Consider the following 247,816-nt stretch of genomic DNA (forward strand, 5'->3'; position numbering starts at 1 on the left):
ACTCTGTACTAAATAAAGTCCTTCTAGGACAGTCTTTCTTCTCAGTGACCTTTGTCAAAAACACATAAAAATCCTAGCACTTCTATTGATTTTTAGAGGCGTTTATCATGTGGCAAAAGTTAAGACTTCCACTCACGCCTCACACACCTCACTGCTTCGTATGCTAATAAACGTGCCCAGCAGTTTCAGAACAGTTACAAGACAGAGATGTTTGTCTGCAGCATAGAGTGCATCTGATTTTTTTTTTAAAAAGGGAAACACATTGTTATATCCTCCACGTTTCACATCATCATATTAATTTTGCATCTGCACCAGAAATTTATGAAGAGAGAGCTTTGATGAACCATGAAAGAGTGACAAGTTCAATTTACTTCTGTAAGCTTTTCATTCCTTGAATATAGCTGAAATTCTTGTGATAAGGCTTTTGCCTGCTAAAGTGATACATGTCATCACTAAAATGACACGTCACTTTTAGCACTTGATAAACAGTAGGATAAAAAATAAGGCAAATACTGAGGAAATAATGATGTTTAATCCTAGGAGACCATGCCTTTTATTTGAATTTACACTTAAATGCAAGTCTTAGGTATTAGGCTGTGAGGGAATGTTAGTTATTGAAACTGCAGACATATATGGTATATATTTGAAGTGCAGCTATTTCTTTGCTCAATCAACACTATGCTGCCAACTTAAGTGACATTTAGATTCAATACTGAGACCCTGGAAGCCCTTGCTCAGATGCTTCTAATACTGGAGAAAGCCCAAATCCATTGAGGTTCCCTAAATATGGAGAATGCTCCCTTAGTTGTTTTGGTCCTGGTATTGATCAATCCTGACTTGATCATTAAGTCCACCTGGGATCTAGAAATTATGTATAGTATAGTCTGTATATAGTCTGTATAGGGTCTCAATCTCATAAATGTTTTCTGGGGAAAATAAAAGATAACAGTCTACTACAATGCTGATGCAGGCATTAGCCTCTTCTTAAATTGTGCTAGCCCTGGTAGCACGTGTACAGTACTGACATGATCACTGCACTTGCTGAGGTTGTAATAGCTCAAGGTTCATTCCCCATCTACCCAGGGGGACTCTCTCCCACCTCCTACGAAGCTGCAGTAAATACTGGATAACAACAAGCCCTTGTAAGAATATTCATTGGGAAATCAAAATTAGATTTCAGTTCCTTCCAGCTCTCCTTTCTCTCAGGGCTTTTCTCTTCTACCCAGTTAATCAAACATTCTTCGTTAAAAAGGCACAGTATGGCAAGGGAAGAGAGGGGTAGAAGAAGTGCTCTGTCGTTTTCAATAAAGAATGCAAGATTCATAGTGTCAAAGGAGAAAATGAAAGAGGGACAACGTCATGGTGCTTATCTGGGAGCAGAAGAGTAGATTCTCTTGTCTTGCCTCTGTTCTGAGACTCCCAACTCTGTCCCCAGTCAAAGCATGGAGAGCCTTGGCACCTACTACATTATATTGTTCACTTAAAGGTAGCAGATAGAGACAATTGATAGTAATTCTTACCATCTTCCCCCTCCCATCCATCTCCCTTTGTAAATATCAGCTAAATTTCATTAGCAGTTCTATGGTGTAGATAGATTCACCTCATTGTCTTGTGTTTGATTTTGGTATAGAAGTCTGTGTTGCATTTTCTGCTTAGCAATTGCATTAGTTCCATAGAGAGTTTGCAAAATGAAACAGTATTTATAGTAAAAGAGATCTGTACTCTTTGCAGATGTGCCCTTTATTTGGCATTTAGATTTGCTACAGAATGCTACAATGCTAGATTTGCTATATCCCTATATTTGCTAGCAGTTAGTAACATCTATGACTTTCTAGTAATGTTTCCATGGATTTGAGTCAATTTTAACACCTTGTTTAAGAAGACAGATTTATGAATAAGTTCAGGCATTTAGACTACGAAATACAAATTGCATTTTTCTGTGCTTATAGTCCTATCACAATTAATAATAATTTTAAACATATACTACAGATTTATTTTCTCCTTTGTGAGTTCAGTACTATAAAGTACAGAGATTAATTGTCACACAGAAGCCAAGACTAAATCCTGTGAATTTGCTCTCATGAAGAGTGATGCAAACTGGGTTCTGTTACTGAGCATATAATACATATTTTGTGGTAGCAAAACTTGGAATTTTAAATAAAAATCTGCATAGAGAGATCTAACAATTTTGGACACCTTTAGACTCAGGACACTCTAGAAATCTGTCAAAACCACTGGAGTACACTTTCCCAGGGTTTTTTGGTGGGAGCAATGTCCTTTCAACATCTCAGTCAAGACAGCTGAATTTTAAGACTGCCAACTCAGTCCTAATGCGAAGTGAGTTAGAGATCACAACCAAGTCAGGAAAATTGCCAGTGGCTGATCTCAGGGAATAAATCCTAGGGAAAATAGATATTAAATTGCACAGGATTTTCAGTCAGCTTTCATTTTTACAGCTGAGCAGCTCTGGTCATTTAAATGTGGTATCAGTCCAGAATGATTTATTTCTGATTCTTCTTCTCATTTCCTTTGATGTGTTGATTAAGTGATTGAGATCAGCACTTTCAAACTTTGTAGCCAAGAGGTTTTCAGAGATATATGTGTTCTCTTATAAACTACATCTGGGGAAAGGACTTCCACTGATCATTTTTTAGATACAATAACTCATTGACAGCAGATAACATTTACAGTGATGGTGGAGGAGGAGGATTTCCTCTCTAGTGGTTGGTTCAGAAGCAAAGGTTCTGAGTTAAATACTTTGAATTATGAATTGAATACAAAAATAGCCTCTTATTTTCCTAAGTTTGAAGGTGGCCTTGCTTTGAGCAGAGAGTTGGACTAGATGCCCTCCACAGATCCATTTGAACCTAAATTGTTCTGTGATTCTATGATTCACTTTAACGGAACTTCTTGTTTCTTGCAGATTTTGTGCTTTGTAATAGTGTTGACATCTACAGACAGCTTAGATGCGCCTGAGCCCGTATCAAAGGACTGAAGGAGAAAAACTTGGTCCTGCTGACCCTGGACTGCTATATCAGCCAGCTCCAGGATGTTTCTGGAGTTTGACTCATGAGCTTTGCTTGTTTGTTTACCCATGTGCTTTATTGGAAAATAGAGAGTATTTTCTGATAGAAAACATAAACAAATCATAGAAGGCAAGAAGAAATCTTCCAAGATATTTTTAAATTAAAAACTGCATTTTTTTTTGTTGCTTTACTCCAGGATTTTTGGCTTGTAAACAACAGCCTCTGAGTCATAATGGCTTACTCTGCAATGCATTTTGTTGTGGTTTACATCTAAGCAATAAAACACGAGCATAGTGCATTTCAAGGCAATTATAGCACCAGCTATAAATGTTAAGTTAGAAGCTAAAAGTGCTTGTAAGTGGTGGAGGAGTACAAGGATCACTGAAATCTGGAGAATTATATTTCTGTTTAGGGAAATTTGTAAATAAAATTAGGGCCTTGACTTATTAGTCTACTTATGAGAGATTACTGACGTTGTTACAGCTTCAAAGACATTTCTGTTAGCAGTCAGTGACAGCTGAAGACAGTATTTCAAATTTGTTGTTTTTTAGTCTTTGTTCTTTAGGATAAGAAGATTCTGTGTCACATCAGGATTTGCCTGGAGCCTTACCATGACCCTCAGCTGTCTGCTCTTTTTGTGGTATTCTATTTAATGCCCAGGTAATGTAGATGCCTCTTCTGTCATTGGGACCGGGTGATATGCTCCACTGCACTGACTTATAAGGGGTTGGCAGGAAGCACCCTGAATGAAAGATACTGAATACAGTACCATCTATCTCTCAGATGACTGCTTAGCTTGAAATTTAGTTTAGGTGATGGCAAACTAGACCATATTCTCTTCTTCGCTCTTTTGAGGATATATTACTCTGAACACCCCTTTCAGGTCCTCTATGTACTTTGTGTTTAAGTTTCACTTTCTTCTTCTTCCTTATCTTTTTTCCCTGGACTTGACCCCTCCCCTTTTCATTATTAGTGGAGTTTCTACAACTCGCATTTTCTGCACTGGTTTCCTCTATTGTTTGCATCCTGGGAATGCAAATGCAACTATGGCTTGTGGGCCTCCCTCCTGAAACTGGTAACAGCTCATCTGACAAGAATTACTTTATTTTTAGGGCTCTATGCTTATGTCGTGTTCTCCAGTGAAAGCTTTCTTCCCAGACTAAACAGCTTGCACATTTAAGACTTTCTGACTGTTACACCACTTTTAAGGTTGAATGTTACAAAGTCTTGCAGATTGTATCTCATAAGCAACACATATTTTATCCATCTTGTAGTTTTTTGCATTTTTAGGTTTTTTTTTTTTTATAGAGAGACCAGATTCTAAAGGAAATTTTAGACATAAAATAATTGGTTTAAGTGACACACCCCTGAATGGTACAAGAGATGGTCTGACCTCACTGTCAAAGTACAGGATTTTTTTTTTTCCAACTTTCCTGTGCAAAATCTAGTTGGCAGAAAAGAATGAAAAGTAACAATAATGATAATTATTTACAAATTTTACACCTTTCCCTCTGTGTATGTATTATATATACGTATATAAATAATTTATCTATATGTAGGCGTGTGTGTGTGTGTGTGTGTGTGTGTGTGTGTGTGTGTGTGTGTGTGTGTAAATATCCACTTATTTGTCTACTGCATGTAGATAAACTCACTCAAGTAAATGAATGCTAAATTTTGAGCAAAAAAGAACTGTTGTGGACTTGGGTAGAAATCATAGAAAATGCAGTGATTTTTTTCAGTTGTAAACAGAAGCAAAGCTAACTGATAGTTTTGTCATAGTGGTTCCTTAAGATTTGGAACTGAATGAGTAAGGGACAAAATGTAAGAGTCAAAAGAAAGGATTTGCTGACAGCTCTAGGTGACTTGAGAGCACTCTTTTGCCCTCTTCATGTTCTAAGGCCTGTTAGAACATAAATGCTATGTTCTGTCCACTTTTCAGTTTTAGTAATAATTTTTGATTCTTAAATTCTTCCCATAATTTTGATTGGCTATTTTGTACTTCCTTTCCTGTCCTGAATTTTCTGCTCCTAAACACTGAGACAGCTGGGTTTCAGTGGCAGAAAAGGTGATACTTGCAGCTTGTGTGTAATTTTGGCCTTGTATAATATCTGCCTAAATAAGCTGGTTAAACAGCACAGTAATAGAAGCTGAAGGTGATGTACTAGTAACCTAGGAGTTGTAGACTATATCACTAAGAGATAGATTATTTGCAGGAACTTGAGAGAGAACTGTACAGAAAATGACATTCTGTTTGAAAATGCCTGCTAATATTGTCAAAATAACAAGCAAGATAGAAAGATACAAGCTTCTGATTATCTGGTAAACTTGATTTAGATCAGTGATTGGAATGAGGCAATAATATCTAATCAGTGACTATGGGGCAATGACATTCGCTGTAAAAGCAAAGTAAAATACAACTGTTTAGTCTGAAAAAGAGGCCATGAACCCAGACTTGCTGAAAAGAACCAAGCAGAGGAATGGTGAGTCACTGCCCATGGCGCTAATTTTGGCGTCAACAGAGATTTGGAAACAAATATAATGAATTACATACTTAATAAAAAAATACCCCTTCACTACAAAAAGATTTGTCATCACTTGCCTACATGTCACATTATGCATCTGATCCACTGAAAAGCAGTACTTCAGAGAAAAATGACCCCATGAGTTATTTTTGGGATGCACACACAGAGGAATTGGATTGGAGAGCTGAAGGCTAAGCCAACATTGCTCTCCATCAACATGCTACAATCATTTCTGGACATCTTCAAAAAATGTCAAGAAGCTGAGGGAGTTCAAATAAATAGAAATAAGATTAAAAGGAGGAAGGATTGCCTAGTAAAGCAAAATGTTGAATAATTGAATGCATATAGCTTGGCTAAAGGGGAAAAGGAAGGATCTAAAGCTCTGTGAAGGCTATAAAATCCTTGGCAGTACTGAATGACATATGATATTTCAACTGGATATAAATATTAACTTCTGGAAAAAGTTAAGGAACAAGAAGGTGTCTCTCTCCAGGGCTCCTGACAATCATCTATTGAATTATGTGATACAGTAATATGAGAAGAGATCATTGTTGGTATTGGCTTTTAAATGTGTCTCCTTGAAGAACTAAAGCAATTCATTCTATATTGAGGGTGGGCAGATGACCTAAGAGGTCTCTTCTGTTATCATCTCCGTCATTCTACTGCATACATCATGCAATTTATTTCTCGATTTTCCAAAATGCTGCATGTATTAGAATTGCTCCACTGTTACTTAATGTGTTTATCATGTATCCTTAGTCTTTCTCCATAGGACTTGTTGGCTGTTATTTGCATTTTTATTTATGCGTTCACCTGTATATTTCTAGTTTTTCCTTGCAAATAGTCAGTTTTTACATATTCGTGTGTCAGTATGTTCAGCAATGTAACACTGCAGAATCTGAGGTGAATAAAGAAATCATAAAACTATTAACACATGATTCCCTTCCACTTAAACTGATAAAAAACTGATTCCTTTCCCTGGAATTTAGAAATTCTTGAATTCCAATTCAGGAATGAAATAGGCTCTGTCTATTTAAATTCATTACAATTATCGGCTCTGACAGGAAAAAATGTGCATGCTTTTTCCATTTGAACACTCCCTTCTATTTGCTTAGGGATCCATTTCAGTAGAGATCTGATGAAATTTAGTCAAGCTGTGGTATGTTTTGGATTTCCTCAGGAATACAGAAGTGCCCTGCTCCCTTTTCCTTCATGGTGCTGAGAACAGGTGGCCTCCCCCAGGGTCACCAAGTATATTTAGGGCTGAAACCCGAGCGCGCTGGAGCCAGATTGGCTGCCCTGGCCACATGCGTAATTAGGAGCTGATGCATCAGGCTCGCTCTCGCCCAGCATTGCTCAGGAGGGCAGACTGGAGAGGCTTTGCTCCTAAGGATATTTACTAGATGTTGCTGGTAAGATCATTTAATTATACTTGGCTTTTTTTCTTCAGAATAGGACCTGGAGCTATTTCCTAACTCTGTAGTTTTTTGAGAGTACGAGTTGCTCCTTGTCAATGGAGGTCAGATGTTCTGTCTGACTGGATAGCTGGCTAGCTGCTAGTAAAAGAAAAGGATCTGCAACTGTGTTTTGGAAGTGCAAATGAAGGTTAAAATAATGACAGCTTCTACAGAGAGGTTCCTTATGTGCAAGTCCCTGCTTCTGGGATTTGTGCATAAACACTGGCCTACTTTTTCACCTGACTTGCTGTTTGTTAATTGAGTAACTATTTATTTATTTTAAATTCTGGTTTAACAAAACCAGTTTCTGGTAATTTTTCTCAACACATTGGCACTAAAAAGCGACAGTATTTTATGTTCCTATATTTAACCTGCATTACTAGACTTCACTTGCCTCAGAAGGAATTGCAGTTTAGCCAGCTAAACAAAACCACCCAGTCATTTGGTAGTATTAACTTACATGGCAAATATCTTTGGACTCAGGAACAGCTGTTCCAAAACCTCATCCCCTACCAACATTAGAAACTGACTGTACTCTCTGGTAGAAAATTATGACTTTGCCTCATAGCAAAAATCACTGTATTAATTAATTTGTTTAAAGGTTTTGATAGTATTCTGTACTTTGTAGTTAGGTCCAACTGTATGGATTTTCATATTTTCTGGGTCTGAAGAAATACACATAAAAAAGCCACAAGAGCTAAAATAAAGCCCCAGAGCACCTGTACAGGCTAATGCTGCAAAGAGAAGAATTGCCTCATTAACCTAAGGTCACTTAAAAAAATTTTTTTTCCCTACATTATGTTTTTACATGTAAGTGGATATAGTAGAATATACAGATAAAGTTCCCATTCTAACAGGAGTTTTAAAATGTAATGAAGTAGTATAGAACAGTCCCAGAGAAAAGGAAAATTCTTCAAATAACTTTGTTATAATAAAAAGAAATCAAGTCATACTTCAACAAATCTCTTCCTCAGATTTTTTTTTCAATTTTCATTGAATTCCAGTATTGGTGTTGTAATTATCAGAGTAAAATATTTGTCCAAAACTAATTTGTATCAGTATGCTTGAAACTTAATCCAACAGTTTCCAACAATAATCAGAAACAAAGTAATGTTAGATTGCAAATTTTGTTCTCTCAGTTGTTCAAGTTCTGCTACTGATTAGCTAATAAAACAATGTAACAATATTGCTGGTTACTAACTGTGACCCAAGCTTACTGCGAACTTGACAAGTAGCTTTTTATTATACTTTCAGTCTTGGGCTAATATGATATATTCACACTTTTCTCTGTTACATGACCAGTGAGTGGGTGAGAGGCAGAATACTGCAAAAATGGAGGAGGAAGAATATGAGGAAGTTGTAGAGGTAAGAAGAAAATCTGAAAATAGAAATATTTGTTTGCTGCCTTGTGAATATATTAATTACTTTAAAGAGATGTTGCTCATGGACAGAGATGGTTTCTTGCTGTTTGGTCTCTGAAATTCAGGGTATGTTTAGATATTCATTATTTGGTCTGATCAGTTAAAAAAATATATATAGTTGCTATCAGAGGAGCAAAACCTCTCTGCTTCCTGTCAGTCTCTCTGTTTAAATAAGGATTGTGACCATTCCACAACCTATCGCAAGGTTTTGTGCTTACGCCTCTGCTTAATTATAGCTGCAGTGGGTCATCTCTTTTCCCTCCTGGCTTGCCCTCTGTCATCCAATCCATACTAGAGAGGAGGACTTTGGATGCCACTTTTTAGGCTAGCCTCTGCATCTGTGCCCACTGCAATGCAGAAAAGTTTTGTGCCACCAATGTACAGTCAAGCAATACTGTATTTCGCCTTACAAATTGCAGAGATGGAGCTGGATTTAAACCTGTAGATGTCAACAGAGTTTCATCAGGGATTAATTTGACCACAGGTCATTTAAACTCACAGTTCTATGCCTAATTATGTAGTCCCTGCAATTCGATTAAATGAATCCCCAAGAACTAGGGAAACTAGAGCTTATTATTATGAGCGAGGGCCACTGGAATGACTTTGTTATTAGAGGAGTATACCGGGTTAATAGACAGTATAGTCTTACCTGTTACATTACGATTATGTTGAAATGCAATAACACATTATGAAATATATATGTGATCATAATAAATTGCTCAGTGCTTGTTTGAGGAAAAAAGGAGGGAGTGCAAATGTTGATATTGTCCTATAACTCTTATCTCCATGCTAAATGCAATGGATTGTGGATTTCAGGCAGTATTACAGCACTGAGCCCTGAATACTGACTCTATGAATTTCAAATAACCAAGGAAGTAAAGTCAAATGGTTCGCTATTGAGTTAGTTAAATGTGTTTTGGGAAATAAATGTTACTGTTCATAAAGTCCACTTTAACAGGCGTTATGCAACTGAGTCATAAGGACACTAGTTCTTCATTAAGTTTCCTATTACTGTGTTACTTGTTATTGTCATTACACTTCCTGAACATTATTTGCTTTAACAGTGTAACAAAATGTATTACATTCAGACCAACTTCCATAATTATCTTTTCTTCTATTAGCTAATCATAATTTCTTTTTTAGTTGCTGTCAGTGTTTATTTATTGATGCTGGAATTATGTTGGGTTTTCTGTTTACACAGCTTTTTTTTTTTTAATTTTGAATTAATACTTTCCTGTAACCACATCACTAGGATTGACTGAGATGGTTCTGCTACAGTGGTTCCTCCTTAGATATTCATAGTGAATATTTAAAAGAGGAACAACAGCTTCCAGTGTAATTTTAAAGCAGCTTAGCCTTTTCCAGAGTTGTTTAAACTAGAATTCCACTTTTAAATGAATTGCATATTTTGAATAATTAAATATATAATTGAGTTGTCAGAAATTCATTTTCAGAAAGAATAGAAAATTATTACTGAATAATGAGTGACTCAGAAAATTCTGAGTATTTTGCTTAAGATGCTATTTTTTCCTTTCTCTGGAGGTATTAGGCTGCCATTTGCCATATTGTAGCCATTTGTGATGTGCAAGAAATACAGTGAATCACACAAACGTTTTCCTGCTAACCGGAGACTTTGTGACAGGCCGGTCAGGTGGACTGTAGGGCCAGAAAGCAGAAACTGCCCCAGAACATAGTCAAAATGAGATTGTTTGAAAAGTGTAGTCTAGCTATGTGAACCTAACTCTGAGGAACAGTTCTGGAAAAAAAGATTTGAGTGTTAATTATAATTCTATTAGGGCTTGATTTCAAGGGCTTTTGCTTTCTGCAGTTTTGGCATACGACCCTGAGCAGATTACTGCAGAGGAGATTTTCAAAGATGTTTTTTTACATTTTCTCCTTGCTGGAAGCCAATGGAAGTTGGGTACCTTTTGAAAATGTCCTGTTTTTTCCTTCCTCCTCGGCCTCAGGGCAGACAAGGCGGTGCCCCAGCACGGTGGGCAAGCTCTGGAGAGGCCCGCAGGGGAAAGGATGGCTTTCCACCCTTTTTCTTTCGTGGGGCCTGGACATAGAGGTGCTGGCCACCTCGGTGTGGAGAATTTAAGCCTGCCGGCAGCGACCTAACGTTTCTGAATTAATTTTCAAGGGCCTGCAGAGGCAGAAAACCTCGAAGTTGTGATACCGCGGGGAGGGTGGTGCCGCCGGCAGCCTCTTACCTCAGCGCGGGCGGGAAACGTCTCCGTGAGGGGTCGCCGCACAGCTGGGAGGGGTCCGCGAGAGACTTGAGACCCAGTGCAGACCTTCACGGGGCCGACGGGGTCCCCTAACTGCGGATTCCTGCAGCGAATGGCTCAACACCTCTCACGGCGTGTCCTCGTCGTGCCGGGCGGAGGCGGGGTCTGAAGCGAGCCTCGCCTCGCGGGCGCCTCGACGCGGCCGCCATTTGCTGCAGGGGTGGCGCGGCGCCGTGGCGGGCGGCAGCTCTCGCGAGATCGGCGGCGGCGGCGCCACCGCGCGGCCGCCATTTGCGGTGTGGTTGCTGCGCGGCGGGGCAGGGCAGGGCGGCCGCGGCTCTGCTTTGGGAGACGTGCTCTGGGCAAGGCGCTGAGATGGCGGGTGGAGGTGCTGGAGGAAGAGCTGCAGCATCAGGGAAAACGACGAGGAGATCGTCCGATTTCCTCATGAAAAAGGGGAGCCTGAGCCACACGAGGCAAGGAAGGGAGTGATGGAGAAGGGTTTCCAAGGATGGCCATGGAGGAGGCTTGTGACTTCTGGCAACAGGAGGGAGGTTCCTGCCCCACCTGCAGATCTGCAGCTTCAGAGTAGTTGCAGTGCCTGTGGCACTTCTTCAGGCAGCTGGAGAAAGCCTCATGGGCTCTTGTAATCAAGGATGGCAATATGGCCAGGCATAAACAACACAGGTGGTTTCTGGAATTTGTTGAAGATAATTTCATGCAGTGATAGATGAACTGACTAGAGGAGCTGCTCTGTTGGACCTGCTGCTCACAAAGAAGGAAGAACAGGTGGAAGGTGTAAAGGTCAGGGGTAGCCTTGGCTGCAGGAACCAGGAGGCTGTGGAGTTGAAGATCTGAGAGGAGTGAGCAAGACAAACATCAGAATGACAACTTGGGGCTTCAGAAGAGCAGATTTTGGCCTGTTCAGGGACCTGCTTGGCAAGATCCCCTGGAAAAATGCCCCAGAGGGCAAAGGGGCCCCGGAGAGCTGGGTGATCTTGAAGGACAGCTTCCTCAGAGCCTGAGAGCAGTGCAGCCCCGTGTGTGGGCAATGCACAAGCATGTGAGCAAGCCCGAGCAAGCACAGCAGGAGGCTGGCACAGGTGGAGCTCCTGATTGAGCTCAAACCCAGAAAAAGGAATATATGGAAAGGGACAGGACATACAAGGAGAGGATGAGAGGGCTGGCATTGCCCATCCTTAAGAGAGGAAGGCTAAAGGGAGATTTTATTGCTATCTACAACTACCTGATCAGAGGATATAGAGAAGATGGGAGTCAATTAGATATCGCGGTTCTGATTAGCTACTCCAATTAGATGGTAGGAAAACACTTTTTCCACCATGAGGGTGGTCAAATGTGGGAACAGTATAATGGACTAAAATGAAACATGAGTAAATGTTTTGATAATACCACAAAAAGATTAATGTTGTTTTGAGATACAGGAGTGCTATAGGTAAGGCACAGGAAGAATATACTCTACTTGGTACTCGTGAGTCCTCATCAGGTGTGCCAAGTGCAGTTTGGGGCACCAAAGATTAATGACTTGAAGAATTCAGAAGGAAGCGTAAGAAATGATAGAATTAGAAAATGAAACCTATGAGGAAGGATTGAAAGATTTGGGTTTATTTAGTTTGAAAAATAAATTTTTGAGTCAGGTCATAATGATAGTATTGAAATACACAAATGTCATCATGGAGATCCACCGTTGTGATCTATTATTTCCATTTTTTTTTAGAAGGTAAATTAATAAGCAGTTGGCTTAATTTTTAGTAAGAAAAATGTCACTTTGGCATTAAGAAAAAATTCCTATCTATAAAGATGGTTCAGTGCTCGAGCTGGTTCCTACAGACTAACAAACTGCAAATGGTTGGAAAGTTTTTAGAAGAAGTTGGACAATTTCATCTCAGGGTGCATAGACTAGATAAATTTCATCATGTGTCAGAGCAGAAATTTGGATTAGGTGATCTCATGAAATCATTTAAGTGCTTCATTTCTGTCATTTCTAACTAAGAGACAAAAGCGTAAGCCTGGATTTTCAGATATGAGGCAGAATTTGTATGTGGAAAAAAAATCTGTTAAACTTTGACCCTCACAATTACCTGTTTACCTATTTTCTCACTGAATATACAAAGATATGCAGTAATGTTGAATAATATATCCTGAAAAAAATCAGAAAGACTGAAGTGTTTTCACCAAAATGAAACAAATAAACAAACACCAAATCATTGTTTCTATTTACTTAATAAAAATATAATTGATAACAAATCACTATCACCTCCTGGGTATGACTGCCGTGATTTAAGGGGTTTAGGTCATTAGGTGGGAACAACTCTAAGGCAGGGCAGTTAAAGAACATATGAAAAAAAAATCAAATTATTAGCGCAAAAATGAACAGATCTTCAGGTCAGTGAAAAAGCAAATGAGACTACATTTGTACCTATGAACTACAGTCCTGTTTCTTCAGAAATAGGATGATCTGGCCTAACAATATTTTTTCCTTTTTTTTTTTATAGTACTACATTGAGGAGACAGTTATTGAGGATGGTGAACCACATGAGGTAAAGGTCCCTGTGAAGTTGCTGCTGGTGTATATGTGCATGCAATTAATGCATAATGCTAAATGATAAAACTTTTTCATTCTGAGGACTAATTTTTCTTGTTAAACACACAAATATTGGTGGACAGTTGCTTCTTAAAGACTTTATCTGCTATGCCAGGCCCTGTTGTGGGATGATCTAGAGGACTTGTAGCTTGTTCTGGATGTCTGTCCTGTCTGTTTCCTGGACTTTTTGTTGGGATTAGACCAAATTCCTAAATTTTTTATGTACTAAAATATAAATTGATGAATACCCTTTGAGCAAGTAATCTAGGACTACACTTTCAAAGAAAGATTGTCATGTATACATTTTTAAGATGAAGTCAACCACTGAGTTCATCAGGTATTTTGTTTTAAAAATCTATAGCCAGACTGCATTTAAAAGGAGCAATAGGATGACTGATTATTTCTGTATCTGACTTCTGTCAGTCTTCGAGAGTAACACTGTGGAATGAAGAATGTCTATCTAGCTAATGTGATTAGACTTTTTTCCAGCAACTGTAGATACAGTCTGATGTATTAGCACCATGCGAACCTGTGAGTTATCATATGAAAAGGATATTTTTTGCATGAAATACCATATATTCAGAATCAAGCCTCTCTTTTTTGTTCATTTTCTTTGAAGAAGCCAAATTTTAGGAATTTATTACAACTTTTCCTTAGAACATGTAACTTTACTATTCTTTTATAAAGCAAATGGTGGGTAGTACTTTTCACAGTGTTCATCTAGACAAGTTTCAAACTCTCCAGTGCTGTTCAGTGCCAAAATGAATTGAAACCTTGTGTATTTGAAGTGGAGTTAAGACATTAACTTGCGGTGGTGCAGAAGTGACTAATAACATACTGGGACAGCATTACTGAAATGCAAGTAATGGTCCCATAGTAAACAAAACTTTGAGAATTTAAGTGTCTTGTGCTCTTTCTCAAGTTAATGCTTGATGTATTTTCTGGTCTGTGTCATACTAATGCAAATAGCTATCAGAAATCTGAGCTTCATGCATTCCCTTTTAAAGGCCTTTGCTTTTTTAAGCTAACTGATATGAAATAAACCTTGATACTTTCTTACTCACGTAATTCTGGTGTTTTTTGGTTTTAATAATTATTTTAAAATTCTTCTAATTAGACTCTTAGTAGTATTGAAATTATTGCTTACAGCATGAATATATTGATAAATAGGCATTTAAAAGATTTAAATTAAGGGCTTCTTTCCAATGGATGCACTTCATCCATTGATTATATATGTATCTCAAATATGTCTCTGCCATGATTATGATCTGACTATCCATATGAGAAAATGTAGATTATTAGGAAAGGTGGATTCTAGGCATTTGTTCAGTCTGCTAGTGAATCATGTACTTATTAAAAGATCTCAAAGACTTAGTCTTGTCTGTCTTCCTGGATCCTGTTCTTTCCTTTTGCAAGAAGAGGATATTCTTTTTGAAGGACCGTATGCACCCTTAGCCCATTTGCACAGCTTTCAGTGACATCATTAGGAGCCCTGGCTGTGCAACATGTGTGTTTTCAACACAGTTTCAGCACTGACAACGTTTCTACGCTTTAGCTGCCAGTAGCCCCACTCAGAACCCCCCTGATGCCGGTTGAAGTTATGCATGCAGAACAGAGGCAGCAGGAGCTACTGTCTCCCAGGGCTTCTGGAGAGTAATTACATGAGCTTGATACAGAAGTCAGCCAATCAGTTAATTCCTCCTGCTTTTAGTTTGGGTGATGCATAGGCGGTACACTGGGCAATCCCAGTGGGAAAAGCGTCACCGTTTTTTCTTCATTGTAGGTAGTTACTGGATAAGAGGTGAGCATCCTTTTACTAGATAGAGGAGTTCAGAAATGCTTACAATAAACCGATGATTTAAAATTATAAAGCAAATAATTATTTTTCCTTATTCCTAGGTGATTGTAAAGCAAATAATTATTTTTCCTTATTCCTAGGTGATCACTGAGACCACAGAATACACGAGTCCCCACACCACCATATATACAGTTGAGCATGAAAGGCCTTCTGTTGAGCATGCAGCACCTCCAGTCAGAAAGAAGATAATACGGACAAAAGTGGACCCATCTAAGTTTTTGACACCATATCTGCAACACAGTAATAAAATGAAGGACCTATTCAGTGAGGTAAATTGTCCCATCTGTGTCTTTTATTCTTTAGTAACACTGATTTCAAAAATATTTAGTAAGTATCATTGCAAACCTTCCTACTATTCTTCTGTTTTCTTTTGTACTTCATTTAATAATGTGTGTTAGTGCTGTTTACCTCAAATAGCTTTGAATCAACCCATCTTTTGCCCATTTCCTGCTTAAGTGTGTTAGGTAATTATAAAGACACAAAAAGTGCCTTGAGGGAGATGGGAGAAGGTAATCAGAGGTGTCAGTTAACAGGACTCCTGCACTATCTGACTTAGATATGCAAGTGAAGGAAGATACAGAGTGTGAAGTCTATTGAACAGCAAATCTCAACATTTTTATAATAGCATGTTTTTCTACCTGTCTGTCTATCCAAGAAAAATTCCTGTACGCAGTATGGGAACAAGCACCAATCTAAATTTCTGCTCTGGGATACCAAAGACCAAAGTAGACCAATATTGTACTGTGTTGTGAAAAGTGGGAAAAGATTGCTCTGAAAAGATGCAAAGGGTGTCAGCTCCCTTCTCCTGAATTTTAATGTCTATTACCTACCAATATTCACTGTTAAAAGGCTTATGTGTGAGCTAGGACTGCTACCCTCACCCACGTATTCTCCTCATCTTTGGCTGCTGAAACACCTGGAAATACACCAATTTGAAACTCCCAAGGAGAATAAAATCAATTGGAGGTGAACTAAAACAGGCTAAAGGTAGACATAGATTTTCTCTATTGTGTCAGATGGAAGAAAGTCAATTGGTTTAAGTGAGCATAACTCTGTAAATTTCACTTGAGTAATGCCAATTTTTACTATTCAATAATCTGCCAAAAATTTCTATACCTATCAGGTAAATAAATCGATAATTGCTATATAGATCCCTGCCAGAGCTTTAGGATATGTCTCAGTTAAATTTGTTCTTATTTCCTCTCAGAACAAATACAAAGAAAAATTTAGAAAAGAAAAAGGAAAGCCATATGCTTCCACAACTGATACCCCAGAACATCGGCGAATCAAGAAAGTACAAGACCAGCTCAGTGAGGTAGGTGTGAGCTATCATAAGAAAAATTATTGAGTGGTAAAGAAGCAAGCTGAGTCATAATTGTGAATACTAAATAAGAATTGATTTTTTTAATAGTGTTATGATAAGGCAATCTGAATGTTTAGTAGAAACGTTAGCAAGTTTGCAAGAGTGAGGACTACAGACTGTGAAGAATTTTAGTTCTAGGATTTTGCATGGAATTGGGCCTCTCAGGAAGGTTCTTGACCAGCTGAATAATAGCTCAATTTCACTGTGGCGAAAGAGGTTTGAAAAATACTGATCAGAAGTTACAGAGAAAAACATGAGAGATGGTGACGGTCTGTATCATTGAATTTGAATATAGCACACACCGCATCCTGCAGTCATCATGCATGATGTGTCTGATGAATTTTTTGTTGAAGTTAAGTTAAACTCTGGATTAATAACCATAGAATTTTGCTTGTAAAATGTGTTTAAGCATATTTTTGTTTTCATAGAGCAACTGAAAGTCACTTTTATAAAGAGATATTGCAAAAATGATGCCTGCCCTCCCCAAGCATTGCAAAATGAACTCTATGCATCTTGTCATTTATTACGGGATTTTCCAAGATGTTTTTCCCCCTCTGTCCCCTCTGTGGGAATCTCACAGTGTGGTCTGCCTTCCCAAGCTAGCTCAGGTGCATTAGCCATGCCGCAACAATGCCATGCCTGCAGTTCTGGAAGCTAACTCTTCCTCTCTCCTCTTTCTTTTAAGCAACTGTACTTTCCCTTTCGACAGTATCACAGTTTGGGAAACCAAAATCCACATAGAAAGTTATCTTAGTTCTTTGTGCAGTAAATAGGGAGAGTTAAGTGCCTAAAAATGGGAAGCTGGAGGCGGGGAGGGGGGTCACCTAACCCTAACCAGTGTTCAGGAGATGAGTGTGTATTAAATTCTGCCCTTTTCCTGACTTAGGAGGTACTGAGGAATGTGATGCAGCAATCCATGAGCTAATGCTGACTGAGCCTGCTCTTGAGCAGGGAGTGGTGTAACTGCATTAGGATGATTTTGTGACCAACCTACTTGCTTGCCCCAGTGATGTGGCTATATTGCTTTTGGGACTACAGCTAGTGTTTACATGGTAATGGACTGAGTAATGCAGGTACACTGCTTAGCACAGGGATCTCTCTCTGTCTCTCTCTCTCACTCTTTCTTGATTCTGCAGGGTAGGAGTACTCTTAGAGACAACTCTGTGACTACAGAAGGGCACTACCTCTAACTAGGATTCACAGCTCTTGACACTATCTCAAAGCTGCATGTCTCAGTTCACAAAATCCATTTGTTTCCATAGGTTTCATTTCTAAGGAACATCTAGTCCATGGTAAAGGCTGATCATATGCCTAAGTGTTTTCTTGAATTCAGGTTTTGGGTGTTTACTATGTTAAGCATCAAGATAACAATATTCTACTTTAAAAAAATCTGTCAGTTTTTGATGTGAAAATAATTGTTTCTTGGTATGCATTGATCTAGGTTAAATACCGCATGGCTGGTGAAGTTGCTAGAACTATTTGCCATGTTGATGAAAAGGCCAAGGATATAGAACATGCAAAGAAGGTCTCACAGCAAGTGAGCAAGGTGAGTGAGGGGTGAATTTTTGTAAGGGTTCTGAACATTAATGGATCGTGAAGTTAACAATATGAGTAAAATTTTGAGCTCGGGGTGCTAAAACAATGTTTACAGAACAATTTAGAAGGACAGGAAGAGATAGCAGAGTTGACCAAAGCAGTAAAAATCTCATTATCTTTGATGTTTCCTGTTGATGATGTCTTTAAATGGCACTGGTTTGAGACTTGCGTTTCAAAAATATCTTTAAAGCAGGCTGTTTGTTAGCAAATGTAAGTATTTTTCTAAAAATAGAATAACCAACATGCTGATTTTTTTTGTCCAGGTGTTATATAAACAAAATTGGGAGGAGAATAAAGACAAGTACCTACTTCCCCCTGATGCTCCAGAACTTGTGAATGCAATAAAAAATACAGCGATGTTCAGTAAGGTAAGGAAAATCACAGGTTTAAGGAGCTGAAGTGCAAGAAGCATTTCAAGCCAGAGGTTATTTCATAATGAGTATTCTGGTATTTTTCTGTTTTTCAGAAACTCTATACAGAAGACTGGGAAGGAGACAAAGCATTATTCTATCCATACAATGACAGTCCAGAGCTCAGGAGGGTGGCACAGGCCCAAAAGACTCTGAGTGATGTGAGTGTCAAAGCCTAATTGTCCCTTGGATCACATGAGTATTACGGCGTAACTTGATAGACTGCTAGGTGTGCTTAGACTAGGTATAAAATCCTTGTAATGGAACAGGAAATAAAAGTGCATAAATGTGCACTGATAGCACTGACAGTACTGCTATTTTTATAGAAAAGTGTGTACTCTGTGTTAGAGAGCTGGCAGGGACTGACAATTTGAAGTTGAGTTATGAATGAATGAAATAATTTATTAAAGGTCTTCTGAGATAACCAATAAGAAGACCTCGAGTATCTCAGAAAACGTGAAGAAACTCCCATATTTAGTATAAGCCCAGTTCTCTGTTGTAGTTCTGTAAGCCTGTGTCTCTAAAGTAGTGGTAAGAAAACTCAGGAATTTGTGAGGCTGTGTGATTTGCTGATGAAAAAAAAAAGAAAAAGCACTCTTCAACCAACAATTTCAGGTCTCACTTTAACATTTCAGTGAATTTTGAAGATGTCCAGAGCTTCACTTGTTCATATCTATGGGGGCAGTAATGTTAATAGACTTAAAAACTTTCACAGAGAACTGGCTCTTTTTCACTGTCTTACTGAGAGACTTCTCAGGAGTCCTCCAGAATACATTGGTTGAAAGAGTTAACACTGCAGCAGCTATGAACGTAACTACTTTTGTTAATGGTAGCATTAGTAGGATTCCGAGTAAATATTCTGTCACTTATTAGCAGACAGTTAGTGTAAAAGCTGGCTTCTGTCATTTTTTCAGATCGTCTACAAAAAAGGGCATGATGAACGAAAATCTAAATACACTTCTCTGCCAGATCCACCTGATGTGGAACTAGCCAAGAAAGTGACAAGGCAACTCAGTGATGTAAGTAGAATGCGGTGTTCTTCCTTGTGTAGGAATTTCAGTTTTGGAGTTTGAGAGGCAAATTGTTACCTAAAGAAAGGGAGAGCAAAAGAAAAGACCAGACCTCATATGAAAATTCCTTTGAATTTTCAGTGTTAAAAGTCAATTTTTACCTTTTCTCACTATCTTTCTGAAACATAGGAGAGAAAAACCTGGCCAGTCTCATGTAAAATGCAAAACTTTTGTTTATATCAGTGAATTTAGATTTCACAAAATTTTTCTGCTTCTCTTTCCCTCTCATACAGATACATTATTTATCTTTTTTCCCTCTTTTTTTCCTCTCCTACTTTACACTTCCCATGTTTACAGGAGAGAATAGTAAACAGCACCCCTTTTTGCTCTTCTTTGAAATGTATATCATAAAAAGTAGGAATATATATAATGTGTTTGGAGTCTGTTACTTTCTCACAAGGAATAACCTGATTTTGCTGAAAAGTCAGACATCTCATCTGTGATGATTCCTAGTTTAGTGGCACAGAATACATCTAAATGTTCGTTGCAGTGTCAAATTGCTGTACGCTTACACATGCCAAGCATTATTAAATTCATAGATATCAATTAGTGGAAATGTTTGGCAAATTAGATAACCTTTTCCTGATCTGCATGCTGAATTAGCACATAATGTTCAGCAGTAAATTCCATAACTGTGTGGCATGATTAACAAATCCTCTGACACCAGTCCTCACCAGTGCATTTTAGTTGTAGTTAGAATAAAGCACAACTGAAGAATGCAGGAGGTGAAATGAAATATAGGATGACCCACTTTCACTGAAGTAACTGGAGCTAAGTGACAGTCTTTTAAGCCAGAAGTAGGATTTTAACGCCATTTAGAATCTAGCTGTGATGAAGAGGAGGAGATACATGATTTTGTTGCTGTGTATTGGAAATTATCTGCTGTTTAAGATTAGAGAATTACAATATACCCTTGTGGTTGTAAAACCATTAAGAGAATATAGTAATGAAATCAATTGGAAGGTGAAAGGAGGTAGTATTTCACTTGCAGAAAAATTCTCAAACCTAATTCTATAGCTGAAAAGCTAAATTGGCATCAAGAAGAGTTTTAGATGTAGAAAAAACAAGATGATGATCATTCTTTGACATGAATAAAATATAGTCAGTAAGATACATGTATCTCCAATATAATAACATCTAAGAATTTGTAAGGGTTTTTTGGGCATGAACATTCTTTATCCGTGAGGTAACAATTGAAATAGCACGGAAGAAGATAAATCTTTTGTGATAAGCAAAGAACTTGTCTGGAAATGCATTTGGAACATTGAGTCAAAACTCAGGAAGACATTTTGTTATTAAACAGAAATAAGCTGGTTGAAAGAGTTGGTACTTGATTTCCATGAACTTAAATATAGTCCGATAGATATCACATCTACCAGGCAATCCCTGTAGTAACAGCGTTGTCCATGTGTGCTTTGTAACAAGTTGCAGCAGTAGTAATCGTAAATTCCAGTTTAACTAGTGGAACATATTATGACTAGTGGAAAAACATAACTCAACCAAAGGAATATGTTAGTGATATTCCATAGAGAAAATTTTGTGTTAGTAACTACTGTCTTTTAGAACAGATGACTTATTTCATCCATTCATCCATTTAGCCAGAGAAGGTATAAAGAGGGATAACTGAATATTGAAGTAATTAGGTTAAATCATATTTAAGGTGTTTTTGACAATAGCTGGTAAAGTGGTTATAAGGCAGATATAAAATGTGACACAATGTTGAAAGGAAGACTTTTAAAAACACATCTGTCTTGTGAAAATTGAGCTGTATCTGAAGAAGTCAGTGTTTTATTTTTGTTGATATTTTGGGGTTAATTTTTATTATTTCATTTCGTTATAGATTAACTACCATGAAGACTATAAAAACAAGATCAAAGGCAAGTGGAGTCAAACTCCATGCTATGATGTTGCAATTGCAAAAATGAATTCAGAAAATATAAGTACGGTAAGTGAATTCTTCAGAAAATCTTGAAATGTGCAACTTTATCTTCTGTTTGTATTAACTTGGAAAAAACTGATTCATTTTGCCCGCTCCATTTGTGGTATTTCTCTTTCTCTGTTTAAGCCACTTCATGGGTGGCTGATTTATAATGTAAGTGCATGTGATACATTGTTATATGTTTTTCTCTTTTCCTAACAGAGAAAATATCAGGAAGACTTTGAAAACATAAAAGACCAAATCTACTTTATGCAAACTGAAACTCCAGAATATGAAGCTAATAAGCGACTTGGAAGTAATGTCAGTAAGGTATGTTAAGCATGCTCCCGTTAGTTTAGTTTGAGTATAGTTCTGTAGTCAGGCCAGTTTGTACTGAATCTGTTCTGTTGAATGTCAAAAGTATTTTCCTACCTGCAAAAGGTGTATTCTTCTATGCTTTCCATTGCAAAGCCTCTAATGACTCCTAGCCATCCTTATGACCTTCAGCAACAGTACCCATGAAGTAGAATTTACTTCTGTGAGCAGAATTTTCTTCATTGTTCACTCTGATCATGTTACATGCCTGATTTTTAGGTAGAATAAATCAGTACTATTAACCAAGACCATCTTAAAGTAGCTGACTCTGGCTCACTGTTTTCGTATTTGTTCATTTTTACTCAGTATGTCTCAGTGATGTCACATTAGCATATCTTTTGTTGAAGGTCCAGATTTTGTTTGACTTCTGCATTTTCTGTAACAGTATATGTATCAGCAAAGACAATGATAATCTTGTATCATTAATTTGAAGAATATGACTATTTTGAGATGTTGACCAATACTTGAAAGATCAGAATGTATTTGAAGAGGGACTTGGTGGGGAAACTTCATCATAACTATTAAACAATTATCTTGTAACCCTGCTTCCCACCTTGTCATCTCTGCACTCTGTTGGTCTGAGTGCCTTTCATGGTCCTTTGTCATGATGAATCACCAGTTAAAAAACACGGGAAGAGTATTTTCCTGAAATTTTAGAGATGATGTAGGTCAGTGGGTGTCTGGCTTTCAGTATTGTCTGTTAAATGGAGGAAAGTTGCTTTGGCCTGCTCCCTAGAAACATTTATTGGAAAGCAGCAGCTTAGCTGAGTGTTACCCTTTCCTGGTGCTAATGAGCATGGTGGGGATCGTGCGCTTTCTCTGACACCATAAAAATTCAGAACTCTGGATAAGTGATTTTTAAAACCTCACCTTTTTCTTTCTATTTTTTAAAGATAAAATACAGAGCAGACTATGAAAAGAACAAAGCTATTGCAGATTATAATGTACTTCCTGCTACAGAGAACCCTTTGCTGAGGCAATTAAAAGCTGCAGGAAATATGCTGAGTGATGTAAGTATTATCAAAGTTCACTTGGATTATTTTCAATCATGTACAATAAACCAAAACTCATAATTTCTTTACAAGGCTTCTCCATTGGATCTCTCAGCATTTTTGGTATTACAGACCTACTATTTGTCATGAGATACAACCACTCAGAACAGTAATTCTTTACTAGCTAGGAAGTCAATTCTCCACAGCAGAGTATGAAAATAGTTGTGGTGTATTACAGGAATAGCTAATTATTATATAGGGCATTTGGGTCCCTGTGAAAAATGGATCAGGAGATGACAGTTCTTCCCTTACTGCTTCAAGGAACTTCAAGTGATGCCAACAGTGATAAAAGATGTAGTAATTTCACATATTCATACATATTGCATTCTTTTTACTCACTTCAAGAATGTAATGGCTTTCTTGATTTATCTCTTCTTGCTGTTTTCATCTGTATGGAAAGAGATTTCATATTTCTCAGTGTCAGAAGTTCAAAAATTGTGAGTCAGACCTTCCTGTCTTCCCTTATAATCCCAAGAGTCACTAAAAAAAGTTAAAAAAAATAATTCATTGGGAAAAAATGTGCCATCTGTTTTTCAATGTTATGGGAAAGCTTTTCTTTGCAATCTATGCACAAGGCTCACGATGACAATAGAAGTACTGGCTAAGCAGTCTGCCCTCTTCTTCTAATCTTAAGAATACTAGGTAGAGCCTTTGTACCCGTGATCTGGCTTTCAAATCTCTAATAAAAAATACAGTCCTCAGAAATGCAAGTGCCACCACAGGCACTTTGATGTTTAACATTTGAGTTAACAAATATTTTATTCCTGGAAGAAGTATGAAAGATAATTTGGGAAATCATTTAATTGAATAGGTTTTCCTGCACTATTTTATAGTATATTACCATAATTTTCATGAAAGATCGGCACATATTGAGCTGCATGATTAGAATACTGTGATTTTTTGGAAAGAAATTGACTTTGAAATTAGTTTGATTATTTTCTTTGATTTTATAATGCAGTGAAATTTATGGCCTTGATCTGAACATATGGAAGTGTCAGGATATATACATCCATGCTTTGGAACTCAATTTTGTCATTCTTTCGATATCCTCGTGTTATAGATGTTGTATAGATGGCCTATTCATAGTTCTTCATGTCATTTCACCATGTTACTGTTGTCATTTTTAATGCATTGTGAATGAGTTTCAATTGAATCTTCTACACTGTCATTATTTTCTTTTGCAGAAATTATACAAAGAAGCCTATGAACAATCAAAAGGAACAAACATGAATTATTGTGACACTCCAAAGTTTCAGACTGACAGTGTTCTAAAGAATTTTAGTGATGTATGTATTTTTGCATTTGTTCGTGTATTTCAGTATTGGACACTCTTAATTACTTTTGCTTATCAATTTGTGATTATTTTCCTAGGTAAAATATAAAGATGCATATCAAAAGAATATTTTAGGACACTATTTAGGGAGCTATGAGGACCCATATCACACACACTGTATGAAAGTTGAAGCTATGAAGAGTGATGTAAGTATGGCACTATTTCTGTTTTCTTTCATTTCAAAGAAGGATCAGTTTTGCTTTCTTACGGAATGTTGTTTTTATCCCTAGAAAAATTACAAGGCAGATTATGAGGAGGACAAGTCAAAATGCTACTTCCCTCAGACCATAACTCAAGAATATGAAGCTATTAAGAAGTTAGATCAGTGTAAAGATGTAAGTAGTTGCTACCAGGTCGTCAGTTATGAGAATCATACAGAATGACCTCTTCTAAGGCCTGTGGAAATCTCGAGTGATTCCTGTTAACTTCTGTGATTTTGAATTTCACCTTTTTAGCATATATTTAAAAGCCAAATTCATATATATTTTAGAAGCCTTTTGTGACATCTAGTGATCAAGACAGATACAGCACAATCTTTTTTTTAACAAGTAAAAACGTAAAGTCAGAGGAGTAGTAAAATGCAGAATGAACTTCAAACATCTACCTGCTTAAGTCTATATATTTTTTACAGTAAATGCTTTAAAAATTTATTTGCTCTCTGATTTTGTTAAGTAATGTGAGAACAAATGTATAGAACAATGCTTATCTTCACCTGTGCTGTAAATCCTAGCAAAGTAATGCTCCATTGCTGTCTTAGTAAAAAGTTTTGCTTATGTATGTGTACTGTAAACATATTCATTATTTTCCTTTAGCACACCTACAAAAAACATCCTGATCAAATCAAATTTACTCAAGTGACAGACTCTCCAGTGCAGAAGCAAGCAGAGATCAATAGCAAACAGCTGAGTGATGTAAGTAAACTTACTAAACAATCAAGACACTTAGGTATCTTAAATTTCCATGTATCTGGTAGAAAGTATTGCAGTGTCTCTTCTGTGACTTCCTCTGTGACATGTATTCTAAGACAGATCCAGTGCAGGATTTAGAGGTTATAGTAGTTAAAAGTGGAGGTAAATTGGAGTCACACATTCTGATCTTGTTGCAAATTTCAAGCCTCCCTAAAAATTATTTGATCTGGAATTCTGGATTTAGTCCATATGTATTTATCAACTGTGTGTGGAATTTTTTTTTTTTTTTAATTTGTGTATATGGTGTAAAACTGACTAATATCTTCAGACTGTGGTGCTCAGAGGTACAAAGTCCAAATGCTGAGTGGTTATCAGTGGCATCCCTTAGGGATTAATACTGGGCTAATACTGCTTAATGTCTTCATTCATGACCTGGATGACAGGAGAGTGTGCACTCTAACAGCAAGTTTGCCGACATTACTAAAAGCAGAGGTGGGGATACACTGTAGAGCAGGCTGTTCTTCACAGGGACCTTGGCAGGCTGGGGAAATGAGCTGTCAGAAACCTCCCAAAATTCAGCCAAAGCAAATACCGAGTCCTGCCCCAGGCTGGAGTAACCCCCTGCCACAGGCCAGGCTGGGGCTGATCGGTTGGGGAGCAGCTCTGCTGCAAGGGACCTGGGAGTGCCGGTGGACAAGTGGAATGGGAGTCAGCAGTGAGCCCTTGCTCAGAAGGCAGCCACGTGCTGGGCTGTATCAGTAGGAGGGTGGGCAGCAGGTCAAGGGGAGCGATCCTTCCCCTCTCTCTGGCACTCGTGAGAGCACACCTGGAGTGCTCTGTCCAGTTTTGGGCTCCCCAGTGCAAGACACGTTGACATGCTGGAGTGAGTCCAGTGGAGGCTGCTGAGCTGACTGGGGGCTGGAGCACAGGACCTGCTGAGGTGGAGCCAGAAAAAGATGGAGCCTGAGTCTTCTTGATGGTGCACAGTGGAAAGACAAAAGGCAGTGGGGACATAATTCTGACTGGACTTCAGGAAAACTTTCTTTATACCTTGAGAGTGCTCAAACACTGGAATAGTGCAGAGTGGCTTTGGGATTGCCATACTTGGAGATATTAAAAACTCACTTGAATAAGGTCCTACATGACCTGCTCTTACTGGACTTGCTGTGTTTGGAGGTTGGACTAGAGCTCTCCAGAGGTTCTTGCCAACCTACATGATTCTATGTTTCTAGTTATTATTCTTCTTCAGTGTGTATTTAAAAAAAAAAAAAGAGACAGTATCTTTACCCCCGTCTCCAATAAAATTGCTCTTTAATGGCAAATGCATTAGAAGGCTGTGAAAGGGAAGGCAGTATATCAAAAATATCAAAAAATAGACAGCAATTCCTTTGGTTTCTTATAGATAGTGAAATGGAGAGGTCAGTCCAGTAATAATCTAAATATGATATGGCCAGTATAAAGAGACTAAATGTTTATAAACTAAATTCCATTTTAAGGTAAGTCATGTTGTCATTTTTCTTTTATTCTGTCTGCAGCGTCTGTAAAGAGAACAGAATTTGGCCCGTATGAGCCCATTTTACAACTGAAATGTATTAATAAATTAAATCATTTAACAGTTGATTTATTAATCTGGAATAGTTGTCCTTCATCTGGGGATATCATGTTTGTGGTTAAATAGTGTTTCATCACCACAGATGATTTGATGGATTGAAAGAAGTTCAGAATCTTTAGGCAGAAGAGTCAAATATTTTTTCTCATGCTGAAGAGTGAACCCCTTGTGACAGGCTGTAGGACCCCTTGTGACAGGCTGTATGTGAATATTCAGCTTTGGTTCTATTATGATTCTCCATCACACATCTCAAATTATAATTACTTAGGATAAGAAGCATTATCAAAATTGCCCAATGGCTCTATAAAAATATCACTATTTTTTACATGTAATGTCTAACTTACGTAATTTATGAGTCTGTGAACTGTTAAATTTTATTGTACTGTTTCCAACGAAAGTAAACCTGTATGTTTACTGATTGCAAACAATTGTAGTGTGAATCTTTGATTCTGTTTCTGCACGCGTGGGCAACAGAGTAATGGTTAAATAAAATTGCGTCAAAACACTGAGACTGTTAAACACATTGGAATGATTTAATTTTCTGCTTTTATGAGTCAGTTAGAGCCAGACACACAGAGGCCAAGTATAATGTAAGTTTATAACGAACAATTCTGCCAATCAATGCTTTTCAGTCCTGGAATACACCACCTGTGCTGTTCTAATCGTTGATCTCTACTGAGCAGTTATTTCCAAATGAGTTTTATTTGGAGCATGGGCTTGGGCTTGGGTGAGACATCAGCCTGCTTTTCACTTGCGACTTCATTGTGATTGGAATCCATTAATTTAATGGTGAAAGACTGAATCCAAAAATTTGCCTGTCTAGGAGAAAACCAGTTCCTTAACTGATGCCAACTGATACTGCTCCAAATGAAGCTGATACTAGTAGGCTGAGTGAACCCTAGGTTTTATTGTCTGGGGATTCCACCAATAAAATTAGATTATATCTTTATTCAGATAGGAAAATAGTCATAATATTATGAAGTATAGTGATATTTTTAACAAAAACTAAATTTTGTCCCATTGTTCACTTCTGTTCTGACCTCTCAACTAAGATTGACTTCTGCCTTTCCCAAATGACACTCTTACTGTGTTTTTCAGTTGAAATACAAAGCTAAACATGAAAGTGAGAAGTTCAAATGTTCTGTACCACCAGATGCTCCATTTTTCCTCCAGTCCCGTGTTAATGCATATAACATTAGTGATGTAAGTATTAATTTTATACTGTACTGCAGATAGCAAGATTTGTTCAAAGCAAAACACTTTGTGTAGGAATGTGGAATACAAGTAATCAATTATGTTGACAGTAAGAATAAATGTTAGGATTACCGCAAAAATTCTAAGCATCTAAAATAGTTCTCACACAGAGAAAATTCAAAACTATGTGTAACTGACATATAATGCAATAATTGTTAATGTAGTAAACATTAGTGTTTTAAGTAAAAACGCAGAGAGAATGGAGTTGTTAAAATGATTCTTCTGGGAGTATTAAGGGGCTGTGAAATGGGGTTAACTTACATTTATACTTAAAATATCCATTGCAAAGATACTTCACATTGCTAGGAAAGTTATAGTAGTCTTTGTGCATTATTCTTTATGTCATACTCAAAATAAGCATAATGTTAGTTTGTAATATAAAATACTGGCAGTAGTTTTAAATGCTGGCTTGTATTTAATATCTAGTTGCATCTGAATGAGTTAGATTCTTATGACTTAAACATTTTTGTTTATTTTCTCCAGAATTGTTACAAGTATGAATGGGAAAAGTCTAAAGATAAGGAGTTTGAAATCAAAGTTGATGCAATTCCACTTCTTGCAGCTAAAGCTCACAATAAAATTGCAAGTGATGTAAGTATGGGTTTTGATTATAATAGCTTTACAGGTTACATTTTAAATGGAACTTGGTTTCACTTTTTTGTTCTGGCTGTGCAGGTGGAATATAAGAAAGCATATGAACAGAGTAAAGGGAAAATGGTTGGAGCCCTGAGTGTTCATGATGATCCCAAGATACTACATTCCATGAAGGTGGCCAAACAGCAGAGTGATGTAAGATCCTTACACTGATTTCTTTTATTCCTGCTATTTATTCATTTCTGGTTTGTAGGCTAGATCTTTTACAGAAATGAAGGAAAAGTCTTTCTATTATAAGGAAAATCTACGTTAAAAAAATCATAGGCTCATAGTATAATTCAGGTTGGAAGGGGCCTCGTTATGTCATCTAGTCCAACGTCCTGCTCAAAGCAGGGTCAGCTATGAGGTCAGACCAGGTTACTCAGAGCTTTAATGTATGAATAGATCCATCTGTCATCCACTCTTACCATTCTTCCTGTTATTTACATTGTGTAATGCCTTTGTTCTGAAGTCAAAGTTGCGATGTGCCCTGGGAACCTTACACAGCTGGTTATTTCTGTTCTGTTCTTGCTAACACCTGCAGGGTTCCTTTAATGGTCAATTCAAATTTACTGTGTATTAATTACTATTCATGAGGTATAATACACTAGTAAAATAATATGTGCTATTTCCTCTCTAGTGGATAGCACACAAAAACTATGAAAATCTACCAGCTCTGTCACCTACTGAAGTTAGTCCTTAAGCTTGTGTGTCATGAATTAACACATCTATGAGTCTAACACAGAATCAAGTGTTGGGCTTGTGTGTCAGCTTATACCCTACCAGGTACTAATGTAGGACATGCTACATTTGCAGATAATACATAAAAATAGTTTTAAAATTTGGTTTAATGAAAATAAATAACCCATAGTTTATATCTGAGAAACATAATTATACCCTGCATTTAATAATGATGTTTGTTTGCAATCTTAGTATCTCTAGTTTGTCTGAACTTCTGAACATTTAGATAGAATAGCAAGCACATATTGTCATATCAGAAAACAGCATTCTCTGAGAGGAGTACAAAACTGTCCTTGAAGTAATCTAGTAGCAAAAAGTATTTCTCGAATTCTTTTTCAGCGCGAGTACAAGTTGGCTTATGAAACATCAAAGACCAACTATACAGCACCCCTGGACATGGTCCCAGTTGTTCAAGCAAAAAAATCTCAAGAAATTGCCAGCAATGTGGACTACAAGAACATCCCTCATAATTACTTTTATCCTCCTGACAGCATTAATGTGGAGCTTGCAAAGAAAGCCTATGCTCTTCAGAGTGACGTAAGGAATTTGTATTTTTGTGTTTGTGGTAACACTGACCAAGTTGTCATTGTAACTAAAGTAGAACCATTTCTGGCTGCAAATAATGTGTGCCAACAGAATCACTTTCAATCTGCTCTGAAAAATGATGAGCTGTTTGTTTTGCAAAGCAAGAAGTAGAAATTGGTAGGAATCTTTAAAGAGGAATTTATAGCTGCTAACTTTATTTTCTGGTATTCAGTATATTTCCAGTGAACTGAGTTTGAATAGATTAGGGAGTTACAATAGTGACTGCTTTTCAGCAGCACAATGATAAACCTATTCTAAATTGATCCCCAAATTTAGACTTCTTTCCTAAAATGTTATTTGGTATAGTTCAGGGCAGCACATTTTCTTTGGTCTCTAAATGCTCCCTGACGAGGCTGTAGGCATTAAATCTTTGCTTCTCTGGGATGACATTCCTTAATACAGTCTGAGTATTTTAGAGGGCTGCATACCATACCCATTAATATGAATTACTTACTGAGTCTGGTGAAGTTCCATATGTAGGAACCCTCTTTTCGGGGGCGAAAACAAGTAATAAATCCCATGAGCAAAACAACCCTTTTAAAAACAAGTGTTGTAAATCTTAGCAATAAAGAATAGAGTACAACACGAGAACAAAGGATTGAGTGAATGAATAATTTACGCATATATCTTTCCTACCCATGGTTAGGTAGTTTACATATGGCTGTTGACCTCAGTTACCCAAATAGCTGACATCCTCCCCAAAACTTGTCAATATTTTACAGGGGCTGCAATATTTATAGATAAACTCATTTAGCAGATAGAGTTTAAGGATCTAACCATTGCTTCTCAACAAATGATCATAGCTTTGTTCTTCAGGAGTTTGTGAAGGGAAACATACCAGGAGTATCATCTCTTCTTTGGGTGTATTTCTTTAAAATGTCAGTATGGAATTCACTCCATATATATGTATAATAAACTGAGTTATCCTCTTTGTTAATTAATAACAACAATTCCAAAGTGATGACGGTGTTTGCTAGCCCTAGGATAACTTTGGGGGAAAGTTTTAGGTAATTGAACTTACCATTTTTAATACAGAATACTTTGACAAGAACTCTGTTTCTTTTTGCAACTCTAGTTTTTTGGGGTTTCTTTTGAAGTCACAAATGATTTGGTTCAGAAGAAGCAAATGTGTTTTATTTATTTTTCTCATTAAGAACTTCAGTCAGTTTTAATACCACTAATGGATAGTTTCAGAATATTCATTGCAAAAATTTTAAATCTTGAGAAAGTAATGAGGTCTCAGTGGGTTTCATAGTATTTTTGTTAGTTTTGTAGAACTTTGAAGATTTACAAAGCTAATTACCATGTTTCAAGAAACTGAGCAATTCAGGAGATACTTTTTTCTAGAATGTTTTTCTAGTAACATTGCATCTTTCCAGAAACAGCAGGTAGAATTGGAAACCTTTTTAACTCACGAAGGTCTTAGTCCAAGGAAATACAGGTGACATCCAACTACACTGACTATATCTTAGGTACTGGTCAGCTAAATGTTTTGGATCAGGTATTTAAATGGCTAACTGTCATACTGGTTTAGCTAGCGGAGAAGCTTCACAAACAATAGTGGAAAAATTGTAAGGGTATCTCTACATGTTACAGTGCAGTGCATGCAGAAATATTACAGTGAAATCTGTGTCAGATAGCTTTGTACAGTGTAAAGCTGTAGCATATTAGCAAAGTACTATGCGTAGAGTAAAAGCAGGCTGAAAGGATGATGGCAGAGCATCATGTTAGTGCAACAATACCCAAACTAGTTCATTTAGATTAAGTCAAGTATATTTACACACAGCTGCATTGAGAACTGTTGAACCTGTCATGCCTGTGGGATGTAGCTGAAGTTTTGTATCATAACAGTGTTTATGGAAAGAATTTTGAACTTTTGATGAATTTGGTGACGAACTGATCCCTTCAAGTTCATCAGTCAAGTGATGGTTGAACCTTCAATTTGAAAAGTTGAAAAAGTTCAAATTTTGAACTTTTGATGAGGTGTTTTGATGTGAACACAACACGTTCTTTGCTCTGGGTTGAGTAAGAATACAATACCTGTGCAGACCGTGTTCAAAATTCTTTTTGGAAAACCCTGTAATTTGTTAATCTTGACAAGAAAATAGCTTTTATGAATCACAGTAGTTTCATTCAAATAACTTATCATTGAGAAATGACCAGACTGGAAAGGCAAAACAAAACACTGAAGTCCATATTTTTAAAGGCATGCAGGCTGAATATTCTGACATCTTTTCAGTGCATGTACTTATGTCCATTAATTTTAACAAGGGCTTTGTCTGAGGGAGAACAGATTTTTTTTTTTCTTCCAGCAGCCTTTGGATATCTTTCTCTTAAAGCTAGATGTTTTCTTGGTTTTCCTTTGAATTTTACATAAAATCAATTCTATTGATGTTGTATTTAAGCTTTAAGGTTTAAGCTTTCCTACTGGTGTCACTGAAGTAGTTTTGTATAGGTAATTCAGACACGTGGAATCTTCTTTTCCCCGGACTCCCCGTTTTTCTCTTTCTCTTCCAGAATGAGTATAAATCTGATTACAATAGTGACATGAAAGGCTGTGGCTGGATACCATTAGGATCTCTGGAAGCAGAGAAGGTTAAGAGAGCTTCAGACATTCTGAATGAGGTAATGAAATCTAGTGTAACCAAATTCTTACTCAGCTGAGAGCACTTTGCTGGGGAAAAAGCAATGAGAGACCCTTTGTGCTGTATCTATCGTGCTGTCTTTTAATATGAAATGCTCTTTCCATTCTTTGACTAAATGGAAATTCTTTATGGGCTCACTCCTGGCTTATGAAAAGTAATATATTAATTTGTACGCTAACCAAAAAGCTTTCACTTAAACTAGTTAATTTACTTGGCTTCTCAGTGATTCATTCTGCTCTCAGCTGTTTTTTTGGAATAAAGGTAGTAACAAGATAAGCATGTCTTTGTTGCCTTGTAATTAAATTGTGGCTGTGGAAGCATAAGTTCAAGGCACTACATTTTATGCATTTTACATAAGCAGTCTTTGGAGTTAAAACACAAAAAATCCACTGACACCTCTGCTGAGATCTCCTGTTGGTCCTTTGGCTCTTTGGATCAAAATAAAGATCTAGTCACCTGTACCTAAACATAAGACTTAGGCACATCAGTAAAGCAGTGGATTTAAGCTGTGAATCTAATTTCACAAGGGATGCCTAATTACAGACCTCAGGTATCTAAATCCTAGCAGTACTCAGAATTTCATGCACTATTTATCAACACTTCTGTTGTCTGGATTAGCTACCCTGGGGTTTATTGTGCTGAATGTTATGAATGCTGTAATTAGAAGATCTAACTTTTTTCTCTTCAGCTTATAGAGAAATTAGTCACCTATGCCAACCTTGTGAATACCACCTTTCATCCGGGTGCCTAATTTTTAGATGGTATAGAGCTTCATACTTCAGTTGCTAAGTCTGTTTAATGACATGTGATTAACATCTGGGAGTAGGAGTAGGAAAGAGCATAATGAATGAATGTATTAGCTTATGTTTGTGTACATTTTAATAAATAGATGTGTTAGAGCAATAATAAAATCTCTTTTTATCCATGTGGAAAGGTAATATGACTTTTTTCTTTTCCTGAATAGAAAAAGTATCGCCAGCATCCAGACACTATTAAGTTTACGCAGATTGAAGATGAGCCTGTTATGGTTCAGGCTAAAATCAACCAAGCTCAGAGAAGTGACGTGAGTGTTGACATTTCTGGTTCATGTATGGATATAATAGGTATATTAATTACCTGAAGCCCCAAACTGAAACCTCTGTAGAACTAATCATGCCCTGGTATTCAGTGGTGGTTGTCATCTCTTGCAATCCAGGTGGTTCTGTTTTTCAAAGCTTGTTGGAGGCAGTTAGCAAACTTATCCAGGTCTTAAGACTCGCATGTTGCTATACTCTGAGACTATCCATTTCTGCACTGTTGCCACCTTCACTTAGTCATCTGGTTTTAAGAGAACTCCTGAAATGAATGCATATGTGCATGTGTGTGTGCGCACACATACAAGTATTTTATGTGTATATGCAGTTCTGTTCTAGTGGAAGATCACCTGGGAATCTGATTTTTTTTTTTTTTTTAAGTTTTTCAAGTGACTGTTCATATTAGGTTTCAGTATGCAAATGTGTAATTGTGTTTATGTTCATCATTTTTAATATATGCTTTGTACCAGTTAAGTCAATGTGGTTTACGCCATTTGCTTGGCAAGGACTAGTATTTCATCTCTGTCTTTCTTCATGAGTGAGATAAAATGAAATATTTAAGCTGTATCGCTCAGCATGATTAAGTATTTGTAGTCTATAAATATTGAGCTGCCAAATTTGTTTCTTTAATTTTCTCTGCAGGTACTATATAAAGCCAAAGGTGAAGAAGTTATTCACAAGTATCACCTTCCTCCAGATGTGCCCCAGTTTATCCAGGCTAAAGTTAATGCCTATAATATTAGTGATGTAAGTATATTTTGAATCCAGAGCTCTTGATTCAGCTTATATTTTTAAGATTCAGTTAGCTAGAAACTGTTCATTCTAAATTCACCTTTTCTTTTAGAACTACTACAAAATTGGATTGGAAGAATTAAAATCAAGGGGATATGATCTAAGAAGTGATGCTATTCCTATCAGAGCTGCCAAGGCTGCTAGACAGGCTGTCAGTGATGTAAGTAGGTCCTTCTTCAAGGAAGTGTTTAATTTAGAAAAGTTTGCTTAAACAATGTTTGTGATTATTTATGGTATCTGAAGTTAAACTTCTTTATTACCTTTATGGAGTGTGTTATTGCACTTTTTATCGAAACATAGATGAACCTTAATTAACACAGTTATTTTTTATTGTTACTTTTTTGCTTCGCTAAAGTGTTTGTATAATATAATTACACTTAGAAAAGGCTGTCTCATGTGATTCTCGGGGAATAAATAAAATATCTTGCACTCCAGTATGGTTGAGGAAAATCATGAGGACTAGGTCACTAGTGACAGCTTCATGGGCAATGAACCCCTGAATTCTCTCTGTCCCTGATCATAGGCTTGATCCTAAATCAGATGAAAAACCTTGTAAGGCATCATTGGATTTTGGAGTAGCTTCTTGGGGATGGCCTCGGGGAGGTCCCCTAGTGTTTTAAGACTCCTTCCTTCTTCCAATCAGTATAATTGAAGTAATAATACTGTGTAAATTTACTAACTGATACTTGTATAGCAGTGAATTTTGAAGAGATAATGTCCAGTTTGATTATGATTTTTTTATATAGGTCACTGATTTATATGTGAGGGATACTCTTTGTAAAGAAACATAGGCATAGTTTTGTTTTTAATTTACTTTTTCCTATGTTCCTGCAATTAAGGTGATATTCTCTGTGTTCTCTTGTGTTCTAACAGGTTAACTATAAAAAAGGCTATGAACTTGCCAAGGGTAAACTTATTGGCTTCCAGAGCCTCCAAGATGATCCAAAACTGGTTCATTATATGAAAGTAGCCAAGATGCAATCTGAGCGAGAGTACAAAAAGGATTATGAGAAAACTAAAACTAGGTACAACACCCCACTGGATATGGTCAATGTTGCGGCTGCCAAGAAGGCTCAAGAGATTGCCAGCAATGCTAATTACAAGAACCTCCTGCACCACTATACTTATTTACCAGATGCAATGAACTTGGAGTTGACCAAAAACATGATGGAGATTCAGAGTGATGTAAGTAAAACCTCATTTGAACAGAATTTGTTGAGGCACCTCAAGCAAAAACTATAGAGATTCAGGAGAGGTCCCTGAATTGTTTTTTAATCCCTAGCTTTTTAAATATTATTTTCACTTTTCAATTAGAATGCCTACAAAGCAGATTATAATATCTGGATGAAAGGCATTGATTGCGTGCCCATTGGCTCACTAGAAGTAGAAAAGTCTCTGCCCTGTAGACCTCTGTATAAGGCCAAGTCTGTTAGACTGTGTTGCAACACAGAACAATTTCAGCCATGATGTGTGGACACCATACGGTGAAAATTTTCACATGGGTAAGTGAAAAAGAGCTTAGTAAATACTGAAGTGATGTCACTGTTTATAAAAAAAATGAATCATGAAGGAAAAACTATGCTAGCTAATTTTCATCTTTGCAAAATCACAGAGAAGTTTAAAAAAGTTTGTTCCCTTTAAGAATTTGTGAGCATTTCCTGCTAATGTAGAACACATTGGCTAGACTATGTGATTATGGTTTTAAACAGAAAGATTGTAATTCTGTGGGAAAATCTTGGTCCATGTTGGCTTTTTCTCCTTCAGAATGCATACAAACAAGACTATAACAGCTGGTTCAAGGGTATTGGATGGAGTCCCCTGGGTTCTCTGGAAGTTGAAAAAGCTAAAAAGGCTGGAGATGCACTAAATGAGAAGAAATACCGTCAGCACCCAGACACCATCAAATTTACAAGTATACCAGATTCAATACCAATGGTTTTAGCTCAGCACAATACCAAACAACTGAGTGATGTAAGTTTTTCATTATTTGTGCGGTATAGTCATTTTATTTTTTACTGTACATATGATACATGCATAATAACTGATATTCCATCTTAAAAACATTTAAATTCTAAAAACTGTACAAGTAGTAAAATTGCCGTTTGTTGGTAAGAATTAAGCATTATGACTTTGCCTATTTGTTAACAGTAATGTTACCTACCTTATATTGTCAACAAATATGTTATTTATTCTTCCTTTCAGGTAACATATAAGCAAGAGGGTGAAAAAGTAAAACACAAATACACTCTGGATCCTGATGTTCCACAGTTTATTCAAGCCAGGGTCAATGCCTACAATTTGAGTGATGTGAGCGCATAACCAATAGTTTGTTCAATAATATATTTATCACTCACTTAGTAGAAAAATGGCCTTTTGTTTATTTGTGCTACTATATTTGAATATAGAAATGCAGGTGTGAGTTCAGCTGAATTCTTGCTTCTAGAAGTCAATGGATTTTATCCTTGTTAAGCAAATTTTTAAAATGCTTCTCTGAGTACTAATGAACATAAACACATTTCAGTGCTTTTTGCCAAAGTGTTTGGACAGACTGAATTAGAAACCCAGCATATCTTTTATTATTCAAATGCCTGTAAATTTGGAGACTTATGTCGTCTCTTTCTGTGTAAAACACATATTGTGTAGGCAAGTTGTACAAATTCTCTGTACGATGTTTCCTGCTGCTGGGCTTTCAAAGGAAATTAACTCACCTAGTGTAGAGATACGCTATGTAATGCTTCTGCACCATTCAGTTACTAGTCTGCCTGCTTTCCATGTTTTTCTTGCATCCCTCCAAGGCTGTAGAGATCTCCACTGATAGTATCACCTTTATTGCCTTTGTAATAGTAAATTTTTGGTGATATTATCAGACCTCTAGGAAGTGAGTAAAAGCTGACAGCTCCCTTTATCCCTTGCTGTAGAAAGCTATCAAGTACCGTTAGCCTGTCCAGATGCTATCCACTAACAAAGAACCAGTCAGACTACTTTAAGTCACATAAGACCAGATGTCCTGATTTTGGAGCTACAGAAAAGAATTTCTAAAGGTCCAGTGAAATGAAAAAGAATTTTGCTTAAGCAAGGGCAAAAGCACTGCTGACAGAGTTTTTCTGCATAGAAATTGCAAAAAATGCCTAAGGAGTTAATGAATTAGCTACATGAACTAAAGTGATTGTCTTGAATTGCTTTGCTATCTTTGTAGTAAATTTATTTATCATAATATAAATGTAGTTGTGTAGAGGTCAACTCTTTTCCTTGCAATTGCACAGACTAAACTGAATACCTACAATAAAAATATGAGTCTAAAGAACTTTGTTACAATTGCTACTTGTAACATTGCTAACTTGTACCTTTTTTCCCCTCTAAGGCTAACTACAAAGCAGACTGGAAGAAAACTATTGCCAAAGGATATGATCTGAAACCAGATGCCATTCCTATTATTGCTGCTAAAGCTTCTCGAAACATTGCCAGTGATGTAAGTATAATTTACATAGAAATACAAAGATCTGTTATATTAAAGCTTCTGCAGCATATTATGCTATAGAGCACATTCTGTATCCATACAGTGAAACAGAGAAGCTTATCTCTGAGAACTGAAATTTTTATGGTACTGTGAAAGTACTGGAAGTTTGTGAACCTCAGAAAAAAGCTGTTTTTTCAGAAATGAGTCATAATGTAGCTAAGTGCTGGTGAGCTGGGGCTTTTTGTTATATGGAAACTTAATGTACTTCAGGTATGCACCAGCTTATTTGGAAGTTCCTCTTTTATAACTTATTTATTCTTCATTCATAACTGCTGGAGAGCTGTAGGTCTACTTGTATGGCATTCACCAAGTGTACAGAAATGTGATTATTATCAGTCAACCTCAGTCAATTGGCAGCAGGAAAGGTCAGTGTGCCATCTGATGCAGGCTATGAAAGGAGATTGGGAACCCAGAAATAAATTTACTAGTGTTAGCGAAAGGCTAAAAATCACTTCCAACCCACTTACACCTACCTCTCCACAGTATCTGCATGTTGGGTTGTCTAGCTGACTGGATGTTTTAGGCTTTTCAGTTACATAGTGTTGTGCTAGTGTTTTAATTAAAAACTAAATATTCCTGGGAATTAGAGGACTATGGCAGTAAAATATAATATGGCAGAGGCAATGGCAGAAAAGGGCTTTTATTGCATATCTAGATCTATATCTATGCTAGGGGTTAAGACAAGCTGAGCGATCCAGTAACCTTCTTCTTTTTGACCTAAAAAATCCAGAGCTGTCTGAAAAACAATTTATGAGTTTATAGAATGAATTGCGGTTGTTACAACATTGAATTTCAAAGCATTAAACTTACCACAAGTATGTCTTTCCTTTCCAAAGTGGATAAAGCTTTCTTTTACTTTGTCTCTAGTATAAGTACAAAGAATCATATGAGAAAGAGAAAGGCAAACAGGTTGGATACCGTAGCCTGCAGGATGATCCTAAACTTGTTCATTACATGAATGTGGCCAAAATGCAATCAGATCGTGAATACAAGAAGGATTATGAAGTCACCAAGACCAAATACCACACTCCCTTGGATATGTTCAGTGTGACAGCTGCCAAGAAGGCCCAGGAAGCAGTTACAAACACTGGCTATAAACAGCTAATCCACGATTATACACTCTTGCCTGATGCTGTGAACTTGGAACTATCAAAAAATATGATGCAGATTCAGAGTGATGTAAGTAATAACAAATCATGCTAATTTTATCTTCTGAGAATTAGTGTATTACTGTATTAACCTATTAGAGGATATCATATATATGTCAGAGATCCTAGGCTATGTACAGAGTCTAAATTATGACTATAATTTAGTCATAAATAAATATATAACATATATAACAACTTAAAAAATATTTAGATTTACAGAAAATATACATTATGTACATAGATAGATAGGTTATATGTAAGGCTTTAGGACTGATGAATTTTCCTCCCTTTTCCTTCCTGTCTGTGTCCTCCAACAGGTGCATATGCCATGTACTCTAAGGATTCATGATTAGGTTATACAAAAGCTTAGTGGAAGTTTCCATTAAGTTCTGTGACTCATTTCCATTTTTTCCACTGATGTAACTCAGGGCCTTGCATTTGGTTTATCCAGACAGTATTTAGTTTAATCTGCATTTTTAAAAGTCCTCTGACATATTTGAAATTCCAAAAAAGCTTGAACAGCCTAATTGAAAGTGTTCTTCACATTCTAAGCTTTGTTTAGCTAAGGACAATGTGTTTATTCGTATTGTCCAGCAAGTATGTGATCTGAGCTTTAGACATCGTATTCTTTCCAAATACAGAAATGTTCATCTCAGGTTTTTTTGCTTCCCCATTGTATTTTTACCTGTTCTTGCTGAGCTGGCTGAGCTTGCTTGGCTGTCAAACTCCAGATGTTTGCAAGGAGAGAAGAGTGATACTTTGGGATGAATTTTGCCCTGCATGCGTATTCTATAGAAGTATGTGGTCTTTCTGTCAGGTGTAAATATGACGGTCTCATTGTTTTTAACACTGAACTTCAGGAAGATGCTTTATTTTCATACCATCTTCATATCTTTATCTGTTTTAAAAGACTTGTAAAGTATGATTAAATTGGAATGGTGTCTATTCAAGAATATGCAGAACCAGGCCATTAAGCAGAAGGTGTGGAAGAAATTTCATGGTGAATTAATTCCACTGAGAACTGAATCTACTGACAAACAAGACTATCATTTAAAAACTGATTGTATTTTTGTCAGTTTTTCATCTTTACCACTCAAACTTTTTTCTAAAATCTGTGCATTTGCTTTCTAGTGGGAGTTCTACACATTGGTTTAGTGAACAGAATTTGTTTGTCCCTAACACATCAATAGTTTCTAATTTTATGCTAAGGATTTGGAAAACATTAACTGTTCTAGCATAATTGTCTACATTTTCCTTCAAAAATGAATGACCAGGAGAAATTTTAAGACCTCATCTGTTTTTATGTATCTGGGCATTCTAATTTTCTTTATCTCACTCTGTTTATCCTTGCTTATTTTTTAAAAGAATGCCTACAAAGCAGATTTTAATAACTGGCTAAGAGGAGTTGGTTGGCTGCCAATTCAATCACTGGATGTAGAAAAGGCCAAAAAAGCTACAGAGATTCTTAGTGAGAAGAAGTATCGCCAGCACCCAGACAAGCTGAAATACTCCATTACGATGGATGCAATGGAACAGGTGCTTGCTAAACAAAATGCCAAGACCATGAATAAGGTGAGAATTTTTTCAGATGGTCATGACTGAGCTAGTATTAGGGCCTTCATTGTGCAAAATTGTCTTGTGGATGCATTCCCACTGAAGTAATTAGAATTCCAAATGGATATAGTGATTCACTTGGATAGGACTGTGCACTGTACACAGATGGAAGCCCCAGACTGGACCCATAATTACAAGTGTTTCACTTTCTATTTATAAAGATTAGAGCTTTCTCCCCTCTGTGTACGATTAGAGATACCCTCTCCAGATTTATAGCACTTATGTAACCTTTGCTCTTTTTCTGTAGGAAATAGTATTAATAATCAGTGAACTGAAAAAAGCCTGTTAAGTTTTGTATAAGTATACTCTGAAAGTGGGAATACTTTGACATGTACCCTCAGTATTTGGAACACCGCAGATCCTTACTCTGTGTTTGCCATGGAAAGAGGGTGCAGGAAAGAAATACACTTTGCATTTAAGGATACAAAGCAGGGGAAAATGTAGACTGAAAATTTTCATTTTCAGTATTTATTAGTTATCAAAACATACTGCAGATTTCTCAGATGAAGTAGTAAAGAAAGACGGGGCACGTAATACTGCTGTCTTTCAATTATATTTGTGAAGATTATTTGTAGTGCTTATGGAACTTTGTACTGCAAAATATTATTTATTACACATGAACAAAATGAAAGCAAGCTCTTGTTTTATGAGTGTGATGCCTTTCTAATACTAAATATCACTTTGTAATTGCAGAGGCTCTACACTGATAAGTGGAACAAAGAGAAGACCAGCATTCACGTTATGCCAGATACTCCAGAAATTCTGCAGTCTAGAGTGAACCAGATCACCATGAGTGATGTGAGCAATCATACTCAAAGTGGACATTCAATGCCTGTTACAAATGCATGAATCAAAAATTGGTGTAATTTTTATGTCTCTTGTGAAAATACTTAAATTCAGATATAGGGTACTTAATTCTTTCACCTTCTTATTAGAATAACTGTTCTCTTTTATGTTTTAAATTAGAAATTATACAAAGCTGGATGGGAGGAAGACAAGAAGAAAGGTTATGACTTGCAGCCAGATGCTATTCCAATAAAAGCAGCCAAAGCCTCCAGGGACATTGCAAGTGATGTAAGTTTTATTGTCTGGTAGCACTCAGAGAAGCTGATTGTTCGACCTAAAAGCCAGTCAAATCTTTTTCAGAGTGCTATGTTATGCACAAGTGTGATTTTTCAAGCATTTTGAATAATCTAGTTTTCAATTATATGCTTGATGTGATAAACCTTTCCAGTACTTGCTCTCAGGGGTATTTTGTCTCCAGTAGAATAACACTGAATAGTGCATTTGCTGAGCTTCACATGCATTTGTTCAATGGGCTATTTTGTAAGACTGAACAAGTTTAAGTGACTAAACCTGAGGACCAGTGAAAAAGAACTTGTGATGGAAAAGAACAAGCATTTTTAAGTTTTTAGAGAAAAAGTTGAGCCTAATAATGCATTTTTTTGATTAAAGTTTTTGCTGCTCTTTGTCTTTCCTCCTGCCAGTATAAATACAAACTAGCCTACGAAAAAGCAAAAGGAAAGCATATTGGGTTCCGCAGCCTTGAAGATGACCCCAAGCTGGTGCACTTCATGCAGGTGGCTAAGATGCAATCTGATCGTGAATACAAAAAGGATTATGAGAAGGCAAAAACTAATTTCCATACCCCAGTCGACATGCTCAGTGTTGTGGCAGCGAAGAAGGCACAGGAAGTGGCTACAAATGCAAACTACAAAAACTTGATCCATACTTACAATATTTTGCCCGATGCTATGAGTCTTGAATTAGCCAAAAACATGATGCAGTTACAGAGTGATGTAAGTGAGAGACTTTTCAACCTTTGCATTGCCAATCAAATGATGCTTAGTTTATAAGTTAATACTGTAAGATAAATAGCAGAATTTTCTTAGCAAAATTCATTATATATTAGTATGTAGTACATAAAATGAGACCTCCAGCAGTGATAGTGATTGTATATCTCCCAGACTGCTCTGAAGTATTAATTTACGTCTGTTGCTAAAGAATTTGGGCTAGGAAATATGTAATTTTATTTATAAATTAAAGTGTATGTTTATTGCTAATATGTCCAGTCATGCTCTTTAGGAGCAATACTTGTGTGCCGGCCAAGGCAGGAAAAGCTTCACTTTTCACTAACAGTTTTATCTTGTACTTTCCAAAAAGATGCCCTTTCAGAAAAAGGGGAGACCAGCTAAGTAGTAGCTGTGGTCCCAGAGTTCCTGGGATGTTTAAATTCTAGAGGAGATAGATTATTTTTTTTCTTCAGGTTTATGCATAATGGTTCAAGTGAATCCTCTTCTTCAGGAGGGCCTAATCATGTAATCTCATGCAAGCAATCTGTCATCAGGAGGATCTGAACACTGTGTGAAAGACAGGATAATAAAAAAGAGATACCACTGTAATAAACGTATTTCTAAATAAACCCTGGATACATCTTAGTACTGTTTGGTTCCTTTTAGAATAAGTGCATTCAAAATCTAATATTCATTAAGTACATGCAAGAAGTATCGTGATTTGTAGACTTTTTCATGTATCTGATTATTTTCTTTTCTTTCTGCTTCCAGAATCAATACAAAGCAGAATATGATGAAAGTATGAAGGGCGTTGGATGGATGCCATTGGGCTCCTTGGAAGCTGAGAAAAACAAAAAAGCGATGGAAATTGTCAGTGAAAAGAAATACCGTCAGCATCCAGACAAGCTGCAGTACTCCACTCCTATGGATTCTATGAACATGGTCTTAGCTATGAATAATGCAAAAATCATGGATGAGGTAAGAAAGTGTTTTTAAGTTTGCAGGAATAAAAACCAAAGTATACTTGATCTAATGTACAGTCTTACTGTATGAGCAACTTCTGAAATTGTCAGTTTTGGCAACTAATGAATATGCTTGACTGTTGTTGTATTTAACCTTAGTAGAGCTTTGCTATACTTGAAAGCAGAGCTTGACCAAAGTATTTCTGAGAAATACATGCAAAGACACACCTGGGGGTCACATACTGTTCAGTAAAGTTTGCCCAGCATAGCAGATTTTAGACTTTTAAGAGTTTAGGGGCTGAAAGTATTGGAGTGATGCCTTTTGAAAAAAGGATTTAAACTTTTAAATGTATGGTCTGTTTCATCATGTATGGTCTGTTTCATTAATGCCTGTTACGTTGTTATGAAATTGCTCTATGATGTGAATGCGTTTATGATGAGATACTTAATTTCTGATTCTCCTGCTGAACTACTATCATCCACTGGTGTTCATTAGAAGTGTCTAGTGTTCATGTGTGTTGCAGTTACAGGACCACCAGAATTTTAGGTGCACATCTCTTAGCTCAACTTCCGCTAAGAAAAGCTCTATTACCTCTCTTTTCCAAGAGATAAGTAATAATCCTCTATTTCAGAGCAAATAGCCTACTCTTTTAACAATTTTTTTTGTATACCCTCTGACTTAGGTTTGAAACCTATTGTTTTATGCTGATGATTGTTGCTAACACTGTTGAGCAAGAGAAAAGCAGGAGAATACTGTGGCAAGATTGGTATTTCTTCCACTTTTATTTCATCCTTACACTGTTAACTTCATGAGCTATTCCTGATTCACACTGCTTTTAAGTGATAAAATTAAAATACATATCTTTCTACCATACTAGCAGTTGCATCATTATAATGTTCATATCACAAAAGAAAGATTGCATTTAAAATAGGAAATTACTTTAGTAAGAAATAATTTTATTTATTTTTTTGATTGAGATTGTTATGTTGGCATCTTTCTTTTCTCCTTCCAGCACAAATATAAACAAGCATGGGAAGAAGACAAAAAGAAAGTTCATATCACACCAGATATTCCACAGATTGCTTTAGCAAAAGTCAATGCATTTAATCTAAGTGATGTAAGTACTGTCTGTAAGGCTAATGATTTGCTGCTATTTTTTATTAGGAATAAATGATGTGACAGCATAGGAAGGTGTCCGTAATTCTCGCTTTGCTAACTTGTACTAGTTTGCACAAAAAGCTATTTGTTTTCCTTTTCCCCTCTTCCTTCCCCCAAATTAAATACCAAATGTTGTAAAGAAAAAAACATAGTATTTATAGACACATTATGAAGTATAAATGTAGGTAACTAAAATATAATAGTTATTAACAAAGTAATAGAGTTTGAATGTTATCCATGTTTGTTACTGTGTTTATTATTTAAATTTACTAATACACAAAATTTTTTAGAGGATTCAAAATTCTTTTTTGCAGATTGAATCTATTTTTGTGTAATGAATGATACTATAGCCAGTTTTTCAGTAGCTAGTGGTTAAATCTGTGTATGCTAAATAAAGACTTGTTTGTAATCATGCAAATCTTAATTGTGCACATAAGTAGACATATTTATCACATTTTTTAAAAAGATAGTATCCTTATAGATGCAACTAAACCAAAATTTGTGCATGTGGGAAACAAATGCAATTATTTCCTCTTTTGTTATAGATTATCTATAGTTTGATTCAACTGCATTGATGTATAAATGCTAGGACCCGAGTTAATTTTGAAGGAATATTCAGCTCTCTGAGTGCCCGAGTGCTTTAAACAGCTGTTGAGGGAGTGTTAAAACATATGAATAGTCTGTGTTTCAAGTTACTGTATAATGAATAGTTTTTATATAAGTGTTGGGTGGTTTGCTTTTTAAAGAATGTTTCTTTTCTTTCTTTTCACAGAAAATGTACAGGCTTTCTTTTGAAGAATCGAGGAAGAAAGGGTATGATCTCAGAGCTGATGCTATCCCTATTAAAGCTGCCAAAGCTTCTAGGGACATCGCTAGTGATGTAAGTTTTTAAAAGAGAAAATACTTCATTTCAGCCATTATAAAGCACTCATTTCTTGACATGATACAATTTTATATGCCAGTTATATGGATTCTCCTTTTTCTTTTGTTTGTAAATAATTCCAGTATATTTGACATAAATATTCTGATAATTTTGCTAGCAGGGCTGAAAAACAATTTCTTCATTAGACAGGTGAGGAGATATATGTGGGCCTCTTCTTAGAAGAAAATACTTACACAGTTTATTCCGCAGTGGGATGGTGCTTGGATACTTTATAAATGTACATTGGATATTTGTAGTTTATACTGAATGTTCAGAGGTCAGCCTTATAAATATTTGAAAAGAACAAATAAAGCTTTAAAATAAATTATCTTTGGTGCTATTGTACAGTTATCTTTGCTCCTTTGGTGGCAGTCCTGTTGAATTTATTGGTGCAGAAGATGTAGGTTTCTGGAATCCCAGACCATTCTGAATTCCTTTGCCTATCAGTGATGGGGATTTGGCTGTGGTGGGCACAAAGCCGGCCTGAGATAGGGGTGAAGTTAGGGCCTAAGGACATGCTATTTGGACCTCCATTTTTTTCAATAACATAGGTGATGTAGTAGCCTCTGCAAAGTCAATTTCCTTGCCACTGCTCTAAGGCTGAGAGGAAGGTTCTTCCATTCTCGGTTATCTCCAAGTGGTAAGCAGTGAAAGAAAAAAAGATTAATACTTGTTCTGTGTACTCCATTGTCCAGGGTTGATTAGGGACTGAGGAAGTGGTGAAGAATTTGAACCATTGCTTTTGTTAAGCAAGCAAATGCAAAAAATCTTGTATTTGAATTTTTAGATCATTTAAACAGCTGAGCTTAATGGAAATGATGATTAGATCTTTGAATTTATGGCTAGTCTTTAGATCTCAACTCAAGTATTCTGAGTATGCCGCAGACTACCATAAGGATTGTTACCTAAGCTAAGTTTTGGAAGCAGGATGGCAATGGTAATGGCCCCGGTTCTAGTGCTTGTAATAAATAGTTCATTTTAGAGCTAGTATAAGTATCTCTAAACAAGAGCATGAAAAGAGTAAAAAGTACACATTTTAGAAAGAACTGGCTTCAGCAAACTAGATCTTATATGTTCCTTTGACCTCATGTAAAGGCAGAATAAACTGTTGTAAGGAAATTCCATTGTTCCAAAAAATTTTAAATATACTGCTTTTAAAAGGGACTTTAAAGTTTGAGACATCTACTCTTAGGGTGTACTTTAAAGCAAAATAAGAGCTGTCGTTCCCATATTCTTTGTGGTGTTTGATTAACAACTTTAAAGTCTTATTTTAAATTAAGTGTTTTGTTTTCTTCCTTCCAAGATATTGCTTGTCTTACAAGTGATGCAGAATTAAAGCCTCTGTCTCTGTTCTTTTCACAGTATAAGTACAAATTAGGTTATGAACAAGACAAGGGAAAACTTGTAGGCTTCCGCAGTCTTCAGGATGATCCCAAGCTTGTCCATTATATGCAAGTGGCTAAGATGCAGTCTGATCGTGAATACAAGAAAGCCTATGAGATTAGCAAGACACATTACCAAACACCTTCTGATGCACTTAGTATCATGGCAGCAAAAGAGGCACAGGATCGTGTAACCAATACTAACTACAAGCGACTGATTCACCACTATATGCTTCTACCAGATGCAATGAGTTTAGAACTGTCCAGAAACATGAATCGGATACAAAGTGATGTAAGATTCTGTTTTCTTTCTGACTATGATTCACAGATGTGACATTTCTTTTCCTGTTTGGTCATTATGACTGTGTTTTGGAAACAACAGACTTATTTAGAATCTACTATGTGAAAAGTGTAAACTTGCCTTTCATGATCTGTTTGGCAGAATGAGTACAAGCAGGATTACAATGACTGGTACAAGGGTATTGGCTGGAGTCCTGCTGGTTCTCTGGATGTGGAGAAATCTAAGAAAGCTACAGAAATTGCAAGTGACCAGAAATACCGCCAGCATCCCAGTACGTTCCCCTTTACAAAACAGAATGATGCCATGGACATGGTGCTTGCAAAGCAGAATGCACAGATAATGAATAAAGTGAGTATTTATGGGGAAAATTAACCAGGCATCAAATATAATCTGTTTTAATAAACATTGCATGAGCCTGTATCACCACCTGTATGTAGCATTGTCTCCCTGGGAAAACCAAACGTACCACTTAGAGATTCCTCGTTTCAATTTTTGTTTAACTGAATCACTCAATTACTGATAAATGGTACAGATAGATAAATCTGTTCTCATATTTCTCAAGGCCACCTCTCTATCCTCTATTCTTCTCATTCTTATATAAAAATGATTTTTAATTCTGGGGAAAGGAAATACAAAATTTTTCCTACAAACCAATGATGTACTATCAAAATATTTACCTCAGACAGTATGTACTTTATCCTGTTATATTTATTAGTTGACAAACAAAATTCAAAGTTTTAGTATTTTTAGCATTTAAAAGCATTGTAATTCTGATCTAAAAAATGCTGCTGGAAGGACTGTTTAGAAAAACAACTGTTATGCAAAAGTCAAATAATTTCATTTGATTTTTCAGTGATAGAGCAGAAGTGTTAACCTGGCTCATAGGGGTGCTGTGGGATGGCACTGAAGTTGAAAGAGGTTTTAGGCCTCTGAATACAGAGGGGGAACTGTAGCTCCTGAAACCCTGGAGGGAGGACCCTGAAACCATGACTCCTAAGAGACCATCAGAGCATCGAGTCTTATGGTTTCATGTCAGGAAATCTGTAAGGCCCTGTTGTCCCTGTGCTGGGCTAGTGGTCATGTCAGAGTTGCTATGGAATTGTTAATGCTGGGAGTCTAGACTTCTCTGTAGCCTAGTTCACTATCAAGGAGCCACTGTTTCTTTTTAGAAAAAAATGTATTGAATCTGACATACTTTGGTGTAGCATTTAAATTCGGATAAATCAGCATTTCGTTATGAAACTTTCCTATGTTAGTGTATTTCTCACTAGCTTGACTCATGGTAAATTGTCAGAGTGTTAAACCAAGAGCTGTTAAGCAAGCTGAAAATTACTATTCCACAGACACTGAAAATCTTGATATGTAGACCTCATTAGAAGCAAGGATGTTTTAATCCAGAAGACTGGATGCTAATTCTTCTGAATCTGGATTAGGTCATTACATAGTAAAACACATCTGAGTCAACATTTTCCTCTTTTACCCTTCAGTAACCAAAGTGCACAAACAGAAAGATGAAAACCTCCAAGGAGCTTTCTTTTGTCCTTTATATTAACACATCTGATGTCACTTTTTTTCAATAGCATGCTTATATTCAAGCCTGGGAGAAGGATAAAACTCAGGTTCATGTGATGCCAGATACACCAGATATTCTACAGGCTAAACAGAACAGTACGAACTACAGTCAGGTAGGGTTTTTCAGTACTTTCTATTATATTTTAAATTAATGTCTGCTTTCTTCAAATGTAAAGGCGCCCTCCCATTTCAAAGTAAAAATTAATTAATTTGTCTAAGTTAGAAGAAGGGAAGGGATGTTTTAAAATAGAGGCAAGAATTTTGATGCTGCTGAGAGTAGCAGTGTGTCCCATCTTCAGGGTAGCAAATAGCCTAAATTAGGGTAAAATATATGGGAATTGAGACCTGTTTAGAACTCTGCAAGTGCTTAATCCATGCTCTATGCTTACCATAGAAATCCGTCGCATTACAAATACTTTGTTATAAAAATACAAGTCTGTTGTGCATATTTTTAACAGAAGTACATGCAGTGATTTTAACTTTTCTTTCATCTTTTAAGTGTAAGTGACAATTGTGCAGCATAAAATACTTAGTTTTTGCTTTGCATTGTTGTTCAGAGGAGAATCTTTGACTTGCAAGTGCTTGTACTTAAATTAGCTGTGCACAAACTGAATTGACTATTTAACAGCTACATGACATCCTCATTAGTTAAAATTTTGTTAAGCCAATCAAAAATTTTTCAGTTATGCCAGATGTACAGAATTCAAATTCCCGAGATATGTTTCAAATCCCCAAGATAAGCTATAATAGAAAACTGCTGCCATCAGGAAAACTATTTAATCGCTGGCCTAAGACTTGAAAGACTTGAGCTTCTTGCCTATCAGAGTTTCCCTTTTTTCAGTTCCCTTTCTAGTAGTCCTCCTCTCATAACTGAAGCCTGTGTGGTGAACAGAATTTGGTAACATGGATCACTGATGTATCTAAATAGAAGGTTACAGATATATTAGTAAGTCTTTTCAATTAAAATTGTTTTCAATTTTAGAAACTATACAAGCTTGGCTGGGAAGAAATGATAAAGAAGGGCTATGACCTCACACCTGAAGCCATTTCAGTGAAAGCTGCCAAAGCTTCAAGGGACATTGCAAGTGATGTAAGCAACATTTTTAATTCAGTCCTCTGTGCACTTTATGTAATTGCTATAACCTACTGGGCCTCCCTAGATCCAGGTCCATCTATCTGCTAAGGTGTGCCTTGGAATAAAACACAAAATTCCTAAAAAGACTCTTTCCCTGATATGTTGTAGTCAGTGAAGAAAACATTTTGAGGAGAATTGTTCTTTCACCTTGGGACTTCCAAAGATTGTGGTCCATCCGTGAAATAGCTAGTCATACAAAGTTAGGAGCAATATAAACTGGAGCTGTGTGCTCTTCTGAATGCTACATTTTTAAAGCAACAGCAAATTTGACCAGCGCCAGTCCTGAGAAATCCTCTTTACAGCTCTGGAATAGATCTGGTGACACATGTATTACTAGTATTTGTCCGTAACTTGATGTAAATACAACTCCTGCATTTATGGAAGAGATTTTATTGATAATTCAGAAATGTTTCTGAATGTGAAGTATCTGCATTTTCCATTGCTGGTTATTTTATTCATCAAAACATTGCAGTGTGTCAGCCTTTGGGAGTTCAGAAGAGTGTGACTATATAAATCAGATGGCACAGGAGACCATTCTCAGAGCCATGCACTCTTCCTCTCCAGGGGCTTTATTTCCCAGGGATGCCATTCACTGACACCAAATGAGGTTATGCACATGAATCAAGGGGCTACTGAACTTTTACATGAGATGCCATAACAAGTTGCTCATTATATTGGTAATGTGCAACATTAAGTGAATATATTGATGTTTTGCTTGTATATTTTACCACTGCCTGATTCTTATGTAACTGCAGTAATGCAATCTTTGTAATTTTAGTACAAGTACAAAGAAGGCTACCGCAAGCAACAGGGACATCACATTGGATTCCGCAGTTTACAGGATGATCCTAAGATGATGTGGTCTATGCAAGTAGCTAAGATGCAGAGTGAGAGAGAATACAAAAAAGATTTTGAAAAGTGGAAGACAAAGTTTAACATGCCTGTGGATATGCTAGGCTTCCTTCTGGCTAAGAAATGTCAGGAACTTGTTAGTGATATAGACTACAAACATATGCTACACCGCTGGACTTGTCTGCCCGACCAGAATGATGTCATCCAAGCAAAGAGAGTCTATGAACTACAGAGTGATGTAAGCTTTCTCTGGAATGAATTCTTTTTTCCTTTTAATAAGATATTTACTGAAAGATACTGAAAAGTATCTTTAATAACTCTCTTTGGATGTTGATATAGAACAGATTGAAGCTAACCAAGCTCTATTAAAATGCCAGTTAGTCTTTTCATATCATTCAGTAGAACAACAGGAAATAACCTTTTAGTCCCAGTTTGCCTCAGGCACCTTTTTTTGGGTGTGGTGAGCTTAATGGGATTCCATCCTGCTGGCTAGCAGGTTGAACCCAGGGGCTCTGCTTTGCTGGGTTTAGCTTCCCTTGGTAGGAAGGAGTTTTTGTGTGGGTCGAGGAGATTGCTGAGCTGCTTTGTGTCCTTGTCTCTGCTTTCAGCTTGCGTACAAGTCCGATCTGCAGTGGCTGAGGGGCATTGGCTGGTTGCCGAGTGGTTCGTTGGATGATGAGAAGAATAAGAGAGCATGCCTCATCCTGAGTGACAAGAAGTATCGGCAGCACCCGGACACCATCAAATTCACGAGCCTTCCTGACTCTATGCCAATGGTTCTGGCAAAGCACAACACTGAAATTATGAACCAGGTGAGAGTTGCTTATGTTTGGAGTTGGAAGGAAGTGGGTGCCTTTACCCGGACCCTAGTGCGCTCTCCTGCCAGGGCCTGGGTTTTGCTAGTGGGGTATTGTGTCCTACTGGGGGACAGGGGTTTGCGTTCACCATTTTGGAGCATGTTGTGCTCCAAATTATTCAAAAGAGGGATTAGGCGCCACGCTGAGCAGAAACGGGTTAAGCATCAGAAAGCCTCTGGAAAGGAAGAGGTGTGCCGAGGGGCTTGCACATGGCTTTAGTTGTTTGGAGGCTGGTTCTGCAAGGAAAGGGGTTATTTGTTCCCGGCAGAGATACCCCGACGTAGGTGGCTGTTACGGTTACGGGGGCTGGCGGGCAGTTATCCTTGAGTTTGACTCTTCCAGTGCCCCCTGCGTGATTGGTTGGGATTGTTGCGTAAGCATCCCGGTCGAGCTTTGTTGCTGAGAGCAAAGGCTGAGTTGCCTTTGCTCAGTGTAGCTCTTCTGCCATTTCCTATGGCTTGCTCCTACTCTGTCCCTTTTGACCTGGCTGGGGCAGCGGGGTTTACAACAGCAGGGCGCTGCAGAAGTCAGTAGGACAACACGTAGCGTCTTCAGTGGGGCCATCAGCAGGCGCCCGTGCTGTTCAGTCCCTAACTCCGCGGGGTGCCCTGGAGCAGATGTGTGGGCTTGTGTGGGAGGAGGTGTTCAGCGGAGGGAAGCACCTTTCTTCCTGCCTCCGGCTGCCTGCTCCTGCAGCGCATGGGTGCTGCCTGGGTGCATGAGCCAGTGCAAAGGAGAGGCCCCTGCTGCAGGGGCTTCAGCTGGTTCAGTCTTTGAGTGTATTTGGCTGTGCTTGTGAGATCTTACTTCACGTGGCGCTCCCTTTTTCAGCGCGCATACACGTCGGCTTGGGAGAAAGATAAAACCAGCGTTCACATTATGCCAGACACACCTGATATTCTGCTAGCGCAGCAGAACAGGCTGAACTACAGTGAGGTAGGTGGTTCAGCTGGAGCGAAATGGCCACCCTTGGACAGTGGTGGCCCAGGAGGCAGTGTTGTGTGAGGCACGTGGGCAAGGCTTGTTTGTCTTTCAGAAACTGTACAAGCTTGGAATGGAAGAAGAGAAGAAGAAGGGGTACGACCTGCGAGCAGATGCCATTCCTATCCAGGCTGCAAAAGCTTCCCGAGATATTGCAAGTGATGTAAGTGCACAGGAGCCCTTGGTGGCACCCCTCCTGGGACTGTCTGAGTGCTTGCCGTTAAAGTCTACTGTTTTGTTGTATGTTTTTCCTGTATAGTCTCCAGGAATTTGTACTTTTGACCTGTAGTTTCACCTTTAGTTTCATGCAAATCTTCAGATATATCTTGTTGGTAGGCTCCAGTGTTTTAATACATTATTAGTTGTAAAGTATATATAGTTTTTCTGAGAAATGTATTTATTGTCGTTTGTTCTCTGTCTCAGTCAGTGTCTTTGATAATTAGGTATCGATATTAAATCTTCTTCCATTTTTTTCGATATCTTTAGTCTTCTAGTAGTGCCCCTAAGATCTTCCAGTTTTGCCTTTAATTTGTAGAGGTTGAAAAGGACCTTTTTTGGCTGTAATATTTGACAGGTACTAACTGATTGTGTGTGGAGTAGAATAGGATAAGTTAATAAAAAGTATTAACCTTTTCACCTTTTCTGTTGATGTCAGAGTTGGGAGACTTTGTATACGCCTACATGCTTATTTATATTAGGAGTAGCTCTTAATCAGGAGGTCGGGGAGTGCCTTGGGAAATGTGAAGGCGATATCAGGCAGAGGATGCTAGAGGAATCCTTTTTTAGCTGCAAGCTGCAGTTCATCAGCTGAATGCTTCTTCACTCTGAATGCTCTGTGGTTTTGGACACTAAGTCCTTTGCAGATTGTGCCACAGGGTCTGTTCTTAAAAGATGAAGAAAACCCATCAGAATCTGACTGAACATCTTTTTACCTGCAGTACAAGTATAAAGAAGGCTACCGCAAGCAGCTTGGCCACCATATTGGAGCGCGGAACATAGAGGATGACCCCAAGATGGTGTGGTCTATGCACGTAGCCAAGGTCCAGAGTGACAGGGAGTACAAGAAAGCCTTTGAGAAGACAAAGACCCACTTCAGTAGCCCGGTGGACATGCTGGGCATTGTGTTGGCGAAGAAATGTCAGGAGCTGGTCAGCGATATTGATTACAAGCATCCTCTGCATCATTGGACATGTCTGCCCGACCAAAACGATGTTGTACAAGCCAGGAAAGTGTACGACCTGCAGAGCGATGTGAGTTGTTCTTTGCTGGACTTGTTCCAGCCGGGTGTCTCCCTTGTGCTTTGTTCCGTTGGTGCAGAAGGTACAGGGGAGGGGCATAAGTCTAGGCTTATTCCGTGGGCCTGTTCTGTGCCCATCCAGACTTGCGGGGTGTTTCTGACTGGGCCCGGTGAGGGGGAAGTTTGCGTGGGTCGTGCTTCACAGTCCCAGTTTGCCTCAGGCACCTTTCTTTGTGTGTGCTGAGCTTAATGGGATTCCATCCTGCTGGCTAGCAGGTTGAACCCAGGGGCTCTGCTTTGCTGGGTTTAGCTTCCCTTGGTAGGAAGGAGTTTTTGTGTGGGTCGAGGAGATTGCTGAGCTGCTTTGTGTCCTTGTCTCTGCTTTCAGCTTGTGTACAAGTCCGATCTGCAGTGGCTGAGGGGCATTGGCTGGTTGCCGAGTGGTTCGTTGGATGATGAGAAGAATAAGAGAGCATGCCTCATCCTGAGTGACAAGAAGTATCGGCAGCACCCGGACACCATCAAATTCACGAGCCTTCCTGACTCTATGCCAATGGTTCTGGCAAAGCACAACTCTGAAATTATGAACCAGGTGAGAGTTGCTTATGTTTGGAGTTAGAAGGAAGTGGGTGCCTTTACCCGGACCCTAGTGCGCTCTCCTGCCAGGGCCTGGGTTTTGCTAGTGGGGTATTGTGTCCTACTGGGGGACAGGGGTTTGTGTTCACCATTTTGGAGCATGTTGTGCTCCAAATTATTCAAAAGAGGGATTAGGCGCCACGCTGAGCAGAAACGGGTTAAGCATCAGAAAGCCTCTGGAAAGGAAGAGGTGTGCTGAGGGGCTTGCACATGGCTTTAGTTGTTTGGAGGCTGGTTCTGCAAGGAAAGGGGTTATTTGTTCCCGGCAGAGATACCCCGACGTAGGTGGCTGTTACGGTTACGGGGGCTGGCGGGCAGTTATCCTTGAGTTTGACTCTTCCAGTGCCCCCTGCGTGATTGGTTGGGATTGTTGCGTAAGCATCCCGGTCGAGCTTTGTTGCTGAGAGCAAAGGCTGAGTTGCCTTTGCTCGGTGTAGCTCTTCTGCCATTTCCTATGGCTTGCTCCTACTCTGTCCCTTTTGACCTGGCTGGGGCAGCGGGGTTTACAACAGCAGGGCGCTGCAGAAGTCAGTAGGACAACACGTAGCGTCTTCAGTGGGGCCATCAGCAGGCGCCCGTGCTGTTCAGTCCCTAACTCCGCGGGGTGCCCTGGAGCAGATGTGTGGGCTTGTGTGGGAGGAGGTGTTCAGCGGAGGGAAGCACCTTTCTTCCTGCCTCCGGCTGCCTGCTCCTGCAGCGCATGGGTGCTGCCTGGGTGCATGAGCCAGTGCAAAGGAGAGGCCCCTGCTGCAGGGGCTTCAGCTGGTTCAGTCTTTGAGTGTATTTGGCTGTGCTTGTGAGATCTTACTTCACGTGGCGCTCCCTTTTTCAGCGCGCATACACGTCGGCTTGGGAGAAAGATAAAACCAGCGTTCACATTATGCCAGACACACCTGATATTCTGCTAGCGCAGCAGAACAGGCTGAACTACAGTGAGGTAGGTGGTTCAGCTGGAGCGAAATGGCCACCCTTGGACAGTGGTGGCCCAGGAGGCAGTGTTGTGTGAGGCACGTGGGCAAGGCTTGTTTGTCTTTCAGAAACTGTACAAGCTTGGAATGGAAGAAGAGAAGAAGAAGGGGTACGACCTGCGAGCAGATGCCATTCCTATCCAGGCTGCAAAAGCTTCCCGAGATATTGCAAGTGATGTAAGTGCACAGGAGCCCTTGGTGGCACCCCTCCTGGGACTGTCTGAGTGCTTGCCGTTAAAGTTGCTGGTCTGTCGCCTTAGAATAATTGAGGCCATACAGCGCTTCAGCAGTCCTTAGCCTTCAGCTAGTCTGTGAGCATATTTTTTTCTGGAGGGCCTGCCTGTGATTTTGCGTGTGTGGTGTGGGCATGCTGTGTTGTGAAGGAATTAGTAGTTTGCTCTTTAGTTTAGGGTTGTTCCCTTAGTGTAAGCAGGTGAGCTCAGTGACTGATGAAACGTAGCGGACACTTCAGAAACCGGAGGGTTGGGGGGAAATGTGTTGTGACGTGACACTTTCCCAGCGCAGTAGCTGGAGGCCTGCAGCTGAAGACACACCCCAGGCCTGGGAGGGTAAGGCCCCTCAGCACTGTGGAAGAGGACCTGGTGCAGTGCAGTGTGTCAGCTACTGTGGGCTGTGTGGGTGAGTGCAAGTGAGGCAGTACAGGCTGAAGTACAGTTTGCCTGTTGAAGCACTCTGGTGTTTTTCCCCCCATTTTGCATGCCAGCTATTTCCTCTGGCCCCCCAGCAGGGATGCTTAGGTTGGGTGGCAACACTCTGTGCCAGATTGTATGTCCTGCTCCTGGTTCCAAAGCTAGCTTGGTTGGAGTTGCCGGGTGGACCTCCCATGGCCCTGCATAGACGTGGAGTGGGGTGGAAGTGCTGCACCTTGTAGGCCTATGCTGTCCTAGGATGGTTGTTCACCTGGCAGTCCTGCAAGGTGCATAGAGCAAAGCGGTTGTCTGCAGAGCTTTGCACAGAGTAGTGTCATAGGAGGAGAGAGCAGTTAACATGAAACTTGTGATCTTTTACCTTACAGTACAAGTATAAAGAAGGCTACCGCAAGCAGCTTGGCCACCATATTGGAGCGCGGAACATAGAGGATGACCCCAAGATGATGTGGTCTATGCACGTAGCCAAGGTCCAGAGTGACAGGGAGTACAAGAAAGCCTTTGAGAAGACAAAGACCCACTTCAGTAGCCCGGTGGACATGCTGGGCATTGTGCTGGCGAAGAAATGTCAGGAGCTGGTCAGCGATATTGATTACAAGCATCCTCTGCATCATTGGACATGTCTGCCCGACCAAAACGATGTTGTACAAGCCAGGAAAGTGTACGACCTGCAGAGCGATGTGAGTTGTTCTTTGCTGGACTTGTTCCAGCCGGGTGTCTCCCTTGTGCTTTGTTCCGTTGGTGCAGAAGGTACAGGGGAGGGGCATAAGTCTAGGCTTATTCCGTGGGCCTGTTCTGTGCCCATCCAGACTTGCGGGGTGTTTCTGACTGGGCCCGGTGAGGGGGAAGTTTGCGTGGGTCATGCTTCACAGTCCCAGTTTGCCTCAGGCACCTTTCTTTGGGTGTGCTGAGAACAGAGGGTTGTGTCTTGTCTTGACCCATTTCAGGGAGTGGTGGTTCCAGCTGGTTAGAATTTTGTTTCGCAGACCGAGGGGAGAAGAATCAAATATCTGCTTAATGATGAGCAACAGTTGGGAAATGCAAGCTGTTCGTGTAGCTGAGAATGGTATAAAGAGTGTTTATATGGGAGGTATAAGAACTCCCCATATCACTGCCAGCTGGCGGTTAATGAATGGGGCAGGTCTTACACTGGCAGACTAAGTCTTTTCAGAAGAGGTGGGGGAGGACAGCTTTGCGTGTTGGCTCTGCACCTGTGTGTGCTGTTGTAGGCTTTGGGGGGGCCAGGAGAAGGGATGCTGAGCTTAAAGGAAGTCCATTTCTGCTGACTGAATGGTTAACGTGGGGTCTCTGCTTTGCTAGATGTAGCTTCCCTCATGCATTTTCATAGCTTCCCTTGGTAGGAAGGAATTTTTGTGTGGGTCGAGGAGATTGCTGAGCTGCTTTGTTTCCTTGTCTCTGCTTTCAGCTTGTGTACAAGTCCGATCTGCAGTGGCTGAGGGGCATTGGCTGGTTGCCGAGTGGTTCGTTGGATGATGAGAAGAATAAGAGAGCATGCCTCATCCTGAGTGACAAGAAGTATCGGCAGCACCCGGACACCATCAAATTCACGAGCCTTCCTGACTCTATGCCAATGGTTCTGGCAAAGCACAACTCTGAAATTATGAACCAGGTGAGAGTTGCTTATGTTTGGAGTTGGAAGGAAGTGGGTGCCTTTACCTGGACCCTAGTGCGCTCTCCTGCCAGGGCCTGGGTTTTGCTAGTGGGGTATTGTGTCCTACTGGGGGACAGGGGTTTGTGTTCACCATTTTGGAGCATGTTGTGCTCCAAATTATTCAAAAGAGGGATTAGGCGCCACGCTGAGCAGAAACGGGTTAAGCATCAGAAAGCCTCTGGAAAGGAAGAGGTGTGCCGAGGGGCTTGCACATGGCTTTAGTTGTTTGGAGGCTGGTTCTGCAAGGAAAGGGGTTATTTGTTCCCGGCAGAGATACCCTGACGTAGGTGGCTGTTACGGTTACGGGGGCTGGCGGGCAGTTATCCTTGAGTTTGACTCTTCCAGTGCCCCCTGCGTGATTGGTTGGGATTGTTGCGTAAGCATCCCGGTCGAGCTTTGTTGCTGAGAGCAAAGGCTGAGTTGCCTTTGCTCAGTGTAGCTCTTCTGCCATTTCCTATGGCTTGCTCCTACTCTGTCCCTTTTGACCTGGCTGGGGCAGCGGGGTTTACAACAGCAGGGCGCTGCAGAAGTCAGTAGGACAACACGTAGCGTCTTCAGTGGGGCCATCAGCAGGCGCCCGTGCTGTTCAGTCCCTAACTCCGCGGGGTGCCCTGGAGCAGATGTGTGGGCTTGCGTGGGAGGAGGTGTTCAGCGGAGAGAAGCACCTTTCTTCCTGCCTCCGGCTGCCTGCTCCTGCAGCGCATGGGTGCTGCCTGGGTGCATGAGCCAGTGCAAAGGAGAGGCCCCTGCTGCAGGGGCTTCAGCTGGTTCAGTCTTTGAGTGTATTTGGCTGTGCTTGTGAGATCTTACTTCACGTGGCGCTCCCTTTTTCAGCGCGCATACACGTCGGCTTGGGAGAAAGATAAAACCAGCGTTCACATTATGCCAGACACACCTGATATTCTGCTAGCGCAGCAGAACAGGCTGAACTACAGTGAGGTAGGTGGTTCAGCTGGAGCGAAATGGCCACCCTTGGACAGTGGTGGCCCAGGAGGCAGTGTTGTGTGAGGCACGTGGGCAAGGCTTGTTTGTCTTTCAGAAACTGTACAAGCTTGGAATGGAAGAAGAGAAGAAGAAGGGGTACGACCTGCGAGCAGATGCCATTCCTATCCAGGCTGCAAAAGCTTCCCGAGATATTGCAAGTGATGTAAGTGCACAGGAGCCCTTGGTGGCACCCCTCCTGGGACTGTCTGAGTGCTTGCCGTTAAAGTCTACTGTTTCGTTGTATGTTTTTCCTGTATAGTCTCCAGGAATTTGTACTTTTGACCTGTAGTTTCACCTTTAGTTTCATGCAAATCTTCAGATATATCTTGTTGGTAGGCTCCAGTGTTTTAATACATTATTAGTTGTAAAGTATATATAGTTTTTCTGAGAAATGTATTTATTGTCGTTTGTTCTCTGTCTCAGTCAGTGTCTTTGATAATTAGGTATCGATATTAAATCTTCTTCCATTTTTTTCGATATCTTTAGTCTTCTAGTAGTGCCCCTAAGATCTTCCAGTTTTGCCTTTAATTTATAGAGGTTGAAAAGGACCTTTTTTGGCTGTAATATTTGACAGGTACTAACTGATTGTGTGTGGAGTAGAATAGGGTAAATTAATAAAACTATTAACCTTTTCACCTTTTCTATTGATGTCAGAGTTGGGAGACTTTGTATACGCCTACATGCTTATTTATTTTAGGAGTAGCTCTTAATCAGGAGGTCGGGGAGTGCCTTGGGAAATGTGAAGGCGATATCAGGCAGAGGATGCTAGAGGAATCCTTTTTTAGCTGCAAGCTGCAGTTCATCAGCTGAATGCTTCTTCACTCTGAATGCTCTGTGGTTTTGGACACTAAGTCCTTTGCAGATTGTGCCACAGGGTCTGTTCTTAAAAGATGAAGAAAACCCATCAGAATCTGACTGAACATCTTTTTACCTGCAGTACAAGTATAAAGAAGGCTACCGCAAGCAGCTTGGCCACCATATTGGAGCGCGGAACATAGAGGATGACCCCAAGATGGTGTGGTCTATGCACGTAGCCAAGGTCCAGAGTGACAGGGAGTACAAGAAAGCCTTTGAGAAGACAAAGACCCACTTCAGTAGCCCGGTGGACATGCTGGGCATTGTGCTGGCGAAGAAATGTCAGGAGCTGGTCAGCGATATTGATTACAAGCATCCTCTGCATCATTGGACATGTCTGCCCGACCAAAACGATGTTGTACAAGCCAGGAAAGTGTACGACCTGCAGAGCGATGTGAGTTGTTCTTTGCTGGACTTGTTCCAGCCGGGTGTCTCCCTTGTGCTTTGTTCCGTTGGTGCAGAAGGTACAGGGGAGGGGCATAAGTCTAGGCTTATTCCGTGGGCCTGTTCTGTGCCCATCCAGACTTGCGGGGTGTTTCTGACTGGGCCCGGTGAGGGGGAAGTTTGCGTGGGTCGTGCTTCACAGTCCCAGTTTGCCTCAGGCACCTTTCTTTGTGTGTGCTGAGCTTAATGGGATTCCATCCTGCTGGCTAGCAGGTTGAACCCAGGGGCTCTGCTTTGCTGGGTTTAGCTTCCCTTGGTAGGAAGGAGTTTTTGTGTGGGTCGAGGAGATTGCTGAGCTGCTTTGTGTCCTTGTCTCTGCTTTCAGCTTGTGTACAAGTCCGATCTGCAGTGGCTGAGGGGCATTGGCTGGTTGCCGAGTGGTTCGTTGGATGATGAGAAGAATAAGAGAGCATGCCTCATCCTGAGTGACAAGAAGTATCGGCAGCACCCGGACACCATCAAATTCACGAGCCTTCCTGACTCTATGCCAATGGTTCTGGCAAAGCACAACTCTGAAATTATGAACCAGGTGAGAGTTGCTTATGTTTGGAGTTAGAAGGAAGTGGGTGCCTTTACCCGGACCCTAGTGCGCTCTCCTGCCAGGGCCTGGGTTTTGCTAGTGGGGTATTGTGTCCTACTGGGGGACAGGGGTTTGTGTTCACCATTTTGGAGCATGTTGTGCTCCAAATTATTCAAAAGAGGGATTAGGCGCCACGCTGAGCAGAAACGGGTTAAGCATCAGAAAGCCTCTGGAAAGGAAGAGGTGTGCCGAGGGGCTTGCACGTGGCTTTAGTTGTTTGGAGGCTGGTTCTGCAAGGAAAGGGGTTATTTGTTCCCGGCAGAGATACCCTGACGTAGGTGGCTGTTACGGTTACGGGGGCTGGCGGGCAGTTATCCTTGAGTTTGACTCTTCCAGTGCCCCCTGCGTGATTGGTTGGGATTGTTGCGTAAGCATCCCGGTCGAGCTTTGTTGCTGAGAGCAAAGGCTGAGTTGCCTTTGCTCAGTGTAGCTCTTCTGCCATTTCCTATGGCTTGCTCCTACTCTGTCCCTTTTGACCTGGCTGGGGCAGCGGGGTTTACAACAGCAGGGCATTGCAGAAGTCAGTAGGACAACACGTAGCGTCTTCAGTGGGGCCATCAGCAGGCGCCCGTGCTGTTCAGTCCCTAACTCCGCGGGGTGCCCTGGAGCAGATGTGTGGGCTTGTGTGGGAGGAGGTGTTCAGCGGAGGGAAGCACCTTTCTTCCTGCCTCCGGCTGCCTGCTCCTGCAGCGCATGGGTGCTGCCTGGGTGCATGAGCCAGTGCAAAGGAGAGGCCCCTGCTGCAGGGGCTTCAGCTGGTTCAGTCTTTGAGTGTATTTGGCTGTGCTTGTGAGATCTTACTTCACGTGGCGCTCCCTTTTTCAGCGCGCATACACGTCGGCTTGGGAGAAAGATAAAACCAGCGTTCACATTATGCCAGACACACCTGATATTCTGCTAGCGCAGCAGAACAGGCTGAACTACAGTGAGGTAGGTGGTTCAGCTGGAGCGAAATGGCCACCCTTGGACAGTGGTGGCCCAGGAGGCAGTGTTGTGTGAGGCACGTGGGCAAGGCTTGTTTGTCTTTCAGAAACTGTACAAGCTTGGAATGGAAGAAGAGAAGAAGAAGGGGTACGACCTGCGAGCAGATGCCATTCCTATCCAGGCTGCAAAAGCTTCCCGAGATATTGCAAGTGATGTAAGTGCACAGGAGCCCTTGGTGGCACCCCTCCTGGGACTGTCTGAGTGCTTGCCGTTAAAGTCTACTGTTTCGTTGTATGTTTTTCCTGTATAGTCTCCAGGAATTTGTACTTTTGACCTGTAGTTTCACCTTTAGTTTCATGCAAATCTTCAGATATATCTTGTTGGTAGGCTCCAGTGTTTTAATACATTATTAGTTGTAAAGTATATATAGTTTTTCTGAGAAATGTATTTATTGTCGTTTGTTCTCTGTCTCAGTCAGTGTCTTTGATAATTAGGTATCGATATTAAATCTTCTTCCATTTTTTTCGATATCTTTAGTCTTCTAGTAGTGCCCCTAAGATCTTCCAGTTTTGCCTTTAATTTGTAGAGGTTGAAAAGGACCTTTTTTGGCTGTAATATTTGACAGGTACTAACTGATTGTGTGTGGAGTAGAATAGGGTAAGTTAATAAAACTATTAACCTTTTCACCTTTTCTATTGATGTCAGAGTTGGGAGACTTTGTATACGCCTACATGCTCATTTATATTAGGAGTAGCTCTTAATCAGGAGGTCGGGGAGTGCCTTGGGAAATGTGAAGGCGATATCAGGCAGAGGATGCTAGAGGAATCCTTTTTTAGCTGCAAGCTGCAGTTCATCAGCTGAATGCTTCTTCACTCTGAATGCTCTGTGGTTTTGGACACTAAGTCCTTTGCAGATTGTGCCACGGGGTCTGTTCTTAAAAGATGAAGAAAACCCATCAGAATCTGACTGAACATCTTTTTACCTGCAGTACAAGTATAAAGAAGGCTACCGCAAGCAGCTTGGCCACCATATTGGAGCGCGGAACATAGAGGATGACCCCAAGATGGTGTGGTCTATGCACGTAGCCAAGGTCCAGAGTGACAGGGAGTACAAGAAAGCCTTTGAGAAGACAAAGACCCACTTCAGTAGCCCGGTGGACATGCTGGGCATTGTGCTGGCGAAGAAATGTCAGGAGCTGGTCAGCGATATTGATTACCGCCACTATCTGCATCAGTGGATCTGTCTGCCAGACCAGAATGATGTTATCCATGCCAAGAAGGCCTATGATCTACAGAGTGATGTGAGTACTCACTTGTTGACCTTCTAAGAATACATAATTTGCTTGGAATATAAACTATAGAAGCTCCTTGAACATTCTCTCCTATGTACTGTTTCTCCACATTGTTGTTTTTGTTTGCCTGTTTAAAGGCAGGGTTAGAAGATTTTTAGAAATGAATGGATCTGTGAAGTATAATCATTTTTTGTTACGAAGGTTTATGCACAGAGTAACTGCCTATAGAGTGGAAAAGGCATAGTATGACTTTTTTTTTTTTTTTTATGGTTGTAGTGGACAGAAATCCTTGATTCCCTGTCAAGGCAAATGGTGTAAGTGAGGACATGGTTTTCTTAGTGGAGCCTTGTATTTGCTGGGAATAATCCTTCCAGTATAAGGTTCTGCTGACTTCCAGGGTTTGGTCTTAATCCCATCACTACTTTTCAACCATTCCTCAACATTTTGTTGGGTAAATGATACCTGTTGAAGATAAGGACTAGGATCTGAATCTAGGTTGCTAACAATTAGTGTTCGGCAGATTGAAGTAGGAGGGAGGGGACTTACAGAGAATAAGCTTTATTTGTATGAGACGAGACATACGAAATGTTAATGAAACAACTTCCTCTGTACTTTTTTGTAATAGAATTACTACAAGTCAGACCTTGAATGGTTGCGGGGCATTGGCTGGGTCCCAATTGGTTCCTTGGATGTTGAAAAAGCCAAGAGAGCAGGACAGATCTTGAGTGATAAAGTGTACCGTCAGCCTCCAGACACAATCAAGTTTACTAGTGTCACTGATTCTCTGGAGATGGTCTTAGCCAAGCAGAACGCAGACACGATGAATAAGGTGAGTCTTGGTTTGTTGAGTAACATATTGGCACTCTCCGGCTAAACCATAGAGACACAGGACTAGCAATATGAGTCTGTTTTCTGCATGAGGTTTCAGCACTGCAAAGCTTTAAAAGTGTAAGTTACATTCTTGATAATCAGTGGGTAAACTTATTTTTAGCATGTGCTAATTTAATAATCTGTTCTAAGTTACCAAGTTAAACTGTAATTATCAATTAATTGTGAACCTTTCCACATACTCGTGTTTATCTAGTGATCATTTTCATCTAATAATTTATATAATAATTTGTTTGTGTAATAAATCTTCTTATATGTCAGATTTATCCAGTAATCTAGCAATTAATAAACTAATTGTTTTAGAGCTGTCTTTGAAATATCCGTGTTTTAAAATAGCTCAGCGTATTACTTAGATTTTTAAGAGCTTTTTGGAATCTGTGGCCTGATATCAATCCTATTTATGTCAATAAAACCATTTTCTTTTTGGATCCGGCCTTGTTCTTAGCGTTTAGATCTCTGTGTATCTGATTAGCCTTCCATGGAAAACCTTATTCTAAGCCTTTTTTTTTTTTTTTTTTTTTTTTTTTTTAAACAGAAGCCCTTCTAGGTTGAAAAATCTTAATCTGGAGATAAATTATCTAGAGGAGTGAATACAAAATCTTGTTGCTATAGAAAGAATAAGGTTTTTTTAGACTTCGCATGGAGTAAAGCTCTGTAATTCTCCTTATTTTTTATGAGATCTCTGGGTAGTCATCTTTTTTTTTTCTTTAACGTATGTTATTTCTCTCACAGCGTTTATATACTGAGGCCTGGGATAAAGACAAGACACAAATCCATGTAATGCCTGACACACCTGAAATCATGCTGGCAAAACAGAACATGCAAAACTACAGTGCGGTGAGTGTATTCGCTCTCCAAATATATCCAGTCTGTATCATGGCTGCATCATCAGTACTTTGATAAACCTGATATAGATGGTGCCTTTTTTTTTTTTTTAGTTAGCCCTCATAATCATCCTCAAAATTCTGTCTTTAAAAACATTGTTTGCATGTCTGTACAACAATCTATGCATGCACCGGTGAGCAGTGTTTAGCGCATACTCTATGAGATGTTGTGTGTTGCCAGTGAATTTTTGAGTCCTTTCTGCCATTGTGCATTTTGTTGGGAAGGTGCAAAATTTATTCCAGCATTGGAAATGTCAAAAAAGTTGTTTCCATAAGAATTCTGAAGAACAGTGATCCCAGTGTTCAGCGTTCGTTTAGGCAAATAAATTCACGTTAATAAGAGGTGGCTTTTAAGAGTAAGCTTTAATCCACTTGTATCAGAGGAATAGTTTATCTGTAAAATTATATTCTGTGTTAAGTTAGTTAAAGAATTGAAAGAAAAAAAATATTAGCTAATGTATTTGGCAAAGATCTTCATTTGATATAATGATCTGGACCTTTGCGTCAATAAAGTTAGGTGAAGCTAGATTAAAATAAATCTTAACATTGCTCTACCTACTCTACTGACCAGCAATCAGTTTTGCAGAGAATGTAATATATGGAGTTTAGTTACAAGAATCACATTGTTTAATTCCTCACAATAGAAACTTTATAAACATGCCATGGAAGAATCAAAAAAGAAAGGCCATGACTTGCGAGTTGATGCTATCCCCATTCAAGCTGCCAAAGCATCCAGAGAAATTGCCAGTGATGTAAGTGACTATACTTTTAGGTTTCTTTGTATGCTGATGTCTGATCTTGGCAACCTGGAAATTGTTAGATTCTGTAAAAGGCATTTCAGTTAAACAATGGTATTGAAAAGTATTTTTTGGAAGTAAGTTACTATATATATATATATGTATTTGAAGACATGAATGTAAAAATTAAATGAATTAAAGAAGTTATATGGACAGTATAATGCCTCTATGATCTTAAATGTTTTAGCTTGCAAACCTGTTTCTTCAATAAAATGGAAAAAAATACAGTCTGTGTAAATTGGAATTCTTTCTCACTAAAATTAGAGAAAAGTGATTTTTCAAAATTTATTCTTATTCTGTTTAGGGTTCTAATTCAAATCTCAGAAATTTTATCCAAGAATCCATGTTGTTAGCGCAAAAATTGCTTTAAAAGCTTTTTGGTGACTAGATTATAGAGAACTTTGGAGATTTATTATTAGAACTTTTTAAAATGAATAACTGAGATGTATATGGTTAAAGAGATATAATACTTTGATTTATATTTCAGTACAAATACAAAGAAGGCTACCGCAAGCAGCTTGGCCACCATATTGGAGCGCGGAACATAGAGGATGACCCCAAGATGATGTGGTCTATGCACGTAGCCAAGGTCCAGAGTGACAGGGAGTACAAGAAAGCCTTTGAGAAGACAAAGACCCACTTCAGTAGCCCGGTGGACATGCTGGGCATTGTGCTGGCGAAGAAATGTCAGGAGCTGGTCAGCGATATTGATTACCGCCACTATCTGCATCAGTGGATCTGTCTGCCAGACCAGAATGATGTTATCCATGCCAAGAAGGCCTATGATCTACAGAGTGATGTGAGTACTCACTTGTTGACCTTCTAAGAATACATAATTTGCTTGGAATATAAACTATAGAAGCTCCTTGAACATTCTCTCCTATGTACTGTTTCTCCACATTGTTGTTTTTGTTTGCCTGTTTAAAGGCAGGGTTAGAAGATTTTTAGAAATGAATGGATCTGTGAAGTATAATCATTTTTTGTTACGAAGGTTTATGCACAGAGTAACTGCCTATAGAGTGGAAAAGGCATAGTATGACTTTTTTTTTTTTTTTTTTTTTATGGTTGTAGTGGACAGAAATCCTTGATTCCCTGTCAAGGCAAATGGTGTAAGTGAGGACATGGTTTTCTTAGTGGAGCCTTGTATTTGCTGGGAATAATCCTTCCAGTATAAGGTTCTGCTGACTTCCAGGGTTTGGTCTTAATCCCATCACTACTTTTCAACCATTCCTCAACATTTTGTTGGGTAAATGATACCTGTTGAAGATAAGGACTAGGATCTGAATCTAGGTTGCTAACAATTAGTGTTCGGCAGATTGAAGTAGGAGGGAGGGGACTTACAGAGAATAAGCTTTATTTGTATGAGACGAGACATACGAAATGTTAATGAAACAACTTCCTCTGTACTTTTTTGTAATAGAATTACTACAAGTCAGACCTTGAATGGTTGCGGGGCATTGGCTGGGTCCCAATTGGTTCCTTGGATGTTGAAAAAGCCAAGAGAGCAGGACAGATCTTGAGTGATAAAGTGTACCGTCAGCCTCCAGACACAATCAAGTTTACTAGTGTCACTGATTCTCTGGAGATGGTCTTAGCCAAGCAGAACGCAGACACGATGAATAAGGTGAGTCTTGGTTTGTTGAGTAACATATTGGCACTCTCCGGCTAAACCATAGAGACACAGGACTAGCAATATGAGTCTGTTTTCTGCATGAGGTTTCAGCACTGCAAAGCTTTAAAAGTGTAAGTTACATTCTTGATAATCAGTGGGTAAACTTATTTTTAGCATGTGCTAATTTAATAATCTGTTCTAAGTTACCAAGTTAAACTGTAATTATCAATTAATTGTGAACCTTTCCACATACTCGTGTTTATCTAGTGATCATTTTCATCTAATAATTTATATAATAATTTGTTTGTGTAATAAATCTTCTTATATGTCAGATTTATCCAGTAATCTAGCAATTAATAAACTAATTGTTTTAGAGCTGTCTTTGAAATATCCGTGTTTTAAAATAGCTCAGCGTATTACTTAGATTTTTAAGAGCTTTTTGGAATCTGTGGCCTGATATCAATCCTATTTATGTCAATAAAACCATTTTCTTTTTGGATCCGGCCTTGTTCTTAGCGTTTAGATCTCTGTGTATCTGATTAGCCTTCCATGGAAAACCTTATTCTAAGCCTTTTTTTTTTTTTTTTTTTTTTTTTTTTTAAACAGAAGCCCTTCTAGGTTGAAAAATCTTAATCTGGAGATAAATTATCTAGAGGAGTGAATACAAAATCTTGTTGCTATAGAAAGAATAAGGTTTTTTTAGACTTCGCATGGAGTAAAGCTCTGTAATTCTCCTTATTTTTTATGAGATCTCTGGGTAGTCATCTTTTTTTTTTCTTTAACGTATGTTATTTCTCTCACAGCGTTTATATACTGAGGCCTGGGATAAAGACAAGACACAAATCCATGTAATGCCTGACACACCTGAAATCATGCTGGCAAAACAGAACATGCAAAACTACAGTGCGGTGAGTGTATTCGCTCTCCAAATATATCCAGTCTGTATCATGGCTGCATCATCAGTACTTTGATAAACCTGATATAGATGGTGCCTTTTTTTTTTTTTTAGTTAGCCCTCATAATCATCCTCAAAATTCTGTCTTTAAAAACATTGTTTGCATGTCTGTACAACAATCTATGCATGCACCGGTGAGCAGTGTTTAGCGCATACTCTATGAGATGTTGTGTGTTGCCAGTGAATTTTTGAGTCCTTTCTGCCATTGTGCATTTTGTTGGGAAGGTGCAAAATTTATTCCAGCATTGGAAATGTCAAAAAAGTTGTTTCCATAAGAATTCTGAAGAACAGTGATCCCAGTGTTCAGCGTTCGTTTAGGCAAATAAATTCACGTTAATAAGAGGTGGCTTTTAAGAGTAAGCTTTAATCCACTTGTATCAGAGGAATAGTTTATCTGTAAAATTATATTCTGTGTTAAGTTAGTTAAAGAATTGAAAGAAAAAAAATATTAGCTAATGTATTTGGCAAAGATCTTCATTTGATATAATGATCTGGACCTTTGCGTCAATAAAGTTAGGTGAAGCTAGATTAAAATAAATCTTAACATTGCTCTACCTACTCTACTGACCAGCAATCAGTTTTGCAGAGAATGTAATATATGGAGTTTAGTTACAAGAATCACATTGTTTAATTCCTCACAATAGAAACTTTATAAACATGCCATGGAAGAATCAAAAAAGAAAGGCCATGACTTGCGAGTTGATGCTATCCCCATTCAAGCTGCCAAAGCATCCAGAGAAATTGCCAGTGATGTAAGTGACTATACTTTTAGGTTTCTTTGTATGCTGATGTCTGATCTTGGCAACCTGGAAATTGTTAGATTCTGTAAAAGGCATTTCAGTTAAACAATGGTATTGAAAAGTATTTTTTGGAAGTAAGTTACTATATATATATATATGTATTTGAAGACATGAATGTAAAAATTAAATGAATTAAAGAAGTTATATGGACAGTATAATGCCTCTATGATCTTAAATGTTTTAGCTTGCAAACCTGTTTCTTCAATAAAATGGAAAAAAATACAGTCTGTGTAAATTGGAATTCTTTCTCACTAAAATTAGAGAAAAGTGATTTTTCAAAATTTATTCTTATTCTGTTTAGGGTTCTAATTCAAATCTCAGAAATTTTATCCAAGAATCCATGTTGTTAGCGCAAAAATTGCTTTAAAAGCTTTTTGGTGACTAGATTATAGAGAACTTTGGAGATTTATTATTAGAACTTTTTAAAATGAATAACTGAGATGTATATGGTTAAAGAGATATAATACTTTGATTTATATTTCAGTACAAATACAAAGAAGGCTACCGCAAGCAGCTTGGCCACCATATTGGAGCGCGGAACATAGAGGATGACCCCAAGATGATGTGGTCTATGCACGTAGCCAAGGTCCAGAGTGACAGGGAGTACAAGAAAGCCTTTGAGAAGACAAAGACCCACTTCAGTAGCCCGGTGGACATGCTGGGCATTGTGCTGGCGAAGAAATGTCAGGAGCTGGTCAGCGATATTGATTACCGCCACTATCTGCATCAGTGGATCTGTCTGCCAGACCAGAATGATGTTATCCATGCCAAGAAGGCCTATGATCTACAGAGTGATGTGAGTACTCACTTGTTGACCTTCTAAGAATACATAATTTGCTTGGAATATAAACTATAGAAGCTCCTTGAACATTCTCTCCTATGTACTGTTTCTCCACATTGTTGTTTTTGTTTGCCTGTTTAAAGGCAGGGTTAGAAGATTTTTAGAAATGAATGGATCTGTGAAGTATAATCATTTTTTGTTACGAAGGTTTATGCACAGAGTAACTGCCTATAGAGTGGAAAAGGCATAGTATGACTTTTTTTTTTTTTTTTTTTTTATGGTTGTAGTGGACAGAAATCCTTGATTCCCTGTCAAGGCAAATGGTGTAAGTGAGGACATGGTTTTCTTAGTGGAGCCTTGTATTTGCTGGGAATAATCCTTCCAGTATAAGGTTCTGCTGACTTCCAGGGTTTGGTCTTAATCCCATCACTACTTTTCAACCATTCCTCAACATTTTGTTGGGTAAATGATACCTGTTGAAGATAAGGACTAGGATCTGAATCTAGGTTGCTAACAATTAGTGTTCGGCAGATTGAAGTAGGAGGGAGGGGACTTACAGAGAATAAGCTTTATTTGTATGAGACGAGACATACGAAATGTTAATGAAACAACTTCCTCTGTACTTTTTTGTAATAGAATTACTACAAGTCAGACCTTGAATGGTTGCGGGGCATTGGCTGGGTCCCAATTGGTTCCTTGGATGTTGAAAAAGCCAAGAGAGCAGGACAGATCTTGAGTGATAAAGTGTACCGTCAGCCTCCAGACACAATCAAGTTTACTAGTGTCACTGATTCTCTGGAGATGGTCTTAGCCAAGCAGAACGCAGACACGATGAATAAGGTGAGTCTTGGTTTGTTGAGTAACATATTGGCACTCTCCGGCTAAACCATAGAGACACAGGACTAGCAATATGAGTCTGTTTTCTGCATGAGGTTTCAGCACTGCAAAGCTTTAAAAGTGTAAGTTACATTCTTGATAATCAGTGGGTAAACTTATTTTTAGCATGTGCTAATTTAATAATCTGTTCTAAGTTACCAAGTTAAACTGTAATTATCAATTAATTGTGAACCTTTCCACATACTCGTGTTTATCTAGTGATCATTTTCATCTAATAATTTATATAATAATTTGTTTGTGTAATAAATCTTCTTATATGTCAGATTTATCCAGTAATCTAGCAATTAATAAACTAATTGTTTTAGAGCTGTCTTTGAAATATCCGTGTTTTAAAATAGCTCAGCGTATTACTTAGATTTTTAAGAGCTTTTTGGAATCTGTGGCCTGATATCAATCCTATTTATGTCAATAAAACCATTTTCTTTTTGGATCCGGCCTTGTTCTTAGCGTTTAGATCTCTGTGTATCTGATTAGCCTTCCATGGAAAACCTTATTCTAAGCCTTTTTTTTTTTTTTTTTTTTTTTTTAAACAGAAGCCCTTCTAGGTTGAAAAATCTTAATCTGGAGATAAATTATCTAGAGGAGTGAATACAAAATCTTGTTGCTATAGAAAGAATAAGGTTTTTTTAGACTTCGCATGGAGTAAAGCTCTGTAATTCTCCTTATTTTTTATGAGATCTCTGGGTAGTCATCTTTTTTTTTTCTTTAACGTATGTTATTTCTCTCACAGCGTTTATATACTGAGGCCTGGGATAAAGACAAGACACAAATCCATGTAATGCCTGACACACCTGAAATCATGCTGGCAAAACAGAACATGCAAAACTACAGTGCGGTGAGTGTATTCGCTCTCCAAATATATCCAGTCTGTATCATGGCTGCATCATCAGTACTTTGATAAACCTGATATAGATGGTGCCTTTTTTTTTTTTTTAGTTAGCCCTCATAATCATCCTCAAAATTCTGTCTTTAAAAACATTGTTTGCATGTCTGTACAACAATCTATGCATGCACCGGTGAGCAGTGTTTAGCGCATACTCTATGAGATGTTGTGTGTTGCCAGTGAATTTTTGAGTCCTTTCTGCCATTGTGCATTTTGTTGGGAAGGTGCAAAATTTATTCCAGCATTGGAAATGTCAAAAAAGTTGTTTCCATAAGAATTCTGAAGAACAGTGATCCCAGTGTTCAGCGTTCGTTTAGGCAAATAAATTCACGTTAATAAGAGGTGGCTTTTAAGAGTAAGCTTTAATCCACTTGTATCAGAGGAATAGTTTATCTGTAAAATTATATTCTGTGTTAAGTTAGTTAAAGAATTGAAAGAAAAAAAATATTAGCTAATGTATTTGGCAAAGATCTTCATTTGATATAATGATCTGGACCTTTGCGTCAATAAAGTTAGGTGAAGCTAGATTAAAATAAATCTTAACATTGCTCTACCTACTCTACTGACCAGCAATCAGTTTTGCAGAGAATGTAATATATGGAGTTTAGTTACAAGAATCACATTGTTTAATTCCTCACAATAGAAACTTTATAAACATGCCATGGAAGAATCAAAAAAGAAAGGCCATGACTTGCGAGTTGATGCTATCCCCATTCAAGCTGCCAAAGCATCCAGAGAAATTGCCAGTGATGTAAGTGACTATACTTTTAGGTTTCTTTGTATGCTGATGTCTGATCTTGGCAACCTGGAAATTGTTAGATTCTGTAAAAGGCATTTCAGTTAAACAATGGTATTGAAAAGTATTTTTTGGAAGTAAGTTACTATATATATATATATATGTATTTGAAGACATGAATGTAAAAATTAAATGAATTAAAGAAGTTATATGGACAGTATAATGCCTCTATGATCTTAAATGTTTTAGCTTGCAAACCTGTTTCTTCAATAAAATGGAAAAAAATACAGTCTGTGTAAATTGGAATTCTTTCTCACTAAAATTAGAGAAAAGTGATTTTTCAAAATTTATTCTTATTCTGTTTAGGGTTCTAATTCAAATCTCAGAAATTTTATCCAAGAATCCATGTTGTTAGCGCAAAAATTGCTTTAAAAGCTTTTTGGTGACTAGATTATAGAGAACTTTGGAGATTTATTATTAGAACTTTTTAAAATGAATAACTGAGATGTATATGGTTAAAGAGATATAATACTTTGATTTATATTTCAGTACAAATACAAAGAAGGCTACCGCAAGCAGCTTGGCCACCATATTGGAGCGCGGAACATAGAGGATGACCCCAAGATGATGTGGTCTATGCACGTAGCCAAGGTCCAGAGTGACAGGGAGTACAAGAAAGCCTTTGAGAAGACAAAGACCCACTTCAGTAGCCCGGTGGACATGCTGGGCATTGTGTTGGCGAAGAAATGTCAGGAGCTGGTCAGCGATATTGATTACCGCCACTATCTGCATCAGTGGATCTGTCTGCCAGACCAGAATGATGTTATCCATGCCAAGAAGGCCTATGATCTACAGAGTGATGTGAGTGAATTGTTAAACTTGTAATACATAATTAAATGTACTGTTTTGTACAATGTAATTTTTAAAAGATGCATAAAAATAAGATCTCTCATGTCAGATGTATTCATAGAGGTGAAATATTTTATATCCTGTCATCAAATGTATGTTGCAGAATCCTATTTTCTGAGACCTTACCCTAACTGTAATTTCTGTGTAACACTGATATTTGTGGAGTTCTTCCCTCCCTTCTTTATGTTATTTAATGATTATTTTACACATCCTTCAAAAATAAAACCCAGTATCAAAACTATATCTTGCTACTGTAATATAAATATATAATTTTGCTACTGTAATATAAATACAATCTGTAATATAAATATATAAAAACTGTCTATAAATATATAGAATTGCTGGTATAAAATAGGCTATATTTACTCACAATTATTTTAATATTTGATCACATCTGCACGTATCTGATGAACTTCCAAAATTTTTCAGGCCGTTTACAAATCAGACCTGGAATGGCTAAGGGGAATTGGATGGGTTCCTATTGGTTCCATGGATGTTGAGAAAGCTAAGAAAGCTGGAGAAATCCTGAGTGAAAAGAAGTATCGTCAGCCAGCAGACCAGATTAAATTTACTAGTGTGACAGATTCTTTGGCTATGGTCTTAGCCAAGCAAAATGCTGAGAATATGAACAAGGTGAGTTGTTTGTTTGTTTGTTTACATCACTGGTATTACTATGTAGTAGAACTTGTTCAGGAGGTGGAAAACGCAAAAATCAAAGTAATACTACACACCATGTTGTTTTGGACTCAGAGACGATGAATAGCCAAATTCAGCCTTTGTACAGGAGCAGTATGTCATATCTCAGGGCTCTATCTGAACTGAACACTTAGCAAAAATAGCTGGAAAATTTCACCTATATCAGATATTAGTGAAGAGCAATAATAAAATGTTTCGTTAATTTCCCTTTTCTCTTCCCCCCATCTGAATCCCTATTTTTTTCTAAATGTCTGTTGAGTATAGTTTTTCTGTTTCTTCAGTGTTATTTCAGCTCACAATGCAAAACTCATCTGTGGTAGAACAGGCTGAATGTCTTTGCAGTTCTTAAACAGTACTGTGAAATCTGCAGAAATGATTTTCCAGACAAGGGGTAAGGGTATGTCTAGAGGAGACATGACGTGTCATGATGATACCACAAGATGCAGCAGAATACTGAGACATTTAACTGCAGCTGCTGTAGTGCTCTGTGGTTGACTGAACATCAGATACTGCAAAATGAACAAGTTATGAGGAAATAGCTTGTGCAATGAGGCTTCTGCCATTTATCTCAGACCTGGAGGAACAAAATCCCAAAGTACCAGTCCCTTCTCTTTTTTGAGAAACGTAAGTCTAACATCCCTTACAAATTGAGCAGAGTAATGAATATAGTTTTCCTCCTACATCAGATTCCCGGCAACACTAAACCAATAAATTGCTGTGCCAACTCAGACTGAGTGATAAGGAGGAAAGATAAAGTTTTCTGCCTGAGCTTTACATTGAGAAGCTTTATTTTATCAGGATATTTAAAGATTGCTAACTGTCCCTGGCAGGTGGAAAAATGTATTAGTTTGTATATATATATCCTATCCTGCTTCAAGATTTCCTTTTTTTAAAAAAAAAAAGTCATTGGTACACATATTTTTGATAATTGCTGCTTTCAAATTTTTTTTTTTATCATTTTACACATAAAGAAACCTTTTAAAGCAATCTGTTTTCTTCTTTTCTAGCGATTATACACGGAAGCCTGGGATGCTGACAAAACTTCAATTCATGTCATGCCTGATACACCGACAATTCTGTTAGCGAAGGCCAATGCAGCTAATGTTAGCCATGTAAGACCATTTAAATATATAGCAAAATAACTGAAATTCAGATAGAAGTAAGCATTTCTTTAACCATAAAGATCTTCTTTTAAAACATGCTTTAATGACATTCATAAGAAAAAAAATAATGAAATGTGGAAGTTCCATCTTTCTGAATGTTCAACAGGTGTTTTCCATCTTCTTTTGTGTAGAAACTTTATACACAAGCCTGGGATGAGGCCAAAACGAAGGATTATGACATAAGAGCGGATGCAATTCCAATCCGAAGTGCAAAGGCATCAAGAGATATTGCAAGCGATGTATGTTCTTCCTCTGCATTCATTTGTAGTTAGTTCGTGAAATGGAAATCAAGTAACCAGCTGCATGCCACATAAAAAAATTATGATAAATCAGATTCCTCCATAAGGCCTACTTCCATGGAAGGAAGTGCAGGATAAAGGGCAACAATTTCCAAAGCAAACATTGCAATACAATTGCTTACATTAAGCTGTTATTAGAAAATAATAATGTACTATGCAATATAGCAGTAATTACAAAGCAAGAATATACTAAGTATATCTAAACTCTAAATAAATATATCTCATCACATGGAAAAAATCCATTAGTGATCAGTAGCAATATGAAATGATGTGAAATAGTCATCACAGATTGACTGTTTCTTGTAATACCTTTTTTTACATTTATCAGTACAAGTACAAAGAAACGCACGAGAAACAGAAAGGGCACTACATTGGGTGCCGAACTGCAAAGGAGGATCCCAAACTGTCGTGGGCTGCGCGTGTGATGCAGCTTCAAAATGACCGGATCTACCGGAAGGGATACCATGATTCGAAGGCCCGGGTCCACATCCCAGTGGATATGATGTCCGTCCAGGCAGCCAAGGAATGCCAGACGCTAGTCAGTGATGTTGACTACCGGCATCGCCTGCACGAGTGGACCTGTCTGCCTGACCAGAATGACGTGATCCAAGCAAGGAAGGCCTACGACCTGCAGAGTGATGTGAGTGAGAGTAATTGTACAGAAGCTTTAAGGCGTGTGTGTGAGCGCCTGCTTGTTTGTGAGTGGGCAGATATCCTTTCAAACATTTGTTCAGATCCCTTCAATCAGTTCTGCTGTAGGGTTTTTTTTTTTTTTTTTTTAAATTCACGTGACTGGTTGCTTCCAAATGGGTAGTGTTTACAGCGTGGGGGCCAGAAGTATTTTGGACAGTTCCCATAAAAGTGAAACGTATGTTTCAAATGTGGTTTTGGTCTTTAGAAACATGCGTAGCTTGCAGAATTCCGACGTTTATTTGTGTGTAGCATGTATTTTCCGAAGACCATTAATTTCCTTGCTGTGCAAATGCAGGGTGTAGGTGAGCATGCAAAGGGCCCGATATGGCAGTGTGAGTACTGACTGCTTGCTGCCTAACTTGCTGGGAGAAGCAGCTTGGGGGAAGCCTTGCACGGGAGCTCCCCGTGCCTGCCGTTCTTGCTGCCCTTGCAGTAACCCTGGGTTTGTTTGCAGAACGTGTACAAGTCCGACCTGGAATGGTTGCGTGGCATTGGCTGGTTGACAGAAGGTTCCGTGGACGTGGTAAAAGCAAAGAGAGCCCAGGAGCTCCTGAATGAGAGGTTGTATCGCACGCGGCCAGAGGAGTTGAAGTTCACCAGCATTACTGACACGCCAGATGTTGTCCAGGCTAAGATCAATTCTCTGCAGATCAGTGACGTAAGCTTACTTTTCATATACCTTTCATTTTATGTGGTGACTTTTTTTTCCTTTTCTTCTCTTCTGGGGTAGATCCTACAGTTTTGTCCAAAGCACGATATGGAAAACTAATAAACAAGATAGCCTTTACTGTGAGAATGCTTAATTTGAAACTAATGCAAATTGGCATTACCACAAAGTTGCTGCACGTGGGTTTTTTTGAGTGCTCAGACTGCGATGAAATGTCATTATGCTTCCTTTCTCCTTAGCGTCTGTATCATGAGGCCTGGGACAGAGATAAGACGCAGATTTCCATACCTGCTGACACGCCTGTATTGCTGCAGTCCAAAGTGAATGCTCAGAACATCAGCAATGTAAGAGAATGATGTTACCATGTGGGGCGTTATTAAATTAAGAGTGTCACCATTATTCTCACAACTTCTGGCCTGTCCTGTCTTAGAGGCTGCTGTGAATGGTGGTTTACTGATCCCGCTTCCTGTCGTGGTTGCATTGTAAAGCATAGACTTCACTTAAGGCTTCTTTAAGCACAGAGTATTGTTATTGAAGCAGCTGTTCATTAAGCAAAGCAGTCAGAGGTGTGGACCTATAGGGTCCGTGGTATCCTATTGCTTTGCACGCAGTGCATCCAGGGTTTTGGATGCTTTTTGTCAGGTAGAACAGGTGTTTTTCTTCAGAAGCTCGGATGGTGCAGCCAGGTGCGTGTGACCAGAACCTCTGACTTTTGCAAGGTCTTGCTGAATTCACAGGTGCAGCAGCACGTAGGTGCCCGTTTGAGGCATGAATGGTGAATCCGTGCACGTGGTCCGAACTGGTTGCTTAGTGGGGTGCTGTGGCACCTTTTCAGGGATGCTTCAGCCGCCCTTTAATGTTTTGGCTTTTGAGCCTGTATAAATTTGTAAGCCAGGAATTTTCTGTAAAGAGACTGGTGAGACTCATTTCTGTAACCCTCAGAGTTATGGGGGTTGGGGGGCAAACAAGGCGTCTGAGCGGTAAAGCCACAAGGCAGTGGGCTTTAAGAATAAAAATGAGTCTTCCAGTGTCTTGACTAGATGTAAAATGGGTGATTAATTTTGATTACAGAATCGTTATCAGAAGGCCTGGGACGAGGCCAAGGCGAAAAGCTACGACATAAGAGCTGATGCCATTCCCATCAAGCATGCCAAGGCATCCAGAGACATTGCGAGTGAGGTACAGTCTTCCTTTCAAGTTTTTGCTCTGTCTGTCTCTCTGTGCGTGAAGCACAGCAGAACTGAGAGAAGTCCAGTTCAGCTAGAAGCAGCACGGTGTTTTGTGCCGCTGTGTTATTCTGAAGCTGTACTGAGCACGTCTGTCTTTCTGCAACTTGCAACTGCCTCTTGGTGAGTGCTCTGTGAAGGGGATGGTGTGTGATGTCTTTGTGAGCTTGCTAGGAGTGCTAGGTAAGAAACCGTCAACTGTCAGGCACCAGCGATAATTTAAAGCCGATTATAGGAGGGGCGCAACTGTGGCTGTTGCTGCTGCTGAACAAACAGCCGTTCTTGTAATCCCCACTATTAAACATAGTGTCTGTAGAGGTGTGAAGTGTGGCTGGTGCTCAGAGTGATCTTGCGATGTGCACAGGTGTCCACTTCACTGCCATCTTTTGTTGTTTGCAAGTCTAAAGAAAAGCCAGCCATGCTTTTCAGGAATCCCTACTGATTTGGGGAGTATCTTTCCTGGATCCCTGCGTGACTGCACTTTGAGTGGACCTGAGTTTTGCCTGTGTAGAGTCAGCTACCTCCGGGAGCTCGGTTGAAAGGGCTGGCAAGTGTGGAGCCTCAGGGCCCTTTATCTGTCACCCACGTTTAGATGAGAAGTGTGAGGCTATTTGCTTTCTTTTTACGTTTATCAGTACAAGTACAAAGAAACGCACGAGAAACAGAAAGGGCACTACATTGGGTGCCGAACTGCAAAGGAGGATCCCAAACTGTCGTGGGCTGCACGCGCGATGCTGCTGCAGAACGACCGGATCTACCGGAAGGCGTACCATGATTCGAAGGCCCGGGTCCACATCCCAGTGGATATGATGTCCGTCCAGGCAGCCAAGGAATGCCAGACGCTAGTCAGTGATGTTGACTACCGGCATCGCCTGCACGAGTGGACCTGTCTGCCTGACCAGAATGACGTGATCCAAGCAAGGAAGGCCTACGACCTGCAGAGTGATGTGAGTGAGAGTAACTGTACAGAAGCTTTAAGGCGTGTGTGTGAGCGCCTGCTTGTTTGTGAGTGGGCAGACATCCTTTCAAACATTTGTTCAGATCCCTTCAATCAGTTCTGCTGTAGGGTTTTCTTTTCTTTTTTTTTTTTTTAAATTCACGTGGCTGGTTGCTTCCAAATGGGTAGTGTTTACAGCGTGGGGGCCAGAAGTATTTTGGACAGTTCCCATAAAAGTGAAACGTATGTTTCAAATGTGGTTTTGGTCTTTAGAAACATGCGTAGCTTGCAGAATTCCGACGTTTATTTGTGTGTAGCATGTATTTTCCGAAGACCATTAATTTCCTTGCTGTGCAAATGCAGGGTGTAGGTGAGCATGCAAAGGGCCCGATATGGCAGTGTGAGTACTGACTGCTTGCTGCCTAACTTGCTGGGAGAAGCAGCTTGGGGGAAGCCTTGCACGGGAGCTCCCCGTGCCTGCCGTTCTTGCTGCCCTTGCAGTAACCCTGGGTTTGTTTGCAGAACGTGTACAAGTCCGACCTGGAATGGTTGCGTGGCATTGGCTGGTTGACAGAAGGTTCCGTGGACGTGGTAAAAGCAAAGAGAGCCCAGGAGCTCCTGAATGAGAGGTTGTATCGCACGCGGCCAGAGGAGTTGAAGTTCACCAGCATTACTGACACGCCAGATGTTGTCCAGGCTAAGATCAATTCTCTGCAGATCAGTGACGTAAGCTTACTTTTCATATACCTTTCATTTTATGTGGTGACTTTTTTTTCCTTTTCTTCTCTTCTGGGGTAGATCCTACAGTTTTGTCCAAAGCACGATATGGAAAACTAATAAACAAGATAGCCTTTACTGTGAGAATGCTTAATTTGAAACTAATGCAAATTGGCATTACCACAAAGTTGCTGCACGTGGGTTTTTTTGAGTGCTCAGACTACGATGAAATGTCATTATGCTTCCTTTCTCCTTAGCGTCTGTATCATGAGGCCTGGGACAGAGATAAGACGCAGATTTCCATACCTGCTGACACGCCTGTATTGCTGCAGTCCAAAGTGAATGCTCAGAACATCAGCAATGTAAGAGAATGATGTTACCATGTGGGGCGTTATTAAATTAAGAGTGTCACCATTATTCTCACAACTTCTGGCCTGTCCTGTCTTAGAGGCTGCTGTGAATGGTGGTTTACTGATCCCGCTTCCTGTCGTGGTTGCATTGTAAAGCATAGACTTCACTTAAGGCTTCTTTAAGCACAGAGTATTGTTATTGAAGCAGCTGTTCATTAAGCAAAGCAGTCAGAGGTGTGGACCTATAGGGTCCGTGGTATCCTATTGCTTTGCACGCAGTGCATCCAGGGTTTTGGATGCTTTTTGTCAGGTAGAACAGGTGTTTTTCTTCAGAAGCTCGGATGGTGCAGCCAGGTGCGTGTGACCAGAACCTCTGACTTTTGCAAGGTCTTGCTGAATTCACAGGTGCAGCAGCACGTAGGTGCCCGTTTGAGGCATGAATGGTGAATCCGTGCACGTGGTCCGAACTGGTTGCTTAGTGGGGTGCTGTGGCACCTTTTCAGGGATGCTTCAGCCGCCCTTTAATGTTTTGGCTTTTGAGCCTGTATAAATTTGTAAGCCAGGAATTTTCTGTAAAGAGACTGGTGAGACTCATTTCTGTAACCCTCAGAGTTATGGGGGTTGGGGGGCAAACAAGGCGTCTGAGCGGTAAAGCCACAAGGCAGTGGGCTTTAAGAATAAAAATGAGTCTTCCAGTGTCTTGACTAGATGTAAAATGGGTGATTAATTTTGATTACAGAATCGTTATCAGAAGGCCTGGGACGAGGCCAAGGCGAAAAGCTACGACATAAGAGCTGATGCCATTCCCATCAAGCATGCCAAGGCATCCAGAGACATTGCGAGTGAGGTACAGTCTTCCTTTCAAGTTTTTGCTCTGTCTGTCTCTCTGTGCGTGAAGCACAGCAGAACTGAGAGAAGTCCAGTTCAGCTAGAAGCAGCACGGTGTTTTGTGCCGCTGTGTTATTCTGAAGCTGTACTGAGCACGTCTGTCTTTCTGCAACTTGCAACTGCCTCTTGGTGAGTGCTCTGTGAAGGGGATGGTGTGTGATGTCTTTGTGAGCTTGCTAGGAGTGCTAGGTAAGAAACCGTCAACTGTCAGGCACCAGCGATAATTTAAAGCCGATTATAGGAGGGGCGCAACTGTGGCTGTTGCTGCTGCTGAACAAACAGCCGTTCTTGTAATCCCCACTATTAAACATAGTGTCTGTAGAGGTGTGAAGTGTGGCTGGTGCTCAGAGTGATCTTGCGATGTGCACAGGTGTCCACTTCACTGCCATCTTTTGTTGTTTGCAAGTCTAAAGAAAAGCCAGCCATGCTTTTCAGGAATCCCTACTGATTTGGGGAGTATCTTTCCTGGATCCCTGCGTGACTGCACTTTGAGTGGACCTGAGTTTTGCCTGTGTAGAGTCAGCTACCTCCGGGAGCTCGGTTGAAAGGGCTGGCAAGTGTGGAGCCTCAGGGCCCTTTATCTGTCACCCACGTTTAGATGAGAAGTGTGAGGCTATTTGCTTTCTTTTTACGTTTATCAGTACAAGTACAAAGAAACGCACGAGAAACAGAAAGGGCACTACATTGGGTGCCGAACTGCAAAGGAGGATCCCAAACTGTCGTGGGCTGCACGCGCGATGCTGCTGCAGAACGACCGGATCTACCGGAAGGCGTACCATGATTCGAAGGCCCGGGTCCACATCCCAGTGGATATGATGTCCGTCCAGGCAGCCAAGGAATGCCAGACGCTAGTCAGTGATGTTGACTACCGGCATCGCCTGCACGAGTGGACCTGTCTGCCTGACCAGAATGACGTGATCCAAGCAAGGAAGGCCTACGACCTGCAGAGTGATGTGAGTGAGAGTAACTGTACAGAAGCTTTAAGGCGTGTGTGTGAGCGCCTGCTTGTTTGTGAGTGGGCAGACATCCTTTCAAACATTTGTTCAGATCCCTTCAATCAGTTCTGCTGTAGGGTTTTCTTTTCTTTTTTTTTTTTTTAAATTCACGTGGCTGGTTGCTTCCAAATGGGTAGTGTTTACAGCGTGGGGGCCAGAAGTATTTTGGACAGTTCCCATAAAAGTGAAACGTATGTTTCAAATGTGGTTTTGGTCTTTAGAAACGTGCGTAGCTTGCAGAATTCCGACGTTTATTTGTGTGTAGCATGTATTTTCCGAAGACCATTAATTTCCTTGCTGTGCAAATGCAGGGTGTAGGTGAGCATGCAAAGGGCCCGATATGGCAGTGTGAGTACTGACTGCTTGCTGCCTAACTTGCTGGGAGAAGCAGCTTGGGGGAAGCCTTGCACGGGAGCTCCCCGTGCCTGCCGTTCTTGCTGCCCTTGCAGTAACCCTGGGTTTGTTTGCAGAACGTGTACAAGTCCGACCTGGAATGGTTGCGTGGCATTGGCTGGTTGACAGAAGGTTCCGTGGACGTGGTAAAAGCAAAGAGAGCCCAGGAGCTCCTGAATGAGAGGTTGTATCGCACGCGGCCAGAGGAGTTGAAGTTCACCAGCATTACTGACACGCCAGATGTTGTCCAGGCTAAGATCAATTCTCTGCAGATCAGTGACGTAAGCTTACTTTTCATATACCTTTCATTTTATGTGGTGACTTTTTTTTCCTTTTCTTCTCTTCTGGGGTAGATCCTACAGTTTTGTCCAAAGCACGATATGGAAAACTAATAAACAAGATAGCCTTTACTGTGAGAATGCTTAATTTGAAACTAATGCAAATTGGCATTACCACAAAGTTGCTGCACGTGGGTTTTTTTGAGTGTTCAGACTGCGATGAAATGTCATTATGCTTCCTTTCTCCTTAGCGTCTGTATCATGAGGCCTGGGACAGAGATAAGACGCAGATTTCCATACCTGCTGACACGCCTGTATTGCTGCAGTCCAAAGTGAATGCTCAGAACATCAGCAATGTAAGAGAATGACATTATCTGTGTGGGGCATTATTAAATTAAGAGTGTCACCATTATTCTCACAACTTCTGGCCTGTCCTGTCTTAGAGGCTGCTGTGAATGGTGGTTTACTGATCCCGCTTCCTGTCGTGGTTGCATTGTAAAGCATAGACTTCACTTAAGGCTTCTTTAAGCACAGAGTATTGTTATTGAAGCAGCTGTTCATTAAGCAAAGCAGTCAGAGGTGTGGACCTATAGGGTCCGTGGTATCCTATTGCTTTGCACGCAGTGCATCCAGGGTTTTGGATGCTTTTTGTCAGGTAGAACAGGTGTTTTTCTTCAGAAGCTCGGATGGTGCAGCCAGGTGCGTGTGACCAGAACCTCTGACTTTTGCAAGGTCTTGCTGAATTCACAGGTGCAGCAGCACGTAGGTGCCCGTTTGAGGCATGAATGGTGAATCCGTGCACGTGGTCCGAACTGGTTGCTTAGTGGGGTGCTGTGGCACCTTTTCAGGGATGCTTCAGCCGCCCTTTAATGTTTTGGCTTTTGAGCCTGTATAAATTTGTAAGCCAGGAATTTTCTGTAAAGAGACTGGTGAGACTCATTTCTGTAACCCTCAGAGTTATGGGGGTTGGGGGGCAAACAAGGCGTCTGAGCGGTAAAGCCACAAGGCAGTGGGCTTTAAGAATAAAAATGAGTCTTCCAGTGTCTTGACTAGATGTAAAATGGGTGATTAATTTTGATTACAGAATCGTTATCAGAAGGCCTGGGACGAGGCCAAGGCGAAAAGCTACGACATAAGAGCTGATGCCATTCCCATCAAGCATGCCAAGGCATCCAGAGACATTGCGAGTGAGGTACAGTCTTCCTTTCAAGTTTTTGCTCTGTCTGTCTCTCTGTGCGTGAAGCACAGCAGAACTGAGAGAAGTCCAGTTCAGCTAGAAGCAGCACGGTGTTTTGTGCCGCTGTGTTATTCTGAAGCTGTACTGAGCACGTCTGTCTTTCTGCAACTTGCAACTGCCTCTTGGTGAGTGCTCTGTGAAGGGGATGGTGTGTGATGTCTTTGTGAGCTTGCTAGGAGTGCTAGGTAAGAAACCGTCAACTGTCAGGCACCAGCGATAATTTAAAGCCGATTATAGGAGGGGCGCAACTGTGGCTGTTGCTGCTGCTGAACAAACAGCCGTTCTTGTAATCCCCACTATTAAACATAGTGTCTGTAGAGGTGTGAAGTGTGGCTGGTGCTCAGAGTGATCTTGCGATGTGCACAGGTGTCCACTTCACTGCCATCTTTTGTTGTTTGCAAGTCTAAAGAAAAGCCAGCCATGCTTTTCAGGAATCCCTACTGATTTGGGGAGTATCTTTCCTGGATCCCTGCGTGACTGCACTTTGAGTGGACCTGAGTTTTGCCTGTGTAGAGTCAGCTACCTCCGGGAGCTCGGTTGAAAGGGCTGGCAAGTGTGGAGCCTCAGGGCCCTTTATCTGTCACCCACGTTTAGATGAGAAGTGTGAGGCTATTTGCTTTCTTTTTACGTTTATCAGTACAAGTACAAAGAAACGCACGAGAAACAGAAAGGGCACTACATTGGGTGCCGAACTGCAAAGGAGGATCCCAAACTGTCGTGGGCTGCACGCGCGATGCTGCTGCAGAACGACCGGATCTACCGGAAGGCGTACCATGATTCGAAGGCCCGGGTCCACATCCCAGTGGATATGATGTCCGTCCAGGCAGCCAAGGAATGCCAGACGCTAGTCAGTGATGTTGACTACCGGCATCGCCTGCACGAGTGGACCTGTCTGCCTGACCAGAATGACGTGATCCAAGCAAGGAAGGCCTACGACCTGCAGAGTGATGTGAGTGAGAGTAACTGTACAGAAGCTTTAAGGCGTGTGTGTGAGCGCCTGCTTGTTTGTGAGTGGGCAGACATCCTTTCAAACATTTGTTCAGATCCCTTCAATCAGTTCTGCTGTAGGGTTTTCTTTTCTTTTTTTTTTTTTTAAATTCACGTGGCTGGTTGCTTCCAAATGGGTAGTGTTTACAGCGTGGGGGCCAGAAGTATTTTGGACAGTTCCCATAAAAGTGAAACGTATGTTTCAAATGTGGTTTTGGTCTTTAGAAACATGCGTAGCTTGCAGAATTCCGACGTTTATTTGTGTGTAGCATGTATTTTCCGAAGACCATTAATTTCCTTGCTGTGCAAATGCAGGGTGTAGGTGAGCATGCAAAGGGCCCGATATGGCAGTGTGAGTACTGACTGCTTGCTGCCTAACTTGCTGGGAGAAGCAGCTTGGGGGAAGCCTTGCACGGGAGCTCCCCGTGCCTGCCGTTCTTGCTGCCCTTGCAGTAACCCTGGGTTTGTTTGCAGAACGTGTACAAGTCCGACCTGGAATGGTTGCGTGGCATTGGCTGGTTGACAGAAGGTTCCGTGGACGTGGTAAAAGCAAAGAGAGCCCAGGAGCTCCTGAATGAGAGGTTGTATCGCACGCGGCCAGAGGAGTTGAAGTTCACCAGCATTACTGACACGCCAGATGTTGTCCAGGCTAAGATCAATTCTCTGCAGATCAGTGACGTAAGCTTACTTTTCATATACCTTTCATTTTATGTGGTGACTTTTTTTTCCTTTTCTTCTCTTCTGGGGTAGATCCTACAGTTTTGTCCAAAGCACGATATGGAAAACTAATAAACAAGATAGCCTTTACTGTGAGAATGCTTAATTTGAAACTAATGGAAATTGGCATTACCACAAAGTTGCTGCATGTGGGTTTTTTTGAGTGTTCAGACTGCGATGAAATGTCATTATGCTTCCTTTCTCCTTAGCATCTGTATCGTGAGGCCTGGGACAGAGATAAGACGCAGATTTCCATACCTGCTGACACGCCTGTATTGCTGCAGTCCAAAGTGAATGCTCAGAACATCAGCAATGTAAGAGAATGACATTATCTGTGTGGGGCATTATTAAATTAAGAGTGTCACCATTATTCTCACAACTTCTGGCCTGTCCTCTCTTAGAGGCTGCTGTGAATGGTGGTTTACTGATCCCGCTTCCTGTCGTGGTTGCATTGTAAAGCATAGACTTCACTTAAGGCTTCTTTAAGCACAGAGTATTGTTATTGAAGCAGCTGTTCATTAAGCAAAGCAGTCAGAGGTGTGGACCTATAGGGTCCATGGTATCCTATTGCTTTGCATGCAGTGCATCCAGGGTTTTGGATGCTTTTTGTCAGGTAGAACAGGTGTTTTTCTTCAGAAGCTCGGATGGTGCAGCCAGGTGCATGTGACCAGAACCTCTGACTTTTGCAAGGTCTTGCTGAATTCACAGGTGCAGCAGCACGTAGGTGCCCGTTTGAGGCATGAATGGTGAATCCGTGCACGTGGTCCGAACTGGTTGCTTAGTGGGGTGCTGTGGCACCTTTTCAGGGATGCTTCAGCCGCCCTTTAATGTTTTGGCTTTTGAGCCTGTATAAATTTGTAAGCCAGGAATTTTCTGTAAAGAGACTGGTGAGACTCATTTCTGTAACCCTCAGAGTTATGGGGGTTGGGGGGCAAACAAGGCGTCTGAGCGGTAAAGCCACAAGGCAGTGGGCTTTAAGAATAAAAATGAGTCTTCCAGTGTCTTGACTAGATGTAAAATGGGTGATTAATTTTGATTACAGAATCGTTATCAGAAGGCCTGGGACGAGGCCAAGGCGAAAAGCTACGACATAAGAGCTGATGCCATTCCCATCAAGCATGCCAAGGCATCCAGAGACATTGCGAGTGAGGTACAGTCTTCCTTTCAAGTTTTTGCTCTGTCTGTCTCTCTGTGCGTGAAGCACAGCAGAACTGAGAGAAGTCCAGTTCAGCTAGAAGCAGCACGGTGTTTTGTGCCGCTGTGTTATTCTGAAGCTGTACTGAGCACGTCTGTCTTTCTGCAACTTGCAACTGCCTCTTGGTGAGTGCTCTGTGAAGGGGATGGTGTGTGATGTCTTTGTGAGCTTGCTAGGAGTGCTAGGTAAGAAACCGTCAACTGTCAGGCACCAGCGATAATTTAAAGCCGATTATAGGAGGGGCGCAACTGTGGCTGTTGCTGCTGCTGAACAAACAGCCGTTCTTGTAATCCCCACTATTAAACATAGTCTCTGTAGAGGTGTGAAGTGTGGCTGGTGCTCAGAGTGATCTTGCGATGTGCACAGGTGTCCACTTCACTGCCATCTTTTGTTGTTTGCAAGTCTAAAGAAAAGCCAGCCATGCTTTTCAGGAATCCCTACTGATTTGGGGAGTATCTTTCCTGGATCCCTGCGTGACTGCACTTTGAGTGGACCTGAGTTTTGCCTGTGTAGAGTCAGCTACCTCCGGGAGCTCGGTTGAAAGGGCTGGCAAGTGTGGAGCCTCAGGGCCCTTTATCTGTCACCCACGTTTAGATGAGAAGTGTGAGGCTATTTGCTTTCTTTTTACGTTTATCAGTACAAGTACAAAGAAACGCACGAGAAACAGAAAGGGCACTACATTGGGTGCCGAACTGCAAAGGAGGATCCCAAACTGTCGTGGGCTGCACGCGCGATGCTGCTGCAGAACGACCGGATCTACCGGAAGGCGTACCATGATTCGAAGGCCCGGGTCCACATCCCAGTGGATATGATGTCCGTCCAGGCAGCCAAGGAATGCCAGACGCTAGTCAGTGATGTTGACTACCGGCATCGCCTGCACGAGTGGACCTGTCTGCCTGACCAGAATGACGTGATCCAAGCAAGGAAGGCCTACGACCTGCAGAGTGATGTGCGTATATTTAGAGATATGGGAGATACTGTTCTACTATATTTGCTGTTTAATTTATTATATTCTCATTTAGAAGTTTTGGTATTATACAGTCACAGAAGATTTCTTTTAAGACAACTTTCTTCGTTATTTAATGTTTTTGTCCTTTTCAAAGTATGGATATTGTTTTTGAATTCTGAAAATCTTTCATATTAGTGTCTACTGTGTTACTGTATGGTTTTGGAGAGCTGTGGTTTGGAGATGATGATGGTTTTATTTTTCTTGATGGGATTTATGCTATAGCATCTCTTTTTTTCTCTTTGGAATCAAATGGCTTTTATTACTCCTCTTTGTGAGAGTCCTCTTGGAAATTTTTTTAATGACCAAGAAAGCTATGTAGGACAGCAAGTAAGCTGTTGTAGTGGCTGATACCATGGAAGTAGGAGTCAGTGCAGCTGATTTCCTTTCTTGGCTTTGCTGCTTAGCAGTCACTGCTCAATGGTCACTCTTCCTCTGTTTCCAGTTTGGGCTTACAGGGTGAGATTTCCTCATTGAAGATTTTGCTCGATTAAAATTTAAATATTGTGATCTGATACTAGTTTAGGAGGTATGCTGTGTACCTCCAGTCCCCGTTTTCTCCATACCAGTTTTTTACTTCTTTTTGTCAGGCTCTTTGGTGGGCAGCTTGTTTTGATGTTTGGACTCATAAATCATTTACGTTAGTAGGGAAATGAGTATTTTGGAGGGGACAGGAGGATCTTGACCCTCCCCTTTCTGTTTTTAACAGCCATTGCATTCAGTTGTTTCCCCTCTATTTAACTGCATAAGGTTTAAAATGTTTAAGAAATGAACTACTTAAGGTCTGTTTCCCAGATTGCATTTTACTTATGACACTGACACAAGTCCCTTGTATATAAAAGGTATTCTAGCTCTAGCTGATGTGACATTTTCTAGAACACTTACTGCTTAGTATAGTTTAAAATAATTAAGACAGTCCTTTTAAACAAAATATTCTTTCTTTTTAACCATCTCTGATACAGGCTGTCTATAAGTCAGATCTGGAATGGCTCCGTGGAATTGGCTGGTTGCCAAATGACTCTCCTGATGTAAAGAGAGTGAAGCATGCCCAGAATCTCCTGAGTGACAACGTGTACCGTACACCTATAGAAAGCCTGAAATACACCAGTGTTGTTGATTCTCCAGATGTTCTTCAAGCTAAAGTTAATGCTGAACAAGTCAGCATTGTACGTAGCAACATTTTTAAAGTTTTGCATTGTTTCAGGAGTATAAATAATTAAGGAGAAATCTCACTGCTGAAATATAAAATCCATCAGTTGTATTTTAAGACAAGTTTACTGTTTGTCTAGACGTTTTATTTTTTAGAGATAATAATTCAGGAGGGATTTATGGAATTTTATGTTATTGACAAGTGGAATTAGTTTTATTTTTGCAATATAATAAATTAAACTATTTTAACAGCCAAAATATAAAGAAGCCTGGGAAAAGGACAAGGTTATGATACATATGATGTCAGACACACCTGCAATCAACCTAGCCAGGACTAATGCTCTTAATTATAGCCAGGTATGTTTATCATTTTAATTTCTTACATTTTTATAAAATAGAAATGATATCCTGTGAATTTTAACTTCTTAAGAAGTTATTTATGAACTTGTAGGTTAAGTCACGTGGATCGCATTGAAGTCAGTCCTCATACAGGGCTTGCAGCATTCCCATCACTGTGCTTGCATTCAGCTATTTAAAAATGATTAATATAATGCATCACTGAGATACAATATTTTGTTGAAATGTAAGAGAGCCTAAGACATATCAATATTTACTAAACTTTTACAAACGCCCTCTGTGCAGTATAGGTTGCAAAACCTGTGTTACAGGTACTGGAAATGCTTGAAAGGCAGTAAGATTTACAGCAGTATTTCTGGCGGGGAGCAGGAGTAACACAAATAATTCACGCAGTACTTCAGAAACAAATGGCACTCAACTGTTTTTTCCTTTAATGGCAAATGTCAGAATATTATTAAGCGTATGTCTGACATTTTTCTGTTTTTTTCAGAAACTGTACAAAGAAGCTTGGGATGAGTTGAAGACGAGTTGTGATTTGAGAGCAGATGCAATCCCAATCAAGGCAGCCAAAGCTTCCAGAGAAATTGCCAGTGATGTAAGTGCAAAAAGAGGCATTTAGCTCTTCACCTGCTTCCCTAGAGCTATTTCATGATAACTTTTAGTAATGGTGATCTTTGTTCTTTACCCTAGTATAAATACAAATTAGATCATGAGAAACAGAAAGGACATTATGTTGGAGTTCCAAATGCCAAAGCAGATACGAGAATGAAGTTTGCCCTTGGCATAGGCAAGGTTCAGAGTGAACTAGAGTACAAGAAGCACTTTGCCAAATGGAAGACAGAGTGCCACCTGCCAGCTGATATGCTATCCGTCCTGTCAGCCAAGCATGGTCAGTCTTTAGTCAGTGATATTGACTACCGTCATTACTTGCATCGGTGGATCTGTCTTCCCGATCAGAATGATGTCATACAGGCCAGGAAAGCCTATGATCTTCAGAGTGATGTAAGTTAACACAAATTCTTAGTTTATCTTACTGCTTTCTTGTCTCTTATTGGTCTGCTTCAGCTTTAACTGGAGCCAGTGGGAATCTTCTGTTGATTTCAGTAAGAGTTAGCTTTGCCTTTTATTAAGAATGCATAGTGTATACCACTATTATTTATTGGCAAGTTTGAAGTGTGATAAATTTAGATAGAGTGCTGATATTGGAAGTCTTGCTTTCCTTTTAACCAGTGGAAGTAAGTGTCACTATTTATGAAACTTGTTGGATCATACAGGGGGGTGTGGCTAACAATATGGACTCTCTTTTGTCTTCCCAGGCTATTTACAAATCTGATTTAGAATGGCTACGTGGAATTGGATGGTTGCCAAATGATTCAGTTGGGATCAACCATGTCAAATATGCTGGAGACCTCTTGAATGAGGTAAAAATTGTTTTTCAGTAGTAAAATATTCTCAAGAGTATTCTTAATTTTAAGTATGTTTAATTATTAAGTACATCAATATTTCATTTAATTTTATTATGAAAAATACAACAACTTCAATATTTCCACAGTGTTCATTGTTTATGGAGAGATCTTCTTTCCATGTAATCTTTGTTTTCTGCTCTCTATATTCAGAATTGCTATACTCCAGTATAATCTGATTGTAATTTCATCTTTTTTCTCTTGTACAGAAAAAGTATCGTACAAAAGCTGAAACTCTTCCATTTACTCCAGTGGCAGACAGAGTTGATTATATCACAGCAAAGAATAGTGGTGAAATTCTTAGTGATGTAAGTCCGCTGGCATATTTCCAGGCTGTTAACTTGGTCTGCGTGTTTACATGGTAGGATTTTATTGTTATGAAGAAAAAAAGGATTAATGCAAAGGAATTCTGGAACAATCTCTGGGAATTCTGTGATTGTATAGGGTTAATATGAACAGGACACTATTAGCTCAATGGCTTATGAGGGAAGAAGCTCCTCAAGCAGAGTAACACCTACTGCATTGTTCTTAGGCATGTGAAAAGCCATTGCTAGTTCTGTGACCAGTCCCTTCTTTAAGTTTCGATGATCATCGAGAACGTGATGAATTTTAGTGATGTCAGTATGATCATCTTTCAGCTTTGCTGGTGAATGTGTCTATTAGTGGTGTTGTCAAGGGAAGACTGTGGGTAAATATCTACTTCTGCTCTGGCAACCATAACATTTACCCCTTTTCACTTACACCAATACGAGTTTACCCACTTTTTAGCTTACTACTGTGTTACAGTAAACATGAGGAAAGCTGGTGTGCAATCACCTTGCCTTTCTTACTGTCTTTTTGAAAGCTAGCATGTGAGAAGCTAGCCTGTGAACATGACATGACTCGCCCTCAATTCATGAGTTTGTGCTTCTTATTTTCAGTATGCTTCCCCCTGGAGAACAGGGCAAGCTAAACACCTGTATTAGCTCAAACACTGGTAAAAGGATGACACTGACAATGATACGGTTGAAATGAATGGCAGGCAGGCTGCCATGCAACCACGTGCAAATATTTGGGCATGTCCTGTGTTTGGGAATATGACTCTCTGTGTGTGTGTGTGTGTGTGTGTGTGTGTGTGGCTGGGAGGTGCTAAAATGCTGCATTCACTTAGAGATCATGCTGAGTAGAGAAACAGGAGATTCGGTCTTCAAATGCTCAAAATCTGCTGTCCTGCTTCAAACACTTCTTGCTGTAGCTGGGCTATTGGCTGTAGATCCTGGTAGATCAAACAGCCAGCATAATTTTGGCTTCTGAGGATTTGCCCCTATCCATCCAGGCATCTTGGAACAAGCTTTCAAAATTTCTCTGGCCAATTTTGTAATTTCTTTTCTTGCATAACTTCCTTTCAAAAAAAATCTATTTGGATGCATATTTAATGTGTCGTATCTAGTAGCCTTGAGAAATAATTTGTCTACATTATTTTGTGCATAAAATGTGGGTCTTGATACTATGTTTTGCAAATGTGATGATGTTGCAAGGCAGTCATTTATTTCTGTGTTCTAGATTAAATATCACAAAGCATGGAATGAGGTCAAGTCCAATTACACTCTAACAGACACGCCACAGCTAGATATGGCCCGAGAGGCAGCCAGAATTCTTAATCAGGTATGTATTCTTTGTCGTCTGACAATTTCTAATCACATTAGTAGCTCTATAGGGCAATTTACAAAACTTGCCTTGCTAAGAACATCCTAAGGGAAGGATTCATTTTCCTTAGACTTTAATACAGGTTACATATACACAGTAATAGCAATGATTATAATAGTTTTAAATTCCTCCTCACTTTTATTTTCCACAGAATTTATACAAGGAAAGCTGGGAGAAAGAAAAAGCCACTGGTTACCTCTTACCTCCTGACACTGTGCAGATCTCTCATGCCAAACACTCAAATGATGTCCAAAGTGAGGTAATAATTTTTTCTCATCACATTAGGAAGGGAGTGCTTGGAAGCCTTGGAATGTTAAAAGCCTTGCAAATTCAGCCACTGAGAGGTTATAAGGTTTTGTGTTAGGGGCAACACCCAGTAGAGTTTTCATAACCCATGAAGTCCACTGTCCTCCAAAACAATTTTTCTGTTTATGATGTTATGGGTATTGTGAGTATTGGTGCTTAAAGATCAGATTCCCCTTTCCATCTTCACCTTGTCCAGACGCAGTCCTTTTGAAATCAACTAAGTACAGACCTTCATATTTTATTTGTAAACATACCTAAATTATATGTTTATAATATATAGTTCTGATAACACTTTTTGGCATATTCTGGAGGCTTCCTCTTTGAAAAACTTTAAGATGATATGCATATTGCATTCTAAATTTTTGCATAATAGATGTTGAAATTATTACATGGCACTAAGCTACTGAACATGCATTTTAACAAAACTGTGGTGCAGATACTTTCAATAAACTGCAACTCTTCAGACAGTCTCAAATAATTTATTAGAAGAATTTGTTACAGAACTGAAGTTAAGTGCATTTTAATAAATATTTTCTAACAAGACTTTCCTCTTGTGTTGAAAATACTGTTTACTAAAAATGGTAGCATGTTAATCTAGAAAATTATATATTTTGAAGTTGAAGGAGTATACAGATTAACATTACTGTTTGTATCATAACATTTTTATCTGGTCACGTACTGAAAACTTAAGACTGCAGTTGACAGGTCCTTGTCTCAATAACAAGGTCTCAATCTGCTCTTTGTGTTGACAAAAACGTAGCTTTTCACAAGTTAAAAAAAAAGAGTAGATATAATCTGTGTTGGTTTTTACATATTTCTCCCCTCTTCCATCAGCTTAAATACAAAGCTGAGTATGTGAAACAAAGAGGACACTATGTTGGAGTTCCCACTATGAGAGATGACCCCAAACTGGTGTGGTTTGAGCACGCAGGCGAGATCCAGAATGACAGATTGTACAAATCAAATTATCACAAAACTAAGTCAAAAATTCACATTCCTCCGGATATGGTGTCAGTTATGGCAGCCAAGGAATGTCAGACCTTGGTCAGTGATATTGATTACCGCCAATACCTGCATGAATGGACATGTCATCCTGATCAGAATGACTGTATTCAGGCAAGGAAAGCCTATGATCTACAAAGTGATGTAAGTGATTCTATATACATGCTATGTAATATACACTTTGTTTAGTCTAAGTGTATTGTCCATAATACATAAGACTGAAAAGTGTCACCCTAGCTAAAGTAATTTCTTTTTTATTCCTTTTTATCATTTAGAATATTTACAAATCTGATTTGGAATGGCTCCGTGGCTGTGGTTGGATTCCTCTGGATTCAGTAGAACACAAGAAAGTTAAGAATGCACAAGAATTGATAAATAAGGTGAGAGAAAATATTGTAGCGGTTAGTGATTAGCTCTTATTTCTCATGCACAATATTTAAGAAAATATTTCGTCTCTTTGCAGCGAGCATATACAAAAGAAGCCCTTGATAACTTTTCCAATTATACAAGCGTGGTTGACACTCCAGACATTGTTTTGGCAAAGATTAACTCTGTCAATCAGAGTGATGTATGTACTTTTATTTTTTTAATAGAAACTGTTATATTAGTAGAATTAGTAAATGACTTAATTGCTTTTACTAGACTATATATGTAGCAGTATGTATGTACGTTTGTGTGCATGTGCATGTTTCATTAATAATAGACTTATTGTGGTAAATAAGTTGCACAGTAAAAGTCATCGAAGTGAATAACACAATATGAGTCCTGTTCACAATGAATTGCAGTATATTTTATAATACTGGCTGAGTTCATGGCAGTTCTGCTGACCTATGTTTGCTGATCAGAATATTTAATTTCACTAGAATACTGTGTGGATTTTGTGATGTGATGACATTTGCCTACATACCATAGTGGTTGGAAGATACTACCAGCATCACTGAAGATATGATAATGTAACTGAAAATAAACATCTGCTTCTGATAGATAGACTAGTTGGGCTAATTTATTTCTCTTCTCCATGGAATTAACATAGTATCTGTTTTCTTTTTTTAGCTAAAATACAAAGAAACATTTAACCTTGAGAAAGGCCAGTACATTGGGTCTGATGATACGCCTGCGCTGAACCATGCCAGAGACATGGCCTTACTATATAGTGATGTAAGATTTGATAAATATCTGATTAAGTTTTAGTTTATTTTTTTGAAAACAAAAGAACACTGGACTGGACTTCAGAAAGCTGTGTTCTATTTCTAGTTTTGTCACTGATCTACTGGGTGACACTGGGAAAGTCATTTAATATGTTTGTTCTCCATTTTTTCCCAATTTGGATAATGGGGACAATGATAACTTCTTTCCTCACTGACCTGATCTTAAAGCAGTGCTGCATGGCATTGGGTAGTTGTAGTAGTAGTAGTAGTGTTTGTGTGACAAAAATGCTTTATAATTCCATTTAATAATGTCTCCCTAGACTACTGGTGAAATTTTCATTTATTTTTTGGTAAGAGAAAACTGTAGATCATTTACAGTATTAAGCAGTTACTTATGAGTAGTCTCATTAATTTTAATACTAAATCTCTATTTTTGAAAATGTAGTTACTACTCATTCGTGTGAATAGGGGCTTTACAGTTTAGTCTGAATGTAAATATATTTATTATTTAACATATATATGATTTGTTAGAAAAATACCACTGACACAGATAATGCTATTACAGTAAATAATAGTATTAATAGTACTCGGGAATTTTTCAAAATTTTGAACATATATCTGTAGAATTTTATACGGCACTTGTAACCAAGAATTCATATCCATCATATTCTGAATATTTCTTACGCTTCTGGATGAGAAATGTCAAATTCAAGGTCATCTTTCAAGAAAGCAAATTTGGTGAAGAAAGCAGAGATCAGTTCACATTCATGCTAAATTACTTCCCTGAACTGGCACACTAGTTCTGGTTTCCTTACTGACACTAAACAAAGTGTTTGAAATGAATGTTCTCCATTTACTTAATTGGGGCCAATCATGGAATAAGGGACTACTCTATAAAAGTAGCCCTATCCCGTGTGAGTAAAAATGGCAGATTCAAACTTTAAATATTTTGCTAATATGAATAAGATTTTAAATATTTTGCTAATATTAATACATTTCTTGGAAACTGTAGTGGATTTTTTTCTCAAAACCTGTATGTGTTTTGTTTGTCTAGAAACTTTATAAAAATGCTTGGGAAATCAGTAAGCCCATTGGGTATACTTTGGATGAGAAATACATTCCGCTTGTTGGAGCTAAGCATGCAAATTACATTAATAGTGAGGTTAGTATGAATTTTCCATTCTTTCTCTCTTTTGCTGTGTGTTGTTAGAGTGAACTTTACAATTTCCACATTAATATTTTGCAGCTTAAATATAAGGAAATATATGAGAAGCTGAAAGGCCATTACCTGGCTGGGAAGGATATCGGTGATTTCCCCAGTGTCATTCACTCGCTAGCATTCCAGAAAATGAGAAGTGCGGTAAGTAGAGGATTATTCTTGCTGCAATATTTTCCCTTTTCTATATTTTATCTATATTTTAGTGTGACTCTCATATTAAACATAAATAATGCCATGCTTAATAATTATTGTAGTAGTAGTATTTTCAATACACTTATGTTTCCTGAATGGTTATTTTGTACATGAGGTGCATAATTGAACTTGAAATGATTTAGGAGATGAAGGAAGTTATTCAGTGATTAGACAAATTAGAATAGAAAAAAACTACTTTATTCTAGTTCAATTTATGAATGTGAGCAGTAAGAAGTACCATATGACTTGGGATACTTTTGCTCTATAAAAAACTGCCAGTTTTGTTTCAATTTTGTATTGATATAGAATTTTAAGAACTAGAAGTGTAACAGAACATCCAATGTGCATTTATCATCCCCACTGCACATTTAGCATGTCATGCTGGACATAAAGTTAATATGATCCCAGATATTATCTTCATTTGCACAGGGAGATTCAACTAAACTAAAACCACATTTGTAGCATGTGACTTCTTTTATCTTGGAGTCTTATAAATTTTCACACCAGCTATTTAGTCTGCAAGTGAAGAAGATCATTCTTGTCCTTGTAGCACCCCTTTAGAATAAATGGTGGTTAATTACTAAGTCCTCTAAATCAACATTTCCTCCTACTGAAGCCTATGAGAGTTCAGCCATTAATTTCAGAAAGTATGCCTCAGACTGTGCTATAACCTGTATGCTGTTAGAGTCAAAATTGTCTTAGAGAAAAACACTATTTGTTCTTCTTGCTTTCTCCCCAATCTTTGCTTTTTAGTTGGCATACAGAAAAAATTATGAAGATACCAAAGCAAATGTCCATATTCCAAGTGACATGATGAATCATGTGCTAGCTAAAAGGTGCCAATATATTCTCAGTGATCTAGAATACCGAACTTACTTTCATCAGTGGAATTGTTCGCCTGAAGAGAATGATGTTGTTCAAGCCAGAAAGGCCCAGGAGATTTTGAGTGATGTATGTATGAAATTTCATTTATTTGTTTGACATTTTAGTACCATTTTATGCTGTTTTCTCAAAGTATTTAAATATGAAATACTTTCAACTATTTTCAAAGAATTTAAATGTGGAATTATTAACCATGCTTCTAGACTGTGCAGTAGATAGTAGCAAAAATTACATTTTTTCAGTTTTCTTCGGGACATTTTAATGGTCTGGTTATTTGATTTAGTTTCACTTGTAAATCCTTTAGGAAAAACAATCAGATTGACTGTGAGATAGGCTAGTCTTCTTTGTATTTGCATATAAACCTCCAAATAGTTGTAATTATTGAATGAGCCTGGGTCAGGTTCAGTAGTAATCTTGTGCTTTGCCTTTGCAGCAGTAGAGGATAGTTTAAGTAGAGAAGAAACAAATTCTACTTTCTTCAAACAGAGGGCAAGTATCTGCCTAACTGATTAGTCTGTTTTCTTCCATACAGGTGGTATATAAAGATGACTTAAATTGGCTGAAGGGACTTGGATGCTATGTCTGGGATACTCCACAAATCCTGCATGCTAAAAAATCATATGACCTCCAGAGCCAAGTAAGCATATTTTCCTCAAATAAGTAAATACCTGTAAGATTTTTTTCCATCTATTATTCGCTGGGACTGACACCTGTCCCGGTCCAGAGCAGAATGATGTAATTGCTGTTACATCAGAAATATTTTTTTCAAAAACTATTGTAATACATTATTATATATTATAGTATTATTTTTCAGTTTGATCTGTAGAGACTTCATCACTTTTGTTATTGAGGGAACAGAAAAACTAGAGAAAAGGATATCACAGTTGTGATTTTTAGCAGTGAAAAGATACACTTCTGTTTTTCTGTATCCCACTGTGCACAAGATAGCTCAGTGAAACATATATGTAGGGATAACAGTGTCTCTTGCCTTGCTGGGAGTACTCCTAGCCTGCTACATGCTATACAGTGATATCATGCAATTTTCAGGATGCCTCAGTTCATACTTGGTATATATTAAGTATTTCTATATCACCTGTCACCTTTAAGAAGGGTCTAAACTGGGCTGTAATCCTGGTGCTTCAATTGTTCAGAATTGGTTTTCCAGGAAGCTGACAGAGAATTTCTTGGTCTTTTTCATCATTAATGTTTTGGGGTTTTTTTTCTGTCTCCTTAGATAAAATACACAGCTGCAGGAAAAGAGAATTTGCAGAACTTTGGTGTTGTTACTGATACACCTCTCTACGTGACTGCAGTGCAGAGTGGTGTAAATGCTAGTGATGTGAGTCTCTCCACTTTTTCTCCTCATGCTTTTCCCCTTGCTCCTTCTGAGAATTGAAACAAGTTCACTAAATCTGTCTTTTGTCTTGCAGGTGAAATACAAAGCAAATTACCACAAAACTAAGGACAAGTATACAACTGTGACTGAAACAGTGGATTCTGAAAGAGTTCACAATTTGAAACACCTTTTTAGCAATGTAAGTGTTTTTACGTTTTTTGTTTCTCTTCAGTGTGGGGGACTTTTAGTTTAGCTTGTTTGTTCGTTCTGTTTGAAGATAAACTCCCAGACACAGAGCTTATTAAAGCCAGTGACAGCCTGTGTTGCTTGAATAGGGCGAAGATGCTAGTACTGCGTTTCAGACAGAGGGCATATTTCCTATCTATAGTTCAAGTCTTGTCAAAGCGCATGCATTAATAAATGTATTCCCTGAAGAAAATTGCACCAGACCCAAGGCCAGTTGTTGTATGAAATTGGACAAAAATAGATAAATGGGCTTTCGTCACCCTTCATGTATGCTTTTAAGTCTGGTGGGAGATTATCCTAAACAAGTAAACTGGTCTCTTGATGTGAAGTAATAGTTAAGGTGTCTAAATGAAAACAGGAGGGCTTTTGATTTCTAATGTATAGAGAAGAATTTTTCAAACTCACAGAGATGTTTTATGTCGCCATAGAATCTCTACAAGGAAGCCTGGGATAAAGTGAAAGCTACTGGCTATATGTTGCCCTCTGATGCAGTCTCCTTAGCACGTGCAAAAGAACTGAAGCATAATGCTAGTACAGTAAGTGAATAAAATACTTTGTTTTTTCAATCAGATCATCATTTCTGGCAATGAAATCCTTCATGCCTTGCATATACCATAGGTATCAAAAAGATTCTTAAAATTATCTTCTTAAATAAAATTATATTATATTTAATTTTAAATTAATTTTATTAATTTAATTTTAAATATAATACATATATCTGTGGATAAAGACTTTTCTGTGATAATCGTTTGGATAACAGTTGGATAGTCCTTTGCTTCCTCTTTACATGGAAGAAAAATCCACATTTTATAGGAACAGAAACTGTTTCTTGAAAATTACTGGTTAGGTTTTTTATAGTTTAAGTTGCACAGGTCCAGGTCACAAAAAACACTAAACTTTATGTATTTCCTTAAGTGATGCTTTACTGAGTACAGGTTAATGTAAACATATGCTTCAATGAACTGAGGCTTATACAAGATCACTCTCTTCATGGATACCTTTAAATGAAGGAGCTGGAACAACGAATAAATGTTTATTCCAGCTTTTTATTTAAGTCTCCCAGCATCTCTTGTTATTTTTTATAACATCATAGTTATGGTGTGCTTTCTTTGCAGCTTAAAGTAAAATAGAAAACTAAAATCTCACTCTGAACAGCTTTCTCTGACTGTTGAGCGTAACTGAATTTTTTGCTCACTGGTGAATTTGGTTCCAAAAATACAGTTGTCTCATTGGGAGTAAGTTATTTTGTTGCCTTTATTTGCGTCTGCTTAGGTAAAATACCGGGAAGAATATGACAAGTTTAAAGCACTGTACACACTACCCAGAGGTGTTGAAGATGATCCCAACACAGCAAGGTGCTTGAGAGTTGGAAAGCTTAATATTGATGTAAGTATTTTCTAATGTATGTTTTCCTCATAAAACCATACTTATCTTAGAAGAGGATGCTCAAAGAACCCACGTTCATTAATTCATCCAGATACCATATTTTAATATGCATTTGGCAGTGTTCAGTATTTGTTAAATTCTGTATTATGCTTTTGAATGTGCTTTTGAAGTTTCTGACTCAACTGTTAAATCACCTGCACAACTAAACCTTTGGTATGGTATATTTATGTGTAAAACAGGGTACTACCTAGTCTACCTCCTTTTAAAACATGAGTACCATGAAAAATTGACAAATCGTATTTTAGCAATCATTAATTAGTATGATAGGCTGGGAGGTGCCCCATCTGCAAATTATTTTTAGATTTTTAGAGCAGGCAAGTTGTAAATTTTAGTCTTAGCCATAGTGATTGCTATTCAACAACCATTCCATGAAAATGTCAATAATTTTGCTTCAGCAAAATTTTTCAGCATATATTTATCAGCAGTGAATGCTTTGAATATTTTCCATCATTAATGTGTTGTTTTTACTCTGCAGCGCCTGTACAAGGAAGTCTATGAAAAGAATAAAGCCAAAATCCACATTGTTCCAGACATGGTAGACATAATTTCTGCTAAGGATGCACAGAAGAAAATCAGTGAAATTGATTACCGCACACATCTTCATGAGTGGATGTGTCTACCAGATCTTCAAATCAATGCCCATGTTCGAAAAGTCACTGATCAACTTAGTGATGTAAGTGCACAAATCGTATATTCATGACTCACTTTTTAAAAAGATTTTTACACTTATGCTCTGTTAGAGGAAATGATTTTGCAAAAACTTAGAGTGTTCTGAGGTTGGTACATGTGGATATTAGATTATGCACCACTAAACAGCACCTTTATCATGAGTCGTAATACTTGCCAATAAGTATAAATCTGAGATGTGGCTAAGCTTGCATAATTTCAATGTTACCTGTGTAGGAATTGGATTGTAACATTACAGTTCTACCAGTTCAGCCATCTCTGTGTGTAAATTGTCCTTTATCATTTGGTTGCATAAGATATGGAAACTTCCCCTGCGTAGGTAGGCCCAAGAGTAGGTCATTGATCTATCAGTAAATCATTGCCTGTAGGATACGCAAATAAATTTTTAAAAATCATTGAGGTTTTTTATTCATTGGTCAAACTGAAACATTGAAGAAAAATGATGCAAGTCACTCCAAAGGAATTGCTTTGATTTTCTCAAACCAAAAGAAAGTCAAAATACTAGAAACCTTGGGTGTTGTCATTTGACAGTTGTGTTTCAGACTGACCTTAGCAATAAGGGATTAGACTATAGTGGAAGTCTTACAGGTTGCTTCTTTGTTCTTATACCTTAGGTGGTATATAAGGATGATCTCAACTGGCTGAAAGGCATTGGCTGCTTCGTCTGGGACACCCCTGAAATTCTCCATGCCAAACACGCATATGACCTTCGCAGTGATGTGAGTCTGAGCTGGTTGCACTAGTCCTGCTGCTTTTTTTTTCACACTATTGTATTAAAATGATGGATAGTGTGAAAATAGTGCATATTTTTTCTACTCTAGATATAATCTGCAAAAATGTTATATATCTTTCTCTACTGAAGTATTCAGACTGTGTTATTTAAACTTCATTGATCTGGAAGAAGTAGATGTTGTCTGGTTAAGTCCTATTCAGGAAAGCATTAAACGTATGTTTAAATACATGTCTGCTCAGAAGAGGGCTTGAAATCAGTAATTCTTCATTCAGAGCCATTAGAACACAGCAGAAATGATTAAGAATTCATACAGACAGGAAGTCTTTTGATGTTGATTTTATGATGTTTTTCCCTTCTCAAAATCTTATGGCCCATCCTTTGTCAAGGATTAAGCTATTAAAATGGAGGAATCGTAAGTCTGGTTTTCCAGAATATTATATCAGAGTTATGTTGGCTGTTCATCATACGGTGCACATGCGTATTTTGTGAAAGAGTACTGATGTTTCCTAATATTCGCTGAATATTCCTTGAAATGCTCTAACTGTTCTTACTTAGTCAGGTGCCAAGTTCATTCATTAAGTCATAATTTCAATACACTTTCTGCTTAATACTTGTTCACTAATATAACAAGTAAATAACATAATGGTAAATATAATAATATAATAAGTTAACAATGGCTAGCCTTACTAATAAGAGCTCTTGAATTTCCCTCTGCAGATTAAGTACAAATCTAAGGCAGAGAAAATGAAGAATGACTACACTGTGGTCATGGACACTCCTGTCTATGTCCAGAATGTCCTTAGTGGCATGAATTTGAGTGAAGTAAGTGTTTGTATTACATTTCATCTACAATATTATGTATGCTGTTACCTTAGAAGTTCCAGAAAAGTAACGTGTAATATTTTTTAATTCTTTGCTGATATCTACAACTCATTGCCTATGCCATTAATAAGATTAGAACACAATCAATACAATCATTGAATTGCCTAAATAGGAAAAACTGTCATCTGGTTTTTTTGGAAGAGAGTCCCATAGGTGTGCAAATAATATATACTATGAGAAAAGATGGCTACTTTGACTCTCCTGTAATTATTTTTTCCTTTTCTCAGGCTGTCTATCGCAGTGAATATGTGCACAATGTCAAAGGCAAAATGATTCCTACTGATAAAACAGTAGATTTGGAGCGGGCAAATCATGCACACAAAATACAGAGTGAAGTAAGTATAAAAATTCTATTTCTAACAGGACACCAAAAGCAATGGACACATTTTTCTCCTGTGTGATTGATGCATGTTCCTGTTTCCTCTGGATCTTTCTCTTTTTGCAAGTCCACAGACTTGTCTCATATTCAAGAAGCAAATTATTTAAAAGTTAATGTCTTTCTCTAGCTTTTCAGATAAAGAAGCTAGATTTCACTGCTTTAGAATTAAAGTGGGAATGTCCTCATTTAGACTACAAGCATAGCTAATAATATGGACATGTGGGAAATCTTTTGCCAATTGTAAATAAGGTATTTCCTACACAGCTATTGAGTAGTCTCAAAGATTTCACATGATTGTCACAAGCTCTCTCTCTCCTTGCAGAATTTGTATCGCTGGGCTGGTTTGAATGCTCTACCTACTGGATACAAACTTCCTACGGATACCCCAAGCTTTCAGCATGCCAAACATGTGCAATATATTGGCAGTGATGTAAGTAATGTCCTTTTGCAGCATGATTTGCAAGAGACTATTTGGTGCTCATCAGAAATCTTGTATGAGTACAAAACTGTTGGAGACAGTTATTTCTCAGATACGAGATTGACTGTCAGAGAGCAATACGAGTAGGGCAGTTCCACTTTGGTGGATGAGCTGGGAGCTAAGGGTGCCCATGGCCCAGGCAGTGTCCTCACCAACCAGGGTGCAGTCCTACAGTATCTGAGCAGGGTGGGCAGAGCAGGATGCTGATAACAGGTTGCATCAACAGTCCTAGACAAGGTAGGTGAGGAACCAGATCCAGGAGCCATCCAGGGGGTCCAGTCAGGAGCTACAGGAGACAGGGCCAGAGATAAGACGGAAGATAAGGGTGCAGCATAGGTCCAAGGTATATCCGGAAGACAGGGCTAGAAGCAGGATGAGAAACAAGCTACCTAAAATGTAGGTCCAATATCCATCCAGGAAATGAGGCCAGAGACAGGGCTGCAGATAGATACACCTACAACGTAGCTCAGGCAAGGACTGAGGTCCCAGATGAGGCTGGGCAGGGCAATTAAGGCCTGTTAGTGCACTCCAGGCCCTGACTTTGATTATGTTTGTTTTAACAGGATTTAAATGTTACTGAACTCCACAATTATCTGAATAAATTAATGTCAAGATGTAATTTTCCTCAGCTACTAGTATCTTATTAGATACAGGAGAAATTTAGAATATTAATCTTGGGCCACATTATAAAGATAAAAATAATGGTGAGGCCCAGGTATTTTAAAGACTCTGATACAGCTAAATCTCACTTGAGTGTCTCCAAAAATTTGATTCTTTATACTGCATAAATTATTTCCAGAACTACAATGTAAGTAGAATCACAAGCAAATTTAATTTTTGTATGTTCTTCTACTATCTAAAAATTCCTTTTTCCACTTTGTAGCTGAAATATAAAGAAGCCTATGAACACTTGAAAGCTAAAGGCTATACTCTGGGACCTAAAGATGTTGGGTTTGAATATGTAAAGAAAGTGAATCAAGTCATTAATGAGGTACAGTAAATATATGTATTTGTTTTCAGTAATATTTCTAATGCCTAAAATAGTAGGGATGAGAATACATTGACTGGGGAGGTTGTGGGATCCCTATTGTTAGAGGCTTTCAAGAAGAGGTTAGACAAACTTCTATCAAGAATGGCAAGGGGTCATTGATCCAAAGCTGGAGTTTATCTGTATGGCTTTTTGAGGTTCTTAAAAGCCCAAACTTTCTATAATCCTATAAAACTGTTACTCTAATATAAAATTAATAGTGACATAATTAACCATTCTGCTGCTATTTGATTAAAGTTGCATAGAAATTATTGTATCTTTACACCAGTGGGTCTATATACTTTAAGGTCTACAGGCTATAAATATGTACTGATTTGCTTGGTCATTGACTTCAGCAGGGTGAAAATTAAACATGCCTATTTAAACGTTTGTAGGATTAGAGTCTCAGATTCTCTATATGTTTGAGATGCTACTATCAAAACTGATTGTGGAAAATCTTTGTCTAATTAGAAGCCAGGAGGTTTGCTCCCTTTTCTCCCTTAGTTCTGCCATGCAGAACTAAGTACTAAGTACTAAAGAGAAAAGTACTTACACTCTGCCAACATGCTTGCTGTTTTAAGTTTTTACTTTTTAACAAGTAGAATGCTGTCTCCTTTGGTACAGAGGTTGTATCGGGCAACATACCACAAATACAAGGACAAGATTCATACCACTCCTGACACACCAGAAATCCGTCAAGTCAGAGCTACGCAGGAAGCTGTCAGTGATGTACGTGTCTTTCTAACATTTAAAAATTGAAGAGATTTAGAACATTCAGCATGATCAAACATGTGAAATGCTATTTTTTCTTTGTCTTTCAGCTCATCTACAAGTCAGATTTCTTTAGGATGCAGGGACACTTGATTTCCCTGCCATACACACCTCAGGTGTTACACTGCCGCTATGTTGGGGACATCACAAGTGATGTAAGCAGCTTCTGTTAAGATACGTGGTACCTGAATATAGCAGGCCTAATTTCTTTCTACTGATTCATGTTCGCTTGCCAGTGGGAGTGGGATTTGACTCATCATTTGCATTCTATTCTTTAATAGATAAAGACTTCGTGACTGTGTTTGGGGACTGATTATTGATCAGTCCCCAACAGTTGGGATTCTTGATCCCAACAGTTACCTTTTGATTTCTCTTCTTTTACTTGCCTTATAGAATAAATACAAAGAGGATCTGAAGTGGCTGAAGGGCTTGGGTTGCTTCCTATATGATACTCCTGACATGGTCCGTGCTCGCCACCTGCGTAAACTTTGGGTAAGATTTTTCTTCTGAAAAGCGTGTATAACAACGATTGATTTACTGATGTGCGTGCTAAGTACTTATGAGAAATTAAGTACATAAAAATGAATAAAGACCTGTGACAACATTTTTTGCCATGCAGCTAGGTAGTTGTTTCAAAGTACTAGGGACAGAGTATGATTCTTTTCTGTTAGGTTGCACTGTAAAATTATTTACTATCAAGAATAATAACAGTTTCCTAAGTGATACTGCTTTTCTTTTTCAGTCTAATTATATATACACTGATAATGCAAAGAAGATGCGGGATAAATACAGTGTGGTATTGGATACTCCTGGATACAGGACAGTTCAAGAATTAAAAACACATTTGAGTGAAGTAAGTTCTGTATTATTTTTGTCCATCTTTGTTATAATTTAAAAAAGCTCAGATCCTCTTACTGGTTTTCCTGAAATGTATGGGATGCAAAGCTTTAATTGTCTAGCTGCTAAATGGACATCTGTAACAGAAGAAGTAATTCATGGACTTGTCTTTTTCTAGCTGGTTTACAGAGCTGCAGGCAAGGAGCTGAAGACAAAATATACTTCCATCCTTGATACACCTGATTTCTTAAGAGCCAAGCATGGACAAAAAATACAGAGCCAGGTGACAAATTTTTACTGCGAAAACATCTGGGGGATCCCTCTTAACATTCTATTAAAGTACAGCAAAAACTTTCCAGGCCATTTCAAAAGAATATATATTTCCTAGAGAGTACTTTGAAAATCGGCCATTCCTCATTTTCAAGTGGCTATAAAATCTCATGTTGACCACATCTCTATAATGGACATATCCAGCTTTATCTATCTGAAATAGAACACTGAGCCCTGTCAGAGTTTTGTTCAAATTCTCTGAAAATTTGGCTTTCTCAGAGAAATAAACTTTTATTCATCTACGTTTATTCATCTACCCATCATCACTTCTTTATTCATATAAGAGTTCTTTAACTGAGTTATTATCTACAAATTTTGTGGATTTTTTAAATTCACAGAACAAAATGATGTTATCTGCCAGAGAGAAACAGACACTTTGGACAATTTTATCTAAAGTTAGGTCTGGATGCAGAGCAGAGAGGTCACTAATGCCACACGCATATGACATTTTGATTTGTGAGTGTGTTGCTGGCATTTACAAAATATCGAGAGTACTGATAGAGAAAGATAAACTGAGAGAATGTAGAAGATGAAAGGGCACATTACTTTCTCCTGGGGTAAATTGTGTGGTTATGTATGCATTGTGAACTTACAATCATTTTTCAGAGGATAAAGTAAAACTTACTTGAAATGTTTATTTTTGGATTCTTCTCTTCTTACTGCAGTATTTGTATGTGGAGCTTGCCACAAAAGAGAGACCCCATCACCATGCTGGTGGTCAGACTCCAGCTTTTACCCATGCTAGGCATGTAAAGGACATGGTTAGTGAGGTAAGATATTTGCTCTTTTGTCTGATACCACTATGCTGAACTGTTTAGAAGTTTTATTTCTGATTTTAGTGATAGGTTCAAGGCTCAAATTTGTTTACTCTTTGGTTTTGTGCCTGTTATGCTTAAATTTCACATTTCCTATGTTAGCTTGGTAAACCAATACACATTTTTATACATTTCAGTATTTTATAAGATACTTGTTTCTAAGTGCTTGTCTGCAGAATCCGAGGGATATGGGCTATGAGATTGATAGAAGCATTTTGCAGGAGTGACGTCTTTGTGCACTCAGTGTAGCACCTTAACATAATGCTAGATTAACAAATGCTCTTGAAGCTAAAGGTATAACTTTTCCGTCTTGTTGTCTCTCTTTAGAAAAAGTATAAAATCCAATATGAGAAGATGAAGGACAAATACACACCTGTCCCTGACACACCAGTCTTGATCAGAGCCAAGAGAGCATACCTGAATGCTAGTGATGTACGTAGTCCATGAACACTTTTGCTTACTTTTTTTCGGTTTCTTTACAAAAAAGAAGAAAAGGCTCAATGGGGAGAATGCATGCAAACAGCAGAATATCTCAGTGTGGTCCTGAGCTTGATCACTCCATTTGTGTGTATATTTGAGTTTGATATTACTGAGATTAGTTAATTTCAGATTGAGAGCACTGTAATGCTTTCTTTCATTCTTAATAATTTATTTTCATTTTCTTTTGCATGGAAGTGTAGACTTAGAACAGAGGAAAAATAGGCTCAGAATAAATTGCTTACACATGAAATCTCCAAATAGTGCAGACTAGAGTGAAATGGTTGATACTGGAGCCAGAATAGAATACATCAGAATATAGCAGACATCTTCATCTCAGTTAAGTGTGAGGAGTAAACTTGCATCTCAGTGGGAACTCACTCATTTTTCACTTAGGAGTAGATTAGAGAAGAAAATTTATCTGAGTTGCTGCAGGTAAGGATTTGAGGATGAAATTAATTTTTCCTTTGAGTGTGGAATAGCGATTTATGCTTTAAGGCAATGGCTAAGAGTAATCTACTCGTTAGTGAGACTTCTGTTATGTATTTCAAATTGCACATTTCCCAGGGGCTCTGGAAAAGCCTGATAAGGTATGTACTGGGCTGGCATTTTGGCCTATGGATTTGTCCAATTGCTGTCTTAAGAGTGGTTTTAAATTCTGTAAAGGAGTGTCCCAGTTCTTTTGCACATCTGAATTTGTCATCTGAGAAGATTTGCCCAAGCCAATGATCTTCCTGCTTTCTTCTAGACCAGGACATGGAGGAAGAGATGAGTGTTTTTTAATGGCAAATGCAGTACTTCTGCTCTTTTGGAAAGTAGCCCAGTGGTACAGGGATGTTTTTTCCTCAGTCTGAAAGTGAATAGGATAAAATTTTGCTTTTGATGGGCCAGCTTCTTTTCTCTCTAATTTTCACTGTGAGTCTCACTTAAATTGTAATTGATCTTAGGCAACTGAATCCCCTTGAAATTCCATAGGGCTTACATTAACATGTTGAAAAGCAACATATCCCTTGATATCATTCTTAAGAGGTAGGATATTTAACTAAAACAATTCCTGACAGATAAATATAATCTCTTCTTATATATATTATTTTTCTTACCAGTTGCGCTACAAAGAAACCTTTGAGAGCACAAAGGGGAAATACCACACAGTGAAAGATGCTTTGGATATTGTCTATCACCGAAAGGTCACTGATGATATTAGCAGTGTATGTATACAACATTTCTAGTCCTAATTTCTGTTTGTCATTTAATACTCTACAATATGCCATTTGTACTATTATTCTATTTGATTATGTCAAACAATCAGAAATATATAATTAGCACTATTAAATTAAATTCTGTCCTCCTTCAGAAGATACAAATGCAGGTAAATCTCAGTTTCATGTTCTTGGTTCTGACCTTTCAGAAAGAGGAATGTCTTAAAATTGCATGGCTGATGTGTTCTGTTCTCAAATTGTTTTACTTTATTTTTTGTCTTTCTTTGTAGGTGAAATATAAAGAAAACTACATGAGTCATTTGGGTATCTGGAGATCTATCCCAGACCGACCAGAACATTCCCATCATCGTGCAGTCACCGATGCTATTAGTGATGTGAGTTCAAATAGCTCCTGAATCTGAGATGGTGAAACCTAAGTGGAGGTTTCCAAAATTAAAAAAAAAAGTCCGTATTTCTTAAGAAAACCAAGGCAATATCAATGGAAATGAAAAAGTGATGTACACTTTTGCCTGACAGATCTGTGAAATGACAGAGCAAATCAAATGGCTAAAATTGAAGTCCGTCTCCTGAAATCAGTTAAGATTGTTCCATTAATTTCAATAGTAGTATTAGCTTGAATTTTTTTGTTACCACTGTAATAAAAACTTGGGTTATATGTAAAATCCTTAGCAGCACTGAAAAAAAGGAGTTTTTTCCTGAGATTTCTGGTTTGTATATAGAATCCTGGCTGTGCACAAGAAGATGTGTAAAATCATGGGAGTGTTGATTACCATAGATTAAGAATTTTACTCTGTGACTTCTGGGTGACCTTGCTTGGTTGTATTTAAACCAGTGTAATCCCATTGATTTTTTGCGAAATACAAAGTGACCCTTTAATTGTGCAGGAATAAATGTTTTTTAATTCATGCAGGAACTCAGATAGCTAGTGCTGGATTAGATATGTGGGAAAAAAACCACAGCCCATCAGGAGAATATAAGTATTCGCAATTTGTTTTATAATGGCATAATAATGAATGTAGCTCTGTTTGCTGCACCTTATGTTGAGGTGTTATTTCAGTATTGATCAGATACCATTTGATGCCATTTAAAACTGAAACCTTTTACTGCTTTTCTAAAGGTTAAATACAAGGAAGACTTATCATGGCTCAGAGGCTTTGGCTGTTATGCATGGGATACTCCAGATTTTGCTCTGGCAGAAAAGAATAAGGTGCTCTACAGTGGGGTAAGTAAAACAGTCTGCATTCTTGCTAAGTATTTCTTCAAAGTTTGCTTATATCGTAGTTGTATCTTTCTCTAAAGACAATCAAAGTCTGGTCAAGGCATGGATATGAATATCTCATGGTAGAACATAGAACGCAACATCTAAAAATAGAAGGCTTGCTTTAAGTGAAATTGGAGACAAAATGATCGTCTACTTATCCCTTCTGTTCCTTGGGAAGATCTGTTCTGTAGTAATTTTTCTCGTGATTCTAAGTCCAACTTTGAAAATTATGAAGCTTTGAAGCTTCCATTGCTTTCCAAATATGATAGTTACATCCCACAAACTACTCCATCTACAGCTGTTTTGACCTAAGATATATTTTTTGTTTGTAAATATGTTAAAAACACATATGCACTAATTCTACCATATTTTTGCTGCATATAGTTTTTACAGTTCTCTGTTTCCATTGCCTTACATTTCTTTGGTAACCTTTCTTTCTTTCTTTCTTTCTTTTTTCTCTAGTGTAAGTACAAGGAAATATTTGAGAAGACTAAGTCTCATTTTAAGTATGTAGCTGACTCTCCTATTAACAGGCATTTTAAATATGCCACTAAGTTGATGGATGAGGTAAGTATTAAAAGATTTCAGTAGTCCTTCCTACTGAACTAATAGCTTTGTATATGTTAACACTGAGGTAAAGGCTTGTCTTCGTTATGAAATGGTAAATAAATCGAAGTAGACCCGCAGAGAGTTAAAAGAAGAATGTCTTAAGGTCAGACTAAAATGAGGAAAGACAAGGATGTTCCTGTTATCTGCCTGAGTAGTTGCACAGAGCAGGTTTACAGTAATTAAAAAGTGAAATTGCAAAGAAAGTTCTTTGCTGACCAGTAAACAAATGCTAACTGAAAAAATGCTACTTGCTTAGTAAAACTGTTGAGAAAAAACTGACTGTTGATTGTCATGTGCAAAAGGTATAGAGAGAATCACAGCTGCTTTCTTGAAATATCAAACAAAATTTCATCAGTGTTAGGAGGATAGTATTTTTTCCAAAGTTATCATAACTCTGTTCCATTTTGGATATTCTGCCTGAATTCTCTCACTCTTAACTTACTTGGTCTCTCCTGTAGACTTAAAGAAAAAATAAGTGCAGTGTATTAGCAAAAGAGTAACAAATGCCCCTGGATATAAATCACCAACAAAGTTTCTAGACGTAATGCTGTACATCTGCTGTATATCTGTTCAAAGCTGTTTGAAAAACAGTTTGGCTTATTGAAGAGTGGCAGGAATAGGATGTAAGCATCCTTAAATTGTATATTAGGCCTTTCAGGAGTGATTTACAAATGTATATATTAATTGGAAACATTTTCTCTCTTTTTTTCCGTTTTTTCTTACATTTCTCTCTTTTGGATATAGACTTTAATCCCAGCCTTTAAATATTGCATTTAATGAAATTTCAGTGGTTAGAACTATGATCTCAGGATCTTTTTGTGTCTTCACTTTCTTCTTTTACGTTGTTACAATGTATTATGCTATTCTGAGCAGAAATTATATAAAGCTGCCTATGAGAAGCTCAAAGATAGGTACAGCGTTATTGTGGATGATCCTAGGAACCTCCTGGCCAAGTGGGGGACCACACTGAGCAGTCAGGTACTGTAGGAACGCTGGCCAGTGCTGTCAGAAAGTGCCTGGTTCACTCACAGCTACTATCTTTGTCTGCCTGAAATGTCTATAGCGGCAGTATCGTAGGTCTCGCCTGTGATATTGTGATGTTTTAGTTCAGTTGATCAGACAGTCTCTGTTTTGCCACCCAAAAAGCATTATTACTTTTTGAGTGAGCTAATCTATACCGTATGTAGTTTCATATATTGTGCATCAACTGACATCATCTTCAAGTAGGTTCTCATCTAATGTCTATTGAAATGATTGGAGAGGTCTTAAAAAAATGGATGTTGTATCATGCGTTTTTTTATTGCCTCTCTTTTAGTGACTTTTACAAAGATTATTTTCTTACGCATTTTTAAATAAAGCAACAGTGGCATATTTGGCTTTTAAATGCCCTTCCTTAATCTATAACTTACTCCAATATCCCCCAAAATATTTCCACTGTTTTCTTAATGAGACTTTTAATATATACTCCTGCCGTTCTTAATTATATAGATGTAAGTTGTATGCACATCTGAATGAATACATACAGTATCTTGCCTAAATCTCTCCACTCTAAAAGTGACTGGGATCTAGAGCTGTGCTGTTGTTTATGGTCTTCATAAGTCTCTTTTGTGCTTCGTTGCCATTTGCATGCACAGAAAAAATATAAGTCCTTTGCCAAGATGTTGCTGAAACAAGGATGTAATGAAATTCTGAGGCCAGATATGCTGAGAGCACTCTACAACACATACTTATGGAGCCAGGTAAAATGAAGAACTGCTGCTTTAGGAAGCCTTATATATACAGTTTAGCTGCTTGGATTTTTAACGCGAATGCTTGTGAGTTCTCTAAATTTCCACAGATACCAGACTCCAAAGTTTTGTACATGTGCTTAGTGCTGGATATGATAAAATAGTCTTGATAACACAATATCTGAAAGTGTTTGCTGTGACTTGGACTTGACCCAGCTCAGGCTGATCTGGCCCTCCATTTTCTCCTTTCATTACAAATAATAGTTATGTATATACTTCTTTACAATAATCCAGATACTTACATAGAGCAATTTTCCCAAACCTTTAAGAAAGCGTGTTAGCTCTTCCTCATATTTTCCCAACCAAATACTTATTCTGAGACCGTTTCTCATATTGACCCCCTGTAAGTTCCTAAATTCAGTATGAACATAATGAAGTAATTTGGAGAGAAGATTACAATGTTTATCTAGCACTCTGCCTGATGGTGGAGTCCGATTGTGTCTAGATACAGAACAGAGTCATGTCTCATAGCACTCGGAAGAGGTACAGGAAGAGACACAGGTCTGCACACAGGTCTGAAGAGGAAATCGTGTTTTCATTAATTTCTTGCTCTACCTATTGCTTTTAAGCAAAGCAGACTTCATGCAGCCACATAATACTAAGAGATTATAAAAAGAAATAATTTCCCTTTTTGGGCAGTTATATTAGGAGTTGGAAGGTAGAAAGTGAGTATGATACATCTGTTTGTTCTTAGATATCAAAGATTCTTACCTATTAACAGTTCTGATTACATAAAGGATCCTTTCAGCAGCCTGTGACTCCAGTATTATTGCCAAGAGATAATTTTCCATGTTTACCTTTATTTAGTCTGGATTCCTACATATACATGTTGGTTGTACCAGTTGGATGAAAATGCAGTTCATTAAGTAACGGATACATATTTGTATATGCTCTGGAGTCAGATCTGCTAGCAGTGACCTTACTCCCAACACATGAGTTATTTATTTCAATGGCAAAAATAATGCCTGATGGAACTAAATGAAACTGGCTTATAACATGTAAGTTATATGCAGGAAACGCAACAGTAGAAAGCAATTACATGAGAATGAGGGGGATGCTCTTCTTGATTGCTGTAAGCACAGTTAATAAAATCCTTCTACAATAATGTAGTGAAGATCATCAGTAGACATTATCTGTTCAATTTGTCAGTGGATTTCTATTTATTTTCTGATTAAAAATATTTGCAGGTAAGTTTGAGTGTGTTCGAAGGAAAAAATAGCACTCTGCCTGACTTGTATGTTCATCTGAGTTGACTTCATGTTTTGATTTGTGTTGTTTGTATATAATTTTCTGTATTTTGTCTGTCTTAGTTGTGTTTCAAAAGTGTGCCATTTTTTTCTTATGCACTATATAGCATGCAAGTTCTTTTTTAGAAATGTGTTGTGACCTCCTGCACCTGCCCTGAGGCTATCTGCAATAAATTATCATTCTTTGTATACACTCTGTTCTCACTGAACTCTGTGAAAACAGGATTGGACTCCTGAGTAAGACAAGATGATCTTTAAAAAATAAATGATCGAGGTACAATTCTGTTACCAATGCCTTAAAATAGCTTGGCATTATTATATATTCAGTGAATTTCTTTTCTCTTCTGTTGTGTAAGATGTTTTACATTTCTCTTCGTTATGATGAGTATTTTAAAATGAGATCTTGTCCAGTTAAAAATTTTAAAAGCATTTGATCTGCGAAGATTGCTTTTTCAGCTCAATCTTGGTGATTTAGGATAGAAGTGAAGTTTTTACATTGAGTGAAAGAAATGTAAAACTAGTCACACAGATAGATAGGCAGCCTCTCAGGCAAATAAGGGGTTTACAAAGTCTGGCTTGTTGTGCATGTTCAGCTTTCCTTGGCTTTGGTGGAAGGATTTTGCAACTTCATGTCTTAACATAAACATATCTCCTGAAGATATTTTGTCTTTTTTGGTGTGGTTAACATACTCTACTTCCTTATTACCAGGTCGAATATAAAAAGGAATATGAAAAGAAGAAAGACAAATATACTACAATTGTGGATACTCCAGAACACTTACGGACTACAAAAGTGAACAAACAGATCAGTGATGTAAGTGTGGTCAATTCCTTGCAAGCATGCCTTCTGTGAATTCTGACCTTTGAAGTATGATGCTTAACAATATGGCATTTCAATAGTCAATTAAAAAATATTTCTCATCTTGATTTTTTTCAATTTACACCAAGACTATCGAGAAATAATGTGATCTAATAATTTGTATCTTCAGATTATTTACAAGTTGGAATATAACAAAGCAAAGCCTAAAGGCTATACCACAATCCATGATACACCTATGTTATTGCATGTGCGCAAGGTCAAGGACAGAATAAGTGATGTAAGTAAACCATCCTTGTCTATGATGTCAGAAAGACACATAATTAACTTTTTAGTTTGATATATGGTATTTCTAAAACCCAGATGTAATGCTGTAATAAAAATTAGCTTCTTATTAGAATGTGTTTTTATTTTCATGTAAAACTCCTTCTGTATTTAATGTTTTTCCAATAATGCAGTAGAATCTGGAAGTATTTAGGAAGTTTTATTACGTAAAGTTCTGCTGTTGCTCTTGGAACATTTTTGCTGGGATAGAGCAGCCTTTGCTAGTAATAAAAGCCATGAGCTGGAACTGGTATCTAATAAAAGCAAGGATGTTGTGAGTCTGTTTCTGGGTTTTCTTCCTATTTTGGCTAATAACTTTTGTGGAGCCATGGTTTAGACACTTTATCCACTACTCTCGTTATTCAGTTCTTCTGTGGGCATTGTGAAAATGTAAGGTAAGTGTTTTGTTCTAAGATAATTATATAGAGATTCTTGAATAGGGGACAATGGAAAGCTAATAAGAAGAGAAAAAGAGGAAGATGAAGTGGATGGAGTAATGCTGTAGGACTTTGGAGTCCTGGTCTTAATTCCATCTTCGACCTTATGCTTTCTGTATGACATTTGTATTGTTGTTCATAAGAGTTCCCTAAATAAAATGAGGATATTAGCACTTTCATAACTCAGGGCAGTACTGTGAGAGTAAGCACCTTGAAATCTGAGTGCTTCAGATGCTGCACTGATTATCTGTATAAAGAATAAGACTAGGAGGAAAAAGTAACAAAATTGTCCAGATACTAATGTGGATCCTAAGAGACAGATTTTCAAAAGTGACCTGTGAATTGAAGTACATTTTCTTGTTCCAAATTTGAGTGCTGAATATGAGATTCTGTAAAGGGATTTTCAGAAAGCATTGAGTGTGGCTGTCAGAGAATAAGTTTCTTTAAATCATTTGTATTGGGTGCCAAAAAATAGATAAAATTACTGTACACTTGGAGATTTTGGTAAATTTTAGTCTACACTTCATGGTGAGTTGTACCTACGTATTTTCAAATGCCAAAGGAACTGCTGCTGAAGAGGACCCTTCTTTCAGGCAGATGATTAATACCAAGTTGTATTGATATGATTTCTTTTTCTTCTGTGAAGATTTTATCTTGACAATTAGGAGCAAATTAGTTAATAGTAGGTTTTTCATATTTTCCTGCTTTTCTTGCTTACAATGGTAACTTTAATGTGTTATCTTTGTAAACATTTTTGATGTTTTTCTTTCTTTAGCTGAAATACAAAGAGCTGTATGAGAGGAATAAAGCTCACTGCAATGTCATAGCTGATTCAGTTCATATTAAGACTCCAAGGCATGCTTACAAGCTAAACAGCAATGTGAGTTCTGTTTTATTAATACTTTCATTGTTGGGTTGGGACTAGGGATTGAGACTAGCAAAGGAGACCAAGAGAAATTATTTTTCATTTCTGTTGAAATTCAGTGAGCTTAGATATTCCTTCTAATTCTTGCACTGCTTGAATAACATATGTGTTAATTTATTTCACACTAAAATGCTCATTTATAAAGATTGTCCTGGAGGTCACATGAGGTTCCCTGTATGTCACACGGACATCTACTATTCTTCCAGCTCCTCTCTATTTCTCTGACAAAGAGGCATAACTGCCTCTGAAATTCTCCTTGATGATGTTCTTATAGAAAGAGCAAGTTCTTTTTAGGAAGCTCTCATTTGTTTTCTATTATTTGTGTTCTTGCATCCACTGTGATAGGCAAGGAACTGAAAACACTCACTTTCCTCAAAGTCATGACATCTCCATCCCTCATATTCCTTTCTCCACCCAGCAGTGGAAAACCTAAAGCAAATGGGCTCCCACTGGGTTGGTCATTATTCAGAGGAAAGCACTAATATGATGTAGATGCTTTTTTAAAAAATTTTTTTAACCTCTTCTCTCTTTATTTGGTCCTGACCAAAAGAGAATTTGCATCTTGTATAAATTTGATACACAACCTCAGATTAATTTATTTTTTCTTGTTTTTTCCCTATAAACAGCTGGATTATAAGAAAAAATATGAAGCAGCTAAGGCTCATTGGCACTGGATTGCTGACAGGCCTGACTTTGTGCAAGCGGCCAAGTCATCTCTGCAACAGAGTGATGTAAGAAAATTACAACAAGCTGAGACCTCTCCCCTTTTCACAATAAAAAAAATGTTGTAGAAGGTTTGGTGTCATTTTCGTTGTCACTTATTTTCTCTTCCTGCAGTATGAATACAAGCTGGACCGTGAATTCCTAAAAGGATGCAAACTCTCTGTCACAGATGATAAAAACACAGTATTGGCTTTAAATAATGCCATCTTGGCAAGTGATGTAAGTATGTGAACACCCACTTTTTCTGTTCTACTAGAACTTTACATGCTACATATCCTACATTATTGGCTTGTTGCTCCTATGAATACACTATATTCAAAGCAGAATCTTGCTTGTGAATACTATTCAATAGAATCATTTTGCAGAAAAAATGAAATGATAAGGAGGATTTATTAAACAGAGGTTAAACAGATTAAGCCTTTCTCTAACAAATTGAATCCTAAATAGAATTTGCAGTTTTCTCAGAATGTTAAATATGCATTAATTTCATTAATAATCAAGATTTGAAAATTTTTTCTCAGTCTGACTTCATTATTCGGTTTGGTGTGTTTATTTCATTAACAAATGGGCAAAACCAGAATAAATTTGGTCTTGTAAATGTCAGTGACCTGATTTATGGATTTGCAAACTAGATAAATATTCAGATTTAACATTGCCTGAACACCCTAGATTTTTAGTATATTTATAGATTCCTGTTTTTAAAATGCAAATGCTATCTGGAGAAAAATAAAAAATTAAGCAACACGTTACTTACACAAAAGACAAAGTATGTTTAATAGTTACTAGCAATATATTCAATATATTAATAAAATTCTGCCTGATAGCTGTAGGAATATATAGTCTGGAAAAAATCTTGGCAAACATCAAACTACGGGATCACCTGCAAACTTTTGCACTAACAAGCGGTCACAACTTAGTTATTTCTTTTTAGATTATCACAAGACAAGATACATATTACTTAACATATCTTTTCTCCCTGCTAGATAAAATACAAAGAGAAACATAACAAAGCGCGAGGAACATACCATGTTGTCCCAGATACACCTCAGATCCTCCTGGCTAAAAGTGTCAGCTCTCTTGTGTCTGAGGTAAAACATCTGACATTCATTGTTTTTTTAAATAGGTCCTTTTAATATTCTGTGTGGGTTTGGGTTTCTTTTTTGGTTTTGTTTTTTTTAACCTATTTTCCTTCTGTGCTTTCAGAACAAATACAAAGAACATAGCAAGAAGCAGCTTCCACATGGGTCTTACACAACCCTGCCTGAGACACGAGACACTGCTCATGTGAAAGAGGTGACCAAGAACGTCAGTGAGGTAAGTAACTAGTGTGATAATGATTTATGGTGACGTTGTTACCTGATACCTCTGACTGTTTAGACTGTTGCATGCTTTAGAGTACATGGTATAGTCCCATCACAAAAATGCCCAAGGAGTCAGGAAAGGTGAATTCCCTGCCAGAAGGAAACTTTAATAATGAGCTAAACCTGTTTTATTGGGAAGCTATTGGAATATTCTGAAGAAAAGCAAGCTGGTTAAGTGCTTAGGGGTGGGCCTTGCTTCAGGTTCCACTTCACATAGAGCACAATATAAACTCAAATCATCAACTGCAAATAGCAAGTTTTAATTAGCTAAAATGTAAATTATGACCAGCAGGCTGGAGGCAATAAATTTTGAAACTTAGAAGACTGCATTTTATCTGTCTTAACAGTTTCTCTGGGCTTAGTTCCAAGTTTCAGTAGCATTTATGTTCATGTGAGATTACAAAATCACACATGGCTCTTTTTGCTCTCAACAGACAAATTATAAAAAGAAGTTTGTGAAGGAGAAAGGCAAGTCTGACTATTCTGTGATGTTGGAGCCTCCTGAAGTGAAACATGCCATGGAAGTGGCTAAGAAACAGAGTACCGTAAGTTTATCTTGTGCTTTCTTTAACTGAGTAGTTTGTATAAGCAAATTGAAACCAAAGTCAGCGGAAAGAAACACAAGTTTACCTATTTCGGGATTTCCTCCCAGCCTTTATGTTCAGGTGTAATTCTGGAGGACAAAGATGTGAATATTTACAGATGTAAAATTGTACAGAAATAAAGGACTTATTTGAAAATCATATCTATATTTAATAACATGATAGAATTTAAAGTAATTTCTTGCAAATCAAATTTAATAACTTCTTTCATTCCTTCAAATACAGACAGAATTGCATGTGCTTGTTTATTTGTAGATGACTTGCAAAAACTGGTTTCCAAATCCATTCTTTGTGAAATGATTAAATAAAATATCGTAAGCACTTTTCCGTGAGCACTGTTGGGTCCTTATTTATGTATATTCCTCATGAACAAACATCAGTAATCTGCTTTCCTCTGTCTGTCATCACGGTTTAGGTTGAATACAAGAAAGATGCCAAATCCAAGCTCCTCTACACACCTATAGCAGATAGACCAGATATTAAAAAAGCAACGCAAGCTGCCAAGTTAATTAGCGATGTGAGTGGTTTTTTTAATCTTCTGTATAACTACTTAGCAGTAACTTTAGTATAAAAAAAATAGTAAAGGTAATTAGAAGGGTATGTGGTCACTACTAAGCTATACACTTTTTATGTTTTCTGTATGTTAGATTGAATATAAGAAGCGTGGAGAAGCTGGCATAGGTGTAAGCATGCTGGGACGTCCGGATATTGAACTTGCAAAGGAGGTGTCAAAGCTAACTAGTCAGGTAATAATAAAAAATGTAATAATAAAAACTTTGTGAAGCTTTCAAGCAGTGAAACTAATGAGGTCATATTGCCTGAGACATGATATTAATTTATAGAATAATATTAGTATTATTGCTGGAATTATTTCTAGATTAAGGGTTAAGGGAATTTTTTAAAGGAAACACATTGAAAAATTAAATCCTGATATGAGGCTATTTCTTTGTTAAATAAACAACAGCTGTTTGGATTGAGTGCTTGATTCTGCTTACAGTGATATCAGTGAGACCTGATTTCACAACTTTCTTGTCTTGCAGTCATTTATATCTGCATAATGGCTACAAGACTGGTCAAGTCACTTTCTCAAAAATTAGGCTGGTCGAGAATTGTGCTCAGATGCTAAAACTCTCCTGGCTTTAATGAGAGCAGAAGTGGCCCTCTGTAACAGTTGGAGAGAGGATTCATAGAAGGGGGAGACAGGGAATTTATAACCTGTTTTATTTGTGTTCTTTCCTTCACTTTCTATACTTCTGTCATCTCTAAATTCTTCTTATGTTTCCATCATTTTAAAAATGTCATTTATAATTCTTCTATAATGGCCAGTATCAATATTTTTAGGGAATAGCAAAAGCTAAAATGTAGAAATGTACAGGTACCTGAATAGTTTTGCAACTTACGAAGTTATAAATTCTATGAAAACAGTTGGTATGCAGCAGAATTAAACTGGCCTTCCTACAAGACGCTATTGGTCCAGTGGGTAAGTCTATATGTCCTAAAGATAGAACAAAGGACAACTGGTACCTCTAAAAGCCAGCTGATGGTTTTCAAAAGTGTTGCCTAAAAATGAAGTAATCCAGAATTAGACACCATTTGTTGAAGAAACCTAGAAACTCTTAGTACCTCCCTTGTCTCCAGCAGTGAAATGGATATAAATTTGTTGCTTATGCACTTGTGTGATATTTTTAAAAAAGTAAAATAAAAATCAGCACTTACACATATAAGCATAAAATATTCTTACATTAGAGATTTTTAATAACTTTTCTACTGGCTTGTTAAATGTAGGTAATGGAGGTATAGAATTTCCTTAAAATGATGCCATGACAAGATCTTTCAAATACTAAGGCTGAGGTGTTAGTCGTACTCTCTTTTGTTTCCTTTTCTGGGTATTGGCCTTCAAAGAAGCAGCATTTTGCCTAACTCCTATTTTCCATCTTTATGAGGTGGATATTCAGTTTCTTTGTGCCACTTCCTTTCTGTTCTTTGCCTTTAAAAGAATCCTCTATTTTGACATTAATATGCTGTATTAATATAAGCTTGTGTACTTTTATACAGTAGCCTTGATCTGCAGTTAACGTGAAGCACATGCTTGCTCTTCCCTGTGATAATTTTTTCCACCAGGTTCTCAGTTCTACTTGGTTCTTTCTCACCACTTCATGCTTTAATCCTTTAATTGTTTGCATTTCTGATCTTGCTTTCTTGCTACGCATTATAGGCAGAATACCTCAAACGACACATGAGAGGGCATGGAGCTGCATCTTATGATACACCATGGATGAGAACCTTTAAGAAAGCTAATATGCTAAGTAGTCATGTAAGATAAATTTAAGTGACAACTGGGAATGCCATTTTTATGCATCTTTCTCTTTTCTTGCATATTATTTTTATAACTACAAGTCGTTTAAGATTTTAAGATGAAGCATTTGCACTGGATCTTTTTGCGTCAAAGGTGTTGAATGTAGCAAAACTTGTGAGGCTGCTCATCTTGATATGACCTTCTTTTTTCCTATGGAAAGACAGTGCAAGGGAATTCTGTGGTTGGAGAGTTTGTCTGTTCCAGAAAGAGCACACAAAGCTTGAAACTTTACTGCAGCCTTCATTCTGGCCTTGGAGCTTGCAGTGTTTTTAATGGAAGTTTCCAATGCAGTCATGCAACAGAAAACTCACATCTTTCACATAAAAATACCAAAAGCAGCCAAATAAGCTTGACTTATGGAAATACGTGCTTTGGTATGACAAGCCTAAACGATGGTGCAGGTCATTTTCAGGGAACATTCATACCTTATGCAGGATACTCCCACTAGAATTTCAAGCTATTCTGTTCATGTTGTGCTGGAGTGGCATAATGGAAGCATAGTGCACGAGTAAATCAGTCCCAGAGCCTCAGAGAAGTCTGCCCTGTAGTGATTTAAGGGCAAATATTTTCTTTTATTTCTTACCATCCCAAAAGTTATGCAAAACAGAAAAACTATGGCTGCGTAGCAGTTGAAGTAGCAGTAGACAGATTTGTGCCATTTCTGTCTTGCACATGTATTTCCAAATGAAAAAAGGGATTTATTGTTTCTCTATGTCTAGCCATGACTGCTGCATGCAACTGTTGCATGTTTGAATGCCAGCTACTATATTTGTCAAAAAAAAAAGAAATATTTCACTGAGACGAGGACTTTTAAACTGGCACCTAGTCCAAAGAAATAAAGTACAAGAAAAAGAAGAAGTGATGTTCATTCTCATTCAGTGATAATGAGCTCCTCCTCTTCCATGCTTTTGTTCTGATGCTCACTGGTTCTCCTCTTAGTACTGTAAACATGCTTTGATAAGATTATGGAGGTCCTGAGAGAAAATTAATTATTTCAGAGAAAATAATGGAGCAAATAACAATTGGTGTAATCTTTAACATTGTTTTTCTTCTGGGCATTTCTTCTCAGACTAGCAACATCTTTTATCTTTATACAACATTATATCTAGTTTGTTTCTCCACTTGCCTTCTGCAGTGCTTGCTTTTAATTTTGCACAGATGTTTCAATAAGATTTCTTCTGGGTTTAAAAAAGTGAGTTCTTTGGCATGATGGTCTGATCTTGATCATATGTTAATATTACACTCACATAACTGCACAGATACTAGTAAACTTATTTTTGATTTTCATTTTTGTGAGGTCAGAATCAATACTGATTCCCTTTATGTCAAAAATGTTGATATACATTGTTTTGCTAAGCAGTTGTGTAACTTCTGGACTTGCCTGCTTCACTGTGTGTTTTATTTTATCTGAATGTTGGCATATTTTGCAAAACAAACAAGGAGCAGTGCTGTACAGCATGAGGGATATGGTGCTATATGGACGAGTGTGTCAGTGAATTCAAAAGTGTAAAATCTGTGGAATGTGATTTAACTCTGCATTCAAGCATCTTTTTTTTTTTTTTAGACTAACACAAAACTATCTGTTTATGTTTCTGTAAAGTCGTTATAATTTAAAAACCTGTAGTGTGGTTCACTTGTTCCTCAGTTTAATTATCAGTTCTTCAGTAGTTTGTTTTGTTTCAATTTTTATATAAATATGGCTTGGGAAATCAGTTTTTACTGAAAAACTATTCATACTCTTTCCTCATCAGCCACGGTCTTATATTATTTGAATGCTTTTTAAAAATATTATTTTGGTCCTGAACAAGATCAGACTCTTTTAGAAAGACTGATGACAGTTGGTGAGTTCTTATTCTTTAGGCCAGGGGTGAAGGCTGCTAGCTTTGTTAGTGTAAAGCATCTCCGAGGAAATGTGTATTGGCAAGTGGAAAGAAACGTCATCACCTGACCTCTTTCCATACCAGTTAGAATACTACTGCAGGGAAGACGTGAAAAAAAAAATCAGAATTTTTATCCTGATGGTTATTCAAATGGGTGTGAGCTTACATGCTAACTGTGGGCTCAATTTAGACAAGCCAGAACTTAAGGCTACTGTTTTGAGGACCAAATCTTTAATTCTTTGAGTTTTTCTTGCACTCTTCTGAAACAATTTCATGAATCTCTGATAGCAAAATAAAAAACAAAAACAAAAAAAAAGACCACTAAAGAAATGTTCCTGATGGAATAGTCCCTTCTGCAGGTTCACAAGAAGCAGTGAGGAATTAACTTGTAGCTGTAGCTGAAGCAGTGTGATGGGACAAGACATGCTGGATGAGGGACCTCGTTTAAGTCATTAGCAAAATTCCCATTCGTATAAATATTTCTGTGCCTTCAACCTACATCTCCTGAAATTTCCTGACTTACTTACAATCGTATTTATGAATATGGTTTATCTTGCTGATGTCAATCTGCTGTGGTTTGGAAGCATTATTGAGCCTCTTGTGTAACCTAATTCCTAATAATTGATTGTATCATTATTCTGTATGTGATCATTACCATCTTTATTTATTTCTGCTTTATATAGAACACTATGTATATAACAATATATAAAAAAGCATTTGGTATGTCTGCTGTCTTTAATGTTTGTATGTCTTGAGGTAGTTTTTATAGTTCATATTGCTCTGAGAGATGTGTAAAATTTTCTTTTAAATACTCTTTATGCTTGTGTCAGTTTGTCTCTTTGTGAAATGCAATAATCTCTTATATAGGCACAGCTCACATCAAATGAAAAATCTTCATGTTTCAAAGGGTCAGAATTTAGCTATATTTTGCCAACATAATTCTCTTCACTGTGTCTGCTACTATTTTTGCAATGAAGAGATGCTACTTGTGCTCTGAATGAAAAATTGCAACTGATATTTTGTAAATACAGATGTAGATTTTCTTTCCATGTCAGGTTATCTTTAAAATAGCTTTTATTCCAAAGGATGCCTTCAAGTTACTGCTTCTTTGTTCTTCTGCTTACTATCAGCATGAGATACGGTTTCTTTGCCTTCTGCAACCAAACAAGTTAATACTCAAGAGTACTTGTAATACTTGATTGTTTTTGAATTTAGGTTAAATACAAGGAGAATTTTTCCAGAGAGAAGGGTAAAAAGCCAAAGTATGATTTAAAGGAGGCTAAAATCTACAAGACCATGAAAGATGCTCACAACATGGCTAGTGAGGTATGTCTACTTATCCATTTCCCATAGAGAAGTTAAAAATTTCAGACTTCATTAATGAAGACCTTCTTTATATTTTTAATACAGTAGGTATCACAGGTTTTATTAACAGTCTTTGCTGATAGTGTTTGCCCTTTCCTACCTGCAGGTGAAATATAAGGCAGATTTAAAGAAGCTTCATAAGCCTGTCACAGACATGTCTGAATCGCTGATTATGAACCATGTCCTGAGTACAAGCCAACTCGCCAGTGCTGTAAGCTCATCAGCTAACCCCAGATCCATTTGATTTTTCCGTTCTTACCGATTCAATTCTGAATTGATCTCTGCTAACTATTTCTGTAACAACTACTCCCTCTCTTACTGTTCCTGGGACATCGCCTGGTAGTGATCTCTTCCTCTACTTTCTAATTAGTACTTCCTAGTCAACTAGCAACTTTGCCACATTTATCTGCTGGGCAGTGAAAACTTTATTATCTGTAGAACTGCTAATATTTTAAATCCTCTAATCATTTTTAGTGGAATCCTTCTTTATTACATTTTAACTGATTGCATCTCACTAACAAATAATTTTTTTTCATTTTTTTCTTTTTTCTTTCCTGCTTACTATGATTTAAAACTTTTTTCTTTTTTTCTTTCATTTTTATGTTTAACATCCCCCTGTTGTAGAAGTACAGAATTACTCCTAACAAAATATTTGGTAATTTTATTGAGAAAAGACAAAAGTCATTATTGCCTGACAAAGCTTCTTCATGTTTCCCCTGTGTTTTCTTTTTCCTCTTTTTTAATCCTGGTTTTGAAAAATCTTTGCTGCACTTGAAATGATCAGAAAAGATAAGTGTTCACCCACATATTTAGAAATATCTGATTTTGGGGGTTAAACTTCTTGTTTTGGTTTGGGTTTTTTTTTTTTTTTTTTTTTGGCATTTCTAATTTCTCTTTGATGATCCCTTGAAGTGTTGCATTGATTGGACCTAAGAAGCAGATTTGCTGAGGGTTTTTTTTTTTATTGAGATGATTTTTGACACCTTCCCTTCAGTACCAGTACAAGAAGCAGTATGAGAAGAGTAAGGGTCACTACCATGTGGTGCCAGATAATCTTGAACAGGTTCATCTAAGGGAGGCATCAGAACTACAGAGCCAAGTAAGTTGGTCACGTTTTCATTAACCTCACTTATTCAGTACCAAAATCTCCATCACAGAAGTCATCCTAGCAAATTCTCCAATATATAACCATCTCTGTGCCTGTCTGTTTTACAAACACTGCAGAACTGAGAGAACAGAAGTCAAGGAGAAATATTTGCTCATTTGCTCTTACAGAACACATACAAAATGTCTGTATGATTTCCACATTCTGGAGTAGATCATGAAGTTATTTATTTCTGCTGTACCTAGATCTTGTTGCACAGTATAATACATTTGTCAGGATGATTTCATCTGTAGAAAAAAAGAGACAGATAATCACAGAAAGTGGAGACTGAAAGCAGTAGGATTGTTGCTGGCAGTATGTTTTCTATTGCTTTACTCATCCTAGTCACAAGTGGTAGGAGAGTTCTGCCTCTTTTCTTCTGCTACAATAATTGTGCTAACAATCCAAAGCCATACCTACTGTTAGATGTGTCTATTGATATTTTTCCCCTCTGGAATACAGCAAATCCACCCCAGAGAAACCCATCCTCTGATTTGGTCTTTGCTCTTTATTCCAGATATTTATTGAACCTACAGCAAGAGAAATATTATTGCTAGATCACAAAGTGCCATAGTAATTGTTTTGCTGCATGGCACAGAAGGACAAAAAGGTTGCATAGCAAAGGAGTATAAGAAAAAGGTCATTAATCAGTTTGCATTTAGTGTAAGTCACCACTTGTTGCTCTAGTTTGAGATCTACATCTTCCTCAGCTGAAGACCAGTCTTACCATTACCTCATGCAGCAGTCTAAAAATAGATTCCCTAAAGGCAGAATGCTAAAACTTGAATCAAGAATATCTTCATCCTGGTAGATATTTTATGTCCTGGACACTGACGTGCAGAATTAGGTAGCAAGTCACTGAACTGCATCTTTTCAAACCCTGCTGCTAACGCTCTAGCGATCCACTGATGTATACCTGGCTGAGCTCAGCCAGGCTCAGGAGCAGCCTGAGAGTCTTCAGGTTAGATTTTTACAGCTGCCTGTCTTCCTTCTTGTGATCACTTATTTCTTGAAATCTGAGCTGATACTGCTTATCCTTTGCAACAGGAAATAAATTAGTAGAATTTGAGGCCACACACATTTTACTGAGCTTGACCTTTGATTTTACATTTGACAAGAATTAATGTGGATCTCAGGAAGATAATCAGTGTTAGCAGTTTGTTTTTTACCTGAGGTCTGTTGACTCAAGTAAGCTTATACTAGTTGATGAGTTCGTTCTTCAATTATTCAGGAGGGTAACTTTTTTCATTTCTTCTCAGGTGAAATACAGAGAAAAGTATGAGAAGGAAAAAGGAAAACCTATGTTGGACTTTGAAACTCCAACGTACCTTACTGCAAAAGAATCTCAGCTCATGCAGAGTGAGGTAGGATTAAAATCACTACTGTTAGACTGAAAAACCTTTATAAAAGTATTTTTCACAGTTAAACTTTCACAGTGATTTAGACAGGCAGTTATACTCTTGTGTATGCTGATAGACTTTAAAAAGTTGTTACATTACATCATATGTTTCTTTACATTAGGTATGAAATACTACTTCTAAAATTCATGAAATTTCCCTGTGCAACCCTGAAGTATATATTTTCTGTATTTTTTCTTGAAAAAGTTGTCAGTAAATGAAGCTAAAGCAAAGTTTTGAGTCTGTAGAAGAAATGTGATATGAAGTGCATTTCATTTAAGCTCTTGCAACAGAGTATGTTAAGTATGTCAGTTACCAAAGTCCATGGGAAGTTTTTTCTAGATGTCTGTGTAAGTACTTTGGTTATTGTTTTCACCTGAGAACTCTAGTTTTGAGAAAGCCATTTATTGCCTGTTTGTCTCTGCTGTCACAGTGTTCTCACTGACCTGTCGTTCTGTTTCCTCAAGCACTTATTTTCTGTTTGTTTGAAGTTTTATCCTGTTCTTTCACAGATGAAGGCGTATACATGTTGACTTACACACTTGTATAAGGCCCTTAGTGATTATGTTTGAGTGATTCCATTGAATGTTTTCTCTACATATATAAATTAGCAGAAACAATACAAATGCAGGGTCTGGTCATATTTCCATTGGAACCAATGCTCTGTTTCATGGACTTTAATAGAAACAAGATTTATTCTTTTAGCTGCCTGCAGCACTGAATGTAGCAGATTGTCACTGTGACATTAATACTGAACTGCTGCTACTTTTCCATCCTCCCAATAGTTTTTCACTTAATTAAAAGTAAAAATGTAATAAATATTTGCTATTTTGCGTTTTTTTTTTCTCCTTCTTACTCTCATTAGAAAGAATATAAGAAGGACTTTGAAGAGTGCATTAAGGGCAGAAACCTAACTGGCTTGGAGATTACACCATCCTTATTACATGTCAAATACGCAACCAAAATAGCAAGCGAGGTAACGGTGACTCTGTCTCTAAATCCTCTGTCAAATAATTCCACTAATTATCCTCAGCATTTCTTCTTCACCACTTTCTTTTCCCTAACCGTTCACATTTAAGCATGTTGACTCATATTTTTGTGTTGTGACCTAATTTGTTGTGGACATTAATTTCATTGTTCATTAACTGTTTTCATATTTACTGTATCTCTTTCTGACATTCATTAGTGTAACTGTTCCATTGTGGGATGTATGTGTGTGCCTTTTCAATTTACGTGGAACAATTTTTACCATCCTGTATTCTGTTTCTGTAGTTTGTATATAACCCTCTACCATATTCTTTTTTTTTTTTTTTTTCCCCAGATCCTTTCGGATTTTTTTTTTTTTTTCATTTTTTTGCAACAAAATTGTGGTGTGTAGAACTCTCTCTAGTCTGGCTTTGCAGTTTTGTTTTCTTTCCTCTGCAGAAAGAGTACAGGAAGGATCTGGAGGAAGGTGTCAAAGGCAAAGGTCTAACAGCCTTAGAAGAGACTCCAGACATGTTAAGAGCAAAGAATGCAACTCAAATCCTAAATGAGGTAAATGAAAAGCTGCTTGGAAAATATGGATGGATATAACAGCCTTCACTTGATAAGTGCACATGATGGTATAACACCAATATGAACTAATCAGTCACTAGAAAATCTTGAGTAGAAAGAAAAAAGACTGCTTTTTGGCTGAGCTTGAAAATGGGAGCCTGAACTTGTAGCAAACTGTTCCTGGCTGTGCAGTAACATTTATGTCGCTGTCAGGGATATAGATGGGAATCAGGTGCTGTGATCAATAGCCAGATCAGTCAAGGGGTAAACTAAATCAAGATGGTGATGCAGCAAGGCTAAGGGTAGGAACTGAAGCTGCCAGTTTTGCAAGCTGGGTGTCCTAGGTCACGAGCAGTTACCAAGGATTGGGAACCAAGACTGAGGAGACAAGAGGGAAAATGAGAGGTCAGAAAGGGACTAGAATGAGGGAAGCAGAGTAGCATACTTCCGCAACTGGGAGATACACTGTGCACAACGAGCTCTTTTCAGGTGCTTTATACTTAAATGGGTATGTCAGAAACACCAGCTGTGCTTATGGGCAGTTCTCCCTCCCCAAGACTGACAAATGCTAAGCTGCTATAGCAGCCCACTGTCTGCCGCTGCAGGACTGATGGCTGAGGAAGGGTCTGCCAAGCACTGATGGAGAGAGCTGGCCAGCAGACTGTCAGGATGCAAGCCTAGCAGTGGCTTTATTTACATAGTGGACTGGTATAATAAATATTTTATAGTGACTGTTTTTGTAGGTTAAGCTCATATTTTAAGGGCTTTAACTTCATGAGGCTGAAAGCTGAAAAAGTATCTTTTTAAATGTTACTGATGATATGGCTTGTTAACAAAATACTCTATAAGATAAGCATGCTGATTGACAACAGTATTTTGTACTTACTAATGCAGCAAGTGTTTTAGAGTTATTCAAAGAGCCTATATATTATTACCACAGAATATTAGAAGCAGACATATTCGGCTCAGTTCAGCAGAGCTGGCATAGAGAGATATGAATTATAGCAGTTTATACAAAATAAGTCTTTTAGACCTTAGTGGAAATCTTTTCCATCTTTGGGGAGAGCAGCTGCTGTTGCACTGAGGTTTTTAGGGAGGATATTCATTCCAAAAGGATCCAAATATCTCAGAGAATCCTGACTCCTTGCATTTTTAGACATTCTAGGCATGATACTTCTGTGTCCGGTTTTCACTACCACATGCAGTTTGCACGCTGCTCCCTCCCTATTGCTGCTTTTCTGTACAAGTCATTTTTTTTGTGCTGCCACAGCCTGATGACCTGAAGAAACTTATACGTTGAGATTACTGATGTGAGAAAGAAGAGTAAGCTTGATATAGCTGGTCTGTAGTGTGCCTCCATTTACTGCTGCAGGAGTGCAGTTTGTTCTCAAGATTTAAGGGATACACTTTTTAGTATATAGTATTTACACTTTAGTATATCGTAGATACAATTTAGTATTAAAATATAAACTTTAATGACATTGTGTTTTTAATTGTGATTTTATATTACTGTTATTCCTATTTTGTGGTGTTATGAGACTGTCTGAAGTTGCCAAAGGGATTGCATTCTCATTGACCTTTTAAAAGTATCTATTTACTATCTTCATTTGCAGAAAGAGTACAAAAAAGCACTGGAACTGGAAATCAAAGGAAGAGGTCTGACAGAACTGGCTTTGGAGACACCAGATTTTGTGAGAGCAAGGAATGCCACTGACATTGCCAGCCAGGTCTGTGCAAATAACTCGTATATCTTATCTGCTGTCTTTTTCTGTGTAAACCAGATGAAAATTGTCATACATGTGATTAAGGCAGCTAAGTGTAAGCTTTCCCCAACAGATCAAATACAAACAGCTGGCAGAAATGGAGAAAGCCAACTACACCAGTGTTGTTGATACTCCAGAGATTATTCATGCCCAGCAAGTCAAGAACCTTTCAAGCCAGGTAAGCTGAGTGAAGAGATTTAATTATTGTTCATTTGGGAACACATGAGCAGATACTAGTTTAGCACATTTTTTCTTCAATAAATCTGAATAACTACCTGTTCAGGAGATACACTGGCAAACCAGATTTCCTAGAGCTGTGATGGGGCATCTCTTACATTGAAATTCCATTTCAGTATGTTGTTAATTCATTCTAATATGCATAAAATGGAATAATAATTTCCATTGATTTTTGCAGTACTGAAGCTAATTTTGTTCTAAGTAGATGTAGCTGAATTTTCCTAACCCTTAATAACTTTAAGTGTTTATTTTAAGCACTTATATAGAGATATAACCTGAGTTTATATCAGACACAGAAGTCTCACATTTCTATAGAGATGGGCATTATGCAGCAATAAGCAATGCCAGGTTGTTTATTACTACTTTTATATTAATGGAATGAATTCTGTGTTTTGTATCAGAAAAAGTATAAGGAAGATGCAGAAAGGACCATGCCATACTTTGTGCCTGTTGCAGACACTCCAGAAATGCAGAGAGTCCGTGAGAATCAAAAGAACTTTAGCACAGTATGTATATGCATAATAAATGCTGTTACTGCCGAATAGCAAAAATATGCAGCTTTTTTGTCGTTTAAGAAGGTCCCAGTATCACATTCGAACCCCAAATAGGCTTTATATTCTCAGGGATTGTCAGTCAAGGGATCTTCTATGTACACAGCAGCCTACTTATGTGTTACACAGGCAACCAAAATGATGTAGTGATTTTCTTGAACAAGAACTTCCTTGCTGCTGCAGTGCTTTGACAATTCTGTGCTAATAATAGAAAATTATACTTACAGAGGTTGTCTGGTAATGCCAGTGGGATTACCTGCAAGACCCTATGGTCAGAAACATGAACGATTACTCCACAATCAAAATCTGTCTCGAAATCTTTAACTTTCAGTGTTGAGACTTAATTCTTTTAGATACCATCTGGCATCTTTCAAGATTTTTCAATTAATTTAGTAAAGGCTTTCCTATTGCTAATTTAAATGAAAATACTTGTAACTGTGCTACATCTTTATATCACAAATAGTGATGTTGAAATGACTTCTTTAAACCTGTAAATTCTCTATTTTTCTTATGCTCAAAAAAAAAAAAAAAAACACTGAGAGTAAGTTTTTATGGCCTAGACTCAACATTTGGTATTTAACTTTTTTAACAGCTTCAGTATCAGTGGGACCTACAGAACAGTAAAGGAAAAGTTACAGTGGTACAAGACACACCAGAAATACTGCGTGTGAAAGAAAACCAGAAGAATTTCAGCTCGGTATTTTCTGTTTTCAATGCTTATTTCAAAAAAAAATTTTAATATGTTTAATTATTTTAGGCTCTTACCTTGCAAGTGGTTAGGTTCTTCACCTGCTTAAATGAATATAAGAGCTTTTTCAAGCAAAGCTAATTTTATTCTAAGTAAATTTACCTGATTTTTGCTACCCCTTTTTATCTTTTTTTCACAATCAAGAGATTGACCTCTTTCACATGTACATAGCTTTGAGGTAGTTAAACAATCAGTTCTGTGCTTAAAGTAGTATGACCGGTATCCACCTTTTTTTTTTCATGTGGGCCTGTAGGTAGTGCAGTCTTGCTGTGTTGCAAATGTCTTACTTCAGTGAGAAGTGAACTGTCTCTCCTGATTTGTTTCACATTTCATGTTTGACCATGAAGTGTTGAATGTCTGCTGTATTGTTTTGCAACTAGCATCATTAGCATAGTAAATAAAAGAAATCTGTGTAAATTAACAAATCAGAAAAAGAACAAATTAAAACTACAGCAAATGATAGTTTTCAATCCTAAAATTAGTCTACAAATGTATTGTTATTCTGCTTAAAATGCATTGCTGCAAATATAAATGATCAGTCCCTTCTTTGCACAAATGATGCTTACGTAGCAGGACATTCTTCAGATAGGCAAAATAAGCTTTACTGTCCTTATTCGGCAGTGAGTAGAGGTGATCCCCCATTGCTGGCTTTCAAGATGCACCATTGTGTACATCTCACTGTCATCAGCCTATATTCACTCTCTAGAAGAAATAATGCTGTTTTGTATGCTTAACCTTGTTGTCTTGATTCTAAATATTAAGATTTTATATAAAGAAGATATTGGAACTGGAACTACTATTGAAAAGACACCAGAGATGCAGAGAGTTAAGCGAACCCAGGATGCAATTAGCTCGGTACAAAACAATTGATTTTTAATACTCTACCAGTGCTAATTCAACTTAAAATAATGTAGTCTTTCCCCTCTTTTTTTTCTTAAATGTTGCTAACTGTGGTTTGGCAATAATCTGTCCAGTTAAGGGTTACTTTCTAAGAGTTTTTGCTATTCTTATTACTTAATAATTTTTCTAATGATTAACAATCAAATTTGTTACTTAATCCATTTCTAAAGCATTAAAGTTCTTGTCATAATTCTAATCCCAAATGTAGTTTATTTAGCACATTTCTTGTAAAACTTTTATGTTATATAAAAATTTTAATACTCTAAAATTGGAATAAGGAGATAAGTATGTATTATTTTTCCTTTGAAAATTGTGTTTGTCATGCTTTGTTTGAATGCTGACATCATTTTAGTATAAAAGATACTAACATTTCAGCTGTTTGTTTCATGCACAGTATGTTAAATATGTTCTTGGGAAATGCTATTTTTGTATTATGCTAAAGTAGAAGTGAGAATAGCATTGATATTGAACACTTTAATTGTTATAATGCTGGATGGTGATACACACTTCTGTTGAAAATGATAGATTTTTACAGATACAAAACTAAATATATTTCATTGGTAGAATGCAAGACCAAATGGTATCAGACCTATTAAAAGGTATTTATGCCTATTTAAAAATTCTTTTAGTACAATGCCATTAGTAGTGAAATCTCATCAACAGTTCCGGTTATCTACTAACAGATTGCTTGTAAAGATGATGAGAATACTTTAATAGCAACTCTGCTCATGCTGAAGCTAGTGAGATCTTTAAGTCTTCAGCCTCCTTGAAATCAGGATAATGCTCTTTATATATCTACAATATGAATCAAGGTGCTTTTTTAATGCCATTAGGCTAAGATTTTTAGAAATTATTTTTAATTTTTAATATCACAATTTGCTTTGGAACCAAATGTGAGATATCTTGAAATGGCTCATCTGTTAGAGATCAGGAGTTGTGCTCTTGCTGAGATGAAGGTCCTGGGAGATGTTAGATACAAGAATTTGGAGCTTCAGCTGAAAAATTCTGGCTCAGCCAAGACTCCCTGCTTTTTTACTCTGAGCTCAGTTATTAAATTGCTTCGTAGAAATGGGGCAATGTTGCTTTTTTAAAAACCATGAAAGCAGAGAAACTCTTCATCTCTGCTTTAGAGGAATATTCCTGGCTAACTGCCCACCTGGTGTCTAAGGAGTCCAGGGCTAGAAGAAGGTAATTTCCAAAGGCAGGAGGATGAGATTCGGTAGGAAAAATGTCTATGAAGTACACACTAAGATGGCCAAGGGTGCTGTGATAATAGAAATAACTCTCATTGTTTCCTTGTTGGTTTCCTTCCATCAGAGCACAGTCAGTACCTGAGATTTCAGTGTGTGTGTAACATGTAAATGACCTATGTTTCTTTGTGCATGCAACTTCTTACCCATACATGTGTTAACTGTGCATTAATTTAACCCTTCTAACTTTTACTGATGTCTCTGCATTTGTAGATTAAGTACAAGGAGAGTATTGGCAAAGGAACTCCAATTCCTGATCTCCCAGAAGTGAAGCGTGTCAAGGAGACCCAGAAGCACATCAGCACGGTAGTGGCCTATGTTTTCTACTTACCTATGTAAACGGCTAAGCTGTATCATCTTACTTCCACTCCTAAAAAGTCCTTTATTTTTTTTAATGGTGCTGTCATTTTTATCCAGGACTTGGAGAGAAAATATTCTTGCAGAGCTCAAGCTTTAATCTCTTTTGGTGTCCATGGGTATAACTCACTGAAAAGAGAACAGAGCTCTTAAATCCCTATATTTAGCAGGAGGTAGTTCAAATACCTGAATTTTGCAGTAATTGTTACTTTCAGGCATTTCCCAGTGTTATTTCTGTGACCTGTTCTAAACGCAGAGCTAGGAACAAAAAATCCCCAGATGATCTCTTACAATCATCCTGAAAAAAATGGAGCACCAGAGAGAACTTTTGTGAAAAACATAATTGGAGCTTTTTTTGTAGTCACAAAACCTGGTGACAGTTTTAAGTGGAAGCAGTATCTGACTCTTTCCTTAAGGAGTTAAGTGTAAGTTTTAATAACTACACCTTGCTTTCCTGATTTTGAGTCCTGCTTTCCTACTCTGATCTCTGCACACTGAATTGAGGCAGGATATGGTCTTTTGATTATTGGTACCTCAGCTATACAATGATGAGGAGCTGACGCCCATATAAAGAGTATCTTATGATTTTCCATGCCTGATTTTATGACTACCTTTTTCCTTTTGAGCTGTTCCCAATATTAATGGTTCTTGTAGTTCACTTTTGCATCGTTGAGTTGTATTTTCAGATGATCCTGCTTTTGTTAACCTTCAAGTTACCTCATTTATTTTCTTTTGCTTTGAATGCTTTATTTTATATTCTTTGTTTCAATGACATTAAGCAGTGAGATGCAGCTTTGTAGGTATTTTACTAGTTTGCAAAAAGAATGAGCACTGTATTCATAATGTATTTCTACATGATTACGTTTTAAACCAACCCGGGCATCTTCTGTGCAACTTCTTTAGTAAAATATGCAAATTTTTTATCAAACAATTGCAAGTTAAATTAAGTGTAATAGTATGAGAGCTAAAACTCAATGAGTTTTCTTATTAGAGACCTAAAACAAGATAAAATTGTGCTGTTCCAAACAAATAGACACAAAGATTAAAATAAAATGGAGCCCACAACTAAGTATCTATGTATTTAGACATGTCTGTAAACGGTTTGGTTGTTAACACTGTAACAAAAGCCCTGGAAATGTTAACTACCAGAAAAGTAATACAATTAAATTTTCTAAACTAAAGTGAAGAGCAGAAGATACCAACCTTTCACCCCCGATAGCATAGTATTGAAGCTTGTGTCCTCTTATAATGACATAATCCATTGACTTGAGTGTGTTTAAATGCCTAGACACAGACTTCAAGTACTTTGCTGAGTTGGTGACTGCACTTGAAAAAAAAAAATGCTGAGTAAAATACGTTGTGCACATATTTACTCATAATCACAGATTATATTTACCTATAAACCAGGTGAATTACCTGTCCAAATGTACTGTAATTGAGTTCTTGTGGAAGGAGTATTATCTTCTCACCTTTCTGGGTGCTTGTATTCTGCAGGTATTGTACAAAGAGGACGTAGGGACAGGTATCCCAACACCTGTCACTCCAGAAATAGAGAGAGTCAAACGCAATCAAGAACACATTAGCTCGGTATTTAAAAAAAAAAAAAAAAGATTATAATAACTTTTTTTTGCATAATAACATCCTAACATTTTCTGGTTTTCCTCAGTGGTTTAGAATCTCACACTGCACCTTTTTTCTCCCTGGCAGTATTTTTAACTCATTTATTCTGCCTTTTTGTGCTTTAATTTTTGGGGGTGACTTACAACTTTACCTGCATTTCTTTTGAGAACCAAAACTAGAGGTAAGCTGTGAAATTAACGTGGTGCTTCTTCCCATGTTTGTTTTATCTTAACCCTTTATCTCCTATGTATTTTTATTCATATATTTACAGAATAATCAACCACAAGCCATGTCTTTAATATTCAGCTCTAGAAAAAGTGTGAAATTAATTTAAAAAAAAAAGTGATCCTAACACTAAATATAACTTACAAAATAGTCAGATTTAATGATTTTTGCCTGTGTTGAGCACTTTTTTTCTGGAAACTTTCTTGTACCTCACAGGTGTTATACAAAGAGGGCTTAGGGACTGGCACCCCAACACCGGTCACTCCAGAGATGGAGAGAGTCAAACGCAATCAAGAACACATTAGCTCGGTATTGCTAAATAAAACAAAAACTACCACCTCGAACTTAAATCAGTTCCCTTTAACTCCTCCATATTAAATTTTTTTTTATTCTTTGCTGAACTCTAAACAGCCCTTTCTTAATCAAGTCACTAAAAGCTTGTTAGTATCCTTATATTTTAATTTTTCACCTAAGTCTAACTTAATTGTCATTAAATTGTTCCAGCTGTGAAATTTTAACCTCATTTACTTAAAGCAGTTAAGCAGTTCCTTTTTTTACCCACTGAAACAGTAATATTTGGAGTGAATGTCGCTCTTCCTCAGTAACACAGTTGGTCCTTCTAACAGTCTTCAGACTCACCACACTGGTGCAGTGCAATCATAAACGTGAACTCTTAACACTTCTTGAAGGAAAGCAATTTAATGCAACTGGTGTGTTATCTCTTTTCTTGTTTTTGCTGTGCTGGATGCTTTCTTCTATCCTACAGGTCTTTGTAAAGAAAACGTGGGCAGCACCCTCAGATCCCTGTAATATAAAAGATGAAGAAAATTTCATAATTAAGGAAATTACTGTAGTAATGAGTTTCTATCCAGACTTGTTGCTGCTCCTGACCCATTCCATTTGAATCACCATGCACAGTTCCAAGTGCTTTGTGCCATAATTTAGTGGTATATTTCTGTTTTAATTGGAGCCGCTTAGGACTAATTTTGATTCACTCTGACCCAATTCAGACATTACTGATGTGAAATCTAGCCTTGGTTTAAAGTTCCTATGCCAGTTCAGAAAAGACACTGTTGTTACACTATTTGCTATATTTAGTTGTCCCCAAGAGCATCACAGTTCTCTTTTATGCTGGTGAGCCCATTTAGAAATCTTAGAGGGAAAGTTGCTAATTGAAGATCCTTTGTTAGGCTAATGAAACTCCTTGGGGAAAAGGACAAATGCAAAAGAGTTTTCAGGTAAATTGGCTCAAGATATGCTTTCACAAAAACCACTCCTACAGTTCTTGGTGATGTAACTTATGTGCGCCCAGGTGAGATAATAACATTAGCTGAGTCTTTCATTTTTATTTTGGCAAGCCTTGGAACAGGGCTGACAAAATTGTGTTCTTCATTCTTAAAAGTTTCACAGTATTAAATTACTTTCCCTCTCTGTCTCTCTCTCTCCCATCCTCTTTTTTTTTCTTTTTTTTTTTTAAACTTCCCTCTTGCCACCCAGGTGTTGTACAAAGAGGGGCTGGGGATTGGAACCCCAGTACCTGTAACTCCCGAGATGGAGAGAGTCAAACGCAATCAAGAAAACTTTAGCTCGGTACCTTTTTGCAATTTAAGACAAAAGTTCCCTGTAACTTCATTTCCGATGAACTTTTTAACATTTGTAGATGTTCTATGCTTTGTGATTAACATATAAACGTACAAGCATTCCCTTTCCACTATTAGAATTTCAGTGATTTTTAGTTACATTTTATGTACTTTTTTAAAAGTTTTTTTTATAAGCATAACACTTAACACTTCATATCCCTTCATTTTTCTAAAGTTACTTTTGCTTTTGTGAAGCTTAAAGTATTTTACATTTAAAAAAAATAACACCTTTTTTTTATTTATTTGCTTTATTTCACTCCTCTAGTGCTTTATTATTCTGTTGAAGCATATCTAAGAACTGGATTATGGTATTTCAAAATCTCAGAAGGCTTCCTCTGAATTTATCTCCACTGTTAACTGTTTTGTATTTCTTAGTTTTTCCTGCTTTCTGGTGGATTTAGTAGGCATAATAATATACGGGTTGCCTCTATAAAATGAAATTTTTTTGTTCTTAATTTTTTTTTTTACACTCCCCTGTTACTACATAGGTGTTGTACAAAGAGGATCTGGGGACAGCGACCCCAACAGCTGTCACTCCTGAGATTGAAAGAGTCAAACGCAATCAAGAAAACTTTAGCTCGGTATTTTTTTACTTGAAAAACGGAAATTTCCTTTTTGACCTGTGTTAAAATAATTTTAACACCACAGAATTACTCTTGTGTTTCCCTATCAGCAACTCACACACAAAGATTACCCCATTCCCTTTGTTTTGACATTTTTCCTCCATAATTGTTACTTACATCATTCTTGCTCCACTGTTTTGATTACATCACCTTTCTAATAATAACTTTTAGATTCAGCCTTTCTTTTGACTCTGAATATTTTTTTAATGTTTTTTGTTCTTAAATAATATCCAGTTTTTCCTTTTGTTAATCACATCAGTCCCTGGTTTTGTTTTGTGTTTTGTTCCCCCCCCCCCCAGTTTTAGTGTGTATGAGAACTAAACTATAAATGGCTTGATACCAATCTGTGGAAATGACTTCAGTGTAACAGTGCTCTAATATATTGCAGTGTAACCTTATGGAATAGATGAACAAAACAGAGCCTATTTCTTTGTTCCTCTTGTTTTGTATTTGATACCTCCTTCCTTTAGGAATTCTTTAACTATACACTGGTGCACAAAGACGGTGGCCCAAATCCCTAGCTGGGGTGAGCTGCTCTGGTTTCGGTGGAAGCACAGGCTTGCAGGGTAACAAATGAGCAACAGCAGTGTTTTCCTCAGCGGGAGGAAATTTTTGCAGAACGTGTAAGAGCACTAATAATTTTTCAGGTATCATTTTCATACATACGCCTTTAGTATGAGCTCATCTGCACGTCCTTCCCATAAGAAGCAAGTAGGATTCTTTAATCATAAACTCTGAACAATCTGTAGCATTTCACTCGGGGAATGGGTGACTCTCTCGATGTGTGTGTATATACAGAAAATCTTTTAGGAAGGAGCAGTAGGACCCGTTCCTCCAGTGACTCAAGTACAGTCAAGAAAAAGGTTACCCACTTTTCACTATTGGTGAAAAGACAGTAATATACTTCATTATATCTTTTGTAACACTTTAGTCTTAGAAGTAAGCAGTTTTTAATGTATATCACCAGGAGCACTGAACTAAATAGAGAAGGTATTCTAGTATTCTGTTAGCGGTCATTGCAGTGTGGTAGTGTTTAACGCTGTCTTCATAGATTAAGGGCTTTTTTTCCCCACTGTTTTTGTTCAGGGCAGCTGTGAAAAAAACCTCTTATGTTCAGTTTGTTTTCTCAGCAAACTGAATGTTACTGCTGTTTCCTTGTCCCTTTTTCTTTTTTTTAATATAGCCATGTTACCCCACAGGTATTATACAAGGAGGATCTGGGGACAGCGACCCCAACAGCTGTCACTCCCGAGATTGAAAGAGTCAAACGCAATCAAGAAAACTTTAGCTCGGTATTTTTTTACTTGAAAAACGGAAATTTCCTTTTTGACCTATTTTAAAATAATTTTAACACCAAAAAATTATTCTTGTGTTTCCCTATCAGCAACTCACACAAAAAGATTACCCTATTCCCTTTGTTTTGACATTTTTCCTCCATAATTGTTACTTACATCATTCTTGCTCCACTGTTTTGATTATATCACCTTTATAATAATAACTTTAAGATTCAGCCTTTCTTTTGACTCTGAATCTCTCTTTAATTTTTCTTGTTCTTAAATAATATCCAGTTTTTCCTTTTGTTAATCACATCAGTCCTTGGTTTTGTTTTGTGGTCCCCCCCCAGTTTTAGTGTGTATGAGAACTAAACTATAAATCTGTGGAAATGACTTCAGTGTAACAGTGCTCTAATATATTGCAGTGTAACCTGCTGTGGTGTTCACGGAACGGTGAGACGGAGCCTACTTCTTTGTTCCTCTTGTTTTGTATTTGATACCTCCTTCCTTTAGGAATTCTTTAACTATACACTGGTGCACAAAGGTGGTGTTTTATTTATGTCTTGGGAAGCACTTAAGGAAGTAGGGAAGGAAGTCTAGATTTCTGCCAGAAGTTATTGCAGCATACCAGTGTCTAGCTTTATTTGATGTATTTTTTTTTTGTTTGGTTCAAAGCACCAAGAGCATTGTGGGCTTTCTCAGCAAGCTTCTCTTTGCTTGTTTCTTTTTCTAATATAGCCATATTACCCCACAGGTGTTGTACAAAGAGGATCTGGGGACAGGAACCCCAATACCTGTCACTCCTGAGGTTGAGAGAGTCAAACGCAATCAAGAACACATTAGCTCGGTATTTTGTGGAGGAAAGCAAAAATCCCCTTTAACTCCACTTAAATTGAACTTTTTAACCTTTATTAATTTCTTCACTGTACTGTATTTTCCGAGGTTACTTACCTACCTCTTCTTCATAAGTATGATTATTTATGTAATCCTAAATATCTTTAACCATTTTGCTCCCTGTTCCAACTCCCTTCTCCTGTGATTTTTTTTTTTTTTTAATCCTACCATTTTCTGTTGTAACGCTCTTCTAGAAGAGGGCGGGTCTGACTTTCCTGCAGGCTGCGATGGTAGTCTCCCCTCCAGCATGAAATATAGTCATTTCCCTTGTATTTGCACCTCCTAAACAAAACCATAGACCTGTTTGCCTTCCGAACTGAACTGGTCCAATCCCAGCCCGCACTGCTTTCAGGGAAAGCTTTTAGTGCACAGTAGAGCAGGCTGAGATGCAGGAGACTCAATGTTTTAAGACCCCGGAGACTTCATGTTGGATGTAATTATTACTGAAATCTTTTTTTTTTTTTTTGATGCTTCCTTGTTACTACACAGGTGTTGTACAAAGAGAGCGTGGGGACTGGGACCCCCACTCCAATCACTCCAGAGATTGAGAGGGTCAAACGCAATCAAGAAATCTGTAGCTCGGTACTTTGCCAAGGAAAAAAGTTCCCTTTAACTCTTTAAATGAATATTTTAACAGTTTTTATGAATGAATGTTTTAACACTTGTTCCAAAATAATGCCCACTGTAGGTCAAGTGATTACCCAAATGATTTCTTCTTACCCATGTTTTACAGTGATTACTTTAACTTTTTGCAGTTTGTTTTTTTAGAAACTTATTTTAATGCCCTATTCTAATCCTAAGAACTTTTAACAAACACCCTTCATTTTCTTTGCAATGCTGACTTTTTTTTATTATTATAGTTCATATATTCATAACATCCTCAAATCCTGTATATAGTTTTTTGTGGGTTTGTGTATGTAGTACTTACTTACACTATTAAAAGAGTGATCTTGTAGTTAAAAAAGAAAGCAAAACCTTACATCTCTAGTAAAATATTGCTAAGTACCTTCTTTTAAAAATGTATATAATACCTAGGCCCTGTGAAATTAAATACAAGAAAAAAATGCCTAAGGCTTCACGTTTGTCTACAGATGGCTTTTTATTTATTGCTCCTTTCTTTGGCTCCTGTCTTATGTCTCATAGGTGTTGTACAAAGAAAACATAGGGAAAGCAACCCCAACACCTGTCACTCCTGAGATGGAAAGAGTCAAACGCAATCAAGAAATCATTAGCTCGGTATATTTAACAGAAAATCAGATCTTAAAATCTGCAGTGTTTAACATAACTGTAGCAGTTTTAATAATCTATGCTTTCTGACTTTATAAAATGAAATCACCACTTAGCATAACCCCCTACCTTTCTGTGCTTACAAATAAGTTGTAATATCTTGTATTTTAACACTATTTTATTAGAACTAGGTTTGACCTTTTTCTTCGGTAGACATCTTTTCTTTGCAATTTTTTTAACCCTTTGTCACGACTATTTTGCAGTAATATTGGGTCCATTTCTGCACCCTAGTATAACAGTGGCAATGCTCCCATTGCTGCTTGGGGGAACAGCAGTGGGCCCCAAATCTAACCCTTTCTAAATGTCAGAATTCACTTTCTTGTGTGTGTGGTTTTGGGGTTTTTTTTTTGTTTTTGTTTTTTGGTGGTGATACCTTTTTAATGATATTTGGATACTCTCTTGTATCCTTTAGGTTTTGTACAAAGAAAATGTGGGGAAAGTGACCCCAACACCAATCACTCCAGAGATGGAGAGAGTCAAACGCAATCAAGAAATCATTAGCTCGGTACCTTAAAAATAACTGTTTTCCCCCCATCTTTAATCCTGTGTTTTAATGAAGTAACATTCTAACAAATTACTGAAAATTGATTTTAAAAATAGATACATCTGTTTTTGCAAATTAATCTCTCCTCTTCTAAAACAAACCTAGTTTTGGTGTTAACACTCTGCTCCGGAGAGCTAAGCCTGCTCCACGGCTCAGTTCTTGCAACTGTAGGGCTCTATCCAGACGGCGACAGCCAAGCTTCCCTTGCTCTGCAGGTGAAGAAATTCAGATTTATACCTATGTGGTTAGTATTTAAGCTTTCATTGGCTTTTCAGGGAACTGGGTGCTTGGCTATAACTAAAAAAACACACCCCTGAACAACACAAACCATCCCAGCTGTGACTCAAGGCCGAGGCTGCCTTAGCCAGCGCCTGCGTCTGGTTTGGATGGTAGGGCAGCGGCCTTTTTGGGTGGCCTGGGGACAGCGAGGTGGGTCGGTGTGAGGGTGCAGTGAGCTGTACCAGCCTCCAAGGCATCTCTTTCTCAGGCCGCCGAGGTCAGCGCAGCCACGAAAGCCCACGCTGTGCAGGGAGCCCCTGCGGCAGGGCCTCCCCGCGGGGCCCTGCCCTTGCTGCTGCTCGCGGGATGCAAACGCCGAGGAGCAGCTTCTCGGCCTCCTCGGACCCTGTTGTACGTTATACCTGGGGCCAGAGAGGAGAAGCGGGGGGGTTATTTTTCAGCAAGGCAAAACAAGTATTTAAGTAGTTCTCCAGGGCCACAGGCAGCTTCCCAAGGCCTATGGAGCCATGGTATCTGTAGCTGGATAGAGCCCTTCTCCGTTAATTGGAAAAAAAAAATTCCTTTTAACAAGCTTTTCTTTTACAGTTTATTTTTCTTACCCTTCTTTATACCATTAGCCGTTTGCCTTTTGTGCAGTGCTGCATACCATAATCCCTCATGACTTTTTTGAAACTTGATAACTAAGAAATAATTTGTGTTCAAATTCTTTTGATTTTTTTTTTTTTTTTAAAGAAACTGGATACATCTCTTGTATCCCACAGGTGTTGTACAAAGAAAACTTGGGGCGAGCAACCCCCACCCCTATCACTCCAGAGATGGAGAGAGTCAAACGCAATCAAGAACACATTAGCTCGGTATTGTCTTTCAGAAGTAAAATGAGATATGATAGAGTTTTTCTTTTTTTTTTTTTTTTTTTTTGGAATAACTTATGTTTGCCTGGTTTTACTTAACCCTTTTAATTTTTTTCCCCTCAAATTTAGAAATTCAGCATTTAAAATCACAGTACTTAAAAGAATCTTTTTTTGTTGGTAATTAACTTTTTTAATACCGTTTTTCCTCTGACCTCTTTTTTTTTTTTCCTTTCCTAATGAATGATGTTTACTCTAAAACCAGTAACGGTAAACTTTTCAATTTATAAGTTTGTGACTTTGGGTTACTTTGTGATCTGTAGGTTGTATACAAAGAAGGCTTAGGGAAGGCAACTCCCACCCCTATCACTCCAGAGATGGAGAGAGTCAAACGCAATCAAGAACACATTAGCTCGGTATTGTCTGGAAGAAGCAAAATGGGATATGATAGAGTTGTTTTTTTTTTTTTCTGAATAACTTATGTTTGCCTGGTTTTACTTAACCCTTTTAATTTTTCCCCTCAAATTTAGAAATTCAGCATTTAAAATCACAGTACTTAAAAGAATCGTCTTTTTTTGTTGGTAATTAACTTTTTTAATACCATTTTTCCTCTGATCTCCTTTTTTTTTCTTTCCTAATGAATGATGTTTACTCTAAAACCAGTAACAGTAAAGTATTCAACTTAAAAGTTTGTGACTTTGGGTTACTTTGTGATCTGTAGGTTGTATACAAAGAAGGCTTAGGGAAGGCAACCCCCACACCGGTCACTCCAGAGATGGAGAGAGTCAAACGCAATCAAGAACACATTAGCTCGGTACTGAAAGAGGAAAGACAATCACTTTATATTAAAAAGAATAATCACTTGGAAAAAAAATCTTCTAATTTAGCCTTATTTTATCCATTTACCTTATTTTTGCCTATTTTTCCTTTTGATTTTTACCTTTTACTCAAGCAAGTAACTTTTTAACTGCTTTATTTCCCAAGATCTTTTCTATCCCTTGCAGTGATGAGTACGCTTACACAATAACACCATTTACGGAGTGAGCTCTGAGTAATTCCAGCCTTTGATTTGTGGACTTTTTCTTTGTACACTCCAGGTTTTGTACAAGGAACATCTGGCAAAAGGAACTCCAACACCAATCACTCCAGAGATGGAGAGGGCTAAACGCAATCAAGAAAACATTAGCTCGGTATTTACTATTGAGCCAATAAATAAGAGTGTATTAACAAATACCATTTTTAATTTCTGAAAATGTGGAATCTTTTCCTTACTCAATTTGAAATAACAGTGCAGATATTAACGTTAGTCCCTAGCTACCGAGTTTTGGAGTATTAAGTAATGATTTGAAAATAAACCCCTTTAATACTTGCTTTTTTACTTCCTGTTGCAATTGACTATTTCTGTGTAATTAATTTCTCTACGTTTTTTTTGAAGAGCGACAAGTGAATTTCAAATAACATAGCTTTCAAATCTTTTGAAAGTATCTTTTGTGTTTAGTGGACTACATGAGTTATAAAATGTGCATTCTTCATTAACAGTGTATTTTGTTTTAGATGCTGATGGTATCCTGCAATTTATATAAAAAAATGCCAAACCTGGAAATGGCCTCCTTTGGCACCAAGTCTTTGCTAACCTGTTATTCCAGATGTAAAAGTTCTGTCATGCCCCTTCCTGTCAATGTTCATGTACATAACATATTTCATGACTCCCTTGATAAAGGCAGACTATATCTGCAAACAAATGTTTATAGGAGCATGCCGCAGATGGTATTGAGAAAAGAAACCCTGCAAAACCAGCAAAAATTGTAATACTGCAATGTTAAATTTTCTACTTCACTAAAGTCAGTGAGTGGCATGTCAAATGTATGAAAATTTTACCCCAAACTGTGTATTACTGCATTACCTCTCCCTGTTACTACAAGGCTGAAAAAAGTAAAGCTCTTTTAGTTAAGACACAGGAAGGTATGGAATCAAGTCCCGTGAAGTCCATGTTTCATAATTATGAAAAAAAAGTTTTGCTTTACATTCTAACATTATTCACTAATACAGGTGCTGAGTTCCCCCCCCCCCCCCACACACACACTTTTTGCCATGTTGTGTTGCTTCAGCACAGCTCATTTCTCATGATATAGAAGTACCTTTCTGCTCTGTGCTCACTTCCTTTTTTCATTTGGCAGGTTCTTTATTCTGATAGTTTCCGAAAACAAGTACAAGGCAAAGCTGCCTATGTGCTGGACACACCTGAAATGCGGCGTGTACGAGAGACCCAGAAACACATCTCTACGGTAAGAACGCTTATATATGTATTTTTAACTTGGAAAGTGATTGAATAGAAATGGAACCTTAGTCCTGAGACATGTCAGGGATTCCAGCTCAAAGACAGTGTACATAGAGCAAGTTTGGATATGCAGTTTTTCAAATGATAAAAGAGGCTTCGCAAGAAAGGCATGTTTGGGATTAGGCGCTCTCTCTGTCTCTCATTGTTCCTCGGATCAGAGAAAGCAGAAGTTCAGAACTGCAGTTCACGTCTCTACTAGAAATTCACTTGTGGTAAGCAGGAATAAAAACAATTATTTATCTAAGCTACGGGTGGAACAGTCATTTCATTTTAATTTGCAGGTGAAATACCATGAAGATTTTGAGAAAAGCAAAGGTAGTTTCACGCCTGTAGTTACCGACCCCATTACAGAACGTGTGAAAAAGAACATGCAGGACTTCAGTGACATTAGCTATAGGGGCATTCAAAGACGAGTAGTAGAAATGGAGCGAAAGCGTGTGGACCAGGATCAAGAGAATCTCACAGGTAAGCAGAAGCCAGGTTTTATAAGGATTTTTCCTTATATGCAAAACACAAGCTGACCTTGATACATTGTCTTATAGATTTTTCAAGCTCAGCCATATCAATTCAAACTTATCATTACTTTGAGATGAAGTGTTTATCAAATTAAATGTTGCATATATTCTCCAATAGCAGCTATAAACCACCTGCGGTCTGGCTTTCCCCTCCTGCCCAGACACATACACTGTTCAGGCTCTCTAGACTAAACTGCTGTACTCCATGCTTCTCCTCAGAAAACCATCATTTTTCTTACAGGTCTTCGTGTGTGGCGCACTAACCCTGGGTCGGTCTTTGACTATGACCCAGCAGAAGACAACATTCAGTCCAGAAGCTTACACATGATCTCTGGTTTGTTTCTCAGTCTGTACTGTTATACTTACGTAAAGCCAATCTGTAAAACTCACAGTTTGGGAATACTGAAGTACAGCTTGGTACTCCACCTAGCCAAGAACACAAGCGTTAGTCCTCTGTGCTGACTTCAGATGCTGTATTACACACAGACAAGATTTCAAAAGCTACACAGGGACCTAGCTCTTGTGAAAAATTAATGGAAATTTGAGGAGAAATTTTCTATAGCTCCTCTGCACCATCATAAATATATTTATGTTATCATTTCATATATAGCTGGATGTTTAATATAGCTATTTCTCAAGAACCATAAAATTAATTCAACTTAGTATCATATACAAATTACCTCTTAACACAGGGCTATACTGGATTGTTTATATGTCCACAGGTTATATCATGATACGGTTGCTTACCTGTAATATTAACATGTGCTTCCTTTTTAACTATGTCCAAAAATGCTGTTCCTTAGTATCCTTTTTTACTCCTTTCCTGCTAATTGTTTGAGAAAAGATGCATCCTGAATGATAGAAAAGCCTGTATTAGGCTTGTCTCAGATCTGTGTTACCCGAAGAAGGGGAAGCAAGGAATAATTCCAATAAAAAGTCTGGAAGCAGTAGGCACAAAAGACAAGAAGGTTGGAAAAGAAAAAAAAAAATCTTGAGTATTAAAAATAATAAGGGCATCACAACTGTGTCTTTCTGACTAGAACTTTGGCATGGTGTCTCGAGATTGCTTTGAATAGTGGAAAATATTGCATAACCATAAAAATAGACTTCTGTGAATTTGGTAACAGTACACTGATGGTAGAGGGCTTTGGGTCTTTTTTGTATAATATACACACGTGTATATGTATGTGCTTGTATATGTATATACACACACACACACACGTGTACATATTTTTGTGTGCACCTTCTTGCAAAGTAACTACATGCACTCTCCTTGCAGTCCAAGCCCAGCGCCGTAGCAGGGAGCATTCCCGCTCTGCCAGTGCCTTAAGCCTCAGTGGTGGGGATGAGAAATCGGAGCCCTCGGATGGTGTGGATCAACATTTGTCCTACTACAGCAGTGGGGGCTTTTTTACCACAACTGCAACAGGTATGAGGAAGACAAAACTGCAGTTTACTCACATATGATAAAAAGGACAAAACCAAAATAAAACAAGCAGACAAACCCTCGTCCTCCTATCCATCTTGCTGGCCAGCACTTGTCATTATGTTCTGTAATGGCTCATGGTCCTGACTTTAGCCATGAAAAAAAGTACAAAGGTACAACTATAAAATCTTGAGCTATGGACATACATAATCAACCACCGTAAATTGCAATAAGGCAGATTTGATGCAACTAACTCTCTATGCCAGTATCTTTATTCAGACCATCTCAAACTCTCCCCTTATTGACAATTACACAATAAATAGAAGCATTAAGGCCACTGTATAAATTACAAAATATTTCTTTCCTTTCCTAGTGGCCTACAAACATGCTAAAACTATAGAGCTGCCACAACAAAGATCATCTTCAGTTGCCACCCAGCAGACAACTGTATCCTCGGTTCCTTCTCACCCATCTACTGCTGGCGTAAGTAACTTTGATCCAGTTATAGCAGACATTCAATCCCAGGCTCAGTGCAGTACCAGCCTGAAGGTGTCTAGGGTTGGCTTTCTCAGCATGAATTAGTTTGGTGATGAATTCAAACTGTGCAGCCTTGGCAGCCCCTATGTCGCCTTCAGCACATCACCATGCTTCAACTTGCGTTAGGATTGACTAGCTAACGAGCCTGCATACATTCTGGGCTGAAGTTTAGTACAAGCCAGGCAAAACTGTAACACCATGGAAGTGAGATAGATAGATTCCAGCCTGCACTCAAGAACTTTAAAAAATGACTCTTCTTCCTTATCCTGAGACCAAGCTGTAGAAAGCCATGGTACAGCATCACCCTCCATGCAAGATGTGCTGGGAGGCAATACCTTTAAGTAAGTTATGGCTGGGGTTAACCAGAGCTGATGTTGCTCAAATAATACACTCTGAAAACATTTTGTTTAGCTTCAGTGTCACTGAACACAGAGGCTCTAAGCTGAGATACTGTGCTGGCTGACCACCTTAGAAGCAAGGAGACTGCTTCTACCTGAAAAATGAACCTAACAGAGCATTTTCAGAGGAAAAAATATCCTACAACCATTTCAGGAATTGACATTTGAGTCCATATTGAAAAGAAATTTTGTGATAGGAAATCAGGTTATTTAAAGACCTGCTAAAGATACTACAACCAGCAGTACTTTTAGAGTATTAAAATAAGTCAAAACATAACTTGCCCCTACTGTCCACTTACGTTTTGATTCTGACCAGCAACTATGGCTGTCAGTGCCTGCTCACAGCATTGGTATAAATGTGCCTCTTTTTTTTCCCCCCTCCCCCTAAAAACTAACAGAAGACATACCGGGCCATGTATGACTACATGGCAGCTGATGCTGATGAAGTTTCCTTCAAAGATGGTGACACAATCGTAAACGTACAAGCAATTGATGAAGGCTGGATGTATGGGACTGTCCAGAGAACTGGCAAGACCGGCATGCTGCCAGCCAACTACGTAGAAGCTGTCTAAAGTAAACCACATCTCTCCATAAAGCCTATCTGCATGGCAAAAACACATAGGCACTTCTCACAACATAAGCCTTTGGGAAAAAAATACCGTAAGCTCTTCTCAACATGCCTTGTTTTCCATGTTGGTAATGCTTTATGGACCATCCTCTTGGGAGGTGTGGGGGAGGATAGAGAAAAATAACAACAACAAAAAGTACCAACATACTACAGTAACTACTACAGTACTCTTAAAAATATCTTTCCAAAACATTTCTGAAAACTGCCTGTAAAAACACTACCAGTCATTGCTCATGGGAGAACTGTATTTTTTCCATTGTCCAAAATCTTTTTACATTGCCTGGACGGACTTTCATATAAAATATTTATGTTATGAATACCACCCATTTGTTTAGCAATGCTAGAATCGCAATCTAGTAAACATTACGGAACTTCTATTCAGGTATTTAAGATTAAGACTACCTAATGTTACTTTATTGGTTTTCCCATGAAGAGAAATAGTAGTTTTCTGGGCTATTCTAAAATGCTTGAATATATTTATTTCTTTTCCATGTAAGCAATATTTAAGCTTAGTATCCCAAACCAGACAATATTCATCTGCGGGGAAAAAAAATCACACAGCAAAAGCCTCTCCTCTGCTTGCTGAGCACTCATGCATGTGTTTTTCATCCGAGTGTTCTGGGGTCAAAAGCTGTTTTCTTGTAAATTAGTGAGTAAATAAAAGCTAATGTTTCTGCAGTCTGTTGAATGTATTAACTCATGTTCAGGAGCAGGAATCAAGCTCATACTGGCTTTGCCCAGAAAATTTTGAATTGAAAAAGGGAAAAAGTCACAAGAATTTATACAAGATGCAACAGCCACAACAGCAAAAGTGAATAAGCTGGCCAAATTATTTGTATGTGAAGACACAGCAGTTATTTGCATCATCTACTGAAGCATTTTGGTACTGGCAAGTATCAAGAATAAGATGGAAATAAGAAAGCACTTTCTATACTGTATCCAGAGTACACTAAAGATTAAAAATAATTTACTAGTAATGTTGCAACTTCTTTTAACTTTGAAGGAGTCACAGTGAGTCCGACTGTGCACATCTAGGCCAGCCTGAATGGGGCAGCATCGCTCTTTGAAGTGGAATTCACATTGGCCAAGTCAATCATCAGCAGGATTGCTAGCACTGGATACAACAGATGAACAAACCCCTAAGGAGGCAGAGTTCAGAACCAAAGAACACTTTCAGAAAAGCAGGGAAGCCAACAAAATACTCATCACTGGTGCAGTTTACATTCTTGCTACAAGACACCTTTGTCCTGTTTTTACTTACTTTGTGAGCTTTAAGAGCAGCATAGAGAAGATTTACAGTTTTGATGACAAGACACTATACTACCTTGTCCTTGAGGACCTACTGGTGACTGTCCAAGGTCCCTTCCAACTTTGTAATTCCAGCACGATGTTGAGAGGGTTGAACGGACCCTCCAGGCATCACCTGCGAAGAGGTATCGGAAATCTTAAGTTTAAATGAAAGAAATACTGACATTAACAAGTTAGGGAACTATTTACTCTTTTATTTGCACATGTGTAAGTTCTAAAAACACCTGCAGCAATTCCTTTCAATAAATGTCCATTTTGATAGCTACAGTACAATATATACAAATTAGTTTTCCCAAGTAAAACCCAAAACTCTCTCTGAAGGTCTCTGAGAAGCAGCAATGCATTCCATGCAATTAAAATTCAATATCATAAATTATTAACCAACATTTGCAATCATAACTCTGTACATAATATACAAAGAGCTCATGTCAAATCCATTCATTTTCCCCATAGGAAAAAGTCTTCTCCACAGAAGCAGAACACTGCTGCAAACAAAACTGTTAGAACATGGGAAAGAGCCTGAGAGGTTTTACAAAGTCTTGTGCCTGTAAGGGTCCATTTTATTATCAGCTTCTTAGTGTGACTCTTATTAAAAAAATGCATGCAAAAATAGATGCCATCCAGCTGTCAAATACCAGGTTCTTGGACAAGCTCAGCTCAATATAAAATGGGGCCCAAAAGAGACGCACTATCTATCAAAATTTCAGCAACTTAAAAGGGAAACAACATGGACAGCTTATCAGCGGAGCCAAGATTGATCTCTAACCATATAGTAAGAGTTTGCAGCAGTAAGAACACTTAGGATTTGAAAAAAATAATTTAACTACTCTGTTTGGTTTCACAGTGTTTGCTATTGCACACCTTATCAAGTTTTCTTTCACTACCTGAAAGAAATATGCATAGCAATATGATACAAATACCTCTAAAATGGAATAAGCAATCCCACGAAAACAAAAAACAAGACACACATGATACATTTTGCTCATTAAAAAAAAATCTTGTATAGTACAAATGCACAGTTTATGGAATAATTCAAATATGAAAAGCAGGTTTTCAGAAAAATCGTTGTAACAAAGTCCTCCTTGCTTAGAAATTATAAACAGCTACTCAGAACTTTCATGGGGTGGTGATTTCCAACGGGACTGCAGGTTTTTCATGATACAGTTTGTCATGCTAACAAGTTTCTCCTGCATCTCAAAAAGTTGGCTTCCTGAATAGCTGTGAAGATCCTCAGAGGTTAGCTGAGCAGCAAGTGCATCAATTTGGCTCAGAAGATCTGTTGTTGGTTGGCCATTTGTATTCAACACAACAGGTTCAATCAAATCTAAAAAGGAAAGTAAGGAGGACAGTGTAATAGGTCTGTTTTGGTTTAAATATAAGCAGAATTAAACTGGAAGGTTACAAGTTTCTTCTATACAAAATAGTGTATTCAAGTAGTCTACACACAATATGAGGGAGCGTCTGACAAAGGCAGCTCTCAGAACTAAAGGCTACCCTTCTTTATGCAAGTGACCTTTGCTATGTTTAGTTATATTGTATAATCACGATCAATGACAAAAATGGAAGTAGGGGATCGTATTCAGATACTGCTAGTAACGCATAATCCCAGGGAAATCCGACTTCTAAACTGGACAGCTGAGGAGAAATTAATTCTGCATTCTGGGTTCTCCAGTTAACCAAATGCTTCAAAATATCTTGTAGGAAGAACAAATACAGATTTCTTCTTAAACTGTCAGGCCAAACTCCGAAAATGAACACTAGAATTCAGATAAAAATCTGAGCACCCAAATCCAGAATGGGTTTCCTGGGAAACACCTGAAGTGCCCCCTCTGCCCGAGGATGACATAACTCTTAAGTACCTCAGTTTCATGCTAACCTATTCTAGACATGCTGTTTTGTTTCTGTGGGTGCCCAGAAGCCAGTAGTTATAGTATTAAGCAGCTCAGGACAAGCTGGTTGACATTCAAAAAATAGCACTTCTCCCTTAAAATATACAGCAAGTTTTTAAAAGCAATTACTATATGGCTTCATTAAGTGATTAACAGAATTAACCACCTAATGTGTTAATATTAGGCATTAACTCAGTTAAAAAACAAATGTTCCTGTTAGAACAAGATGAAAGCAACAAAATAACAGAAATATCTAAATCTTAAGCAAAAAGTCTAACAGTTACCTGTTGCAAGTTTTTCTTCATCTACAGAAAAAGATTTATCCTCTATATTGTTTACTGGCTTTTCTGTGTCTTCAAGGGCTGCTATTTCCTCAAACCCTCGAGATTTTACCTGAAGATTTATTTGGGAGAGAGCAAGAGAGACATTTTCAGGGGGGAAAAAAAATCCCCTCAAACCACACTGAAATTGCATGATGGGACACATTTTAAACTCAGAGTCATTATATCCTGTGAATAATGTTTTAATTAAGTGATCTGTACTTTGAATGTCAATGTTACTTTGACAGATGGAGATTATGGTTTAAAAAGCTTTTTCTATTAGAAAAAAATATATTATTCCTCACAACAGATGCAGCAGATAGAGCAGTTCATTAGGCTGTCACATTGACTTTTGGAGTACTAACACTGAACTTTACCTGTTGCTCGTGATATCCTTTTAGAGCTTTTTTAACATTGGAAACTTTAGGAGAACGGATAGGAAGAGTTTTGATTTCTGATGCTGTCAAATTACTGAGATCACCCACCGTCTTAATATTCTTTGCTCGAATGAGCTGCCCCAAACCTCTTGCGCTGCAGCAGGGGAAAAGAAAAAAAAAAAAGTTATCCTGTTTATTGTGGTAGAATCCATGTCCCTTCTCCCTGGGATGAGAGGGCAGGAAGAAATCTTATATGAATGCTAATTAACACACATATAAATGAAGGAAAAACACAATGGAAATGACATTCTGCTATTTGCAAAGAGGTACATCTTTTTGCAATTCACCCTACATCCAAAGAATGACATTCTAAAGCTCAAGTACGATTGACAAGAAAAAGCTGAATACGCTAAAAAGGCCACCCCAAACAGTTCCCACTATAAGTCTATGTTTGTCTCAGAATTTTAAATTCATTATCAGAAACCAGTTAACTGAGCTTGCTGGGAGTACTGCGAAGGAAGGGGGATGCTCAGAAGAGAGGCGTTTCAAGTTTACGAAAGGTGAGATATGTGTTCCTGCTTAGTGGTGCAGGAACTAAGCACAAACGCTCATGTAATCTCGTGCAAATGTAAAATAGCTGTTTTTGAGCATCCCACTTTCTCTGCAGTACTCCCAACAGCAACAGGGAAGATGCTATCTTTAGCAATCAGGAGAAATACACACAAAGCTCCAGTTGCTATTGCCACAGATTGTGAAGATCAGTCTGCTTGCTCGTATCTACGGGGAGAGACTCCCTGTGTTCCTAGCAGCAAGCTTGTCACAGCTTTACAAAAAGAAATATCTAGTAATTTCACAATAGTTAAGTCCCTCCCTGCCCCCTACCCCCACTTAAAAAAAAATTTGGCCAAAGATATCTCCGTAAGTCATCACATCTTGTATCAGAAAAAGTACTTTTGTAGCTTCAATAAGAGAATTTAATTTCTATTAAAATGTAATCTTCACCAGCAATAATCCACTTACCATATGTTTGACGTAATCTGAGGTAAAATTATATCAACTGGTGCTTTACAGCCAACTAAGGCAGGATACACACATTCTGTTGGGCAAGGCAGCGATTCTTTGGCCATTTCACTGATCTTGAATAATACAGAAAAATTATTAAATTAACTATCACACAACCAAATACAGGAAAATTAGAAGAGATACATGAACCAAAGCACTTCTTACTAAACACTTCTTTGAGCTCTTAAATTTAGGGTTACGAGATCCTGGGGACAGAAATCCTTTGGTTGGAGTGGTAATATGCTGGATAGAAAAAGAGGAAAAAAATCTCTCAGGATCGTAGGAATTCAGTTAATCATAAGATTCTAGCTACCCTGATCTCGAAGTATTTTTGTTTTCAGAGAACTAGCATCTCACTCAACAGAATAAGACAAACTACAACAGTATTTCTTAAACTTATTCTCTAGTCTTTGCTCTTGTAATTGCGTGCAAGTTACTACGAACATGCACTGTAGTGCATATGGCATCATACCTATTATAAATGAGAAACCAAGCAGTTACAACATACAGAATACACTTAAGATATAGTTTACCTTAGCCTGAATGTTAGATAAAATTTTAAGACTTCGTGAAGATGGTGAACTATTTGAAGAATGGGATCTAATGACAGGACTCCTCCTATCTATGTCATCTGCCAGTCCTTCTTGATAAATTGGATTTGCAAAAGAGACTCGCCGAATCTGTTTTTAGAGAGAAGTAGTTTTTACGGTTAAGCTGTAGTATGAACTCAAACCATCCATCACCCTCTGGTGAAATGAGTGAGAGGAGACAAAAAACTCAGTTTGAAATAGATACAAAGTCCTCGAATACCACTGATCATGTTTCACCCAAGGACAGAAAAGATGGCTTTCTTACTGCTAAAGAAAACATTAAATGCATTTGTAAAAAGCACCTCAAAATGCAGCGGTAAGATCCTAACTGTACACTGGTTTTGCAGTAGCGTTTGTTCCCCTGCAATCCAAGCAGGCAGATCAGACAGGTGCTCTATTTCAAAAATAAGTCATCATCATCCCCTCCCCGCCCGTAATACAAGTCTGTCAGTGCCTGTTTATTAGAAAAAAATCTGCAGGTCTTCACTTTTAGCATGAGATCATTTACAACAAAAGAAAACAGTCAGTAATTCAACACACACGACATTCCAGACAGTGGATTACATACGCCAGTTACTGCACAGAATTGCATTACAATACCTTATTAGCAGGTGACAAGGAATCATCATCTTGATTTCTTTTTATACCTCTCTTTAAAATACTAGTGGATGGAGAAGCTGAAGGAGACCATATACAGCGTGCCTGCATACCATTAGGACTTTCATTAACTAAAGAATCAAGATCTTTTGGCTTTTCAGGCGAGTCCACGCTGTTATTTTCTTCTGTACCTTCTTTATCTACAGCTACATTTTCAGGCACTAGAATTTCCATTTCCACCAATTCCTCTTTCATCTCCCTATCTTGAAAATTGTAAGTTTCTCCTAGATTAATTTCATCTTTTTCTTCATCATCCTGATTATCTTCTAGCTCATTCATCTCTCTTTTCTCAGGTTGGCTAACAACAGTCAGCACCTCAGGTATCTCCCCCAGTTGTCCATTTTGACTTATTTCTTCCTTTTCTGTAGCTGCTGGCTGGTCACTGTGATCCCTGGCAGCTAGACAGTCGTCACCATGCTCATCTGGTGAGGCACACTCAGGTAGACACTGCTCAGTTCTGTCATTCTGATCCACAGGCTCTTTCGCTTCCACCACAGAGTCATTAATTTCACCTGCTGTACATGCTACGTTCTCTAGATCTTCCTCCACTGCAACAGGATTTCCTGGCAAACTATCTCTGGATTCTCTCTCTCCTTCTGAGAGAAGTGCACCACATTCCTTAAAGGGAAGCAACGGGGTGCTCACGGCACACGGTGCCATGGACAAGCTCTCTTCAAAATTAGAATCACCAGACATCTCTGATGTATTTGCAACTGCCTGAGTAGGGGTTGTTTGGGGCTCATTCAGTTCATGGTTATTCTCACTTTTTATTTCAGTGAATGACTTCAACTGCTGCTTTGTCTTTCCACCACAGCAATCACAGCTCCTTAGTCTTCTCATCCTTTTGCTTCTCTTGTGCTGACACTCAAGCACTTGTGAAGAGGAAAGAACATTACCTGAAACATTTGCTCCTGCTACAAATTCAGACAGAGCACTTGAGCTAGTGTTTTCTGTGTTTGCTCGCTTTTCAACAGATTTTTCTTCTTCTGCTTTCAAAATTTGCTCAGATACACATGGGTTGATGAAAGATTCAGTCAACGGAGCAGGTTTGTTTTGTTCCCTATCTGGGTTCTGTGCATCAGGCGAAACCTTTGAGTCGGCAGGTCCCATGGCTTCACTAACATCTGTATCAGTTACCTGGTTTTTCAGTTCACAGGGTTCAGATGTCAGTACAGTATCTGTGCTGACTTTGCAGCTTAGCTCACCTTTCTTTATTTCCAATAGATTCTTAGTTTCAGTTTCTTGAGATGACATCTTATGGCTATGGCTTTCTGGAAGCTGTTCTTTCAACTTAACTTCAAGAGAATCATTTCTATTTTTCATTTTTCCAGATTTTTTCTTCCTTATGTTTTCTTCCTTGGTCTCAGAGCTATCAGACTCTGAGTTTTCTATGCTGGAGAGCAATCCTTGTGAAGCTCTTCTTGTGTGATATCGTGGGTGTTCCTTTACCTTCTTTTGACCTACTGTATCTGAACTACCTTCTTGACCTTCCGTATCAGCCCTCAAGCTCTCTTCTGGCCTCCTAGCACTTTTGTTCACTTCCTCGTCAAGACCCCTTGAAGCACGAGACTCCTCTGAGCCAAAGTCTTCTGCAGCAGTTCTCTCAGGCAGATTTTCTGTTTTATTTCCATTTTCTGTAGTTTTCCCAGAAACAGCTTTCTGCTTTTGGGATACATCATCTTTAATCTGCGGCACCTTCTTTTGCGCAGGTTTCTCATCATCTTTACGCTTGTCTTTCTTTTGCTGGCTGTTTTCCTTATCTTGACTACCTGTTGTACTTTCTGCAGGTTCTGACCGTCGTCTTGAAGAACGTCTGAGCGTTTTCGGATTAGGAGACACATGTGGAACCTGATTATCATCACTTGTTATCTGGTCAGATGATACAGTGGTCTCTGGGGGTGTATTTTCTTTAGAGTCTGCATCTAATGCCCTGGTCTTTTCCATTTCTGCTATAGCATGTTCAACTTTTTTAATTTCTGCCTCTGTAGAACGGAGAGCTTGAGACTGAGCAAACAGAACACGTTCTGTCTCTTCCATTGGTTCAGGATTATTTTCCATATTGTTGGAAGCAAGAGAGTCTTGTGTACTTTTCTCTTTGTCTGGCCTAATTAACAATTTGGGCTGCTTATTTCCTAGTTGCTCAATTTTACTCTGTCTGCGAGTCAGCCTTCGTATTGCAATAACTATTTCTTCAGATTCAGGTTTTGAAGAATTTTTATTCCCTTCACAGGATTTTTCTACTTTAGCATCAGTCTTGGGTATATTTGTATTTTCTTGTTTATCTGGCATAGAAGCACTTCCAGACACTTCCAATAAACTGTTCAACGCTGAAACACTGAAGGGTCTGTTCTCTGAACTATCAAATTTTTCCAATGTAATGAAAGATTGCCGTCGGCTTGCAGGCTGTGGTGTTCCAGAAATTACGTCACTTGAAGTTGAACTAGTACTGACATTAGAAGTATTTTCACTTCCTGCTACTAAGGGCTCCTTTGAAGCTGTTTCCATAGTACTTTTTTCTAATTCCTCTCCAAATGATGGCTCCTTCAGAATTGCGTCAGCTGTAACCCTTAACTCTCCCTCGCTTTTTGAAGTTGAGCTCTCCTCTGCATGAGTAAGGGACTTATTTTTCACAGAGTCAGCATTCTCCAGAGGATTATCCAGTTCGCAGTCCTCCATCATTTCATCTGGTTCATTAATGCAGCCCTCACTCTTTGCATTTTCTTCCTGTCCCAAAAGTAAGAAGAGTGCTGTAATTTTGCTATAAATACAATATAAAAAAACAGTTGTAGCAGAACATAACACAAAAAAACAAGGATTTTCAAGCTACCCTTCCTCCAAATTATCCTAGGATCTGTCCTTTAGTAGTTACAGAAGGCAGAACACAGATTTAAAAAAAAAAAAAAAAAAAAAAAAAAAAATCCTTTTAAACGCCAAACATGAAGAACTGCAAGAATATTTTATTAAAGTATTGAGAGGTATTTAACAAGCCTACAACTGAAATATTTTTAATGAAAATGTTGCTGTATTTTATCTACTTTTTTTGGCACTACAGTCGAAACAGCCAGCTATCAGTGCATTTTCTACACTACTCATGTCACCCATATCAACATTATTCAGATTTGAAAAAAAAAAAAAAAAATAAGGGAAGTACAAGGGAAACAAGATATTCTCAAAACTTCAGGGCAACACTGCTTATTGCTGAACTCACACAGAAGTGTCTTACAAGTTACTCCACAAGAAAGAAAAAAAGATTTCTGTGAGCTGCTACATTTGGGGGGTTTTGCTTGAAAAGCTATCAGTCCAATCAAAAAAGCACATATTTATCCTAGCCAGTAATCAAAGTTTTGCTACCCATTATCAGAACTGCTGATACGAAGAGAGTATCACTGGTATGGTTATGATTCTGATATCTTTATCACCATTAGATAATAAGAAATTACCTGAGGTTTCTTTTCAGTATCTTCTTTTGTATTTTCTATTAAAGAAGACTTTTCCCTAAAATAAAAGTTACTTAAATTAGAAGTGCTGCAAAGAAAAGGGGATACTTTCAATGTATGCACTGGCCACCTTTACTTACAAAGACTCTTCCTGGCTCTGAGTGTACTGAGAAAATAAGGTAGTGTCTTGTGAAGTATCCAAATTGTTGTACATCGCAGGAATATCAGTTCTGGGAGGGGAAAAAAGAAAAAAAAAAAAGCAAGTCTGACTTTTTTGTTTTTAATAAAAGAAATTCTGATGACATCGCGTAAGCTAACACATTCATCACAACACAGCTGATTCTTGTCTGAAGCAGACCAAACTTCCAAACTCACAAGATTACTCAAACTGCAGTGTGAAACAAAGCAGGGACTGCTGTACAAGAAGCACAGCAGCGTTCATTCAGGTAAGGACACTAGACAATCACACAGTCCCCTCCCCATCCTGTGCGGAAAAGACATAATATTGCAATCAACTACTAGAAGTTCACAGTCCCAGTGACAAAGCAAACTGGAAAGTGGAAGAGAGATCACTATTTTCACTTGTATTAAAGCTTTTTAAATGAATCTCAACCGTGCTTACAGAGAAAAACCACCCCTTGTGATTGGGATCCCACTGTGCAAAAAAATCATTAACACATGCTGACCATATAACCCCAGTGCGTTCCCATCAAGCCACGCTGCACACAGATTTTGCTTACAAACCACATGTCTGAATAGCTCTGGTAGCTGACTGAGTCCACAAAATAATATTGCAGTATTATTTTCTCATATAAAAGGGGATAACTCCAGAACTTGTTTAATTACAAAGGAGCCTTCAGAAATACTCTGATTTCTTATGTGCTGCTGATGAATCTAAGACTTCTCTTCATCTTAGATTCTTTCCTTCAGATCAGGTAGAGAAAATCCTTTTATTTCAATGATTTCAGAAAAGTGACAGCTTCTATTTTATATTCCAAACAAGAGTCATGAAATGAAACTGCAAAGCCTAAATTATCAAACTAAGGCCAGATCACACATACTGTAGGTAATCAAAATAAGAACTGTAAATCAGAGATTAATTAGGTTGCTTTTGGTATAGTGAAGCAGGGAAGTTTGTTAGCTTTCAGCTTTTTAACTTGTATGAAAGAGTGACACATAACTTTAATTATGTCCATTTGATATACTCTACTCATAAGGGCATTTCACAGTAAGTTTAAACAGAACGAATTACAGACCTCTTTGACCTAAGCACTTCTTTCTGATGTTCTGTCAATACTCTTGCTTTTGTTTCTGGAGGAATAAACACAAAATCAGCAGATTTCTCCTCTTCCAAAACTATCTCACTTTTAGTCTTCAAAGATGAAAATTCTAGTTTCAGCTGTGGAAAGTAAAAAAGCTGGATTAGAAATGAGACAGATTCAGGTGCAGATAAAGGTGCTTTCACAGTTCAGGTACCTCCATCCTAAATGGAACAGTTCTCAAATAGCTGTGGCTCTTTCTGCGTTAGTCAGCAGAGATCCCTCTGCAGGTGCTGGTTTACTTCATGAGTGTTTTTCCCCCCACCACCACCTGTGAGAGAGGTTCTGCAACCCCTCCTCTGTGCGCTTGTACAAACATATTAGCTTCTGCACTTCCTTTAGTTTCTTGAAATTTAAAGCCCTTAACAGGTGAGTTCACCTTGATACTCAGGATGACTAATGTTTAGTGCTGTTTAATTAATCAATGATTCCCTGAGCACATGGTAAGAGGGATCCCATTTAAAAAAAACTGTTTGCAATCACCAAAGGATGACAAGAACAAGTACCACTGCATCACCCCAGTTGGACAGTTGAAGTATCACCATCCTTTTCCTGTCTCCAGCATATTCAAAGGACAGAAAAATGCTAGTATCCCTCTAGATCTCTCAAGTTTCCTGTTGTTGGGCAGGTTTATCTGTTTCAACAGCTACCAGCTCCAGATTTAGGAGGGAATGCAGGAGCTCTGAGTATTTAAGGACCATGATCACTGCTGCTTTATGGATCTACCAGAAGGTGCTTTGCTGCTGAATACACAGGCAAGCAGAAGGATCAGTTACACCACAGTGATGCAGTGTGTGGCTGTAAGGCTGCTTGAAGAACTCGTCTCCTCTGCGTGAGCATCATGTAAAGGTGAATAGCAGTGAGCACTGACACCAGGATCACACTGAGAAAGTAACATGCCTGTTTAACCTCCAGGAGGGAAATGCTCAGTATTAGTTGAATGGTGATGCACTGACTTTCAAAAAATTCCAACACAGAGAAGTATTGTCAAGACAGTCAAGTGCAATGTAAGGTAAACTGATGTTGACGGTCACAAGGCCAGTTACAACTGACTTATCTCTTTAGAGCATCATCTATCTTCAGGGGAATGTGGAGAGGATGATCCTTCTAGCATCTGCTCAGGGCTTGAAGACTTTGTGATTGATTGCTTAAAGAGAAGTACAAACTGTCAACAGCAAGGAACCAAGCGAATGGATGCTGGGGGATGTGCTTCGCCCCCAGGAGAAATGACAGCAGCTACGCCCCTTCTAAGACCACGTCAGAACTCAAGCCAGAGTTAACCACCTCATTTTTCAGCATAGGGTTTAAGGAACATCCAGATGAAAAAGGTATAGCAAACAGAACAGAAAGAATTATTTCACCAGACAAGAGTCTAAAAACTTACATTCCAGACACAAGGAAAGGAACAGTTATCTGCTTGGCACATTTCATCTTACATCTTTTGTTATCTTATGGATAAAAAAAGAGAAGAAATACTCTACCCTTCATTCTCTAGTACCGGGGTCACACGGATTAACAGTGTTACTCAAAAACTAAACTCTGAGCACATGGCACAGCTCTACCAAAACTCAAGATGCACCCCAACATTAGAGTTTGTCATAACCTGCAACCAGAAGCATGAATTGTGTGCCCGATTGCCACTCTTCCTGTTCATCAGGCAGCCTTCCATAATCCCTCCTTCAACCTCAGCAGTCTCTAAACTTATTACAGAATTTGAACAGAATTTACATGAACATCCTATTCATTTTAAATTTGAAAGAAAAAATTGAATAAATTCAGTATTACACAATTCAATAACTAAGAACTCGCAACGGTATTAAATGTTCCACTGCAGAAAAAAAATGGATCCGATTCGTTACACTTATCCATAAATACCTTACCTTTGCAGATGTTACTTGAACATTACTGGTCTTGTCTTTTACTTCACTTTTTAGTTCACTCGTCTGTGCCAACAGAGAATCTCGTTTTCGACCGGACTTTACTTCCATTCCACTTATCTTTGCATCCCACTGTGAATTTTCCATCTATTTAAATAACAATACACTGAATGCATTGCTAAAAAGAAACTGAACTCAAGTTTCATAAATCCATCCTGAGATGTGTTTGTTCTTCCCACTCTCCCATTTTCTTTAAGTTACATAGAGGACAACTTAAAAAATTATTTTGAACAAGCTGGTAGTAACCAAAATTTAAAATGCAAGAACTGTTAAGAGTCAGTCTCTTGTCAGTGCTTATTCAGCTTAGTTTCCCACTTCAAATATGAAGCAAGTGCAAGTCAGTCATGGAAAGGAAAAGAAATGTTGAAATTCACCTTGCCCTAGGAAACCTTCTGAACAATTCCCCCAGTTATACACAATGAAGCACCCGTTGGAGTCAACAAAATACTTACCGCATCAGAAAATGGGCCGCTGTATTCTTCTGCTATCTCAACGCTCTCAAAACCAGGCAGTAGGAGTGGAATTTTCTGTTTGGCTTGACTTAACACAGCTCTGCTTAACACAAAAGTTTAGACTTACTGGGGGAGAGCGGAGGGAAGCACGCAACAAGACCAGCAGACACAGCAGCCCTCGTAACAGGCAAAACGTATAAGGTAAACAGAACAATGCCAATTCACCCATCTCCAACTCAAGATCTCTCTTCCTTGTCTTACAATCCATGGCTTTTACAGTCAAGTAACCTTACACATGGATTTCCAGACCTATTTTAATATTTCTCAAATATACAGTTTTATCCTCAAATGCTTAGAAGAATGTTTAAGTCATTGCACAGTTAACTTCAAGGATGAAGATACTTCCACAATTTAGACAACCTATTACCAATGCTTTTCTTCCACATATACATACTTGACTAAGTCTAGTTCTTACGATCAGAAAGAGTATCTGCTTACAATTGCACTATGCATTGCTGCACAGTCCAAGCCACACAAAACAAAAATATCTCTTACTTTAATTCTTCAGGGTATGTTAACGATGTAGTCTTAGCAAATGTTGCGTTCCAGAAGTGGGCACACTGGTTGCGTATCTGTTTGCTCTTATGCTGAAATATTACACACAGCAATGGGGAAAGCTGCTCTAATAGTTCACTGTCATAACAACCAGTGCAGTGAGACTGTAAACACAGGATAATCTCAGCCAGTAGTTTTTCAAGCTGAAGGAAGGAAGAAGCAGCATTTTTAGTCTTTCATTCAAATGTTGCACATATTTACTACTTAAAAAAAGGCTTTTCTAAAAATAGAAAGAGTTGTTATCCTATAGGATATTATGGTTTGAATAAACAAGTCTGAACACCATGCCACAAGAAGAGTCTCACTCTAAATAAATCAGATGTAACTGTTTAACACCTAAGCTAATGGCTTCTCACATTAGCTATATTTTCAGTAAAATACAAATAGTTTAAAAATTAAACCTCTACCTTTGCTACAATTTTGTTTAGAATACGGAATGAATGGCAAAAGAATCCCTCTGGAATGTCACATTCCCCCCTCCCTTCCCTCCTTCCAGCGATTGTTCTCGCAAGTTTACCTGGTTGTTAAGATTACTATACACTCTAGGTACATCAGCAAGCCTGTCAAAACAAAAAGAAGTTATGAAATATTTTGCTCTCATCTATCCCAAACATAAGAATTAAACACACACACTCCCGAGCATTGCACACTAGTCTTAATACACAACTTGAGGCATACATAATGTAGGTATGTTGGGAAACACCCTCCTCCCTGGACAGTTACAAGCTTCCTGACTTAAAGACTTTCCAGGGAGCCTACCCTTCAACAGCACAGATACCCACATGCTTTAAACATTTCTTTAAACAACTCAATGGCAAAAATGAGTACTAACCAGCTCAGCTTTATAATAAAATGTTTTCTGATAAAGTAACTTCTACCTGCCTTGTAATGCTCTTATCTCTCTTTCCAAACACTTTTCCCAGGCCCCATCTGCATATAAAGCTGAAGCAGTACCTAAACTAATTCCATGTAAATATATCCCTACATACACAATCCTGAAAAAATGAGAAATCAGTGAAGCCTACAACTTCCAACCTGAAGACAGAGGTTCCCAAACTTACATTTGCCTGCATATTTCCTCCCTTCAAAGACATATCCAACACGAACATCTCCCTTTTAACGAGTAATTCTGAGACAGGCAATGCTCAGAGGCAGGTGACACGGAAGGTGGAGAGAGGAGGTGTAGTTCAACTCAACCTTGATAGAGGAATTTATTCAAGCTTTAAGATTTTTACAGCTGTACTAAGTGATTTTCAGACCACATTTACTTATGTGCAGCTTGTTTTGGATAAGTATTATTTCCAGTGGCCATTTCAAAAGAAACAGATCATGACTGAAATTTTCGGTTTGCACACAATGAAGCGGAGATAACGTTATTCACCCCAAAGAGACAACAATTTGGAACATTGAGCTTTCAGAGGTTATACAGCTTTCCTTTTGCAATGGAATTAAGTTTGGTTTCATTTCTAAAGAAAAGCCTTACAATGGGAACTACTACCTGCATGTGCATTTTTGGAATCCCACTGAACCTCGGCTGCACTGCAGACTACTGTGCACACAGGCCAGAGCACCAGACCCGTCTACATTCAGCAGCGCGTACCAGCTCGGGTACTACTGTGCCCTCAGCCCCGGCACCCCAGTTTATACACAGCCATTACAGAAACCAGCAGGTTCTCAGCAACTGTCCCAGACAGACACGTTTTATTTGCAGTGTCTGGGTGTGCTACAAGAATGGTACCCACTAACTAGGTTGTCTAGCAAAATACTCTGCTCTAAAAGAAATTTAGCAGGAGTTGAAAATTCTTAGTATCTCATGATTGATGCTTTGAAAAACCCTGAGCTATATTTAAATATAATGCTTGTTACAGACTACACAAAATTACACCAATAAGCATCAACACAATGAATCCAGTTTTCCAGTCGTTCCTGAAATACTCACTTTGTTTTTTCATAAAACACTGCCAGAGGTTTTGAAAAAATTGCAAACATAGTCCCAATCACTGAAGGCAATGAAACGCGGCTGATGATATTGTGAAGAATAGCAATAACTGAAGGACCAACGGAGACCAGTGTTTCTGAGCAGATTTCTTTGGAACTGAACGCATGGAAAGAGTTTATTAACATCACCAGGAGCCTGAATAGAGAGGCAAGCTTTCCAAGAGGCTCCTTTTTCTTCTTAGACCAATCCGTAGGTGTCTGTGGAGCTAAAAGAAAAGATTTTTAAAAAGTTTATTTTTTCACCCTTTCTCCACACTTTAAGATTCCTACCTAACCTACATATATTACAACAAAATATATTAGAACTTTTTTTCTACATGAGAAACAGAACTTTGTTTCCTAAACTGTATCTGCAGAAAAATAGTTTAACACACAGACCCAACAGAAGACTTACATTTTCAATGCATTACTTTATGATATCACTACAAATACAATTCCAATTCCTTTCATTTGTACTTAAGGTTGCTCATACAAATGACTATGCTTTTAAGTATCTTTAATATCTACTTGCAAAAAGATAGCAACCACAGTATGGATACTAGTCAATATGCATAAATTTTAGAGCAGGGATAGGGAGGGAAGGGGGAAGTTTCAGTCAAAGTGAAAAGGTTTGATCACGGTTTTCCCTCATTAAGACTTTCAATTAAAGCATTTCATTCTTTCAGTAGTCCACCACCACAGTGACTTGCTACCCTAATATTGAAATGTGGCAGAGAAACTAAAAAAGCCTTCGGTTTTATACTGAATTACAGTTACTTTGCAAATCTTTTCTTCAATAGTTGTAAATGGGAATAGGCAACAGCACAAAGCATCTTTTACATACAATGTCCCTTTGTATTCATATATTACCATGGATTTCAATGCAAAGCAGGAAACCATTCTACAAATCTATTAATCCTATTCCTGATTAACGCTATGCGAAGAGGCTTCATGAGCAGTAGCCTTTCAACTGTAATGTTAACAGCTTAACATTCGTTTTAGGCAGGTATTTATTATATAGACTATGGTTTATGATCAAGCATTACTACTTCAAAGTATGTTTAAACAGAGCAAAAGAGGCAGACTTCACGGGCAAAAAATAAAATTACAGCTGAAACATCAAATACATCTTCAGGCTGAAGCAGAGCTATATTCTAGAGTAAGCTGAAAAGGAACGCAGCCTCAGTGTTTACATGAATTTCACACGTGCTGTATTTTGCCAAGCTAAGTTTAGTAACTAAATTTAGTAACTAAATTTAGTAATTACTAAACTTAGCTAGCTTAACAAAGCTTACTAAACTGCTCAACAATTAAGAAAAGATACCTAAATACATTGAAATTCTGAGTTCTCTTCTGGGACTTTTTAAAAATCTCTTCAGTGCTTAGATAATATGTATATTATATGGGCAAAGAAAATCGCAATATTCGAAAGTTTTTCTTACATCTATTTTTTGGTTGATATTTAGTACCATACGGTGCAAAGTTGATGCAGTCCACCATAACTGATACAACATGGATGAGACCATCCACCACTGAAAGGATCTGAGTAAGAAACCGACATCATTAGCAAACCTTAAAAAATACAAGGTTACAGTGACAAAAACCAAGATGTGTTGGCCATTCAGGACAGCAATGCAAAAGCTTCAAATCTGGAAGTAGGGAAACAGACGAAATTTGACTGCATGATCAGGTAAGACCAGGAAGAAAGATTACGATTTAAAATAAGCAGATTTGCATAAGGTAAAGATTCAGTCTTCCCGCTCTACACAAATGAGATGTAAACATATATAATTCTAAAGAGGCAAAACAGTAACAGGCAGCTGTAGGAAGATACTAGATTTAAGAAGATGCATCAAAAATGTAAAGGTTCAAGGTACTAGCTGTCTAGCAGACTGTCATCAAATTTCAGTGTGTGCTTAATTTCAGTTACTACACAAAACCTGATTTTTAGAAAAGCCACTGTTGACGTTAACAGCAAGATTTTCATTAGCAACACTACATTCAGAAAGCACAATCAGTTTCTACTAGAGATGAAGAGACTAGTGTCAAGCCTTTTCTTTTTCCCCAATCCACCACACCTTCTTCTAAACAAAAAGTTGTGCTTCCTTTTAAAAGGAAGGCCAAAAAAGTCTAGCTTCAACATAACCATTTAAGAGCTTCAGTATGTAAGTTAAGTTTGGCTTAACAAATAATTACTGATTTCTGAAAATTGAAGTTTATCATCAGGATTAGTATACTGTATACAGCAGCATCTAGAAGTTATAATGATGTAATCCTCCAAACTACCTGTTTTCAGATTCTACTTTTCTTAGTCATTTCTTGTTTGTTCCTTTCACAGTATTCTTCCCCGCTCCCCCCTCCCCGCCCCCGCCAAAAGACATTCAACTTTGAAGCATCTAAGATTTTGTGTTCCAAAGGTAATATTCACTGACACCTACTGACACTCTTACTCTCCCCATCTGAGAGGATGATCTGAGGAGGAGGATCTGAGACAAGAGAGGTAATGTAATACCTCCATCTTCCAAACGTTTCTCTTTTACAAAGCTTTACTGTTAAAAGGTCTCAGTTTTAGTGTGTAGGGTTGACACTGCCAGGAACAGAGCAAACTATATAGGGAAAACATTCTCTGAATGCTATGACACTATTCTCCTTCCTAAAGGAAGCATCTGGTTTTTTGGTATTGGTTAATCTGACCTTAAGTTACTTTATATATTCATTTCAACTAGTCAAATTATATTTATCATAATAATGACATTCACTAAGCCAGCATTATTTAAATACTTAGAAGCCAAATGCAAAACTTGCTTATTTTAATATTAAAGCATTGTAATTACTTTTACTGACATCTATCAATCCATATTTGGATCAACTCAATAACTCTGACTAGTAAAAAGAACTTTCCTGCTGCTTTATTTAAGTCCTCCCCACCACCAACTTTTAAGTTACAGAAAACACTACATTAAAACTTCCAATATGTTCTTGCACACGTACCTAGTTTAAAATATATTTGCTAAAATATTTATACAGTTCAGTATCACTGGTTTATACTCACTACTGGAGTTTCACCTTCTAGCCCAGACATTATTTTTGCACAAAGTTCTTCACAGCATAGGTTTTCTTCTGCTGTTGCAACTAAAGCAGCACAGCGAGCAAATGCTCTATACAGGTCTGACCAAGTGCGCAGCAAGGATTTCATAGTTGGCTTTAAAATAGAAAGAAAAAGTTTATAAATATAAATGTCTATGCACAGAGATAAAAATTCTTCTTCTGTAAAACCTATACAACTTGAGAATTCCAACCTTCAAACAGTAGCCATGTATACACACACACACACACACAATACACACACACCCTGGTAAATGAAACTCTGAGATTATTAGATAGTACGCCATAATTTTCATAAAACCCACATTGTTTCTAATCAGTGTTAGGAATTCACTGTTACCTGTGGAAATTCCTGAACCGGGAAGATATGGAATACAGGTAGCAACAATGCGCTATAAACAGCATTAAAGTTGTGTTCCAGTGCATCGCCCTGATTTACTTCATTAGTCTGCAATGAGAAATTTTTTGTGGATTAGCAGCCTGCAAGATTTAAATGATAAATAAGACTGTTCTAAATGCATTTATTTTGTACATAAAATTTGCACAAATTAAATAACTTACGGTATTTTTAAATTAGCCATTTCTCAGCTCCTTCAGAGCTTAAGTAGAAGCCAGTATTAAAAAGGGGGGGGGGGGGGGGGAGACAGGGAGCACTACTCTTTAATTCCAAAATAGCTCCTTAACCCCAGTGGAAAAACAGTTAGAATTTAAATTATTTTTTACTTATTTCAGTTGCAGTAAATGATGCTAGCAACCTATTTAAAGCACCTAAAAATAACTTCCTTCAAAAATTCAAAGATTTTTTTTAGGTCCAATGACTACATGGTGATTAGCTCAACAATTCCTACGTTCAAGTCAGTGTATTCCTAGCAAGCAGCCTGCAGAACCAGTTGAATATTAGTTTATATGGCTTCTATTAGAGCTTTCAATTAAGTAGTCTAACATTACTGGAAAACACTGTTCTAATTACAACCTAAATCTTGCAACTCAGTATTCACACAGAGCAAACAAGATTAAAGGCAAAGAGGTCCTGAAGGGCAAATTTCCATCCTTTGCAACAACCAGGCTACACTAAAGGCTCAAAGGACATCTATAAGCATCTGAAATCTTTAAAAAGGAAAAAATCCGAACACTGTACCGCACACTGTCCAAAAAATGATTACTCTTCTGACTGGAATCATTTTAAACCTCACTTCTGATCAGCACTCCTGCTTTCCTGCTCCTTTTTGCAGCCTCACTTTGCAATGTGCATCCTTCAATTACGAGCTTTTAAAAATTGCTGTACACATCCTACTTTCACATATACTACCACGGCTTATGTAATTTCACCATCACTTTAAGACATCTAATTCCTAAAAATATATTAAGATAAAGATCAGCACAAAATTTTTCCCTGTGTTTTTCTTTTGGGAGGGGTGGGGATGAGGGAGGAGCAAAGGGAAGGGGGGAAAAACAACACTATACCCGATTAATCCATTCCGTCAGCGGATTAACAACAATACTCCACATCCTCCAAAGATGCTCCTTGTTCTCCACCTGCTTTGCACTCTGATTAATAATGCAGAACACAGATTCACTGAAAGCCAGGGGAGATGTAGGACCAGATAAAACATAACCCACAAGAGTTTCTAGGATTACGAAGAATCTAGGGGAGAAAAGTTACTTAGGTAAGTTTTGTCTTTTTAACTGAAGTTAGAAAGAACCTTCAATAAAATCTTAGACTATGGGAAGCTTGTTTAAAAAACAAACAAAAAACAGTAATCTTTACTTAAGAACACATACCTCTCATCTGTTACACACTGTTCCAAGAGGTTATTGTGGAAAGGCAGCTGAATTAAGAACAAAGCTGGCGTTCCCTTGTAAAAGAAATTTAAGAGGTCAAAACGGTCTATACCTCGAACAAGTGAAATAGCTGATTCACTTAAATGTGTATCTATCTTCTGTATTTAACTGCAAGCCAGAAATCCATAACCATTAAAAGCAAACTATAGGAAATTGAATCCTAACACTTCAAAATAAAAACTAGTGGTGAAAGATCCTGGTACTTTAGCAGAATACCAGTTATACTATAGCTGAAGCTAAAAACTTCTCTTTTTTAGAAGGCTATGAGTTATTTACAGTTCCTTGAACAAGATGGAGCAATGTGAGATTTGCTTAAAGTTTCAGTAAGGCATCTTTCAGACAACCTTGAATCTTTTAAAATCTGTCAGAGAATTATTTCATATTTGCTAATGCTAAGCCATTTAACAAAACACATTTAATATCTGCCAGTTAAAACTTCATCAGCCTTAATGAAGCTCTGATTTCAACTACAGCTTAAGAAAACCTCCAAACAACAAAACAAAAAGACATCCATGAGAGCTGAGCAGAATTTACACTACTTGCGGCATTCCCTTGCTGTTATACTCAGATATTCTCTCACAGATATTGGTGAATACCCCCAAAGAATTCCGTGCGCTCCCCAACGAAGAGTGTAAACAATTAGCTGCTTTCACAGGCTAGAAAGCTCCATCTCCCCCCGCTGCTGCAAAATAAATGAGAAACCTCCTATCTACTGAGGCATGTAGAAGAGCTGATCACCCCTCAATTCTAAACAGCCCTAAAACACCTTTAAAAGAAAAAAACTGACTGCAGCATGTTCCCCCTCAGTCTGTTTCACTCCAACCAAAAATCTTATTTCAGCCTTTTCTCACAGGCTATTTTCCGTGGTTGTTTTCTAGACTGCCTTCATCTAGCTCTCCCTTCTAAGGCAGTGCACAGAATTCAGGGTAGAACACCAGTCAGGGTCCACTAGGACTCACGCAGAACAAGAGTATTTTTTTCTAATGCTGGAAACCAGCTTTTTTTCTTTTTTTCCCCTTTTTTTTCAAGTAGATTATGGTTGATATTTTCAGCTGTTAGGCCACTATGACTTCTGATCATTTTCTGCAGTGACACTGTCCAGCAAGGCATTCTCTGCTTCATGTCTGTGCATTCGATTTTTCCTGAGGAGTTTAACACTTGTACCCTTCTTTAGTGAAATTAGACTTCACAACATTTTCCCAAAACTTCGTTTTTCAGTATATAACAAGTACCATACAGTTAAGACTATGTAGTTTCCTTGAAAACTCTCTGCAATCCGTAATATAAATCGTGACTTAAATAAGAGGAGAAACCTTGCTTCATTCAGTATTTTCAGCACATCCCTATTTAGCTATAGACAGTTAAATTATTCATGAGAAGTCAGGGGCTGAAAACAGTCAGCGTTCTGGAAAGCTGAATAATATAAAATTTTCAAAAGATCTGGATGTCATGACTTAAAGCACTCTATACATTTGCGCACATATGACTTCCTAATGCCTTTAAGCATAAATAAAGACAAAGATCTGGAATAAAGTCAGACTTACATTTAAAAGATCCATATCGGCAATCTGATAAGCCGGCGATCCCAATACTTTTGGGGGCAATTCCTTAACAGTAATGTCAATGAGGGACTAGGATGGAAAAAGAAGAAAATGTACTTAAATATACTAGGAACTTTAGGAAAGATATTTTTGTAACAGTACAAATTACTAGTGAAATTGTAACATTTGCTCCTCCTTAGTAAAAAGTCAAAAAAGAAAATCCATCATAGAAGTAGCTGTTCTTTGAAGCAAAAGGCTCTGGGAGAGGAATCATATATCCTATACTGTAAGCACTGTTGATAAATCTAAAAAACACTTTCTAAGAAACCCTTAAGGAACACTGTGTAGTCTGATTACAATCGCCTAACTTAATGAAGTTTTCAACAAAAAAGCTGGCTCTTAAGAGACAGTTCTGATGCATAAAATGCAAAAGACTGCCACCAAACAATTTAGAAAATAAATAAAAAACAAGATTAAAAGAACACCTCTGACTTACCAGTATTTTCTGCATAGGAAGAGAATTTGATCTAACAGTGTTTTTTAAGGCCTGGAGCAACATAGTCAGTACTTCGGACCCTTGCTTTTCTTTCTTATTTCCTAGAACAATGTATATTTACAGTTACAGCAGAACAGACTAACAGTCACTCTGACCATCGTTAAATATAACACATTGTAAGCTGAAACAAATGCTGTATTTCGCTACAAACATATGCTAGATACTTTACGGAATCAGTCACCAAGTCTCTAAACTTTTTACACTGTTCTTTAGAGCAAAGAAAAAAGTTTTATTATGAAAACCGTAAAATCTTCCTACCTTTTACATGGACTTCTGTACACACTTAACTGACATGTTCAAAAACCCTGTGAAGTATTACCTCATCCAAGTAATATATCTGGCAGTGGATTTTTGCTATGCTTTTCAGTTAGACCTTTCAGTGCAAAAAAACTTCAGTATTAAGAATGTTCTGGACTTTTAAGGCCTTTATACAGTAATGGACTTTTTTATTTAATATGAAAGAACTTCTCTTTATACATCTGTGAAGAGATTGTTTACTATGAGAAAAATCTAATTTTAAAAAAATCATAGCTGTAGTCACACAAGGAAGAATTTATACTAATTTGATTAAGACTCTGAAAAATCTAAAAGCTGTCCTCAATACAAACACTTGGGTGGGATTATTTTTTTGATATGGCAAAGATTTTTTCAGTAAGAAAAGCACAACTCCTCAAGCAATTGCAGAGCTTCTACATCTTCTTGCTAAAAGACAAGACAGCTGTAGTCACATGGTACTGTGCCTTCGCTAATAAGCCTCACTGGACCAGATCAGATTTTTTTTTTTTTTGTAATAAACACAGAGGCATCATGTAAGATTAGCTTGTTTCTTTAAGAACAACTACTGATGATGCCTAAAAAATAGGCAACTACTAGCAATGAAGCAAACACTTAGACTCTAATCTTAAAAAATTAACTGGTTAGCAATAACCAACATAACATGTACTTTTTTTTACCTGATTCAATAGCTGTTTTTACATATCCATTAATGTCCTTCCATATAATATTCAGCATATAATCTGCAACATAACATATTTCTATTCAGTTTGTAATAAAAACATTAAACAGACACTGAAGTACAAATTGTGTTGAACTACAGACTTTGATTTAAGCTACAATTCAAAATCTTTCAAACCTAGCCAGATCAGTTCTATTTAATAATGTCAGCACTGGAATAGTATAGTAGTTTTATTTTTTCCCCCCCTTCCCCCAGATTGTTTCTAACAAAAGAAAAATCTAATTTCACCATTAAATTCTTACCAGGAACCTCTTTTCCAATTGCAATGAAGCCATCCTGAACTGCATTTATAAGTGTGCTGGCGTGCTTACAAAAAAAAGAAGGGCTACTGATCAACGGGTACTGAAGAGGCTCTACGAGAAGAACAAAACATATTCCGTAAATCTGTTATTTTGTGGTCCATTTTTAAGGCAAATCTTTTTAAAAAGAAAATCAAGCATAAATATGAACTCTAAGCACTTGATACAATTGAAAACATCTTCTAACATTAAAGATGACAACTAACACCTTTAAATATTTCAAGCATTTCATGCTAATGGGCATTAATTAAGTCTAATAAAAATAGTAATTTCAGATTACGCAAAAATACTTTGAAAAAATAACTCATATACCTAAACTGAGTACCAGCTTATTTTGCTTAGCAAAATTCAAAACTTCTGGGCCCCTCAAGAAGTGAAGCAGCATTTCGATTCCCAGAAGTTGAATGGAAGGAATCACCACCATTCCTGCTGTACTAGAATTCAAGTTCATCCTCGGTGTGACTGGACTTGCAAATGGGTAAGAACCTGGAGTGAGGGTTGAAAAATTACATTATCAAGTATTTCATCTAGAATCAAGTGAAGGCAAAGATTCAACAGACCAAAACCCCAAAGTTAACACTAAAAAAACCCAAATCAGAGTAATATAGGCTTGAAGAGACCTGTGACAGTCAGACATCTAGTACAAATTCCCACTCCAAGTTAGGTTAACATCAGTTAAGCATGTATTTTGAAAGCATACATATCTTCCAAAGATCTCTTGGAAGAACCAAAAGTTTCAGACTGCAAGCTTTTTTTTTTTTTTTTTTTTTTTAAAATGTCTCTCCATGAAAGTTGCTGTTACACAGCAACTACTAATAATTCTATTGCTATGAAAACATTTCCATTAGAAACTTCTATACTCAAGCATGAAAGGTCCCAGATACAAAGAATACTGACGGATTTCACAGAGGATTTTACAAAGTTAAAATTAACTAATTTTCCTGTTAAATGGAACAACAGGAAGATTTACACATCTGGGATACTCATACAACATACCTGAGGCTTCTAATTACAGCATCCTACAATTACATAAGGCCTAGACTCCTAGATGTTCTATACAGAAAACAAAGGCAGTTCCGTAACTCACACATTTAGATACACAGCTCAACTTGCTGATATTTAACATGCATTTAAAGAATCAAAATTAGATAGGTATATATTATGATCACGGGGTGACTCATTCAAGCAGAAAGTGAAAATACTATAGAACTGAAAATGACATATATAAACAGTGCCTATACCAACAAATACTAAGAAACAGAATTTTAAACTGAGGATCAAAGCTCCCTCACCAAAGGCAACACAATTCAGGACATTAAAAGCTGGATTTCAACAAAATTTGATTAGCATGATTTTGTAAATTTCCAACTACAACAGTCTGTATTAACTAATCTAAGTCCCATCTCTAAGCTCTCAGATGAGCATGCAATATTCTAAATAGGTTTTGTTAATGACATATTGCAAGTGAAAAAGCATAACAGTGTCTACTATAACAGAATAGCTCCTGTTTCTGAAATATAGTTGCAAAGAGGCTTGTGTTTTAATACCCGATTTCTGCGTAGGGTTTGCTGAGGCTAAACTCTGGTTGGCTGGTCCACGTGAAGGTGTTCCTTGCAACACAGCAGACGAATCTAGACTTAGAGTACTTTGGATTAATGGTACGCAAACCTGCAAAGATACCAAACCTCAGTGAAAACAGGAATGACATAGACGAGCAGTTAAAGAACTCTTAAATTTCAGTGTAGACTACTGCTGTCTACAATATCAGTGTTTCCAGAGTTTCTGGGTACTTCACAGAATCACTGAATGGTTGAGGTTGGCAGGGACCTCTGGAGATCATCTAGCCCAACCCCCCTGCTCAAGCAGGGTCACCCACAGCACACTGCCCAGGACCGTGTCCAGACGGCTTTTGAACATCTCCAAGGATGGAGATTCCAGAACCTCTCTGGGCAACCTGTCCCACTGCTCTGTCGCCCTCACAGTAGAGCAGCTTTTCCTCATGTTCAGACAGCGCTGCCTGTGCTTCAGTTTGTGCCCGTCGCCTCTCATCCTATTGCTGGGCACCACTGAAAAGAGTTTGGTCCCGTCCTCTTTACACCCTCCCTTCAGATATTTATACACACTGATATGATCCCCTCAGCCTTCTCTTCTCCAGGCTGAACAGTCCCAGCTCCCTCAGCCTTTCCTCATATGAGAGATGCTCTAATCCCTCAGTCATCTTAGTAGCCCTTTGCTGGGCTTGCGAAGGCTAGATTAAACCACTGTAGAAGTGATTTAACTGTACCGTAATTAAAAAGTTAGATGAACTTTCCCCCCTTCTCTCACCTTGTGAAGTTTAATTTAATGAAATTCAGAAACCTAACAGTAACACTTTATTCATTCCAATTGTAATGCGAGTGCTAACAACATTAGAAAACTTTCTATCAAACTGCATTTCCAGAACAAGTGCAACTACCACTATTATTAAAGTCAACTCAACTACCTAAGCGCTGCTTAAAAGTCTAAGCCTTCAAATCCATAGTGAACAGAATACAGAAACCTTCACTCAGGCCTATCCTGTTTGAACAAGGCAGAAATCAGTCTGCACATTATAGACAATGATGACTCCTGAAGTATTATCTGGATATGATTTCAAGTCAGCACAACCCAAAACAAGTGTTTCAGGAAGACAAAATAAAAAAGCTAATCCCCCTGCCCCTCCAAGTTGCACACATCTCAGAACAACTTTCACAAGAAATATTTCCATTACTGTTAAATGAAATATTAAAAAGTTGGTCTCTGTTCTGTGCACAACACACTTGAGAGCCCTTTATTTCTCTTATGATTAACTTCTATTTGCATCTTTAGAAAATAGACGAATTTACAGAAAACTGTACACACTTAACAACTGACTAGAGCATACACGAGGTTCCTTAACTAACTGTAAAACATCTGCTCAAATAGATGCAGACATTCTTTTCACTATCCCACATATCTGCTGACAGTTTATAAACATGAAATTGAAGGCTTTCACAATATTTTTGTGAACGGGCTATCGTAATAGCTTTTCTCCTTGTTCACTGAATGTTCCTTTGGAAGGGCAAAGCACTGCCTGATTGATTGCAAATTGTAGAGAAAAGTACACCTGGACCAATGTTCTATGTTGCTTTCTAAATATTTTGCATTCTTTTCAGTATGTTTTCCTATGATAGACTTTGCAAAGCATATACTTCCACAGTGAAAGGACAAAGCAGTCCTTAGATAACCCACTTAGGTTTACTACAACCATGCACTGAGCAGAGATTTTCATTAAGATGCTCACATGACATGCAGATATGCTCTCAACTTTCACAACTTTAAAAAGATTGCAAGCATAGCCCCAAATACTCCTTCTATATAGAATATATACATGTAAAAACCACATACGTGTAAGTCAGATTTAGTCCCTTATGACAGTTTCATTTTAATACTGAACTAGGGAACAACAAAACAGGTATAAAAAAAATTGTTATGAGAGAGAAGACTTAGCTTCGCACACTCAACACAGTCTAAATGATTATGCCATGACTATTTTCAGGTTTTTTTACCTGTTCAAAGTTCGCAGGCAGCTGTGGTCCCAGCCTCATAAGTAAATACCACCAGACCTCCAGTTTTGTCAGCGCCAAAGCCTCTGTTCTCACATGGATAGAGCTCAGTGGTTGCATTAGCAATTTCAGCCTTTTGGCACTGCACAATATATCTTGAGGACAAAAAAAAAAATCCGTATTTTTAAGCAATGCAATTAAAAATTGATTTGCAGAACAAAAAAGGAAAATTTTTAAACCATATGTCTCTTTCTAGTGTATTTTAGCTTAAAATACAGTGAGTAACAATTTGTGGAAACACATTATGTATACACCAATCTTTCTGACCTTTTTTATTGCTCTAAAAGTTTTATGGAATGACTCCAGAAATAGCAAGCATTTCTTTTGAATATCAGGACTGAAATGAAGTCTGCTGAATACTAATGTAAACATGGAAGAATGATATCCACTCATGCTTGATAATTTAAAGAGAACAGAAAAAGGAAACCAATAATATAATGTGTATGTACATTAACTACTGAAAGCATCTGAATGGTTTTAAAGTATACTGGAGTCATGAATGGTAGTTTACCACTTTTTTATATGACTTACATTTATATAACTTACAGGTTATTTAAATTAATCTTCCTACCATGTAGGAATAGCAAAGCAAGTCTGGACAGAGGTTTGCTTTATCCAAGTGCCCAAAGAAGAGAAACTTTTAGCCAACTCAGCAGCAGCAGAACACATCCCTCTGCAATTAACACGAAACTGCTCAGACTGCTTTTGCAGTAGGTAATCCTTGTTATTCGCATTAGGACACACAACACAAATGCCAATAACACCAAGTAACTTTTTTTAGAACAACTACTGGAGTCTTGAAGCATTGCTTTTATCCAATTAGCCAATACAACACAAAATAAAACCTACAAAATAATGTTTTTCCTCTCTATTTCATTGCTGTTTGGCTCAAACTGTTATAAAACAAAGGTTTGTTAATTAACAATTTCTCCTAGCAGCAAAATTAAGATAGAACTGATCAAATAAAGTTAGTCCTCAATTAAAAAAAAAAAGCATATTTCAATTTTACTTATACATATGCATATACAGTTGATCACTATCAAATTGAGGAAAAAATACATTCTCTTCCATTTAAGTAATGTGATGATAGACAAAACAGTTCAGGTGTTAGCTTTTTGTTTTCAAATCTACCTGGATTTAGAGCAAAGTTATCTATTAGACTCTTCCATGCAATGAAGGCTATTTTCTTTACCACTGGTGAGCCACTACGAAATCCAAGTTCCTCCAGCTGCAGCAATGAGTTAATAAAACTTCCACTACGATGCAGAGTCTGAAGATAAAGATGTTCACAGAGTTAAGATATTTATGTTGTCAAAAATCTACAATCATGAATCCTTTGGGAAGTAAACTTACTCCTTTTCTACTCACCTTTCCAAGTAGTTTCACAAATAGCGGCCATAATTTCAACACATAAGTCTCATTTTTTGCAGAGAACAATTTTTGGAGTTCTGAAATTAATTTCTGCAAACAAAAAGAAAAATATTTTTAGCAAGGAATATACTCACAATACTCTAAAAACCATGTACTTGTATTCATGACTCTTGGAAAAACACAAACAATCTGGAATTAACTATGTTATTTCTAGATCGGAAAGATACAGTTCTGTTCCATGCTGCATTTGTCAGTAAATCAGTCAAACTTTGCTAACATTTGATTATTTTTTTAGGCTGAAGCTAACAGCAGGGGATGTTAAGTGTAACACAAAGGGCTTCTACAGGTATGCTGGCAACAAGATCACCAAGGAAAACACGGGGCTGTTGCTGGATAGGGTGGGAACCCTTTGATGGACATGGAAAATGCGGAGGTACTCAGTGCCTTCCTCTCCTCTCTTGACTGGTAGGTCTGCTCTCAGGCCTTCAACCTCTCTCTCCCCCATAACCTTTGCTACTGGGCACAAAGGTACAACCTATGGTGAAGAACTGAGCTAGGGATCACTTAAGTAAACTACATATAAAAGTCCATTAAACTGTACAGCATGCATCCAAAGGCGCTGAGGGAGAAAACCAATGACACTATGAGACCACACTATCATTTCTGAAAGGTCACAGCAATTAGGAGAGGTCCCCAATGACAGCAGAAAAAAAGGCAATGTTATGCCAACCTCCGAAAAAAGAGCAAGGGGGAAGACCTGGAAGCTAACCAACCCAGCTTCAGTGCCTGGAAAAATAATGGAGGAAGTTCCCATGGAAGCCACTTTCAGGCACACAAACTAACAAGAAGGTCTCTACAAACAGCCAGCAGTTTCATCATGAGCAAATGCTGCTTTTCCAAACTGCCTGCCTGCTATGAGGAAATAACTGGCTCCGCAGACCCAGGGAGTGCAGCAGATGTTCTTCACTCCAACTCTAGCAAATCTTTGACACAGTGTCCTCTACTGTCCCTGTAGCTGAATGGGGAGATACAAACTAGTCAGACAGATTACAAGGTGTGTCTGGACTGTGGGGCTCAAAGGCCCCTGGCTAGCAGTTCAGAGCCCAACTTATGTGGCATTCATCAGGGGTCAACACTGGGGCCAACATGCTTTAACACCACCAATGACCTGGATGACGGGGTGGAACGCACCCCCAGCAAGTCTGTCATTGACACTAAGCTGGGAAGGGAAAGCATTGGCTGGAGCACTGGCGAGCAGGGCTGCCACTCAGAGGAACCTCAACAAGCCTGAGAAATGGGCTCACAGGAACCTCACAAAATTCAAAGGTAAATGCAAAGTCCTCTGCTACCTACAGTAGGGTTATAAGGAAGAAGCCAGACACTTCTCAGAGGCACCCAAGGAAAGCACTGCAGGAAACAGTCACAAGTTTCAACACGGCAAATTCCACTTGGGCAAAAGGAGGAGGGGGGGGGAAGAAAAAAAAAAGACTACCCCCCCCACACACACCTTTTTTTAAATAGTGAACATGGTTAAGCACTGGAACAGGCTGCCCGGAGAGGCTGCAGGATTTTCCATCCTTTAAGATGTTCAAAAACCAGATGGACCAGGCCCTGAGCAACCTGATCTAACTATCCCTACTTTGAGTAGGAAGCCGGGATAGATAATGTGGGTCACTCTCACTCTAAATTTTGCTATAGCTTAGTAAACTAAATTCATTTTAAGAGGCAATAAACAGAGTTTAATGATGCCACATCTGAGTTAAGGCTATCAAGACAGGTGCTTGAAGGTCATTTTAAAAAGATAGGTTATTATCCTGATCAATGATTCATATGAGAAAAAAATTTTTTTTTTTTTTTACAGTGGTCCTATAACTACATTGCCATTACCTTCATTTTTTCTGTCAAAACTGTCATTACATAGTTGCTGTTAATACACAGTGACAGCAAAAAGCTGCTTGAAAAATCTCTACCTAGATTATAAAAAACTGAAAACCAGTGCTTTTGCCTTTAGAACAGAGAGAATGCACAACATGTCCACTTACTGTGGTCATCAGGTGTTCAGTGACAGCCGCGACCTCCTGCTGTTTCTGAAGCAGCAGCGGCATGCCCATCTCCAGCGCAGTGGCACCTCGTAACTGCACCTTATGAGCTGAATGGACGACCAGGGGAATGATCAATTTTGCCCACCTCACAGCCTCTTCTCCCATTTGGGCTGGTGCCTGCTCCACTAAGCTGAATTCAAAAAAAACAAAAAACAACAACAACAAAAAAACAAAAACAAAAACAAACAAAAAAAAAACAGTAATTCAGATGTCCCTCTCCAAGAGCAGAGCAACAAACTGACATTTACAGTTGTCCTTATTCTATCACAACTTTTTAGGCAAATCTAGCACAATAACTGAAAGCCTGAAAGAAACATATAATCACTTCTTTGTCATTAATGACCAAGTACAGTCTGCAAATTAACCATTCCTTATATGTTTCACACAGACTAGATCAGGTCCAACAGGCTACGTGTGCTGAAAGCAATACATTTGCTTTTGAAAGACAGCTTGAACCCAGAAGCAGCACAGGTTTGCACAGACCCAAAGTAGATTCGTCAAGTATCCTTATTTCATCCTTGCTCTAGTGCTTAGTTGCCTGAACACAGTAAGACAAAAAAAAATCCAGTATGTTTATACAACCCCACACTGAAAATGACGAGAACCAGGAGTACCTGGCATGTATTCAAATTTGTCTGTAGGAAGAATGCTGTCTCTCTGGAAGACAGACAATTTCCCAGATGCTCTCTGTGACCCAGCCATGTCATATCCCTATCATTACAGCTAACAAATGTCTTACCACACTAAGGAAAATTGCTGCCTCTCAACAATTTTGTTCAAAAAAAGGTTTCACGTCTTTGAGGTGAAGGCTGAAGGGCAAACACTGCTTAAGACAATAGTTTTCCATTAAATTTGCCATCAGCCTAAGGGACTTCTGAACCACAGCATCCTCTTGCCAATGGTGTCACTCAACCTGAGACCCAATATCTGTTTAAGATTTATTTTCAAGTACAACTCTTGCTCTGGAGAGTAAATGAATCTTTTTTTGTAATCCTATAGAAGTATATGAAACCGTTAATAATGTGTGCAATTTTCAGAAGTAATTCTGTACTGCACCTCAGATTTGCAAAAAGAGATTAACATTAAAGAGTATAATTATCCAGATGTCAAAAGCTGCTAAATACCAAGTAAATGGAAAAAGTAATACCCAATTTCTCTGCTATAGAAATCTGATGTATTAAAATAGAGGGGAGAAAATAAACAAGTTACCACAGTAACTGTTTTTCTTAAAAATGTATTTGCTGTTCAAGACAGGTACATACAGTTCAAGAATTTTTTTCCCCGACAGTACTTAAATAAAGATTTAAGCTTAAACACATTTACTACTAAAAAGATGAATTAATTCCAAATAAAGATAAAATCTATTATTTTGACTATTCTGACAGCACCGACTGAAAGAATGCACTCTTCAGTATTAGTCTAAAGTGTTGGCTTTGGAATTAAACAGTATTTCAACAGTGTTATGAGGAACAGTGTAGTGATAAACATGTAAAGCACCAATGAGAAGACATTTCTAAATGTAAATCCTTCCATATGAGAGCTGAAAATCTCTCAACCAGCTTGACTTTGAAAAAGAAAACCAGAATATGAAAAGAACATGACTTGTGAAGGGTAAGTGAGGCTTTGGAAATAACTTAGCATTCCTAATGAACCATTAAAAATTAAAGCAATTAAAGTTTATCTGAACACTGACTACTTTCTGTGTCAGAATCAATTATGTCATATCATCATTAATGGAATATTTTGCAGATGAAGTGGTTCAGGAGTCTGGGAAAAGGTCAGAAATAGGAGCAGTAGTTCACACAATATCACTCTATTGAGCTGACCGTAATACAAAATATTACAGAAAAAAAAAATCGAATGTAGTTAACAATCCGAAGATCATTCCAAATATTTATCATCAGAATATTTAAGGTCACTAAGATTGTTCCAATAGTTTTTCAAAAAACTAAGCACTTATTTTAAACATTAAATGTTGCAGTGCACGTACCGTATAACAACATTCAGTGCTTCATATTCAACCACCATAGAATGTACATCTCCTTTAGTAAGTATTGTTTCCAGTGTAGAAATGATGCTGGACACCTGAGGAAACAATATGAGGGCAAGCATTGTATTAAATATGAGTATTTCCATAAGCAGTAGGAATTCTGAAATCTGGTTTTGCCTGACTGTGATTGGATTATCCTGGATCCAGTTAAGATTACAAATCTGAGAAAACTAGAGCATTTGTAATGTTTCTCTCCTATGCAGCTTCACTGGGGTCTAAATGTTGCAGCTTTTCCCTCAAGTGGAGCAATAATTTGTGAACTTTTTCTTTCTGTAGCTATCCATGCTTAAAAATTTTCTAAGAACTTAATATAATTGAACCCTCTACTTGCCTGTCAAATTTGAGGGAAAATGGCCTTCAGACTCAAAAGCTACTAGGTGGAGAGTGACCATGAACTTGCATTAAACCTCATTTTCTTTGGAAACAAGGGGTAGAAGAAAAAAAAAGGAAAACAAACCTAAGAAACTTACCTCCTTTCCAACAATTTTAGAAGGAAACGTCTGCTTAGAGATGACCCAAAGTGCTCGAGTGCGAGTGTTTTTGTCTGAAGTTTTTACAGCAATGCTGTTCACTGTTGAAAGCAACTCTTGTACTTCCGTTGCTGAAAGCAGAATGCATAGTACTCAAATTCTGTTTGTGTAATTCTAATCAACTTCTTAGCAAGTTTCAGGTCATTTTGCTCAGCTAACAAATACTAAAGCAAGAAGATCCATGCAACTAAAGCTCCCAAAAGTTATGATTTAATGCCTTAAACACTACTCTTCAGCAATTTTTGTAAATTCCTTTCAAAATAATTAGCAAGAATGCGCAAAAAGTATTGACATAATATGTCAATAGTATGTATATATCTACAGTATCATTATAAGCAAAAAAACATAAAACAAAGAATGTTATCTTAAAAAAAAAGCTAAAGATTAAGTATTTGATTTTTTAAAACTTTCTGGATTTCAAGTGAATTCAGCAGCATTTTGTCCAGTTAATTTCACTGCTATGCTGACACAAAAAATTCATTTTAAGGACTACAAGAGGTTTTATCATTAAAAAAGGCAGCAAAGCTCGAACAGAGGTAACAGCAAGCTGGTTACACAAAAGAATGAGTAAGATAAACAAAGCACTTAAATGCAACTAGGAAGACAGACAGGGAAGTCATCTATTTCTTTGAAATTCAGACTGAATAAAGCCTGATTTCTTCCAAATTTGGGTTTCCTGCGTAAGTGATCTCAGTATCTCAGAAGCATAAGTTCACATATAGCCCCTTCCTCAGAGTTACGTACAGTTCTTGCCCCAACCACCTGTCAACCTATTTTCAGGACTTAAATATCTCTGAAACCTCAAGTTCTCTACCAAATTGACTGCAATTGACCAACTGCTTAAAAAAAAAAAATTATGGGAGAGAAGAAAGGGACTACACAGACATTGTGATAGATGCCTCATTTCCACAGGAAATCAGGAAGTTTGAGTACGAGGGAAGCAGAATACATTCTTCAGGAAACAGTAGAAAAATTGAGGCAAAGAATCAGCTTCAATAAGCAGAATGGCAGTGTCCTTTCAAACACGCGAGAAAAAATTCGGTCTGCACATCCATCCATAGGATGTTGTTCAGTCTTGCCTGAGTTAAGTTTTTCATCTGCTAAAGATCATTCTAGTGCATTTGTCCAAAACCATTCAGCACTCACCAGAGGCGGGGAAACAGACAGTATGCTATTTGTCATTCTTCTTCTTGACAGCCACTGTAGGCTGAGTCACCATCAAGGTACCAGCAACAGCTGAATTACACTGCTTGTCTTTGTGTGCCCATGAAAGGCAATCTTAGCTTAACCACCTTTCACTACTGCACAACCTGCATATCTACCACCCACTAAAGCTAAGGGTGTGCACACAAAGATCGCAGGCCATCCGACAGAATGGCTTTTACTGCAAATGGATATGCCTGACCAATGGAACATGGAACAGGCACCTTCTGAAGATCAGCCAACTTAGACATTAGCTCTCCTCCATTAACAAAAAATCTTAAAAAACCAAACAAACAAACAAAAAAAACCTTTGATGCATACCCTCAAGTTCTCAGCAGCAAAACTTGTTGTTAAAAGGGTTTAGCGCTTTCTAGCAATTTAGGCCATGAAGTTTTGGATTACTTTAAATTAGTTTAATTTGAAAGACTTTACCAGCACATTTAAGAGACCGTGCCAATGTGACAAGGTAGAACCACCAAGTAAGGGGTAAAAAAAAAAACCACTCAAACACAATACTACAGCTCCCTGCATTCCACAAACAAAAAGTGTCCATTCTTTTTCCATTTTGGCATCTTTTTTCATTACTAATTCCACAAAAACAAATTACAGGACCTAAATGCTACCAAAGTGTTTACTGAAATTGGAAATTAGTACAATAGTATTAGTGTAGCAGCATGGAAACATATTACAATTTATTGCACAAAATGAAATTAGTGAAATAAGCTCACATTGCTTAATGCTAGAGATAAAACAAAACTACTGGACCACTTGGGAACTGTAAACTTAATCAAAACTAAAGTATATGGTAACAAAGAAATACAGAAAGAGCTCTGCTATATTTTTTTAACCACCAAACATGTGAAAGTTTTAGTTTGCTTACCAGATAACTCAGATGTAATCTTCGAATTAAAAACACAAAATCCTAAGGCCTGTAATGCTGCATTACTTAGCTCCGAGTTTTGACTAGAAATGTGTGCCTGAAAAAATAAATTATTAAAGTCTCAAGTCACAGAAGTGGCTATAAGGTTTTAACTGTCTTAATTCCAACACTTCTGCTTAATGAAGAGAGCTGTCAAAACGGAATGCTTGATGGAAGATACACTGGTATAATAAAGCCATCCCTATTTATACAACCCAAATTACTGAAAGAATTTGGGGTTCTCAAGACATTTTTACTCTCTGTAATTTAGACATCTTTACTTAAGTATGTGCTAAACATCAGAAATCCTTTACTACTTTTCTGTGCATGTACTACTACCTAACTCTCCAATTGTTATTAAATATCTACAACAGGACTTTTTTTTTAAAAAAAAAGTGGCTAGAACAACAGCCTTTACATTCCAAATCCCTTGAGATTTACTTCATATTCCAATTCTCCGAAGTGTTTCTAAGGACAGGCAGAACACACTGTGCCTTTTCTGGAAAATTAAATTTGACTGCACAACACAGCATGAACTCATCCAAGACTCTCAAATTTATTTCTCTATACTAATTTCTATAACACAAAGGAAACAATTTACCAACAAAGCGTTACTACCATGTCACTAGTTCAAATTAGCATTACACGAATTCAAATTCAAGTCTTAGACTGGCCAGGTATCATGACCACTTAAACACACCTTTGGTTTGTTCATTAAAATAAACTGCAGAAAATTTAATGGAAAAGACATACCTTCAACACCTTGCAAAGTCGGGAAAAGTGTCTTCTGACTTCTGCAGTGAATTCTTTGCCATCCTCACCAGTCAAGCGACTTCAAGGAGCAGAGAGGAAAATAAGCAATATTCACAAAAGTTAAATGTGGTATCAACATACGTTTCCTTTTATACACAATCCATTAACTGGTCTAAAAATAGTGGTTATAGAACAGTTTTTTCCCTTAAAAAGGAAAAGGACAAAGCCACTAATCACCACATAATTAGTCTGCCATAAAAGTTAAACAGTATTTTTAATGCACATATATCCTAATATATTAGAGAAAGTAAAATGACTAATGACCCATTTTGTGTATGGAACATAAAAGACATAAGGGTTTTCATCTTTTCTCATCTTTGATAAAAACATCACAAGTTAATGGGCAAACTTTCTGTGGCTACTGAAAATTAAATACAGTTTACACAGCAATATAACAAGCTAAAAGCACATAACTCAAAAAAAGCTTTAGAATGCAGGTCCCTGACAGTAGAAGGATTCTGCTTTCCCAGCTAACAGTGGAAACTCCCCACATGTCTGAAGAACATCTATATAGGAGAGCTTGTGTTTCCCGATAAAGTGTTAATAACCAGTTTCACATTGCAAGAAACAGGCTTAACACTGTAATCACCAAGAGACAACCTGAGAAGTTTCCTGCTGTTCTGGTATGATCCCCAAGTTGGGGCATTAGTTCTGGCCAGTTTTACTAGAAACCTGCAAACTGTTATACAGTGAGCAGAATCACTGATACCTGAGCACTTATGGCTTAAGAAGCTACTAGAAAGGAGGAAGACAGGGACTCAAGGCAGATGCTCGTGGCAAGCGATAATAATGCCCTTGCACACGCTAACAGATGTGAAGGACCCTGATAAAAGTGGGACCTGGGGGTTAACAGGTACCTTTAGGGGAAAAAAAAGTAACTGAGAGGACACACGGTCACTCCAAAACTGGGAGAAAAAAACAATTCTAGCAGTTCTAACCAGAACACTATAAAGTAAGTTGGTTTTTCTCCTTCCGCCTGGAGGAAGTTTCTGCTTCGCCCCCCGCGCTCGCCCACCCCCATGGGCGGCAGGGAAGGGCCCCCAGGGCTCCGCGCTGCCCCGCCAGCTCCAGCCGCCGCTCCGCTCCCCTCCGCCGGCGCAGGAGGCCGCGCCAGGCCCGGCCGGGCCCCTCGGCGCAGGAGGGGGCCGAGGCCCGGCTGGCGCCGCCGCCCCCCTTCCCTCCCCCCCGCGGCCGCGCTCACTTGGCGACGGTGAGGTGCGCGTCGGTGAGGTCCCCCGGCGGCGCGGCCGGGTCCTCCAGGGTCTCCAGTAGGGGCAGCAGGCTGGAGCCGGCGGCGGGCGCGCTCATGGCGGCGGCGGCGGGGGGGGGCGGGAAGGGGGGGGAAGCCCCGTGCCGCAGCCGCCGCACGCCCCGCGCCGTCTCCCGGGCTAAGATGGCGGCGCGCGGGACGCGGCCGCGCGGATCCGGGCTGCGCTCGCCGGAGCCAATGGGGGCGCGAGGAGGCAGGGCCGGCGGCCGAGCCGGGAGGACATCGAGCGGCGCCCGCCCGCCCACCGCACCACGTGTCTCTGCCCGCGCGCCGCGGAGCGCGGAGCGATGGATCGCTTCCCGCGCCTTTCGGGCCCCGCCCCACGCCGGGCCCCTCCTCCGCCGCCGATTGGTCGCGGCCGCCCCGGGAGGCGGGGCAGGGGGAGGGGGAGGGGCGCCTGCCCAGCCCCAACGGTCGGCGGCCGCGCGGGGCGCGCTGCTGCTCTTACCTCAGCTCCGCTCTGCGGTCCTCCTCTAGTGACCGCCTGCCGGGCCCTCTCGGCTCGAGGTGCTCAAACACAGTCCGAGCCTTGTCTGACTCTGCGCTTTTATTATTACCATTTTTAAAGCGAGTGGCCTGGTGTGTGACTGGCTGCCGCTCCTGTCACCTCTCAGAGCGGGCATTCAGCCCTCGCGTCATTCACAGAGGCGCATTCGATCTGCAAATCATATATGTTTGTAACTGAGAAGTGATCTCTTGGTTTTTCCAGAGCTGCTTGGGTGTTAGGCTTGTGCTTCCGCGCCACGGAAACCTAAAGTTCCTTGAGACCTAGCTAGGCGGATGAGGACTGTGAAGCGGGATCACGGGGTAGCAGCACAGCCGCTTCTGGTTGTCTCTGGGACAGCCGTGGAGAGGCCGAGCTCCCCCCGCAGCTGCAGGAGGGACTGGGATTCTAGAAAGCAGAAAAGAGCTAGTTTAACAAAAAGTGCCCTGGCACGTTTCCACTGAGTTTTTAAGCTCCCCTGTAGGACTGCGCGATAAAGCATTGCATGAAAGTGACTGAAAGCTGGTGTTTTTCACCTGCGGTCAGTGTGGTCCCTGTGGCTGAGACTCCAGGTGCTTGATCAGCCTCCGAGACTGTCTCTCCTATGGCACACTGGGCTCAAAAATCCTGGATTTTAGCATCGGGCTCCCTGTGTCAACTTGAGCAAGGGCAGCGTTAAAAGCGGTGCTAGCAGGGAGCCGGTGCTGGGTGGCGGGGAAGGGCAGGGGGCACGCAGACAAACAGGAAATTTGCACCCCAGGGTAGGACTCTGCAGATGCACAACAGTTGATTCAGGGTGAGGAGACATTAGCACCTATTAGGGACGATTCATTCCGTATCATGGTAAATTCACAGAAAAGCGACAAGAGTTATCGACGAGTGTGTGAAATAATTTATATCAAGAGCGTTTGTGGATGTAATACGAAATAACTCAAGTTCTGTGGCAGTAAATTGGATGTGCAGAGGAACCTTGTTTCTCAGGGATAAAAATAGGCCTTAACAGTTACACCAACTGCTCAGTCGTCCTTCTTCATCACCTGCAGGGCTTTGTAGTGGTTTCTGACACACTTATCTGGAGTCTGTTCTGTAAAGTAACTCTTAAAATGATGTTACTCCACTGACTGTCCCAGGAGGGTTTTCTAGACATGTAGATGTTTCCTGTACAGGTTTTGCTTCTGCTCCGTTACAATTTAAGACCTGTTGCTTCTCAGTCCAAAAGAACCCCAGGCCATAAATAAAACACTAACAGTCCTCTCCAGACTTTTTGCTTCTTGTTGCTAAATACTTCTGCTGATTTTAGAGAGAAACATTCACAGGAACATGTGAATAGCTTTTTTTCAGTCCACCAGGTGGCAGGATTAAAAAATACCAGTTGATCTTAGGTGCAGCTTGATTCCCTTAAACATAGTGATATGAACTTTGTTTCCTCCCATTAGGATGAAGCATGAATAGAGTATTTGAAATGAAAGAGAGAGTAGCTGCAGTTCTAGCTGTGATACTGTTTTCCAGTAAAACTGGGAATCTTTTAAGATATTTAGCATTTTACCTATAGTATTCTGCCCACTTTAAGGAGATTCCAGATGTCAGATTTTCTGATTCTCCATTTTCCTGTCATTACCACTGCTCCTTATATGTCTCAAAAATGTGAAAAATGTCAATAACTTCTGCTAGCAGGATCCTTAATTCATCCTTTTCCATTGTTATGCAATTTGAAATTGTATTTTGGAGTGTATTTGAGAAGGATAAAAGAACGATACAGGAATGTCAGTATAGTCAAGGGTAAGTGTAGATAACCAGAGTGGAGTGTATAAAACACTGTCACTTTTCATGTACACCAAAGATCTGAATTTCCCCAGAAGAAATATTTCCTGTATTTAAAAATACATATTATTTATTTGTTTGTAAAAAATACAGTGACACTTACTGGCAACAATGTAATCATGTTCATATTCCCGCCTGGGTCAGCTAGTCCTGGGAACAGCATGAAAGCAAAGTATTCCTGAAACCCAGTGCTTATACCCATATTTGCCTTTGAGCAGGCAAACCTTGTCTGAGACCTGCCTGCCTGCCTGAATATCCCACTGGCAGGCTGCCTTATAGGCAAGATTCAACCTTAATCAGTTGATTTTCCTACAGAGATGGAAGATCAAAGCCAGATACATAGCAGGTAAGTATGGCCTCAATCACGGTCTAAAACTCAGCAATAGCTAAGATGTTCTCCTGCGAGTACCAGGGGAGTCAGGTTACCCAGCAAAAGCTGGTCTTGAACCCTTGCAGCTTGAGCTTCAGGTCTGCTCTCATAGAGAAGCACAAAGCTGGCTACTGCAAAAGCAGAAAATAAAATACATTTCCTTGAACTAACAAGGAAACTAACGGAGGTGGGGAAGGCCTGGACAAAGAGTGGTCATTCTCCCCATACATGAGTAAAAATTTTGAAGAGATGTCAGATACAGTATTTCTAGGCAAGTATCAAGAGTATAGAAACAAGACTGCAATGTGAGCAGGTATCTTCAGATACCTATCTTCAGAGATAAGTATCATGTGAGGGACTAGTCAAAGCAGAAGATATTAAACGCCATGAGCTCATTGGCAGAATATCAAACTAAACCAGAAAAAAAAACTGTAGTATGTTTACAACAGAATATGGTGTCTTATTAAAAGAATGAAACCTCTCTTCTCCCCAGTGGTATGGTGTCATGACTTACTGCTACACTATTTACTCAGCAGCTAAGAGAGAGATGTGCCAGCCCTGTCACCATTACCTACGCAAGTGAAATTGTGTGTGTGTTGATCCAGCCATCTGCTATCTACACTGTTGTTTAAACTAGAAAACAAAATCATATTCCAAGTGAAATTAAAACAATAAAAGCTCAAAGCTGAAAACAATTTAAAGTACTGAGAATGAAAATGTTGTAAAGCAAAGACAGGACTGATTAGCTTAAGATTCTCCTCCTATTGTACAAAACTCTTTCTGGGGAATTCACAAAGTGCCAGACCAAAAAATTCACAGGAAGATGCTCAATGGGCACTAGATTTCAGCTGGTTTGGGGTGAGGAAAATTTTCAGTATAGAAAAAAAACTCTCTCAAAACTTATTTACTTTTTTAAATTAAGAAAAGTGATAAAAAATCTGAAAATTTTCGCAAAAATAAAAAAGCAGTCACCGGAAACTCTGGACAAGGTTAAAACAGAGGTAGCTTTAATGACACTTCAGACTGAGGAATTTAAACTGAAGTTAAAAACATATGGAGAATGATTTATGTTTATCAGTTCAAAATAGTACAGTCTTAAAGCCTGTGTAAACAACATATAGCATCTTGACAGTATCTTATAAACAGATGTGCTGGTAGTCAGTAAATAATTTCTCCTGATGCTTCATATCACCAGTTTTCTTACCATTACAGAGTTTTTAATTTGATTCTTTACTGAGTGAAATCAGAGAAGTTAAATGTTTGAGCATCTCTTCTCTGGATGAGGAAACCCTGACAAAATTGATTGAGTAGTTTTTAATTTATCTCGCAACAAAATTATGATGGTAATATAATTGATTCCGTGCTTTTCACGCTGCTTTATAATCTTCTGACTTCAGACAATTACATAGGTGGCTATTAGGCCACCCACAAGATGAATCTATGTATCTTAAAAAGGAGTTTACTCAAATGGCCTTTTGGGTTCAGGGAAATGAGTTAATTTAAAAAAAAAAGAATAGTGTAGAGAACAGGAAGAAATAAATCAAGAATCCAAAAATAAATATGTAGAAATCAAGAAAAATAAGAAGACCAAATTAATTTTTTTTAAAAAGAAACATCTGTCACACAAAATATTTGTTCAAGTGGAGCAAGAAATAAGGAAAAGGAACAGTTCATATAGAAAAATAATTTAAAAATCTTTGGTAACGATGAGTCCTTTGGTTTTATACAATCCTTGTAATCTAAAAATAGTCTTCCATTATTTATGTAAGCACCTTTTATAATTTATTTCCTATTCTACTTTATTAAAAAAACTTATATAAGGCAGAAAAAAAAAAGTCAGAAAGATATGAAGAAAATGACTGTATGTCTCTGTCTTATCTGAAGCAACAGATATCTGAACTGGGTCCTAAAACATGTTTCTTAATGATTATACCTTGCTAATCTGCTCACATAATACCAAATTTTCCAGATAAAAAGTTTGTTTTTCCGTGGGAAGTTGTATTCTTTCCGTCACCTGATTTTGAAGGCATGTCCATAGTAACATATCTAATTTGAAAACCACCAGCTGTCACTGAGGCATCTGTCAAAAACTTCAAGGTCATAACATTTCCTAGGACAAGAAAAAGAAAAACAAGGATTACATTTTTGGATGGCATAAAAACATGATATTTCACTTATTTTTACATTGCTCTCTTGCTTCTCTCAGGCACCTGGGTCTCCAGGAGGGAGTCTCTATGCCGCGGCATGGATGGGACATACTGGGGAATCTGAAACACTGAGGTCTGCAGAACGATCCACCTGGTCTGTTCACCTCTGAGCTGAGAATAGGCCTTTCAGCCCTGTGAAAAACTAGGCTCATTTTGGACTTGCTCGACTTAGGCAGTCACCCCGATTTAAGAAAAGAAAACACTCAGGCTCATGAAATAGGCATGGAGCCTCAGGCAGCTCTAGGTGACACAGGGGTGAGGTTGCTACATCACTCTCCCATGACTGTCATCTGTTCATCTCTGCCAGGCCAGTGTAAACGGGGAGAGCAGGCACAGGACAATTCAGCTTTTCTCTTCTCTTTCTGCTGCTTAGAGCTGTGGGCTGTGAGCACAGAAAGCAAAGCAAAAGTCAAAGCTTAGATTAGCTTTAGCTCAGGATTTGTCCCATGTCAAACAAGAAAACTGCACTGGAGCTGGGTAGAATCCCATTTTCCATGTCTTAACCATGAGAGCACAGCAAGTATTTTTCAGATTCTGCCCTCTTTATTTGCATGGAGTAATCCAACAAACTGTGTATGGAATGATACATTGTTCATTATGAAAAAGAGTGGCATAATCTGGCCTGACAAACACATTTTCCTTTATTCTGTTTTGTTTACATTCTATTTCTTTCACCATGATTTCATTCCCATTCCCGTTAATTTTATTTTATTTTCTTCTTTTTGCACATGGTAATGTTCTCTCTCCATTGTAATGTATTTTCCCTGGCTCTTTTAAATATTTAAGGAGGGGAAAACTGCTTTATTTTCAGTTCTACTTCTTTAGAATTACTTTAGGATAATTTTATTGCTAGAGACTAAAGAGACTGAAAACAGAATTATTTGCAAACAAATGGCAATGCTCATAGTTTTCAGGTGATTAAAATGATGCCTCATTCTAAAAAGTATTTCTTCTGATGCCAGTGATTCCTCCTTAGATTATGTACCTCTGCTTGAGACTGTGCTGTATTCGCAGTCAGGGTTGTGATTCTGGCACTGTGGCACATTTAGGAGCCTCTCAGCAAGAGTCTATGTTTGGTTAATAGTCTCTCCTTGCTTAATCAGGGATCATCCAGGTAAGGAAGAAAACACTAACAATGTAACACATATGCAGGCAGGCTCTGAGATCATAGCCTGGTAAAATGTAGGAATGAAGGGTCACTGCGTGAGCCAGTGCAGCACAGTATGACAGGCACGTCCAGATATGTGAGGCCTGTTTGCATCTGCAGCACTGTCAATTCATCCCTGAGATCATCCATCCATAGATGGTAAAACCATTATGAATTCTGCAGGTTTACGTACTGGAGACACTGGAAGTGTGGTAATATGAGTTCCTGCACCAGACTATACACGTTCCCTAGGGAACACGACTACTTCCTTGTATGATTAGCCTGCACTGACTTCTTTGCTACAGCAACTTTGCAATACTTGAGCAAAGAGAGGTAAAAGTGGCTTTCATTTGTATAGACTCAGACCTTGGACTGCTGTTTATACATACATACAAAATACTTTCTATATCCAGCTTTGGCAATGTTCTTGCAATCCTTGCTATGAAAACAAGAAAACTTGGTGAGTAGATCCTTCCCTGATTATTTTTCTAACTAGACTTTTTTTTCTTTTACACTTATTTAAAAGTAACTATGGTGATGGAAGAGTACACTGGCTTATGACATACTGGCTGTGACTTAGAAAGTAGGGAGAAGAGATGATTTGGGCTTTTCACCACAAAAAGTGGAAATAATATTACCTGTGCTAATGATATCATCTGGCAACTCATCTCCACAGAACCTGAAAAAAAATTATAAATGGTTATGACTGACACAGCAAATATGCCATATCCCTGTTACGTGGGGACCTACACTGACAATAGTGACTCTCAGGCTGTACTCTCCTTTGAGAGAGCTGTGGTTCATGGGGTTAAATTGGTTGTAGGTGTTCAGTCTATGTGATTTTCTATATGTTAAAGCAATTCACTCAAGGATTTTTCTCATTATAGTAAGGTTTAGGGGATGGAAAGCTGCAGGAAACAGAATTTTCAATATAAGCAGGAAGTCAATGTTGTAAAACAAGAAAACACTATTTTACACAGCATTAAGGCAAGGAATAATGGCCCAAAACTGAGAAAGCAAGAACTTCATCAAGAAAAATATTTAAAATGATCTCTAAAGGAGAAACAAATGGAATATACCCTTGCTTTGCTACACATGATTTGTAGAGAGGATATGAAAAGTGGCAGGAATAAGGAAGTGTTTTTATCACTTTTTCTAGTTTATTTGTTACACTAGAAAATTGACACACTTCATACTAAAAATTTGACTGCTAAAGAACAAGCAAAAAGATAATATTAAATAAAAGAAAGTGAGAATTAAGCAAAGAAGAGGGAAACTACTTTAAATGTTAGAAGAAGATATATAACACTTGTTCTGTTCTGATTTTCTTACAAATATTTCACTTCTGTGGCTAATAATAACTTGAATTAAATACAATTTTGCTAATAGTTTAACACCTCTCCTTCCTCCCTTCAATTACAGCAAATACAAAATGTTATTTGAGATTGCTGGTTCTTCCTGCAAAATAATAGAAGACTCATTTAAAAATAAGCAGCTAACTAAAAAGTGTTGCAGATCTTTTCCATGTGATTTAACAAAGCAGAAAAGGGCAAAGCATAATTTTCAAAAGTGCTTTACAGATCTGTGTTAATTTTAGTAAAGAAAATTGTCTGGAGAGACAGTTTTTCTTAAGTATTATGGTTGAAAATTTTTTAAAATATTTGAGTATTTTCTTATTAAAGCTGGAATTACTTTACCTGCCCACAAAGCCATTGATATCATCATAGCTATCATAGACTTCCAAGAAATCAGCCATACAAGCAGTGTCATCTTCAACATCAAACTCCAGAAATTGTAGATGAATCCGTTGTCCATACTTTACTCTAATATGCCAGTAGCAAATTTGCTCATTTTCATACTCATTTGGGTAGCCTGGTGACTTAAAAACATGTTTTGAATCTGTGAAGATTCCACCACACTCTTTTCCTAAGAGAAAAATAAAAACATCAGAGTTCAAGTATTCATTTTGGATATGGCCATGTTTTAATTCCTTGTGCACTCTGACCCAGTAGATCTTTTGTAGAAAATCACGTAGGAACACCCAGAGAAATATCACTGTTCATATATTTAAGCACTCAGCATTCAGAAGAAATGTCAGTCATTCCTAGCTTTCCGGAGCTCACTTAGGAAAGTTCCTCCTCACTTTTGGGACGCTCACTTTGGAAATGAGGCACGATCCAAAACTCACTGAACTCAGAGGAAAAGCTTTCATTGACTTCAGTGGACTTTGGGCCAGAGCTAAGGGCTTTATATAAAGGCATTTCAGGTTTCTGACTCTGTCAAACTGTAAGCTTTACAGCTGTTCTTGTAAGTTGCCCTCACATTCACTTTCATCCTTTTTTCTCCAAATACCTCTTTAAAGTGTGTCTTCTCCAAAAACCCTATAGGGGTTAGTGACTACATTTATTTTGCTGCACTGCTTTTATTGCTGCAGCTCTTCTCCTCCCTTTGGAAGGTCTCCTTTGGGAAGAAAAGCACACATTCCCGTTAGATTCTGTGCCCATTTGAGCCTTACCTTGTCGGTGGGACCAATTGATTTGGGGGCCTCACATTGCCTGACTTGAACCTTGTCATAGCTCCCTAAGTTCAGATCTATGGGAGAGGTAGGTACTTTCCAAGGGTGATTCAGGGCACATGTGTTAGGAGCCTTAAGCTGAATAATGGGAATAACCCTCTTAGTTTGCACACTGTCTACAAGTCCTGTATTTTTCAGCACCACAACACAGGTAGGATGGATCTGATCTCAAACACGTAAGTAGTTTCACAATTTGCTGGACATATTTAGCATCTCTGAGAAGAGCACAGGCTCAATTCAATCGATTCAATTTTGCCTCCCCAGGCTATGGTTTCCCACCTGCAAACAGACAAAACTGCCAGGTTTTGAAGCAGACTGCCATGGAGCATGATTACATATCCCTATGATGGAAGAGGCTCAGGCCACCTTCTGAGTGTAGGCAGTTCTGGTTTCCTTTTGTCCTCCATCCAACGCATTTGCGAAGTAATCACCTTTCATCCCAGAAGAGAGGGCTGACAAAGGAGAAAGCTGGGCTGACCATTTAAACGCAGTAATGAATGCAGTAGTCTCTCTCACAGTTTTCTTTGTATGCTGAACATCTGTGAGAGTCCCACCCCGCAGAGCTATTTGGTTAACAACTGCCCAGCTAACATAAACAAGCTCAAACCCTGTAAGCACAAACAAAATGTGCACAGCTGTACAGACATCATGGACAACTCCAATTCCTGGCTCTCCCATGCAGGCTAGTACACTTGGAGGAGCAGGAGTGCAAGGCAGAGCACAAAGTTAAGCTTCTCTTTTCTTTATGGTGCCCACTTTTTGCATCTTTCCTGCTACATGGAGGATTGCAAGATAAACTGAGCAGTGGCCACGTTCATATTTCAGTCACCTGCAGTGTCATGTGGGGCTACTCTGGCTAGACTCAGCCAACTAGCTCGAGCAGCAGCAACAGCCCACATGTAGCTATACAGGGCACGAACAACCTGTTTCACCCTCCCCAGGAGAAGAGACATGCCCCATATCCATGAGGTCTTGGCACTCGTGTTTGAATCACTTCTCTCAATCTGCTTCAGAGATCCACTGTTCTCCATCTAGTTACAGGCACACGCGCGCGTGCGTGCGCACACACACACACACACACACACACACTGCTGGGAGCTATATCTGTGCGTGTTTCAGTCTCAGACAGAGCATACATTTTCAAGAGTTTTCTATCACAGGCAAGAGAAAGAAGGTCTCATGAGTAGGAAGACAGGTAAACATTATATGTCTTCATAGGCAAAATACCTGGAAAATAGTTCCTATGTCATAACGCTCTATTTTTGTTCATATCTCTAGATATGCATTAGAGAGATGTTAAACAGCAGTTGCACACACACCTCTGCTTTCCTCCAGGATTGTGTTGATAATAAAGGAATAAAACAACTGAAGAGTGTAACTTCCTAGTTTGTATTTAAAACCATAGCCTACAGTCTATCTCTTTTGGTAAGAATTCATATAGATCATCTGGATAGTCGCATCTAGCCTTAGAAGCCAGATTCTCAGATGATGTTTTCACTTCCATAGACTCCCCATACTGGCAGTTCACCAGCAAGGTGATACTGTTCCTGCAACATCTGCAGCCCTTTAAGGTCTTCCATGTAAGTAAAAACACACATGCTTACCTTTGCAGCATTTAATTATAGCTAGCCTTCCTCCACAAATGTCAGGCTAGTAAAAGGAACACAAAGAAATTCCCCAACTTGGATTTGAGCAAATTCTAATTTTTTAGAATTTTTTAGAACTTTACCAAACACAAAACAATCTGGAGAACTTCTCTGGATTTTATTTGCTGAACTCACATGGTTTTTTTCCAATTTTTATCAGCAGTTTGCAACTAGAAGACTCAGAACTGCAAAAAGTAATTCTATTGATTTTTTGTTTCCAAATTGAGAAAAAATGTAAAAGGCCAGCAAAGGGGTAATTATCACTGAGCGTCTGGGTGCCTTTGCACAGCCAGACATCATGCCGTGTAGCCGCATTCTCAAAACTAAGGAGCAATGGGTTCTTTTTAAACACACCGTTAGGGTTGTAGCAGTAGGCATCCCATCTCTCACTTCTGTTGAGGCGAATCCCGTAATCAACAATGCCAGTCTTCCCAAAGCCACAGTTGGGTCCAGCTTTTACTATGGGATAACCAACTCTGCCCTTTGCCATCCAGCCAGCTGCACACACATGGAAACCTGAGATGGGGAGAAAATGAGGCACAGATGTGATAAATTAATCCTAGGCAAGAAACTTCACTTTTTATTCAAATAAATAATGACTCACTCCAGCTGATCAATGACTTAGATGTCATTGGTCTAATAGAAATTGTACTATAAGGAAGAAACAGTCTTTTGAGTGGATGATTTTAAACACAGGATGTATTATGTTCTCCACAGTATGATTATTGGTTTGTCATTTGAAAACAAAAATCAAATGCAGATGGACTATATAGTCTCCAGGGTGGTGAGTTTTAAATACTGTACCAGCGTTTGTAATCAAATTATATATTGGATTAATCATGTAAGTGAATAAATTGTGTTCTTTCTTTCCCTTTTAAAGCCATACAAATTTATTCAATCATATCTCATCTAAGAGTCTGCAGTATTAAGTTCTGAGGGCGAACAAAATACTATAGACAGAAGACAGCTAAGGAAACAAAATATTCACTTAAAATGCTTACAGTTTAAATTTAAATACCTAAAATATGTATTTTCTTACAAAACAAAAAGATCCTGTTAATGCATTGTGTGGCTGGGAACTTAGAAACAATAGCCAAAGAATGCGCTGTTATTCACTGTCTGGTAGAGACCAATTCCATGGTTTCACGGAGACAAACTAGAACATACTTGTGGCGTGCCAGGACTGAGAGCTAGTCAGAAGAGACAAAAGTACCCTTTTTATATGTGTGCTGGTGCTGAGTGCCAGCTTGTGACTCAGCAGCGTAGCCTGCATATTTCTAGAGTGGAGGATATTTTCCATTGTTTTCCTAATGCTCTGAATGAATTAATCATTTCTCAACAGGAATCAAACAGAAATACAGTAGTGTCCTCGCCGAGATCGGCTTTTTCTTTCCGAGCACACCAACCACTCTTTCTTAGACCAAACGAGGCTCAAATAAACATTATGAAAACACCTTGACTGCTTATGTGAAAAAGAACAACTCTCATTTTCTAAGAAAGCTCACTAGGGACAAATGCCCTGCCCTGCAGGCCCCTGCTGTGCCCCTGCTGCAGCATGGCAGGAGGGCGCTGGGCAGGTACCACTGCTTCCCAGCTGAGGAATACGGCTCTCCCCTTTGTGTTACTGCTTCCAGGAGTGTCGCGTGCAGAGCTCAGGGCTGCTGAGCGCCATGTCCTGATGTTTTCCCTGACAGCTCCGTAGCTAGCACAGCCATGCTCTGTTACTGTGGGGAGACACTGTGTGCAACTCAGGCAAAAATCCAGGGAGTTTGTAAGTTCCACAAGATTCATAACACTCATGAAAATGAGAGACTGGCAACACAATGAGCAACATGAAATGCGAACAGCTATTTTTTTCAAACCTATTTTTCTTGCTGCCTCCAGCTGCTGATAGGTGGCTAGATGTCCTCCTTCGTACTCACAGACGGCTTTTGCTTCTGCATAGGTGAGCTGATACTTTCCGGTGCGTGACTCCCTGTGATACACTCCAGCTGCTCGTTCTGGGGGATCAAAGCAACAAACAAGTTCAGTATTGCTTTACTTCTGGAATGCAGACTATGGGATCCCAGCTGACCTACCTTCTTGGAGGACGTCAAGTCTCACAGCTTCAGCAGTTTCCCAAGACCTTCACCTTGGGCTACCATCCAGGTGAGAACAGAAAGATGTTCTGCTAGTAGCTGCATTATTTGGGAAGTGTCAGGAAAATATGCAACACAAAGGTATATTTCTGTTTGGGAGAAGTTTCTGAGCAAGAGCTGGTCAGAGTTTGGGGCAAGCTTTTGAAAACCAGAAAATCAACAAACACAGGGAAGGAGTCCCATAGGATTACTCAGAAAGCAGTTATGGGAACAATCAGCTGGTTCAGTATCACTGGATCTGTGGGACCGTATCAAAGTCCAGGGAAGCTCCTTCTGGATTGCTATTACAGCATACTTTTGGATATAACTTCAAGTGCTTTTGTAAGATGAATCAGAGCTTTGTTTTGAATCTCCAGAGAAGTTAAATGAGAGCTAGTTGGATAGAAGACAGGCAAAAATTAAAGGGAATAAAATGCAAATATCTGCACTTGTCTCACAAAGACCAGAACAATTGTTGGCTGATATTTTTGCTACACAGAAATTTAATACATTTTCTTCATATATCTTTTTTTTGCTGTTCAAAGTCCAATATACAGCAGCTTTGCAGGGAAAACTAGAAACTGTCAGTACTATTACAGTACTGAGAAGTTTTATAATCTTGTTTCACTTGTTTGATGCCATATGTACAGAAATCTGTCTCTATACCAATGTGCAAGTCTAATCTGAATGGTGGATTTTTAAGATTTTTTTTATATTCCGTAAAATCAGAGAAAAATGGTTGTCTGCAGCTATCATTAAGCAACATAATTGAGAAAAGAAGCAAAACAGGAAGCATTTTTTTATAGTAGTTATTTGCACCATGGGAAAAAAAGAATGTCTCTTCTAATGGCTCTCTGTTCTACTGATTCTACTTAGTAGTTTTGGCTATGTTAGGATACTTATAAAAATGTTAACCACTGAATTGTGGTTAGCTATGGTGAGATCCTTTATTAGATACAGAATGACGTCTGCCAATGTAGTTTTTGGACCCACAGTCACTGGACTCACTCCCAATGAAGTAAATGATATTGCTGACAGTAGTCTCAGAAGACTGAGAGTTCTCACTGTAACATTGCCAGAAGTGTCACTGGCATGGTCAAAGAATAACATATATTGTGTGGAAACAGCTTTCTAAGAAGCCAAGGTAGTTCCAGTGCAAAGAACAGTCATAATAACAAACAGCTATGCAATAATATACGGTATGTTCAAAAAAATCTTTTTAAATCAAAATTTCATTTGTAGAAAGTATTATTGCTCACTCACATAATGATCTATCATTTTTAGCCTGATATATCTAGTCACTGTTTCCTTACAGCATAATTATATTAAATTCAGTATGCATGAATTGAAAATCTGAATATTAAGAAAGTAATACACAAAATAGCCTCACTGCACACTCAGGGGACAACCTGGAAATGAGATTATTGATTACTGCAGCTCTGCTGAGATTAGCCAAGCTGTCCCACCTACGCTGAGTCAAAGGGGAAGAGGCAGTTCATTCCAGGCTTTCTTGGGCGGCAAAGGTGATCAGTCACTGCTGAAGTAAAAGCAGTCTTAAAGCTTATTTTAAGTGACAGTTGCTGATAAAAGCTCCCATAGTTCTGGCAGCTATTTTTGCAAGACCCACTCTGCTCCCTTCCTGGAAAAGCACTGGATGTAACACCTAGCATTCAGAGGGAATCACCAATGGTTTAGACTTGCAGCTGACTGTAAAAACTTATCATTTGCAGTTGTCTCAAATTTCTCTGACTTTCTCTCCTGGTAATAGTGTTTTCAAATCTTATCCTTCAAGAGGTATCTATCCCTATTTATTGATGCTAAAATGTCAGGACATCACTGTCCTGTTTTCCAGAATATTGCTGGAAAGGTTTGCCCTTCATAGTTTTTGCAAGGGCTGCTATACTGATAGCAGCAACACTGAGTTTTCATGCAGTGTCTTGGTGGTTGGTATCACCCTGCTGAGACCAATCGCCAATCTGTATCTCTGTTACTCCTTTGTAACTTGATAAAAGTAGCTCTTGGAAGGATACACCATGCACATACACTCCGCCGACCTTGGACATTTGCTGCTGGATCAGTGCGTCACAGTTTAATGACTCAGTATTCCCTAAGAGGCGCATATCCTAACTAATTGATCAGATCTTTCACAGGCATTTTTTTCCCATCATAACTACATTAGGGACTGTGCAGAATGATAAGCTACAAAAACATACCTAGGTCAAAGCGTCATACATATATCTAAAAATATATATTTACATACATACATACATATATATACACACATTCACAGCCATACATGAACACAGACATGCACAAATTACTATTAGTCATTATGGAGGCAAGATCATGGCTGTGTAGACAAACCTGAATCAAATTTTGCTTTTACTTGCAAGCGCAAGCACATGCCTACCACTGTATGTATGTGCCATTCATATACCAAGGGTCTGGCACTAGAGAGTACGGCGTGTCCCCGCTGCAGCTGGGCATCTTCTCTGATGGAGAACACTGCTTGAAAGCTGCTACCAGAGTATCTGACCTCTCCAAAATCTCCTCTTCCTGGACAATAATAATGGCTTTGAAATACTTGAAAAATTTACTTAGTGTCCAACTCCTTGGACTCAAACTGTGGAGGAGCAACCTCAATTGACTCACTGGCTAGCATTAGCCCTCCTTGCAAGAACTTCCAACTAGACTCTTCCTTATCTGCTTGAAAATCTGTATATTGGGGCTGGCCTCTCAGGGATTTCTCTACCCACTTCTTCCTCTGGTTCTTACACAAAAGAACATGGCTTACAGGGCTGACAGGACATGTTCCTTCCAGCTCATATTTCTTAAAATTTCTCCTTGAAGTCCAGAGACAGCAGGATTCTGTGAGAAGAGTGACCCTCGAGTCACCCACAGCAGTAGGTGATATTAAAATGCAGCCAACCTCTTCTGCACAAGGACAAAAAATATGAGATTTGGCCTAATAAAGTTCCATCAATATGCATGACACATGGTTATATAATAAAGGACAAACAGAAGTATTCAACTTCAAAGTGGGGTGTTGCCGTGTAAAGTTGCTGGCACAGGTCTCTGGTAACTCACGGTCACCCTCAGAGTACTCCACTGAATGGTGTAGGTATGGCCCAACAGCGTGGGCATGGTCCCTACACCTCACTGACACGTGGCGTGTGAATGGGAACAAAATTCTGCACACAAGAGTGGGGACTTCCTCACTATACTCTATACACTATATACTATACTTATATGACAGGCTTAGGCCATACACACAGGGAAGGGTACATCTACCCCCAGACAGTTTGGATCATGAAATACGTATCCTGGGCCCTGCTGCTGACTGATATTTCGACATCACCTTAGGAAAGTCCAGAGGCCTAGAACAGCCCCATTTCCCTGTCTCTGTGGTGCCAGCTCAGTCATGACTTGCTGGGGCTTCTCTTGGAGGGAATGTTCCCCATCTGCTCCCAGTTGTTCAGCTGTGCATTGTGGTGTGCTGCATCTGTCATGGACACCACAGGGACTCCAGGGACTGATCTAAGCGGATGCCTTGAGTGGCAAAGGTGCTGACAGTAGGGCTTGGGAGCAGGGCTTGGTTGTGTCTTCAGTCCTTTAACGCCATCGTTGACTTTTCCCTGGCAGTCCATGCTGTTAAGTATTTTTGCAAGACCACTTAATTTCTTAGCTCTCTGTCCTTTCCTCTCTTCCTAGAAATAGTTTTAACTGTTCACTGCAAATAGTTTGTGATCAACTCTGTTCAGCGGGATGAAACACCATTAATAAAATTCATATTCTCTATTTACACATTTCCTTGTAAACATAGCCCAAACTGTCAAGTGAAAATTCAATGTTCTTGCACCCACTGCTCTTGATGAGTATGGGGGTTCTTTTAAGTCGCGGAGAACAGAGTAATTTTCTTGATGAAGAATCCACCTGACGCAATTTTTAAAAAATTCCTTATGTTATTTTCTGTTGCTGTCAGAAGTTAGCCCATTCTCTCTTTCTCATTCCTAGCAAAAATATCACCCCATGTAACTCCACTGTCCTCAGTGGATGAATTGTTCACACCGTATCTACTCAAGATTATGAGAAGTTCAGCCCTGACTCAGTATTTCTCAGCAGTGAAGCCAAGAGCAAATTCAGTTGCCCCAAGGACTAGGAATGAGGATTACCTACTCTTGCCACTGGAAGGGAAAGGCCCCCAAGGAAGGGTAGAGCTGGGACTTGGGACACCTAGGAAATCTGGTGTTTATTTCTGCTGGCATGGTCTGGTGACTGCTGACTGCCAGGGATGCTCGTGCTCCCTGTCCTGACCCTCCCCTCAGCAGGGCAGCCGTATCCAGCCTGCCTGCTTTCCAGGGGGCTGCACAAGCAAAGCAGGCAGCGGAGCCCTGGCCCTTTACTGATCCTGAGCTCCTGCTGCCCTGGGAAACTCCTGTTTTGGGGAAGTAAGAATCAGCACTAGAATTAGAAGACTGCGAGCATATTCGGGCAAGATTGCTCTGATCCTCTCATCAGTTTATAATAAACCTGTGGTTATAATGTGCTTCTTTCAAAAATGAGCCCCAATAATATTCCATTTAAACAAGAAAGACATTAAAAGGAATATTCAGCTGCATCAGGATTTTGTATTTTGTGAGAAAACAGAAGATGTTTTCTACTACAGAAATAAGGTAAAAGACATGAACATTTCTAGCCTGACCTTAACTGAAGACTTAATATTTGTTCTAATAGTTTGTTGAGGAAAAAAGGTAAAATGGAAAACTCCCTTCATTTTCACTCTGGTCTTGAGGGTGCTTTATCAGAAGAAGAGAAGATAAGCAAAGTTCAAAAGTCACTGCGCATTCCTAGGTTTTATCCTGGGGAGAGGGTCTTGCTTTAATGCTTGTGCACAGTTAGTATGAGATTGGATTTACTCCTTTTATTGTTCAAATTACAGGGTTTTTTTTAATGCAAAGATGTATAAAGTGGATGGCTGTGATTTCACCAAATTTTTCTTCATTTTTATATAATTGCACTGAATTCCATTGCTAATTTAATTAACTGCAACTTGGTTTTTGTTACAGTAATTTTATTGCAGTACTTAGAATAAATAGTGCATTTTTAAAGGTGTTCCAATGGAGTCCTGGAGCTGTGAAAGCAGAGTGATTATTTGAAAGTTATACACTGTGCTTCCAGATTTTGCATGTATTTATTTATTTGCAGCAAGTCAAATTTTTACCTTTGTCCTTCATTTTTATTTACTCACATGGTAAACGCTAAAGGTGTAGCAAACCATTATTTTATTATTCATTCCAGTTAACACTCTGTTCTTTGCTTTTAAGGAATTTGAACTTTTTTTTAATATGCAAAAGGACCTCATGTCCTATGAAGTGCAACCACTTAAATGATTAGTATCATCACCAGGTCACGTTTATGTTGCAGAAGCCCCTAAAGGCCACAGCCAGGGCAGCACTGGCAGCAGTAGTCACATGGATATGCCAGTATTTGCCAATAAAATGCCCAGCTCCCGTTCTCTGGCCATGAGCGCAACTGGTGTGCCGTGTGGCTGAACTCCCTTTCCCTACGTCGGGGGGCCTCATCCACATTGCCTCCTGCATCGTCCTGGCCCTGCTCTTGCCGCTCGGGCACTCTTCAGTAGACCACTGGCTGGCAGAGATGAAAACCGTGCCAAGAAGCGTGCAAACAGCTAAATGCAGACCCGACCTGTGCCACAGCCAAGTACTCTTTACTTGTGCAGAGACAACCTGTACAAACTAGTGATAAACAGGAGGCCTGGCTCAGCATATCCCTTTGCCCACTGCTCTGACCACATACTTTCTGTATGGGAATACCCATCACAAACTATAGCAAATTTGACTTTTCTGTCCCTACTATCAGGGCTTAACACAGCTTCAGTCCTATTTATCTTCTGTGTCTCCTTACTGCTACTCCAGCCAAGAATACAGGCTTTGCCATTTCTCACACGAGCCTCTTCTCTGTCATCCTTTTTTGACTACTTCCTCCTTGTGGTGGTGCAAGAAGGTGCCAAACTATCCTCCCTCAGAGCTCCCTTCTATCTGAACACCTTCAGTAACTACAGGACACAGCAGGCACGCTCCAAGTTTAGAAGGAAAGGGAAGTAATTAAAAATGTGCAATTAACTGGAAAATACTACAGATCAATTTCCTTCTCATTCACATTCCTTTTAGCTTACAAGGTCCTCTGAGGAGGACTTAGATTCATGTGGTTGTTATACCAGCTAATAGAGCATGGTCTCAATTCTTCATGAAACATCTGAGCAATACAGAAATGAGTTCTGGCTATGGCAATTCCTTAAAATTCATAAAGAAATATGCAATATTCCAGAGACAATAAAGGAGTCTATAAATATTTGTCTCTAAAACAGAGCACTCATTGCATATATTTCTTTTGTCGTATTTTATGGGAATGTTTTGATTCTTTGTTGTTGTTGTATTGGAGAATAATAGAGAACTCTGAAAGAACTCTAAGAGCTATTTAAATGCACTTGGGGTATAAGAAACTATTGCCACAGCGTTTTGTATAGCCCCTTTGGAATTTTTTTCTCCACTATTTAATGATGTGAACAAACGAATGGCCAAAACATATACATTTCTGTATTTTCCTAGAAACCTAGGAAATATTACTGCTATTATTTCCAGATCATTTAGTTTCATATGTGGGACCCCAGGCATCTGAAGTATGTTCATGCAGAAACTAATTCATTCCTGTGGCAAATGTTTCTTTTCATACTCTTCTTTCCTTCATTAGAAGGAACTAATATTCAATACTGCTTTCACTTAACTTCATGCTTAAGCAAATACATTCAGACAAAATATTCCTTTACTACGTTTTCCTGCACATCAGATAAATAGTAAAAACAGTAAGATTGTAAGGACAAAACTTACAGGCATTAACCAGATAAATGATAACCAATTTCAGTGCAGGATTTTGCTTCTTTTAATGCATGGTTTTATATTCCTGGAGGTTCATCTTTATATTATTAGAGAAACACAGTGATTTTTGCAGAAAAACATTCATGATGAAATTCTTTCTTACCTAACCAAATAGAGTTATGCAGCACTCCGTCCTTGAATCCCCATGCTTCAGCCTTGTCCCACAGCAGGACAGAAAAGAAAATTAGTGCAATCATCTCTTCCGAACTATTAGGCTGTAAATATTCTCTGTTAAAACACTCAGGGTAACCTCTGCTAGCAGCTGGCTAGATTCTGTTGGAACATCTGGTAGCCAGATCTTAAATAGTGCTTTCAGCTGTGAGGTCAGCAAGGCTGCTCCAATTGTGCTTGCTGTAGTATTATTATACAATTAAATGTGAGGTCTGTATTCGTCCATGTGACTCACTTTTGGCTTTCTTGATTCCCAGTGTGTCCAAGGAATCATTCCATCCCTAACTACCGGAGCACACATGAAAACTTTTCAAGCCAAAGTCTGTTCATTCTTCAGCACTCACTGTCTTCAAATTCCATAGAGCAGTAAAACTAATAACCAATGTAGCTGCATGTAATGTTTCTACTCACACGATTTACAGGATTGAAGAGAATCACGCATACTACTTCACATTCTCATTTAAACATTCTATTCTTTCATAGATAATTTGAATTTAACTTCATAGTGACCTGATCAGTTAAAAAATGTCAGGACAACATTTTGCCTTGGATATTTGAATTCAGTTTCCTCACACAAAATCTGTAATTGCAAGTCAAACTCCTAAGTTTTTCAAGAACAGCACAAAACTGCAAGTGCCAAAAACAGATGCTCTTTGTTATGTGAGTGGGAACTAAAGCTAAAATCTTTCCCTCCAAACCACATTTTAGGATCCTGATTCATAGCATGACAGCTGTCTGCCTGTCTTCCCTTCTGGCTGAAAGTGAATTCTGCAGCTATTCCTTGTGATGAGTGGGATGAGTGGGAGAGTAGAAAGGAATAAGGATGAGAGTATGGAAAATTATCTGCTGCTCCACACTCCTGAGCCGCCATTGGAGGACTCTGCTCTCCAGTTCTGATAACCTCTGTAATTTCCAAGTCAGGAGCTGTGGAGAAAGATGTGCTTATGACCATGAGCATGATCAAGAGACAATCAAGTTAAAATAAATGAAAAGCAAAAATGAAAATGAAAGGATGGAGGACTCTGTGCATACTCAGAAATATTTTACATAAACATCTGCTGCGTCACGGAGGAAGAGATTCTTCACCACTCCAAGTTTCATATAAGGTAATGAACACATAGCTGCATCATATCCACACACACACATTTATTCCTCCCACCGACAACACACAGAGATGCTAAGGGGGAGAGGAAAGCTGCGGGGAAGTGGAGTCGAAAGCCTTTCCACTGCATCAGACAGAAGAGCGAGGCAACTTGCACCAAAATACCAGTGTCTCGACCTATCTTGTTCAGCACTCACTAGAGAGAGCAAACCAGTTCTTCTGGTAAAGTTCACCTAAATGTACATTCCTGTGGTGCATATGAATGCTTTACACATTCAGGTTTGAACCTTTGGTGTGCAGCAGTAGCTGTACAATATATGTATGTCATCTCACTCCTGATGAAGCTCAGGTGCACTGTGATTTCAAGGTCTGGCAATGGGACTTCCCACTTGGGTATCACAGAAAGCCGATGGCAACCCACTGGTTTCCTTCAGTCAGCCTAAGGCATCCTCAGCATAGCGGACACGCTTGCTGTCCTCTTTGCTGTTGTGCTAGTGAGCTCCCACAGCACGGGATGCTGGGACTGTGAATGCTGCCGCCAGTTTGTTCAGCAGTCTCTGCCACACTGATTGTCCCACCACACTTTACAGCTCCTCTGTCAGCAAAACAAAAAAACATCCACCAGACTTGGCTCATTTCATAGAGACAGGAGCCCTACTATATTTCTTCTTCATCCCGAGATTTCAGGATTGCATATGTTAGTTATACTTGTTTTCTTGCTACTTTAATTGTAAGATAAGATAAGAGTCCAATTTTTTTGAATGAGGTCTAGCTCAACATCATTCTGCCAAAACAAGTTGGTAGAAGTCTATTGCTTTCCACACACTGATATCCAAGATACGCGTATGAACTTACCTGGGGTATGAATTGTGAAAGTGGCAGTACAACCTTTTAGGGTGGTGATGAATGAAGGAGACACTGCTGAGAGCATTACTCTGGAGTATCCAGGTCTCATTAACAAAGAGACTGATGCTTAAGTCATTGCTTGTTTAGAGTTGTGATATATTCATGCTGTCTTCCTGGGACCTAGAAACAATAAAGAGGCATGAGGGAAGGATCAGAAAGAAAAGGAAAGTGAAAATCCAACAGTAATATCATACATCGGTAAACTAAAAAGATAAAGGACTTCAGATGAAGAGAATCCTCTTAGAGTGATACTAAGATCTCTTTTTCAGAAAAGAGAGAATTATGTTGTGGATGTCCTTCTTTGCACAGGTCACTTTTCCTCTCTACCATTTCATTCAAATTCCTCTGAATGATATTGTAACATGAGTTGATAGCTCAGAACCACATGTCTAAACCACAGGGAGTTGTTCTGTTTTGGTAAGGTGGGTGCCAATCCCACAAGATCACAGAAATGTGTTAATAGTGACTAACTCATGAAAGCAAGAAGTGCATACCAACTCAGAGGTGATTTGTAATACACAACTATGGTGAAATTCTTGAGACAGACACTCATGCAATAATGAGCAAAAAATACTTTTTTACTCAAGCTGACTATTATTGTCAAAGGCCTGTTAGAAAAAGTATCATAGTAAATAAAGGGCATAATGTGACAAACAGTTCTGATAATAACAGTATTTGATGGCACCTCTTCTAACATATAAAAGTTCTAATATTAATTATATATAATGAAATATGCATCTCTCTGGAGATATAATTAATATAATTCCCAACATTAATATATTTCTTTCTGGAGAAACTATACTATCTGTTACTATTTCCAAAGAAATACAATGGCTTAGGAATCATAGAATAACTGAAGTTGGAAGGGACTTCTGGAGGTCATCCAGTCCTGAGGTTAGGATTCAGATGTCTACCATAATATCCTCTCAACAATCCCTCAAACGAATGAACTTCATCTTTTGTTAGAAGTTAATAACAGTTTTACAAGGTCCAGTATGTATTTTATAGTGAGGAGTAATTTGGTATGGTGAATATTTTGATATCCAAGGAAATAACCTAATATTTGCTATTGTTTTGCATTAAACATATTGCCCAGATTCAGCCTAGGCATAAATCTGTGCAGCTCTCAGTGTCAATAAAGTAATACATTCAGTCCTATACATCTGGCTCCCAAGTGAGTTGGAAAGGAAAATTTTCATCTGCAAATCATAGCAGACCTTCTCACCAACAAGACGATATCTCACAGCTGGATGTAGGCACTTTGAGACATTCATCTGACAGTATTTTCTTAAGTTTTCCTCCAAGTTTTCTACATTTAAATATATCCCAGACACATCTTAAATAAAACATACAGATTTTTAGTGGCCTTTTCTTAACTCTTTCCATGCATACATATGTTAAGAAACACTGTTTGACTAGTGTTTGAAGTTAACACCTAACTCTCTAGTTCTCAAGTGGTGGTCTGAAGCTTACTTGCAATCCATGATGCCATTGTAATGGAAATGCACAGCACTGTATTACACAGTAAAAATAATAGCTTTTCCACTTCAGTTTAATGATGGGGATGCACATTGGCCAGAAAGATTCAATAGAAGTTGACTGTGATTATATGAAAAATATGGGGACTGCTGGTCTGGTACCAGCTAGACTACAATGTGCTTGATTTTTGTTAGCTGTCAGTCTTTCAGCCAGAAACCATAATTGCTTTGAGGGGGGGAAAAAATGGCAGGAGTAGAACAGGGAAGTACTGGGGGAAAATAGTGCAGAAAATAAAGTAGAAGTACTGCGATATAAGAAAACTGATCACGACAGCAAGAAAAAGCAATCCAGTGGCTTAATGGATGAACCACTGGGGACAAGGAATTTTTAAAAAGTAACAGTAGTGTATGCCGGGAGACAAATCTCTTTTACATTAGTTTAAATATTAAGCACCTAAACTTTTCGATTTCTCTCCTTTTTTATTAACAAACAAAAAGGAAAGTATCTATAGCTTCTGCATTCTAAGATGAATTTTATTATAGGTAGTACAGAATAATTACAATTATATTGTTGATAGGTTTGAGAATGATATTGAGAATGGTGTATTTAAATGAGAAGGCATGCAGTGCATCTTAATGAAGACAAGACACCATAATCCCATTGCAGAAAAAAAATGCTTGGTGAAAAATATAGAAAAGAGAACTGCAGGGAAAAAGTGAAAAAAATTAAAGCTAAGTTTTTCTTCTGAGAAAGAACTAAAAGGGCTTGTCTAAAAAGGGGAATATGACTTCACTGACTGAATTTACATGGTAGGAAATCCAAGAATGGAAGAAGAGTTATTCAACCTAAAGAAAGCAAAAAGCTGGCCCAACAATAATACCATACCATGCCATGCCATGCCCTACCATACTATACTATATAGAGATAAATTTAGGCTGAAAAGTGAAAGACAACTTAAAATCATAAGAGCAGAGAAGCTTTGGAACACCCCAAGTACATATGCCAAACAAACAAAACACCTAACTTATTTTGAGATGATATTTGAGCAGGAGTTTGGATTTGATGTCCTTTGAAAGAAGGCCACTTGCTGTTCTATCTTATTTTTATTTTATTCTCTATTTACTTTTTGTTATTTTTCATGAACTGAGCTGTCAAGGTAAAAGACAAAGGATTATCCCAGACTCAAGGAACTACATGGAGACCTTAAGAGTCATCAGACACCAACCTTCTTCCACACGGCAGGAATAACTACATTATTCTTGAGATACTTGTCTAGCCTGTTCTTCAGAACTTCCAGTGATGGATATTCCACAACCTCTTGGTGCTTAATGCTTCCCAATATTTTAAACATCTTCCATAACAAAATACCTTCCATTAACCAGAATCTTTCCTGCTGCAATTTTAGCCCATTGCTTCTCTCTGCTACAGCAGACTAAGGTAACAGATTCTTTACTGCCTCTTTGTAGCAGGAAAGTTACATGCTTGAAGACTGCTACTGTATCTCACTTAGGTCTTTTCTCAAAAATGACCAGGCCCTTCTTTTCATCTTTCATCGTATCTGCTAGACTCTTGATCATTTTTGTTCCTTTCTCCTGTATTCTTTCCATTCGGGCTGCATCCTTCTTGAAGTGCCATGCCAAAACCAAACATACTCTGGCAAAAGCTTTTGCATTGTCAAATAGTGCAGAATTGTGGCATGTATTTTCCAGATGACATCCCTGTTTACACAAAATCCCAGTCTGCTGTTTGCCAATAGTAAGATTGCCTTTAAAAATAACCAGAAAAATTTTAAAATATCTATTCCATCTAAAATATCTTTTCAAAGAACATGCCTAAAGTATGTAAATGAATTCAAAATAAAAGAAACCAATGAGATTTGGTAGGCCTACATGAATTTGCTTTCCATGTTTCCATGTTTTCCAGTCTCTGTTTTCTTGTGTGCTTTCTGTTTCATTGGAAGCTGACAAGCTTTACAGAAATGTTATGTGGTGGAAAAGAGCTGATGAGACTCCATGTTTTGGGCTAGTAAGAACTTACTTTCAGATGAATTTACAAAACAGGTTTTCTAAGTTGTCACACATTTATTGCACTTGAGAGATGGAGGGAATTTCAAACCAAAATCCATAACTTTTTCTGCCTCCTATATGCTTCAGATGATGCAAGTCTAGAAGAATTTTATAACGTGAGAACGTGTTTGGCCGAAGATTTTACTATTTATTGTCACAGTGTTAAGTTTATTTTTAACAGAGTATTTTGTCTCATAACTATATTTTTTAAACTTATTCTCCTTTGTCTTCTAGTCTAATTCTTACTGAAATCAATGCCCATTTTATCAGTGACTTCAATGAGATAAGAATCAACCAGTCTGCATAACAGTACTTTAGTTTAAAAAAAAGCAAATGAAAAACTTCATGTGAAAGTACCAAAAGCATTTGTGATAATTAAGAGCAGATGTTAGGAGAGTATAATAGATTCACTTACTAAGAAAATCTGAACATTTGCCAAGCTAAAATATTTGTTAGTTGAAGTCCTATAATAACAGTAATTCCAAATAAAATAATTGGGCCTATCACAGTTAAAAAAATAGATAGACATACAATTTACAAGTGTCTCATGGATATTCTTCTGTCTTTACATTTTTAAACTACATAAATATAAAAAAAAATTCCCAAAACATGGTGAACACAGTCTTTACAATATAATACTGAAGAATGAGTAACACGGTAGGGGTACTCCAAGATAAATAGTTTCCAAAGACTGCCAAAAAACTCCTCAAAGAAAAAATAACTCACAACTCCAGCCATTTCAAATGAAACTGCAACAACACACTGAATGTGTGTACGTGAATATATTAATATTCAATTGCAAAGTTAATGTACAGAGAGAGTCAAGCAGTCAGATACAAAGAAATTTAGTCCCTTATAACCCTGTTAAGGCTTCCAGGTTTTCCATGGAATAGTAAATATCTACAGCCAATGTAGTAAAAAACATGAGCCGGGCCTGGTTCTTCTAGCACTCGTAGAACAACACGTTTCTTCTCCTCTTAGATACAAGAAGTACTTAGTTTCCCAGGCAAGGCAGAGCAGCTCCAATGGGGAACCCTGAGAGTTACCCTGAACATCTACAGACTGATGACGGGCACACATCCTTCGTCGCTATGTTACGTAGGGCCAAATATTCTCAAGCAGACAAGAGCAGTGAACCTGTGTTTCGCAAGCTGTTACCCAATGATTCCATGAGAGAAAAGTTTTCCTGTCTTCTGGGAAAATGAACTTGCTTCAGTTCTAAGAGAAAGTTCCTAGAGAGGGTTCGCGGCATGAATCACAGGTACACAGAGCTCCATGTTCCTGCAGCTGGTAACACTGAAGTCACATCTGACTTCAAAGACAGAGAGTTTGGTTCCCAGAAGAAAACCTGCCTACCAAAATGCTACAAGTTTCAGCAAATCAGCTAAGCACTTATGGTATGCTGAGCACCAGGATGTCTGCAAAAGTATACTGATAACTAGAAATCACTACTGAATACCAAGAACCAACCTTAAGAGTCAGCTCTGGCTCAGTGAGTGTCCCTCCATGGCGAGGCTCTCGGAAGCTGCGGGATATTGCGCAGCTCGTGCCCTCAGAGTGCTGTGAAGCTCAGAAAGTATTTACCAGATTGCAGTTGATTTTCCTAAGGCACTAACAAGTACAGAATCAGGGTTGTCACTTCAACTTAATACAGCACAAATCTCTCAAAAGCCTGCAAATTATCATTTCTCTCACATTTACATAAAAAAAAAAATTAAAGATGTATACATGCCTGTAACATATTCACACAAGGCATATTAACTAGAGGTTTAAAAGATGGTGTGCTTCTTTTTAGTAAACATGCCCATAAAAATATCAGTGTCTGGCAGACTTACAAGAAGCACCTGGTATTTATATTACAATAGTTTATATTATCATAAAAATACTACATATTATCTATTTTTACACTGGTGAAAACAAGACTAGAGCCAAATCACTGGTGCTCATTCAGCCACATGGAGACAATTTTTCCAAGACTGCATGTTCCAAGCAGTGTTTTGGGAAACAAGCATTATTGTAAGATTGACTACAACTTAATTCTTAAAAAATACGCAATTTTAAGAAATCCTTTCATGCGTGGCGGAGTAGAGATTACTACTCATGCCTAAAAAGGGCAGTTAATAAGCTGCAGTGAATAATCACTTCTGCAGAAATGAAACATTTTCCGTCTCTCACAATTTATGCATCTACACTAATCACACTGACTAGTCAGTTTTATGGCACTGTAAGAATGACGCTGTCCTGCCAAGAGTTGGAACACAGTAAATTAACAGAATGCCACTAACAACTAAATTAAAGAGCATGTTAAAAATTCTTTACATTTTCAGTGAAATATTGCATAACTTGCTGCAAAATTGTCAGAGTATTACCTACAAAATAAATAGTTATCCTTACTATTGTTAATGATTTTTTCTTTATAGTTAAAGTAACTAAGCATTCATAATGGCTTGTTTTAATCTTCTATGTTTATAGCTATTTCATTGGCATGTAACATAACATGGGTATTCACACTGTCTAACTCTAAGCATCTAATGCGAATGTGTGAATTAGGAGCCTTTCCAGTCAATGAGCCTCCAATATGCAATTCGAAGCACATAAACGTTGAATATCTGACCATTATTTTTCACCTGTGTTACTTTAAGTCCCATTGGTACATCCATCTCATAACATCTCCAACAAGTCAGATTTTAAGTTATTTACATGCCCAAGGATGCACATAGGCAGGCAGTGAACTTTCAGAAGCAAAATACTCCCATGAGTTTGTGCACAGATGCTTTTGAAAATCTTACCAGGCACCTGAATACTTTGAAAAAAATGGCTTTATAGGTTCTCATCAGAATGTCTTCTGCTCTGTGTCCTTAATGCGTTGTTTCTGTTCAATATTCCTAACACATAAGATTCGAAAAGGAATTTATCAGTGGAATTGGACAGTGAAACCTCTTCTTTAAGCTCAGCACCTACAAAAACCTGAAGGTTTGAACCTCAGGCATGAGGCTAACATATAAAAAGTGTGCACCACTAGCAACCCAGTTTACAACAGAAGAATGAAGTCTGCTTTCCTCTGAGAAAGCGTATACATAGATCCCCACACTCTGGCAAGGCATCTATCCACCCTGTGAATCCCAAGTGGACAGAGGTCACTGGCTTGGAGTTGCAGACAAATAATGTAGAACTGGAAAAGGATGTTTAGGATTTAGGACAAACCTCCCTCCACACTGTGTCCCACATTGTTTCCCAGGACTCACCACGCATTAGTACTCCCTTCAGACAAGCTCTGGAGTCAAACCCCTTCTCTCACCTGGACAGCAGCAGAATTCTGCACTTTTCTGCTTTCAAAAGCCATCAGCCATTACTTGCTTTTTCTCCTGATTTCTCCCTCTATTACTTTTCCTTTCTTTTTATCTCATTCTCCTCACTTTGCGTTACATGTCAGATTTTGTAATTCAATACAGGGCTCTTTCAAAGGAGTGTCTTTTGGTAAACCAAATGTTAGTTTCCCATCATAGACACTGTCATGGTCGTGGCAGAATCTGTCCTTGGTCTTCTGGTCGCTTTGTTAGTTCAAGGGCAGTGTCTCTAGTCCCATGCATCATCTAATCATATGCAATAATCTGCTTTGCAGTATTATGCTAAATTCCTTCCTGAAACCCAAAGAGATGAATACAGTGATAACATACTCAGTGGATTAGTCTCAGCAGTCATTGCTTAAGATGTCCCTTCATGTCTGCAACACTCATTTCCTACCCCGTTGCATATTCAATTTCTCCTCCTCCCTCCTGCTGTCTGCTTCATCTTCTGAGGAAATCAGATTTCTGTCTTTTACTAATGCCATTGTGCCTCAATATTTTTACCAGCTTTTTCTGCATTTGATTTTATTCAATTTAGTATCATGCACTTGATCAATCTCTGTCACCCATTTTATACTCTTCTGTAAATAGTTAGGTTACGGATTTGTTTATATACATGGGTACAGTTCACATCCTGTGAACTCAAGAGAAACAAGCTGGCTTCTGATGACTGCATTCAATACCATGCTTAAAACATTCAGTATGGTGGTAGAAAATATTCCTGTCATCGTGTTTTAACCTTGGGAATGCCCAGTTGCACAAGTTGGCTTGAAATGGTGTTACAACGGTACAGGTTACTCCCACTGCATCTGAAATTACAACGCTCGGAGTCTTTCCTCTTGTCACTGAAAATCAGATGGGCATCTTCACCAAACAAATGGCCTACTAGCACTCTAGACCCATCAAAGTGGCAATCCCCAGATTTTGCAAGCTGATGTACAATAGTACTGAATAAGTTATTTGGTGTGGACAGTGTCATACTTCACTCTTAATTGTTCTGTGCTATTTAATTAAGTCCTGTGGCTGTGGGCCACTGTATCCCTCCGAGGTTATTTTGATGAATGATTGTTTTTATGGAGTTGGTATTCTCCTTGCTTTACATTTTTAAGCTACATTTTCTCTCCAGCCTTTCTTTTTATGAAAGAAAAGGAAAATGGACTATCCTATGCCATAGTAACATCTCTCCATTAGGTCTTTTTAACAGGATTGTAGTTTCTGTCTCCTCCTGTTTATATGTTTATGAAAGTGCTCTTTGGCTTTGTTCACGTATTTGGCAGACTGCATCTTATCAAATTTTATTTTTACAGTATTTATTTTTCCTTGTTTTTCATGCTCTGACTGTTCTTCTCTTCCTTTGCCAGCTCTCAGTTTTGGGCCATCTTTCATGCCGTCTGAATACTTCCCTCATAAATACCAATTCAAACAGGCAAAGCAATCCCTTTCAGGAGGCTTCCGAAGGCTTGCTTAATTCAACTGCACGTTTACATCTATGAGCTAGCTTTTCACACCAGCATCATACACATTGCACACAATGTAAAGAATGGATAAATATAACCCACCTACTTGCTGTTACATAGTCTTCGTCATTCTGAGGCTTTAGCAGCTTTATAGCTGCTGCTGTGTCTCCCAGTTATTTACAGTATAATTGACTGATTCATTTGATTTTCATCTTGCTAAAAAATGGCTGACAATAAATATTACTAAATACCACTGTCAGACACTACAGCAAATATCAAAATGGGAATATAAATGGAAAATAAGAATTTCTTGGCACTTGAAGATGAAGAGGTGAAAACTGAATTCTTTTACCTCTAACAAAGAAGTCATAAAGATTTCTTTTCTCAGTGTAAGGAGTCTTTAAACAGTGCTAAAGAAAGTGTCTTACTGCCATACAAATTTCTGTACTTCAAGATGGATATACATGACTGTAAACTTTAAAAAAAGCTTCAAACTATCACAAACCATGTATTGCTGATTCAAGTGACAAAAACTGTAGTCTGCCAGCAATACGTGTGGGTTTTGATATTCAGTTGTTTGCAGAACAGGCTCCAGGTATCTTATATGAATCCCAGACTGACTTGAAAGTGGCAGACACTTTCAAAAGCTAACAAACAGGCAGTTTAAGTGGAAGGACAACGGCTGGTTGTCATTCCAGAAGCTGTCTGCTCTGTCCTCTCTGAATATTAACAGCTGCATATAATCAAAAATCAATATGTCAAATTCAGAGCACTCTAACAAAGCCATACTGCTGAATGAATCATCCTTCCCAAAAAGCTGGGATGATATAAATCTTACCCAAACTTTACTGTATGTCGAAAATCCTACGCTGATGCAAGACAGCTATTGCCCGCATGCTGGTGCTGGGAAAGGTAATTACTGAGAAACATTTGTTCAAAGATCCAACTAAAACAATAAAACAGACAAATTTTCAATTTGCTGGCCAAACACAAAGAAGAAAAGATTAAAAAAAAAAGATTTCTGTAATTTCAAAATAAAATGTGATCTTTTTAGTGAAACAACAAAAATAACTTTGGGTCAAGTTTCTTATTTTGCTTGATTTAAAGAACTTCATTTTCATTTCAGGTTTTAAACATTTTTATTATGAAATATGTCTATTTTCCAAAATGTCTGAAATTAAAAAAATTAAAGGGTTTCATTTTGAAAGAGCTGAAACAAAATATATCAGTTCCTTCAATATATATTCTTACTTGCCACAAGTTTTTGACACAAATATATTGACAGTTTTCTCCTCCATAAAACCGCAATTTTCTGTGAGTAAATAATAATAAAAATACACGTGTACACTGTATTCTAATGCTACCTTCAGCTGTGAATTACACTGAACTATACATTTTTAATGTTGATTTAACATATAATCATGATTGTTTGTCAGATATGAAACAGAGTATCAGAGAATATGAGCCATTTATATAAAACTGGATACAGCAAAACATCTTAATTCAGAAGACATACAAAAATAATAATTCAAAAAAATCCTCCAAAATACTAGACCAACATGCCTTAGTTGGTAACACTTCTTTGGAAATGAGCTGGGTTAGCAGCTGTTGTGTCTGTCTGTATCTTCGAAAGAGCTCCATATGAGCATAACAACACAGGGAGAAATTGAAATCTAAATTCATCCAAAATAATTAAATCCTGGGTAATCTGAAAAAACAGCACATGAAATCTTCCGTCTATTTCCTGGAGGGCCTGCCTGTGGAGATATCTTTACACAGAAGGTAAGTGCAATTTCCACAGGAGAATAGAATAATCTGAGACAGCCATTACTTGATCTTTTGCATCACGCTGGGAGTTTCAATAAAAGGGTAAAAGAAAATGAATTACATGGAAATATCTGCTGGCAGTCTCTTCAGCATTCAGCAACTTGGGCTCTGCCAAAAAGAGTTAAGAATGGAGACAGAAGTTGGAAAGAGAAGTTGCATTCTCTAAAAATCTGTGCTTTTCATTTTTACATACTTAATAACTGTCCTGATTAGGTTAGGTTGGTTAAAGCTTACAGAAGATAATACTTGGAATAGTGGTTTACCAAGCATCTTTGGGCTTGTCTGCATTGAAGATTGAGATGAACTGACCAAAACAGTGGTGTTAATAAAGAAAACCTAATATATTAAATTCCTGTGAATAGTTTTTCAGGCAAAGTGACCTTCCTTCACCATTTAAGAGTTCTGAGCTTTTTCCAGTAATCTTTCAAGGCCAAAACTGCATAATACTTAGATTACTTTACTTCCCAGAGATATCCTCCACATAAGCAGTCGCCATGCTTTAACTTACATACATTGACTTTTTAATTAATCTCAGCTGTACCATAGGTTTTTATTTAAGACAGGATTTTCTTTACACTCAGTGTTTCTTAACAAAGCGTGGTATGCATTAAATACTTTTTGGAAATTAAAAAAGGGAAAAAACTCACAATCTCTTCCAAAAATCATTTCCAGAGACTAAGGCACTTATTTAAAAATCCCCCAAAACACGACCTATGTAAAATATTCAGTGGAGGCATGAAAAAATCCTGCTGACTACAAAGTTTGGCAAGAAACAGAAAAGATCTGTTTTTCATATAGACAGTTTCAGAATCTGTCATTCACGCCAGAGACACATCCATGAAACATTACACCCTGCGGTTAATTCTACGCTATGTCCAGCGGTCAATTCATCCCTAGCCACGCCCGGGATTTTCAGAGGCAGTGTTTTTTATTCCTAAGGAATATAAACAAACAATTTGAATTCATTCATCAAAGAAAAAAGCACAGACTAATACTACTGACAGGGCCATCTCCTCTATCCCCTCTCCTACTCTTCTTTTCCTCTCATTTGCGATCTCTCAGTATAAAATAGCTTGCATGCTAGAATTTATTCTGCCTTTATAAACTGATAATCCTCACTGAAGTGCTAACAACTTTATTGGAAAAAAGTATTTCATTAACATGCAGTGATTTATAGCTGAAGAACTGGAACGTGATTCAAGCCTAACAACATGTATGTTAGGCTTGTAACAATGTGTATGTTGTTCTTCATTGTTTGCTTCCTCTTTCTACTATTAAACCACTGTATTGCCTCATAGCACTGTTCAGGGACACACATCTTAGGAAAGCTGAAACATTCCCAAATCATTTCAAACACATTTCGGAATCTTTCCTGTAAAGAATGTCAATTCCTATAGACTATTTATTTCATAACTCTATGTTGGAAAAGGACTTGTACTTTTATAACAGGCAGATACTTGACATCGAAAAGTGCTGAATGTTCACTCTCGGGAACATTTCTGTTTGTTGCCTTGCTAGAACTGAAAAAAAGGACTTATATGTTGCAATGCCTAAAATTTAGGTCCCTTGAAACAAAATCTGGAGCCTCCTCTCTGGCACTGAGGCTCTATACACGGTATCTACAGAGAACAAGGCTGTGATGAGCGCTTTAAGTCACGTTACGCTAGCAGCACTGCTGAAATAAGCTGTCATTTACCCCCCACCGAGCCCACTGCCCTTGCTCCATGTCATCTTCCTCCTGGGATAGCATACCATTTTTTGACCACAGGATGAAATGGTTTGAAGAAGTAATCCAGCTTAAAAATAACCTTTTTCGTGGTTAGTTTTTAGCTGGCTCATTTCCCAATCTAGGCAGCCACATGGCACAAATACTTACTCAAGACAGGGGAGGGGAGACATGAATGGCAGGAGTAAATGGGACAGTTTCTTTAGAGACACAACCATCTGTGTGTCCTCGGTGTCTCTCTGATACTAAAGTTTGAGGAAGACTTTGGTATCTCAGCAATGAGATTCAGAACAATCAGCATGGTGATTTTTGATGCTGCTTAGAAGCCAGCACACTGCATAAAGTATCACCTGCAGCTACCAAAACCACAATAAATACAAGTTTCAAATCAGCTCCTCTCCAAGGTCTTGTGTTGTACCAAGGATGGAAAGGAGACATCTCTGTTTGCTCAGGGTGTGTAGTTATTTTTTTTTTCCAATAACTGAGTAGGGATCACTATGCAGGAGGTTGAACAGGAACCATCATGCCTGTTAGACAGCCTAGCTGTTGGAAGAAGTGCAAAGGATTGAGACACCTAGGTTGATTGGAAAGGGGCTGTGAAAACTCTCAAAGAGTATGGAAAAAAAAGCTTTGAAACACAGGAATCATGAGTGTGTACCCTGCTTATTAAGGAATATATTTGTGTACTAGCATATGCACAGAATGCATGAGCAGGTCCTTAAGAAGGACTGAAATTTAATTTCCTCTTTCCAGGCACTAATAATCTATAAAAGCATGCATACTTTTCCAGACTTTGTAAATCTTGATTATAAGGAGGGAAGGGATCACTATGCCTCTGTTGGCCCAGTTTTAAAAGAAACACAAGATATGTTAGACAGCTGTAAAACATGACTCTGTCAAAGTATCCAAGTACCATATGTGCCATTGGAACACTTTAATGACTGAATCTGGCTTCTGAGCCTTATCAAGTCAAGGCACTCAAAACTGCCAACATTAAGATGCTACGAGACCTGTCTGGAGAACTAGGCTCCTTTGTAGTCAGGATAGCGCAGGGATTAGACAGGCACTGGAAAGGGTTTTCAGGATCACAGTTCCGATTTAAGCACTTAAATTCCACTTACCTCTCTCTTTGGATCTAATTTAACCTAAAAAAGAACCAAAATACTCTACCTCTGAAGCTAATGCCGCAAGATTCTTAAGGACTATTGTCCAGATGCTGAGGTATGGTCAAATTGTTTTTGGTATAAATAAAAGGTAAGCTTATGGCTGTAAACCTTCTTCCAGATTAATGTGAGTATTTCCTTCTGTAGATGAGTCCTAATCCTACAGTGCCAGAGGGGCAGAAGTTTTTAGAAGTTTGGGTTTTTTTTAAGTTTCCAAATCTGATTCCTAGGTTTATTAAGAGCATTTCAGACTCCTAAAGAACCAGTTTGGTATCAATGCAGACTGCTCAGAGAAATCCTGAGAGTTTTAAAGCTTCTTGTACTCTATGTTGTATTTTACTCCTTGATTTTCCCATTTAGCTAGACTCTTCAGAGTGAGGAAACGGGTACTTTTCCCATTTCTCTGATTCACATGTGGTTAACACTATAAATTTACAACACATAGAAATCAATTAACAAATCAACTCCAAGCCAACTCTACTTCAGTTAAGGGACTTGGTCCAGTTTAGTATCTCTAGTAAATAACACATTGTTCTGCTCAAATCCCAGAGCAGAAGGCCATGTAAACAGATTGACTTTACTGCATTCCCTGGAGTTTAGTGAAATAAAGCTCTTTCAGATCAGCAGTGACTTCCCAACGTGACCACTGTCCACGGAGCCTGCCAATACCACTCTGACATTTAAATCTGAAATCTGATGTACTTAGATCATACCATAATCACCTCCTCCTCCCTGGCTACTCTAGCTAAACCTCTCCCTTTTACTCATCTCATTAGTAACCAACTTCATGTTTACAAAGCAATAGTAAACATTGTTATGCATTGTCAAGGCAGAAAAATATCTGAAAAATAATTTAAAAAAAGTCTCATGAATACAGGGTCATATTTTCATGCAGTTATCTTAAAAAACAGAGAAGGAAATTTGAAACTAGTCTAATAATAATTACCTTATGGGCAAAACTCCCATTGATTTCAGTGGCACAAGGTGACTGGTATCCAAGCAGGGTATAATTCAAGATCTCCTCTGTACAGCCAATGAAAGCAGAAGTTCTGAAGACCTTGACCTGGCTGTTCTTGTGCAGGTTTCCTGAAGTGCGTATGCAGAGCCCAACCAATTCCATGCTTCAAGGCTTCACTGCTACACAGCTCTTTCCGCTTTTCCCTGAAAATAGAAATCCATGTTCAGTAAGTGACAAAGTCAGCTTCTATTTTTTGTCCAACTCATTTGGCATATTTTGAATTTCTGAGAATTAAATGTTTCTAACAGTCAGTGCTGACTGCTTGCTAAGCATACAAATGCTATGGTCAATGAATACAAGTCTGGTTGCAATTTTGAGGGTAACATTTAAAAGATTAAACAATTTAGTCTTAAAAGACACCTGCTCGTATAATTCTGCAAGCAGTATGCTTTCATTTTTGCTTGGATATAGACATTGCCCAAACTTATCTCATGACTGCAACACATCTACAATGCGTCTCTAAATTGGTATCTACAGTCTTGAATTCAATCACCTGTGCCAGATTGGCTGGCTACAATCTTGGATGCATTGTACGCTCCTGAATCCAACAGCTATTCACGAATGATGCTTGTGGTGCTGCTACTCTTTCACTTACCAACCTTAAGCGCACGTACTGGTGTATCTCCCACCTGACAACTCCCATGGCAAGGTCAGTCTGTCCAGCTATTGACATGATCTGCACAAAGAAGTGCGTCATACCACCCCTCTCAGGGTTCATATGCAACTCTCTGGTTACCTATATGAAGAACCACTCACTACCCAAAGCCCTTTACTAACTCATTCAAAGGGGAGCTGGCGCTTTCTCTTCCTCAAACTGGTCATCATGGAAATCTAAGCCTTTTTCGCTTTAAGAAGCTGTTCCCTGAGATCTCTTTAGGAAATGAGTGCCCATTGTTTGCAAAGATAAGTCACCTCACCTCAGGCCACCTTTCATGACTGCTTTATGCTGACTTAGATGCAGGCTGAAGGTGAAAGGGCCACCCTGCTCACCCACCCACCCCCCTTCCTTGTGCTGGCACTAGCTGTTGTGCAGTCACAGATCTGGCAACTGATCTGGCCAAAGACTGATTTTTTTGAGGGAGAAAGGGAGGCAGTTTTCAATCAGATCGGTGCTCTAATCCAACTCATCAAATGAACATTTTGGCCTGTCAAAGGATGCAGCGGGATCATGTAATGGAGCGCAACAGATACAGACAAACTTGAGGCAGCCATGAGACTGCAGCCTTAAACAGCCACCACAGAACGAAGCTGGCGTTGCCTATACACTGTCCATGACTTTGTTGCCCAATTCTAGGTGCATCTGTCATTGATCATTTTTATGCGATAGGAAGATTTATATACCGAAGGGTTCATAAAAGCACCATGTTCCTTTAGGAATGGGGCTCAGCCCCTCTGCTTGGTGAGAGATCACAGCCAGCGCTCTGCCCCAGGGCCCCAACTCACTCCTGCGGCCCAAGATGGCAGGTACCTCTAAGATGGCGGTAAGTCCAAGATGGCAGATACCTCTAAGATGGCGGGTACCCCAAGATGGCAGATACCTCTAAGATGGCGGGTGCCTTCACCCCAAGGGAATGAATTTGGGGCTCTGGCTGGTCTGGGGCCACTGCCTGCACTGTCTTCAGAGCTCTGAGCTTTCTGGAAGTAGTAGTTTGAACGTGGCACCTGCATCGGCACCAGGTACTTCTGTCACTGGATGTTTTTCTTTTGCCACAGCCCGCTGACCTAGTCCCTAACAACGCACAAAAACAAACCCAGCAAAACGGAGCCTGCTGGCACCCAGCTTTGCTCACTTGACTGCATATAAAATTCTGGGGGCAAAACCCGAAGTTTCCAGACAAGTTAGACGTGGGTGAAAAAAAAAAAGGGTAAATACGGAAGAAAATGACGGCAGACTCCAAGCCCTCAAGCCGTCCTTGAAGGAGCACAACGAGCAGGCCTCCACCGGCGCCCTTCCCGTGGGATTCGCGGGGCTGCCCGCGGGGCTACTCATGGGGGCGCCGGCAGGCAGCTCCGCGTCCGCGGACGCCGGCGGGCTGCGAGGGGAGCGGGAAGCGCCGGTGCCCCGGCGCGGGCAGGCGAGACCGGGCCGCGCCGGTGTCGGGAAAGCGCCGTCCCCCGGCGGGGAGGGCCCGCGGCGGCGCAGGAAAGCTCCATCTTCCCTCACGTGATTTCGAGGAAGGGGAGCGGTGCCGCCCGCGGGGAGCCGCCGCCGGACGCCCCGGGACCCGCGCCCCGTAAGTGCGACGCCGCCGGGGGTCCCCGCCAGCGGGAGAGCGAAAGCTGGCGGAGCCGCGCCGCGCCGGGCGGCCGTGAGGGGAGCGAGCCGGGTGCCCGGGGCCGCCCCGCTCCCCAGGCGCCGCGCTTGGCCGCCCTCCCCCGGCCGGGGGCTTTTCCCGTTGCGCCGCGCCGTGCGTTTTGCCCCGCGGGGTTTCGCGCCCGTGCGGGGGGAGGAAGGCGCCGTCCTGCCCTTCGCTCGTTTGCCCCATGGCCGGCAGCACCTCCGGGCTCCCGGGCCGCCATGGGAGCGCCCCGGGGCGGGCGCAGCCAGGCCGGCAGCCGCCGTCCCGCGGAGGAACCGCGTTCCTCGTCACCCCCCAGCACCCACAGACGAGACCTGCTTGGGAGTCTGCGCTCCCAGCACCTGTTTGGGCCCGTTGCCCGTGAATTCACCTGAATTCTTCTCATCTGCCACCACAAAATCTTGTGGCAACAGGTGCCTGATTTTGCACTGTCTGCTGTGTAGGACGGTATTTTTATTTGTTTGTTTTAAGCAGGATTAAGAGTGATCTCTCTAAGCACAGAGCATACAGAAGGTTGTGCGTGTTTGTAACAGCACAATCAGCACATAAAGGTAGGCACATACCTAAGTTTCAGGTCTAAAAACATGAAGTTATGCAATGTAGAATTTTTCACATGTCTCTTATGCTTTGTAAGGAAGGAGGTTTCAGAAACCCAGTATATGCCATTTTCGTTTACAAAATGACACATTAAAAAAAAATATTAGCCAAATCGAACTTCTGGTATTTCATTCTGGAGTGTTCTGCTGCAAAAAGAGCCCAAATACCCTCAATGTTGTATTTTTTTTTTCTGTTCCCTCAGGTTTCAATGGATTTAACAAGTCCACCGTGTTCTTTACAAGATAATGGTTTCGTAAGTATTTCCTGAAGTATTTCCTACCTGGAGGGATCTGTATTCGACAGTAGAATCTCTCACTGAAGACACGTGTTTGGACTGCAAGGATGGTGCTTCTGAAACTTTTTAAGTTGCATAATCTTCTTCCACCCTTTAATACTTTGGATGTTTCTCATTCCTGTCCTCTGCCCTCCTCTCTACCCCAGCACATCTTAAGTTCCAGATGTCATTGTCCAATATAAAACTCTTTGCCCAAATCTTTTACCTCAGTTTCTAGCACGGTCTTCTGACATCCTTTCCCTTGCAGCTGGCTCCTGTGTCTGTAGGGAGAGTCCCACGATAGGTTCAATGAGAGCTTTCCTTTCCTTACTCACTTGCCAATCTGTCTCTGTAGAGATATCATAAAAGCATTTCCTCTTTCCCAGTGCCTCCCTTCATTCAGTTCTTGCAGCATGGCAAGTACTTTGGATGGGACTTCTCCTGGGATTTCTTGTGTTTTCCCCTCTTTTTTTCTTTTTTTTTTTTTTCTTTCTTTCAGGTTGAAAACTGTTGTCTTAGAACATTTCGCAGTAACAAGGAGTTTCCAGTTGTAGCATGTGCATCCATCTGTTTTCCTGCACTTAATCCCTTGGGTGAAGGAATTTTTTTCCGGTTTTAAGTTATATACAGATGTGGATTTCCCTGTTGCTTAATAGACATCTGAAACTGGACAAAGTAGTGGAAATGTTTACTTTTGTTTATTTATTTATTAGGAAAAACCCAGTATTAGCAAGAGAATTGACTAGATTATCTAACAGGTCCTTTCCAAGCCTGAATTTCATGATTCACATTCAAGTTTTACGTAATCTTACGTAAAAGGGAGGGATTGTTTCAGCAGGTCTCTTTGGATTTTTTCTTTTTATTCTGCAGAATATTGCAGCCATAGAAACAAAACAGAACAAAGAAGACTTTCTCTTTTCTTGGGCTTTATCCAGTTGTCATTTTCCTGCACTTGTGAACTTCTACCCTGATGTACTTTAATTCTGAAATACTACTTTTATCACCTTTCTCCCCCTAGATGTTACCATGTATTCTCCAATCTCTATAAGCCTATTAAAAAAAAAAATTGCAGATTTTTCTCCCTAGATTTGTATATTCTTTATATGTTGTCTTAGAAGAACTGCTTAGAGAGTGTACAGCTAAACCTTTGTGGTGTTGGGGATCTTAGTTCCCTTCAGACGTGATTCCCTTCCCTTCAGGCATAATTTGCTTCTATGATTTATCATAGAATCATCACTGTGAATATTTTCAGTTGAATAGGTAACAAATAATGATTACTGACCAGTATTGAGTTTCTTAGATTTTTGTCCCATTCAGCCATAAAAAATAATTCAATGAATTGGTCTGATTGTGAGAATGTATTTAAAGAGATTATGTGCTGTATGCTATCCTCTGGCATGCAGGTGCTGGAAAGACATAATTATGAAGTTAAAGGAGTCCCTCAGAATGTTAACTTGCCACTTATCTTGCCTGCACAATTGAAGATAAACAGAGAATGAGCACACAGGCAGAATAAATTGGACTGTCATTGATGCTGATACATTGAAAGCTACCATGGCAAAATGCTTCATCCAACTGCAAAGTGTTTATTCTTTTAAGTTTTGTAGAATAATTTGAACACCGTTTGGTGCGTCTCAGTTAGTTATTCCCTATTTAAAAACAAGCAAACAAACAAAAACTGTGTGCCTCTTTTTTTCTCCAGAGTAGGGAAACCACTGACCCTTCTGGCCCATCAACAGATGAAATGGAAAGTCTTAAAGAAGAACTGGAGAAATGGAAGGCAAGTTGTATAAAGTGCATAGAATAATGGAAACAAGCTGAAATATGCCTTGGAAGACCATTATTTCTTCCTTCTAAAGAAAATCTAAAGAAACTCTAGCCCTATTAGAGCAGATGCTCGTCTAATTTGTTTTTCCTTCTTCAGTGTTACACATTTGTGTTGACCTCGGTGGTAACTATACTTGTATGTCTAAGTGAAATATTTATCCCTTAGGGGAATTAAAATAAATAAATAGGGCTTACCTCAGGTTTTGTTGGTTCTCATGTAAAAATCTAAAACTCTTTTTCTTTTCCAGGGAAGACTTGAAAAAGCTGAGAAAGCAAAAGCTGTTCTTCTCCTTTGTAAATTGAGTGCTGATGAAGAGCATGTTAAAGCACAGGATGAGCTGGCAAAGCTAAAAGACTTTCAAGAGAAACAGCATAAGGAAGGCGTTATGTCTAGGGAAAGCTATGAGGTATGGAGAGGGCTTACTCATAGCTTTCAATATTTGCAGAATGGTGAGGGAGGTGTTGATCAGAGAAAATGAGAGTAATATTTCCCTTTCAGTTTAAACAGCTTTATCAGTTTGCAGTCTGTATGACTAGAATATTTTACACATAATTTTTCAATGGCAACTTAAGAACCAGTGCAATTTTAAAAAAATCTTACAGTAATGTTTGTAGAGTGAAGGCAAAACTTAGACTCATCTTGTGTAGAAAATGATGGCTGACAAAATTGGTTTTCCTCTTCCAAGATTCTCTGCTTACAGATAAGTTGCAGATTTGTGTGACACAGATGACATTGAATTGGTTGCTTCGCTTGCTCCACAGCTTCCCTGAATCCCAGCATGTTTTACAAAAGGTTACAATATGCAAGAGTACTAGCATTTCTTAAGTCACTGTGAGCTAGGAAAGCTTGGAGCTAATTTGGCAAGAGCCAGAGCCAGATGGCTCTTCTTTCTAGAACTAAATGGTAATTAACTCAGTGTGTCATCATGCAGTTGTTGGTTCTGTAATAAGAGAATTTTTTATGGACTGTGAAGAAGGCGTTTCAGTGAAGTTTAGTTTGGTCTATAAGTCACTGATGAGAAATCACAGCTTTTATGTTGCTATTATAATATAGGCTAAGTACAAAGAAATAATACAGACAGGGCTTATTTCATCCAAAGCTATTTATTTGCAGGGATAACTCAAACTGAGGAAGACATAACTATGAAATTCAAACTTTTTGTCCTCACATATAGAGTTCTATATAACTTTGGTTCTGCTGCTGCTGGTTCATCTGTTCCTACTGCCTCCTTCACTCCTTATTCCTTGTGTTCATTCTGGTCCTCCAATTTTAATATGACTTTTGATTTTTTGGAGTCCTGGAAAAAAGTGCTTTTTTTTTCCCTCCGTTAACTGCTTATTTTTCCCTCCTCTCTCTGAAATCCCTCTTAAACTATTGTTTCAAGTCATGTTTTATCTCATCACTGGTTATCAGTGTACTCTGACATTGTTATTTTCACATCTTTAGTCTTATTTGTGCAGAGGAACTTCATATGCGCAAGTAACTTTACCCATGTCTAGATAATGTTCTGCCCATTTAGGTCTGCATGAGCTTTTCTGAGAGCTCTTTTTGGCTCTCCAGTCATAAATGTTTTGATTTTATAGCCAGAAGAGGTCATTCTCAGCATCTGGCTTTTGTTTTACATTGTCTTCAGCTGATGGGAACTGGTCTAAATATTTTAAGTGGTTAATGGCTTTAAAGGAAAGATATTTGAATTGTGTATGGCTGGACCTGATTACTTCTGTTGTGTTTTCTTCTCCTCTGTTGTGTTCTCCATCCAGGAGATACTGGATTTAGTTACATGGGCTTTATGCCCGTATAGGATTTATATATGTAGAGGAAGTATGTCGCAGACAAGAGGAAGGGAATAACAGTTACTTAAGATCATGTGTGGTACAAAAATAATAAAATGTGTGTGTGTTAACATAGGTTCTGGTCTTGCATTTAGAAGGAATTAACACGACTATGCAAAGTAGAGTGTAATTATGGTACATTGTATATGCTTGAAAACACTAATGCCTTATTTCTGAAAATGTTCTTACTGTAACTTACTTGAACTGAAACTGTTCCTTGCTGAGTAAATTTACTTTGTGTAAAGTTAAAGCTGTGCAAAAAATGTCTCATGTGTGGCTGTCATCTAGAAAAATAATTAAAAGTAGAAATATAATTTATAATGTCTGTAGATTTTGCTAAAATTATTTTATCTTCTACATGTTTAATTTTGCATTTAATATTTTTCATGCTGTAGATAGAACTCTCTCTGCTAAATCAAGAAAATACTGGGCTGAAGAGAGAGATTGAAAAGCTCAAAGAAGACCTTGCAACAAATAAATCAATGCTTTCACGCTTTGGTCAGGTAATGTCTGAAATGTTTTGCAATTAGTCTTTTAAGACGCTACATTTTTATTTTGTTACTCCTATATTCTTTGGACCAGTTGTTCAGCATGTCAACTTCTATTGATTTCAATAGAAAATGTAGCTCTAAGTTTTCTTTTCTTATTTCATCTGGCAAGATGATGTGAGGAAGACCAGGAATATGGAAACAAATACAAAAGTGTGAGATACTGGGAACATGAGAAGTGTGAAGAAAATCAGAAAATGATTAAATGGAAAACTAGAATAAAACATATGTATAACATTAGTAATTTTCAAGTATTTTTATTTAAAATTTTGGGGATAAGAGGATGCAAGAAAGGGAGTATGTCCATTATAAGACAAATGTATTTACTACAGCCTGTATTGAGTTTGACTTGATCAGCCTCTCTCTTATTACTCCAAATCAGAAATAACTCAATTTGCAGCCAACTAAGTATCACTGATACTAAATGGATGTATGTTCAGAATCCAGAGTGTTTTTTTAGCCATAGCTACTGCTATAGCTACAGCTACTGCTGTAGACTCTGAGCTGTTCAGAGATTAGAACTTTCCCTTTGGAAACTTCAGCTTTTAAAAATCTGATTTCATTCTGAATTGGAACACAACTAAATATTTTGAGAATTTACAATAAAATGAAAACTGTGATCTTTTTTTTTTTTATACAAACTTCTGCTTCAGAGTTTGAAGTTCTATTCCAGTGTTATTTAATGTTAATAATATTACAATATTAACCGTAGCTTCCTAAAATAGATTTCTAAGTTTAGGAGTTGTCAGTTTTCAGTACAGTCATTGGACAGGGCAAGGCTCTTCTAGAGGGAGACTCAGTGTGGACAGGGGCCTGCCTTCAGTGTCTGAATTATCTTCAGGAAGAATGTCTCTCTTTCCATTGGCAGTAGAAGGAACAGAAGGAAAGCAGGCTCCTAGGTAAGATGCTGATTTCAGCATTTTGAAGATGGGTGGCAGGAATGCTTTCAATACTCGGGCTGTTTTATCTTGACACAAACTTCTTGGGTTTTTTTTTGTTTCTTCCACACAGGGTTTTCTTTTGAAAGAGTTAGTAAAGGTAGAAAAAGAGATACTTGAAACTTCCCCAAGGATATTCAAATGGCCTTTCCTAACCAGAAATTTTCATGAACACTTTTAACCTATCCTAGTTATAAAGTACTTGGATATTCTTTCTTGTTTTACTAAGACGATAACATGGAAGGCTGTCTATTAGCAGACTTCCTATTGCTGTAGAGCAGTGATGGAATTAGGCACATATAAATGGTAACATGAATGGCTCTGATACTTGCACTATACAAATTTTTCTTACCAAAAATATTCTAATTCTACAGATAGAAAACCCCATGGACTTCAACTGAAGCTTTTCTGTATAAGGTGAAGCCCAAGCTCAAAATGAATTAAAAAAGACTCCTCATAGACAAAAATCCCAGAAGTAGACATGCGCAACTATAGTTAGTTAAGAGGCATACCTGTTTTATGAGCAGTAACTTCAATCTGCTTGATTGTTAAACTTTATATACATTGTACTTCAAGGTGAGACCGTACTGTTCATTTTTCTGTTATATAATAAATGACAGATTTTTTTTCTGTATTGATTCTAAAATACTAGATTAAAAAAAAGGTAGCAGAAATGAACATGAAGTTCCTTCATATGGAAGACATGAAGGATGGTTATCCAGATATGAATACTCACTGTGTTTTTCACGTAGCTACAAAAATCCCATTCAAACTGGATAAAAACCAAGCACTGCTTGCTTTTGAAGATGAGGAAGGTACGATGTATATTTTCAATGTAAAATGAATGTCACTGATGGGTAGATCTGAGATGACGGAGGGACGTAGCGGTCTGTAACTTGCCTGTTTCCCTGAGATGGTTGCTGTTTGAACAGCCTGGTGGCTGCTTACAAAGAGTCTGCAGGCACTCTGCCTGGGCCTGCTTGGTGGGTAACTCAGCCTTACGTTATGCAAGTATATTGCAGACAGAGGGCTAGTGTCAGACTCATTTGTTTTGGCTGGAAACTAACATATCTAATAGCCATTCTCTACAGCCAGTAACGATGTGGTTTTCATCCAAGAATCTTAAGTAAAATATGTAAAGTCTAGTATTAATGTTTTATATAGAGAGAGCATCTTTTGACAGAAACTTTCATTCTAAAAGTAGTAAAATATTTTACCTGTTGCCTATAACCAGCTAAATTTGCAGAAATGTACATGTCTGAAGACGTGGAGAGTGGGATCTGGATACCTAGCTGTTACTTATTTCTCCTTTATTGAGGCCAAAATAGATTTTTGCTTATGAGATTGGGGAACAGTCTAATTCTCGTAATGGTTACACAAGGCTTTTCATATCTGAAAACTTGTGATTTTCCTTACAGTTGCCCAGAGGCTGATAAAAATGGATAAGCATACTGTGAACCTGGACAGCAAAACAGCAAATCTGAGAGTGAAGCCTTTTACACTTGAAATGGGAATTAAATTTGAGGTAATTGACTGAAATATAGAACTATGAAAATACAAACTAGCAGTACTTAGGCTCAGTTTTGTGGGTGGCTTTCAGTCACAAAATACACAAAAAATATTTTTGTTAGCTCCATGTCACTATTTCCGGAAAGAAGATCAACGTTTCTGAAATACCAGAGCTGTCAATTCCTGATGACTGGATGAGAGACAAATTAGAGCTGCATTTCCACAAATCTGAACATGGAGGAGGAGAAGTAGAGAGTGTAGAATATGACAAGAGGTCTAAAACAGCTGTTATTACGTTCCTCAGACCTGAAGGTACTCTATGCAATATTTTATTAGCCATTTTGTTACGGGCCATATTGTCCATGTTCTCACATTCTTTCTATGTTAACTTAACCACTAAACGCATCAAATTATTCCTGTTCTACTTTAATCTCCCTGAGAAGAGTTGTGGTTTCACTGGTCTATCTGTAAATGAAGTAGTATTTCATCACATTGCTTTTTGATCAGACATGACTTTATGTAGCTTGTGAGTTTTGTTTCTTTTTTAACTTTGTCAAAAATCTATTTTTCCTTTGCATTGCTGGACGCTTATATTGGAGAGAGAAAATATGTTTGATTTTAGCTGTCATTCATGACAATGAAGTTAAGAAAGGCATTCAGATTGCCTAAGTTTAGGAATTCTGGTTTAAGTATACGAAATTCTACTAAGATCAGTGGAGCCACATCCATTTAGTGCAGCTGCTTTAGATTTATTTCAGAAGCTTTTGTGGATATTTAATTAGTTTGCTTTGTTGGAAATGCAAATTCCAGTTTTCAAATAAACTTTCATATTGCATAGAAGGAATCTACAAATGTGCTATCATATGTTAGTTTCTGAATCTGTATTAAGAAAAGATTAGTCTGTTTTTGATGTGATTACAAAAATGTATTTTAGATTACATTAATGTTGTTCCCCATTTTCTCATTCTCCATTACAGCAGCTAGCGGCTTTGTGGGACGCACTAGATGTCCTTTCTTTGTAAATGGAAGGTTCTGTATGGTTTCTGTGTTCCCAAGCACAGAAAAACACTTGGAGAAGCTTCAGGTAAAAGCATCTAATTCACACTACGACATAAATAGAAGGTATGGACAGAATTTTCTGTTTGGAGGACTGCAAAAGCTTTCTTGTCACTCGAACTGTGAAACTTCATTGCAGTTGGGAGCCTGCAATATGCTGTTGATAATCTTACACTTTGCAGTATGAAAGCTGTAATTCATTCTAAAAGGATGTGCCTGTTTTTCCTTGATCAGATTGCATCACTGTTTACTATAATGTCTATGCTAGGTGGGAGGCAGATATTGAATTGTTTATGAAGCGAAGTAGGTTAATAGTAGACACAACAACAATGTATTTCCAAATCACAAGGTACTATTGTATGCAGCCCTAATCAGATGCCTGGTTGATTGCATCAGCAGAGACTCCTGTTATTCTAGGAAACATTTGCTCAATCACTTTTTCATTCAACCAAAATAATGTCCCCTTTTCCGGTAACTGCTCTACTTGCTCATCATATTCGCACTGAAATTCTTTGTCTTTTCCTTTGTATGAATAGATTGTAATCAAGTCAGTATTGTATACTGTATATAATCAGGCCTTTAACTAAAGCATGTGCATTTGTGAGATTTGACAACGTCCTTTGCAGGTGTGTATCAGTGTGTTGGCATTGATATTGATTGAGTGATACCAGCTAGAATCATCAGAGATGTAGAAATCCAGTGTGTGCATTAAGGAATGTGGGAGACACAAGTTAGAGGCTAGATGCACACCTGTCAGGTGCGTTACCTGTCAGACTCTGCAGCCTGCGGAGTTCAGAACTTCTGTTAGTTTCAGTGACTTAAAATATACCACGGTGTCCAAAATCTTAAAATGTAATCAAAGATCATAGCTTCTCAGGGATATGTTTATTTCCAGTATCTGTCAGTTCCTTAAGATGTACCTGCAACAGCTGATACATAATACAAGTTCTTTTGGTTTTCTTTCCTCAATAGATCTGTTCTGGGATTTCTAAGAAGACCATTCTGTTGAAAGGCATTCCAGAGACTGAAGATGATGAGGAAAGTGTGCAGGACATGATTGAAATTCATTTTCAGAAGCCTAGTAATGGTGGTGGGGAAATAGAGAACATCAAATATGTATCAAAAGGGGTTACATGGGCTTATTTTGAGGAGGATACTTAATGATATATACTAAGTGTAGAAATTCAGTGAAAATGAGTGCTCGTGGTTCCAGAGATTCCTGATGAAAGTCATGGAAAAGACCTTTACCAGCACTTGAAACTTAATATGATTGCTTTCTGCAAATGTGAAGATTTTGTATTTTTCAGATTTTAGATAGGTGATATACTCCAAAGTGGGATAAATCTATTCCTTCTTAAATTTTGGTTAGGAAAACCAGCCATAACCCCACTTGAAAGCGTCCTCACAAACCTGCTTTTTAAGTGCCTTAGCTTCAAAAAGCCTCTCTCTGATGTAACTCCAGTCCTACTTAGGTTAGAAGGTACCACCACACCTCCAATACTTTAAAGCAGTTACTCTGTAGTTTAATAAAATTTCCGTCAACAAATTAGTGATAAAATGGCAATAGGGAAAGGAGCTATATGTATGTATATATGTATATGTATATATATCTGTCAAATGGTGGTCGTGATGGAAAAGGGGAGAGTGTAAAAGTGCCACAGATTTACTCCAGAAATTGCACCTTATGAGAAATGCAGCAGTCCTGCTTTTAGTTGTTGAAATGCTGATACTTCCTCGAGGTTCTGATCCAACTTCTGCTGAACTTCTAATAAGTTCACAGCCTGGTTTGCTGTTTTTTCTTATTCTTGTTTCTAGTTATATTTTTTTAATTTGTTTTGTGTTCTTTTTTTTGCTTAATTTAAAATGCTACCAGTGCTAGCTACAAATTTGGATGATTCTTTGTCTAAAACAGATTAGATTGTTTCCCCAGCACTGTTACAAAGCTATGATGAACACTGTGTCCAGGTATTTTGTTGCATGTGACTGGCCAGATTTCCAACTCCAGAAGGGTAGGTATAGAGTCAATTGGAAAAAAACATAAAGAATTTAGGGTAAATTATTTTTTCAGCATTTAAACTCCGTTTGTTTCCAGCTCATCCTCTCAGTTCTCATTCTAAAAGATCTTTGAAATAAAATGGAAGTGCAAAGTCAGAGAAGGAATAATATTTGAGATCTTAGTATGCAAAAAAGGAATATGCCCTTAACTCTAGTGTAAGAAGAGCACTACAAATACACCTCAGATACTATTATTCTAGGGAAGTTGTATTTTCCAATTAATAAACAATAAATATGGTTGAATAGGGACAACTAAAAGGCCAGTACCACCACAGCTGATTTTTAAGTTACTGGAAGAAGATACATGTGATCTTAGCTCCTCTTACTGTTCAGTGCATGCAAAGGCATGGATTGATTATCTGACAACTGTGGAGGAAAAAAAAATAGATAAGTACTGGAGTACTTGTGGGGACTGCGTACTTGTGCCTGTAGCTGTTCTTGTTTTTTAAGACTAAGTAGTTGATAAGATCAAATGCCTTAAAAAGGAAGGGGGAAAGATTTAATGAAGATTTCTTTTTTAAAAAAAAAAGTCTGGAATTTTAACCATACCTCCCTGATAAATATTAATCTCCTTAAAAAAGGAGAAAGTTTAAAATTCTCATAAGGTCTCATAGCATGTGGGACTAGTGAGAAGAGGCAGGTTTCAAGTACTTAAAATCAAGATGAGATTTTTAATAAATTCATAAATATCTTAATTTTCTATCTGATTAATTGATTATGCTGTTTAAATTATAAAGCAGTAGAGGTGCCATAAAAAGGTAATGAGAAATCATTTTTTGTGATGGAAGAACAAGAACAATTTAGGTCAGTTTTCTATAAACGGCAATATCCTTTTTCTGCCTACTGAAGTGAATTTATTTTTTGACTGGGAGTTTGAAGAAGAGCTTTTTTTCCTACTTGTATAGCTGTAGCTTTCATGATGAGGCAAACCTTAAGGCTGAAATGGCCTTAGAGCGAGACATTTGGATGCCGCTGTAGTAATTCAATAAAGTATTTGCATTGCGGTTTCTGTGTGCCTGTGTATGCTTTGTAATGTTGGGAGCTGGGTTATATCGCCTTTTACTGGGGATATATAGTAAAATAGCAGTAGGTGGTGGAGTGAGGGGTAGACAGCTGCCCTGGACACGCAGGCCCGGCGCGGTGAGGGGGGATGCGGACACTGAGGAAAAGCTGGGGCTCAAGTAAGATGTGGGGAAAAAGCGTGCAACTGTAGCCCAAGGTGTATTCACTGCTGCGATGCTGGAGTGGGGAAAAAAAGATTAAAGTCTGGTAAATAAGCATATGTGCGTGGGAAAAAAAAATCATTTCATAGGCTTTTCTTAATGGGAACAACCACGGAACTAGCCGAGGCAGGACAGCTGTTGGGGGGAGCAGCAGTAATCTAAAGCCTTTCTGCGGTTTCCCTGCCGCTTTTCTCGCCCAAATCGCTGTGTTCCTCCTCCTCCTCCCCCTCCTCGGGGAGCCCTGCCCTGGCCCCGCCGCCGCCCCCGACAAGCAGCGCGGGCAGCGTCGCCCTCGCCTCACCGCGCGCCGTAACGGTCGCGCGGCTCCCTGAGGAGGCGGCGGCGGCAGGGCCCGCCCAGCGCGGGCGGGGCCGGCGGCGAAGCGAAACCGGGGCCCGCGGCGCGGCCATGGCGGGGGTGTCGGCGGCGGGGGGCGCGGAGCGTGGCGCGGGGGCTCCTGCGGCGCAGGTGAGCGAGGGGAAGCGTCTGAGGGGAGGCGGCGGCGCGCAGGGCTCCGGCGCGGAGCCGCCGCCCCGCCGTGGCCTTGCCCGGCCCGGCCGCCGCACGACGGCGCGTCCCTCCCTTGCGTGGCTCGTTAAAAGCTGCTCTGTGTTAAGAATAACGGCACCGTTAACGGCTTAATTCGTTCGACTCCTTAACTGAAGTAACGCTTAAGTGCTCTAACGGCAGCGAGGATTTTATGGCAGCTTTTGTCTCAGCCTGTCGGTTTTTTAGTGTTGCTAACGGGTCTGATTTTCCTCCCCCCTGTACTGATGTTTTGGATTTTTTTTTTTTTTAATAGCAACGCGAACTGATGAGATCTCGTGTCTTCCTACGTGATTTGAACCATCTCTTGGGTGTTTATGTAGCGTTTCACTGCCCTGGCAACAACAGCGATGACAACATCCGTTCACGCTGTAGCTTATTTGGAAGAAAGCGATATTCCTTTTTAGACAGCTTAACAAAATGCCGAGCTCTTGAGTTGTCTCTGGGCCGCCTTCTGAGCTGAGGGGGGAGGTTCGATCCCTGGACGTCAGGGGCATTAGCAGCTGCGGGACAGGGACTTGCGCAGCTCCCTGTCTCCCATGAGCTGGGTTAGGAGGTGCCAAAAGGGCGCTTCCAAAGACTTTTCCGTGGAAATGGCATACCAGGAATACAGCAAACGCCTGGCATGACTGTGCGAGGACGTGGCCCTCATGCATGCCTATGTGCCCAGCTAGTGCTACGCCTAGGGAGCTCCTCTCTTGTTTGCCTGTGGCACTTTTTGCAGGCCCACATTTCCACCTAGCAACAGTACCGTCCTGTTTGTTTGGGTTTTTTTTCCTAACCCCAATAGAAGGCCTTAGCGTTGCTCCAAAATGCCAGCTGGCGAGGTGTGAGATACTGCCTGGCAGCTGCGTGCTCCTGCTCTTGCAGTGGATGCGCTGCTTGTGTGAGGCACGACTGAAAAAGCTGCGGAAACCCCCTCGTCTTGCAATCACCCCGTTGGTTTTACCTGTGTGCTGTCTGACTGGTGCTGAAGCTTGCCGTTCTGATGAATGTTACCATCAGAAAAAAAAAAGCACCTAATATAATTTAGGCTCTGCCTTCTGCTCTTTACATTTGATGGATGATGAAAGTAGGCCTCATATCTTCCTGAATTAAAAGCAGTGCGTGGTTACACTGTCTCCTTGAATCTGGCTCCTTGCTCCCTGCAGAAGTGCTGTAGTGGTGGTCCACAAAGCTTTGGATGCATGTCAGTGAAAAATTAGTCTCCTATGGCACATTTTGCAGGCTTTCTAACTGCTGCGCTGGCCCTGATATTTTATGCAGCACCGATCCAGAAGAAACTTTTTTAAGAGAAGTCTAAAGAGTTTAGAAAAAAATTAACCTCAAGTACAGTCACTCAGAAGTTACTGACAGTTTGTTCCCACAAATGCTTCTATGCAGACGTACTAAATTACTTACTTTCTTCCAAAAAATCAATGAACTGTTACAAAAGTTACTCAATGTTCAGTAGTTTTGTCATGATATTCCCAGTGAAATATTACTGTTTATTTCTGTGTAATAAGAATGGAAGGAAAATAGGGGGTTTTTTTACGAGACATAGATCCAAATCCTATTTAGGATGGGTTTCATGTTTGCAGCGTTGGGAGGTTTGGTTCTGATGAAAATCATATGTGTATTTAGTTATGTTATACACAGCAAATCTCAGATGACTGGGATTATGTTCTTCCAGTTTAACAAGGTTATCCATTTAATCAGTGGAGAGGGATGAGTCAGAGCATAACGCTAGATCCCAGCTCTCATGAATTTAACAAGGAAGGACTATCTGAATCTGACCCTACCGTTCTGAAATGAAAATCCTTATTCTCATGAACATGCAATTAACAATTTTCATTCTCTTAAAATTCTAAATATTAGAATCAAAGTGGAGCAAAGAGTCTTAACAGTGTGACATTGAACACTTCATTTGGGAAGCTGTTAAATTTAGTTATGATTTTTACTGCTCCAACAAAAGAAGATACTGAAAGGGTGCAAATTACTTACAGAGTCAGGCTATTTTTTACTCCACAGTAATGTGAAGGTGCCTGAGGGAAGTGTGGCATTCTCTGGAATCAAAATCTGATTCAGCAGTCTTCCTAATTTATCTGCTGAATGGGGATGTTGTCTGTGCTAAAGGAACGGAAGTCACAGTAGCTGTCAGGGTGGATTTGGGTAAATGTAAGGGAGAGAATCAGCTAATGGTAAAATGCGCCACTGGTACTACCTGTGTTTACAGTGTGTCATGTCTCTGTACCCAGGCACCAGGACAAGCTGCTAAATCAGCAAGGACGGTTGTCATCTCCGGTGTTCCGGATGGCCTTCTGAGCGACGATGTCATGACTGATCTACTGGTGATTCATTTCCAAATGGCGAAGAACAATGGTGGAGATGTGGAAGAAGTAACGTATCCAACAATGAAAAAAGGAGTTGCATATGTAACTTTTGAAGATCCAGAAGGTATTTAAATTAATAAACTGTAGAAATCATAGCTGTCACCCAAAGAATTAGCTGTGGAATGTTAGCCTTAAAACAAACCACTTCGAATTGTGTACTGATACTAGCATTTTGTATATCTGGAAGACTAACACCTCTTTTTTAGTCAGTCAAGTTTTAGGATTTTATTTCTGTTCAGAAATAGTCATAACTCTGAACAGGCTTCATGCAAAGTGTTGGTTTGGTTTGGTTTTAGGAATAAATTTATAACCTGCATAACAGACATGAATTTTATAGTCAGGCCTCTGGGAATAAATCTCTGCCAATTAATATTCTAAGAAGACAGGCTTCCGTCTCTCTCCTCTGAAAAATTTTGACTGATGCATGAAATATTAGGCAAGAGTATTAAATTGCTTGTTTATATGTATGGAAAATTGTTAGGGAAAACATCAAGAGAAAAACACCTGTGAAGTGCTCCAGCCATCAGACTGGCAATAGCATGTTATCTTTCTGTAAACAAGTGAATCTGACTTTCTCTATAGTTGTAGAGAATGTTCTAAAGAAGGATGAACATCAACTAGAAGACAAGAGGCTGTCCAGATACTATCCTCTGAAAGTAACCCGCTACTGTGAAAACGTAAGCTCATTCATTATTTATCTAATCGTACATCCATTGCTATGTTAACTATTACTTAACTTCTGTAACTTAAAATTGTAGGTCTTCAGCTCTGTCACATCTGTCCTCAATATGTCTGTTTTCAAAGATCAATTTGTTTTAGAAGATCTGATACAAGAACTTAAAAAGAACATCACAGCTTTGAGCTTTGGTCGTTTGCAGTCCAATGGGCTTATTTCTGTTCAAGGGCCATTTCCAGCAATCAAATTGCTAAAAGATTTTCTCTTATTAAAAGCAAAATCCCTTTCAGAGAAGGACAAAAGAGTGGAAAATAAGACCCATCAGAGACCAAAGAGGAGGCTCCAGCAGCAAAGACTTTCCATGGAGACAAATAATTTCATTCCTGATCCAGATGGAGAAAAACAGGTGGTCGTTCTTGACACAGATATATACCACTACATGAAACACTTTTTTTTCCAGAAATTCCTTGTAAATTATAATGTTGTCATTTCTGACATTACTGATGGTGAGATAACTACAGTGTATCTTGAGAATGCCAGAAGTAGATCTGGCGTTGGACAGGTTTTAAGAGTCAAAGAGGAAATTGAAAATAACTCTATAAAACTTCATAACAGTTTACGTAAAGAAAGGATCTATCTTGAGGGGCACACGGGAGATGAAAAGCAGAAATATAAACAGGCGTGTGAAACTGTAAAATCCCATTACCCCTATGTTTTGATTATTCCTTATGATACTCACATTGATATTATAGGAAATTCTTCTGAGATTTTTGCGTTCACAGAGGAAGTAAGCAGAAAAATTCAGAGCCAAAAGATTCAGCTGGAAGATCATGTTCATGTGGCTGCTGCAAGTGAAACAAGTCGTTTCTGATTCCCAGTGAAGGACAGCAGGGCAATAGGGAAGCCCTATTGCTCGGACCTCTGAATAAGGATGTTTTCAGTTCTGTAACCTTTCTCATAGGATTTCAAAGCAATTTATTGAACAAGAACCAAGCTTGTTTGCACCAAATATTTGCCATGGGCAGTTTCTTATTCCATATAAAACCCCCATTCTACCTTTGGCCTTTCTTTACACATTGTGCTTCTCATACAGGCTGTACTGGTATAACCTGTGCACCCTGTGTCACCATTTCTCCCACTCAGTCTGGGAAGTCTGCGCATCAGGGTGAAAAACCTGCATCTCATGCAAATATCAAATTACATTCAGAACAGGAAACAAATCATCTCTGTGTCTCTTGTGACGTGATGAGAAAAGAGGAATATTTAGAGAGTTATCATTAGCATAGGAAGTTAGACCTACAAAGCTAGATAAGCCAGTCTGATATGAAATACTACATCAAAGTTAGGATATCTTTCTTTGTGCAAGGAGATGACCACTGAGAACAGGAACGGTGGCCTTTTTCTGTTGCCTTCATCTGCACAAGAAAGTTCTTGTCATTGAAGTGCACGAAGAAGGTAGGGCTTTGACACTTGAGAAGAGGGAACACATGCTAATTTTACAGGCTTCTCACATCTTGAGAAAGACCTTAGAGGCTGGCGCTAGAGGTTCTTGACACAAGAAAACAGTGAGTGAGTTTGTTTTCATAGGAGCAGTACAGGTTTTTTAATTGACAGCAGTAACAGCACCTGCAGTGTCCCTTAGCAGTATGTTATTTAGACATGGGAGCATATCCAAAGTTTTGATGTGAAAATCTTGGGGCATTTAGAGTTTTGAATCAGGTTTTGCTTATACAATTCTTATACCCAATATAGTGATACAGAGTCCAAGTCATCTTCAGTTATAGATGCTCTGAACAGGAGCATTTTTTTTTTCTGTGTGAAGCTGGTCAGTCAATATAATAACTAAGGACAGAAACACCCTTATGCTTTACTAATACTTTCCAGTTGTGTTTTCGAGACCACTGTTAGAGGTTCCAAACAATGGGGTGTCTGCTACCTTCATGAGAATTTCACAATCTAATGAAGAATTAGTTAACATTAGTTACTTTCTAGGTTGAACGCCTTGGAGCACTGAATTTCCCTTTTGCGAGGTACCATACATTGCACAGAGATAATTAGATTTTGATGGGTCTCAATGTATATATATAGTTTAAAAAAAAATCACCCTTATATTTGTTATTTTGACTTTACAGAGCTATCAGAATGGTATCTGTCTGTCAGTCTTGCCTTTCACTTTCATTCCTGGGGTTAAATGACTATTGTTAAACCTGAATGCTCGTTACAGAATTCTACCTCACTCATGAAAATTAGGGACCAAGCCAGTCCACAGTAGCACAGTCTAGTATTTTTTTAAAAAACAAGTTTAACTTTTTCTATATTCATTATAAGGTTCCAAATGCTCCCCCTGCCCAATTTAGGCTTTTGAAAACTCTTTTTCTAAATTAGTTTTATTTTTTGTGATGTGAGAATGTTCAGAATACTTTGTCAAAACATACAGAACATGTGCTCTTTTGTCTTACGTGCAGGCAAAGCTTTTATATTTTTAAGGCATTAAAGAAATGAGTTATTCAAAATGTTGTGTGTGTTCTCCTTGTTTTCCTTGAACCAACTCCCAGCTTTTTGTTTGGAAGCCCACCATGCTTTAGGCATTTTCTTGCCGTGACTGAATATTTACTGCAGTTACGCCAATGGAAGATCAAGTTGTTGAACTAGTGCCAATGCTGTGTATTAAAATATACTGTCAAAGTGGGGAGATGATGAGCTTCAGTACTTTGCTGAATTGGAAGTGGGGGTGGTGGAGAAGTATTTAAAGGTGTAGTCTCTTCCAAGTTCCTGTGTAGTCAGTAGATATACCAAGAGGGAGTCAGAGGTGGAGCTGAACACAGGAGCCCAGAAGCAGGCCCTGGAAGGGCCCCTCATCTGGTCCCCACTGGCCATGTAGACAGTTCGCCAACAGTTTGCTTTTCCGAATACTCCCTGTAGAGCTTAAACAAAGATAGGAAGTTTTTCAATCTTGTAAAAGAAAATCCTCTATGAGGGATAATCCTTTAATGAAATTAGTGCTCCTTTCTCATGTGTGGATTGGTCTTTTTCCAGGGCCTCATTTTTTTCGGACTCACACCGTTAGTATTTCCTATTCACTTCCATAACTGTTTAAGGCTAGAACGGTAAGCATTCACATCACTGACATCACTTGGAATAGTGACAGACAGGTCAGTACTGACAGTGAGCTACATTGCTTTTTGAATCAAGTTTGACAACAGAACCATTCACAGCACTGGTACAGATATTGTTCAGTTCTTGCTTCCTGGGTATTAAGTCAAAACCTGAGAATCTTGAGAAGATCACAGTTAAATAAAATCATTAATTTAAATAATTACAGGTAAGTTCCAAGCCAAAGTGAAGTGCTGCTTCACTTACAAATCCAATCTCATTTAAATAGTTCAGCAAACAGTGACACCAACTATGCTGCTGTCTCCATGGGCTCTGCTATGGCTTTGTCGTGCATTACGCAGGCCATGACAGACTGATTCGCTTCAGTTCTGTGGTTTTCGTTTGCTCCAGAGTGGTACCCTACATCAGCTCGGGGGGAGTAAGTGGTGATGTCAGAGCAGCTGAGGAGCTGGTTCCTGACCAGACTTTGGTTGTAACAGTTCCCGTTCAGGTCCACTTTTAATATTCCTCATTGCCACAGTGTCCTCGCTGGTGCTTGCCTGCTGAATGCTCCCGTCGAACGCTACTGGCCAGCGCTGTCTCTCTGTTTCCTGGTGCTCTCCCATCTGCTGTCTCTGGTCTTACACCAAGGATGTAATTTCTCTGGACGAAAGGAGCACTGCTTGTTGCTTTGTGTTTATGGAGGGTCTAGTAAACTGGGATCTTTGTGCATGGTGCATTAGCAAATAACATCTGTTGTGTTTCAGGGTTTTGGGGCCTACTTTTTCATGTCAGATTTGCAGCAACATCATAAGGGGAAGCCTCACACTTGTCACCTTTGATAATCTGTTGTAGGCTGTGCAAGGGCAGGGTAATGAGCCCGTGACTCTGACTGAGCTGCTCTTTCAGGCTTTAACCCCACAGAGGAACCTGCTTTCTGTAGCAGAAGGAAAACGTCAGCTGTGATCTGCTGGGATAGACCAGTGTTTGCTGTAAGGTGCATAACAGCATTTCAGCAGAAAAATAACATTATGAGTGCAGCCCGTATTTCTTACCTGCATTCATGACGCATGGAAAACAATAGATGTTTAGCAAAAAAAGACAGCCCCATTTCATCCTTATTGTGATTACTTAAACACATGCAACAAAAGGAGTCAGTTTTAGGTCTGCTAACACTTGCCAGCTCTCATTCTCACAGCTGTTTTCTATGGCAAGCAAAGCACTGCTATATCCATTAAGCTCCACTTGACATAGGCATTTAATATTTGTGTATATTGAAAATTACCTGGGAAGTTGTATTAGATGTTATTCCTAATCTAAACCATTGGTGCTGACTCAATATTCTCAACATCAGGTTTGCGCTTTTAATTTGAATAGAAAATTTGCCCATGAGACCTCAACGAAATATTTCTCCTTATCGCTGTGCTGACACTTGCTGCCTTTCACCAGAAGGGCATACATAACAGTTTGCGTTGTAAAAATACAAGGCCTAATTTTGACTTAAGGCAGAATTCCCATTGACAAAGCCTTAAAAAGAAAAGTCACAAATACCAGCACAATCCAATGATCTCAGTTCCTGGCAGCCCCCCGCTAAAGTCAGTGGGGTAAACATTTTCTGTCATCTGAAAATCTGACTGGGAATTTGTTCATAGGCACAAAGCATACGTTACTGTGGAACGGCAAAGGGAGGACAAAGCCTCCTTTATTCTCCCTTGTACCTGTGTGTCTGACTACAGGATGTAAGAGACTTTCTCAGTTCCTATGGGAAGGAGGTTGTTACATGAGAAAAAGGCCCTTCCTGCAGGTTTGCTGTCATCAAAACTGCCTCTGCAACGCCTGAGTTGCGCTGAAGCTTTCTCTGTGCATTTGTTAACAAACACATACTACAAAGACCTGTCACGTCTCCTGAAAGCTTGCAATGCCAGAATGCCATTTACTTAAAGAAAAGGGGGAATCCTGCTACTTTTGGAAACCATCTGTCTTATTTAAAAAAAAACTGAGGTTTCGGAAACATAAATAGTGCTACTATCAAATAACTCATTCTTTAGGACAGCTATTGGGCTCGTCTCTCCATCTGGCCACACTGGAGACTTAGGAGCATAAAACGCAGGATGAAAACACACAGGGCTCGTCAGCTGGGAGTTAGCTAGGGACAGCGAGTGATTCGGTACCTGCAGCCTGCTGGGGCTGGGCGCCGACGGACCTCTCCCACCAGGAGAGAAGGAGATGAACTTAGCAGTTTGTGTATCCGGAGGAGCTGACGCTTTCGCTTGGCTCCGACTCAGCCCTCAGGAAGCTTCCATAAACAAACACACACGTTCCTGTTTTGTTGTACATCTTGTGCGAGAGAGAAGCGCAGCTGTGCAACAGGGCCAAGCTCACACTGGGAAAATTGCTCTCAATTGCAGAGCGTTTCTGTGGCGACTCTTCCCTTCAGCTTCAGTGAGGCTGCTGGGTGTTTATGGGGTATGTGGCTTCTCTCCAGTTTATCACTGATGCCTGTTTAGCTGCATACAAGAAAACATTTATGAGGGTGACACGGTTTAGTTGAAAACAACTAATTCCTCCTTGTTTTTTGGGACTTCTACCCTTCATTGGTTATTGATGAGAGGAAGCAACCTTTTCCATCACCTCTTTTAAACTAAGAATAACAACATGAATAATGAAGTCAAATGTGGTTTTTTTTTTTTTTTTTTTACCATTTTCACTTAGCATTAGGGGGTAGGAGTCTTCCCTGACTTCTGGGACAGGCTGCGTGAAGATAACCAGACAACCTGCCAGGAGTCAAATTTTTTTTTTTTTTAATTAAAATTTGATTAAAAACACAGAAAAATTAAGTCAAAACTGCACAATATACAATTGATAGAGTCCAGTCTGGTTGTACTTATTTTTTCCTTCGTTACAAGGAACTGCAGAATGCCTGCCAGAAAACAAGTTGCTTTTTCTGCTTAGCCTAACACAGCTTTCCTTTGTCTCCTGATACCCATTAATGAGCTTAAAAAAAATCTGAAAGTAACTCAGTTAAGATGAAATACAACCTCTAATGGCAGAAGCTATTGCTGCTGGGACATTCCATTTAAACCATTCTTTTCAGGAGGATTCCCCCCCTCCTTATTGCTACTACCTTTGTAATAGCTAATCTTGATCTGTACTGCTACTATGTTAAGTATGTTACAAAAAGTGCAAAAAATGTATAAAATACTGGAAAAACAAGGTTCTGATTTCTTTGTACAGAAATTTCGAGAAATCACCTCAGGCTTTTTGTTCTAGAAATACAACATGAGGATTTGATTCAAAATCCAAAGAAGTAAGGTCCAGAAAATCACTTTTCGTAAGTCCTGCTGCAGTGGCAGAGACCCAGGGTTGAGGAGGGAACCGAGGCAGGCAGGCATGGATGGACAAGATGCTGCTGCAGTTTTTTCTGCTTCAGGAAGGCTCCAGGGAAGGGGTTCCCCCAAGGCAATAAACTCAGCATATTCAGCTTTCCCAGCAACGTGCCCCCGCTTTCAAAGACAATTCAAAAGCATCCAAGCTCACATCCTCCCATACAACTGTCTAGCTACAAGGATAAGAAGAAATGGGTATTAACTCATGAAAGCAATGGATTGCATTCGATACTCCCTTGATTCCTTACACCGCAGAGTGGGAAACGCACCCCATCTTGAGCAGTAAGTACAGATGGCAAAGCTGTCGCTTAGACTGAAACACTCCAAAGAACCACCCGGCATTTTCTCCAAGGTAAAAGCTACAGCTGACAGTCACAACTCATCCCCAAGCAAACTATAAGCAGCAGGCTGCATATAGTGCATATGGAGCTACATACCCCACTCCGTAGACATGCTCCAGAAACAGCTTGATGTTTCCTGGCAAGTTCAAGAGCGGAAAGTGGAGATGGGCTGTGCAAGGTGGGGTCTTGGCTAACAGCTACTGGTGTTACCTGCTTCATGGGCACGGATCCACAGGCCGGACACAAGCAGGTGCCACCTCCCCCCGCAGGTTGTATCAGCCA

The 247,816-nt window shown here is 38.7% G+C and overlaps 5 protein-coding genes and 1 long non-coding RNA gene across 11 annotated transcripts; 3 read left to right on the forward strand and 3 right to left on the reverse strand.

The window, feature by feature from the left end:
• The first annotated feature begins 7,673 nt into the window (after nt 1–7,673).
• NEB (nebulin) lies at nt 7,674–149,874 on the forward strand. Its single transcript, XM_064514551.1, has 168 exons — nt 7,674–7,772; nt 8,308–8,370; nt 13,171–13,215; nt 15,198–15,386; nt 16,325–16,432; nt 17,922–18,026; nt 18,340–18,444; nt 18,543–18,647; nt 19,401–19,505; nt 21,397–21,501; nt 21,697–21,804; nt 22,743–22,859; nt 24,086–24,187; nt 24,273–24,380; nt 24,465–24,569; nt 25,047–25,145; nt 27,850–27,954; nt 28,489–28,596; nt 28,681–28,794; nt 29,719–29,916; nt 32,482–32,589; nt 33,574–33,672; nt 34,325–34,429; nt 34,527–34,634; nt 35,348–35,659; nt 36,239–36,445; nt 36,677–36,781; nt 37,836–37,943; nt 38,859–39,170; nt 40,505–40,711; nt 41,447–41,551; nt 41,720–41,827; nt 42,241–42,552; nt 43,318–43,524; nt 44,522–44,626; nt 45,440–45,547; nt 46,952–47,263; nt 47,414–47,620; nt 48,853–48,957; nt 49,827–49,934; nt 50,758–51,069; nt 51,440–51,643; nt 52,520–52,624; nt 52,725–52,832; nt 53,608–53,919; nt 54,295–54,498; nt 55,375–55,479; nt 55,580–55,687; nt 56,547–56,858; nt 57,605–57,808; nt 58,685–58,789; nt 58,890–58,997; nt 59,772–60,083; nt 60,459–60,662; nt 61,539–61,643; nt 61,744–61,851; nt 62,626–62,937; nt 63,554–63,757; nt 64,549–64,653; nt 65,345–65,452; nt 65,985–66,296; nt 66,918–67,121; nt 67,913–68,017; nt 68,709–68,816; nt 69,349–69,660; nt 70,282–70,485; nt 71,273–71,377; nt 72,069–72,176; nt 72,711–73,022; nt 73,500–73,703; nt 74,774–74,878; nt 75,061–75,168; nt 75,557–75,868; nt 76,376–76,579; nt 76,828–76,932; nt 77,660–77,767; nt 78,450–78,761; nt 79,274–79,477; nt 79,726–79,830; nt 80,558–80,665; nt 81,348–81,659; nt 82,172–82,375; nt 82,624–82,728; nt 83,457–83,564; nt 84,247–84,558; nt 85,071–85,274; nt 85,523–85,627; nt 86,356–86,463; nt 87,146–87,457; nt 88,477–88,680; nt 88,916–89,020; nt 89,511–89,615; nt 89,711–90,022; nt 90,337–90,441; nt 90,693–90,791; nt 92,026–92,127; nt 92,321–92,428; nt 93,310–93,621; nt 93,753–93,857; nt 93,941–94,045; nt 94,531–94,635; nt 95,680–95,787; nt 95,872–95,985; nt 96,790–96,987; nt 97,451–97,555; nt 98,153–98,257; nt 98,349–98,453; nt 98,929–99,036; nt 99,773–99,886; nt 100,422–100,619; nt 101,248–101,352; nt 102,084–102,188; nt 102,476–102,583; nt 102,950–103,057; nt 103,989–104,096; nt 104,757–104,861; nt 104,954–105,058; nt 105,297–105,395; nt 105,646–105,756; nt 105,919–106,023; nt 106,736–106,840; nt 107,213–107,317; nt 108,466–108,570; nt 108,852–108,956; nt 109,700–109,804; nt 110,306–110,410; nt 111,326–111,430; nt 112,087–112,191; nt 114,196–114,300; nt 114,476–114,583; nt 115,840–115,944; nt 116,616–116,720; nt 116,827–116,931; nt 117,696–117,800; nt 117,916–118,026; nt 118,508–118,618; nt 119,091–119,192; nt 119,323–119,421; nt 124,127–124,237; nt 124,383–124,487; nt 125,271–125,375; nt 126,680–126,784; nt 127,683–127,793; nt 128,243–128,353; nt 129,967–130,080; nt 130,190–130,294; nt 130,755–130,859; nt 131,497–131,601; nt 132,415–132,507; nt 134,016–134,108; nt 135,654–135,746; nt 136,221–136,313; nt 137,502–137,594; nt 138,133–138,225; nt 139,467–139,559; nt 140,296–140,388; nt 141,579–141,671; nt 142,135–142,227; nt 143,268–143,360; nt 143,678–143,770; nt 144,076–144,168; nt 144,452–144,544; nt 145,532–145,639; nt 145,974–146,157; nt 146,449–146,541; nt 147,487–147,636; nt 148,007–148,116; nt 148,967–149,874. The coding sequence occupies exons 2-168, from the start codon at nt 8,338–8,340 to the stop codon at nt 149,138–149,140; spliced, it is 23,547 nt and encodes a 7,848-aa protein (XP_064370621.1). The 5' UTR covers nt 7,674–7,772; nt 8,308–8,337; the 3' UTR covers nt 149,141–149,874.
• An 803-nt stretch (nt 149,875–150,677) lies between these two features.
• Nucleotides 150,678–187,548, reverse strand: RIF1 (replication timing regulatory factor 1). Of its 5 annotated transcripts, none has more exons than XM_064514546.1 (35): nt 187,307–187,548; nt 186,046–186,124; nt 185,254–185,350; nt 183,111–183,241; nt 182,581–182,675; nt 180,531–180,720; nt 178,486–178,578; nt 178,249–178,387; nt 177,061–177,212; nt 175,042–175,162; nt 173,807–173,980; nt 173,438–173,548; nt 173,134–173,196; nt 172,121–172,221; nt 171,628–171,714; nt 170,024–170,097; nt 169,706–169,886; nt 168,582–168,689; nt 168,189–168,338; nt 166,579–166,678; nt 165,099–165,363; nt 163,677–163,719; nt 163,100–163,302; nt 162,545–162,647; nt 162,036–162,179; nt 160,093–160,235; nt 158,977–159,066; nt 158,840–158,894; nt 155,343–158,123; nt 154,686–154,832; nt 154,318–154,395; nt 154,111–154,226; nt 153,091–153,244; nt 152,678–152,786; nt 150,678–151,828 (listed from the first exon to the last, which is right to left on the reverse strand). In XM_064514546.1, the coding sequence occupies exons 1-35, from the start codon at nt 187,411–187,413 to the stop codon at nt 151,608–151,610; spliced, it is 7,005 nt and encodes a 2,334-aa protein (XP_064370616.1). In that variant the 5' UTR covers nt 187,414–187,548; the 3' UTR covers nt 150,678–151,607. The 5 variants fall into 5 exon arrangements, with proteins under 5 accessions (XP_064370616.1, XP_064370617.1, XP_064370618.1 ...); XM_064514547.1 differs by having other exon boundaries at nt 162,545–162,644; nt 187,307–187,547; XM_064514548.1 differs by lacking the exon at nt 154,318–154,395.
• Nucleotides 187,549–191,035: 3,487 nt separating this feature from the next.
• On the reverse strand, nt 191,036–207,052 carry TNFAIP6 (TNF alpha induced protein 6). Its single transcript, XM_026097576.2, has 6 exons — nt 206,802–207,052; nt 199,488–199,625; nt 197,980–198,141; nt 195,102–195,330; nt 194,043–194,083; nt 191,036–192,160 (listed from the first exon to the last, which is right to left on the reverse strand). The coding sequence occupies exons 1-6, from the start codon at nt 206,893–206,895 to the stop codon at nt 191,997–191,999; spliced, it is 828 nt and encodes a 275-aa protein (XP_025953361.1). The 5' UTR covers nt 206,896–207,052; the 3' UTR covers nt 191,036–191,996.
• Nucleotides 207,053–218,403: 11,351 nt separating this feature from the next.
• LOC135328824 (uncharacterized) lies at nt 218,404–225,096 on the reverse strand. Its single transcript, XR_010389883.1, has 3 exons — nt 224,429–225,096; nt 222,889–223,103; nt 218,404–219,161 (listed from the first exon to the last, which is right to left on the reverse strand). It is a non-coding gene; the product is annotated as an uncharacterized LOC135328824 (long non-coding RNA).
• NMI (N-myc and STAT interactor) lies at nt 225,063–236,901 on the forward strand. 2 transcript variants are annotated; one of them, XM_064514552.1, is made up of 10 exons: nt 225,063–225,194; nt 226,060–226,110; nt 227,834–227,911; nt 228,207–228,365; nt 230,187–230,294; nt 231,930–232,092; nt 232,696–232,802; nt 232,909–233,098; nt 233,767–233,870; nt 234,815–236,901. In XM_064514552.1, exons 2-10 carry the CDS (start codon nt 226,066–226,068, stop codon nt 235,001–235,003), a joined length of 1,143 nt encoding a protein of 380 aa, XP_064370622.1. In that variant the 5' UTR covers nt 225,063–225,194; nt 226,060–226,065; the 3' UTR covers nt 235,004–236,901. The 2 variants fall into 2 exon arrangements, with proteins under 2 accessions (XP_064370622.1, XP_025953384.1); XM_026097599.2 differs by having other exon boundaries at nt 225,064–225,194; nt 233,764–233,870.
• Nucleotides 236,902–237,386: 485 nt separating this feature from the next.
• Nucleotides 237,387–243,230, forward strand: RBM43 (RNA binding motif protein 43). Its single transcript, XM_064514553.1, has 4 exons — nt 237,387–237,588; nt 239,904–240,102; nt 240,621–240,715; nt 240,797–243,230. The coding sequence occupies exons 1-4, from the start codon at nt 237,529–237,531 to the stop codon at nt 241,583–241,585; spliced, it is 1,143 nt and encodes a 380-aa protein (XP_064370623.1). The 5' UTR covers nt 237,387–237,528; the 3' UTR covers nt 241,586–243,230.
• The last annotated feature ends 4,586 nt before the right edge of the window (nt 243,231–247,816 follow it).

The sequence above is a fragment of the Dromaius novaehollandiae genome, chromosome 7 (assembly GCF_036370855.1).
Source record: "Dromaius novaehollandiae isolate bDroNov1 chromosome 7, bDroNov1.hap1, whole genome shotgun sequence".
In the NCBI taxonomy this organism is placed as follows: Eukaryota; Metazoa; Chordata; class Aves; order Casuariiformes; family Dromaiidae; genus Dromaius; species Dromaius novaehollandiae.

Excerpts from the sequence above, each read along its gene's own strand:
- TNFAIP6 (XM_026097576.2), bottom strand. The coding sequence starts at position 206,895 with ATGATTGCACTAATTTTCTTTTCTGTCCTGCTGTGGGACAAGGCTGAA. Across the intron at positions 198,142-199,487 it reads GGAGGCAGCAAGAAAAATAG|GTTTCCATGTGTGTGCAGCT; the intron begins GTTTGAAAAAAA and ends TCCCCATCTCAG. Across the intron at positions 195,331-197,979 it reads CTACTGCTACAACCCTAACG|GAAAAGAGTGTGGTGGAATC; the intron begins GTGTGTTTAAAA and ends TTTTTCTCTTAG.
- NMI (XM_026097599.2), top strand. The coding sequence starts at position 226,066 with ATGGATTTAACAAGTCCACCGTGTTCTTTACAAGATAATGGTTTC. Across the intron at positions 232,093-232,695 it reads TGCTTTTGAAGATGAGGAAG|TTGCCCAGAGGCTGATAAAA; the intron begins GTACGATGTATA and ends TTTTCCTTACAG. Across the intron at positions 232,803-232,908 it reads AAATGGGAATTAAATTTGAG|CTCCATGTCACTATTTCCGG; the intron begins GTAATTGACTGA and ends TATTTTTGTTAG.
- NEB (XM_064514551.1), top strand. The coding sequence starts at position 8,338 with ATGGAGGAGGAAGAATATGAGGAAGTTGTAGAG. Across the intron at positions 29,917-32,481 it reads CCTATGCTCTTCAGAGTGAC|AATGAGTATAAATCTGATTA; the intron begins GTAAGGAATTTG and ends TTTCTCTTCCAG. Across the intron at positions 57,809-58,684 it reads ACTCTGAAATTATGAACCAG|CGCGCATACACGTCGGCTTG; the intron begins GTGAGAGTTGCT and ends TCCCTTTTTCAG.
- RIF1 (XM_064514546.1), bottom strand. The coding sequence starts at position 187,413 with ATGAGCGCGCCCGCCGCCGGCTCCAGCCTGCTGCCCCTACTGGAGACC. Across the intron at positions 186,125-187,306 it reads GCGCACCTCACCGTCGCCAA|TCGCTTGACTGGTGAGGATG; the intron begins GTGAGCGCGGCC and ends TGCTCCTTGAAG. Across the intron at positions 173,197-173,437 it reads AATTGGAAAAGAGGTTCCTG|ATTATATGCTGAATATTATA; the intron begins GTAAGAATTTAA and ends GTTATGTTGCAG.
- RBM43 (XM_064514553.1), top strand. The coding sequence starts at position 237,529 with ATGGCGGGGGTGTCGGCGGCGGGGGGCGCGGAGCGTGGCGCGGGGGCT. Across the intron at positions 237,589-239,903 it reads CGGGGGCTCCTGCGGCGCAG|GCACCAGGACAAGCTGCTAA; the intron begins GTGAGCGAGGGG and ends CTCTGTACCCAG. Across the intron at positions 240,103-240,620 it reads AACTTTTGAAGATCCAGAAG|TTGTAGAGAATGTTCTAAAG; the intron begins GTATTTAAATTA and ends CTTTCTCTATAG.